The sequence below is a fragment of the Miniopterus schreibersii genome (assembly GCF_964146895.1).
Source record: "Miniopterus schreibersii genome assembly, chromosome: 9".
In the NCBI taxonomy this organism is placed as follows: domain Eukaryota; kingdom Metazoa; phylum Chordata; class Mammalia; order Chiroptera; family Miniopteridae; genus Miniopterus; species Miniopterus schreibersii.
In genome coordinates this window covers 57,082,617-57,331,782 of record NC_138118.1, presented here as the reverse complement: position 1 = coordinate 57,331,782, position 249,166 = coordinate 57,082,617, and the positions used below count along the sequence as shown (strand labels likewise).

The window sequence follows — 249,166 nt, the reverse complement described above, 5'->3', positions numbered from 1 at the left end:
GGTCGAAGCTCAACCGCTGAGCCACGCCCGGCCGGGCTGGGTTATAAAGCTTAAAAAAAAAAAGTTCAAAGGAAAAAAAACCCTAAAGGTGGTTTTGAGTTGAGTGCCCACGTAAACATTTCCCACTAAATGTGATGTGTCTGTAAGGTTTGTTGGCAAAAATCCTTAAATACTTTTTCCCTCTCAAAGTATTTCGCAAGGCATGAAGTGGAAAAGAGCTCAAGCTCAATAATTTATTTTGAAAATGTTCAAAAGGACAGAGACTGTGAACAGTCATATACTTACCTTCCATATTCAACAATTACCAACTTGCTGTTTAGCTTATTTCCACTTGTACGTGTAATCACTTGAAAGTAGCAGGCATCATGACACTTCAGCATCCTTTAAATTTTTAAAAATATATATTTAACTGCTAGGTTTATATAGGGCTCTGCTACATATTTGTTGGGTGGCCTTAGGCAACTTCTCTCTGAGGTTATCTGTAAAGTGAGGATAAGATTACCTACATCATAGGGTTGTCTTGAAAATTAATAGATTTAACATAGGCAAAGTGCCGAGCACGCAACTACCTATTAGAGATCTGAACTAACCTTACTCTCCTGCACAATTTCAGTTCTCCTTTCCCTTTATTTTATGGTTTCTCCTAACTGTGAAGTCCTGTATTAGTGAGTAGAATATAAAGGATTCGGAAGTCTTAGGTAGGACTGATGTGATTTTTAAAAAATAAAGGATGCTTAAGTGTCATAATACATACTACTTTCAAATGATCTCTCATACACACAAATGGAGATAAAGTAAATGTGGCAAATGTTGGTAAGTGTTGAATCTAAAAAGAGTAAGTATATGAGTGTGCATTGTACTATTCTAATTCTCTGTAACTTTGAAATCTTTAAAATAAAAAGTTTGAGAAAAAGCATCATAGCTTTAAACAGAAGTAAAAGATGGCATCTATCTCTATCCCACTCTTCCCCTGTATGATCTTGGGAAAGTTAAGTAAACTATTTGTGCCTCAGGATCTCATTTGAAATAGTAATATATCTATATAAAAAAATAATGGTGAAGCCCTGGCTGGTATGGCTCACTTGGTTGAGTGCCATCCCATGCACCAAAAGGTTGCCGGTTTAATTCCTGGTCAGGGCACATTCCCTGGGTTTCGAGTTCAGTCCTAGGTAGCGGGCATGCAGGAGGCAGCTGATTGTTTTGCTCTCATATGGATGTTTCCCTCTCTCCCTTTCTCTCCCCCCATCCCTTTCCCTTCCCTCACCCTCCAAAAATAATACAAAATCTTAAGAAACAAACAAAAAAACCCAACCAAACTGTTAGGCAATCTTGCATTTTCAACAACGTGGATGGCCCTTGAGGGCATTATGCTAAGTGCAGTTAGTGAAAGACAAATACTGGATGATCTCACTTGTGTATGTAATCTGAAATACAAACAAAAAACCCCCACAAGCTCATAGGTACAGAGAACAGATTAGTGGTTGCCAAAAATGGGGGGGGGGGGTGTAAGTGAAGGGGTTAAAGGGTACAAATTTCTAGTTATAAATCCTGGGGATGTAATGGACAGCGCGGTGACTGTATTGCATATTTGAAAGCTGCTAAGAGAGATCTAAAACTTCTCATCACAAGGAAAAAAATTTATTTGAAACTATGTATGGTGACAGATGTTAACCAGACTTACTGTGATTTCACAATGTATACAATAGTGAATCATTATGATGTGCATCTGAAACTAATGACGTTAAATGCAATTATACCTTAATTAAGAAAACTGTTAGGAATTTGTGGTTTAGTATAAAATGGGTAGAATGACAGCATGCCTCAGGTCTTCTTTAATAAAGTTACTAGTGAAGAGGGGAGAGAAGGCAATTGTACAAGTTACCTTAAGTAGGATAATTAAAGGCTTTTGCCTATAATTGCATTCAGGTGTTTTAAATTGTCTTTTTTTTTCCCTTTTAAGTAGGTGAGAAGTCTTATTTTTATTCCCTGTGCTGCGCTTTACATCCCTGTGACTATTCTGCAACTACCAAGCTGCACTTCTCAATCCCTTCACCTTTTTCACCCACTCCCCCAAGCCCCCCCCCCCCCCCCCCGGCAACCATCAGTCTGTTCTCTGTGTCTATGAGTCTGTTTCAATTTTTTGTTTATACTGTTTTTTACATTCCACATATAAATGAAATCATATGGTATGTGTCTTTCTCAGACTTACTCACTGAGCATAATAGCCTTTAGGTCCAACCATGCTGTCAAAAGTAGTTACCCCCTCCTCCCACCACTGCTATTTTTAACCCAGTTTTTAAAGAGAAATCTGTATATTAAACTTTTGATGGATGTGTCACAAATTTGACATTAATGATTCTTTAAAGCAAGTGTCTTTTTTTGGTTTGTATTTTTTAGGAAAGGCCACGTGTGCTCATTGTACTATTCTTACAAGTTCTCTTGACCCTGAAGTAGTGCCAGATCATGGAAAGGCTTTTGAAACTGAGGGTCAAATATTATAGAGTATTTTTATTTTCTTCCCATTAGGATTTGGTTGACCTAATTTACTCTTATTTAATCATGTTTCAAATCCATCCAAAGCCAAAAGTTTTTACTCAATGTCTGCTCTTGATTTAAAATATTTTCAGTCTGCCTCAATTTGTAGCAAACCACAAACAAACAAAACTGAAGGTATATTTTAGCTTTATCTTTATAATCATGTTCTTTTTCTTAACGTAAGGAAATTATACCATGGCCTTCTTAAAGCCTTTTATATAGAAATAATACCAATAAAAATGCTTGGTAGCAAATAAAACTACCTTGCCATATATTGCTCCAAAATAAGTTAGACTATAAACTGCATATCCGGTTCTTCAAATTCCAAATATTTCAAAGGGCATGACTCAGATAATAGCAATGCTTCACATAACTTGGTACCTGGGCATCCCAAAGGACTTAATTTCTATTATGAACACATTAATAATATATACAAAGGTGATTACTTCCTCTGAAGTCTTTCAAGTACCAACAACTATTAAGCGACTGTCATATAATGAGAAACAGAAAAAAATTAAGACTAGAGCTGCCTATAATTAAAGGTTGGTTATGATCAGAAATGGTAGTTGAAATTGTCCTTGGCTCTTTCATCCTACGATGGCCAACTGAGGCAATAATCTCACCTGTTACTTCTGAACTATTCACAGGGTAATACTAAAACTTTCCAACATACATGCTTTTCTTTCTTTTTTCTCTTTTCTCATTTCTTTGCCTATTTGATTTTGCTTTTCCTTCAGCTGGCTTGTAACACCCACTCAAAGTTAAAGAGATTCCTCTGATACTTTTCCTCTACTCACCAGGCTCCAATCACAAAATAGAAAACAAAATGCTTCTATGAAATACCTCTTTAAGGAAGAAAAAAAGATGTTTATTTTTCCTTATTGTTTACCTTTGCAGTAAAAATTATAGCATGTTGTCTGTCAATATTTGTCAACTCTGGGTATCTAAATGGCTTAATTCTCAAGGTATAAACTTTTGTAAGGCAAATACTTTTTTAAAAAATTATAAAGTATTTTTTAAAAAACCCAACACTCATATACCCACCACCCAATTTCAAATAAACAAGTGAGCAGGAGGCAACACAGTGTAGTATTTAAAAGAGATAATGTACGAGAAACCTTCAGCACAGTGCCCAGCAGGGAAATATGACTATGTTAGATACTATGAGTACCAGCACAAACCATGTGCTCAAACTATTTTGTTTGGATCTGTTTCACCTGTCTATTCCACAAGAGACAGATTTAAACCAAATTAGAGATACTTTTAAGGATTTTAAAATATCCACAATATTCAATACACAGTTTGGTCTTCAAACAAAATGTTGCCATATTTTTTTAAATATATATCTTTATTGATTTCAGAGAGAGGAAGGGAGAGGGAGAGAGAGAGATAGAAACATCAATGATGAGAGAGTCATTGATTGGCTGCCTCCTGCACGCCCCCGACTGGGAATCGAGCCCACAACCTGGGCATGTGCCCTGACCGGGAATTGAACCTCGATCTCCTGGATCCTAGGTCGATGCTCAACCGCTGAGCCATGCCCTGCCGGGCCTGAAACATTATTTTTAATGTACCTTAATAATATTAAATTCCTAGATAGAACTTACCTGTTTAAAGTGAGTTTTTTTTACCTGAACTTTGAAACCAAGCAGTTTTCGCCTGTGAAACTACTTGGAAAATACTCCATGTGTTTATGTTCATTTTTGGCAAGAAAGAAATCTAAAGCTTTCATTAACTTTCTGACAAAGCAAATAAGAATTCCTCTTAATCCTCAGTACACAACTACTATCCTTTACACAGCAGAGAATAAGATTATGGTGTCAGAACTTCAGGCAACTGTCCTCACATTGCTACTTGTTTGTAACTAGGAAATAACGGAGTTTAAAAAAGAAAAAAAAAATGACCCTGAAGTTGTAAGTGTAAAACATACCCAATATGAAACATAGTCACTATGCTCAGTACAGATGTTCAAATTCCAAATGCTTTTCTCATTCTTATTCCTTTGTTACAAAGTAGAACTAAGCTGTTCTAATCCCCTGCAGTTTCTGCTATAGCATGTGAGATCCATGAAGGCAGCAGGTTCTACCTGTTCTCTTCAACACTACGTGTACCGCCCTGCACAGTGTCTGGTACACGGGAGACACTCAATAATACTTGTGCAGTGAAGAAAAAAGAAATACAAGAAAAGCTAGTGATCTGGGGACTGGGATGAGGGGTGGGAGTGGGATACAGAAAACAGAAGAAATAAAAGTGAAATAATGTTTGTAAAAAGTCACACTGTCATATCAGAAGAAATTTAAGTAGATCAATATTTACATCATTTTTATTTAATACTTATAGCCATATATAATGGCTTCACTAAGCCTTAAATTCCAAAATAATTCCTAATAATTTAAAAACAGCATTGAAGAGTAACTATTAAAAGCTCATTACCTTGCTACTATGTTGTAAAAAAAATATACTTGGAAAAGGTTTATATAATAAACTTATTTGGGTAAAAAGATATATAAATAAAAAATTCTGCAAGAACACAGGAAACTATTAACAGTGGTTTTGTCTGGGAAGGTCTGGAGTACGGAATGCAGAAAGATGGGAACTTTTTTTTTACATGCTTTTGCACTTTAAATTTTGTATTTTACAATGAACATGTATATCTTATAATAAAATTCATTAAAAAAATGTCCAATTTGTAAATATTTTTGAAACGCATGTAGATATTATAATCTGAAGAATATATTGACGATTGATAATATTGTTTAAAGTTTGCACTTCCTATTTTCTCTTAACTAAAATATGAAAGTAGACATTCAAACAGTCTAGGACATAAGAAAATGAGTCATACACCATTTTGCTCTAAAGCAAGAAAAAATACTCTTATATTTAAAAAAGAAAATTTTCTAAAAGCTGAAATCACAAATATGTATTTGCTGGCTTCTATTAAATATGATTCAGTAATCTTTGTTATCACTGAACATATGTTCAAGTTTAGGGTTTTTAGATTTTCTAAAAATGAGAACTATTATATATAATAGTTGAACCATATACATGACAGGTCCAAAAACAAACAAACAAAACCTAGTTTGCTCATTCTCATAATATTCTAGAAATCCCTTTATAAAAAAATAAAGTGACCTCACTAGAGACACCATAAGAACAGAAATATCAGAGGATTTTATTATAGGTGGATTGGCCATAAAATTATAAACTGTCATGTTTAGCTCTCAGTTACTTTTTACTGTTGATATACTTAACTGTAAACAATTAAAAAGATATGGTTCTCAAATGATGCCATATATATCAGAAGGTTAGTAATAACTAACATTCTAAAATATACATCTGTGGAAAAACTTTCAAGTGAACACAATTTCATGTTCATTTTTAATCAATTTAAATTTTTTCCATTCTGGAACCAGTAACAGCATTCTTTGACAGTGGCTCACTATAAGATATTGTATTGGAAACCTGTAAATCAAGCAACTGTTTCTTATGATATGCATCATTTTCCTGGTCGGCATGTTCATCCAGGGATTTCCTTATACAGTTCTTTAACTCATCAATTCCTTCTCCAGTAATCGCAGAGATGGGAATGATATGTTCAAACTCCATTGTCCTCTCTGGAACCATGTTTTTCCCAAATACATGCAGAAAATCTGAAATAAAAAACATAAAACTATGTTCTTTTTTATTGTCTTTCAAAGTAAGTCAAAACTATGTTAAAAAGGTTTGACTTGTGAACCAAAGAACCAAAAACTTAGCTTTTCTTTTTTAAGATATGTTTTTATTGATTTTAGAGATAGAGGAAGGAAGAGGCAGAGAGAGGTAGAAACATCCATGAGAGAGAAACCTCGGCTGGCTGCCTGCTGCACGCCCCTACTGGGAATCGAGCCCAAAACCAGGGCATATGCCCTGAACGGGAATCGAACTGGTGACCTCTTGGTGCATGGGATGATGCTCAGCACTTGAGCCACACCAGCTGGGCAAACTCAGCATTTTAAATTCCGCTTTTTCCTTCTCTCTAATAAGCTCATAGAACCTTTGGTTTTTACTAGTGACAATGGTAAGGCTCTTGGTACATGACAGATGCTTAGTAAATATTTGTTGGATAAAGATATTTTAAACCAAATTAAGTAAAAGAATCACAGAAAAGTATTTACTTACAGAAGCAAGTTGCTTTGGGGAGGGGTCGATAAGTGAGGCAATGTAGATTCTCTGCAAGAAGCTTTCTATAAAAATAACATCATTTGCAGTTTGGGATACTCTAGCTTGCCTCAGTACACAGGTGGCCTTTAAGTGCCTTAAAGTAAGTACAGGCACTGGTACAAAGAGCCATACTAAAACTGAGAAAGGTGAGGGGGTAGTTCAAGGGGAGATCACTTCAGATGAGTCTGCTCTATCACTCCACTGGGGCTGAGAGCTGTTATATTACTTTTTCCTCTCCCCTGTCGCCAAGGCAGTGGGAGGAGGGGTGGCACACAATGGGATGGGTTAATACTGACGTGACCTGCAAAGGCCAGACTGAAAGAAAATGGACAAGCGAACATGAAGCTTGGTTTATGACACCAATTTGCCCTCTGAAATCCAGACAGGTGAATTCAGGATTTATCATTGAGGGCACTGTATTTTGTTTTATCACGGTCCAAAACAGCAACAAACTCTTGAGTTACCCTTCCTTCTAGTACCTCCTCTGAAAATGTCCTTTTCTGCAAGACCAATTAGCAAACAGATCTAATGATCTCATAAAGCAAATGACATCAAGGAATAAAGACTATTTACTAATTCCAGGGAATACTTATATTCGACAAGTAATGTACTAACTCAAGGACAACTCCAATATATAAATTACACCAGGGAAATACTTTTGAGCGGAGAAAGAATCTTCTGGTGCTATGTGCTAGTCCTAATAATTTACTTTCCCCAATTTTTACCCCAAGGATAAAAACAGGGAAATTAGTACTATTTAAAAACATGTTAACCACTTCCCATCCACCCTACTTTTCCTCATTTGTGAAGAGGTCCTCTCCTAGACTCAGAAAAATGAAACCATAATCACTGTAGGATAGAGAGTTCTGCAAAGTTCAATATTCAAGATAGTGAAGAGTCCCTTTAAGTTCCTTTACACAAAGTGGTCCATTTAGAAACAAATTTCAAACAAATAAATCCTTTTGAAGTAGCAGCATCTATTTTTCTGTGTTACACATATATAGAGATGTACTCACGCTCTTTTTAGAAGATTAGTACTCTTCAAAGACTCACACAGTTGACACTACTAAGACACATACCTCTTTAGAACTATGAGCTGCTTTTAAAATTATGGTGTATTAGGGGAATGAAGTTCCAGAGCCTGTGAAATATGTTAAAGTGAAAGACTATAGGTAGATGCTAACTGTTTCCTCTTCATAAAGCCTGGCCTTTTCAGCTCAAATTATCTTTTTCTTTGTCTCCTCTTACTACCTGTATCACACATTCGGAAACTTGGTAAATATTACATTACAATGTTATTTAAATGTTTCATATGGTATGGGTTCTTTCATCAAACAGAATTTAACAGTAGCAACTGTTAGTTTTATTTTCCACTGATTATATCACTTTGCACACTCTCCACATATTAGATATTCATTAAATTGACATTAAATGAATGAATCAGTTTTACCTTTAGGATTCTGGAGTTGGTTCATAAGTACATGAAATTTATTTTGGGCATCTGGCAAGTCCATTTTATTTACTGCCAGAAGTGCAGGTTTTGTCTGAAGTTCCTCATTGTACAACTCCAACTCCTTTAAATCAAAAAAGACCAAACAACTTTATTAAAATATCTATATAGATTACCTAAGGTTTGGTAGTATCTTTCTTTACCTTGTAGGCCTAGGTAATCTAGAGCCCAGTCACATCTATGAAATGCAGTAAATCCCAACAACCATAAAATTAATTAACAAAGGAAACTCAGAAAATGTTTAATAGTTAGGTCATGTGATAATATAATTTAGCTCACATGACATCCTAGAGATAGCTCTGATTTGTGCCTCAAGCCAAATACAAATATCTGGACTTCTATTAGGCACACTGATAAAATTCAGAAGTGAATAGAAGTAAATCTTCATGACCATGGATTAGGCAATGGTATTTTAGCTATGACACCAAGAAACATAAGCAAAAGATAAAATAGACAAGTGGTACTTAATTAAAATTTAAAATTCTGTGTTTCAAAACATATGACAAAAAGGGAAAGGCGACTGGCAGAATAGAAGAAAATATTTGCAAATCATGTATCTGATAAGGGACTTGTATCGAAAATATAAGGAACTCTTACAACTCAACAGTAAAAAGACAAATAACCCAATTAAAAAATGCACAAAGATGCCCAGCCGGGAGTGGCTCAGCGGTTGAGCATCGACCTAGGATCCCGGAGATCAGGGTTTGATTCCCGGTCAGGGGACATGCCAGGGTTGCGGGCTGCTGCCGATCAATGACTCTCTCATCATTGATGTTTCTCTCTCTCTCTCTCCCTTCCTCTCTCTGAAATCAATAAAGATGTATTTAAAAAGAAAAAAAATGCACAAAGAATCTGAATAGGCATTTCTCCAAAGACAACAAATGGCTAATAAGCCCATGAAAAGATGATCAACAACATCAATCACTAGAGAAATGAAAATCAAAACCATAATGTGGTGAAGGCCTGGGGTGGGGGGTGGGTATAAGGTAGAAGGGGTCAATGGGGAAAAAAAGGGAACATCTGTAATTCTTTCAACAATAAAAATAAATAAAACTGAAATAAACATTGGAAAACAAAACCCATAATGAAATATCACTTTATTCCTACGAGGGTGGCTAAAATAAAAAGATAGATAATAACAAGTGCAGACATTAATGTGGAAAAAGTGGAAACCTCATACATTGCAGGTAGAATTGTAAAAGAGTGCAACAGTGTAGCTACTTTGGAAAACAGTTTGGCAGTCACTCAAAATGTTAAAAAAAACAGTTACCATATTATCTAGCAATTCCACTCCTAGGTATATACTCAAGAGAAATAAAAACATGTCTATATAAAAATCTGTACACAAATGTGTACAGCAGTGTTATTAATAATAGGCAAAAAGTGGTAAAGAAAATAGGATATACAAAGTCCTGGAGATAAGAAACATCACGTAGTGTTAGGCAGAAATCACAGAGCTGGATATACAATGTAAGGAGGGATGTGAAGAAAAAGAGATGCACTGTTAGGTAGGAGCCCAACCTTGCCAGACCTCATAAACCATGTTCCGGTTAGATTTTAACCTAACAGCAATGGGGCACCATCGAAGTGTTTTAAGCAGGGAACAAGTATCAGCTTGGTTCTTTTACAAAGCTCACTCTAGCTGCCACATAAAAAATGGACTGCAGGGAAATGAGACTGGAAGCAAGGAGACCAGATAGGAGGGACTTAAAACATTCTAATGAGAAGGGTTGATGATTAAAAGTGTGGATGGAGACAAGGAGATGAATTTCAGTGAGATTTAGGATGCAAAACTGACAGGGTTTGATACAGGTGATGAAAAAGAGACTTAAGACAACCACTCAGGTTTCTCACTTACATACTCAGTAAAGTTTTAGAGGAGGCTGGAGAGTTAAAAAAAAAAAAAAAAAAAAGGTCAGTTTTATACATATTAGGTTTGAGAAATTAATGGGATATCCAATCAAAGATGTCCAACAGGCAGCTGGTCTAATGCTTAACTAAAAGATCTGGGTATCAGATACAGATCTGGGAGTCATCAGTATATTTACTTAACTGAATGCTAATTAAAGAATAAACAGGAAAGAGTATAAAAAGTAGACTGAGAGGCAGTCTAAGAAGTAAGAATAAAAGTTCAAGCAAGATAAAGTTTGAGAAGTATGCAATAAGGAGAGTTTCATTGGTTGCAATAGTTTTAGGAGCAGGTTAATACTGAAGAACTGGAAACAGCAAGTTTAGATAATTCTTTAACATCAAAGCTTCAAAAAGTAGAGGTGGAATATGTATTTATTATAATTATTATTTGTTATTTCATATAGTCTTATGTACCTATATATTAGACCAGATGCAGAACACAGTAAAATAGAAACAGAAAACCTACTTTTGTAAGCAGTATTATGGTTTCAAAGGCAGTTCGGTATTGAGTTTGAGAAGAAAGCTGAAATCCAGAAACATCAACCTAAAAACAAAGAGGGAAAGAAACACCCTTTAACATAAGATTAGCTATACACTGCTGTTTTGGAATGTTTTATTCTCTCAAGCTAAAAATAATTTCTCAATCTATACTCTATTGGTAATTTAGTAATTCAAAATAAGTAAGAGAAAATGTAGTGTCAAGATAACTGCAATTATTCTGATAAAATCACAACCATTAATAAAATGAAAAACTAGTATAGACAATTTGTACTATTATGGACAATCTCATGAACAACTGACCCTTGAACACCTTGGGGGTTAGAGGCACGAACACCTACCCCACCCTACACAGCTGAAAATCAGTATATAACTTTTGCCTCCCCCAAAACTTTACTACAGCCCCTTGGTATTCACAAGGGATTAGTTCCAGGACCCCTGTGAGGATACCAAATTATGTGGCTGCTCAAGGTCCATATATAAAATGACATAGATCAACACATACAGTCAGCCCTCCATATCAGCAGACTTTCAACACTATGGATTGAAAACAGTGCAGGTATTTATTGAAAAAAATCTGTGTGTAAGTGAACCTGCACAGTTCAAACCCATGTTGTTCAAGGATCAGCTGTATAACTCTAGCACCTCCAATAAAGTAGAAAAAAGACACTATATAATACAGTGCTATGTTGAAAATCTTAAGAAATTAAACCTTGACAAGTATGACCAAACTTACATCTGATACAGTAAATAATGCCATTTCCATCCCCAATTATAAACAAAGACTATTTATAGTATTTGACCCCATTTAAACAGACTTAGTGGAGTCACATATGCTACCATTTTATCTTTAAACTTATAAAAAACATCTAGGGAAACTAAATTCACTGATTTTCACATTCAGTTGATATACGTACATATGACTTACAACAAAAAGTAGTTGTTTAGTTCTTTCTATATGCTTGAGGAATTTGTGGCCCATTCCTTTGTTCACATGTGCTCCTTCTATTAAACCAGGAAGATCAGCTACTGATATCTAATACAAAATTAAATGGTTTGATAAAAAAGAAAAATACATGAAAATCATAAGTACAATTACATCCAAAATTTTCATGGTATTTCGAGTACAGACAGTCCCTAATTAGTGATTACCACTGCATCTTTATAAAGCCAAGATGCCTTTACAACAAAATAAATGTATTAAGAATCAAAATCATTTGTTATCAGAACTTAGAGGTCAATTTTTATTTTTATTTATTATTTTTTAAAAATGTTTTTATTGATTTCAGAGAAGAAGAAAGAAACCTCAATGAGAGAATCATTGATCGGCTGCCTCCTGTATGCCCCCTACTGGGGATCAAGCCCAAAACCCAGGCACGTGCCCTGACCAGGAACTGAACCCTGACCTCTAGGTTCATGGGTAGACACTCAACCACTAGGCCACACTGGCCAGGCTAGAGTCCCATTTTTAATTATTAATCTAACAATCTAGAACTTTAGGGGTTAGTTTAACAGTAATTAATCACAAAATTCTAGTAAGAATTCCAAAAATTATATTGTTTAATATGAACTTCCCACAGAATTTCAACTTCTTGAATTCTTAAAAGTGTTCAAGAATATTAATTCAGCTAAACTTACTTAGAACTGCTCTGTAGTTTTAAGTTATATATGTAGTTAATGTTCCTTTTCTGTTCATATTCTACCAGGAGGACTATTGACCATTCTTAAAAAGTAAAGGATATAGAGTTCCTATATTCATTTGGAGATAAGCATTATTAATCATTATTCTACAATTGTGGTTTTCAAATCTCACTGTGAATCACTGTCAGTTTTATAAACAGATGCCCAGGCTCTATGCCTAAGAGATCTGGTTTCAAATCTCTGGGGCACAGGCTTCATTTATCATTGTTATTCTTAAGCCACTCAAATAATTCTGATGAGCAATAAGAGATGGGAAGCACTGCTCTACACACACTGCTCTTGTGAATAAAGATTTCAGAGTTTTAGCCCAGCCGGGCAAGGCTCAGCAGTTGTGCATCGACCTAGGATCCAGGAGATCGTGGTTCGATTCCCGGTCAGGGCACATGTCTCGGTTGCAGGCTCGTTCCCTAGTTAGGGGCGTGCAGGAGGCAGCTGATCAATGACTCTCTCATCATTGATGTGTATCTCTCTCTCTCTCTCTCTCTCTCTCTCCTTTCCTCTCTCTGAAATCAATAAAGATATATTTAAAAAAAAAAGATTTCAGAGTTTTAAAAGTGTCGCTATGTGACAAAGCAGCGTACACTACAGAGGTCTCATGTCCTAAAAGTTTGTTTGAAGGTTCTCTACTAACTTCCCTTAAAAATTACAATGTTCTCTTTTCCTCTAAATATTGTTTGCTATATTCATATTATCTTGTATTTATAATTTTACTTATTTAATATTCTACATAATTGTTGAAGTTTTATTAATTTTTTACTGTTATACCACTGTTATAAATGAATATAAATCTTATTTCTTTTGAATTATGTCAATGGATTATGTGAAACTACACTGATACATCATCACCAAAAATCCATTAGGGTTTACTCTTGGTGTTGTACATTCTGTGAGTTTTGACAAATGCATGACACATATCCACCATTATAGTATTGTACTGAATTGTTTCGCTGCCCTAAACACCCACTGAGCTCCGCCTATTCATCCCTGGCAACCACTAATTTTTCTTTCTTTTTTTTTTTCTCCTATCTCCATAGTTTTCCCTTTTTCCAGAATCTCATATAGTTGGAGTCATACAGTATGCAACCTTTCATACTGGCTTCTTCTACTTAGTAATACGCATTTAAGATTCCTCTGTGTCTTTTCATAGCTTGCAGCACATTTCTGTTTAGTGCTGAATAATATTCCACTTTCTGGATGTACCACAGTTTACCCATTCACCTACTGAAGGACATCTTGGATGATTCCAAATTTTGGCAGTCACCAAGAAACCTGCTACAAACGTGTGTGCAGGTTTTTGTTTGGATGTAAGTTTTCAACTCATTTGGGTAAATACCAAGGAGCACGGTTGCTGATCATACATTACATATTTTTGTTTTAGTCTAATTACCAAAAAGATCTACAGTTCTTCCTTATTAAAGAAAAATAAATTTGAATAATTAGATAAGGCCAGAATCCCATTCAATTAAAATTTTTCTGATGAGAAAGTTGAAATAAAACCATTTCCATGAACTTTAGAAAATGTTTTCAGTTAACAAAAATAATCAAATATGAAAGTAAATACGGACTTGCAATGAGAACAAACAGACATTAAGAAAATAAAGAAGAGGCCTTGGCTGGTGTGGCTCAGTTGGTTGGAGTGTTGTCCAGTACTGTATACCGATCAGGGCACATACCCAGGATGTGGGTTCCATCCCGAGTTGGGGTGCGTACAGGAGGCAGCTGATTGGTTTCTCTGTCACATCCATGTTTCTCTTTCTCTCCCCCGCCCTCCCTTCCTCTCTCTCTAAAATAAATAAAAACATATCCCAGGGTGAGGATAAAAAAAAGAGAAAGAAAGAAAATAAAGAAAACAATGTTGTAATGACAAACTGGAGTTTAACTTTCAAACAAGAAGTTACATTCTCACATATGAGTGGAATCCCACATATGAGTGAAATCATATATGGGATATAAAACTGAAAGCAACAAATGAACAAACAAGAAAAATAAATAAAAACTCATAGACACAGACAACAGTATGGTAGTTACCAGAGGGAAGGGGGGTGGGAGCAAGAAAGGGTAAAGGGGGTCCTTTACACGGTGATGGAAGATGATCTGACTTCGGGTGGTGGGAACACAATGCAATAAACAGATCATGTATAATAGAAATGTATACTTTAAACCTATATCACCAATGTCACCCCAATACATTTTAAAAATACCAAAAAAAATCTATTTAATAAGTTACATTTCTTATACAATATTTTACTATGATAGTGTTCACTATTGATTTGATCAGTTTCACTTGCAACTGTCCCCCCCAACACCACAGAAACAGTCAAATATAAAGTCCAAGTACCAAAAGCAAATACTTTCACTTCTAACCAAGTATGTTACTTATTTATTTTTTAAGTGTCTTACTTTAAAAATACCCACCTGTTTGAAATCTTTATACATAATCTTTCCAAGTTCAGGCTTTAATGTTGTAACTAAAAGAAAAAGCAATAATAAATTAAAACTAGAATAAAAGCTAGTACTCTCAAAACTGTCTTAGCATTATGTATAAAATAAACAATATACCTTTTTCTGTGAACAATTTAATTCAAATTATTTTCTTATTTGTTGAAATAGAAGGTACAATTATCTTTGCCATTTACAATATACTTGAAAAAGGACAAATACAGATTTTTATAATATGCACAATCTATTAAATTAATGGGCCTCAAAGTTCCTCTACCACACTTGGAGAAGCACCGTGGCGGGGGCAGAATTCCGGTTTCTATCAGTAGGTCTGGTCCAGTTCTTTCTCCTTCAGCTATCCTTAAGACTCACCAATCCTGCACTAGCCTCCTTCCTATGACTTTTTGCTTTTCTTCTTCTTTCCTCCTCAAGACTACCCTGTATTATAACAATAAATACTGGTCATGTAATTTAAAGCAGTTAGTTCAAAATGAAGTCTACTTTATCAGAGTCTAATTTTAGAATGGCTTAATTTTATTTTCCAGGTTAATATCATTCTGTACCTTTATGTTTAATGATGGCAGAGATCCTATCACATTCATTCACTATTTAGTTTAAGCTTCCATTATATCTCACCTTGCAACTACAATACCCTACTAACTGTTCTACATATGTAAGATCCACATATGTCCCACACCAATCCATTACTGTATTATATGCAGAAATCTTTTTAAAGCAAATGTAATCATTTTATCCCTTGCTTAAAAGGCTATCTTAAGATATAAAGATCAAATATAGTCTACATGGTCAATATGATGCAGTCTCTACCTATATCTCCAGCCTCACACTGATTCCCTCTTTCCCTTACCACATGTTCTCTAGATACACGAATCTACTCCCTGCCACCAAAAAGCCTTCGTGTGCCATTTCCTCTGACTGAAAGACCCTTCCCCTCTACTATGTTGCTGATTAACTCATATTTACTCTTCGAACCTCAGCCCCAGCATGACATTTCCACAAAAAATTCTAAAGCAGTCACCTAAACTTTTTCAACTGTATTACATTCCCTTACATTCATTAGTGAGCTATATGCCTTCCCCCACTAGTTTGTAAGCTCAATAAAAGTTACAATAGTATCTGTTTCTGTTTACCAGTCTTTGTAACTCTAGAACCTACTGCAGTTCCCAGAAAACTATACTTGCCATGAGTGAAGCAGAGTGAAAGAATTCATCTCTGCCTTCCTAGTACTTATCACAGTGCTTGATAAAGGATAGGTGCTCATAAAATCATAACTAAACCAAATAAATAATTACGCAACAGAAAAGTAAATGCAACAAAGTAAGTAACAAGTACTAGAAATTTTGTTCAGGGCTACAGAGGTTTCAAAGATAAATGGGAAATGCATATATTCTGCCAATTTTCAAACTAAGGCTACACTTAGAGTTGTCATTTTATTCACACTAAAAGAAAGATTAGTCTTTAAAAATTCACCACCACATATTAAAATACAAATTATACTTACATGCATAATCTGCAATTGCAGGTTTTGCGTGAGAAATTTTACTTAGCAAAGAGGATTTTCCAGCATTTGGGAATCTAAAATGAGAAAATGAATTTATACATTGCAACAAATGTCAGTACTATTAATATTGTTTAATCTCTGAATCCTTAACATTTTAAGAAGCAAATTTCTTGAATATTTCTGGAATTAAAAGTAGAGTATAAATTTAAAGTAATCTTGAAAAACTTAAGGAACAAAATATACTTATGAAATAGGTAAAGATAAATTCATGCTGAACACAAAAAATGTTTCAGTATTGTGAATAAATAATTCAAATTATGTAAAAAAACAAACTTGCTGCCCAACCAGGCGTGGCACAGCAGTTGAGCATCGACCTAGGATCCAGGAGATCGGGGTTCGATTCACGGTCAGGGCACATGCCCAGGGTGTGGGCTGCAGCCGATCAATGACTCTCTCATCATTGATGTTTCTCTCTCTCCCTCCCTCCCTCTCCCTCTCTCTCTCTCTCCCTTTCCCTCTCCCTCCCTCTCCCCCTCTCTCTCTCCCTCTCCCTCTCTCTCTCTCTCCCCCTTACTCTCTCTGAAATCAATCAAGATATATTTTTAAAAAATAAAAAAACCCCACAAACTTGTAAAGCATAGGAAAACAAAAAGAAACTAATAAAAATACCCATAATTTACAATCTCTAACCAAACACTGATAAAATATTACTTTTATTGTTTTGTGGGTTTAAAAAAATTTTTTTTAATTGATTTTTTAGAGAGAGAGAGAGAAACATTGATGGGTTGCCTCCTGCACGAGCCCCAACTGGGAATCAAACCCACAACCTTTTTGGTGTACAGGATGACGCTCTACCCAACTGAGCCACGTGGCCAGGTCAGGATTAAAAAACAAAACCAAAACATTTTACATGGACATTTTCAAATATATACTAAAGTAGAGAGGAGTAATAAATCCCATTTAGCCATCACCTAGCTCAATACTAATATACTCTCAAGACAAAAAGTTGGTTTGGTTGAATAGACTCCAATAAGGTCTGCATTACAACTGGTTGATGTGTCTCTTAGATTTCTTTTGGTAATAGTTCCCCCTCCACCTTGTTTCTCCCTTGGCAATTTTGTTTTTTAAAATAAAACTGGGTCATCTGTCCTGTAGAGTCTTTCCCATAGTTTGGATTTTTCTGCTGACACCCCCATGATGTCATTTAACATGCTCATTTCCCCTGGATCTTCTATAAATAGGTAGTTATATATAAAGCTTTGATCAGATTTAGTTTTGATTTTTTTTTCTGAAAGACTATCCACCGTTGGTTGGCCTTCTTTTCCAACTGTTAAACACCTTTCAAGGGTACACTGTAAAACTTCCCTCAAGAAAGGCCCACAATGCATGAAAGAAAATACAGTACTAGGAATGAAGGTTGCTTAACAGAGGATTTTCTAAATTTCATTCAGGTATTTTCATTAAATTTATCCAACATATAGAAATGTAAATTAGTGCAGCCATTATGGAAAACAGTATGGAGTTTCCTCAAAAATTAAAAATAGAACTACCAGATGGTCCAGCAATTCCACTTCTGGGTAGTTATCCGAAGAAAACAAAAACACTAATGTGAGAAGACATATGCACCCCTATGTTCACTGCAGCATTATTTACAATAGCCAAGACATGGAAATAATCTAAGAGTCTATGTATGGATAAATGGATAAAGAAAATGTGGCATATATTATATATAGGATGAAATATTATTCAACCATAAAAAGGAAGAAATATAGCCACTTTCCAACATAGATGGACCTTGAGGGCACTGTGCTAAGTGAACTAAGTAAGACAATGAACAACAAATATTATATAATCTCAGTTATAGGCAGAATCTAAACAAACAAACAAACAAAAAATTGAACTCACAGGTAGAACATCTTAGTGTTGCCAAGGGAGGGGATGTAAAGGTAGGCAAAATTGGTGAAGGGGGTCAAAAGATACAAACTTTTATTATAGTTATAAATCAATCATGGGCGATATAATATATAGTACAGTGACTATAGTAAATAATACTATATAATAATACTGTATTATATATTTAGAAGTTGTTAAGAGTGAATGTTAAACTTTCTCATCACAAGAAAAAAAATTTATTGTGGTGATGTTATAATACATACAAATATTGCATCATTATGTTGTACACCTGAAACTGATGTAATATTGTATGTCAATTATATCTGAATAAAAAAATTTATCCAATTAGTATTTATTGAACATTGACTTATATCAGGCAATACCATAGGCGCCAAAAACATAGCAATCAATGAGACAAATGATATCCCTGCCTTCACAGAGCTGTCATTCAAATTTGAGAAAGCTCTTCTTTCAAATCTCTGCCTAAGTTTCATTTGGAATAATGGTATAATATTTTGCAAAGATTAGTTTAGAATACTATAAAAATTTTTAAGCTCTTAATGGAGCTCGTTTAAAATTTTCTGATTAAAATATTTCTATAATAAATTTATGGAGGCCGGTGGAAAAGGACAACATAGTAAGGTTGTCTACAGTACTGCGAATGGATAGAACCTAAACAGAGCCTAAAGAATAGGGAAACAGTCATAGCAAGATCCAACTTACCATTTTACCAAATTACCATTTTATGTTTACTTCCTATTCATGAACTAATGTATTGTGCACCTGAGATGTACACATCTCTCTGGAAATGGAAAAATAAAAATAAAGATTATGAATGATACTTACCCCACTAGGCCTATATCAGCTATAAGTTTTAGATCAAGGTGAATTACTCGTCTCTGGCCTTTCAAAGGTAAGAAATTTGTAAAGAATTTACCACCAAGACCTCCTTCAGCTACCAAAATTCTGTCTTGCTCTTTATTGAGTTCTCCTTAAAAAGAGAGATAAAGATACTTAGAGTAAGTAAGTAAAGCTAATCACTAATGACATTTTTCTTTCAGAAATAGATGCCGGAAGTTTCATTAAAAGCTTGACCCTGGAAAAACACTTTTGTAAGCAGTGGAAAGACACTAGTTTATATGTTTTAAAACCAAGTAAACACTCTCATATCTTTAAAATAATCTTAAATCTAGCAATTAACTTTGAACAACCTTTATATAACATTTTTAAAAGCTCTTTAATAAATTAGCAGCTGAACTAGTTAATGTTTAAAAAAATTCTGGAACTGAAGAGATGCTATCCCCACAGCTCCCAAACAATTTAGAAGAAGTGCATCTTTTTCACAACCTTAGAATCTACAGTACACTTACCTATAATTTTACCTTTTTCATCAGTTACTGAAATACCCACAGGTACAGGAATTTCACAGTCTTTTCCTTTGGAGCCTTTCAGTGCACTAACCCTACAAAAAAATAAATCTAAATTAAAATAAGAAAAACCCACAAAATTAAATGGCTTATGCTTCAAGCAAATATAATGGTGTATAAAGAAGGCTAGCAACCAGCTCTTCTATGTAGATGTTAAATGGCGAAATATTAGAGGAAAAATAAAATTATCCCTAATTATTTATTTGCACTTTAGACTACCATATCCCAATAAAAATAATATTAAAGTAATGATTTAAATTAACAAGCTAACCACCAAAAGTTCTTACAAATAATAATGAACTAATGTATTCTACACCTGACATGTACACAAATAAACTGGAAAAAAAAGAAAAATCAATTAAATAACAAAACTTTTTAAAAAGCTGACCTCAAATGAGAGTATTTTAATTATAGGGGGATCATCTGGCTTTCAAACTGCTCATCAGAGAATAAACTGGTACAAACTTCTAACTAGTAAATCTACTTCTGGGAATTTATCCTAAAAGAAAATAATTGTAATAACCATGTAAACTACTATATACACATGGATGTGTGTTGCATTATGAGTATAATAGTAAAAAATCAATAATTACCTAAACAGATGAATGACAAAATGTTATTGCCAATACTATAATACTATGCAGCCATTCTGAACAATCTTCTGGCTTAGAAAAAAGTTGTGAAAAGAGGAGGTTGCAAAATACTGTCCTCTCATTTTTATTTTTAAATATATCTTTACTGGTTTCAGAGAAAGGCAGGGAGAGAGAGAGAGAGATAGAAACATCAATGATGAGTCATCAATGATCTGCTGCCTCCTGCATGCCCCCGACTGGGGATTGAGCCCAGGCATGTGCCCTGACTGGGATCATAGATCGATGCTCAACTGCTGAGCTACACCAAGCCGGCCTGTCCTCTCATTTTTGTACCTCCAAACTATCTGTCTATCTAGCTATCTACCTTTTTGATTACATTTGTATAAACACACAGAAAAGTCTAAGAAAAGTCAAGAAAAGGTTAATACTGGTTATTTCTGGAATTACTGGTGGTTGACCTTTATAAAATCTTTTTATTCTGGATTTCCATGATTGGGTCAGAATTTCCAGACCCACAAACATGTGTAGGGTCTCATTCATATGACTTGTCACAGTTATAATTCTCCATTTTTCATGTGTTTAATTAATGTCTGCTCTCCTACTACACTACAGTAACTTCCAGAAGGGCAGTGCATATATTAATTTAGATCATCATTGTATCCTAGGCATCTAGTACAATGATTGATACATAGTGGATACTCAATTAACATTAGCTGAATGAACTGGATTGACAGAAATGGATGAATTAGAAATACAGTGGTATTTCAGTTTTCATATGTAACCCATTCCAGAAGACAGTTCAAGTTCTGAAATGCTGGAAAATCGAGGGATCAACAGCTGACAGCTAGGCCTCACGATCTTGCACTAAGCGGAAGCCATGTGGCATGTTTGATTTCTGAGGCATGTTCGAAAACCGAAGCATTTACTTCTGGGTTTATGGCGTTCGTAAACAGAAATGTTCGTCAACGGGGCCATTCTAAAACCGAGGTACCACCATATACTAGAAAAAGATTTAAATAGAACATTTCTCTTACTGAGATGTGTGTTGCAGTTTTTAGAATGTAGAGGCAAGATTTAATTTTCATTCTTATATGTTACCACTGGTGAACTTTCAATTAAAATATCATTTTATTAAAAACATTTACCCTTAAATTTCAAACAAACTTTGGATAGTTTTTTAAATAGTTGAAATAGTATTCAATAATTTCCATAGTTGAACAAGCATAAACCAATTTATTGGGAGATGATTTTATGATGAACAAGAGAGTCTGATTTTTGGTAGACATTATTAGATATATGAAATTAAAATCTTAGTTATCTATATTTTGGAAGTAGTCCTTGAACCAAGTCTTGAAAGGGGAATAGGACTTGCCAGACAAGGCAGGAAATGATGTGTTGGCAACCTGAATATGTTCACATATATTCACACATATATATAAATGTACACATATATGTATACATACACACACACACACACTCTGGATTAGGAGAGAACAAGCTGTTTGGAGAAATTAATAGTTATTTCTAGCATAATGCTGGTACAAGTGGGGTGGTATGTTGTAATATAAAGACACTGTAGTCCAGATCATGAAGAGTCTGATATGCTATGTCAGAGAGCTTGAAGATTATCTTAGAGTGACAGGGAACATTGAAGGATTTTAAATAGGCAAGTGACATTAGCAAATTGGTGTTTTAGAAAAGTCACTCTAAAAATAACTGGATAAAGAGTGGATTGAAGGTGATGACTGAGACAGGAGACCAAATTGGAGACTATTGCAATATTTCATAAATAATGATGGTCTGAATTAAAGTCTGGCCTGTACCAATCTTTCTAGTCTCCTCTTCTTCTACATTCTGTGTTTCCTGCATTCCAGCCACACTGGCCTTCTTTTAGTGTCTCATACTGGTACTTGTCTTCTATCATTGGGCCTGTGTTCATGTTACCTTTTCTGAAATGCTTTTTCCTCCCCTTCACCCAGCTGGCTCCTATTAATCCTTTAGATTTAAGCCTCTCTATTTGAAAAATTGCAACACACAATCCCAGTAAGAAATGTGTTCTATTTAAAACTTTCCTAAAATTTAAACATTGTATACCATCTTTAAGTATACCACTGATCTGAACACGGAATAAGGTTGGAATTATAGCAACCTTACTTTTCAAAAGAAATTATAAAACAACAAATTTTACTTTAGGATGTAAACTGCTGTTATTTCCCACCAGTAATATCAAAATAAAGTAACATTCTGTACTCAAAACTTGAATTACTGAATTCTAACAAATACAAGGCTCTCAAAATCTGTTCTATAAAATGGTTTTTAACCAGACTATTCATAAAACAAAAATGCTCAAAAGAAATTTAAGGGGTTTCCCCAAGGAATCATTTACAAGCAGGGAGTGCTGCTGCGTATGTTGGGTAGGATAATTTGTTGTTGTTGTTTTTAGTGTTGGGAGTATCTGTGTTATATAGAGTGTTTAGTATCCCAGTCTCTATCCTTTGCTTACATCCATCCCCCAAGTAAGTGCTACATTCCATCATCTGGTATCCTGACAAATATGGATCAAAACACTTCTGTGGGAAGAAAAAAGAAGAGAGGGACATAAAGTCTAGTGGTTACTCAATACCTCCTATGACATAACAGAATAAGAGAGGCCTGAGAAATCATAGCCTGCATTTTGATGGAAGCTTAAAGAATTTTTTTCTTCATTTTCTTTATAACGAACGAAAAAATTCTTCTCATATTTTGAGGACAACTTAGTATGTTCTACAGAAAATAACATTAATGAAAAATAAAGGAAAAGTTTTGTTGTCATAGAAAGAATGAAAGGGAAGCAAAAGGGAAAACATACAAGAGATACATCAGTGAAACAGGTTGTAAATTTTCAGCACTGCCTATGAGGTGCTGGGGGAACTATTGGTGGTGATGGGGTGGAGTAGCTCCGATGAGGTTTGACAAAGTTTTCCTAAAGATTGTCAAAAATAATTTAAGAAGAAAACAGTGGGAATTCAGGTCATTTTCTGTTTCTACAGAGGAAGCGCAAAAGAACATGAACAAACACTGAAGAAAGAAAAGGAGAGAAAGTTTGGAAGCTCCGAAACATGTCTTAGTGCCATGTTTTACCCTTACTAGCGTGGAAACAAATGTAGATTTTTGCTCTGTTACAAATACAAGATATACTTTACTTCAAATTACTAATTATATTTTTATCGTTTGACTTCTTTTTCTTCTGGGAGGGATTACTTTTATAAAATCAGAGTCATTCAGTAAATACTCACCGACTGTTTGCTCCTTCACCAGCTACAAACCGTTTCTGGGGGTATTTGTCTTTAAGCTGTTTTAAAGTCATTTTTTTGTGGGCTACAACCCAGACGTCACCACCTCTTCCACCTTCTCCACCTAAACGAGGGTAACCCATTCCACCACTTCCTCCTCTGGTGAAGAGTCTCAGGTTATCAATGAAGTTTCCATACTTAAAAAGAGAGGGAGAGAAAGAGAACATTTGTATACCAAATGTGCTTACCAATTCAGAGCTCCTGTCTAGTTCTCTGTTGCCACTAAAACGCCTCAAAAAGTCAGTAAGGGCCTCCTGCATGCCAAATTTATAGCCTTTCTCAGTTCATCTCCTGACCTCCTCTTCCCTTTTATCTCTTAACCCCCCCCCTTTTTTTCAATTACCAATTGTTGTCCCACCTTTGCTCAAGGTCTCTGACCCTGTTCCACTTTTCAATCTAGACTGTCTCCCCTGGGTGACCTCAGCCTGCAGTATTAACTCTTTCCTAGGTGGAGACATTCTCTAGGTCCAGTCTGTTGGACATCGCCAGGATGTAAGCTAAAGAGTCTAAAGCAACTGAGGACAATATCCGTATTTAACCTATATCTGAAACCCCTCAAACATGTCACTTGTTTGTAGGTACTGAAAGGATAATAGTCATCTCAAATATATGTTAATATAACAAAATCAAACTTTTCCTTAGGTAAAGTCTGTTCCTCCAATGTTCTTTCAAATAATGGAACCACAGTTTACTACTCATTGAGACTACATATGGGAACCTTTGACTGTATCTGCTTCTTTCCCCAAAGCCCTAGCTCTCTTTCCTTCCTGGCACAAGCTATTCTCCTATCTTAACCATTATGACATCAGCTCCTAACTGGTCTTTAAGGGTGTAGTCATTCCTTGCTCAAAGCATCCTTCATCTTGCTGCCTGAGCTATTTTTCCGAAAACGGATTTCTAATTGTTTTTCCCTTATTAAAAAAATCACTCATGGTTTTTTGTTTTGCCATTTATGAAATGAAGTATAAAGTTCTCAGTACTATATTCAAAGCTCTTAACCACCCTCAGTTTCAATTCTATTTGTTCAACCCCTTCCTCTGTACTCTTCCTCTTGTGCTCTGTACTACACGTTATACTTTCACATCTCCAAGCCGCTCTGCTCACGCTTTTCCTCTACTTAGGTCACTTGTTCTTTTCTATCATAAATCCACCTGAACGTCCTATTTGCCAGTGTCTTTCTTAATTCCTCTAATCAACACTTAACCATCCACTTCGCCAGGCTCTTAGCAATTCGTTTACACATCTATTAGTAAACTTACTGAAATCTTACACATTTAGTGTTTACTTCTGTTTCCCTCACTAAATCAAGACCTTCTTGCAGGTAAAGAGCCTATGCATTAACCTCGCAGACTATCAAGATTCCTTACAGAGTAATTTCTTAAATCAATAATCTTTACATCTTTAGTCATCTAGGATAGTTGTAAGTATCAAAAACATCTGGAAACTTTTTGCAAAATACATATACTCCACTGACCATTCTGATAGACTCTGAAGGAGGGTGTGAGGACATGTCAAAGCCAGAACATTTAGGAAAAGCTCCCTTGGTGATTCTGATGCAGTCCAGACATGAGACTGCAGTGGATGAGTCACAGCAAAGAATCAAAGTGCAGGGATTTATTTAAGTATGCAAACATATTCATAAAACAGAATGTTGTAAAAGAATAGGGTGGGAGGAATATATAAAAGATAAACTTGAGGGCCAACCAGAGTACTTTTCTCTGGGGTGAAGAACTTACGCTTTTGGTTCTGCAAGGCTAGATCAGAAATGCATCACATTAAGTGAAGAGAGAGATTCCACTTGCAAACAACATTGGTTGGAAGTGACTTTTCATGGCAGTAGCCTTTAGTAACTTACCCACCAAAAAAGGCAATAGTTTTATGCATTTTTACTGCTTTAGATTGATCAGATTTAGAACCCAAACTTAAAAGAAAATATCTCAATCTCATCGTTAGTAATAAGATAATGGCCAAACTATGATGCTGGCTCGTTTAAAAAAACATTACCAGTAAGGCTCTCAAAGAGGCTTTTAAATTTGAAGCAACTGTAAGTTTTTTACAGAAACGATTCTAAAACCGACACTACACAAAAACTGGCCTAAATTTCTGGCAAGAAGGCAAGCCTCTGATGACATGTTTTCATTTACTGATGAAAAGTCGTCTTTAGAAAGCTCTTAAAGACAATGCACTAAAGAGAAAACGTATATGTAAAAAGACTATGGATATTATTACTTAAAAGAAAAACACTATCTGAGCCAAAAGAAAAAGTCAAACCTACACTCCACGTATACCGTCGTGCATGTCTCAATGCAGGCAGGCGCCCCAGTTCTTCATTCCACGTGCACACAAGTCCCCAGAAGACTCACACCCCGTCCCCAAACAACCGTCCTAACTAGGCCGGGCAGACACACCCCCTCACAGGACGACCCGAGAGGAGACTATGTTAGAAAACAGGCAAGAAAGAGGCCCCCAAATAAAAAAGGTAGGTTGGAAGAGAAGAAGTTCCTGAGCCCCCAGGTGGCCCTCGGGCATCAGGCGGAGGGCACCGGTCACGGACCTTTCTGAACCGCACGCAGCTGCAGCGCACCATGACTGCGAACGGCCGGACTCACTCCCGCCGAAGGTGTACACACCGGAGTACCGCGCGCCCTTTTTACGTCATCACCAGACGCGGACTCCGTTTTCTCTCCGCGCCCTTCGGCGGAGAGAGCCGCATGCGCTGTACGGTGTACGCGCGCACAGGACGGGCGCATGCGCCGTGTGGCGCGCCCTATGGACAGGTGGAAGGTGCGCTACTCATTTTACTGGAAAGCAGCTTAAAACTGTAAGAAGTGTTGAGGGCGCCCTGGCAAGGGTCAGTCGGGTGTGGCGCGTGTGCCTCAGGCATGAACATTTTGAATGGGAACATTTTGAGTTGAGCTGCCTTGGAGGAATTTGTATGCTGAGGAAACCGTAAAGTACCTCAGTCTCTACCAAACCTGAAAGAAAAACAAAACAAACAAAAAGCCCTCCAACAATAAAACAAACGCGTCAAAGCTACGGAAACGCAGCTGGGAAAGAAGGGCCCGAGAAAGCTGTTAGTTCATTGAGGAGTCGAGTGATCTCTAGCAAAACTTCCCAGGAGGCGATTTGAAGCCTGTGACAGAAGTTTCAGGACCTGCGACCCGTAAGCGCTGCGCCGTATCCAGTGGTGAAGGAAACGGGTCGTTGTCCGTCGGACAGTAGCTCTCGGGGCCGGCGGGTCGGGGTCTACAGCCCGCGCGCCTTTGTGGGAGCCGGAGGTTACCTTTCCTGAACCTGGCGGGGCGCGGGCAGGCTGCCCCTGGCCTCTCCGCAGCCCCTCGTGCGGAGAGAAACGATCCCGGCCGAAGCGGGCGCCCGAGCCCCCCCCACCCCGCCAGTCTGCAAATCTCCCGTCACCGCCGAGCGTAACTCCCACAATGCTTTTCACCTTCCTGCCCCTTGCTCACGACCCTGACTCTTTGGAAACACGCGAAGTGAAAACTCTCCCGCTCCGCCTTGATGCCTTCGCTGCTCCTGAACCTCTCTTCCCCACCAGTCACTAAAGCCGTAATTGTCATTTAACCTGTAATGATAAATTAATCAGGACATTAGATTGTTGCTCTGTAGATGTTTAATTTATCTTGATAATATTTGCTGCCATTTGGATTATTATCTTTAACAGATCTTCTTATGTCAGAATTGTTTTAAGCCCACTCTATTTATTTTCTAAGGTTTTATGTCTTACTAGTGAACACAAGCCCACATTATTTTCTTCCCCATAACATATATATATTATGGGAACATAACAGCAAATAAAATATAAATGAGGAATTGATATTTTAAAAAATCTCAAAATACCGAAGGAATGTTATGGACTATAAACAAAGAAGAAAGCATCATATTTTTCTTGAAAAATGGATGGTCAGAGCCTGAAATATTTATTATAGCTCTGGTTACTGAATAGTAAAAGAGACGTGAATCTGGAAATTGTTTCTTTTAAAATGTGCGGCTAAAATGAACATGAAGTGAAATGACCCAGAGTATTATCCAGACCTGATACAAAGTCATTATTAGAAGAAAATTCTACTACTCCTGCCACTGAGAAGACAGAATGCCTTCCCCATAGTTACTCAGAAGATTTAAGTGTAGTCAAACTACTAAACTTAGTGGCTCTAAAGAATTTTGTATAATAGGCATGGTAGTCCCAAGTGAGCCACTGGCATAATTCACAATATGATTTTTAAAATGTTTAATATAAAATAGAGTTATTCCAATTAAAAACATTTTTAAATAAGCATTTTATTTTGGAATAAATTTAAATTTACAGAAAAGTTACAAAGATAGTCCAAAGAGTTCCCATATACTCAACTTGCACTAATGTTAATGTCTTATATAACCATTTGTCAAAACTAGAAAATAATGGTACAATACTATTAACCAAACTGCAGATTTTATTTGATCTCGCTAGTTTTTCAACTAACTATAACCATTCTCTGTTCCAGGATTCATTTCTACACACTACATTACATTTAATCTAATACATATTGTAGAATAATTATTTTAAGCATAAAATGAATAAACATAATTTAGAAACCTAATATTTTATGATGTTAAACTGTTTGTTTGTCAGTAGACTAAAATGAAAATTGTCTAACTTGATTGTCTCCTTTATAGATTATCTAAATTGATCTTGTGTCTTCTCACCTTGTCAATTAGATGCCCACTTTTTGTCTGTCATACTTTGATTCTGCTTGTCTAAGAGGAATCGATATAAGTAGGTTAGAGGGTCTGTATGTGAAACAGCAAAGGTAGAGTCTGTCATCAGTATCGCACCACTCTCTCTGGTGTTCAGTAATTTCCTAGAAGTGATAGGGTCTTCCCCTCCACACCAAAAACTCATTTCCCAGGGCCCTCAAGGGAACTCCTAATGTGGTCTTTCTTCCTCAGTAGGCATCTTTAGTTTCCTCTTTCTTTACTCTCATATCAAAACTTACCCAGCCCATATTTTATTTTGAGGACATTAGCAAGGACTGGCCAGCCAGTCTAATTAATTGTGTCAAGATGTTTCTAGGTGGAACCAGCATAAAGTTACTCATAGTAGAAATAATTGCCTACGAAACAGCTTCTGGTTACTTCATTTAGGAAATAAGCCTCTGTGAGTATTCAAGCTTCTTCTTATGAAGTAATAACTACTTAGATTCCCAGGAAGTTTCCTATACAACATATAAATGAAAGTACATCACTACATGTAGAACCATACACACAATTTTACTGTTTTATATTATTCATCCCACTTCTCTGTATTAATAGTTACTCAAGATGTAAATAGTTTACCTCAGCATAGGTAAGAATAACTTTCTGATACTCTTCAGCATCTGTAATTTTTTTAAATCCTCACCAAGGATATATTTGGTTTTTAGATTTTTAGAGAGGAAGGGAGAGAGACTGAAACAGAAACAGAGACAGAGAGAGAAAGAGATGGATATCAGTGTAAGAGAGAAACATCTGTTGCCTCCCTGGCAATCACACTCCTACCTGGGATTGGACCAGCAACCTAGGTATGTGCTCTGACCAGGAATCAAACCCGCAATCTTGGTGTACGGGACAATGCTCCAACCAACTGAACCGCCTGGCCAGGGCAGCATCTATAATTTTTGTTATGAAGATTATAGGTTAGCAAGCAGTAATCATTAAATTGGATTTACTAGTACTTATTAGCAAAATGCTTCCTCTTTGCATTTCCTCTTCCAAAACCATCTTAAAGAAAAAACATTGAAATAATAGGGGGTTTTTTTTAGTGTTCATAACCTCCCTTTTATGCATCCCCCCCCCCAACTCTCTTCCTTATAATTACTTCTTACTACAGGTACTAAGTGCCTTTCTGCCTTCCTTTCACAGTACCCATCAAAATTGGATCTCAGGCATGGACTTGATACCTGTGTTTTACAAGTGGACATGATTTTAAGTTAATATGTTAATTCTCTCAGAATATTTACTTTTTAGTTTTTATCTCTAATTGTAGAATGAATAAAAGGCCTTAGCTTCTACTAAAAGAATGTCAAGCTTCATTGTGGGAGATCCTTCAGTGCAGGGAATATGTAGAAACAGGAGGCTTCTCAGTATCCCTAATATAACAGAGCATCACAGCTTACATTGCTTCTGTAAGATTCATTTTAACCTTAATCATTTTACTGATTCTATACCTGTCATCAGGCTTCACAAGCTTTCATATACAAAGAAAATAATATAACCCAAAGCTCTTCTTCACATTAATCCTTTATCCATAATGACTTCCAGAGGTATTTTTCCCCCCTAAAACAACAGATTTGATCATATCACTATATTTAAGACCCCTTATGGTCTCAGAATTACTGCTGTAGTTCCAGCCATCATATCCATGTTCCAATTGAGAACATTTATGAAGTTGCTTCCTTGGAAGTTCTGTTCTTATATCTTCTTGCCACCTCAATCTTGAAATGTTTTTTTTTAAAGCTCAATACATTGCCATCTCCAACTATTTAGCTGTCTTCATCTTTTTAATATATCCTAACAGGGTCCATCTGGCTCAGGCCTTGGACTCCGTATATATTCTCTGAGTATTTGTTAATTTTTTTTTTTTTTTTTTAAGAAAGACAGTAGCTGGATTGCTAACGTCTTTGATGTATGAATCACCTGAAGTGGTACATAGAGTCATTCTCACTCATTAGCCTTGTAATCCCCAAAAGTAACATCAAATATTCTTTTAGCTTCATGCTATTCAAAATATTGTTACTCTGACAACAATTATAAATTGGGGTTCTCACACTTTACAGTTAAATCAAGTTCTAGATAAAGGTAAATGGATTGAACAAATGAGAGCTATATACCAGCTAAGCTCTTCATCTCTCTAAATTAAAATGCAACATTGTCAAAGTGAGGGCCTTAGGCCATGTAATTTTTGTCCCTAAGTAAAATCTATGTGAAGAGGAAAAAAAAGTGGTTTTATCTTATTGTCTTCCTAAGGGTTTATGGTTTGTTCATTCATCCGTTCATATAACAGTTACTGAATTCCTAACTTATCTCACAGCTATGTGCTAGAAAACTGCCATGATTTTTAGAATTACTAAACAAGAATAATTAAGCAGAGTAGCAGTGTTAATGAAAGAAGCAAATTTTAATATATTTGATACCAGAATTCACAGTGAGTCGAGAAAACTTATTCCTATAGAGCATGAATTTGCTTTGCTCTTAATGCATCCTGTTTTTAACTGGAAGGATATCATTTAAAGGTTACTTTCTTAGAAATATTTATAGAAATCCTAAGAATTAGTTGAATCATGTTTTTAAGACCCCCATTGTCAACCAACCTGTACTAGAGGAATAAAAGTATTTTAAGGGGTTATTAATATGAGTCATTGATTGCTCTCTCTTTTTATACTTTAAAAAATCATCTACAGGTATAAGAATGGCAGTGGAATCATCAGAAGGGCCTTTGATAATGATGCTTCCTGCTTGTCCAAAACAAGAGTGCTCGTACCGTAGGAAAGTCGGTAATGTATTTAGGATTCTCATTTACCTAACCCATTTTCTTTGTTGTTTGTTACCGATACTCCATCAAGCAATAACCACTTACAGTAAGATAGAATTCTTAGATAATTTCAATAATAATTCAAAATAAGGAAATTAATGTTTATATTAGCATATTTGTATATAGTGTCAGTCTTTATTACTACTGCATTATAAATTAACCAGCTAGGATATTCTTCTCTAGAAAGAGACGTTGGCGCACTACAGTCATTATGCCTCGCCGCTGCAGGCCTAGGACAGTACACTGTCTCAGCAGGATTCTTGGAGGTCCCTGAACATCCAAATGAGCATGAAGAAAGGGATCAGGCATCCCCTATGCCCTGCCCATTGGACCTGGGGGACCTCAGCAGTCCAATAATTTTTGTGATCATTTCCTTTAAAAATCTGAATTTGGATCTGGTGCCTTACTTTAGTATGAAGCATTTACTTCATCTTGATATGTTAACTATAACTTGTTACATTCAGTGTTCTGAAATATTCCTTTTTTGGGAAATATGAAATTTGGGACTGGAATTGAATTTGAGTAAAACATGAACACGTTATTTTCTGTTCTTTTTGGTTTCTCTGCATGATCCCAAACTCTTGTCCTTCCTCTTCTTAATTAATAATTTGGTTATGGGCAGCTGGAGAACGTATTAAAATAAAATTTTTCTCTTTTCTATTACAGTAACTGATATTTACTTGGGGGTGAATTTCCCACCTCTTTCATCCTCTTTTGAATCCCTTCTGAACTGTAAAGGAAGCAATATTTCTTCCAGGGAACCTCTATGGGCTGATCTTGGACTGTGAGCACTACCCTCTTGTATGCCATTAATTCCAAATTTGCACTTCTCTTTACCTACTGTGTAAATTGTCTCTCCAGTAGTTAGGAATGATTGCATCTCTTCATTAAAGAAAGCATTTTACATGAAACTTCATCTTAGAAAAAAATGTTAATATTGTAATCTTGTCATGTAAGACTTCTGACCGAAAATTCTCTCAGAGATGAAAGATTGTTTCTTTTTATCAAAGAAAATTGGTATCGTATTTGCTGATAAACACTCTTTGTTAAAAGAAGATGAGATTTGTGATGTGTAGAAATTACTTATAACTTACACAGGAGAAAAACCAGTAACTACATCCATTTTGTATTACTTCCTTCTACAATATTAAAATGTTGCAACAAGAAAGCAAAGATTTTTTTAATAAAACATTACTGTGAGGCTAGATAAGAAGACTGTAGCAGAATTAGACAGGACATAAAATTGAGTAATCTTGACCCATTTTATTTATATAGGCACATAGGAGTTACCACTGAGTCAAAGTTATGATCCATCCTGCCCCGCATTTTACTAATAACAGTAGCCCAAGTTTATTTTTTAAAACCTGCTATGTTAGTGCCAGTCATAATGTCTGAGAATCTTACGTGGAATTGTTGGATGGTTGGAACCAGAAAGTTGAGTTTATTGAGTTATTTTCTCCTATCACATTCTGTAGGTCTTAAATACATCCAACCTCACTTTATGTCTTTTTCAATAGGGCTATGAGTGGGGTCAAGGTGAATTACTGACAACTTTTTCATAGTATGTTTGGTGACGCAAGACTATGGTAATTTAGCACTGTGGTAATTCAGCTGGAACTATTCTCAGAATTTCCTTCCCTTTAGTAGTTACAATTTAAAGTTGCCCATTAGAGAAATTTTCATGAGATTTGGAAGGGAGGAGCAGCCACCATTATAGCAAAATATTGGTGCAGGGTCCAAGGTATTGCTCAGCACATGCTTGTGTATGTCACATGCATGAGTGCAAATGCGAATGTGTGTGTGAGTGTGTGTTTGTGTGTGTTTACTGACATTCTGGCTCACATTGCTCACCTTGTTCACATGGAGCAGCACCAGGCTCATAGCTTCTCTAGCTCCCATGAAATCTCCTTCAGCTTTCCAGTTCCTGGGCCAATTAGCATGTATAGCAAGATGGTCAAAAGCACAACTTTTTTCTGTAGGTGGCCTGCATCCTTGGGGTTTGACATGAGGAGTGACATGCATAGGTTCCATTTTGTCTTTGTGGAAGAAATATGTGCCCTTGCTTTACCCAGTGGTCCAGCTTTTCTTCCTGACTCTCTGACTTCTGACTTAAAATGACTTCAGGCCCCCACCACCATATGCAAAGGCAACAGCTTTCCACAGATTTCTTTGTGGTCCCTTATTATTGGCTTTACTCTAACCCTCTGTTCACATTCAGACCTTTATTTCCTCAGCTTCTCTCACAATTGTGTAAGTTCTGATACCTCTACTGAATTCTTTATTCCATATAATTCATAGTGTTCTGTTTTGCCAAGTGAACCCTATCTGATATAATAACTATTTATAGAAAGGATTGCAAGAGTTACCCTTAGTTATGCCTTAATGGGAGAGCTCAAAAACTCAAGGTAAAAGGTGTCCCTTTGACATGGAAAATAAGAAGACATGTGAGGCTGTAAAGAGTTCAGCATAGCCTACATCAAGGAATGTCTAAGAATGTTAAATATAACAAAGAAATTCAAAGGGAATCTGGAAGTCTGCCTTGGATATACTTATATTCTCAATGATGTAAAATTAAAGAGAGAGCTAACTCTCAAAATGTGTTCTTTTCTTTATACCAGAGTGGGCAAAAGTAGGTTTACAGTTGTTTTTATGGAAATGATACAAAATTAATAAATAATAATACAAGAATAAACTCTCTGTTTTGTGTACTCACAACTGTAAACCTACTTTTGCCCACCCCTGTATATACTTAAAATTCTTTATTAACAACTTAATCTGTACTCTTTTCTGTGCTTTCACATAATCATAATCACAAAAGGAAAAAGATAAGCCAGAAGGCAAGATGTTAGGAAGTGCTTACATATCTTAATGTGAATGAAATGTTTTGAGGATTTATTTTATTTTTAAATCACTCTTTTTCTTATTGCAAAATAATTCAGGCTCAAAATATTACAAACAAAAGAAAAATGACAACCTAAATTCTATCATCCAGAGAAGTAATTATTGTTTGTTTTTGGGTATATTATTTTACCTTTTGAAATAAACATTCATATGAGATCATCTGTTTGAATATGTGTGTGTATGCTAATTTCAAACACTTTTTAGATACTCCATACACATATCTTTTAGGGAACTATTTTCAGCACTTTGCTAGCAACATCCATAACAAGTAATGAAAAGTTATAATATTACATTTCTATTAAAATATTTTATAATATAGAATTTTGACTGGGTATCACTTCACTCAGTTCAAACTAGTGTTTATTAAAGTTAAGGAAATTGCCCAATAACCTCTATCCCACTACAAAAACTCAACTCTCATGTTGGCGAACCCCAATTTCAATAAATTTTTCATAAACAAGGAAACACCTTCTTGGGCCACAGATTTGTTAACTTTCAAACTGAGGACTATAAAGGAGTTCTGATTATGAGTTGCTCTGTCAGACTAATCCTCCTACATATAGCAAAGATAAAGATCCAATAGCTGAAGGCATTGGAAAATGACCAAAAGTAAGCAGATTCTGGTGGGCAGTTGATATTTGTTAGAAGGGAAGCATTCAGACTCCAATTTTCATAGTTTCTAGCCCAAGGGTAGACCTCAGTCTGCTCCCTACAGGTTGGCTAAAATTCTTATACAAAACACCAGGTTTTCTGGCTTGAAGAATGGGAGAACATTTTGGGACAAGTACAGTTGCTGGAAAATAAGGGGAAACTCCAAGGAAGGAGGGATCCAGAGAAGGGAATCCTCAAATTCTTTTTACAAACATCTTGCTCCTCTGAATGATGTCTGAACAGGGCAAACTTTAAGCCATCAAGCTCAGTCTAAAAGAACGGACCTAACATTTGAGCTGCTGTCCATAAAACATAGCCCAGTCAAGTCAATTGCATGCTAAACCAAAACAACCAAAGAAAAAACCTAACATTCTTTGAAAGAGTATTACAGGATCAAGGGTCTTTGCAGAATAACATTTACAATGTCAAGGATACAACCTAAAATTACGTAATAAACCAAGAAACATGAAAATGTGACTCCCTTTTGAGAGAAAAGACAATCAACAGAAATCACCCTGGAATGCCCCAGGTGTTGGAATTACCAAAGATTTAAAACAGTTGCTATACACATTCAGGGATATAAAAGAAAATATGTACATAATAAATGAAATCTGAAATCTAGCAGAAAAATAGAAACTATAAAAATGAAAAAACAAAACACAGTCAGCCCCCAGCCCCAGCAGAGGAATTCAAAACCTATGGAGTGCAGAAAGCTTCAAACAGGGTACTCAAGGCCAGTCACAAACAGCGTCTCACATTGGCCTGCACCAGAGACCATCCAAAAGACTGGGAGCCTGAGCAGATCTACCTGATACATAGAAGCAAATCCAAACAGGCAGCAAAATGGGGTATGATGAGGATTCTAGGATACATGGTGTTTATATACTTTCTATGTTTTAGCTAAACTCAAGATAGGTATAAACTAAACCTAAGGTAAACTTTTATTTCTTACTTTTCTTGAAAAATCACAACAGCCTGGCCGGGTGTGGCTCGAAAGCTGGCCTAGCATCCAGATCGAGGTTGGACTCCTGGTCATGGTACCCGCCCCGATTGGGGGCTCGATCCCCAGCTGGGCGTGTGGAGGAGGCAGCGGATCAATGACTCTCTCATCATTGATGTTTCTATCTATCTCTCTCCCTTCCTCTCTCTGAAATCAATAAAGATATATTAAAAAGAAAAAAATGACAGCAAAGCCCAGCCAGCATGGCTCAGCTGTTGAGCATTGACCTGGGATCCAGGAGACCGAGGTTCGATTCCCAGTCAGGGCACATGCCCAGGCTGAGAGCTCAATCCCCAGTTGGGGGGCTGCAGGAGGCAGCCAATCAATGACGATGCTCTCATCATTTATGTTTCTCTCTCTCTTCCTCTCCCTTCCTCTCTCTGAAATCAATAAAGACATAGTTTAAAAAAAAAAATGACAACAAAATATTTTACACTTAATGGGCCTGTTGGGCAGGAGTAAGAATCAATGATCTTTTTTCAGCTTCTCTCCTGAACTCTTTTCTTTTCCTATCTCAGAAACAGTATTTTGTTCATCATTGTCTCCTGTGTTCCTGTGGGGGGGGGGGGGGCGCAGGGGATGCCTTCTTTCTCTTCAATTAGTCAGCAACCAAGGAGTACTTATTTTCTCTGCAGGGTACTTATTTGTTTCATCCTCATTTCCTGCGCTTTTTCTCCCCAAGGTCATTGAATCACACTTTGATAAATATATTGTGTTTAAGGTTTACTAGAGGCAATTACAGTGGTAGATGTTTTAAATTAATGTCTTTCATTATAATGAGTCAGAAAGTCAATGAATTGAAATTTTTTTTCTTTTGAGGATATTCAGCATTAGTCAGTCAATCTGTGCCTGCTTTGTGTGGAGTGCTTTTCTGAATGCAGTGTTTCCTGGAGAAGCATGCTGTATAAAGGAGAAGTGGGCTAAACACAAATATATGACAGAACTGCAACTGAATGACTGGAGGCAGGAAGCATGGGAGACAAATGAACAGGCCACTGGCCTGACTAAACCAGGAAATCTTGTGCAAAGACTCGTGCAATTTGTGCAAAGATTTGTGTGTGTCTTGTGCAAAGCTGATAAAACTTCCTAAGTGGAGAGAATATCATGAATATGAATAGAAATCAGCTAAAAATATTTATTGAGTGCTCCTTGTATTATGTCAGTTATTGGAAAAACATGAAATAAAGAGTATTTTTATAAATTCATAGGGAAGATCTAATGTTCTTATGGAAAACAAGACAATATGTTGTAGATGGCAAATACAAATAGGTGCCCAGTAATGTAGTGAAAATGAACACCTAATTGCAGAAGTAAGGCTAAATTAAGTGGAAGGGTCTCTGAAATGGGGTCAGGGCCTAAAGTGACACAGAGAAAGGGAGAATGCTTTCTGATATAACTCAGAGGTGAAGTCTAGAGACAGTGGGATATACTGGGAACAGGATAATCATGAGAATAGTGATGAATACATTGCTTTTGTTGAAGACGATTTAAATAACATTCCACTGTGTGTGTTTATCAATCACATACTTCTTTTATTTTTATTTTTATTTATATATTTTTAAAAAAATATATCTTTATTGATTTCAGAGAGAGGAAAGGAGGGGGAGAGAGAGATAGAAACATCAATGATGAGAGAGTCATTGATCAGCTGCCTAGTCCGCAACCTGGGCATGTGCCCTGACTGGGAACCGAACGCTGATTGCCTGGATCCTAGGTCGATGCTTTACAGTTGAGCCACACCCGGCCGGGCACGTATTTCTTTTAAATTATATTTATTGGGGCAGCATTGATTAGTAACATTATATAAGTTTTAGGTACACAATAATATATCATCTGTATATTGCACTGTGTGGTCACCATTCGAAGTCTAGTCTCCTATCACCCCCCCTCTGATAACCAGTTAGTTAGTTTGTTGCTTTCTGTTTTATATCCCACATATGAGTGAAATCATATTGTTCTTATCATTTTTCATCTTATTTTACTTAACATGATGTTCTCAAGATCCATCCATGTTGTCGCAAATGGCACTATTTCATCATTCCTAAGACTGAGTCGATGCTATTGTGTGTATGTTCCATATCTTCTTTATCCAGTCCTCTGCTGCAGGACACATTGGTTTTCTCCGTGTCTCAGCTACTGTGAATAATGATGCAATGAACATAGAGGTACACATATCTTTACAAATAAGTGTTTTCAAAAATTTTTTGGCAGATGCCCAGAAGAGGGATTGCTGGGTCAGGTGGAAACTCTACGGTCAATTGTTTGAGGAACCTCCATACTGTTTTGCATAGTGGCTGCACCAATTTACATTCCCACCAGTGTACAAGGGTGCCCTTTACTGCACACCCTCTCCAACACTTATTTCTTGTCTTATTGATAATGGCCGTTCTAACAGGTGTGAGGCGTATCTTATTGTGGCAAAAAGAAGGTGCAGTGGTGAAACTCAAAAGCACACACTACATTTTAAAATAGCTATGATAAATTCATATAGAACTTTAGACCTAACAGTTGGTCAAGTTAACTAAGCCATCTAATTTATTATTACATCCAAAGCAAACCCCTTCTATCCTAAGCAAATACGTTTCCCAAATGTTTATTTTTCTTAAAATCATCTTAAAGAAAGCATCAACAAAACAAAAATGCAACATACCAAATGGGAGAAGATATTTATAAATGATACCTTCGATAAAGGGCTAATACCTCAAATAATAAAATACATAAAGAACTCGTACAACTCAACCACACGTTTTGAAAGTTTTTCTCTGGGTAGAACAGGGCGCGGAGGCCGGTGGGTGGAGGGAGGAGAGAGCTTGGGTCAGTACTCTGCCGCCTGGGCGGATCTTCTCAAGGAGGGAAGGGAGAATAAAGGGAGACGGGAGAGAGAGAGACGCAGACCCCGAGCCGCTGGAGTTTGAACACTCGCCGGCCCGCAAGAGAAGCGGGAAAGGCGGCGGGGGCAGGGGCGCGGCGTGCGTCTCGCGGGGTGGGTCCGGGGCTCGGAAGGTGGGCAAGGTGCGGGCGGAGCCTCGGGAGCGGGGCCACGCCCCTCTGCCCCCTCACTCGGTCCCTAGAAAAGGAGCCCGGCTCGGGCTGTGGGGCTGACTCCCGAGCCCCGGCCGCGGCAGCAGAGTCAGAGTCCACCGCGCAGCCTTTGGAGACGCCGAGCCTCCCCGCCCAGCGCGCGGAGCGGCGGACACAGTCGCTCTGGGTGAGCTCGGGGCGCCAGGTGCGCGCTCGCGGCGGGTCCCGGAGCCGCTCCCGCCTTTCGCTTGCCGGGGTGAGGCGGGCCGGGCCGGGCTGAGAGCCCGGAGGGCCGAGTTCGGTCCCGAGCCCGCGTGGAGACCGCTCGTTCCTCCCGGGCGGGAGCAGCCTGCAGCGCGCGCGGGACCCTGCGCCGGGACGCGCGCCCCGGCCGCGGAGGGGGACCCTGTTCCCGCGCGGGCTCCCTCCTCTGCGCCCAGGTGACCTCGCCGGCGAGGGGGGCACTGGTCCGGGAGAGTCACCTGAAAGCCACCGGGGGGGGGGGGGGTCCTCCCGTCCTACCCAGTCCCTCCCTTTTAGATCTTCATAAAGTGACCACTGTCAGTTTGGGTAACCTGCACAATTTTCAACGTTGTGAACTGCCCTTAATGACCTAAATTTAAATTCGTTTCGTTTGTCTCTTCATCCTAACTCTTCGTGGGGCGGTGGCCGCCGGCGGCACTCAGGGGGCTGGGGGGAGCCCGTCTCCTAGACCTGCCTCCGCCCCTCCGCTCCGCCCTGGCTGTCTCGTCGAGTCAGGGACGCGTCCGGCGCCAGCTGGAATCGCAGCTCTGCGGCGGTGCGCGGCCAGGTTTGGTCCTTGACGCCCACCTAGGTGCTTTTGGCCGACTGACTGAGTGATCATTGGCAGGGAAACTGTGCAGGGTCATTAGAAAATGCCCAGATTTTGTTGACTGTCGCTGGCCCCGCACCATGTCCTATTAGCTTCTATCTCCTTTATTGTCTCCGTGCTTCACGCATGTATGTTCTTCTTCTCCATCCAGCTCCTGACCCACCTGGGGGAAGCCAGGGACTCACCGGACGTCAATGCGTAACAAATATTTTTCAATGAATAAAAATGTGAAAATTTTTTTTTCAGTATCAGTAACTTTGAAACTTAAAACGCTGCCTGAGTATCCAACACCGTTTGAGCAAACTTTTTTCTGGTGGTTACACATAGAATAGGCTTCATTTTGATCCACTTAGTTGGAATGTGTTGTGGGGGACAGGAGACTTGAGAACTGACGGAGCCACATAACTGAGGATTTTTCTAATCTGTAAAGGGAGAAGGTTGGGGCACATGCTTTTAAAGGTCTCTTCCAGCCCTAAACGTGTGTGATGAAATTTATCTATAGCATCTTCATAAACTTGTGTTGGATTTCAATGGCTCCTGAAGACTGTTTATTAGAATGATGGTAGACAAGTTGTAACTGTAATATCCTTTCGAAGGTCAGTCTGAGAGTCAGCAACTTAGACGGAAACCAACAAATACATAGTAGGCAAATTTGGCGGGATCAAAAAGAAATATGTATTATTTATGATTTTTTAGGCTTAAAGAGATCATTAAATAATTTGAATAATTTTCTTAAGTTAAAAATATATCCCGTCTTTTTTTTTTCTTGTATAGAATATGGACTTGGCCACAAGAAGATGGTTCTACCTACCACTGGGGTGCCTGGTGCTGATCAATCTGATTAACGCAGATTTTGAATTTCAAAAGGGAGTGCTGGCCAGCGTCAGCCCAGGGATCATGGAAGACATTGATCTCCAGTGCTGGAACGCTTGCTCTTTGACGTTGATAGATCTCAAGGAACTCAAGATAGAGCACAGTGTGGATGCTTTCTGGAATTTCATGTTGTTCTTGCAAAAATCCCAGCGGCCTAGACATTATGATGTCTTCTTAAGCATAGCTCAGGATTTCTGGGACATGTATGTAGACTGCTTACTTTCAAGATCTCATGGAATGGGCAGAAGACAGGTGAGGCCTCCCAAGTATAATTTTCCACAGAAGATAACAGGAGGTCATTTAAATGTGTACTTAAGAGAATAACAGTTTAGTTTTCTTAAAAATTCAATATTTAATCATTTTGATTTTTCAAGCTTATCCAACACGCTAGCAAGCTTGCCATACTTTTTTCTAATATGATCAGCTTTGATTTCCATTTTTACTTATTTTATATTATGTAGAAACCGCAGGTACTCTTATGTACACTTGATTCTGTATGATCTTAGAATATAATACATTTTGATAGATCATTAAAATTATTATCTTATTTTTTCCCATGAGTAGTTCATAAGAAAGCCATTTAACACTTTAATTATTCATATTTCATTTGTTGAAGAAATCGTTAAACTTTGGACACATATTTAGCCTTTTGAAATTAATTTTTTCAATGGAGTTGTTTAAAAGGAGGGAATCTTAAGAGTCATAATAAAAGAAATGTTCACAATTTCTCCTCTGTAACTTCACAGGACTGTATTTTACAAAATTTGTATTTTACATATAAGAGAGAACACAGAAAATGTCTCAAGAAGGTGATGCCAACCTGAACGTTTCACCCTGTCAGTATTTGTGAGGTCAAGTATTTCCTGTAGTATTTATCAAAATTGTTATTTCTAATTCTTTAATATTGATGAAGGTTGCATTTTTGTTGACGTGTAATTGCTTTATGGCTATTGAATGATCATTTCCATCTTTTTAGGAAACTTAATAGTTTCTTACTTAGAAGGCATCTTTGTAAAGCATCTTTAAAGAAAACTCCACATAAAATGCAAATGCAACATATTTTTTAATGCAACAGTCAATGGAGTAAAACTGTAACCAATTTTATAAAGTATCTTATATGTAATATTGACTTTAAAATTGTGCCCAAACTAATGCCAGTATTGTCCTAAAAAGTAATATTTAACTTTGATGTAGAACACTGTGTGGCTTCTGATATGTGCATTTCATCACTGAGCCATCTTATATATTATTTTTCTATGCATCAAGGACTAAATTTTTTTCATTTTTGTTGTCTTCATTTTTAACAAGGAATAACAAACAGAAAAGCAGTAAGATGCATTATTTCAGTAAAGTGCAGTTTGATAGAATTTTTGTCTTTAGGTGTTAGCTCAGTTGTGTGTTTTTTTATTTCCTATTTATATCTCACATCTTATTCCAAAAATGATATGAAGCTTTAAAGAAATATACCAAACAATAGGGTAACATGAAGTAGATGAGGAAATTGGGATGATGGGAAATGAACACAGGAAAGTAATAATACGCAGTTTTAGTTTAGATCAATACTTTAAAATCCATGTCATAAAAACCCCACACCTTTGATAAAAGGTAGCTGTAAATTTGGTCTGAATTTTCTACTTCTCTAAGTGAAGAGGAGGGAATCCAGCAGTTTCAAGATTCACAATACTGATAAGAGAAACCAAACAATATGTTTGGGAGAAGCCCAGCTTTTTCTAGGACTCAGACCCAGTGGAAATCTGTCCCATGGGGTTTCAGAATGGCTACCCTGGTGCACAGCACTGTTTTCGAGTATCCTGACAAAGATTCCCTCGAATGCGGGTTGATGCCAGCACGCCCAAACACAAATAGAAGCAATATTAAAAGTAGCAAAAATAATACCGAGCAAGTATGCAGCTGATGGTTTGACTGGATCCAAGAATAAACTTTGAATTAAGTGAGGGAAAACTGACATTCTTTGAGTCCCGGACCACTTGGGAATTCTGATAAAGCTATGGACCCTTTACTAGGTGTTGTATATACACATGTTCATTATTTTGTGTATAATTTCGGTGTGTGTGTGTGTGTTTGTGTGCCCATGAAGCCCAGATTAAGAATCACTAATATTAAAGAATGAATGGACTGCATATCTTTTACAAATATTATTTCATACAACTGAGTTTTATATAACAACTGGTTGCACAGAATAGGAGGTTATAAGTCTAATACATTCCTGGATTAAAAGCCTTTTATCTTGCCAATGAAAGGTGGATCCCTAAGCTCAGAAAAATCAACTGGTTGGAGGGTAGGACTTATGTCCTTTTATAAAAATGACCAGACAGATATTCAAGAAGATGCCTAATTCATTTCCTGAAGGTAGAGGCACAGGATCATGATTTTTCTTAGAAAACAGTTCTCTTTTACAACCCGTGGGCAAACAATTGAAACCAGAAGTTCAATGCCATGAAGCAAGACGACATAATTTTAGCCTAAAAAATCGTCCAACCAGTTGTCATCAATCATCTCATAAACATTTTGTTGCATCAAAGATAAACTTTTTAGTGTTAACCAGTGTAATTATTATCCTTCCAAAATAGGTTCATTACAAATGGTTTCCTAGTTCTCCTAACTGATTTTACATGCTACACTGGATTATTAAAAATATTAAAAATAACGACATTTGCCAAAGAGGGCATTCTGGTTTTAGAGCAGTTCATCTTACGCCTTGTAGATATCACGTTCTATTAAAATTCCCCCCACTTTTTGCCCCAAATCATGACACTTGTCTATAGAAAAATTTACTTTTTCATCTTTTATTTATAATTCATTTGCCAAAAATTCATTGAGCTTGGAGGTACACTGCTGAACAATCCAGACACAATTCTTGACTCTCAGAGCTGTCATCAGAGCTGTCACTGCAATAGGACAGAGGTGCAGTAGGAAATATAACTAATTCAAAAGCAGTTGTATGACATCAAAATATAAGTTAAAAAAAGAGAAATGGTGGCCAAAATGGGGTTGAGTGGGGAAAAAGTACGTATTATTTTGCTCTATTCAAAATCATTTGATTAGATCCGTCAAGACATTATTCGCAATAAAACCAAACACACAAAAAAGAACACCGAATCAGGCGGTGATCTTACGGTGAATGCTCAGTTTCACAGCTTAGGGTTTTAACTGCGCTTATATTGTTTCACTTATAACCAGTTATTTTCCAGGGAGCGGAAGGCTGAGGAGGAAAATCAGGCAGCACAGCATCTAATACTGCTCCCCTAAATATTTCTTCACAAGTGATAAAATGGGCAATAATTTGAGTACTTATGCTTCAAGTTCCTCTGCTCTCCCTATAGCATTTGTCTGTTGTTTTTTTTTACTTTAAACTTATTTTAAAATAGTTTTAGGTTTTCAGAGAAGTTCCAAGGATAGCGCAGGGTTCTCGTATACTCCTCGCCCATTTTCCCTGTTATCATCTCACATTAGCACGGCACATGTGTCATAACTAATGTACCAATACTGGGGCATTATGAACTAAGCTTCAGGTTTTATTTGGATCCCACTAGTTCTCCCCTCATGTCTTTCTTCTGTTCTCAGATCCCACCCAGGACACCACCGTGACATTGAGTTGTCGTGTGTCCTTAGGCTCTAAGATGTTTTTGATAATCTTGACGATTTTGCTGAATGTCCCTCAATTTGGGTTTGCCTGATGTTTTTCTCATGATTAGACTAGAGAGAGTTATAGTATTTTTGGATGAAAATCAGAAAGGTAAAGAGCTGTTCTCGACATTTTATATCAAGGGTGCGTGCTATCAGCATGACTTATTACTGATGGCGTTAACCTTGGCTAAAGTAATGTTTGACAGGTTGCTTTGCCGTAAAGTTACTTTCCCTTCTCTTTCTCCATGTATTCTTTGGAAGCATTCACTAAGCATATCCCACACTCGGGGTGGCGAGTTGTGTTCTACCTCCTTTAGGAAATACTCTATACAAATAACCTGGAATTCTGTGTGGGAGACTTGACTCTCCTCTCTTCCGTTTCTTTCATCATTTATTTATATAAATATGGACTTATGGATATTTATTTACAGTTTGGGTTATAATCCAATGCTACATTGTTCATCTTGTTTAAATTATTCCAGCTTTAGCCATGGGAGCTCCATAGGATGCTCCAGATGCATCCTGTATATTTCTGCCCTATCTCTAGAACCAGTCATTTCTCCAGGGAATGCTGGTTTCTTTTATTGGGTAATATTATTAGAAATCAAGGTCTGAGCACTGGGTCTCTCTATAGAATTTTGACCTGATAGTACTAAGACAGTCTCTGGGTGTCAGGGGCTGCTTCTTTCTTTTTCAGGAAGCATCTCTGACATTTTCTTTGACTACAAACGAAATACAAGCAATCATTAAACACGAGTGCTAATGAAACTAATGTTAGCTTAGGCTGTGTGGGCAGGTGTGTAAAATGAGAGGGACCACTTTCACTATACTACCTTCCAGGGGCCTGGCTACCCCGGGAAATCTCGTTTGGCTCGGCTGCTCACAGTATAGACGAATAACAAATTGTAGCACTTCGGAAGGGGGCCGGCCAGATTCATTCACTCTGGAAGGATTAAGTAAGAATGATTAAAGAAACTGGATATTTTACCTTAAAGATGTAGGGTGAACACCTTAGTTTTGTCCTGTGACATGAAATGTACCTTGTGTTGCAGAAGGCAGGCTGGGAGCCACGTGAATGAAAGTCATTCACCTAATTACTCACTGGTTTTCCCCCACTATCGGCAACCACTGGCTAACAGGGTCTAACCATGGAATGAGCTCCCTCCCGTGTAAAAATCTCATTACTGACGGGCGTTGAAGCCACTTTCACCTGTGCTCACTAAACTGCATTTTTATTCTCTTGACTTTCTTTCCATTTAGTTTGTTAGCAAAAGTTTCAGTTTGAGAGCTTGAAATCTTGTCTCAGCTGACTCATGGAAGGAAACATACTGTCCGCCTTTCAGCCAGGCTGGCTGGGCAGTACATCCCCGCGGGCTCGGGGCGCGGGGGAGCACAGGAGGTGAGGAGACAGACTACAGAGTTAGTGACACTGTCAGATAGGCGTCCTGATTCACGCTCTCCCTGCGGGGTGGCTGGAGCTGTAATAGGCAAACTTGGGTACAGTCTCTCTACCAAGTGCAAGGGTCTGGATTAAGCAACATTACTACCCTCCACCCACCTACATTTACTCAGCTGTTAGATGGCTACTAGGTAAGCACCTGCCCTATTTCACCTTTCCTCTCCCCGATAGGTAAGATCTACAACGGCAGGGGAAAGGTTCACAGACATCACAGGTATTTTGACTGCAATCGGTCCAAATTAATCTGGAGCTATCCAGTTGCATTACAGACAAAAAGTGATATTCAACCAAGTGATTCTACTTCTACACATGCTTTATTAATGTAACAATATTCATGCCTCATCCTTTTAGAGGAAGTCTATCCCTGTTGTGAAGTAGATACATTTGAACTACTTTAACATGTCCGAGCTTAGCATTAGTGTATAGTATTTCCTTGGCTGCATCTTCCCTCTGAGCGCAGGACTTGGCTGCATTTGCAGAGCTCAAGGGAAAGGCTGCCAGGAGCTGAGGCCACCATCGATCGCACCTATTCAATAATTTACTGAGCTACTGGTTACAATAATGAATGAGATATGGCTTCTACTTGTCCTTAGGGAGCTGAGAGGCTGAGGAAGCAGCTTGTAGCCTACAAAGTGGGGCAGAGATTCAGAGTTCTTAGCCACGGACACTTCACCTTGACTCCGTATCTGAGATGCACCTGAGGTGTGTGGTGCTCTTTGCATGGGCATCTCACCCTTGCGTGCTTCCACCCACGGCCATGCTGTGTCCCAGTAACTCCCCTTCACATGGACTCTGTGCTTAGGGCTTCCTGTGAAGAGAACAAATTATTCCTTCTGATGTCTTGCGGGTGGTGGTAACAGAGAAGCGATTCAGAAGACAAAGCTCACTAATAAGCTGTTGCATCTAATCTACTCCTGTGGGCCACAAGAATGGGCAGCTGGGCCAGGGGGAAAGACTGCCGGCCAGAGGCGAACTGGCAACTTGTTTAATCAGAACACTAACAACAGCTACGATTCCTCCCCTCACTGCAGATGTTAGTATACTCACAGGCGAGGGTAATGAGAAATTCCTGAAGGAAACTGAGTTGGGGGAGGAAGAGGAGAGGAAGGAAGGAGGCAGTAGGAGATGGGCTGGTGGGGTGCTGAGCCCTCTCTTATCAGATAATGGGGTGGATTCTACGTGCGTCTTCCCAGCTCTGCATCCGGGAGCATCATGCTGGAGGCTTGGAATCAGTCCTAGTGGAGAGCAAACTGGCAAACACTACAAATGAGGGCTCCCCCCCGAAAAGCTGGCTGTACATTTACCAGTACACTGCTGAGTGTGCCATACGGGCCTAGACTCTAGGCAAATTCCAGTGTATCTTCCTATCTAAGAAAACAGGTTCTTTTCTCTCCCAGCCCTGGACATGAACTCAACTTCGTGGTTTCCTGGGTGGAGGAGGGGCTTCATGGGGATGGAGACAGGCTACGGAAACCTCATAATGGCACACAGGGACACAGACACTACCCTACATCCCCAGCAGTAACGCATCTACCTCCTATTCTTCGGCAAGATACCTCCACACCAAAGGAAGGAAAACACTTCCCCCACTCTCCCTTTCCCTTCCCCATTAAAGAAGAGAAGTAGCATAGAGTTTGCTTTGCATATTTATCTATTAAAAGACTACCTGTTTTTTTATTTTTATTGCTTACCTCATGACTAACATTTGCTTTTTATAACAGAGATAACTTATTTTACTTTGACCAATGTATTTGTTGCTAATGTTTTTGAGCCCGCTATTTATATATACTCATGATAACAATATCCTGAGTCCCTACTCCACTCCATCCATATTCTTCGGTGGGTGGGGTTGGCCTACGTCTGGCCCCGGGAGTAGGCAGTACTCAGATCTGGCCAAAGTCACGGCGAACGGCTCGGGATGGGCATGCAGCCAGTCGGGGCCCAGGGTGCAGGGCCAGCTGCAGAGCTTTGCGAGACAGGCCCGCACTCTCTCTCCTGCCAGGAGCCTGGGAACTTACCGAGGAGCTGCTAGGGAAGGACAAGATCCCGCCACAGAGTGTTAGTGCCTAGATCCAACAACGCCCAGAGTCTTAATTACTCCTAGGTTTGATAGCTACAGAACCTGTAAAAGTTTTTGTGTATTTTCTTTTTTTTGGCTTAAATCAGTTGGAATAGTTCATATGCAACCGGAAGAGTTTCCACTGATACAACATGTTTCACAATTTCAGCTGAAAGAATTAGTCATCTTATAAAGAAACTGATGACAACCTTTCTGATGCTATGTTGATATTTTCAATAAAAATCAATTACATGTGATTGCTTTTATTTTTTATAGTATTTTACCAAAACATTTATTCTAAAATATTTGCTTTACATTTGTATATATTTAACCAAAAAATTATAAGCAGGATTTATCTCAAAAAGTCTCTAGAGCATTTTATGTAGGAACACTCTCCTTTGGCTCATCCACAATTTTTACTGCTTTCACCCTTTGTAAGGCTCCTCCTCGAATAGGAAGCTTTTTCAGAGCAATATCTGTATCAGCCAGAGGTCCTCCCACCAATCGGGCAGGAGTGCTTTCCACTGCTACTACCCGACCAGAGGGCACCTAAGAAAGCAAAAGGTAAATATCTAAGAGTCCATTTACAAAATTTTTCAATAGGAGAAAAACTCATTCATCCTTCAGTTTACTTTGGAAAAGACACAAAACGTACATATAAGTAACTAGAGAGATCATGACATATTAGAGAGATGAGGGCTTTGGAGCCAGGCAAATGGGTTTAAATTCTACTTCTACTGCTTATCAGCTTTGCAAGCAGGGCCAAACTATGTTTAGACGATGACACCAGGAACGCCGAGATACGGCACGGATCTGTTTGTCAGGCAAAGGAGGCACTGAACATTTTCTGTCTAAGAAACAGAGAGATACAGTCTGACAGGTGTTTGCAGCCGTTTCTTGGGAATCCTGAGGGGCTGGGTCTAGTCTAAACCAGCACTGGGTGAGGGTGGAGGTACCCTGAAGACAAACATGCCTTAACTATATGAAATTTGAATAGCAAAAAGGAAAAATATAAGACAAACCCCATGGACATAACCCTCTGGGGACTAAATTCAATATCTACTAAGAAAAGTAATGGGGGGGGTAAAATCTTACCGTTGTGTTAAGGCCTTTAATATCTGTCTGGTGAAATATCGCATTTGGTGGTCGCTCACTGTATCTAGAGGATTCGATAGCTTTTTCCTGAAGTCTTTTTGCTTTCTAAAGATTTTTAAATTAGAAAGAAAATAATCTTGCTATTAAAGCATTAACTATGACACTTACAATGAAGTATACAAATTATATTTAATTGTGTCTGGCTTATCCTTTTTTGTTAGCACTGGAATCTGCTAATAATTTAGGCTAAGAAGATAGTTATTAGCAAGTTGTATCTTTTGTACATTGTAGAAGATACCTAAAAACATTACTGAGATTTCTAGAAGTCTTGGTCATATGCCAAGAAATAAAGCAGGTCCTACAGAAATCAGGTTCAATTTTTTTTGGGGGGGGGGTCAGGTTCACTATTTAGTGCACAATTAAATAAGTTACTGAATTTACATCAGGTGACCCATATTTTCAAAGTATTTTGCATAAATTAAATACTAATTTAGTACACTTAAATGTTTCAAGAATTTAGAATAATATAAATTATACAATTTGCCGTAGTTATATTCAAGTTCAAAATCTGAGGCACCAGAACAGGTGAAATTCGAGGTAACCAATGACCTGTTCAGAAGGGGCTGATTTTCATTAAATACTCCTTAAACGTACAGGTAGTTATGAGCATATTTTATAAGTAAAGTTGGGAAGAACTTTCAGCGAAAAGGGAAGACACGGTGCTTTGAATAAGTGTGCTCTTAGCTATGCTTTTCCTGTCTTACTGTGGTTATACTCTGTGGACTAACATAACATTTAACAACTGCATATCGAGAGCAAGAATTATAATGTTACGAAGCAATATTTTCAAAGTGTTGATGGAAAAGATGGATGACTGTAATGAGATTTTGGAAATTAATGGTGCTTCTCATATTTCAAGCAAACAATTCGCATTAAAAAAGTTTTCGTTTCTAGCTTATAGCTGAAGCTGCTTCCAAACGGGTGTTTATCCCAAATCCCCATTTAAACTTTAATATAACATTTCTTTTGGTGGTCACGGAGGGGAAATGTCCTTGGGGGAGAGGATAATATGGACAATTAGTTTTTCTGCCCTTCACTCTGCTTCTTACAGATCAGTGACTAACGCGGCTCAGCATGGAAAGTAGAAGCTCATTCCTGGCTGACCATCAACTCCTTTTTGCAAGCCAGAAACACACTCTTGCTTCCCACTGCTAAATCAAACAAAATTCAGAGTGGCATCTCTGTAACTGTGAAAATTCATAGTTTCAGTTATCATCCTACACTGCATATGCATTCTACAGGAAGATCAACAGAAAAAAGGTGAATGGATAATTATTCCTGAAAATATCTGTCAGAGTTAGCTATTCGTTGTGGGTATCATAATATTTCAAAAATCCTACCTTTAAAGTTTTAGCATTTGATGTTCTAGCCAAGAAGTTTTCCCATGACTTATTAGCCAGTTCTCTTTGCTTGTGTGTGGCTTGTATCTGAAATGAAGACGACAGTTAAGAGGTCCAGTTTCTGTGAAAGAGTACCAGAGGGTTTGAAAGCTCTGATTTTGAAGGAAGACCAAGTTTTTGCCAAGGTATATTTTAAGGCTGACTAGCAAAAGGACTAGAGTAATCATAAAGTTCAACAACTTAAAAAAACAAAAGTATTCAAATGGAGGGAAAAGTCCTTCCTTCATTGTGTCTAGGGTTTGAACTGCTTTCCATGAAATATAATACAAAACTGTTGTTATAAACACATAAAATATAAAAATGAAAACAATCATTCTCAGCAAGACTGATTGTTTTTCACAATTATCACTTGTGAAGATGGATAATAATACAGAACAAAATATATAAATGGCCCAACAACAAATTCACAGGAGAAAACAGATTCCTGCTGCCACTGATAACAGTTTAAGCAAGACTGTATTGGTAAAACCAGTTCTAATTCATGACTGCACAAGACAAGCAATTTTGTGAGGGTGCTGAGTTGGTTGTGGTGATGCAGGCTAGGGAGGTGACTACTCACAAACTGCAGCAGGCCACCCACTAAATATATAATCAGAGGACACATGCCCTTGGTTGGCGTAAAATATACTATTAAGTTTAAATCATGAACCTAAGAGTATTTAATTAAATAAGTGCTAAAAAAATAAGTAGGGTCAGAGCCATGACAGCAAATCAACAATAACTAGAATATCAAGAATAGCTAGTCTACAGACCAGACATTCTGTCACTCAACAGAACTACTGAAGCAGCAGGACTTCCAGTAGGGCTACCCCACCTAAGTGCAAATAAATGGGTTAAATGGCAGCATCCACACAATAAAAATTCTTAACAAACAAAACTTTCAAGCAAGGAGGTGTCTAACACAGAGCAGAATTCACAGGTGGACACAGAGCTCCACTAGGCTGAAGCTATAAACTTTTATAGTCTACGTGAAAGGAGCAGGCAATAGAAAACAGTTTGGAAATCACCTTAGGGTGTTTTAAATATTTAGTTGCAGCCATAAAGGATCACCGAGCATAAGTGGGGGCGCTACATCTTTCTTTCAGTTCGTGGACAAGTCAACTTAAACAGCCACTTAACCTATTTGCTCAAAAGCTTCTGATGTGTTCCCTTCCCACCTGCATAAAGCTTTAGGAAAATGGCTTATATTTTTCCAACAGGCTTTTCTGATTAGCTGAAGTCAGAGACCTGTTTATCTCTGGACTTACGGAATGCTCATAGTGTTAGGCACTGAAATGAGGCTATGCCTATGGCTGGCATACCAGTAAGGGCTTCTCACAGAGTGAGGGGTGAGGGCCAACTTTCTTGGTCAGGTTATACCTATAGTCACAGAGATACACCATTTGTCAGAATTTGCTAAATGTATACATTCAAATAGCTAATAATTTTTGGAATTCTGTTTGACATTTCAAAAAAGGGAAGTCTCAGATGTCTTTACCTATTGAAATGTAGGCCTGTAGAAATCAAATTATAATGCCATAAACCAGCACTGAATATAGTAATTGAATATCTTAAGCTCAACTCCATGGTGTCTTTAAAAACTATACAAAGACAGTGAAACTAACAGAAGAGAAAACTACAAAATAACTTTAAGTGCTAGAACATTCGTAAGTAAGGTAAATACATCCCATGCAGAACTTCAACTAGTTTAAACAATGACATTATTATCTTGTGCCTCAGTGGTATCTGTAGCTTACTTTTGTGTACATTTTTTGTTCATTTTGCACATCTTGGCGTGCCTGGATTTCAAGCATCTCACTTTGCAGGGAAGCGACCATCTTTCCAATATTTTCTGAAGCTGCTATAATAGCTTCCAAAATACTTTTATCTGTATTGACTGGGCTTAACTTTTCTGATTTTATTTCTTCACATATTTCATTCCATATTTCTCCAATCTGTTAAATAAAATTTAGGTTTAAAATAGTTAAATTAACTGAAAAAGAAAAGATACAATTCTAGGTAATACTTTATTTTGATTGTTCCAAAGTTAACACTTACTGCACCAGCTTCTCCTAACTTACTCCTTAGGAGTGAGTTAAGTGCGCTGGGAATGATTTGGAGCACCAGCTGCACTTGAGTATTCAGAAGTAATTCTCAAACATTTTTTAAGGATACAGTATTCATGGATGAGGCTCCACTAACCAGGTCTAGTTCATTGCCATCATCACTGTCATCTGGTTTAGTCACTCTTTTCACAGCTGCAGAAACTGCTGCTTTAGTCTCATCCCCCTAACTACTGATGTTTTCCTTCCTAAAGTTTTATAGAAGGATGAGTCAAGCTGAATTTATAGGAGAATGACCACGGGAATTCCTGGGACCCTAGAACCTAGCCACCCTGAGAAACAGAGCCCTGACCCTCACCTTCTTGCTAAAGCAGTAACTGAATCTCAAGCTCTTAACTCCATGGTTCTATCAAACTGAAAGCTCCATCGCATATTCTGGGTTGTCTGAAAATGAATGTGCTTGAGGATGTTAAAATTTAAAGGAAAATGTATATATCCAGGATAGAGATAAAATTCAGTCTTATTTTCATTTGAAAATAGAAGTTTATTCATTTACAACATTCAAATACACAGTATACTAATATTAGTAAAAGAAAATGTTTAGTTGAAAAGACTTCCCTGAAGCTTTGAAAGTACTTATTTACCAAAAATATAACCAGCAAGGTAAGCAACCTAATATCCTTTAATTGACATGTGATCATATAAAACAATGATAAAGTAATGCTTTAATAAGTATTAATAATTTATTTTAATAAGCAATAATTCATTTAATTCTAGCTCCTAATGATATGTAAAGAGAAGAAATTATATTTTACACATTCTGCTAGGCTTCTGAATAGCTCTATCTCAGCAACATTCAACTTCTTTTATAAACTAATAGTTGGATAAAATCTTATCCCATAGAAAATACACAATGAATTATTTTTTTGTATGTTTTTTGAATAGTATCAGATGCAAAATGGAAAAGAAAAATTGCACAGTTCAGGTGGCTGCTCACAGCTATGAACAGAACTTTTATTTCCCGATGGATTTTTTTTGCCATACTAGATTTTAATAACAAGGTTCAGAAGGTACTCACTTTAAAATCAAGATATCTGTGTATGATGCAAAGGGTGACAAAATCTTCAGTAGATAGGCCAGGTAAATTTTCAAAATCTAAACAAAGTTCATAAAGAGAGAATTACTTTAACAGAGCAAGTGATCCCAATATACATATATCATAAAAAATTCAAACAGTTACTTTTGAATTCATCTTGATTTATGAAAAAGTTACTTCTGTGAGCTTCTGACTTCCTGCTGCCAGGTCATCCTTACCTAGGCATTAAACAGGACTAGTTTCTGTGCTCTGGTCAGACCATGATACTGTACTTTCATAACCTGACGAGTGAGGACTCTTTCCTTAATCAGAAGGAAGGACTTAAAAAAAAAACCTCAGGTGATTCAGAATTTTAGTGTTTAAGCCTAGTCATCTAAACTAACTGCCTTTAATCCTGGCTGCACACGGGAATTGCCTGGGGAAATTTTAAAAAGACTGATGTTTGGGTCCCACACACCCTGACTTAATTGATCAGGGTGTAGCCTGGATGTTGGGTTAACAACGGAACATGCATTTACCTGTATAAAGGGAGTTTGCTCATCATGCTTGAAAAATGGGCTCCAAAGCAAAATGAACATACATACTTAGCAAAACAGAGAGGCAACTGGGTATCTGATGAGTAGCTTCTTACCTAGTTTGCCCAACACAGCATAAATTTTTGCTCTAATGTTCTCCGCAACATCCATAACTGCAATAGTCGGGCAGTTAGCAGGCAGTGGCATGATTTTTTGCTCTTCTTGAAAACTAGTAAATAGAGGTTTCTTTGTATCTAATCATTAGATGTCATGAAAACATAGAAGGAACAGATAAAAACTGTAGTAAATTAATACTTAATTTTGAGATTTTAGTCCAGACATCATAAAATATATAAAAACATTATAACACAGAAAAATAATGCCTTGTACATGGTTACTCTTTTGAATGCATAAGTAATCTGTGATTTCTTCCCCATTCTGTGGCAAAACTTATAGCTTTCATTTTTGTTGTTTATGTAAGATATGAAAATTTCACAAAATTAGTTTTAAAAAAGTGAAACTCTTGCCCTGCCTGGGTGGCTCAGTTGGTTGGAGCATTGTCCCATAAACCAAAAGGTTGCAGGTTCAATTCCTGGACAGGGCACGTACGTAGGATGTGTGTTCGATCCCCAGTAGGGGTGCATATGGGAGGCAGCCAATCAATGTTCCGCTCTCACATCCATGTTTCTCTCTCTTTCTTTCTCTCCCTAAAAGTCAACAAAAAGCCATATCCTCCGGAGAGGATTAAAAAAATATTTAAAAAAAAAGTGAAAGTCTTATGTAACTTTTCTAATTTTGAAATCCGGATTTTGAACAATGTCAATTTAACAATGATGCAATCTCCTTTGCTTTTGGTTTCTATATATTATGCTATATATAAAAAACTATTTTATAATGTTATAGATCAAAACTCAGAAATAATAAAATCATATTGAAGATAGAAATCATCAGAAGTTAAAGGAGAAGTATTTTCATTTAAAAATAACTAATACTAACAGTTTAGATGAAACCATAATAAGAATATTGAGAGGTCGGGAAAATACAATGTAGCACTGCATAATAGATTAATGAACTATAAATTCTGATACTGTAAACTTCATTAACTTAGAATCTAGTAATTAAAATTTATGAAACACTTGATTATTTAGAAAAGTTTCTTCATATAAAAAGTAAATTATATAAATATGAAGCAACAAAAATGTACAAAATATTATACAAATTGTTTTCAAGGACTCTATTTACATCCCAAATTTCACTGGCATATAAAATATTACTGAAATATCTATTTGTAAAAGCAGGTAACCCAAAGAAACTTTTTTACGAAGTACTGCTAATTTTTCCAAGTTAAAGTATATAATCAAATACCATTTCCTGAAAATTTCTATAGAAATATGAATCTGCTACTACTTAGTTTTCTTCCAGTTATTCAGAATTTATGATGGCAAGATGTGCAAACCCCTGTGAAGAGAACTTTAAAGAACAGGGTAAAAATTGTCATAATTTCCTAATATCTTACTTTTTATTTTTTAAAAATTAAATGTATTGGGGTAACATTATATGTTTATAACATTAAATAAGTTATTAATAACATTATATGTTACAAGTGTACAATTCTATGATACATCATGTGTATACTGCATTGTGTGCTCACCACCGAAGTCCAGTCTCCTTTTGTCATCCTATATTGGACCCCCTTTCCCTTCTTCCCCCTCCTCCCTCCCCTCTGGTAACCACCATACTGCTATGTGTCTATTACTTTCCTAATCTTTTAAAGATCTCTTTTAAACAAAATATGCATCTAATGGCTTGTACTAACAATAATAAGTACACTCACCAATAATCATCCCATGTTTATCACGTTTCACTCCTAGTTCCTTTTCTTCCTGTCTCCACAATTTAATTAAAAGACTAGCAGCCGTTTGGTCTTTCTTTCCTCGCCAAGCATTGACATGAGCCGCAGTTTTGGGGTTATCACAAAACTCAACCATTATTGCAAGTATTAGACTGCAGAATTTTTTTTGGTTCAGCTTTTGCAAGGAAACAGAAAAGAAAAAAGTTGCAATAAATATTAAGCACTATTACCTTAAAAAAGGAGAAACATTTGTATTAATAAGTTTCTTCTAAATCATTGCCTTATAAAATTGAAACTCTACTTAAGTGTGATTTGGGCTAATCTCCTGTTAAAACAGATGTCCATTATAATAAATAAATTTTCAAACATTAGGAATTAAAAAGAGTAAAAAGAAAAAGATTCAATATAATTCGGATGTAGTTACAAACATACATCATGACCTAAAGTGAAATAGATTTGGTTGACTAGGGAAAAGGGAGAGTGCAAAAATAAGTAAAGATGTTCATTTTAGGTGGAGCAAGGTCAACACTGCTGTATATAAATCACTGAAATAGGATCTTTCCAATTTACATGCTTTAAGGCGTGTAAAGACTCATAGTAGCTATAACCTCATTGTTACTAAGAGAAGAACTGATGGTAATTGCAAGTGGTAGTCACATATGAAAATAATTCAAAATGAGGTGTAATTTTGTATTTTGAAAGTCAGCATCCATAATAAAAGAGTACTTAAGAACTTAAGAAAAATTATCAAGTGTATTTCTTTTGTTTTGTTAGAACTAGTTTTCAGTAAACAATATTTAGGTAGAGAGAAGTGATCCACAGCAATGGCCTCTACACAGTGATGGTTTCTGTGTGAAATGTTTTTTATTTATAAACTCTTATAGTATACTGCTAGTAGAATAGCAAAGGAAGCATGTAACCGGTTGTTTAAATTATAAACATTATCAGTTTCCTCTTTTATTAAATGAAGGATAATAACATTTACTTGCTTTAGAGAGTTATTATGATAAGTCATAATACCTATGAGACTGCCTGTTACACAGTAAGCTCTCAATAATATTTAACCACTATTAGCAATTATTATTATTGCACACTGAATAAATATTTTAGCAGGTTATATTAAGCAGAATTCTCAATAAAATGAGTTTTTTACTTCTATACTTCACTTTTAGGAGACGGATTGAGGTTAATATAAAAATGTCATTAAAGAATGTAATTGTAATTTGTAATTTAACTTGACTGGTTCAAACTACATTAAATACAACCTAATAATTATATTCATAAAAATAGAAAACACTTGCATAGCAAAAATATGTGTCAGAAACTATTCTAACTAATGTTAGATAGAATAACATTGTGTAGCCCGGCCAGTGTAGCTCAGTAGTTGAGTGTCGACCTATGAACCAGGAGATCACCGTCTGATTCCCGGGCAGGGCACATGCCTGGGCTGTAGGCTCAATTACCAGTCGGGGGCGTGCAGGAGGCAGCCCATCAATGACTCTCTCATCACTGATGTTTCTCTCTCTCTCCCTCTCCCTTCCTCTCTCTGAAATCAATAAAAACATATTTTTTTATAAAATAACATTGTGTATATATATGAACAAAAGTGTACCCATGCATACACGTATCACTCATAATCCTCCCAACAGTGTGTGAGGTAGATACTGTTGTCATCCCTGTTTTGAAGAAGTTGATATCAGAGATGTTAAATAACTTGTCCAAGTTATACAGCTAACAAGTACGGGATGCCAGCCTATGGTCACAATGACTGTGCTACATGACTTGTCCTACCAGTCTCTGTACCTGTCCATCAAAGAAACTCTAACAGCAAAGCAGAGTGAACACAAGTGAGAAATGTCTTTGAAATCTTCTATATAATCTTAAATATTAATATAAAATTTAAGTATTTAATATATGGACACATGTTTAATATAATCCCTCACTTCCAAATCTTTAGGAAAAAACAAGATTCCAGGAAGATGAGCCAAATAAACTTTGTGACTTTGAGAATCCCGACACATCGCCACGCATCTCTGGGCTGCTTGTACTGTATGCAGAGAAACATGGGAGCCGAACATCACTTAGGACATTAGTGGAGCAACACATACAGTCTTCTGTATATATTCAATCTTCTGAACTTAACAAGGGTTTCTGATTATGACTCATTCCTGTTTATCAAGGTGGGTTATTTATTATAATTCTTATTAACTTATTTTTGTTTGTAATGTTTTATATCTAATGAGTTTGCTCTCTTATCTCTAGTATCAACTAATTTTCTCTTTTAAATGTAATTTATTTATTTATCTTTTTTCCTAGTTGAGTTTTTAAAAAATGTTTTTCAATTACAGTTTATATTCACCGCATTTTCTTTCAGAGAGATGAAAGGACACAAATAACTTTAGTACCTTTACTAAATCAAAGAAGGTTTGTTATTCTGTTAATAAAATCAAGAATGGTGGCAATCAACAGTGACATAGCTAGAACTCTGTAAGAACATCTCCCAAAGTTTTATCAAAACAAAATTATACTTTTCCCCCCGCATCATCTTGACTATGGACTCACTCATAACTGAGGCCAGTAGGGGTTTACTTTGAGGATAAATCAGGGTCCTTGCCATTTGTCACAGCTGCTAACTGGCAACCATCTTTCCTGGAAGGCTGAGTATCCTCACCCCTGCTTATTCTGTAAAATGGTCCTTGACCCACTAGCTTCTTCACATTACCTACAAATTATACGAAGTTCTCAAAATAAATAAATAAATAAATAAATAAATAAATAAATAAATGCTGATCTCTACTCCTTTCTCTAACATGGCCCTTAACTTTTTACACTAAGAGAAAAGGCTAGAAGTTATTAAACAATTACAGGTTTTGATATAGTTTAGCACTTCACAGTTTCTTTAAAGGTTGGTGAGAAAAAACCCCATGAAACAATTTCTCTGCTGTCACGTGTTTGGGAACACTGTCCTACATAAACTGACTTCTTCACTGAAGGAGTTTTCAGAGCCTTTAATATGCAAGTGCATATTACAAATCTCCCATAGGGGTTTTGATTAAAACAAACATTTGAATACTTCGGGGGCACATTTAGTTACAAAATAATGTTTTGTGGTATTCAGCTTGGAAAGGGTTAATAAAGACATTTATTTTTTGTTCTACAATTGTTATCATCATACTTACTGCCAATAAATCCAACAGGAGAAAAATGCCTTCCTTTTCAAGAAAGTAATCCTCTGAGGCATAACAAGCCAAAATGCAGCACCTTGACAAGAAAGATATTCACTTAACAAGGGTTTATTGTTAAACTCAATTTGTCAGTTTATTCCTATCAAAATTTTTTTCAAAGTATTTCTCTTCATTCCCCCAAAACAAGTAATTTTTTTACTTAAAAACTGAACTTTGACTAGGCTTTGCCAGAGTAGTTTAATTTCAGCTACTCTAAAACCAGAATCAACTAATTCTTTTTCATAATTGCCTATTTCTTTCCCATAGATGCAATATGCTCCCTCGATATTTCATATTAGTTATTCTTAAAGGTCTCATCTGGTTACTCTAGCAACTGTTTCTTCCAAATTTATTCATTTATTGTCTCTTTCATGGTGTTGGTTTGCCTCATTGGATGATTTTTAGTTTCATCTTATCTCTGCAGTTGAGATTATTTGTAAAGTGCCTCCTGCGGAGGCCTGTGCAGTTTGCAGGGAGTGAGGGATTGAAGTTGCTGTGGGGGCTGCTTTTAGGGTTTTCCTGGGGGAGAGGGGGTATAGGCTGAGCTGGTCGCAGAGGCTGCCTCCATCATTTCTCCCAGGCATCGTAAGCTTCCTGGAGCCCAATTTCTCTGTTCCCTTCCTATTTAACATGGCTATTACTTCATTATTTATGGCTCAGTATTAATTTGTAATTATTTAACATGGTTCCTTCTTAAAAAAAAAAGTTATTTTATGATTTCTGGTGCTGTTGCAAAGTTATTTTATGCTTTTTTGTGCTCTAGATTATTTTCTTAATTTCCTTTTCAGATAGCTCAGTACTGGTGTGTAGAAATGCAACTGATTTTTGTATGTTGATTTTGTATCCCACAACTTTACCTAATTTATTTATTACTTCTAACAGTTATTTTGTGTGTGTGTTTTTGTGTGTGTGTGTATTATTTAGGATTTTCTACATATAAAATCACTGGTAAGTGTCATTTCTGGACTATTAAAAAGAAAAAGGCATTGAGGGAGTTATCTTTCTGGTGTGATTTTGAGGGAAGAAAATAAGCATACATAGCTATAGAGGTACTTTTCTTGTATTGTGATTACAGTAATACTCACCAAATGCTGTCCAATGTACTAAAAAGAAGTACATTATAGCCTAATCCACTCTGAACCTTCTTGGGGTCTGTTTTCATTACACCAAGAATTATATCCACTCCTTCAGTTCCAAAAATTTCCTAAGAGATTTATTTAAAATTATTTCTTGAAATAAATAAATAAATAAATAAATAAATAAATAAATAAATAAATATTCCTTTCCTTTCCCATTTCATTCTGTACCCTAAAACTTCCTCTTTCAGATAAATACAACATTATTAGGAAAATAGTACTTTTAATTCAATTTTTTGTTTCTGAATTTGTACTCAGTTGTTCTCAAGAATTTAAAACAAACTATTGTAAAGCCCATTTTAAGAGAGGGCATCAATCAATAGCCCAGTTTAATGTTGCTTTTGTATGTTTTGTTTTTCCCCTTCCTTTCTCTTTTAGAAAAATAAACCCTAAGGCTTGTCCCATAATTTTCTTCCACAGTATAATGAATGTATTCAATCATCATGTCAGATGAATACTAGATAGCAGCAAATAATTTAAGAGGCTAAAGTTCCATCATGGAAAATTTTCTAAAGTTCCCAAAAGAGAAACAAAAATATAAATGGCAGTTAAAACTTTAATAATTTAGTCCTGGCCAGTTTGGCTCAGTAGTTAGAACATCGGCCTATGAAACGAAGGGTCTCGGATTCGATTCCTGGTCAAGGGTACCTTGGGTGCGGTTCAATCCTTGGCCCTGGTTGGGGAGCGTGCAGGAGGCAACCAATCGATGTGTTTCTTACCTCGATGTTTCTCTCTTTCTTCCCCCTTCTCCCTCCCTTCCACACACTCTCTCTAAAAAAAAAAAAAAAAAAAAAAAAAATCAATGGAAAAAATATATCCTCTGGTACAAAAATTAAAAAAAAAAACTTTAGCCCAGCCGGGCGTGGCTCAGCGGTTGAGCGTTGACCTAGGCTCCAGGCGATCGGGGTTCAATTCCCGGTCAGGGCACATGCCCAGGTTGTGGGCTGCAGCCGATAAATGACTCTCTCATCATTGATGTTTCTATCTCTCTCTCCCTCTCCTTTCCTCTCTCTGAAATCAATAAAGATATATTTTAAAAAAACAAAAAACTTTAATAATTGATATGAAGTTATTACCAGTTCATACTGGCCCCTTACCAATTACCTTTCTCATTGCTTTGTGGTTCAGTTCTAGTTCCCAACAACCAAGACTGAGAATTTTTCCAGAAGAGCACAGGCACAGAGTGGTAGGATATGAAAAGTCACATCAAAGCTTGGAGTTAAGGATCCTTTGCTGTTCCTGTTGTCTCTCTCTAAAATCCCTCTATTGAAACCTTCATAACTTTTTATTATCTTTCCAATTCTGTCTCTTGGTATTTAAGTTATCAATTTCTGAGACTCAGAGTTGCTATGGAGTTAAAAAAGATCAAAGGGAATTAGCTCCTTTTCCCCCTTTTGGGTTTTAGGTATGAACTTGATTCAAACCCACGCCAGCATTTATAACGGGACAACTCCCTTAGGAAAACTGTTTACCAGTTTCTTAAAAACAAACACTTACTTTATGATCCATCAATTGCACTACTATGTATTTACCCAAGAGACATGAGAGCATTCTGTCCACAAAAAGACTAGCACAACAACGCTCATCGATGCTTTACATATAATAGTTCCCAATGGAAACAGCCTAAGTATTTATTAGTAGGGGAATGGAGAAACAAATGTTTGCTGTGTTCATACAGTGAAATACTATTCAGCAATACAATTAGCAATACTGATCCATGCAACATGGATATATTTCAGAAATATGACGGCTGGATGACAGGAACCAGATATAGAAGAGTAACTGATCCCATTAATACAAAGTTAAAGAATAGGTAAAACTAATTTAGGGGGAGAGAAATCAGAATAGTGGTTTCTTGGAGGCAAGTGGGAGGATGGTTGCTAAGGGACATGAGTAAATTTTATAGGTAGATAACAATATTCTATATTTTAATGAGGATATTGGTTAAACGAGTGTATACATTTCTCAAAGCCTACTGACTATACTTAAGATCTATACACTTTACTGTATATAATTCTATTCTAATTATAAAAAATATTAAATTTCTACGAGATTAAAGAACACCAACATTTATGAACACTTACTAAGAAAAAGTTCATAGCATTAGGTGATTGGGAGATCTAAATAAAACTTTGATTCAAAGGCATACATACCTTCCTGGGAATGTTATTTTCACAAAGACCAGATAAGATAAGTAATATGTCCGACTGAATTTCCAAAATAATGGCCTCTTCTTTGTCATTAAACTTGTTTATTGTATTTTTAAATATTTCTGATATGAAAAAATTTAAAGAATGCAAAGTCATTGGACAGTATATTTTTATTTTGATCAGTCACTGCTTTGAAATCCTTTCTTATAAAATTTCAGCTAGAGAAATAATTTTAAAAAGGGCTGTTTTCATTGCATAGTTGCCTAGAAGATGTAGGCAGATGATAAATGGATTCTTCGAACTCTCAATAAATCAGTAGCCCCATCTATACAGAATTTCTAGTACAGAATTAATGGAATGTCATTAAGATGCCCTAACAACCTGATACTTTGCTCAGTAAACAAAACCACTTAAAAATATGCAGTTTCATGAGACGGAAATGAGTGCCGTTGCAAATACATGACCAAAATGACTGACCTTAGCTGCTGTTGCTTCTGCGTCATCTCTTCTTGTGATTAATAAATAGGATCAATTTTAAGCAAAGGTAGAAGACCTCCATAAGTATTTCTTTACTTTTTTAAAATTTATCTTCATTGTTGAAAGTATCACGGCTATCCCCCTGCCCCCCCATTGATCCCTCCCCCCCGATTCCGCCCTCCCCCAGGCCTTCTCCACACTGCTGTCTGCCTATGGGTTATGCATATGTGCACATAAGTTCTTTGGCTAATCTCTCCCACCCACTCCCCCACCCCCTCCTTTCCTCTAAAATCCCTCAGTCTGTTCCATGCTTCTATATGTCTCTGGATCTATTTTGTTCCTCAGTCTGTTTTGTTTATTAGATTCCACCATAAGCATTTCTATTCTTGTTCTGTCTTTCTGCAGCCTCTCCTTATGTCTATGTGAAGGAGTCTTCAACAACTTTAGGTAGTAGGATTCCCATGTCTTTTAAAATCTCTCCCTTGCTTCTAATCAAAATTTAAAAAGCCTTGAAAACAGTTACTTACACTGATGCAACAACATGCACAATAAAATTTTGCCTCAAAAAAGAAATGCTCCTTAAAGCTCTAAATGAGGAACAAAAGCCATTTTTCCTCTGTTAAAGGGGTCACTAGCATTAGCAGATGGTGTGCAGCTATGTTCCAAAGTAGAAGGACCATGGAAATCACAGCCCATCTCCAAAGCTGGCCCTGAAGGGATGATTCTTGGTCCTGTGAGGATGAATTATTGGTGGGGGATCGGCCCCTAGCGAGGCTAGCTGAGCATGCTGGAGGCCCAGTGCAGGGGCAGGCCATGGACAGAGGGGCCTCTGTGCCTCTTATAGGAGCATCTTCTAGAAGCCCGAGCTGGCTACCCATAGGTCTGCTCCTTTCTAGGTCATCTCATTCTCCTTCCCACCTGGGTGTAGGCATGTCACTTTCCCTGTTGTCTGCACCACATGTTATTAATACTGAATTATTTTCCTCTTATTTCAGTATCCTTTAATTCTCTGCCTTTACCCTCTGATTGTTCCATTCTAAATCATCCGATATATTTCTTCCAGATTCCTCTTCCTAAAACAGCATTATACATATAGCTTCCCTGATCAAAACCACTAGTGGCTCCCCATGCCTAAAGATGATAGAGTTCAAACTCTATTTTCTGCCATTCAAAACTCTTTCTATCTTGGCCCCTGGCTAGACAGACAGTTAAACTTATCTTCATAAAACTTTGACTCCATCATGTCTCTGCTCATGCTGTCCCTTTGCTTGAAGGGGACTCTCTCTCTTTCTTTCTCTCTCTCTTTTAATTTCTTGAAACTAGCCTGGTATACCTCAATTCAATAAAGCTTCCTGTTAAGATTGCGCTGCCCTTGAAAGAGGCAAAGGGAGTAAGATGTACAAATTATTAGTTACAAAATAGGCATGGGGATGTAAAGTACAGCACAGGGAATACAGTCAATAATATTGTAATAACTATGTATGGGACCAGGTGGGTACTGGAAATACCATAGAAACACTTTGTAAAGTATATGACTGTCAAACTACTATGCTGTACACCTGAAACCAATACAAAATAATATTGAAATAAACTGTAATTTTAAAAAAAGATGAGTACAGAAATTAAGATTAAGTAGTAAGAAACTTTTATAGCAAGTTGACAGAAAAAAATTAAAAATTTCTGTGTATCAAAGGACACAATCAACAGACTGAAAAGGCAACTAATGGACTGGGAGAAAATATTTGCAAATCATATATCTGATACAGGATTCATACTCAGAATATATAAAGAACTCCTAAAATTCAACAATGAAAAAACAAGCAATAGATTTAAAAATTGGCAAAGAACTTAACTAGACATTTCTCCAAAGAAGATACACAAATGGCAACAATATCATGAAAAGATGCTCAACATCACTAATCGTTAGGGAATACAAATCAAAACCACAAGGAGATACCAACTCACACCCATTAGGATGGCTACTGTAAAACAAAACAAAGCAAAAGTATCGGAAAAGATGGGGGAAAGTTGGAAAACTTGTGCACTGTTGGTGGGAATGTATAATGGTGCAGCCACTATAGAAAACAGTATGACAATTCTTTAAAAAAATTAAAAACAGAATATCCAAATGATCTTGTAATTCTATGTCTGGGTAAAATCCAAATAATTAAAATCAGGGTTTCAAAAAAGTATTTGTACACCCATGTTCACAGCAGAATTATTCACAGTAGCCCAAAGTTGGAAGTAGCCCATCTTTATTGATGAATGAATGAATGAAATGTAGTCTATACATATAATGAAGTATTATCCCTCCTTTAAGAGGGAGTATTTTCTGAGTGATGGGAGCTGAGGAAGACTCAACTGGCCTTGCTGGCATTGAAGATGATGGAATCAGGCAGCCTCTAAATGCTGGAAAAGGCAAGGAAACAGATTCTCGCCTAGTGCCTCCAGAAAGAAACCAGTCCTGCCACCATCTCGAGATTAGCCTGGTGAGATGTAAGTTAGACTTCTGGATTACAGAACTTTAAGATAATAAATGTGTGTTGTTATAAAACAATTTGTTTTAACTGAAAAATAAAAGGGAGGAAATTCTGACACATTCTACAACACGGATGAACTTTGAGGTCATCATGCTAAGTAAAACATGCTAGTCAGAAAAAGACAAGTAAAATACAATATATCCCACTAATATAGGATCCTACAGTAGTCAAATTCATAGACACAGAAAGTAGAATGGTCTATGTCAGCGGCTGGGGGGAAGGCGGGAAAAGCAAATTATTACTTAATAGTTATAGAGTTTCAGTTTTACAAGATCAAGAGGGTTCTGGAGATTGGTTGCAAAACAGTATGAATGTACTTAATACTAGTGAACTGTACACTTAAAAATGACTGAAATGGGCTCTGGCCAGTGTGCCTCAGTTCGTTGGGCATTGTCCCATGCACCGAGGGGTTGCTGGTTCAATTCCGGGTCAGGGCACATCCCTGGTAGGGGGCATGCAGGAGACAGCTGATCAATGTTGCTCTGCTCTGACATTAATTTTTTTTCTCTCTCCCTTCCTCTCTCTCTAAAAATCAATAAAAAGAATCTTTAAAAAATGAGTAAGATGGTACATTTAACATTATATTTTACAGTTTAAAATTTTAAAATATTTAAATTAAAAATAAGAATAGTAAAGATAAAAAATGAGAAATAATTCTTTGTAAAACTTGTTTTTATAATTAGTCCCTATGAAGGAAATCAAATTCCCATGCAAAGAAATAAATCATAAGCAAAATTTAGTTTGTATTGCCGTGTGTATCAGGACTGACAGCTTTCATCAGGTGATCAGAAACCAAAAGAGGATTAACAGTAATTGTCATAAAGAGTGGAGAGGAGTATAGTAGATAGGGAGCATGTTAAGAGGTCAGGCTCCGCCCCCCCCTCCCCCTTGCCACTTACTATCAGGATTTAGGGAGGAAAAAAAATGTCTGCTTTGTTAGTACAAATGTAGCTAATAATTTTTATCAAATAGGGGAGTTGTAAGATTAGGTATATGCCTGGCATACAGTAGACACTCAGTAAACGCACCCTTTTTGCACTCTAATTATACCCTTGGCATTATATTCAAAACCATTCACAATCTGGGCCTGACTCAAGTTTGCAAGTTTCATCTACCCATTAAATAACAACTCCCTAATCCCTCCCGCCCCCAGTCCCTGAAGCATAGCTTCTGGAAAGTTCCATAACTTTCTTATCTATAAAATAGGTACCTGTACCAAGAATTATCATTAGGATTAAATCAGGTTGTATATTTAAAGTACTTGGAACAGTGTCCTGTGTATAATAAGCACTCAATAAATGTTAACTAGACCAAAAAAAAAAAAAAAGACTGCCCAGCTTTGAAAACTACCCAAGCACTTTAGTTTCTATCATATTTAGTCTAATACTCATTAGTCTTATTGATAGTACATGGTAACATGTGATATCTTTCTATGACATGCATCTTTTCTTTTGTTTTAAGGGCAAGGTCCCCAGTGTCCTGCTCGTACATATTTGTAACCCCAGTGCGTATACAAAAGGTGTACAAGCATAAACATCTACATTGACAATGCAGTTACTGTTTGTGGAGCATATTACTACTGCAGAGCCCTCTGTTAGAGTCAGTAAGAGAAGGTCCCGCCTTTAACAACTCTCACATGATAAAGATCAGGCTTCTTTCACATTAAAGGAAAAGGGTCCTAAGAAAGGAACACTTGCTGTTAGTTTTCCCATTTCCCTACCCCTTTCCACCCAGAGAAGATTAAGACTTCTTCCTGGACAGATGGAAATTGTATTTCCTGAATTCCATCCAGTTAGGCTGGGGTCTTAAGACTGACTTCTGGCCCAGCCAGAGTGGGTGAGTGGCTGATGTCGACCTATGAACCAGGAGGTCATGGTTTAATTCCCAGTCAGGGCACATGCCGGGTTTGGGGCTCCATCCCCAGCAGGGGGCGTGCAGGAGGCAGCCGATCAATGATTCTCTTTCACCATTGATGTTTCCCTCTCCCTCTCCCTCTCCCTTCCTCTCTCTAAAATCAATAAAACATAAAAATAAAAAAAAGTGCATGGAAGTGAAACCATCTGCTTTCAGGTTTGGTCATCCTAAGCAAATTCCCCATAGAGTGACCGTATCTGTCTAACATCCTTTCATAGTCTTGTTTGCTTGTTAGTATTATTAGAGAGCACACTCCACTCCACTAGTGATGGAAGAGCAGGCACTCTAGCTTAACAGGCAGGAGAGTTCTGAGTGGGCGTTTGAAATTCATTGACACCCAGCAAATTATATCACTTACTCATGAGGCAATCACTGAATATAAACATGGCTAAAATAGCTCTTACTTTTCAAAGTCAGGAAAGGTTAGGGCTGGCAGACTGTATTTTATTTAACAAAAAGTGAAAAGCTTTTTTTAGGGGTTCTGAATTTTACACTGAGCTCACATGTATGTATATTGAGGATAAGGCAACTTAGCATAGCCAATTCTAAGTTGAAAATCCAGGCGATCCTGATACTTCATATCAGGGTCAGGACGTCCTGCGTACACTCCTGCGTACACTCCTGCGTACACCAGTGCACCCGTGTTTTGCTACGTCAGAAGCCCTGGAAAATGTAACATCCTCTCTTAAAATGACTCTAAAAGGCCTGACCAGAAAGTGATAATCTTATTACTAGAAGAATGAACTATAACAATAGCCCATTAAAAAAACAGAAAAGAGGAAGATAATCCTAAATGAAATGGTATATGATTTGAGAAAACAAATGTTTAAAGGATGCATGATCATGAATGTTTAGGTAAAGAAACTGATTTATAGCAACAATAGGAAACAAAAATCAAGAAAATATTCAGGAGTTTCTCAGCTATAAGAACAAAATAAATTTGTAGAAAAACATTTTAAACAAAACCTCTAATTTGTAACTATTCTACTTGCATCAGTACCAGGCATGTTCTGTTTTACCTATGAGTTGCTGAATTGTTCCCTTTTCACAAAGATCCTGGTTTACAGCGTCATCCTGAAGGTAGACCATGGCTCTCAGGAGTCTTAGAGTGTAGCGCATGTGGGCAAACTTGTTGCCACGGCCGCCGGTACCATGAAAACTGTTACCATGACTGAAGAAGAAATCTGTGGAGGAATAGTAATAATTTACTTTATATCAAGAAATTTAAAACATAAAACATTTCAAATAAACTAATTAATATATCAGACATATACCTATCTGTAAGTTGAAACAGATGTTAAAATTTTGTTATACTTGCTTTAGTTTTTTTAGAGAAATAAATATTATGCCTTCCCCCTCCTCCTCCTCTTCCCAGAATAAAAATATTTTAAAATTTTCTTCAAATGGTCCTGGCCCATGTGGCTTAATGGTTAGAGCACCAGCCCATGCACTGAAAGGGTGCAACCAATGGATGTGTCTCTCTCACATCGATGTTTCTCTCTCTCTCTCTCTCTTCCTTCCTTCCTTCAACTCTCTAAAAATCAATGGAAAAAACATCCTTGGTGAGGATTAACAAAAAATAAATGATTTTTCTTCAAATGTATCATATTGTATGTATCTTCTGTAACTTGCTTTTGTTACTCAACATTATGCTTTAAAAATTATTCAAATTGTCAAAAGTAGATCTAGATCATTTTCATTGCTTTCAGCATTCATTTTATAAATAAATCATTCACTAGTGCAAACTGCTATGATGAGCATTCTGGTTCATGTCCTCTTATTCCCACTGAGAAGGGTTTTGTCATGTGACACCAGAATCATACAGGGGATGCCTACATTGAATTTTACTAAAGTTGCCAAATTGTTTCCCAAAGTGGTTATATGGATATAACGTATGACTAATAGAGTCTTCCCAACCCGTTAAATGTGAAATGGTAGCTCACTGTTATATTCATTTGCATTTTCTCTGATTACCAACAGGGTTAAGTGTTTTTTGGAAATCTGAGATTTTCTCTGTCACCTGGAAGTCCCTGTTCTTTATTTCTCTACTGAGTTATTTTCTTTTAGATACCTAGGAGTTCTTTATGCAGTTGGATTCTAATCCTTTATCAGTCACAGGGGTGATAAATGTCTTCTCTCAATTTATAGATTGTTATTCTGATTTTGTCAGAAAGACATTTCGAAGTTTTACGGTAATTAACTGCATCAATCTTCTCCTGTACAGTTTAAGCTCTTCTGGTTTTTCAGTCTTTTCCTACCTTATTATAATAAAGTTATTTTCCCATGTTTTCTTGTAAGATTTTTATAGTTTAACTTCTCATATTTAAGGCTTTAATTCATTTTGTAATTAATTTTTTTTAATAAGGTGAAAGGATCTAATTTTTATTTTTTTGCACGGAGTGCTAACTGCCCCAACGCCATCCTTCTCTTATGGCAATATTGTCTCTGAGAAAGCCAACCACCTGTATATTCCATTCCATCAATCTATTCCTGGCCTAGTGCCACACAATTTTAATTACTACGGTTTCATAGTAGGTCTTGATAAATAGCAAGGCAAGCTGCCCTGTCTTTACAATACACACTCTTCAAAAGGTTCTTTTAGAAGTCGCTTTATGTTTAAAGCTATAAAAAAAGTTCAAAATACTCTTCTGAGTATTGTGTATTGGTTAAAAGTGTGGGTTCTGGAGCTAGACTGCCTACTTGGCTCTGCCACTTACCGTATGGCTGGGAACAAATTATTTAACTTCTCTTACTCATTTCTACCCATTTGATAAACAGGAATAATAACAGTACCTACAAGTCCTAGATTTGTTGTGACTAAATGAATTAACACTTGTAAGGTTGCTGCAGGCCTACCACACAGTAGATACTCAGTAATTGTTAGCTATCAGTCTTCCTCTAATTAGTTAGGCACCATTTCCTCTTTTGATTTACATTTTTTTGTAAACATAAATAATGTTATAATGATATATTCTTCTGTAACCTTAAAGGATAGACAGAAGAATTGAATTGTTTTATTTATTTTTATTATTATTTGAATTGTTTTATTTAACAAGACTAAATTCAGTAACTCAGCATATTAGAAACTAGGGAATAAAAATATAAGCTATAATTTTTTCCCCCCCTCTTGGATAAATGAATGATATAACTGATCTGATGAAAATGTCCCATATAAAATTATTTCTAGAGCAAAATTACTACCAGAAAAGAATGTAGTATCTTCTTTATAAATTGTTTTTAAAAAGAAAGTATATCTTATTTCCTTTCTAAGAATTATGAAAACTGAAATATCCAACAAATTAGCGCTCTTCTAATTTTGAAGACCACATGTAGATTTATTACTTCTAACTAGAGATCTAGACTTTAAGCTCCATGAAGGTAGAGATTTTATTTATTTTGAACATAAATATATCTTCAGCAGCTAAAACAGTACCTGGTACCTAGTAGGCATTCAATAAATACTTGTTGAATTAATGATTAAAATATTGCAGCACTTAGTAGAATTGTTGGATAGGCTTAATAATACAAATCTTTAAATCAGATTACAATTTCTTTTACTGAGAGGTGTGCATCATCTATAGTTGTGACATTTACTAATATCAGATTTTAAATGAAATCTCAGATTGCTTTTTTCTTAAAACATGTAAATAAATCAAAATCATAGGAAGCGATTTAAATTTTTATTTCTCTTTGCTTTAATTTTATAACTTTCTCTATGCATATATTGAGAGTTCAGTTGCAACATGTAGATGAAAATTTTGATAGGAATCTTTAAGGGCCACTCACCTTCACTCTCACACCATTCTAGAAATGCCAGAATTCGAGCATTTCCCTGGCACAACATATACTCTTCTATTAATAAAGGAGCCACTGATGACAAAGTGGCAATTGCATGTAGTTGTAATTCTTCATACTGTGCTGCAGACCATTCAATTATTTTGTGCTTCTCAGGCTTTTTAACATAGGTAAACAAAGCCAAAACAACTTTGCCATCAATTAATAGCTATGAGAAAGGGCAAAAAGTACTTTGTTAGAAACATAATTAAAACAAATTTAATCTAAGAAAATAAAATATTTCCTCTTTTATGTTTTATTGATAATCATTTCAAAATATTTCCTTCCTAAAGATCTCAACCTATAATAAGTATCCCCCCTCCCCTCAAAAAGAAAGAAAAACCCCAAACCAAACTCAATAATAACAATAGTTGGCTATGATGCCCTCTTCTGGGATATGTACTCTCTAGGTAAAAATAATAATACACAATAATATACAGTATCAAGTTTTTGGATCTATGCTGCTTATATACAGTATATAGTTTAGTTCCTTCTTATGATAAAACCACATGAGTAGAAATTTGGGGCAAATAAACTGCTGGCATTTCTCTCTTCCTCCCCCCTTTTTATAAAGGAAACATTTCACAGATTCAGTAGTATATTATACAAACCAATTTTGTCTGAAGTAATGACTACGGCTAATTTTTAAGCACACACATCAGAGCTTATACAAATATTCTGTCCAATGAATGCCAGTCAGATCATAAACCATAGTTAAATACATGCCTAGAATTTTAAAGTTCTATTGAATCCACGACTTCAAAAAAAGACAAAAATGCATAGCTATTTATGACAATGAAGTTAATTTTTCCCCCCACTGATCACAGTTCATTATAATCTGTCAGTAGCACAGATGGATATTAATTACCAGAACTGTGTCTTCATAGAAATGGGCACTATGTAGCCATTCTATGGGGAACTGCGTGCACTTAATCTTCAACGTTATCTTTTCATTTCTTGATGGTCTGCTTGTGCTGCTCCATTTCCCTCTGCAGACGCTCAATCTCCTTCCTATGATGAGCGATCTCGCCTTCACCGGGCTTCTTCAGGGCCGCCGGCTGCTCACTCCGCTCTGGGAAGCATGGCCCCCCTTCAGGCTCTCTTTCCCCGCAGGCCCACGGCCGCCCTGATCGCGCCCGAGCCAGTCGGAGCTGGAATGACCTGGCCAGTGGGAGCTGAGCCTCCGGCCTGCGTGGCCCTCGCGCCGCACCGGCGCCGCCACGGCCACGGCCACGGCTGTCAGAGCCGACCAGCTCCCGATGAAGTTAATAGTGTAGCTGATTCTGATTGATGCGTATTTGTGGTTCACAGGGTAGTAACACACCATGTGCTATATTCTATTCAACTTTCTTTTCATTTGGCATTATTAAAGGCTTTTACACAATAACATCTATGAATTTTCCTAATTTTTCTACTAGTCCACATGGAAAGAACACAAGATTTAGGCCTGAGAAAACAGGAATAAAAATGACTAGTAGTTCTAGAAACATTGTATGTATTAAGTGGATAATGTTTTTGAAATATTCTGTGAACTGCAAATATTAGTACACATAGTCATTTTTTTATGTCATAGTCACCAGTATATGACATAAAATGAACCACATTTTATTGAATATTTTCTATCTGGCATTTCAGAAAATACATTTAGGATGTATAGAGTATATGTATTTGATGTAACTAATAAAGTTATAACTGTAAAGACATTTTTTCCTTTTCTGAGCATTTTTTAGTATATAGGGTATCCCCAAAAATGTACACATACATTTTGAATAATTATCAAGGCAGTGTTTATTAAAATGCATTTCATTTTCAAAGTTGAGCTATCGGCTGGTAAAGTGTATACACGTTTTTTGGGGGGAACCCTGTATATTCCTCAATGTGGCATTACCAAGAAAATTCTGAGCTCTTTTAATCCTCATAATAATTCCATGAGGTAGGTGTCATACTCATTTCGATGTAGAGATATGTGGGATTTAGAGAAACTAAACAATCTATTCAAGATCACATAGCTAGAAAGTGACAGCACTGGATTCCATCTGGCTGAAGCCTTAACCATCAGGCAAACCACCTGTATATTATCATTAATGATACTGACAGAATGTATTCCCAGTTTTTTTTCATGATAACTCTCTGGAGCTTGAAAGAGTTTTAGGACTAAAATGAAATTTCACTTAACACAGGAAATAACTAATGAAATTGTTAGTTGCACATTTTTTCCTGTCACTTTACAGTTTATGAAGCCTTTATCTTAATCTCATGAATCAATCTCACAACAGCCTTGTGAGCAGGGCAGAAGTTTTATAACCTTCCTTTTACAGAAGGCAGAACTGAGCCTCAGAAAGTTTAGGTGATATTCCCAAGGCCACATAGCTAGTAGGTGATAAAACAGAGGTGAAATTCAGTTCCCGTGTTCTTCAAATTACATCATGCTGTTATATAGGATATAAAGTATTAAGATAAATTCACGGATAATAAAAAAACGTAAAGATGCTAGGTTGGTGTCGAGAAAAGGCAGTTTAGAAGGGTTTGATACTGGCAGCAGAAGTTAGCATTCCTCCAGCAGAATCAACCCTGTTGCTATGGTCAGAGACAGACTATTAGGCTAGATGGGCCTATATGGATCTTCTTTCATTTTATGTTCTCTAACCGAGGAGATCTAAATATATAAATAAATCTCTAAGGTTCTCCTGCTTTTCTTTGGTTTACATGGCTTAAATTTAGGTAAGTTCACTGTTTATTTACAGATAAGCAAAGGAAATGTTGAAAAGGTGAAATTCCAGCTAATAAGAGTTTGTTACTTTCTAAGGTAAACATATGGGTTGGTGAAAGGTTTGCAGCCATGATTTTTAAAAAGTTATACTACAAAGCGAGTCAATTTCAATTTTTTGTTTTGATTACTCACCTGCACAGTAGGTAAATCTTTACACAAGATCACAATTATGTTGAACAGCAATTTCTTCAACTCAAAATCTTCATAGGAATTAGAAAGCTTAAGCCCTTTTACCAAGGGATTTTGACTTTTAACTGTGAGGGGGAAAAAAAGAAAGTAAAATAAAAGCCAAAATGATATATAAGACTCATCAAGATAATTACAGGTTGAAAGTAAAGTTTTATGGCTTTTACCTTCATTGAAGGTTGCAAAGAGTATCAAATCCCTGGTAAAGCCACATTCCTAATATAAATACACAAAACAAAGAGAGGAATGAATGAATTAGTGGAAAGTAAGTTACAGATGCCCATATTTACCTAAGTATCTTTATCAGATTCCCCTTGTCATTCATTTGAAGTCATAAAGCACTAATAATATCAAAGAATGAAAGCAAGAAAATAAAAGTATATAGCCAGATAAACTTGTAATTTATTTAATATTAGACTTACTTCTATAGGTTCTAAGAGATATTTTACTTAGAAATATATCATTCAAGACTATTTTATAAGCTGCTGTTTAAAATTTGGTTAAGAACCCAATATGAATTAAGAGGACAAGTTAATTATGTAATTAATTATTTATACCTTCAAGTGACAAAATAAGGGAAGAGAGTAGTAATTTTCAACTGCTTTTCTTCTTAAACAACCCTGCTCCCTACCCCTACCCCAACCACTCTCATGTCAAAGGTTTAGTAAAGAGATAACAAAACAGCCCTAGCTGGTTTGGCTCAGTGGTTAGAGTGTTGGCCTGTGGACTGAAGGGTCCTTGGTTCAGTTCTGGCCAAGGGCACGTACCCCTGTTGCAGGTTTGATTCCTGCCCCCCCCCATTGGGGCTTGTGCAGGAGGTAACCAATCAATGTGTCTCTTTCACATGGATGTCCCTCCCTCCCTCCCTCCCTCCCTCCCTCCCTCCCTCCCTCCCTCCCTCCCTCCCTCCCTCCCTCCCTCCCTCCCTCCCTCCCTCCGAAAAAGCTATGGAAAAAATATCCTCAGGTGAGGATTAAAAGAGATAACAAAACAGTTCCTACTTAAGATGAAAAGCCCTGAAGAATGACCAGAATTGGAAGCATTTCACAGGGAGGGAACTCATTCCTGACAGAAATGTATTAATTGGACTTTGTATATTAGGTTGAGCTTATAAGGGCAAACCCTGGACTTCTGAGCTTACAGCTTTACATATTTACTACTTAGAATCAAGATGATTTCTTTACAATGTGAAGATGTTATTCCTTTGACTCACATTCAGAAAATTCACCTGAATGTTTGCAAGGATGCTAATGAGAACTTACTGACTGAGCAGGGCTTCCAGAAAAACATACACATCTACATGCATACTGCAGCCTTGGCTAGGAAGCTGTGTGGGAGTGCTTCCCTATTTGCGCAGTATGAATCCTGTGACTGTTCTCTTATGCTGGGATCACCTGATACCCATAACGTGGGGTTATGTCCTTCACTGCCAAATTTCCTTTAAGCACAACTTAGAAGGTATGTGGCTGATATGTGAATATTGTTGACGAAGATCTCTACTCTAGGATGTCAATCATCCAATGATTTTTACATGATGAAATGTGGGGAAGCTAAGCTTCTGAGATAGCTGAGTAGCTCCTATAAGAAACCCTCTTGCAGGTAACAATTATAAATTCTGAACAAAATATAAAAACAACTATCTGTGACCAAAACCAAGCTGATATTGGAGGGGAGTCAAGACTTTGAGGAAACCAAGGTGGTACTGCATGAGTTTTCCCCCTATTTTTGTTTTTTAAATGGCTTTGAGAATGAGCCCAGGCTCTAGTCTGCACTTTGTGGAAATGCTAAAACTCAGGGTAAACTTGTAACCTAGTAACTTGAAGAACCAGAGGACAGAAGCAATCATAGGGCAACCACTGCTTCTGAAAAGTGAAGGGATAAATCCCATAAAGGAGACAGCCAGAGGAAGGAACCCCAAATTCTATGTATAAATTTCCTGAATATCAGGCTGACGGGTGAACCATGCAAAGGCAGGGCATACTCAAGTATCCCACTTGAGATTAAAAGAAATGAACTGAGGTTTGAGCTGTCATCTACCACTGGGATGAGTTAATAGCCAAACAAAATGCCTATTAACACACAAAAAAACCACTTTTCAGAGGAATACACCAGATGTTCGTAACAAATGGAAAGACAGCAACTCTCAGTAGAGAAATAGAAACAACAAAAAGGAACCAAAAGGAAATTCTAAAACTGAAAAATATAACATCTGAAATAAAAATATATTGGATGGGATTAATAGTAGAATGGAGATGACAGAAAAAGAAGTCAGTGAATTTAAATATATATAGACCAATACAAAATATCCAGTCTGAAGAACAGAGAGAAAAATGATTAGAAAAAATGAACAGCTTCATAAACCTGTGGGACAATATCAAAAAGTAGACCACACATGTAATCAGAGTTCCAAAAGAGGAGAGAATGGGGTTGAAAACACTTGAAGAATAATGGCGTAAAATTCTTCAAATTTAGTGAAAGACCTAAATTTACATATTTAGAAAGTTCTATGAGCCTCAAGCAGGAAAAATACAAAGAAAATCACATCTTGGCTTATGATAGTAAAACTGCTGAAAACCAAAGACAGAGTGAAAATCTTGAAAGTTTCCAAAAGCAATGGGAGGAAGCACTGGCAGAGTGTGACTATACTGGCAGCCATCCTGACATTACTACATAACTTAGCATTACAACAAAGTACATAAATATTACTACAGAGTCTAGTGCTCCCTCCCAATCCCTCCACTTCCACAATTTAAATTAACACAATTTACTCATACTTACAATCATTGGTGCTTCAGGATTTTGAGCTATAATTGTAGTGATCACTAATATATCATTTCTAAGTTGACGATCGTAATGACTAAAACCTCTCATAAACAGATGTTTAAATACTTCCTTTAAAGTCCTGGAAAGTAAAATCATACTTTTAGAACCATATTCTTATGGAAATACTACTTATGTGTTTATCAACAAAATCTCCTTTTTATATTATACTATTTATTTCAAAGTTTCTAATCTTTTCTATATTTCCAAATCTGCCTCTAATTCACTGTAGTAAGAATCCATCAGTCCAATCTATGCATGGCGATCAAAGTGACTGCTCTAAAATATTCAATCACCTCATTTCCTTTTTAAAACTACTTAAAGGCTTTTCTTTGTTCTTAGGATAAAGTCCTACCTTCTTACCAAGGCTTCTCAGGCCTTTCACATTATGGTCCCTGCTAACATTGTTAGCTTCATCTCTCACTATTCTACCCTTTACTTTCTGCTCTCACCATATTGAATTTCTTTCAGTTTTTCGATTTTGCTAACTTCTATTTCACTTCTGTTTCCTCGTCTAGGATGCTCTCTGCATGCAAAAACGCTTCTGTGTTGCCAATTCATATTTATCATTCAAACACCAGATTGGGGTTCATTAGGAAGCATTTATTAACTCTCCAAGTCTGAGTCGTGTTCCCTGTAAAATGGGCATTTGTTGCTTTGCTTCTGAGGACCTGCTTGCCTTTCTTGTGATAAAAGTGCCCTTATTTTTATGTAGGCTTCACTCTTTCCTCACTTTTGGTCTTGTGAACTGCCTTCAGCTTCCTTTTAGCCAAAGAGCATTCCTTCTCTTTGTCACTTAGTAATTCACTCTGGAATGGGCTTATGGCCAACACAATGCTCAGGGCCAACAGGGACTCAATTCGAAGGATTTTCTTGTGCTTTCAGAAGAGCAAGCTTTCTCTTCTGCTTGATTTGGGGTTATGATGTTGTGAACCTAGACTTCTCAGGTCTCCCCAAGTGGAGCTTGTGGATAAAGCAAACGCAGTGGAGACAGGGCAGAGAGATGAAGAGAGCCCAAGCCCTGGTGTTTGCTGAGCCGTGAATACAGTTGCACATGAAACCAGTTTTATCCTTGACTTTGTAGTTACATTAGCCCATACATTTCCTTAATTGCTTAAGTCAGCTAGATTGGGTGTTCAGTCACTTGCAAACAAAAATGCGCTGATTCACCCTCTTCTGGAAAACATGTAGCATCTTATGATAATGTCTTTCACAACATTTAGTGTGCTCTGGAAAACATGTAGCATCTTATGATAATGTCTTTCACAACATTTAGTGTGCTTGCAGTTAGTTGCCTATTTAATTGTCTGTCTCTCCTAACATAACACAAACTCCATGAAAGCAGAGACCATATCTGTATTGTTTTAATTGTCTTTCTATGGCCTAGAACTGAGCTTGGCACAGAGAAAACAATAATTACTTAAGGAATAAATGAATAACTAACTTAAAGGCTTACTCTTATTTTTGCTAATGCTTACTGCAGTAACTAGGAGACAGTAAGTATTCAAAAATACATTTATTGAATGAACAAATAAAACAGTTGTTTTAAATGTCTAATTTTACTTTATACATATTCAAAGACATAATTAAGTTTTGTTAACAAGCTACTTTAAATGCCTTCCACATAGAAAAAAAATGGCTTGTTATTGTGCAGGCGCATTTATACAACGGCACAAAAAATATGTCCTGAAACACAGCCATTACGTGAGTCAAGCCTAATGGAACACAAATTCAAACAAAAATGTTAGTTATGTCAAGGTTAAAAAACATTCCTAGTTAACTACATATACTTACAGCAAACACTCCAAGTTACTAAGCTGTTGTACGATTTCTTCTTTTGATGATTTTTCCAGTAAGTTCCAAAGTATTTCTGATGAACGAAATAGAAGCTGTCCAGAGGGATCTGGGTCATTGAGGTGAGCACAGATGCCACTGGCTGCTTTTGCTTTCATCATTAAAGTACAATTAACTTCTGAAAATAAATTTAAAAATTATTTATGTTGCAGTCTTGACATTATTAGAAACAAACTTAGCTGAGAATAAAGCATTAAAATGTAATAATTTACAAACCAGAAGTTGAGAGATGTTGCAGAGCTTTAAGTACCCAAAGTTTCTCAACAAGTTGATTTTCAAGCAAGGCCAGTGACTGAACCATTGTTTTTGCCAATCCTCCATCTTCAGCCATTTGAATCTTATATGTTGAGCTAGCTTGTTGGTAACCTAACAACAGTTAGTTAATAAATACAGTTATTTCACATAGTCATCATCTACATTAAGACAAAGGAATGAGTAATTTATCATTAAACAACAGCAACAACAAACCTCTGAAAAAGTGTATGGCATTTTAAAATGGTTTAGCATGGGGGCAGGCAAACATTTTCTATAAAGGTCTAGGTAGTAAGTATTTTAGGCCTTGTGGGTCATAAGGTTTCTGTTGCAAATAGTACTCAACTTACTATAGCACGAAAGCAGGCATAAACACTATAAAAATAAATGGGGCCCTGGCTGGTGTGGTTAAGTGGTTAGAGCACCTGAGGGTTGCAGGTTCGATTCCCAGTTGAGGGCATGTACTTGGGTTGTGGGTTCGCTCGCTCTCCCCATTTGGAGTGTGTGAGGGAAGCAGCCAACTGATGTGTCTCTCTCATATCGATGTCTCTCTCCTCCCCCCCCTTCGTCTCTCCCTTCAACTCTCTCTGAAAAGCAATGGAAAAAATATCCTCAGATGAGGATTATAAAAACAATAAATAAAAATAAAAATAAGATAAATGGGCATAGCTGTGTTCCAAGTTTTATTTACAGTGTGCCAATTTTGGCCTGTGGTCCATAATTTGCTGACCCCTGGTATAACATTTAAAATAGTACCACAAAATTCAAGGTATATCTTAAATTCTAAATAAGAACAATATTCCTTTTTCATCAGTAGATATGCCTTTCCATAAAGAAAAATGTCATGATTATAAACAATGAATGTTTCACTATTCAGGCAGGTCAACCATTATTTCAGTGCTTTCAAAGGACAGCAATTATATGATGTTGGCAATGAAATAAGAGATAAAAATGTAATGCTGTTCTGATAAATGCTAGTGAATATAATGGTATCTTAGGGAAGTCTGATTCTTGGTGACACGTCCCGTAAGAATTTCCTTCTCCCTTAGCTTTATGAGAAGTACTATCTCTCCTTTTGACATAGTTGCACAGGTGCCTGCCCAACTACATGCAAGGAGATTAAATGAACATCCAAGGATATTTGCTCACCTGAAATGCAGCTACTTTCTCTCTCAGTGATATCACTCATCTACCTCCCTGACTTCTTGGCTTTCGAGACCAACTGATTCCTTGTCATAGGTCTGAGATGTCTATCAGTTTGTCTTATCTTTCTGGATTTGAGGTCTGACCCTGGACAAGGCCCCGTCCCTTCCTGTGATGGGTTCGCCATTTAAAAATGGGTTAGGCATTTAAGAAGTACGAAGAGGAAAACAAAAATTGCCTGTAATTTCACCACCCAGAGAAAACAATATTAACATTTTGGTATATTTCCTTCTGATTTTTAATGTATGCATATTATTTTAATAATATACCAAATATATTCAGAATTTTATATTCCACTGTGCCCACTAAACATTTTATAGTAAACTTTTCCCTACTCTGCAACAGATTGTCACAAATCATGATTTTTATTTGCATAATAGTCTATGACATGTATGGACCAAAATGCATACTTTATATTTACTGTATTTTTTTCTATTGAGTTTACATTTCTATAAAAAGACATAGTCATATTAAGGACTTGATTCCTATCTCCAGGGCTATGTCTCTTACAGTTGCTCTACTGAGGGCTTTTGAGCTGCGGTCCCAGATGTCTGGCCATGCCCATCACTTAAAATCAACTGTGTGACAGTTAGTGAGAGCATGGCCCAAGGCTCCTAATTTTCAGAGCCTGATCAAATTAAGGTCGAGCTCACTTCTTGGCACCTTTAACTCCTCTACTACATCTCATACATCATTGTCTCCCTTTCTATCTTAAAGAAGGGTGCCTTCATCGTATCAAGCTTCACCCTAAACTTTTGCTCTTATTTCCATCTTCTTAAGCTTTCTTTGGGAATTTCACCCTACCATCTCCCACTTACTAGTTTCTTTGTCAATCCGCAGCAGAGGATATTTTTTCCATTGATATTTAGGGAGAGCGGGAGAGAGGGAGAGAGAAACATCAATGTGAAAGAGACACACCGATTGGTCACCTTCCAAATGCCTCTGACCAGGGCAGGGGATGAAGCTGCAACCCAGGTAGAGGCCCTTGAAGCAAACCCGGGACCCTTCAGGAGGTGTGCAGATGCTCTAACCACGGAACCACAGCAGCCAGGGCCCACTTACTAGCGTCTTATTCCTCTGCCTATAAATTTCATTTTTAGTCAAGTTAAAAACAAAACCTAAGTTCTCTTTGATCGTGCTACCAGTTAAGCTGTTCTCAATCTTCCTTCTTTTCCTTGCCCATCCTATCTTAAAGATGTCTGCATTCGCCCCACCCCCTCACTCCCACTGCCCTCGCTCTCAGTGCCCTTGGTCCCTAATATTGCATGTGCCCTGACCACTTTATGGTAATAACCTGGCAGAGATGACTCACAGCTTTCCAGAGGCCACCTCAGCTTGGCCTTCTCACTCCTCAGTTATGGAAGCCTCTGCAGGACTGGCCCCTGAGGCCACTTTTCCTCCGTCGAACATGTCATTCAGTAGCACCCCGGACACGGCAGCCTTTAGCTTTTCTCCCTCCTCTGTAAACCTCCCTTCACTGTCAACCTCTGAGTCATCCTCTCCCACATGTTGGTTTGGGGCCCTCCATCACGTTATTCCTGCTCCCTGGCCCTTCCCCGCAAGCTCCGCCATTCCCATGGCTGCAGTTACCATCTCTATTTACAAGCCTGTATTGCTGGTCTTGCTTTTAGCAGCTAATGTCTACCATCTACCAAGCGCTTCCACTCGTCTCTCTCACCAATAGTTCAAGTCTGGCATTTAATTATCTCCTTAATCATTTCTTTACTTCAGGTGTCTGCATTTTTCCTTAGTCACATAAGTAATCTTTCTTTTCTACCACGAAGTCTTATTTCCACCTATCTTAAGAAACATGTAACTATAATTTGTATCTTCTCTCCCTTCCTAGGTTGATTATAAATTACAGAAACTGTGAAGGTAGGAAGTATGTTCTAAGTGACATTATATCCCCCACAGTGCGAGGGCCTTTTGCTTGCTGTCACCCACTTCAGTAAAGTGATTCACTTTATCATCACATGTTAAGATCCCTTAGCTGTAATGTGCAGAACTGTTTTCCCAAACATGATGGAGAATGTTATTATTAAGAACTTAACATCTAATTGGTGGGACAGATACTATAAATAGTTATGTTAGAAGATAATAATACTACCAACACTATTAATTAACATTAATAGTAATAACTATATTTAAACTAATTTGAGTAAGACTTTAAAAATTGTATCATAAATATTTAGCATCAGAATAAAAATATGCAAATCTAAAATTTAAAAAATATATACAATTTTTTATTTAAAATAATCAAAGAGCTTGAGACTACAAAAAAATAAATCTTGGTTTTGCTATGTTGCATTTATGATCCCACTCTCTTTCCAAGTTCAAAGAGAAATGGGACAGAATATTCTGTTTTATAAAGACATAAGTTATTACTGAAAAACCAGTGAAAACTTCACCTGCAATATGCTTCTTTGGTGGTTCTGCATGATAAAAGTCAACAATACACTTACAAATTTGTACCCTCAATTCAGAACTTGGTACTTTCATTAATTCACCTGCCAGAAAGATAAATGAATATTATTTAATAGCACTGTCATAAGTTTATATGCAAATTTAAGCATAAAGTGTTAGTAATAGGATTACTAAAAATATCCTCTTTAGAAAATCAATACAGCATTATTTACAGTAGGCGAGATTTGGAAGCAGCCCAAGTGCTCCTCAGTAGATGAGTGGATAAAAAAGCTGTGGTGCATTAACACAATGGAATACTATTTGACCAGAAAAAAGAAGGAAATCTTACCTTTTGGGGCAGCCTGGATGGACCTGGAGAGTATTATACTAAGTGAAATAAGCCAGGCAGAGAAAGACAAGCACCATATGATTTCACTCCTATGTGGAGTCTAATGAACAATATAAGGGAGCTCATTTTAAACTGAGTTCATACTGCCCTCAAGCGAGACAGTACTGTGTTCTGCAGGTGGGCAGTCATTCAGCAAGAAGCAGATTGACACAGTAAGAAATGGGCCATGTATTTATCGTAGGAATGTCTGCAAACACTCTTGGAGGCAACATTTTAAAATAATAAGGCAACAGAGGCATTTTTTAAAATGTTATCAACCAAACCTATACTTTTTATCAGTTATACCATGTCTTCTTTGGGGCTGGCTTCCCATTGTAAATTTCCACTGATGACAGAGATTCACACAATTCAAGTTTCCCATTAGTTTTCAGCCTACCTGCTCAATAAGGTTATCTTATCTACCTCCTGAAATTTACTCTAATTTCCTTGATACCTTCACCTACTCTAGGCCATAATCATTTTCCCCAAGGTATCTACAGTTAAGGACAATGAAACATATTTAGATATAAAAGGGTTAGAGTTAAAAATTAAAAATGCTTTTTACTTATTCCAGTGGAGTCTCTAACATCTTTCAGTATGAAATGTAATATTAGGAACATAACAATTCAGTAAATATTTATTTTTTATTTGTTGGACCAATTCCGTATCTTTTGGTTCTCTTATACAAACAAAGACCTAAATTAATAAGCATAAATTTAATGTAGGATTTGTTTTGGGAACATGCTGTCATGTACTCAAGGGATGATTCAAGGAGCTAGTGTTTGACTGATTTCATTTCCTGGGAAATTATTTTCTTTCTCTAGAAAATCAAGCAATAACCAAAATGCAAAAATCTGATGTTTTATGCTATTTTTTTCATATTCTGAATACAAAACACAGGAACCCTCATCTTTATGTATACTATGTTCAAGTTTTTAATGTTCCACCATTTTATGATTAGGTAATTTATTGAACAATCTTGATGATTCTAGCAATTATTAGAGTTCAAGGTTGAAAACATTTTGTGATTACTGAGAGGGACACATACTTCTAATTTACAAAAAAACAGTTAAATATTTTATGCAACTAAGCAACCTCAAGACAAATAAGTACACAGAAGTATCTGCCAGTCCTTGTATTTAAGGAACACAAAGTCTTGTTGGTATCATAAAATACCCGAGGGAAAAACAATACAAAAATTATCACCAAGCACACTATGATTAATCCCCAACAAGAAAACAAGAAAAGAGCCTAGATCTGGAGACGCACTCTTAGTCAAACTTCGTGAAAGACACCTTTCTTGTCATTCAGGCCTGTTCTATATTACAATTCTCTATCTTAAAAAAACCTTAACTTACCCAGAAGTGCGATTGACTTCGCAGTATCTTCAGCATATGTTATTTCATCCGATACTTTCTTTTTCAAAAATGGCAAGCTTCAATAAGAATAAAGAATGTACGAGTTATGTTTCATAAAGTCCTTAATTGAGGCATCATTTGTAAAGTAGGAAAAATTTCTTTTCTAAAGAATAAAATGAGAATAATATTCTATTCTTTAGCCCTGGGGAACTGACGACTATCAAAAACATTTTTATGTTTCTAGCTAACTGACCAAAAATAAATAAAATAAAATAAAAAAGGCTTATAAAAATGAAAAGAGATGGACATAAGGCAAGGGTTAAGAAAGCCATCTTGCAATACTGCATAAATAAAAAACTTAAAAACTCTCTCTCTCCAAGGGAAAAATAAAAAGAGATTATAGGTGTACTTCCATCAAAATTAGGAAGACATTGGATAATCTAATATGAGTCACAGGTCTAGGCTTACCTATAACTTAAAAACTGTTCAAGGATTTTTTCTGAAGTTTTAAAAACTCTAGTTAGTAGATCAATGGGCTATTTGTTCTTAAAGGGCAGTGACCTTTTCCTTATTAACTGGATTAGTTACTGTACACAAAATAACAGATACACTTTTTGAAACACTAAGAAATTAAAGTTAACAAATATTAATTATATTAGAATCACATTTCACAGTTACTATAACCAAAGTTATTCGAAAATAATTTATAAATCATGAAAGATAAGGCACTTGAACCTAGGTCATTAGTCTAAGCGTCAAAGTTCTTAAATACAAAATAAAAACTATTTTGGCATTTTGAAGCTCCTATACTATTCATTTAAAATATAATATATCCTATACATAGGACTTTTAATTAATGTTTTTCAAAAAAATTAACTAAATGGTTGAAAAACAGTATTTAGAAATATCACATGTGGAGATTTATATATATATATATATACCATTGAAAGATATTCCAAGGAAAACTATGAAAAAGGCAATTTTATAAATGCCACAGAGGTTTGTTTCAAGTGTTTGTTAAAATTTTTCATTTGAAGCAAATAACTTAAATTCTAAAAACTAGTTCTACTTGTCCTCAAACTTTTTCCCGTGCTTCCAAAGGGAACAACCTAAAGGATAAAGCATCAGAAGAGTTTTTCACCAAAAAGATTATGAAAAAAGATAAGCATTATAGTTCTGATGCCATGAGAAAAGCATACTACTTATAAGCCAAAACAGAAATGCTTTATTTTGTTTTCAATGTTTTTATCTCTCAAAAATGTCTTGAAAAGGGAATCAAGTGAGGGTAAGATGTGGAGAAATGCAAGACAAAAGCAGAAATTAGGAAAATAGAAAAAATGAAATAATATGGATAATTATGAAATGTGAGGGAAAGTAAAGAGTGTAATTCAAAGGATCTGTCATATTACTCAGTGAAACATTTAGTCACAGCTCTCCTAGAGAACCAGTTTTTGACGGAGCTCTGTAGGGGTACTGATGTTGAAAGTCATGCTTATGAACCTGGTGTTCTACGACTTGCACAGCCTCATTGTTTGAAAATGTTTTATATATACAATCTCACATCAATATAATAATTTCCTATTTGTATATTAAAGTTCATGAAAGCACCAGAGTGATAATTTAGGTCTTTATTTTCCACGGTCTCTATGAAAAAGTAAGGCATTCAATAAACTATTTTTGACTATTTTCTTCCAATGGCCAAAAAATTAAATGTAATTACAAAATTTTAAATGTCATTTCTCCTAAATCTAAAAATGCGAGTTAAAACCTACTTCATATACAGTCTTACTAATATCATTATTTGCATATTAAAAGAAACAGTACTGTATTTGAAAAACTAAATTGGTAGAAAGGTTTCAAAGGTTAAATTGTCAAGAAGGTTGATTTCTACTTTAAGAAATTTCCTCACCCTGCCAGGCGTGGCTCAGTGGTTGAGCATCGACCTAGGATCCAGGAGATCGCGGTTCGATTCCTGGTCAGGGCACATGCCCGGGTTGTGGGCTCGATCCCCAGTCGGGGGCGTGCAGGAGGCAGCCGGTCAATGACTCTCATCATTGATGTTTCTATCTCTCTCTCTCCCTTTCCCTTCCTCTCTCTGAAATCAATAAAGATATATTTAAAAAAAAAAAAAAAAGAAATTTCCTCTACTATATTATATTGCAAACCAAAATCACATATTTTAATATGTATCCTGGTTAGCCACTATGTGGCAGCAAGGAAGCAGAAGATATTCCTAGTTCTCCCAAATGACTGGAGAAACAGTACAGAGGGTAGGGCAGACTAATTTTATAATTCTGACCTCTATTAAATATTAAAAAACATATACCAAAAATAACTGTTGACATTTTATTCTTCATTCAAATTTGGAAAATCAAAAAACATGAATCAGAACCTAATACATCTTTGAGAATCAAATTTTCTAAAGAGAGAAAGAAACTACACTGAAAATATCAAGCATTGTCCATAAATTGTCTCAAGGATTCTCTAAAGATATTACAACTTCTTGGTTTCAACTTATATTTATCATTACTGTGAGAGCAAGTTATTATAAAAAAAAACATTTTAATATACTTACAGTTTAACCTCCTGTGGCTAGCAATCTCAGACAACAATAAAATTGACTACCTTTGAAATACTAACTGCTGGAATTAGTGATCAAGTGAAGTTTTCTGAGTTCTGCCTCACTTTGCTACATCATAATGCATAATATCTTTGTAATACAAAATAAAACAATAAAATACTGCATGTGACTATAAAATAAACTTAAAGAAAAACAACTTACCCACATAATTTTATGATATTATATGCAGGTTCTATAAAACGAGGCTGGTTTTCAATTTTTCCTGCACACAGATTCAGAATTTTAAATATCTGTACTAAATCCCTTAGGGGCTTTAATATTTTTTAGTTAAGAAATAAAATTAAGATTAATTTTTTTATTAACATTATTTTTTGTTGTTGTTCAAAATATTACAGATGTCCCTTTTTCTCCCCATTGACCCCTTCCACCTAGCCCCACCCTACTCCCCAGTCCCTCACCACACCATTGTCTGTGTCCTTGGGTTGTGCAATATGCATATACATTTCTTGGTTAATCTCTCTCCCTCTCCACCCCCCTCCTTCTCTCTGAGATTCCTCAGTCTGATCCATGTTTCTATGTCACTGAATCTATTCTGTTATTCTTCATAGCACTTGTGGCCAAGAAAATCTATAGAATTCCCATTTTGTTAAATGTGGTTGACACTATTTTAATTATACTAATTTGGAAGACTAAAGAGGAAAAGTTAGAAATATATATGTATATATATATTTAATATTTCTTTTTAAATGTTTTTATTGATTTTAGAGAGAAAGGGAGAGTGAGGGAGAGAGAGAAACATCAATCGGCTGCCCCCTCCCCCACGCCACCTTCAGGGGATGGAGCCCAAAACCCGGACAGGTGCCCTGACAGGGAATCGAACCAGTGACCTCTTGGTGCACTGGATGACACACAACCAACTGAGCCACACTGGCCAGGGAAGAACCATATTTTTTAAGGAATATTACTTAATTTTTGTCTCAGTAACCTATTACTCTAAATATTTTTTTCTCCTCTCATCATGATACCTTTAGAATTTGATTACCAACAACTACACTAGGGATTCAGTTGAAAATATTAACTTAATGGCTCAATCATATCCTTCATTTCCACCTACTCACATGAAACATTAACTGCTCCAGAATAAGAAACCCAAAGCTACCTTACTTTTCTGCATTACTTTATTAATATTATTCAGAGGCATTTTCTTGTATTTAAGGTTTAAAATGGTTGAGATTTTAATTTAAAACTAGTATAAAAGCAAAATGCACCATCTGTAGATCGTCAGGTAAAAGCACCTTTTATTTCATCTATTTAAAAAACCCAACTGGAAAAAATAAAAAATAAAAACAAAACAAAACAAAAAACCCCAACTGGTACATAAACAAATTTCACAGATTTTGTTTTGCAGCTAAGGGAACATGGAAGCCGTGGCTTCAACTTCTTGGTTGATCCTTTAGCTTCTAGTCTCTTTCCAAGAGCATCTTAGGAAAAGATGGGAGAGCTGGCTATATTAGAAAGATAAACCTCTGTTAAATTCTTAGAGAAGTGACCAAGATACTTCTCTAACATACCTCTGCTTTAAGTTTTATGACCTCTAAAGCCAGCTCACTAAAGACTTTCAGAAATAGAGTCATTTGACACCAACTCTCTAACCTGAAGAGAAAAAATAATGATTAATACAGGAAAAGAAATCACTGGCCCCAGACTTTCTTGGCTACCAGTAATAGTGCTTCAGATCCACAAGCCCCCAGGGTAACTAATTTGACTCAACAAATCCATATAAAACAAGGCTAAAATAAGGTAAGGTAAGAAAAGAGTGATATAAAATTATAAGGCACAATTCCCTGTCTATGGAATTCTGAGTTCTGCAAATGTATGTTATCAGTCTATGGCAAGATGACCACAGAAAGTGAGTTTCCTGTGGCAATTTTATCGCATTTTATAATAGCATACACATGCAAAGATTAAAACAACAGCAGCCACCCAAAAACAAACTGGTTCTTAAGCATGATAGTTTTAAGACACACACATTTCCACATATTCTGATCGAGGTGGTATATTTAGTGGGGATAACACATTAATGTTTTGCAGATTATCAAGCACCTGCATGTATATTATCTCATCTAGTTTTCCTAACAACCTCATGAGGTGCTGTTATGCCTATTTTATAAGGGTGGAGAAGTTGAGAAGTTTATTAACAGTACAAATACTCAAGTAAATTGGCAGAAACAAGACTGACTTGGCCCTACTAACCATATCCACCGTCTCTTTGAGTCTATAGAACTGACATTATCTGTGAAGAGTTAACTGCATTGTCCTGTTTTCTTCAATTTTATATTTTCTTATAAACAAAAAATACTACTTTGTAAAACACACAAAATATTAGGTATTTTCTGTGGTAGATAGAATAATGGCCTGCTCAAAGATGTCAACATCCTAATCTGCAGAATTTATGATGTTACCTTATGTGGCAAAGGGACTTTTCAGTGATTAAGTTAAAAATCTTGAGATGGTAAAGTTATCCTAGATTATCCTGGTAGGTCCTCATAAGGGAAAGAGAGAGAGAGAGGCAGGAGAGTATCAGAGAAGGAAATGTGAGGACAGAAGCAGAGGTGAGAGTGATGATATTTTGAGGAAGGGGCTAGGAGCTGAGGAATGCAGGCCACTTCTAGAAGCTGGGAGAGGCAAGGAAACGGACTGTCCTCCAGAGCCTTCAACAGGAACTAGCCTTGCTATTACCTTTTGCTGGGTAAGGCAGATTTTGGACTTCTGACCTCCAGATGTATAAGATAAAGTATGTGTATTGTTTTAAGTCACTCTGTGGTAACTTGTTACAGCAGCAATAGGAAATCGATTCATTTTCTAATAAAAATTCTCCCATTTCAGGATAAATGAAACAAATATACATCTATATATAAAGGATACAAATCCATTCTGATAATATTGTATCACTTTCTTCACAGATTTAAGTTGTATTTCTTCTAAGTCATCCTAAAACAAATGATCTGTTTTAGTTCTTTTGTGCTGTTAAAACTATTGAGATTTAAACATTTTTCATTACTATAAAAAGAAAGTAGACATTAAAATTATCAAGAAATTCTTAACTTACTGTATTATAATGTAAGGATTATAAAATGTTTCCTGAAACAGTGAAGGTAAAAATAAACTGCCATTTAAATTTGATTAGGAAATCTAAAATTAAAACTAAATTAATATACTAGCAGTAATTGTATTCAGACATAATATTAACTATCTGAAGCATGTTGAGCATTTTCCTATGCCATGCACCATTTAGGCACCATATATTCATATCAATCTTCAAAACAACCCTATTAGGAAGATACTATTATTATTCCTCTTTCCCAGAAATAAGAACCTCAGGCTGAAACACTAAGTAATTTGTCCAAAATCAAGCAGATAATAAGTGGTGGTGGTGTTAGGAGTCATATTTGGCAACCTGACTCCAGAAATTGTAATCTTAATCTCTAAAATATGCCCAGTGTACTGGTGCAAACCAAACAGCTTCAGCCTATTAAAACCAAACCAAACCAAACCAAACCCTATACAGTGATGTCTTTTCATGACTGCATCACTTTTTGTCCTTTTAATCTTTAAATTGTTTGTAAGAGGCTGTGGCATTTTCTATACTTTTTTTTTTTACTCTATCCTTACTGACAACTAGTAGGAGCTATATGTAGTTTTCTTTTTAGAAAAATGTACATATATTCACAATTAAAAATAACTTTCACAACAAACATAGCCAGCAAAAGATAAATTCTTATGAGTCATTATTTTTGTGTTTTTGTCTTCTATGTAAAAATGCAGAAGCTAAAAAATGTTAAAACAATGACTAAATTTTTGTGCCTGCTAATCACAGGACATTGTTTTGTTTTGATAGGCTCTACTACATTCAACGCATTTTCTGCTTACTAAAAGCATGCACTCTTAAAAATAAATAAATAAATGAAATAAAATAAAATAAAAGCATGCACTCTTCATCTTGTAGTCATTTCAGAGTGTGTGTTGACTTTTAGGCATTCAATCAATTCTTGGGTAACGTTAGGAGAGTGTGGTGTGTGAGCATACACGCATATGCATTTATCACCCTTTTCCCCAATGCTTGAACTCTCAATTTTGTGTATCTAAAATAATTTTATTTTCATTATATTTTATGTAAGATTTCTCTCAAAATAAATTACCTATGAGTATTATGACTATATCTATATCCTGATTTCATATCAGAAAAACTTAAGTAGTACATCATGATATCCTTTTTCTGCCCTTGCTCCCATTGTACATGGTAACAAGCAAATACAGAAGCTAGTTGAGTCTTCCTCTACTCTTGTGAATCCTTCTGTTTAAATCCACCATGGATTGGTTCATCCCATGAAACCAAATCTAGTATCCTCCTCCATCCTGCCTACCAAAATACATTCACACTAAATTTAAACAGTCCTTGAATATTTGAAGAGTTTTCAGGAGGAGAGAAATGAGACTTATGTTGGGGGAATACATGTTACCTTTCAGGGGAATCACAGTTTATAAGTGATCTAGCAGAGAAATTTTCCCTTAAAGCTTACTTTCTCAGTCTCTTCAAGGAGTTTGATGACACGATTTAGGTCCATAGGCTTTAAAGCACCCTAAAAAAAACACACAACCCTTAGTATTCTATATCATGAGAATCAAGAAATTACATCAAACACACTACTTTCATAGGATATTATTTATCCCTTGGCAACTTAAAAATATCTCATGACAAAGAGATAGTGAGGGGAGAGTGAAAAGCAGATGAGATCTTTTAGGGGTAAAAAGATTTTAGAATTAAAAAAAACAAACCTCTTGAATTCTAGCATTATCTTATAATCCTAATGTCTTTAAATTTGGCTAGTCCCAAAAGGCACAAGACAGCACCTGGAATAACAGCACTTCCGTGCTTTGGAAAATACAAGTACCTTCTTCATGCCTACTAGAGTCCTCATGCGTACACATTACCCTGAGCTTACCTATGCAGACAGCACCAGACGAGCCTCTAACCGACAGGCAGGACATCGCCTTTCTGACCGCTCTCAGTTGGTGCCAGTGTTCTACTGTCACCCACATTGGAAAACAGGGACCTCCAAGTTCTACAGATTTTTCATCTTAAGTATTTCTGGAGCCCATTGCACCTTATTGATTTACTCAGTTCTCACCTCTCGCTCAACTGCTTTCCTGCTGCTCCCCCCGCCTCCAACCACTCTTGTACTTTTCAGCATCACCCTCTACCCCACGGTAAGAATAATAAATCTCAAATCTGAATATAACCACCTAAATCACTCAGGGACTCCATTAATGCCCCTCACCCCCTCCTCTATTTTCATTTATGTTGCTACAATCCTGTTCCTCTCTGTGGTTAACCCCCACAAGTAAGTCCTTCGAGACACAGCTCAGGCGTCACCTCCCCAAGGGATGAAAACGGATGGAACAAATGTACCTCCTCCGTGCTCCCAGAGCACCCTAAGCACATATCCATTACAACCCCCATCAGTGTTGCTCTGAAATGGTTTACATGTTTATCCCCCACCAAGCCCTGTGTCAAAATTCACTCGAGAGCAAAGGCTTGCTTTCTGGCATCCCCAGCACCAAACACTGGGCCAACCGTATGAAGTTAATTGTGGGTAAGTGAGGAAGGAAACAAGAGATGCTATGCCCCAAAGTTTAAGTATTTATGATAATACACAAGTCCCCAAATTCTAAACACAGGTTTGGCTATATTTAACTCTGGGATCAATGTTTTGTTGCATGATATTTTCATTTTAATTCAAATGTTATATCAAAATTGCTTACTCCTCTTATATGAGTTAAGCTATCCCAGTCTTCTTTGTTTTCTTCCTCTTGTCAGCCCTTCTTTCACACTTACTTTTACTTTAAAATAACCCTTTGAAAAGATGATGTAATCATGACATAAAAAATATTCAAAAGGGAAAATACCCTACTTATTCCTACCATCTAAATACACCAATTTTTATTTTTATATATTATTTTCTGGTTTTACATATTATTTTCTGCTTTTATTTACATGTATAAATGCTTTAAATAATCTCACTTAGTGTTAACACCACTGTATTTTCTGACTTTTAAATCTATAATGTACACATCTCCATATTTTTACATGTTCATTATTCCTTTGCCTCTTAAGTCTAGAATTTCCTTTCCTTCACAGTTACAAACTTGTATATTCTGACCTTAAAAAATGTCTTTCAGGAACAATTTTTAGTTAAGCACTCTAACTTTAAGTCTGCAGAATGAGTATTGGAATGAATTTATTTATTCAAAATGATTTTTACTTTAAAAATTAACAATAAAAAAATTTACTAAATACTTGTCTATATCTGATATTATGGTTACCATAAAAATTGTTACATTTTACTGTTCAATTGCTTGAAATATTAAATTTACTGTTACCAACAAATCTGTAAATAGAATTTTGCCTTTTATGAGTTGGGTGTTTAACAGTGCCATCTGCCACTACCTCAGTTGTCTTTTCTCTTTTCCTCCTGTGTTCTTAGAGAAACATATATAGTGAGTTTTTATTTTCTGATTTTCTGCAACATTGGTTTTGAGGATTTGTAAAGGATTTTAAAATACCTGCTTGTATTATCAGATCCCCAGCCCCCCACCCAATGAGCAGGTATAACCCTTACAAGAAACAGAGTAGTAAAGATTAAAGCATAGATTCCACTTGGACTTATCTTGTATTATTATACTTTATGTTACTCTGTTTTACTTGTTTTTAAGATTTCTTCTTCTCTCCTTCCCTTCCTCCCTATCCTTTGCCTCCTTCCACAAATATTTATAAGCAGCTTCTGTGTTTTAGAACCTGTGCCAGGTGTGGGAACACATTGCCCTGACCTCAAGTAGCTATCAGTCTGGCATGAAATGCAGGTAATATAGATAACATGCTATAAAACGCTTCACAAATGCTGAGAGGTATGCTCTGGAAGCACGCAGAAGAGATATAGAATGGCATGGGGTGGATCAGAGGCAATCTGGGACAACTTCTGGAGGCAGAGGTGAGAGTAAGTAGGATTTGTGAGACGGACCGAAGGTTTGAGAGATGGAGGCAGAGGGAGTAATGCGTGTGAAGGCCTGGAGGCAAGAGAAAAGATGGCATTTGAGTCATACAGTGTGTTGGAGAGGAGAATGCAGGGGATAGTGCTACAGATGCTGCTGCTGAGGTAAGTACAGGTCAAATCACAAATAATGACAATGACAATAACAATGAGAGTTACAGCTAAAACTTATTAGATGTCTCTTTCCAGGTACAGTTATAACCACTTTATATGTATTTACTAATTAAATTCTATGAGGTAGGTACTATTATTAAGTCCATTTTACAAAAGGCATTCTATGCTATGAGAAGGATCTTCAAAAATAATCGAAAGGTTTGAGGGACTGGGTATATAAACAGAGAATGGCCAGACTATACATGACAATAGAACTATGGCCTAAACCTCTGCAGCAACCAACCTGGAGAGCCAAACCACAATTTCTGCAGCAGTTGGCTCAGAAAAGTCAGGATTTGGTCAATGATTCCCCCTTTTTTTGCCCCCTCATTTGCCAGTCAGGACCCAGAAAAAGCCAAATATGCTTCCCAATTCAATCATACAGGATGCCCTGCTTCTAGCTAGCTCACCTTGTTTCCCCATGGCAACCACCTCCAACCAGAGCACACCAGAAGCCTTCCCTTTTTTCACTATAAACCTTCCCTGCCTGCCTTGCAGTCTCTGCCAAATGCAAGTAACGCTGGCTGAAAATTCTCTCTAAGCACAAGCTCTGAATAAATAGCCTCTGTTTGTCCTCACGAGTGTGGTCTTTGTTCATTTCCACAGGTTTCAAACAGATAAATGGAACAATAAAAAGAGAATGTTATCTTGAGTGGACACTGAACTGGAAAGGTCTAGACTGGAGATAGGAAATCAGTCTGTAACTTCAGGTCTTGACTAAGGCAGGGGCAACTGGGACAGACAGACAACAGTGAGCAGAATGAAAAACATTAAGGAGGTACGATCAGCAGGAACTAATGAGTGATTTGACTTGGTGGGAACGAAAAGAAAAAGGTGAGAAAGCCTCCTGGGCTTCGGGAATTATATAAGAGGTGGCATCATTTGCTGACACAGGGAATGCTGGTCGAAGAGGCTGTGCTGAAGCTGGAGATGAGTTCAATTTGGGGCAGAGATTTCTAAACCACAGGGTAAAGTAATAATTGGAAGAGTTTGGGTAAATGAGATCACAGAAGCATACTGTAGAAGCAAAAGAGAACACACGTGTGTAAATATCAAAATAACTGCTATTATAACATGCTTATGGAGAAATTGGTAAAAACATTTAACAAAACCTTTTAAGATCAAACAGTTAATAAACTGCTTGGAAGCAAATTAGACCTCCCCCTCAGATTATAGGATGAACTTATTTTTCCACTTTCCCATGGGACATTTCAAAGGGGAGAAATCTAATTCATTTGATACTTAGCTACAGAGAAAGGAACTAACATTTACTTATGGTCCTTTCACGTGCCTGGTCCTTTTATATCTTTAGTCCTCAAATCTACAACATTATGTCTGTTGATGAAACTGGGGCCCTGAGACCTAACTTGAGGTCACATAGCTAGTAAGTGGGATTGCACGTCTGTCTGGTGCAAGAATGCTGTTTCTTTGCGTCGTAGTTTTCTGCCTGACTCCTCAACTGACCACAGAGGTTATTTCTACTAATTACTACAAAACAGCGGTAGGCAATTTTAAAGACACAGTCCATGGAAACATTATAGTCAGTGGCGATATATGACATCAACCAGCAGATGTGGAGGTTCTTAGAGGTCTCTGAGGGAGAGCAAATTTGGGCAAGGAAGCTCAGCCGTGATACCTATGTAACTGAACTAATCACAATTAAATATTTTTTTCTACAAATGTTTATTGATGGCTTACACTGTGTCAGGCATTGTTCTGGGTGCTAAAGATACGGTATCAAATAAAACGCACAAAATCTGCTTTCATAAAAAGTTGATACGCAGCGAGGGCAGCAAAATCAGTGTTACATAGTGTACTACAAAGGATGACACGGGGCAAAGGGAGAAATGCTAGGATGCTTGGCAGGCACTTCAGCAAAGTCTTGACGGAGGTAAAGGAACAAGCCATGAATATCAAGGCCAAAACCTGCAGGCAAAGGCCCTTAGGCAGACATACACCTGGCAGGCTGAGGAGAAGCCAGGTTAGTGTGGCTGGAACACAGAGGCTTTGTAAGCTACTCATGAGGACTTCAGTTTTTTACTCTGAGCTTAGAGTTCAGGGATGAAGGACCCATAAATATTAAGATGTATTTCCTACACTTAAAGAACCCAAGATTCTAGTGGGAGAGAAATAACTTGGAAAATTAAACAGTAACCAACATAAAACAAGTGATAATTAGGTGAGAAATTGTGTGACTCAGACCTACGAATATATGCATTTGCGAGAAGCTCTTCAAGGCTGAAAATAAATGGGAAATGCTTCCGGTTGGGGGAGTACTTTATGTTGCAGAGGTAGGATCTGAAGGTAGGATTCTGGTAGGCAGATAGACATGAGCAGAGCAAGGATGATGGGCCAGGTACAGAAGGCCACCAGGGAGGAAAGCCTTGGGTGCCTACCAAAGGACAATTGTAGGATCGGACCTTGCTCCCAGGGTGACCTTTCCTCCCCTAGCATATCTCTTGCGGTTTGGACCCCCTGACCTTTTTCTCCCTAGAGATAACATCTAGGCCTCAGTTGTATTTCAGCTCCAGGTCCAGAAAAGCAGCAAAACCAAACAAGCAAGCCACAGCCAAGGCTGACCTCAGGACCAGCTGCATTGAATAATGACCCCTTGGCCTGGCGCAGACCAATCAATCAGGGGAGACCACAACCCTGAAAGGACACACCTGGAAAGCTGCTGAATATTCTATTGAGATCTCCTCATGGGACCGCCCTAAAATCTCCACCCTTAAAACCCTTAGGACAGAGGACTCAGCAGTCTCTCTCCCAGGAGCACGCCTGTACCTTTCACTCCTCCTCCTCCCAGGCTAGTCACCTTTACCTTCCTCACTTCTAAGCTCCAATGACCCTTCCTTTGCCTCTATAACAACTTGTTTCCTAAGCCCATTTCTTCTGTGAATTTCTTCTTCTACCTCTGTAATTTTCCAAACAAACGTTCTTATAGTTTGAGTCTTGGCTCTGAATTCCTTCTTAGCCAGAACTCAAGTACTGAGGTTGCTGAACCCCAGTCTTGTCTGACCTCACCGGTGTAACACCTGGTGTGGGTCTCACTGCTGCCAACAGGGTAAGGTTTAAATTCAGAAAAAAGAGAGGGAACTCATTCAATAAATATTAAATATCACTTCCTGTGTACCAGGTATTGTGCTGGGTGTTGCTGGTGAATATTGGAGGAAATGGGGGAAATTACAAGAAAAAACAACAGACAACATTTTTGTCATCATGAAGGTGGCACTAAGCAGAACATATGTTACAGATAAATCACAGATTATGCATTGGAAACCCTTAAAAACAGGACGGAGAAGTGGAGCTGAGGCACTTGATTCCTAACATGGCAAAGGCCTTTAATATCATTTAGTTCAGTGGTTCTGAAGCTAAACATCACCTGAGGGAGCTTTTTAAGAGTCCCAGGCTGCCCACTGGGGGTTATATTGAGTAGATCTGGGGTAGGGCACATTTATGTACAGTACAATGTTTTTTAAAAGCTCCTTAGATGACTGTGATGGTCACTTGGGTTTGGGGAACATTTATCTAGTACAGGCTTATCTTATGGTAACAAGAAGAAAATTCTGTTGTCCTAAATTAACTATAGCAGGCAGAAGGGTAGGACAAAGAGACAGAGAGGTAAATCAGTTAACAACTGCAGGGCAGAACCAACAAAAAACCGCTTACATTCCTAAGCGTATGTTGAAACCTTGAATTAACTTCCAGGTGGCTATTTCCATGATTATCTAACGAGAACAGCCAGGCGCCACTGATCACCAGGAGCCTGGAAGCAGAAGCCTCTGCTTCTTGTTACGTAGGAACTTTCCGGACTGCTGCCTCCAGCCAATCCAAAGGAACAAACACCTCTCCCTTACGACTATGCACCTATCCCAGAACTAGCCCCACTTCACCCTCTCCCACTCCCTTTATCTACAGCCCATGTAGTTTCGAAACAACTCACATCTTTCTTCCTCCTTCTTGTGTAAAAAAGCCCGTTAACACTAGGATGGCAGACAACTCGTCTTCTCCATCTAGCCCTGCTGCTGCTGGTTCAGACTTCATGCCCCATGACCTGATGCTTTTCTGGCCAGCATATGGCTCAATAAACCCTTTCTTTTGGAAAGGCTTTCAGCCATGAAAGTTTTAATAGAAAAGGGAACAGGCCTAAAGAGGTTAAGTGATTTGGTCAATGTAGTTATATTAGATGAGGTAAGCAATAAGGAGATACTGTTGAATCTTGAAAGAAGGGGAGGGGGGGTGGGAGTGGACCTTGGCCAGTGTGGCTTGGTGGGTTGAGGTTTGTCCCGTGCACCTAAGGGTTGCCGGTTTGATTCCTGGTCAGGGCGCATGCCCAGGTTGCAGGTAAGGTTAATGTTTCTCCCTCTCCATTCCTCTCTCTCAAATCAATAAAAACATTTTAAAGAAGAAAGAGGGGTGGGACTCAGAGAAAGGAGGATGATACAGTGATAAAGTGGTGTTTATGGAAAATAGACTGGGACCAGGAAAAGGAGCTAACCAAAGGGCTGCCTAGAAGGATGACACATCAATGTAGGACTGACTGAGGCACTGTGCTGACAAGGAAGGAGAGCAAGTAGTTCTTTTAAAGCCCCATTTGGTGCCCCTTGTTTTTTACCATATCATGTGACCTGCTGGTGGAGGGCTAGAATTTTATTTTATTGTTATTGTTTATTTTGTTTTATAATCTGAATACAGATGAAACCTATCTCCTACAGCTTTCCAGGAGTTAGTTGTTGTGAACTCTGCAGCACTGTTCATATCATACTGCATTTATAATACACTAAGCACTGCTATTCAAAGTGGGAACTGGGGTCCTCTAATGGGTCACAATTGCATTGTTACCAGAAAGGAGACCTGGCTCGGAGTAGGTCTGCCTAGGGAGGGCCAGCCAGTGGTGTGTGGGTTCTTGACTTCCTGCAGGAAAGATTTCACAGTACAAGACCAGCTGATTGAGAGTATGTTTATTAAAGCTGGGGACAGTGAAACAAAGAAGGGCCTAGGATAGAAGCAGCAGCAGGAGAGTGGGGGTGGGTGGGTGGGGGCACTGCTTTGGCTCTCTAAAAATGTTATAGGAAAGAAATGAGCCAGGACAGGACTGCTTTGGCTAACTGAGAAGTCAGAGAAAAGGGGGCCTTGGAGACAGGTTCGGCGGTTAGCCCAGATGAGCTGCTGCTGCCCATTGCTCCTCTGGTTGCAAGTCTCTTCGGATCCCTTAGAGTTTAGGAGATGTATGCCTGTGAGGGAAGGAAAAGGAGCAGGCCTGGGAGGGAGAGTGATTGTTAGGTCCTTTGTTTTGGGGATTTTTAAAGGCTGGGAGTTTAGGGGAGGTCTCAATAGAATTTCATCAGCTTTCCCAGGTGTGCCCTTTCAGGGTCGTGGTCTCCACTGACTGGTCAGCACCAGGGCAGGGCGTCTTTAGTTATCTCCTGGTTTTGCTGCTTTTCTGGGCCTGGAGCTGAAATACAACTGAGGCCTATATGTTATCTCTAGGGAGGAAAGGTCAGGGAGTCTAAATGGCAGGATCAGCAATATGGCAGGGGAGGAAAGGCCAGTATTGCCCATGCTAGGCACGTGGGGCTTTCCACCCTGATGACCTTCTATTTCTGGCTGTAAATTGCTCAGCCAGTTTGTTCAGCTATCTTAGTTTCTGAATTCCACTTGCCAAGGAATTTTCCTAGCTTCTTACTATCCTGCCTCAGCATTACCCGGAATCCTGTTAGAAAAGCAGAATCCAGAGCTCTACTCCAGATCTACAGAATCAGAATCTGCATTTTAATAAGATCCCCAGATGCTCCAAACGTACATTAAAATCTGAGAAGCACTGCTCTAAAGGGTTAGAGGAACAGCATTAAAATAAAAAAATAGATAAAGGTTAAACAACTGTGATTTTAAGCCCATGATGGAGCTGCCTTACTGAACTAAGGGAGAATCCACAGTCTCACTTTGAGCTACTAGGACACACTGTCTCTCAAGCATAGGCAGAGGAGGCGGCTGCAAGTGTGGAATGATCTGAAAGGACTGAGAACATTTAGAGTTCAAGAGTCTTCACTGGCTTGAGGCAGAGGTCTAAAAAGATCATTTTAATGATGGTAAAGAGCACTAGACCCCACTCTGAGTAACTCTCACTTAACTCATGACCTTACGGTCCTCATTTGTAAAAGCAACCACAAACAACACCCAAGAGGGCTGAGTCATCTTTTCTCCCAGCTCTAAGAAGTTTTTATTCTATTTCATTTCTTTCGGTAGATATTTTTTCTTTAGTACTTTATAAAATGTTAATACTCCTGAAGTAGTTATTGTTAAACAAGCAGACAGACAAACAAAAGAACCCTTTGAGGCTGAAAGCTTTTCTAAAAAAGATTTATTGAGCCATATACTAGACAAAAAAAGGACCAGGTCCTGGGGAATGAAGTCTAAACTACCAGCAGCAGCTCTAGGTAGAAAAGACAAACATGTCCATCATCCTGGAATTGATGGGCGCTTTTAAACATTATGTTTTAGGGAAGAAAGGTATAAGTTGTTACGAAAGAATTTACATTGGCTGCAGATGGGGGGCGGGAAAGGTGAAGCAGGGGTGAGGGGGCAGTTCCACGACAGGTGCAGTCTGTAAGAAGGAAATTCGCACTACATTTGACAACAGTAACTGCAGTCTTTATTTATTTCAGAGAGAGGAAGAGAGAGAGAGAAACATCAATGAGAGAGTCGTCATCGATTGGCTGCCTCATGCATGCCCCCAACCAGGGATTGAGCCCGCAACCCAGCAGGCACATGCCCCGACTGGAATCGAACCTCGATCCCCCCAGATTCTAGGCCAATGCTCAACCGCTGAGCCACGCCTGGCCAGGCACCACAGTCTTGGAAGCTCATGCATATTCGGGATATGTTGAGTCTAGTAGTCAGCTAATACATGCCTGGAGGTCGATTCACAGCTCCAACATACATTCAGGAATGTGAGCAGTCTTTTGTTAGCTGGCCCACCATTGCTAACTGGTTAACTACTCCTGTCTTTCCCTCTCACTCTGCCAGCCTGATGTAATTTAATGTGGGGCATCTCAGAAATTTTCTCTTGTCATTTCTAACAAGGTAGGAACTTTAATTAATATGCATTGATTTCTTTTTGGAAGAGAATACTAGGCCCTGTAAGGAGAGGTAGTGATGAAAGAAATGGAAAAAGAAAAAAGGGAAGGAAGAAAGTACATACACTTACACCGGTGCACTTGTTTTGCTTTACTTGGTATGTTGTGGACTATTTTGGCAATGGCCTATTAAAAGTATTTCTTCTTTTTCCCCCCTTTCTTTTTAGCCCATGCTTGTCTGCCTCATATACCCTTGCCTACTGTCCCCTTTTACACCAAGTAAAGAAAGAATGAATGAGAACTGTAAGATATAAAGTTCACCTGCTTCCCAGTTTTGCCCAGGGCTTGAGAGAACAGCAGTAGTGTTGAGCTCCCTTGAAGCCTTGGGAGTGGAAGGCTGCTGCTCCTCTGCAGTTCTTCTTCCCCCAGCCCAGGCTGGAACACTTCCACAAAACTGATTAGGTAAATTCCCCCTCTTCCTCCTCATGCAAAAATGCTGTCGCTCTGCATGTTACTGTGTGTCTGACCATCCTCAGAGAGTTCAACCCTGTTCCCACAGTAGAAGAGGTCCCCAGTCAACTGGCCACTCCCAAGGAATTCTCCAAGGCTCCAGGATATGGACGCAGGAGACAGGGTTCCTTACGCAGCCTGAGACTTGTAAGGTCTCAACAGTAATTCCCACAGTGGCCCCACGCCATTAGTGGGACGAGGCAGGGCAGGATTCCTCCATAGAATTCATGTTTTAGGGCTTGATCATGGGTCTCTGGGGAGGTCCAATGGAACAAACAACTTGAACTTTCTAAATACCCCCACTTACAACGGGGATCCAAGCCACCATTCGGAAGTGAAATTTCTCAACAGACCAGCTTGAGAGAATTAATTTTGCGTAACAAAAGTAAATTCAAAACCAAATACAAGCACAATGAAATAAATCAATTTTAAGATAAACTAACAAAATAGAAACAGACTCAGATACAGAGAACAGACTGACAGCGGTCAGAAGGGGGTGGGGTTGAGGGATGGGTGAAAAAGGTGAAGGGATTAAGCAAAAACAAACAAACAACAGTACTGCGATTACCAGAGAGGAAGGGGAGGGTGTTGAATAGGGTAAAGTGGGGATAGATGGTGATGGAAGGAGACTTGACCAGGGGTGGTGAACACACAGTACAACACACCGATGATGTGTTATAGAATTGTACACCTGAAACCTACATAATTTTACTAACCAGTGTCACCCCAATATATTCAGTAAAAATCAATGACATAAAAAGAGAAAAACAAACGAAAAGAAAATCAATTCTATTCTCTGCCAACCCTCCCTGACCCACTTCATTATCAGCTTCAAATTTCATATAAAAACGATGCTTCATTTCTAATTTGAACAGCAGTTTCCTCCCCTCCACGTGCAGGTTTCAGTAGCAGCAAATTTAAACACGGGAGAATTTATACGCCTCTGCCAAGAGCTTCACTAGATAAAAGGGATCCGCATACAAAAGCACAGTGCAAACAAAGTGGTCAAGGTCGCGTTTCTCCAAGAATGTTTCCTTCCCCTAGGCCCCTCGGGGTCACACTTTTGTCGGCGGGGAGGCGGCCAAGCCTCGCCCGCTCGGTTGGGCGGGACGCTCGGGAGGACCACGTGGCCCAAGGCCCGGGGCGGGCTGGTGGACGACGGCGAACCCGCTCGCAGCCGCGCCGTTCTCGGGGGGATCAGCTAACAGGTGCCTGGAGGTCGACGGGAACCTCAGATCCGCCGGCTCCCCTCGTTTCCACTTGGTCCCCCCATTTCCGCCCTCGCCGCCCTCCCCCGCCTCCTCCTCTCAGCCCACGCCCTCCACACCCCCCAAAGCACGGACACTGGCCGGTACCTGAGCGTGCTCGTCCTCCGTGACCACCCCGACCACTGGGATCTGTCGAGGGCTGCTGGACTTGCTCCGGCCGCTCGGCCCCTGGGCCTCCGCAGCGGCCGGAGCCTCCGCGGTCGCCATGGCTGCGGCGGCGGAGTGAGTGAGGGGTGGGGGTTCTCCGGTCCTACACTGTGCCCGCAGCTGCGGGACCCAGAGAAGACCAGCCGCCGAGAAGGGAAGGCCACCTGAGAGCCGCTAGAGTCGAGAAAGGCGGCCCCACGGGTCCGGCCGTGGCCTCGGCCCCCGCGACACCACCCTCACGCCGCCGCCACAGCCCACCCGCGGACCTCGGCTCGCGCCAGCCGGCTGGTTGTTAACACGCTAGCGCGTTGCTAAGGGCGGGGCCAGAGGCAGCGGAAGCCCCGCCCCCTACGGAAGCCCGGGGAATCCAAACTTTCCCGAAGCCTAACCTGCGGCAGCTCCGCGCGGGGACCCGCTGGGTTTGCGCTCTGGACCTCGGCTCGGGGCTGTGCGGTGTCACCTGCGCGGAGTCTCCGTTGTGGTGGTTTGCGCTGGGCCTTCTTAAAACGGGCGGGAGTGGGCGGAGGGACGGAGGGCGGACGGATAGTGTTGGAAGTGGAGTTTATCTCGCCCCCGAGAAGCGGCCAGTGGCATCTGCGTGCCCCAGCCTCTTACCACTTCTGTACGCGAGCGGCCCTACGAGGCGTCTGACACCAGGCTGGGAGACTTTTGAGTCAAATCACTGAATCTAGAACAAGTTCACCCCCGGAAGCCTCACTTTTCTTATCTGTGACAGAGGATGGCTGTGAGGAGATAGAATGAGAGGGTATTTTTGTAAAGCGGTGTTTGGCACATAATAAGCGCCAGTAAATGGTCACTATTATCATTATCTTTACTAGTCACTGTACCCTGAGTAATAGTCCGAGAAGGGTGAAGACTTTGAATGGAAAGCTTCCCATGCTAATGATCAGTATAAATCACTCCAAACGCCTTGGCTGTGAACATTTAAGAATCCTTTAAGCCTTTTAATCTTTTTTTTTTTTTTTTTAAGCTACAGAATTTCTTCAAGGTTTAAATGTGCGTTTTTATATCTTCTATGAAATTTATGGACTAAAAAATTACACAGAAACTCCATAAATGTAAATTTCATCTCACTTCTCAGGGGTTCTCTCCTCATTTGTAGAATAAGCAAGTTGATCAGTGGTTTCTTAGGTCCCTTAACCAGTTCAAACATTGAATGACATTTTTGGCCTCATAAATAAAAAGAAATGGAAAAACTAGGTTGAGCCTGGCAGTACTTAGGGCAAATCACAGCCCACTTCCCACGCCCCCCCCCCCCCCAAGCTTCTTTGAAAGAGAACTGAGCATGTCCAGTCCCTATTTCCTCATTTCAGTGCATTCTTCTGCTTTCCCCATCCCAGTTCTCTGAAACTGCTCTGAGGTCAAAGTCTGTAGACACGCTCCTGTCCTCATCTTGCTGTACTTCTCTGTAGTATTTTACACTGTTGAGCACTCTCCCCTGCTTGGAACTCCATTGCCTGGGCTTCAGAATCCTTTTTTTTTTTCCTTCTTTTATCTTTGCAGTTACCTATTGGTACTTTTAGAGCACCTCTCAGGTCTTATACCTAGAATTGGGTTCAGTAGGTCTAAGTCTGCTATCACCCCAGGAGAGTGCAACGGGTTTGTCAAGTGTATTATTAACATGACCTTCATTGAGTTGCACATTCCGAGCACACCACACCAAAAGCAGACTGAAGCCATGGGGTCCTGTGAGAATGGCAGCTGCAACCAAGACGGTGGTGAACTAGTTTGGATGCTGCTTATCCTGTGTGTGCTCATCCTGGCATCTCAGGATGGGGAAAAATGAGTAGGAGGGATTGCAAGGGAAAATTCCACACTTAAAGCAGAGCTTGCCTGGGAGATAGCAACTACTATTGTGTTTGGGCACAGTCGGCTGAAGAGGATACGGTTTCATAGGCCAACGTGACCCTGGAAAGTCAGACTCTCCTTATTGGACTGAACTGAAGACACTTTCCTGACAAATGAACAACAGGATTTTTACTTTTTTAACTAATTGTGTAAAGACCTATATATTCATTTTGTCCTATATCCAGAGTATCAGCTTCCAGTGCTTAATTAGGATAACTCCCATGAACTCCCCCTTTCTAGCCCTTAAAAACCCTTGACTTTTTCCTGTTTAAATTAGGTAGTGGATTAAGTTTAATCATTATTCACTGATCCCTCTTAATAAAGATTTTTGAAGGCTGTAAGTTAAGAGTACAGGACACATTTTTTATAACATTAAAACACAAAGATATAAACAAACTGACTTTTGAAATGGTAAACTATTTCAGCAAAATGTTAAAAGTAGAGAAATGACTTATACATAGAGAATAAAAATGTGTTAGTCTGATAATTCTGCAGATTTAACATCTTTGTTAAATTACAAATTGCATTTTCTTTTAAAAAGCAGCTGTAGATTTAAAGATTAAGTAGAAATGTTAATATGTTGACCTATACATAATTTTTAATTTTTAAAGTAACAAAGTTAAATGTTTTTAACATAAATAATGTAATATTAAGAAATATTATTCTGATTTTTTTCCTGATGCTTCTTTGCACATTACCTAGTTAGCAATGTTTAGTAAAATTATAATTATTCATTAGCATAAATCAGGGACATTTCTAATAAGTATTTTAGATTACATATGAATTTGGTTGTCTCTACACTAAAGCAAAATATTCTATATGTTCAATCACATATTCATTTCTGAGTCAGAATAATTTATTTTAGAATTTTTATAGCATATATGAAATGTAATTAGTGTATAGTGTTAGTAGGTTAGCTTTGGGGACTTATGTAACAGAAGAAATACATATAAAGCTGGAATTTAACCTACTTTTGTGTTTTAAAAATTTGATCAGGTTGTGACAAACACAGCCTAAAAAAGAAACAAAACTAATTACCTCTTTCCAATCAAATCATTAATGCAAATTTTGGGAGTATTAAGTACATGGAACAGAAAACAAAAGTAAAAGAACAGCCATCCCTGAAGTTAACCATTCTAATAAAAAGTGTACTGATAATCCAAATTGCGAGTGATTTTTTAAATATTCAGTGGAGAAACTAAATAAATGGTAAAAAATGAAATGGGAATTTAATAAACAAAATAAACTGACAAATTAGGGCCAGAGACATGTCTGCATAGAACAGAATAACAGAGCTCAGTGGAGGGAAGTGGGGACAGGGATAGATTAATCAAAGAACATGTATGCATATATGCATAACCCATGGACACAGACAATAGTGTGGGGAAGGCCTGGGGTGGGGCGAGGGTTGGGTGGAGGGCAGGAAAAAGGGAGAAAATGGGAGACATCTGTAATACTGTCAACAATAAAAAATAAATAAAATAAAAATAATACATTTTTTCTAAAAAAAAATTTAATTGCTCATTTTTAAATTAAAAAAAAAAAAGCGGGAAAATGATAGTGACTTTCACCTGATCAAAGCTTTGGTTTCATGATAGAGAAATATTTCTTCGAAATGAAAATGTTCTCAAGCTTTCAGAACTAAAAACTATTCACTGTGTTTATAACGTGGGAGGTTATAGTAAAGTACCCCCAGGATATAACTGTCTTTATCGTGGAGCAGGATCAATCAGACAAGTTTTATTCCAATGAATTAATTATTCAAGTTCTATGACTTCACTTGCTCTGATTCCATGGGCTCTGTATTAGTTTGCTAGGGCTGCCAGAACAAACACCACAAACTGGGTGGTTTATGCAACAGATATTTTATTCCCTCACAGCCTGGAGGCTAGAAGTCCAAGATCAAGGTGTCCAAGGTTGGTTTCCTTCTGAAGCCTCTCCCCTTGGCTTGTAGATGGTCCCATTTTGCCTTTGTCATCACATGGTCTTCCCTGTCTTAAACTCTTCTTATAAGGATGCCAGTTATATTGGATTAGGGCCCACTCATATGGCCTCATTTTACCTTAATTACCTCTTGAAAGGCCCTATCTCCAAGTATAGTCATTCTAAGGTACTGGGGGTTAGGACTTCAACATATGAATTTTAGGGGGATACACAATTCAGCCCATAACTGATTCCAACATCCTTTGAGTTATAAATTGAATTCTTAGAAAGAACAGATTCAAGCCCGGCTGGGCGTGGCTCAGCGGTTGAGCATCGACCTAGGATCCAGGCAATTGGGGTTCGATTCCCGGTCAGGGGACCTGCCCGGGTTGCAGGCTCGATCCCCAGTCGTGGGCATGCAGGAGGCAGCCAATCAATGACTCTCTCATCATTGTTTCTATCTCTCCATCTTCTCTAAAATCAATAAAGATTTTTTTTTGAAGAAGATTCAAGAATAGAATATGCTTAGTCAAGGCAATACTGGTATTTTTGTCTACAGGACATTGATATTTCTCACAGTCATGATAAATTACTATTCTGAGTTAACAATTTATCGCTGTACATTTGATCAATGTAAATCTGTCCCTGGGAGATGTATTTCCTTCCAGGACGTCCAACCAATCTGAATTTTGAACCTGCTTTGTCAGAATCATTTATTTGGTGTTTCATTTTCCATTTGAAGAATCCACTACCAAAACTACTGTGCTAGCTTAGGTTCCCTAGAGCCTGCCATAAACAAACAACAATAAACATTGAACTGCTACCACTTTATTGGGGGCCACAATTTCTGGGAAGCAGAAGTTATGAACAGATGCAAGTGAGGCAGGCAGTGGAGAAGGGAACACAAATATAGGTGTTATTGAGCTGGCCATAGCTTTGGAGTAAGTGCAGTTAATCCCTCAGTCTTTTAGGATATTTTCAAGGAGGCCTATGGATTATTGCACTTCAGAACAGCCCATCTGGGGGAAAGGGAGAATTTATCCACTAGCTCCTTTTTTTTTCTTTTTTTTAAATATATCTTTATTGACTTCAGAGAGAGGGAGAGAGAGAGAGAGAGATAGAAACATCAATGATGAGAGTCATTGATCAGCTGCCTCCTGCATGCTCCCAACTGGGGATCGAGCCTGCAACCTGGGCATGTGCCCTGACCAGGAATCGAACCACGATCTCCTGGATCATAGGTCGATGCTCAATCGCTGAGCCATGCCCGGCAGGGTCCAGCTCCTTGTGATGCATCTCTTTGGTCAAAGTTCACCCCTCAAGTAGGTTGCCAGATTTAGCAAATAAATGATAAATAATAAATATTCCCATGCAATTAGTAACAGAATCACACTAGAACTATTAGAGTTATTCATTGATTTTCCGCAATTCAGATTTAACTATGTGTCCTGTATTTTACTGGCAGTTGTACTCTCAGGACATTAACACCCATGCATTGCTAGGCAGCTTCAGGGAAGCCTGAGCCTCCACAGACACTGTCCACAGGCTCCAATGTTGGTTTCTCCTCCTCAGTACAGCAGTGTGGCAGTGGCAGTGGTGGTGATGGTGATGGAGCAGCAGCAGCAGTGACTCCACTTTGGTGTCACAGAGCAGCTCCAAGTCACTGGCCAAGAGGCAAGGCGAGAGATGGAGGTAGTGACGGGGAGGGGTGTGGGCAGGAGAAGTGCAGGCATGGCCGCATGGATGTGGGATGATAAATAATATAATTTTCTGTAAAGATGAATCAATATTCATTATAATATCTTGTTAGTATCTGTAGGACCATACTGCACTAGTCACTAGAAATATAGTAATGAATGAGACAAGAGTTCCTTCTATCTGGGGGCTTACAGAATATAGTTCGACTATTGTGTTGAGTCCTGGTTTAAAAAACTTAATGAATGCAAGTGAAAAGAAATGATTTTAGGAATACCAATTTATTAGATGGATGTTTTCTAAATGACTACTTTGGCAAAAACAAACAAAACTCCCAAGACTCCAAAACTATCATACATAGTGCTTTTTATTTAGATGTTTATAAGGCAGATCTATGAGAATGATATAAAAACATGGCATGTAACTTGATAGCAATCATTTGGTGATTACAGAGTTTTAGCAAATATCTATTACACAGTTATAAAGAAGACTTTTATTAGCAGATACAAAATATCTAATCAAAGATCAAGGCAAGAAGATGAGTCTAATTAATTAACAATGAAAAACCAATTCTAATGTGAATTGCAGATTATCCTTTAAAAACTTTTAAAGGTAAGAATTATTGCATTCTAGTTTATTCAAACAGTGTTAAACGGTATCATGACGAAAAACTGAAGGCCAGAATGGATTGATTCTGACTTCATGTAAAGAAACCCAAATTTACAATGGCTTAAATACAGGAAAAGGCAGTCCAAGTAGTGAAACAGTCAAGATCTCTTTAGTCACTAACATGCCTTCCTTAGGGTGTGGCCTTGGTCCTCTTGGATAGGTCAAGGCTCCTGTTATTTCCATAGTTCCAGCAGCAAGGTGGAGCAATAAAGGTAAAAAACTCGTGCTGCTTTCCTTTGAAGAGACTTCCATTCCTGCAAGTCACTCATACATTCCCCCTGCATGTCACTGGACAACACTCAGTCACATGGGGCCACCTGACTGCAAGGGCAGCTGAGGAATTTGATGGTCAGCAGATTGTAAAGAAGTAGAGTAACTAGACATTGAGAGACAACTTTCAGTCCCTATTCAGGATGGGGATCTGAAAAACTATGTAAAACCTTTAAAGAAAATCTTAGAATATTTCCTAGAAGCTGGCATCTTGGAAATCATACAAAAGCCCCTGCTTTGGTGATTTAACTTAGCCGGTCTAGTCACCGGGAGTATCCATACAGTTGGCCCTAATTTTGAATGGCTGCATGAATGAAAATCCAATGATTTGGAAAGTGAAAGATCTCAGTATGCACATGTGTTAGGCTGAATTAAACGTTGTTTTGGTATCATATGGGCAGAATCTCTGAATATTCGCACTTCATAATTTTTCATATTAAAAAAACTGAAGAACCATTTCATTCCTGTAAAATTCACTACAGAATGTGTTTTCACTAAAATTATTACATTTCCATTTAGAGCAATTACATATAGTGAATATATACCAGAATTTGTTTCACTGACTTATGAAGAATTGAAGGTGGAACATCTCCTTTTCATGATGACACATCACAAATAATAATCTTAACACTGGACCAAGGTGTGTTACACTATGAGTAGCACTGCTTCAAGTCATGAATTTACAAAATAATTTGAACATGACATTTTCAACTGTTTAAACACTTATTTCAAAACAGATTTTATAGACTGATACAGGTTCAGTGTTTACAGTATTCCTAAAGAAATACCTATGAATTACATTTATGGTACTTTATTTAAAATAGCACATAAAAAACCTTAAATTTCACAAATAAACCTCTTTTGGGGGGGGGGTCCTCTCTGTACAGAATTTATTATGAAATAGTTTAATGGCAAAAGGCAATTTAAAAGAATTAAAGTTTTATCATATTTCATAGGAGATAAACAATACAAACAATGGATGTGATCTATTCTTGAAGCCCTTTTATTCAAATAATTTTCATAATCTGACTGTATGAATATACCTTATATTACTATTATCAAATTAACTTTGAAAGAAATTCCTTAATCAAGTCAAGAAATTCCTTAATCAAATTCCTTAATCAATAATGCCAATTTATTAGAAAATAATCTGGTAGTTTTAACACTAGAGCTCGTTAGCCAATCCCATACATTGCACAAAATAATCATCTCTGATAAATAGCTATAAATATAATTTATTCATACTTTAAAATATTTTAAAATTTAAATAAAAATCTCTACATGTAGGCAATCTCAGCTAAATTTCCATAAATGCTATGAAAAATATATGTTAGCATGAATATATTCATATTTAAACATAATTTTAAAAATTATTAATAGAGGAGACATATGACATCTGCACAAAAAAGCTAAGTAGCATCATCAGTCCAGGATTATTTTATTCTTAGGAAAAAAATTACTTGATTTTTTTTGCATAGGTTTAAGACTGGATATATTTTCTACATTCTTACAATTTTCTCAGGGGCACTTCTCAAAGTATAGATTAGAAAACAAATTTCCATTACTTTAAAGTACCCACCACTTTTTCACATCTAGTAAGAACAGAATTCAGTCCTACTTCTGAGGCCAGACTAATGATTTTTTATGAAAATGATTATGAAAAGTAGTGATGAAGAAAAATAATCAGGTAGGAAATAGTAAAGCAATTAAAAGTCAAATAAAGCAATTACGTCAATATTTTTGCACTTTTGAAAGGCTTTTAAATATTTAGAATTATGAATTTATTACATTTATTCTAACACTTCAAAATTAATTTCATCTTTGTAAAGGAGAAAAGGAGATACCATTTGAAACAAGTTACATCTTACATATATTCTCATAAATTTCATTTTTTCATATTTTCAAAGTCCCCATTTATCTCCCAAAGTGATTTTATTTCTATTATTGGCTACTTAATATACATATGCAACAATATGCTTCAATAGTAATCTAATTTTAAAAATATTTCATTGTATTTTCACATTAAATGGTGAACATAAGATCTTCAGGCAGTGAAATTTAAGGAACAAGAAAATATTGAAAATATGCTGTTGATTTCACTAGTCCACTAAACAGTTTATAGGTATTTACCTTTAAAAGTTATCACCCAGTCAAATAAATCGCTACTAGGAACTAACAAGTAAGTGATTATCAAGAGGGGAAGATTATAATTAAAATAAAGAAAATAGAGAGCTCAATTAAAAAGTAAAAGATATTAAAATTCACCAAGGAGAGAACATTAGAGAATCATGAGTGATTTACCAAACTGACACAATGCATAGTAGGGAAAGAGCCATTGGTGGAAAAGGTAGCCTCCACTAAGTAAACATCCTTTTATTTCTGGCAGCTGGATTCAGTAGTCCCTCAGACTCAGAGAGTGAGTTTACAAATGTTATAATTTCAGAGGAATGTATTTCATCTGCAATTTTTTATTTTAATAGGAAAGAACATACGGGTGAAAATGTAGGGTGTTTTAACCCAAGTGTGAATAAAATGCAATTTTAATGTGGCATGTCAGCACTGAAAAATTTTATGAATAATTTGTATGATTATATGTCTCTAGAGCAGATTTTTAATTAACCACTTACCCTAATCTCCTTCATGCTTGCAAACTGCTCCCTAATGAATGGCTGAGCAGGCAGTAGGACTTCCCAAGAAGAGAAAAGGAGATGACCAACCTACAGGGACTTTTTAAGATTCTGTAGGACGTCAGACATTTATTAAAACTGCCATTGTCCTATCTCTGCTGGAGTCCCACACGCTTATTGGGAGGCATAAGGACTGCCATGGGTCTCCAGGGTCATGGCTCAGGCAAGATCTTCCCCCAAGGCAAGTAACTGTGCATTGTCCCACAATTTGATAACCACAACTCCCTCTCAAGAATATCAATGCCTTGGCAACATAATGTAATGCATGGAGATGGAGTAGGGGCCACACAGCCTGGAGGTTAGAATCAGCCTCTGGAATAGACTGCGGGGGCTTGAATGCTGGCTCTGCATGACCTTGGGCAAGTGACTTAACTTTTCTATCCTTCAGTTTTCTCATATGCAAAATGAAGATGATAACTACCTCTGTCATGGGATTGTTTTAAGCATAAAATGGGATAATACAAGTGCTTAGAACAACAGGTGGCACTTTATAATCCCTCAATGAACTGTAAAATCCTATACCATAGAGAGTGGTGACTGGCTAAGGTGCAACAACAGAGATCAGTTGACAAACAACTACCTGTGTGTAAACCTACTACTTTCCCTCTAACTAGAAACAATTATACAATTTCCAGGATTGGTACTATATTAGCAAAATCAGTTATGGAGGCCAAGTATGGCTGTTTTCTCCCGGACAACCTATTAATATTCAAAGGGAACTGCTTTGTAACAAGATAAAGAAAATCTTTCATGAGGTACGCATTATCAGTATATCTTTCATGTCTCCAATGCATTTTAAATATCACTTCAGGTTCAATTTGTCTTTTCAGTTTGTGTTTGTTCACATAATCACACTGATTCACAAAATTAATGATATTCTTCAAATCCTGTCTTATGAGAGAAATATAGGAATATAGCCATGCACCCTTTCCTAGATGCTAACATAATGCATCCTTTCTTAAAAAAATATATATGATTATGCATTTCTACTTCTTACACTGGATAATGATTAAAACCTTACTTGAGCTTCAGAAAAAAACTTATCTATTGAATTATATTAAAACCTAAAATTCTGCTGGTTTGCAAAGTGTTTTTAACATTATATTGTATCTATATTATTAACTATAAACATTTTTGCCTGATTAAGAATATAGTTTGTTAAAATAACAGTATGTCACAGTTGTGCAAAACAAAAAAAACCGTATCTAAATTTCAACAATAAGTTAACTACAAATATCCACATTGGCAAAAAATGACATTTGTGAAAATGAATTTGAAGAATATTCTACCACTATTCGGCTGAGACCACACTGAACAAGTTTCAGCACACAGAAATGGACAGCGCACTGGGAACTGAACACACGGGAAGTCATAAAAAGGATGGCATGGGCAGGGCCTCCTTATGGCATCAGCGAGCACCATTTATCATTACATCACTGTGACCCTCTCTGGTGAGAAATGAGGCACTGCGCCTCCAAGACCTTCTTCTAGAAATTGGCTCTTTTCCCAGCCTTTTTTAATTCTCTTTAGCTTTTGGCTTATACATGGAAGAAGTAAAATGCTCTTACCCAGAATTACAATTGAGGGCAAAACAAGAGCAAGAACGAAGTTTGGTGGTGTATAAAACCTGTAGTACTCTTCTTCGAAAGCTCGTTTCCATCCATAAATTAAAACATGGAAAGTGCTTATGAGCAGAGCCACGTAGCCGAGTGTAGACTTTGGAGGGAGGAGTAAAAAAGAAACAAAGAAATAAGAGACAAATTATTCAAACTCATCAATAAACCTACCCAGGTATACCATCTTCATATTTTGACAAAAACTATTTTATCTTAAATTATTGAGCTACTTTTTGTTCTCTACTAAATTAAAAATTTAAACATTTTCATATATATTTATATGCATGCTTTATTTTACACAAATAAGACCATACTGCATATAGTTTAATATTCTATTTCCTCATGTCATTAAGTATAAAGACATAGCTTGAATGCTGTATGATATTCCATTGAATGAATGTGCTATAGTTTATTTTACCATTCCTTTTGTTGATCATTTACTGTTTCCAGCTTTCCTCAACTCTAAATAATGTCACTTGAAGCCCTTTTCTATATTCTGATTTATTTCCTTAGAACTGATTTCTTATAGTGGTATTGCTAGTCAAATCATCTGACTTTACCTTAAGGGTGTTGATAAAAACTGCTAAACTTCTTCATAAAGGTTATTCACATTTCTGCTAGTTGTGTGTATTAGAAAAAATGAGTGTGTTTATATATGTATGCATACATATATATACATACATACATATATAATAAAACTAAATGCTCAAGAGCATTCTCACAGGGGTATACACACATTCATATGCACATACTAACTGAAGGTAAATATGAAAAATAGTATACGCTAGTAAGTAATATAAATAGCATTTCAAAAATGTGGCTTCATTGGCCTTATTAAATAAGATTATTAAAAGCAGTTAAGCAGTTTATAAGTTAAAATCTAAAAATTCAGCATTCCTAGTTCCCTAAATTATCATGTTCGATTGTATTATTACCTTCATAGAACGATGTAACATCTAATTTCACTGGGAAAGGATCAAAATTCTAGCAGAAAACTGTTCTGTTTGCAATTACTCATCTAAATTTATAATGATAATTTGCACCCATATAGCACATTTTATCTGAGGGCCTTGTATTTCTTTCCAAGTGTGATTAAACTAGCACTTGGAAAAGTATTCACATTTTCTTTCCTTCAAAAGAAGAAAAATGAATTTACACAAGGGAAATGTCCTTAATTTGAATGAGGTTTTTAGATAACTTAAAAACATAAAAGCTCAAGCAAATAGGCCCCCCCCCCCCAATTTAGTGTATCACCAAATGATACTTGTTGGCATTATAGTGCTATAAACCTCTTGTATCCAACCAATACTGATTTTGTGATAATATAGGTAGGGTCTATGTTTGAGTTACATATTTTTAAATATGTCAATTTAGCTTCAGCTGGTGTGACTCAGTTGGTTGGAGCATCCTCCGTACACCAAAAGGTCTTGGGTTCGACTCGGGGTGTGTGCAGGAGGCAACCAAAAGATGTTTTTCTCTCTCCATCTCTCCCTTCCTCTCCCTCTAAAATCAATAAAAGCATGTTCTCAGGTGACGATTTTAAAAAAATGTGAATTTATTAAATAAGAATAAATGGAGGTAAATATTCAATTTATTAAAGAATGGTGTTTTGAAATCTTTTTGTACACACTCATATACATACATATATAGCTTATATACTAAATATACTAACAAGTTCATAAGGCTCGTAGCTTGTCATAATCCATTAACCTAGTTATCTGATTTGCCACTGTTTGTGTTTGTGTATGTGTACACACACATTTCTCATAAAATATTCGACTGACATTCTCCTCACTTGAATTCAAATCAATGAAATTTTTCTAGGCATAGCAAGAACTCAAAATATAAAATAAAATAAAAAATAAAATAAAATAAAATAATTCTTCATTCATTTGGCTAACAATACACTGACCATTGACTTTTGGCATTAAACTTGTTCTAAGCTCACACATCCCCACCTTCTTTTTTTTCTTATTAAAATAACCTTTATCCATAGCATAGCAGGCAACACTATCAAAGCCTTCCAATAAAAACCTGTTCTGGTCTTTCACTTACTAAACTAGCATGATCCTAGGCTAGCCTCCAAGAATATGAGTTCGCCAAGCTTACTTGCAAAAATGCAGCCCCCAAAGGCAATCTTTTCATGAGAAGCATATTTAAATTCAACTGTACTTAACACTTAAATTCTATGCAGCCCATTCCCTCACCAAACAGAACCCCACATACCTGAATAAAACTGAATTCCCTCCAGTTTAAAGCATTGCTCACTGAAGGGATGGAGGTGACTGCCAGGAGGGACAGTAAGCCCAGGCTCATTATGCCAAAGGAGATATACATTTCAATTCTCCAAACTTCTTCCTCATTCCAAGAGTTTTCAATGTTTGCATGAACCTAACAAGAGAACAAACGTGAATTTCCCTTATTTGGCAGAACATTAACTGATTCAGCACAGAGTTCACTCTTGGCATAAGAATACATCACATATGGACATACTTAAGTTGTATTAATTCAATTTAACAAACTGTTATGAGGAATCTATTACATTGTTCTAGGCGTGGGAGAAAGAGAATGGAGAGTTAAACAAAAAGAGGGACTAGGATTCTCTCCTTCCTTGCACACACGTGAGAAGAGTCGGTAAACCTGTAATGCATCACGGTTACAGGGACTCTGGCATCGAGACCATGAAATGCCGAGGGGTTGGTTCCGGGTGACACAAAAGAAGTAGTGGCAGTTAGACTTAGTTTTGAGGTACTTTCACAAGTTGGTTTAGCTTGATTGAATATTTTGGGTACATGCTCGACTTAGTTCAACTTAGAATTTTTAAACTACTGCTGTATGTTCCTTTCTCACATCAAGAATATATGTTCATTTATCTCTTTCTTCTTACCCTTTTTTCCACAGGAAGCTGAGATTTCCCTGAGGATAAAGCCCTACCGAATGCAAATATTTATCCACTTGAATTGCCTCATTATTTAAAATACATTTCCAACTGTCCAACTGCCTCGTTCCTATACAGTGCTTTTCCAAATGTCTTTCCCTTACCTCGAGAATGCGTATGTAACCAAGCCAGACTTGATTAACTCTGAAGGTGCGGTATTCTGCATAGGGACCACTTTTAGAATAGTCTAGTTACAAGCAAACAGCATGAAGGTATAAATCAAGGGTTGGACTCCTTTGGCCAAAGCTCTGATTTACATAAGTATCTATTCATGGAAAACAGATTCTAATGTAACACCAGCTTAACGTTATCTAGTTGCAGTTAACCAAACATACTTGAAATTAAAGCAAAGCAAAGCTAGATCTTAGCCATTAGGTCCAGAGAGTTCCTCTGTCGAAAAAGGCTCTTCCTATCTCATCTGATGTCTGCACAACAATACAGAACAACAGCACACCTCGGTATACCCAGAGGTTACAACCTGCATCTTCCTGCCCTCCCAGTTCATTCCTTCACTCCGTAAATATGCTTTCAGAGTGTCGACTATGTACCAGGCACAGTTCTAGACATTAGGCATATATCAGTGAACAAAATGCATAAAAATCCCTCCTCTCATGAACTTAAAAGAGTAAAGAGAGAAAATATATAAAATGGAGTCATTTTAACCAAGCTGCTACAATTATTAATGTTATGAAGGTTGAGGCATGAGGACAGACTCCATTCTTGTTACAACTAGCCTGGGAACTTAAACTTTCTAGTGCTGCATTAATGCCTGGATATACAGCTGACCACCAGGGAACTCTCTGATTATCCCCTGAAGGACTCATGTGCGTATCCACCTGGCACCCATCATCCTGACTGCCTGGCATCTGGCTGGTAACTGTCCTGGACCAACCCTAGGGCTATGAATGCAGGACTGACAATTCTCAAGAATACACTTTTTACAATAAGAACTTTTAACTTCTTTTTCTTTGGGTTTTTGCCTAGCTGCATTCACAGTTTGCAGATTCTAAGACCCCTGAATAAATCCCTATCATTTATTTCTAGCAGAACCTCCAGACTGAGTTTATTCAGCATTACGTTCTGATGAGAGAGGGCAGATAACAATAACAGGCAAGGAAAACATCAAGGGTGTTAAAAGGTGGTGAATTGCTATTGACAAAAAAGAAAGTAGAGCAGAGTAAGAGTGCCTAGGAGCCCGGGGTTGGGCCAGAAGCAGGTAGCAGAATTTAAAATGGTGTTCAACGTAGGCCTCATTGAGGGGTGAGATCTGAGCAAACGGCTTGAAGGAGGGCGGATGCTGGAAGAGCAGATCGAAACCTCAGTATTCAGGTAACAGAATTAATATTTTTAGGAAAAGAATGGCTTAAAAGCATTGATGTACTAATTTCTTTTCAAATGATTTTAGGTTGAAATTGTTGAAACACATGTAAGTACCAGACGCTACATACTTGGCCGACAATGCCTTGGTTCCTTATAAAAAGAAAAAGCTGTTACACACTTTTTTTTGGTGCAGTGTCCTCGGCTTTCACTGAGAAATGCTACATCAAAGAGCTGCAATGATACCCTTTATTTTACATTCGCTGAATGGGAATTATTGAGGAAATCAGTCTACTCCAGCATTAATCTCCCTCCATGAAGCTCTCCTTGAGATTTCCTTGAGCTAAGTGCTAGAAAAGCTTCCCCTGAGGAACTAGTATCTTTCTTGCTTTTTGAGAACAAAAACCTGGTAAGTGCATGTCTCCTGATCTTGACTCCCTATTGTTTTATGTTTGCACTGGTTCTAATTTTACTGTATACATTTACTAAGAATTGCCTTAATGTTTCGTGGAACATTGCCAAAGACAAAACATAAAAATAATGAGCTGTTCAGTACTAAAAGCAATCATTGCAATAATAACATTAAAAAAAAAAGGAAAAAACCCCCAATCCTTTATTTCTCTGCTTTTACTCTGCAAAGAAAGGGATGGTTGCAGATTTTACCCTAAATGATTTTGCAGAAACATTGTTTAAAGAACAAAACTTCCCCCGCCCTAAATAAACCAAGCTATGCAAAGTTGTACCCTATTTTTAATCTTACGTTTTACAAATTATATTAAGCATCAGATAAGTAACAAGCACGGCCCATACCTGCTGATAAGCCATGTTGAGAAACAAGTATCTCTCTGACCTTCTCATCGGTAAACAGAGGCTGTAGGCAACATGGACCGAAGTGAAGAAAAAACTTAGTAATCCAAGCTGTTTTCTACACTGCAACCAGGTCTCCAGCCAAGGTGGAAATCTCCTGTACTTGGTGCCGTAATAAAGTTGATAGGCAGCTGCCAGGAGCCCTGCTAGGTATACCAGGGACAGCAAAGTAATGGCAACTATGGGCAAGGTTTTATTCACAATCTCAATAGGAATCTTGTAAAAGTCACTCTGCTGGTTTTTAGCATATGGATGTATCACATCTCTGACAAAGGAATAAAGAAAGAAAAACGTGGCCAGGCTTATGGCGACCACCACTGGCCCTCTCCAGAGGGTAAACAGTCGCAGGGGTAAATTCTCAATCTCTCTGGCGGATGACAACGATCCCAAGTCAACGGGAATAAAATTCAACTGCCGGGCAAGTTCGACAACCTGCTGTCGAGCTTGAATGTTGTTGCTGCAAATATAAACCTGCAGCAAAAACAAAAGACACATCATTATTATTGTTGCTTACAAAAATGGTAATGATCCCACACTCCACTTAATCTATGGAGCATCACTTGTGATGACCCTGAGTGATGCAAAAAGTTAGGAGATAATGCATTTATTAATTTATTATTAATAGAATAAAATAGTGTCATTAAAAAAAACAAAGTCCCTGCTACCTGATTCTGCCTAGTAGAGTGCTCACAAGCACTGCCCTTTACAGATATTCAGCAAGAGAGAAGATGGGCATGGACTCAGGACTGAATTTGCAATTAAAACCTCTAAATTATATAATGATGCTGTATTATTTATAAAATTTATCTTTTGGCTTAGAAACCAGTTCGCCAGGTATCACTGAAAAACCGTGGATTATCTCAAATATATTACTTCAAAATATGAGATTCTTTCATCTTTAAATGAATGACAGTATTCCTAGAGAGGGGAAAAATGGTATTATAAGGCTTAGTAATTTAGAAAATAAATCAACTGCCATTTTCTAACACTAGCTGTATGAGAACACTAATGATGTGACGGGTGGAGGTGAGGGTGGGCTTTCAAACTACCAGAACCTCTTAGAGATACTACTGCAGATGAAGATTCAACAAATATTTGTTGAGCACCAAATTCATTGCTGGAGTGAGCCAATATTATTTATGGGTAGCTCTCACTTAGAGCTAGAAAAATACTGCTATGAAGTAATGCTTGGGGAAAACAGATTCCTAAATATATCATGCCTGAAGACGTTTATATAAGGGTTCTGGAGCAGACCATACTGAAACACTGGCATGCGAAGCCTATTTACATTATGTTGACAATGTAAAACTCTTTGGATTATTAATTTTACCTAATATTAGGCAGATGAGTGACAAAGTTTATACTATTATACAAATGTTCATGAACTTCTAAAATGGAGTGGGGAACACTACCTATATAACAAAGAAATAAGGAAAAGCATTGTAAATTAATTTATTACAGTGTGACAGTGGTGAAGTGAACTTTTTTATTTGTTGGAAAAAACGCTACAAATTATGAAATTTAATAATGAGCCTAAAAGTAGAAATCAAACAAGTAGAAATCAAACATTCATAATAAGGAAATGAGCACTATGAAATACAAATGAAATGATTTCTGTAGCCCACTTTGAATTAAATCATAGTTCCACAATTTTGTTGTTGTTGTTAAAGAGTTAAAATTATCACGAATATGGCAAAGGATTAAAGTCAGGCTTATCCCTAATTTAGTCTGTATCCATTGCTAAACTTTAGTGGATACGCAAAAGGAAAAAAGGATCCTAGAAATAGCCTCTAGGAAAATTGGAAAAAATATATATTCTTTTACTAGGCTTCCAAATGAAAGACCTGAAAGTGAATGGTTATCATGACTGATATGCAACATGCAGTGACAAGATGCTTGAATTTATTTTCTAAGACCCCGAATCAATTGTCTTTATGGACAAAAATAATAAAAGTATTTTATCATCATGCTTAATTATAATGCATAACCACATCTTTAAAAGGTTTTTAAGGCGCACTATTTATATGTTTACTCATAAAAGCTCTCATTCCACAAAGGCATTGATGGGGTTCCCCATTTACTTCTATTTTCAAATTGAACTAGGCAGAACCCCTAGACTAAAAGAGAACCTAAGAAGTCCAATCTGCCTCTATTTTCCTCACACGAACTAAAATCTACATTTAAAATAAAACAAACTGTACTACTGTGTTTTAATAAATTCTATGAATAATCTACGTGAAATAAAATGGACTTCCAAAGCATTCTTCCTGAGGATCACATTAAATAGCATTTCATACAGAATGAAACACTGCTACCAAATGGCTGCAGGGAAGGAAGGGGGAGAAAGAGAGAGGCCTTTTTGGCTGTTGTGTCTATTTCTGGGGAAGCAAGGACAGACTCAATGCAATGTGTCCCATTATTCATCAGCCAGCCTTGCCTTTCCTTGAACTAGCCTGTTACCACGGAAAAGTCCAAAGTTATTTTCTCAGCTTTCCGCATGATTCTGAGAACAGAAATGTGCCCCTACAAGGTCAGGATGTGAACTTTCAGGTGCTCATTCATAGTTTTCAAAATGATAATCATTGGAGGGTATCAGAATTTGGTTTTTAAATGGATGCTATTTGTTTAACTACATAACTAAAAATACCAGATAAACAAGAATAAAATTTAAAAACACATACCTGCCGGCTGGCATCCTTAGGTCCTAACTGAAGTGCCCAAGCTGAGATAACATTGAATCCTTTGACAACCAGTGAATCCGGGAACAAGGAAGCCAGATATTCAGCATTGGATTCTGGATATTGGTTTACTTTCATGTTATTGCTCACATCAATCAGGATTTTACCCACGAGCAGATGTCTCAGGTCCCACAGGGAGGTGTAATGTTCTCTATGTAGAGCAACAAATATTATATTTGTTTTCGTTAGCGCATCTTCATGATGAGTGACATCTACCACATGAGGAAAAAATTCAGAAGCAACTTTGGGATTTCTACTTCCTATGACCACATGATAGCCACATCTAATAAGTCGAATGGTCAGGGATTTTGCAAAATCCCCACTTCCAATTACACCTACAGTGACCTTCCTTGCATCTTTGATACCATTTATGCCATTAGGCAAAAACGTTTCACTAAGGCTCTTAGGGCTTCCCATCACAGAGATCGATTCCATGACACAGACTCTTCCAAGATCGCTGGATATCCTAGGGGAGAGAAAATAAAATCTTCATGAATTACCTCTTATCAAACATTAATATGCTTCTCGACATTATAATATGCCCCTTGTGTCTAGACGTAAAATATTTCAGAGCAAGCTATAGAACCTAGAACACAGTAAGACACAATTTGTAAGCTAGAAAAGGATCTCGAAGTAGAAAAATGAACTGTCACAAAGTTGATATGCTAAAGTGGGGCTTCTCAAATTTTAATGTGCACATGAGTCACCTGAGAATCTTGTTAAAACGCTGATTCTGATACAGCAGTTTTGGAGTGAGGCCCAAGATTCTGCATTTCTAACAAGGTGAGCTGATCCTGCTGGTCTTCAGACCCCTCTTTGAGCAGCAAGGCACTAGAGAAAAGAAAGAGATTGATGTCCTCACCTAGAACGTTTTCAAAAACACAGTTCTAACAAACCTGACTACCCAGTTTCTCCGCAGATCAGAGGCAGCAAATCACAAAAGCTGCCAGAAGTAGAAAGGACTGTGATAGGACATGATAGCACACAGGATAACAGAAGACAGAAAAACTATAAAAAGCAAAGAGCCCTGGCTGGGTAGCTCAGCTGATTAGAGTGTCCTCCTGATACACCAAGGTTGTGGGGTTTGATCTCCAGTAAGGGCACACACAAGAATCAACCAATGAATGCATACATAAGTGAGACAATAAATCGATATTTCTCTCTCTTTTTCTCTCCCTTCCTCTCTCTCTAAAATCAATCAATAAATTTTTAAAAAATATTTTATTGATTTCAGAGAGAGGAAGGGGGAGAGAGAGACAGACAGAGAGAGACAGAGAGAGAGAGAGAGAAACATCAATAATGAGAGAGTCACTGATCGGCTGCCTCCTGCACGCCTCCTACTGGGATTGGAGCCTACAACCTGGGCATATGCCCTGACTGGGAATTGAACTGAGATCTCCTGGATCCTAGGTCGACGCTCAACCACTGAGCCATGCCAGCTGGGCAATCAATAACTTTTTTTAAAAAAAATCCTTAAATCCAAACTGTCTAGAGTCATTTGGGGTAGAGTCCATAAACTATCCTATACCCCTCAGTAAATAGTGAATGACTACTAAATGAGAGTAAGATAAATCAGCTACTAAAAAATGAACCTTGGCACTTAAATAATACCATAATAGGCATCAAAATATAACAAAGAATTAATGAAATATCATTGGCTTCTATCATTCACCCTACTCCTCTAACTTACCGAGAAAGAAAGCTTCTCTATGAAAAAGATGTTAGTAATGTTTTTATGTTCTTAAATTCCACAATACTTACGACATCTTTTTCTTCTTTTATTTGTTGGTGGAATAGAATATGATGATTAGTCTTTCTGGGGAAAGTGGTCAAATTCTAATTCTTTTTTAACTGACTAACACCTGAAATGTTCCCAACAACTTTCTCCAGAATACCAATCAGACTGCCATAAATCACTAAAGGGACTGAACGCAAAATACTCTTCCTTTCTCTCCCCATTGCACTACTTCTTTTATGCTAAAAACAGATGTGGATCACTTCAGAGATTTAATGGCTTTTACAGAAAGAGGTGGACTGTTTCAAAAACATGGTGTTGGGGGTTTTACTAAATAAAATTTGAAATTACTGGAGCCAAGAATATTCAACTTTTTACTCTAGAAATGGATCACATTCAAAGACTCCCCAAAAAACCCCAGTAAATTAATCTTTAGAAAGACAATTTACCACCTAATACTCGTTATAGCACATTCTTTGCCAGCTTTGTTTGTGCTTTATATATTAATTGATTGAATCCCCACAACCACCCTAGGAGATGGGTGCTAATATTGTCATGCCCATTTTGGGAATGAAGAAACTGAGACACGAAAAAGATAAATTATTTGTCCAAGGTTCTAAGAGAGAATGTGAGGGGGCCAGGATTAGAATCCAGGCAGTTCAGCTAAGGCATGAAATTTGGATGCAATGTAAGAAATTTAAGAAAGGGCTTTTTCTTTGGGCATGGGGGTAAGGGGGAAGAGTTGTGCACATATTAGTATATTCTTCTTCTTTGGCCATATCATTACTCCTCAGCATTACCTAGTGATCTTAATGTCTAACTCAGATCCTGGGAAAGGAGAAAACTCACTATTTTTAATCTATTACACATGCTTCACTTCACACTTTTCAAGAGAGAAGGAACAGTAATTATCTACTTCCCCTTGGAGTGATTCCAGGCACTAGAAGGCCAGGAGGGGGTGACCAGGGTAGTAAAAAACATCAACATCCTCTTGGAGAAATCATGGGCTACCTTGGTTATTCAGGAGCAGTTAAAATAAAGTTATTGTGAACATTTCAGATGTTAGTCACTTAAATGGAAGTGACTGAAGAAACTGAGACACGAAAAAGATAAATTATATGTCCCAGGTTCTAAGAGAGAATGTGAGGGGGCCAGGATTAGAATCCAGGCAGTTCAGCTAAGGCATGAAATTTGGAAGCATTTAATAAATGATCATTTCATTCGATAATTCAAGGTGAACTGACCAACTTACTTAACCTCTAATCATATGTTATCTAAGAGTAAAAGTGTTACCAGACTCACACACAGGAACCCAAGTGTCCTATACCCCAGTTCTGACTTCTTCTGAGTAGAGATTGCAGCACCTCCCAAAATACAATAATTGCAAAATCTTTAAATCTAAGAAATCATGATGGTCAAGCAAAACAGTTTCAGTTATCCACTAATTTTACAAGGCAAATTCAAACCCCTTCAGTAAATCAGAATGTAAACAGGTAAAAATACATTAGGACCTAACAATGTCAGCTATAGGCCTCATTAAACCATACAATCTTATACGGATTTACAGGTAACTGTTCTAACACGTTTGGGCCTTACACACATTATATTTCTAACGGCAAGTTCTAACTGAACCCTTTAATGAACAGTGTGACTGTGACTACAAATAAAAGTTGGCCTAATAAATGAGAAAGAGAACCCCCCCCCCCAAATCTGTAAAGAATCTGAGAAATGGATTATTTGTGTATTGTGGAAAGCATATAGTGTGCTATTTAATAGTTCACAAAGTTTTCATATATAATGTTATCTTGTTGAATTCTCAAATGGCTGTGGAGTACATATTATGCCCATCTTAAAGATGAGGAAACAGGCTCAGAGAATTTTAGTGATTTGCTTAAGATGATACAGTTTGTAGTGACCCAACCAGGACTGAAATATGAGTCTTCCCACCTCTGCTCATTCTAAAACTGCAGTGCATACACTTTATGGGGAATCTTAAAATTGTTTAGATCTCCAAATGTCATCTGTAACTATATTCTCTAAAATCAGCACTAACTTTAAATAGCTACAATATGAATCTCAGCTTAGGACAGTTTTAGGTAAATCCAGAACTATACGCTTAAAAATTCTAGCTACAAAACAGATAAAATGCTTAAATTATTCCTATTTTTGGATCAAAACCAACCAAAGAATTAAATTTATTAATACCACAAAACAAAACATGAATGGTTGCTGGGTAACTTTTGAAGATCCCTGGCCAGCAACCCAATTGTCTCCTGGGGACTCTGTAGACTGCCTGCTTTTAGAAGGAGGAAACAGGGCCAAGAAGAGTATCGGTATCCCATGGAACTCACCCATACATAGACCTAAGAGCAACTCATCTCCAGAAGCTATGGTGATGATCTAGTGCTGAGACTGGAGCAAAATCTCATCAATTAACTTCTAATTTGCTAAGCTACCATTTGGATCACTTGGTTAATTGCTGAGCTGAAGTTAGTTAACACTTGTGATGTCTATCCATAAAAATGGGGTTATAAAAAATGAATAATGTCAATATCTGAAGGAGGTTTACCTAGTATTTACAAAGAAGAATACTAAAAACCTTACACTGTCCATTTCCATTGACAAGAAATGATGCGGCTGTAATCTAAAGACAGATCTACCCTGCTGTGACCCAGCACGACTTTATGGAGGCTGCTATGTGCTTTGCACAGAAGAGATAAAGGACAAAAGAAGGATGGTGCTTACACTCAAGGAATTTACATTCTAGTTAGACAGAGACAAGCTGTATTTGGACTAAAAAGCAGGAAAAAACCTCACATCATCATATAATCGAGAACTAGATTGTACGATCAGAGAGAGCATAGTTACCCTAGAAAAACAGGGAACGGAAATACCACACAGTATTCCCTTACCTCAAGTCATTCATATATGTAAAATTGCACTTATAAAATAATCTCTAAATTACACAGGACTGGCCCAGCCAGGTAGCTTAGTTGGCTAGAGCCTCGCCAAGGTTGCGGGTTCAATCCCCGGTCAGGGCACATACAAGAAGCAGCCAATGAGTGCATCAATAAGTGGAACAACAAATTGATGTCTCTCTCTCTCAAATCAATCAATAAAATGTTTTAAAAAAAATAAATTACACAAGCTTCAAGCCATGATGATGACAGTATACTATAGGTTCACTTAAGCTTATAACTATAAGGACCCAAAGTTAAATTTGGCTTTCTGTGACTTTACCTTAAAAGTGTTAGGGCACTGGTTTCCAAATATAAAGTTATCACTGGTCTACAGTGATTAAAAAGTATATGGAACAACTAAATATAAAAAACCCCCAACAATCTAACTTAAAAATGGGCAGATCTAATAGACATTTTTTTCATTGCTTATGAAAATACACAGATGGCCAACAGGCACATGAAAAGTTGTTCAACATCACAATGAGATATCACTTCATACCCATCAGAATGACTATTAGCAAAAAGACGAAAAACAACAAGTGTTGTCGAGGATGTGGAGAAAAAGGAACCCTTGTGCACTGTTAGTGGGAATGTTAACTGGTGCAGCCACTATGGAAAAAAGTATAGAGGTTCTTCAAAAAATTAAAAGCAGAACTACCACAGGGTCCAGCAATTCTACTTCTGGGTATTTACGTGAAGAAAAGAAAAACACTACATCAAAAAGAAATGTGTACCCCTATGTTCACCACAGCATTATTCGCAACAGCCAAGATATGGAAACAATCAAAGTGTCTGCTGATAGATGAATGGATTAAAATAATGTGGGAGACTATATATGATGGAATATTACTCAGCCATAAAAAAGAAATGAAATCTTGCCATCTTGTCATTTGCAACAACACAGATGGACCTGGAAGGTATTGCACTAAGTGAAATATGGCATGATTTTACTTATATGTGGAATCTAAAAAAATAAACTAATAAAACAGAAACAGACTCATACATACAGAGAACAAACTGGCTGTTGCCAGAGGGATGAGGGGTAGGAGGATGGGTGAAACAGTTGAAGGAGATTAAGGGCTACAAACTACCAGTTATAAAATAAAGAAGCCACAGGGATGTAACAAGCAGCATAGAGAATACAGTCAATACCACTGTAATTAATAACTCTGTATAGTGACAGAAAGTAACTAGACTTATTATGGTGGTCAACTTGTAATTTATATAAATATTGAATCATGAAGTTGGATACATGAAACTAAGATAATATTGTAAGTCAATTATACTTCAATAAATTTTTAAGTATAGAGACACAGTAGGGAGTTTTTCATAAAATTATTCAACTTAAAGAATTGTCCTTTACTCTGAGAGTATGTCTTCCCTACTTTTTGTGGTCAAAATGTCTTTTTTTCATGAAAGGATAGTGATAATAACAGTTGCTTGAGTTGGCAGTCTTATAAAGACCCCCCCCCTTTTTGTTGTACTGGTCTATAAAATCTGCAAGTCTGAGGGCCACTGACTTAGCAGACATCAGAAAGCTCTCTATATGAAAGTTCCTTACACCTGTTGGAGAGAAAACCATTCTGGACAGGGGAGAAAAGCTCCCTACAGCTGGAGAGGTCTGCTTAATGCTCAGATGAATAGCTTCTGGAGATGAAATATCAAATATCCTAATCTAATTTTCTATAAGTAAGTGGTGATTTTTACCATCATAACCTCTAGGTTGCACAAAGATAACCTAAATTATCTTAGTATTTAAATAAATAAATACAATTCAACTGTTTATTTATAGCTATGAAAATACAGAACTTCTTTGAGGGAAGAGGTGGATTTTTTTTTTTTAGGCTTTTATTTTTTGGAAGAAATTCTTAGTCCTTTTAGAAAACTCCAGAAGCAAAGCTGCAATTCCACTTGACAAATTAGAGTGTGATTTCCTAAGCAGCCATGGTCCACGTGTGGTTTCTACATCAGCAGCATCAGCATCAGCATCCCCTGGGAACTTGTTAAATGTAAATTCTCAGGCCCTCCCCCGACCTCCTAAATTAGAAATCCTGGGGGTGGAGCCCAGCAATCTGTGTTTTAAGAAACACTTGGGTGATTGATGCTTGTTAAAGTCTGAGAATAACTGCCCTACTATAATGCAGTCCAACTACTATTTGTTGTTTGTTTGAATATTAAAATCCACTTGTTAGATTATTAAATTCCTTCCCTCAGCTGAAACGCTCAGGTAATTGGTATACATCCTTATTTGAAAATCATTTTCCAAATATTATGAAACAGTAATTTTATTAAAATGATGTCGATTTATTCTTTTTTGTTGTTGTTGTTATTCCTCACCTAAGGGTAATTTTTTCCACTGCTTTTCAGAGAGAGTGGAAGGAAGGGAGGGAGTGAGAGAGGGGGAGAGAGAGAGAAACATCAATGTGAGAGAGACACATCGACTGTTTGCCTCCTGCCCCTGCCCCAACCTGGGGTGGGGAGTGAACCGGCAACCCAGGTACATGCCCTTGACCGGGAATCAAAACCAAGACCCTTCAGTGAGCAGGCTGATGCTCTAACCACTGAGTACTCCAGACAGGGCTAGATTTATTCTCTGAAATGTTCATCAACTATGGCAACTGTAAATTATTTATTAATATTTCATACTTGAATCTGAGTGTCTTTTGGTGTTCAGATTTTACAGAGCCAAAGAACTTTCAGAAAAGAAATATAACAGCATTCTAGCTAAAGCGTGACTAACTCCAAGCCTTCCACACTCATCAAATTACCAGAATTTTAATGAGACAAATTCAAAATAACCAGTAATTTCCAAAATACCTCCTAGGCTCAGTATGTATTCCCTATATACCTTTACATGGGTACGATTTTATGACATTTCTAGGTCCCAAATCACCAAAACAAAATTTCATATGGTTATTACATTGCAATTACTAGGGCAGGAAAGCAATCTAATTCATATTAGGAAGATTTTCAACAAAAAGCTTTCTGGCTAAATTTAGGTTGATTTAGAAATTCAATTTAAAAAACGTGTTCCAAGGGCTTCAGTTAATAAAATTTTAGGATCCTCTTCAATAAATTAAAGCAACACTTCCCCCTCCCCCGTACTTCCCCAATCATTTTTTGTCTATGTGTTGCACAGAGGAGAAGCTATACACATGTGCCCTGTGCATACCCAGGCTTCATAACACTGCAAGTTAACATGACTAAGGGGCATGTCTAAAAGAAAGCTGGCAGTAGTGGATCATAGCATGGCTCAAATAATTTCCCCATCTGATAACCTTGTTGCAGATGGTGCTTTGAGGTAAGGATGCCTATCGGCTAGCAAATACAACTTTTTCTATGTTACATGTAAATAAAAAAATCTTCTATGAAAGGCCTGATATTCTAGCCTCTACCCAAACTAATTTCCCTAATTTCAATTTCATACCACAAAAAGGTTACAAATGGAACCAATGCCCACTGAGTGCTATAAAGTGCTCTCTGGTGATTGATCTCAATTTAGAAATCAGGCCACAACTGAAGATAACAATGATACTCACCCACCCATCCACCCATCCCCAGCCATTCACCCACCCAGTATCATACTCAGTCCTATCCACTAAGCACTGGGCTAGGCACTGGCTTCCTAGCTGGCTAATGAATGTGATGAAGTCATGAATGTTGAAGCACACAGCGTAGCCAAAAAAAAAGCTTTATTGAGGTGTAATTTATACATCATAAAATTTACCCACTTTAAGTGTATAAATTAATAATTTTCAGTAAATTTACAGTTATGCCACCGTCACCACAATCTAATTTTAAAACATTTCATCAGCAGTAACTGTTTTTACTCAAATTTTAACAAACTTGGCCATGAGTAAGTGCCTCTTTTAAAAAATCCTGCCTCCCTCACTGTTCTGAAAGCCCCACTGGCTTTCACGCACACAGTAGAGTGTGATCTAAGTTTTGCTGACTCTGCTTGGTGCTATGGGAGGAACAGAGGGTAAGTAGACAGGCAGAATTGCAATCTCAGAGCTGCCTCTTCCATCAGGGAGGAATGACCTACTAAAGCAGGGGTTCTCAGCTTTAGCTGCACAATGGATTGACCTGAGGAGCTTTATAGCATAGTGATAACTAGTCACCACCACCTCTCTGCCCATATTTTTATTTAATAGGTCTGGGATTCAGCCTGGGTATCAAGATTTTTTTTTTAATTATCTTTTTATTACTATTTATTTTTAAAATATATCTTTATTGATTTCAGAGAGAGGAAAGGAGAGGGAGAAAGAGAGATAGAAACATCAATGATGAGAGAGTCATTGATGGAGCCCACAACCTGGGCATGTGCCCAGACCAGGAATCGAACCCCGATCGCCTGGATCCTAGGTTGACGCTCAACTGCTGAGCCACGCCCGGCCGGGAGACAAAAAATTATCTTTATTGTTGAAAGTATTACAGATGTCCCCCTTTTTCCCCCCCTTGCCCCCCTCCACCCTGTTCCAGGCCCCCTCCCCGGGCCTTTGCTGCACTATTGTCTGTCAATGGGTTGTGTGTGTGTGTGTGTGTGTGTGTGTGTGTGTGTGTGTGTGTGTGTGAAGTTGTTTGGTTAATCGCCCCTCGACACTTTTAAAGATCATCGGGTGTTGTAATAATGAAAAATAACACTAGTGGGAGATTAACAGTTGCCCTTGATGGGGGAAGCTGAAGAGTTTGCATGCAGTTCTTTCCTCTTTTCCACTCAGACAGTAATGGTGTCAATAGATCCACTCACTGTTTTGTAATTTCCTCTCTTCACTTTCTGGGAAGGGCACAGACACTCCTTAAAATGTGTCACCCCACCGCACAGCATACTTTGTTCCTGTTGTTGCATAACATTAAAAATTCAGAATGTTCTAGTGAGTTATCTCTTCCTTCTGTCTGACAAGGGGATCCTCTCCTCAGTTCTCCAGACATCAAAGGCTCTGCTGACCGGAGCAGACGAGAGTTTCCAAGTGGACTGACTCGCTCTAGAATAGCACCTACCAAATTTTAACGCGAATGTGATTGCCTGGGAATCTTGTTAAAATGCATATTCTGATTCTCTAGTTCTGGATGAGGTTTGAGGTTCTGCATTTCTCCAAGCTCCCAGGTGATGCCTGGTCCATGGGCCACCCTTTGACTAGTCCTGCTACCTTTTCACTTGATGTTATTCACAGGTAACATAGACTAAATAGTTGAGAAGACCACTATGGCAATCATGGAAGTTTTGTTTATGTGGTGTCGAGAACAAAGAACAGCCTAGACTTCTGAATCAACTTGTTTTCTGAGTCTGTTTCCTTTGTAAAATGGAAAACAAAAGGATTGTACTTGACTCCTGTGGTTCTTTCCAACACTAAAATTCCTTTTGTCTCCAAGTCTTAGTTATATAATAACGGTAATATCACTGTCTTATATTTAACACTATGACACTTCAACTTCATGAGCTCAATCTAAGTGTGAGTTAAGAAGCACATGGGCTCCTTGAAATATCAAGGTCACAGTCTTCTTGAGTTGACATTTGACTTGCTGAATGCAACTAATACTTGAAGAATATTACCAAGGTAAGAGAATTTGATTACACTCAGCTACATGGCCTCCAAAGATTTTCAGTTTAGAAAGGGTTCTTGACATTCCTCTGGCCAAATGACAGCAGTGGTGCCATTTTAATTTGGAAAAACTTAACCTAATTTGTTTCACATATAAACATCTAGGGCATTAATTATTGGATGACAGTAACTCTGAAAGAGATGTCCTCAGAGATCCTTTTAAAAATTTTCCAATTAGAGTTTACAGTCAATATTATTTTGTATTAGTTTTGGGTGTACAGCATAATGATTAGATAATCATACATTTTACAAAGTGGCCTCCTCTGATTTTTTATGTACCCACCTGGCACCATACATAGTTATTACAATATTATTAACTATATTGCCTATGCTGTACTTTACATCCTGGTGACTATTGTGTCCTCAGAGATCTTGATGACATTCACAGCTTGCTGACTTGCATATGCTATCAAGAAAATGTAATCCTCCAGGGCCATGAGATGGGGTAGGTGAATTTTTACCTTTGCAAAGCCACATCTGAACCTTTCTTCTTTTTCTCTCCTGTAAACACCCAGCTCCTTTGAGGCTCATGGCATTTCATAATACCCTCTCCCCATACTCACTGATGTCATCTCTAGCTTATCCTTTATCACTGGTGGCTTAGGCCCCCAATACACACAAAGTCTTCCTCTATGCCAACAGTTGTCACCCTTCTCCAGTACTTCATCATTCAAGTGGATTTAACATTCAACTTCATGGCCTCTTTACTTATGCATCAAAAGCAATGAATCTTTGCCTTCACCCCATCTCAAGTAACTTACTTTCTTATATCTCCAAACACAATCTTCTAGCCTACCAAAGGTCTTAGTCAAATATTCACACTGATAAGTCTAGACAGCATAAGAAATCTGATCCACTGGGCTAATATTTTCTCAGTCTCTGCTGACGTCCTCCTGGCTTCTTTTGACCCATTCGAGATTCTATAGTACATAATTATCTTCACTTGCTTAAAAAGGGTCCACTCTTATTAGAAACTAAATGTACAAACCACCACCAATTCATATGTTGAAATCCTAATTCCCAATGTGAAGGTATTAGGAGGTGTGGCCTTTGGGAGGTTATTAGATCTTGAGGCTGGAACCCTGATGAACAGGATCAGTGCCTTTATAAAACAGACCTTAGAGCCCGGCTGGCATGGCTCAGCGGTTGAGCATCGACCTAGGATCCAAGAGATCAAGGTTCGATTCCCAGTCAGGGAACATGCCCAGGTTGCGGCTCGATCCCCAGCAGGGGGTGTGCAGAGGGCAGCCGATCAATGACTCTCTCTCATCATTGATGTTTCTCTCTCTTTCCCCCTCTCCCATCCTCTCTCTGAAATCGATAAAGACATATTAAAAAAAAAAAAAAGACCTTAGAGAGCTTTCTCTTCCCTTCTGCCATGTGAGGACACAGCAAGAAGATGGCACTATGACCCAGGAGTGGGCCCCCAGTAGACAAAGAATTTGCCAGTGCCCTGATCTGGGACTTCGCAGCCTCCAGAACTGTGAGAAATAAATGTCTGTTGTTTTAGCCACTCAGTCTGTGGTGTTCTGTTATAGCTGTCTGTATAGACTAGGAAAACTCTCTTGCTCTCCATCACATCTACTTGGCAATAACCTAGGCCTGGAAGAACCCAGCCATCCATTTTCTGTATCCAAGTTGGGGAAGGTTGCTGAAGAAAAATCAGACAATGGAGCTCATTAGTTTCACCTTAAATTCATGATCACCAACTTCACCTACCAAAGAACATCCTGTCCACTCCTGGAGACCATCCCTTTCTCCTTCCAAGGGCCTGTGGTTATGATCTCCTTAAAGACAGCTCACATTCAACAGGTTCAAAATGGAACTTGTTTTCATCCAGACCTGTTCCCATTCATCCAAATTTTCTCATTTCAATAAATGGCACCATTATCCACAAGTTGCTCAAGTCAAAAATCTGAGAGTCATTCTTGAGTCCTTACTTTCCCTCACCCTTGACATAAAATCCACACCAACTCCTCTTCTCCAAAATATTTCTTAAATCCCTCTCCACTGACACCCATTTAATCCAAGTCTCTGTCATTTCTCATCTAAACTCTGGAAACACTTCTAATGGGTCTCTATTTTCTCCTTTGCCTCCTTCCAAATCATTCTCCACATAGCAGCTAAGATTATCTTAAAATGTAAACAAGATGATGTCTCTCCTCTCCTTAAAATTCAGTGGTTTTCTATGGCACTTGCAACTACAGCCACCTTCCTGACCATGACCTAAAAGGCCCTGAATGAGCTTGATAGTCCCTGCACACCCCTCAATCCCATCCTGTATGACTGTTATTCCCTATGGTCCGACATGGCATCCTTTTCTGGAAGTAGAAAAGAACAATCCCGTTCCCCATGCTGGGAAACTCTGCACATGCTGTTATGTCTCTTGAACAGAATGAATCACTACAGTTTTGTTTTGTTTCCTTTCAGCTCTTGTTAAATTTCCTTTGTCATTATCTTATGGAATTGTTTCTTTACTCACTGTTATTTCCCCCACCAGACAAAAAGCTCCCTGAGGGCAGAACCAGGTTTATCTTGTCCATCACCGCCTCCACAATGCCTGGCACACAGTAAATAAGAATCCAATAAATATTCTTTGCTGTTGAACTCATCAAAATGTCAGGACCAAAGGAGATGTAATAGGTATCTAGGTAAGATCCCTCTTTTCACTGATCAAGACATGTAGGCCCAAAGGGAGTGAGATAGATGTCAATGTCATGGTTACTGGCTGAGCACAGAATAAATGCACCTCCTGATGGCCTGATTGTGTCCTGAAGTCCTAGTCTTTCAAACTTTTAGTATGCCTACTATCTCACTTTTCTAACTCAGTTATGATCCTTTCTTTAAACACTTGCTTGCCTTCATCTGTGCTACTTTTTCAGTATTAAAATATAATTATGCTCACTCACTACAAGTATATTTTCCATGTCATCAGTGCCATAAAAAGTGACTTGGGTACAGCTTTTCATTTCCTTTTTGCACAATTAGCTCAATTTATCATTATTGACGTTGCCTTTTCCCTCACCCCACAAAAGACTGATTAGCTAAGAGAAAGAAACTTCAAACTTTCTCAGTACTCTGAAAAATATTTAGGATGGGTATTTTTCTTCTGTAAATAGCTTTTAATTTTTAAGACAAAAGAAGTAGAGATGCAGAGTGAAAAATATATATACCTAAGGAAAGAAAAAATAAATGGAGATGAACACAACAAAAAATAATAAAGATGGAAAAAGTGAAGGGGCGAGGGGGTGGGATAGTAAAGTGGTTTGGAAAGAACTAAAAAGGTTCCCAGTCGTGGGGCTGCTAGCAGGACTATAATCAAAGTCTTGAGGGTAGGAGTAGGGGCAGAAGTCTGAATTCCATTTCTCCCAACTTCACCTATAATGATGAGTGTTAATTTAACCATGGCCTGTAATAAGTTTTTCCAGCTATAAAACGAACTGCCTGAGGAGTAAGAAACTGACACCAATTCTTCTCCAAAGGGTGGGAAAGATAATGTAAATCTCTTGATAAAAAAAAAAAAAAAAATCTCTTTATCTCTCTGCCCTACTTTAAGAGCAAGATTTTTAGGGCATATTTTTCAACAAGTTTTGTCTCAGGCTGAACACAGCGCTCAACCATAATTTAGGACACTTAAAGAAGAAGTCCATTACTTTCTAACATATAATGGCCTAAACACACCTCGGTCACATAACTGGGTAATAACATGAATACGAGAAATACCTCCTTGTTGGCAAAGCAGTGGTGCTTGATCTTCAATGAGATGCACTGAAGGCATCAACCCCGAAAGTGGGAGGCGGGCAGGCCGGCGGGCAGGCTAGGGCAACCCGCCAGCCCTTTCGCCCGGGGCGCATCCTACCTGGGACGGCGTCGCTCCCGGCCTCCTTTCTCCTAGGCCTGCCCCCGACTACCTGGGGCTAGGGGAAGCCCAAGGAGAGTAGCGGGTGGCATCGGCGGAACAGACACCCTTCCGCGCCCTTCCCACTCCCCACCTAAAGGTGCCAGGGCACCGGGAACACCGCGAGCTCAGGACCGACGCCCGCAGAGGGCGCAGAACCCAAGGGTGAACGCAGCGCGTGGCGCGCCCCGCATCGTGACCCTCAACTCCGCGGCCGCCACCTCGCCTCCCGCCCTGCCCCGACCCGCTCACCTCCGCGCCCGCCAGCGGCCAGCCTGCGGGTCTCCCGCCGCCGCGCCGACTCCCCGCGGCCGGCCCGCGCTCCGGGGCCTAGGGACTGCGCCTCCGAGCGGCGGCTGCGGGGTCGCGGCGCGCGGCCGTGCTCCGCCGCTTCCCCGCCTCTCCAGCCCGATCGCCCGCGGCCCAGGAGGCGGGGGGAGGGCGGCGGCGGAGGCGGCCCCGCGCTGACGCACCGCTAGGGGCTGCGCTCAGGGTGCCGAGCGCGCCGCGGCCCCGGGAGCGCGGACGGGAGGGTCGGGCGGGCGAGGCGGGGAGCGGGGAGCGCGGGGCGGAGTCGCGGGGGTCGGGGGGTCAGGGGAGGGCCTCGGGGAGACTCCGGGAGGATGCAGAGCGCGGCGCGGGGCGGGCAGTGCGCCGAGCCCCGGCCGCGCGGCTCCGGTTTTGAGCCCCTCCCCGCTCCCCGCCCTGCACCCCGGAGCCGCCGAGCGTGTGTCCCAGGTCTGCGCCCCCCTGCAGGGCTTCCCCAGGATTTCTTTAGAAACAGCTCTAGAAAAATCGAGCCCCCTTCCCTGCTCCACGGCTTCTCTGGTTTGTGGGCGCCTCTCCACTCTAGACTTTGCTTTCCATTACGCCCCGGCTCCCCGATTCCCTCTTGCTAGTCTCAGTTCCCGTCCGGTCTGCGAGACGCTGCGCTTTCTCCCCTGCACGCGTCCTTCTCTCTCCTCTGATCGTCTCCCGGCTGCACAGCGTTTGGGGAGTAAAATGCTCAGAAGTGCGCTTTCGTGAAACACATTTTTAAAAACTCCCTCGCGGCCAGCGGACTGGAGATCAGTCTGTTGACTTTGACCCTCACTCGAGCTGGTGCCCCTGGAACTTTGGTGTCGGGGGAAAGAGTGCCTAAGCCGCGACTTAGGGGACCCGCTTTCCTGGTAAAGCCTTTTAGGCTCCCGGGGACACTGTGGCCTTGAGTGTTCAGGGGGGTCTCTGAGCTGTAAGGGCACCTTTGGTTCTGGGATTCTGGAAATTTCTCCCTACAGATTACCAAGCAGTCAGGTAGCCTTTATGTTTCGTGTACGAGGTGTCAGTGAAAGAAACAAGAGATCTTTATTCTCAGATATAAGATCAATTTGCCGAAAACTCTCAGATTTGGGGATTTGTTTCCATATGTTACTAAGTTTCCATTTCAGCAAATTAAGTTTAAAAATTATCTCTCCCTGTGGTTTATTAACCAGGGTAAAAGCCGAGAAGGGGGTCTTGGATCGATCATTGGACACTGCACTTTCCCCTCTGAGGGCCATAAGCGGATTAACCTTTGCAAAGGCTGCTTTGGAAATACATCCTTTGTTTGACTTAACATGAGTCCCCTCCCCCACTGCCAAATATTATTGAGGTTTAAAGTTTAGGCATAAGCTAAGCTTTCAGTGATGTGTCAGGGTGTGGGGTATTGACAACTGGTAAGATTCTTTTCATTTTGGTAACTGGAAAAAATTAATTAAATTTTATATCGATTTTTATTATCTCACTTCAACACTACTCTCAAGTAATGAAATTAGCATTTTTTTCGAGCACTTCTGGAGCACAATTGGAGGACTTTCATGAATCTTAGCAGTTAATGGAAGTGCATAGGTTTAAAAAAACTTCATTATATAACTTTCATAAAGGGTTATTTCAAAATATACAATTTTTAACTCTCCTAGAACCATAAATTATTGCATAAAACATGTAGGTAAACCACATATTTTAAATATTTTTAAAAGCTGTCTTAACACGAATCCTGACTATCCAAAAATAAAAATAAAAATCAAGTAATAAGTGAAATCGCTTATCCTAAAAGAGAATCAGTGAGTCAATAATTTGCAATTTCCAGAAGGAATATCTGCTTCTCATACTGAAATTATTTAGGAAAATATCTGCCTGGCCGGGCGTGGCTCAGCGGTTGAACATTGATCTGGGATCCAGGAGATCCGGGTTCCATTCTAGGTCAGGGCACATGCGGGTGTTGCTGGCTTGAGCCCCAGTCTGGGGAGTGCTGGAGGCCCCTGATGATGACTCTCCCATCATTGATTGTATCTCTCTCCCTCTCCCTTCCTCTCTCTGACATAAATAAAGATATATTAAATAAATTAAAAAAAAAAAAGACATTCCCTCTCAAAAAAAGAAAAGAAAAGAAAATATCCTGGTGGAAAAATCTCATGTAATGAAATGTATTCCAAAAAATTGTCAGTATTGGTGCAAAGCATGATGCCTTTCGTCCCATCCCATGGCAACTATGATTTTTACTACTGCTTTTCAGTTGGAATTTCAGGGTATAAAAATGATTTCACAAGATTTTTCCAGGTCATGACTTGCTCTCTGAGAAATCTCTTCAGTTCCCTGAAGTAGTAATTGATTCCACTGAAGTGCAGCAATAATTTATTAAATGGACCTCTAGTGGCTTAGAGGTGTTAACACAATTTCTTCTTTAAAAGTAGTCTACAACTGAGTAACTTGAGAGTGATAGTTCCCAAATTGTGTAACTTTGAGCACTAGTCCCTCCAGATGCTAGTCCAGTAATTCATTCACTAGAAAATATTGACTGAGCTCCTGCTGTATGCCCTGGCTGGGGCACTAGGAACAATGGTGAAGAACCCAGGTATACTAACCTGTCCTGATAGTATTTATAGTTTGATTGGGAAGATAAATTAGTAAATACAAATAAGATGTACACAAATTTGAGTACACAAGTAAAATAAATGTAAGTCATGGTGAAAATAGGCTTTGAGATAAATATAATAGAGATTATTTAGAGATTTTTAAAAGAGATCCACAAGGCATATTAATAGATTAAAGACTCTGAGAATATTTACAGTAAAGACATTTACTTCACCTATTCCCAATAAATCCCCAAATTTATTTTGGGCACTGAAGCTTTGTGAGCAATGCTTATTAATAAAATAGAACCGTTTTTGTAAAACACTGTTTCTTTGAAACCAAAGAATCAAATAAACATAAAATTCTGTTAACATTACCTTACATTTATTTGTCAATCTACATTCATATTTTTAATAGATTTATAAATATACATATAATCTCTTTCAAATAGATTTTGTTTGAAGACAAGCATGATGTAGAAACATTTATAAATACATTCACATATTTTAATATATTTATAAGAATAAATATATTTGTATAGATTTTGTCTAGACAAAATGTCAACAATATTTATTAGCCTATTAAAGTATATCAATGTCCATCTGTGCAAAACAAATGTTTTGTAGTTAACATTGTTTCATGAACATATTTCCACATATCACCATGGATCACATTTGTATAATTTTTAAACACTATAGATATCATCCTTAATATTGGTGTAGAATAGTTTTCTTAACCCTAAACTTTAGGAAAATACATTTTCTGATTCTTTTACTATTATAATTAACACTGCTTTAGCTGCTTTGAACAAATTATTCTTTGAGGTAATAAGTGGAGGGAATATTTCTGATATCAGTTCTCTATCAAACATTTAAAATGTGTATATATATTTTTTAATTATAATCTTGTCTGGGTGGTGTGGCTCGGTGGTTGAGCTTAGACCTATGAACCAGGAGGGTCACGGTTCAATTCCTGGTCAGGGCACATGCCTGGTCCCCAGTAGGGGGCGTGTGGGAGGCAGCCAATCAATGACTCATCATTAATGTTTCTGTCTCTCTCTCTCTCTCCCTTCCTCTCTCTGAAATCAATTAAAAAAAAAAATCTTACAGCTTTCAGTTTAAGTAGTTTTGGTTACGGATCTCATGAATCACCATCTTATAACTCAGACAGTGGTGCAATTTCGGGCCTATGTTTTTTGCATTAATCATCACAGTGGTGCCTAGCAGTATCACCCTGTCAAACCTTAATGAGAGAAGTCTTACAGCTGAACAATAAAAGACAACTCAATTATAAAATAGTCAAAGGATATGAACACACATTTCTCCAAAGAAGGTAAGCAAATGACTGACCAATCATTATTTCATGGTTCGGTTTCATATTATTTTATTATTTTTTTGATGTCTGGTTTAAGATGTAAGTTCTGGGAATAATTAAGTCATCTTCAACATTACAAATCCTGTTGTTAATAGTGAAACCAGCTTTAAGAAACAAAACCCATATGCTATTTCTATAAACATAAATGTTTGACCTTCAAAGGGATCAGAGAGGATTAGAAATGGAAGAGATATTAAATAGGGGTCTATTTTAATCTCTATATCACTATTTAAATTTTATATTTAATTTATTTATTTTAAAACACATTTAAGGAAAATTGAAATGTTCTTTAAAATGTTATAATTTTATGTCTCTAAATCAAACTACAGGCTTTCTATAATCTCTAGTCTTTTCCTGTTTATTAATTTTTAGCAATCAAGTATTTCCCTCTTTAAGCAAATCACCAAAAGTTTTGCCTCTTTAAAATTTGCAGTGCATCTTTGTCAAGGCAAAAAGTAAAATGTAGGCCATTGGTTTACAAATGCCAAGGACAAGATTTCTCCCATTCTGATTTTTATTATGCAATTACATAATAAAGTAATTCCCAGACTTTCCAATATTCAATGTATATACTTGGCCTTATTTTAGTTTCTAGATTATTTTACAGCAGTAAATTTACCCATTTTATGAGAATCATTAATGTTTTGAGGCCATATATTCCAGGATTATGTCATTTAGTTAAGAGGGTGCATATTCTATTTTAAAACCATACCTAATGACTTTCACTTTTTGTGTTTTTTCAAACTATTAATTTATTCTACAAATATTTATTGAGTGTTATTTGTGCACTACTCTCTGAGGGGCTGGGGAAACAAAGAGCAAAACAGATCCCTGCCTCCATGAAGTATTTTACTTGGGTCTATCAATCTATGTGTGATAATGTACTGTTCAAAGACACCTGGCTGAGGAATTAATTGGGGCAGGGGCTGGGGAGTGAGTACAATTCATCCTACACTCTGCTTCCACTTATGCCTTTTGCAAAAGGTGGCTGCTAACCAAACCCTGTGCCTGGACAGGATGTGTGTGTGTGTGTGTGTGTGTGTGTGTGTGTGTGTGTGTGTGTGTGTGTGTGTGTAGGCATGCCTGCATCTTTTTCTAATTTGCACCAAAGTGCCAAAGCTGAGAAACTAATTCTACTGGGAGAAGACAGACAATAAATAAACTACATAAATAAAGATATGGAGTATGTCTGATGACAATAGGTGCTATAGGGAAAATGAAGTGAGAAAGAGAAATCAGGAGTGTGGTCAGTAAAGACCTCCAAGGTGACATGTTAAAAGTCAAAGAGATGAGTAAGAGAACCATGCAGACAACCAAGGAAAAGTGTCCCAATAGGGGGTAATCAAGTGGAAAGACCCCAAGGCCTGGCGGGAGCCATGCCCAGAGAGCAGGCCAGCTTGGCTGGAACAGATTGAGTGAGACCAGCAGTGGAGGTAAGGTCAGAGATCTCGAATAGAGGGTGGAATGTGGGGTTGTGGGTGGGCCTAGTTGTTTAGGTGTTAATAAGCTAAAGTAAGGAATTTAGATTTTTTTTTTTTTTAATCCTCATGGGAGGACATGCTTAGAGAGAGGAAGGGAAGAGGGAGAGAGAGAGAGAGAGAGACAGACAGACAGACAATGTGAAAGAGAAACATCAATTGGTTGCCTCCCATACATGCCCTGACTGGGGATCAAACCCAAAACCCAGGTGTGTGCCCTGACCAGGAATTGAACTGGCACCAACTGAGCCACTCTGGCTGGGCAGAATTCAGTTTTTATGAAAAGTGATATGAGAAACCTTGGAAGAATTTAAATAGGCATGATAGGATCAGATTTACATTTTAACAGACTAACTGTGGCTACACTATTGAAAACAGATTGAAGGGAGACAAGGGTGGAAGCTGGGAAACCAGTTAGGGGGCTATTGAAATTATCCTGGAAAGAGATGATGGTGGTATTGACAAGGACGGTGGGATAGAGTTGGGGGAAATGTAGGATTTTTGGTACATTCTAAAGGTAGAGCCAACAGAACTTGACTGGATGTGTGTCTGAAGAAAGAAAAAGGTCAAGGATAACACCAAGGTTTTAGGCCTGACCAACGGGAGCAGTGGCAGGGCCATTCAGTGAGAAGGGGGAGATTTTGTTTCGATCAGATTGGCAATGTTACATTAGAGATGACAAGGGGAGAGTTGAGGTCCATATGTGAGTCCAGGGGAGTTCAGGCAGGAGGCCTGGCCTAGGGAGATTAGTTATTGGCATGCAAAATATTTAAATCATGAAATTACCAATGGAGTAAGAGCAGTTATTAAATAATTCCAAGGATTCAGCTTTGGAACATTCCAGTGTTTGGTGATTAGAGAGAGAAGTAAAAAACAAAGGAGAATAAAATGCCACTAATGAGGTAGGAGAAAGAGTGAGACAGTTGAGTGTATCGAGAGCCAAGCGAAAAGACTATTTCGGGGAAAGGGGGATGACCAGTTGTGTCAAACGCTTTTGTGCGATTACAGAGGATGAATGAGAGCAGGGTTTAAAAGGTGGAGGTCACTGCTATCTTAGCTCATGGCAGCTGGTTCAGAGAAGGGGAGAACAGAAGCTGGAGGCTACAAGGACAGACAACCCTTCTTCATAGTTTTGCTGTAAAATGAAGAAGAGAAATGGTAGCTGGAGGAGGAAGTGGGGTCCTGAAAAAAGATGGGGGGGAGAAAAGAGGTGTATCTATGCTTATGGGAAAGAACCCACAAAGAACAAAAGCTTGATGATGCAGAACAGAGAGAGGAGAATTGCCAGAACAAGATCACTGAGAAGGCAAGAAAGGATGGGATTTAGTGCATAAACCATGGTGTTGGGCTTAGCTAGGAGAATGAACAGTTTGTCCCTGATGGAAGGAAAGGCACCATAGATGGCTCCAGATGCAGCCAAGTGTTCCGATGTCATGGGTGAGCTTCTGGAAGGTCTCCTCTGACTGCTGCTTTTTTCTCTCAGTGAAATAGAAAGCAAGATTGCCTGCTGAGACTAAGACTGAGGAAGAAGGGAAATTTGGGAAAAGAAGAAAAGGCATGAAAAATGGGACAAACAGAAAGCACATAATAAGAAGGTGGAAATACATCTAAATGTATTTCCAGTAATTGCCACAACTACATATGGAACAAACTTTCCAGTCGGAAAGGCAAAAATTTCAGACTGGATTGAAACATTTATACTATTTAAGAGTCAGATGTAAAATGCAAGGACACAGAAAAACTAAAAATCAAGGATTCAAAAGCGTACCAGGCAAATATCAAGTAAAAGAAACATGATCTAAATATACTACTACCAGAAAAATGACTTTAAAGAGGTTCATTATGTAATGATATTCAGTTCACCAAGTAGATAAAAGAATTCTAAATCTGTATGCTTCTAATAACATAGTCTCGAAACATAATATGACAGTGTTGGAGAACCACACCAGGTGTTAGACCCATGAAGTCAGGCTAGACCTGGGTTCAGTAACCTCAGTACTTAAGTTCTCGCTAGGAAAGAATTCAGAGCCAAGACCCGAACTATAAGAGAACATTTATTTGGTAAATAAAAGGGGTAGAAAAAGTAATTCCTAGTAGAAATGGGCTTAGGAAACAAGTTATAGAGGTAAAGGAATGGCCCTAGGAGCTTGGGAGTGTGGGTGGGGGAGGGAAGGGAAAGGGAGAGAGAAAGGCAGAAAGACTCTGAGGTGCTCCCAGGAGGGAGAGCTCTGGGTCCTCCATCCTAATGGCGGAGATTTTAGGGCACGTCCCAGGGGAAGATCTTAATAGAATATTCAGCAGTTTTCCAGATGTGTCCTTTCAGGGTTGTGATCTCCACTGATTGATAGGTTGGCGCCAGGGCAAGGATCATTTTCAATGGGGCTGGTCCTGAGGTCAGCTGTGGCTGGTTTTGTTGCTTATCTGGGCCTGGAGTTGAAATACAACTGAGGCCTAGATTTTTATCTTTAGGGAAGAAAGGTCAGGGGGCCCAAACCTCATGACCAGTGACTTATTAAGGGAGGAAAGGCCACCCTGGGAGTGAGGTCCTACCCTACAATTGTCTATTGCTAGGCACCTGGGGCCTTGCACCTGGGGCTTTCCATCCTGGTGACCTTCGGTACCTGACCCATCATCCTTGCTCTGCTCATGTCCGTCTAACTGCCTATCACAACAGGACGAGTAGATTTTCAAAAATCTACCACCACAGTAAGAGATTTTAACACATTTTTGGAGAACTTGAATCTTTAATTAAAACCTTTCCATAAAGTAAAAACATAAACAGCAAACATAGAAACAAAATCAGGCCCAGGAGGCTTTACTGGTCAGTAGTCCAAACAAAGAATAGACCAGTCGATACAACACAAACTATTCCAGAAAACAGAATGAGAAAGAGTGATTCCCAATTCTTTTGCTGGGGTTAATAGTCTTGAAACCAAAATTAGTTAAAAATAGTAAAATTTTATTTTTTAATATCAATGCAAAAATTAAAAGTGAAAAACTGTATAAAGCCAGTTTTTTAAAAGATAACACATTATGGCTAATTTATTACACAAATGTTAGATGATTAACATTAGAAATTATATTAACTATATTAATATATTTTAATCATTTAACATAGAAATATATTATATATTTAATATAGAAATATATTAACTATATTAATATAAAGTTAATGTAATTAATATATTTTCTAATAACAGTTCAAAGGAGAAAATTGTGTGACCATCTCAACAGATGCAGAAAGTGCATTTGATATAGCTCTATTCATGAAAAAACACAAAATACTTCTCAGTAAACATAATAAAAGAGAATTTCTTAACTTGCTATCAGGCCTGCCCCCAAACCCTCCAGCACTTCCCAATGTCATGTTGAAAGCATGTCCTCAAATGAGAAACAGGACAAAGATTCCGCCATCGCCATCACTGTTCCATATTGTACCTACAGCCCGGCTGGGTGTGGCTCAGTGGTTGAGCATCACCTAGGATCCAGGAGATCTCGGTCAGGGCACATGCCCAGTTCGGGGCGTGTAGGAGGCAGCCGATCAATGATGACTCTCTCATCATTGATGTTTCTATCTCTCTCTCCCTCTCCCTCTCCCTTCCTCTCTCTGACATCAATAAAGATATATTTAAAAATATATATATTGTACCTACGGTCCTAGCTTGTGTAGTAAGGAAAGAAGAAATAAAATGAGAAATGATTAAAAAGGAGGAAACAAAATTGTTATTATTCATAGATGAAATGACTTTATGTAGAAAACCCAAGTACACACATAAAGTATGGGCTTTAATAAGAGAGTTTAGCAAGATTGCTAGATAAAAACATGAACATATAAAAGTCAATTGTATATCTATACAGCAGCAATAAGCAGTTAAATAATGCAATTAGGAAAGATACCATAGCAACCCAGAGCACCAAGTAAGTACTTAATAGATCTAACAGAAGATACATAAGCTGTTTAGGGAGAAAAGTAAAAACCATGTGGAAAAAGCGTGAAAGAGTATCCAAATGAACATAAAGATCTTCCATATTCTTGGCTAGAAGGACTCAGTATTGTGAGAATGCAATTCTCTTCAAATATGTGTCTAAGTTCAGTGTGATTCCAAAGGGTGTCCCACCAGGATTTTTCATGCAACTAGACGCATTAGTAATTCTAAAATTGACATGGAAGATCCAGAGGTCAAGAATAGTCCTGAATTTCCAGAGAAGAACAATATAAAATTTGCCCTTCCAGGTATAAGGCTGTGAAAATGGTAAAACTCAGGGTTAGACAAACAGACCAAGGGAAAAGAATAGAAATCCTCAAAATTGACTCAAGCATAGAGGAAAAACTTGATTTATGACAGCAGGTTTTTATGTCAGTGGGAAGGAAGAGCTACTGCTTATGTTAATTTATGCAAAATAACTTTTATGAAAAAAATTGTACTTCACAAAAATCAGTTCTGGGCAAATGAAATACTATGAAAGGAAAGTCTGAAAACCTAAAAAGATATCTTTAAAAAGAAAACATAGAAAAAAGTTTGAAAACTTTTAGATCTGTTAAATAAGACACACACACATGCACACACAGGCAAGGATGTGAACCAAAAGAGGAAAAGATTTATCCATTTGACACTAAAATTAAAACTCCTCATAATTAAAAGAAACCATAGAGGGACTGAAAAATACTAGTCACCTTGTAAAAAGATATTTGCTTTATGTGTAAGCAAATGATTAGTATCCAAAAATAAAAGCTATACAAATTAAAAAGGGTGGGAAGCCAGCTATAACCAGTTAAGGGCACTTAGGAGCCTCTGACACTAATAATTTATTTCTTAAGCTGGATGTCTGTTAGATAGTGTTCATTTCACTATTAGTGTATTGATTATAATACATATACTGCACATATTTCATACACATTATATATAAATATTACATAATGAAACATTTTATACTATAAAAAATCAATTTAAAATGGCTTAGACAATGAAAGAAATATATTGGCTTTCATAACTGAAAGATCCAGTAGTAAAGAGAAGCTCAGATATGGTTTGAACCAGAGTCCACCCCTATGTCTGGGGAAGAGGTCATCTTAAGAGCATACAGACTACATTGGGAAAGGCTGATTACCAGAATGAAGAATCACTGAAAGAGGAACAGTCTAGGCAGGAAAAGTTAGTAAATGTCCAGAGCCACAATACATAAAACAAGTGCCATAAATAATTCAGTTAGCATTTCTCATCTTGTGACCAACTTTTTAAATCCTTGTTTTTCCTGTTTGACTTTTGCTACCCTGGGTTTCTAGCTGTAATGAAATGTAAGAGGCATAATGCTTCTATAATATCCCTCAATTATTTTGTACCCATAGCATACCAACTTATGCTCTAACGTTTACTAGAAAGATACCTTGATTCAGTAATAAGCACTCCTTATAAGTGTGGTGGCATTCTGACTGAGAATAGTGTTAAAATAGTGGCTTATGTGCTGAGTCCCTGTATTCCAGATGTTTTTACAGGTTATGATTAGGATCATTTTGACTTTTAATATAACTGCAACTTTTGTTTATCTTATTATTTACATTAACTTTTCATATTTTTCCAATTTTTAAAATTTTATTATAATAGACAACTTTCTCAAGCTAATTATTATCAGTTTATCATTTTGTTCACATAATTAATAGAATTATTTAAATTGAAAATTTCCCTTTTAAAATCCAAAAGTCATTTAAAAATTATTCTTGATAGTAATCTCACAAGGCCTTAAACAGATTTTAAATGCTATGTAATTTTAGGTTTTCTTCATGACTCAGGGTCATTAGCAATGTAAATTACTTCATTATAATTACAATAATTTTAGATGCAAGTAGCTATTAGCTATTTGCTACTATACGTAAGGGGACCATTCTAACTGGTAAGTGTAATTTTTTTCATGTTTTTTTTTTTTAAATCTCTACTCAACATGAGCTTTAACCTTCTGATGCCAGCACCAAGCAGTGAAACTCTTCTAAGTTTTGCATCTAACATGCTATAAACTGATAAACTAGTTAAAAGTTTGACTATAACCATGTCAAAAGTATCAGTAAGTAGGTTTTGAATAAAGTTCTCACTAAACATAGTATCTGAATTTTAGAGCAAAGATTTTTTATATTCCTTTTATATCACAACAGCATTTAAATTTTTGCTTATAACTTTCTTTCTTCCTAAGTTTCCGGTCATATTTTACATAGTTAAAATTTCTAAGAAATTTTGCTAAACAATGAATATGGATTGTTTAATAATCAGGAAAAAGCACTAAATGTGAATCAAAGTGCTGAGTTATCTCAGTTATGTAATATTATTACTTTTTATGGTCCAAGCACTATAATGTCTGAATTCTGTGCTTCCTCCTCATAATGCTGACATTGAACTTTAGTTCCTTTCTAAGCTATCTGTGGTTTTTATTAAAAATGATGGTTTTTCATTGTTTATCTCTTTTTTTTCAAAAATTATTTTAGTATTTCTCATTTTGATATTAAACCACTATTTTGCAGGTGCTCTACAACTTTCAAAAATTTTCATTGTCTATAGGATAAAACATAGCCTATTAAAACTGTTCTCTAGTGTGCAGTATTTCCAAGTTACCTAGCTTTTTTTACTTACCATGGCCCCATGTAAGCTCTCTTTTTCCATTCTATTGGCCTTGAATATGTCATCTGAAGTCCTCTCTCCCCGTGGGACTGTACTCAATGACTCACCTCTACTAAGTGATCCACCGGTTAGATCCCTCTGCTTTATGAAACCTTTCTTGAGTTCTCTCAGCCCACACAAAACTCTCTCTTCTCTAATTATGTATGGCACCTATTATCCTTATAATTGACGTAGAGCATGCATACTATTTTGTAATGCTAATCTTTCTAAGTATCGTTTGGATGATTTTGTGTATCCACAACACCTACCACAGTGTTTATCCAGACAGTGTCTTTATCTAGAACAGTGTCTTAGTAGATACTTGGTGAAGTTGTACTGATGGGTAGGGTCATTTCATTTAGAGTACACGCCAAGTCTACCTGAGAGAGCCCTTGTCCTTTCATGATGAAGTTGTGTGGGTTTCCTTTTGGCGAGACACCTTTGCAGGCAGGATACTATGGGCACACATTTCTACGAGGAAACCAAAATAGAGACTGCAAGCCAAGATTCAAGTAATTCTGGCCAAAGACATAAACAGCCAAATTCTTTCAGAAATGGATTCTTAGAAGCATTTTGCGTTGACTGTACTTTAGTCCAAAAAGGCTCTTTAAAAGTGATAAAGCAGTATGTGGTAAATCCAATCATTGTAGATAGCGTTTTAGACCTGGAGTACCTTTCTAGTTACTGAACAGCCCTTCCTCTGGTGTGGACTTTGGTTGAAGCTAGTGTGTTGAAATAAAAAAAAAAAAAATACATATGAATGTCATTGTATAGCGGCTAAAGTGTCAGTGGAAACTTGGCAATTTCCCTCAATGTGTACATTGGTCAGAAAGAAGAATTTCTAAACTGAATTAAAGACACATATCTATAAATTACCCAGAGATGTACAATCAAAATCAAATGAACAAATGTTTATTAATTGCAAGTTAAGCCTTACTTGGGATGAAAAGAAATACAAGCCATATTCTTTGCCTTTAAGAAGTTTGCAATGTGCCGCTTTGGGTGGCTCAGTTGTTTGGAGCGTGGTCCTGTACACAGGCTCCATTCCCAGTCAGGGCACATACCTAGGCTGCAGGCTCAATCCCTGGTTAGGGTGCGAATAGGAGGCAACCAATCGATGTTTCTCTCTCTTCTCCTTCCTCTCTCTCTAAAATATCAATAAACACATCCTCGGGGGAGGATGAAAAAAAAAAGAGATTTGCAGTCTGGATAAGCAGATACAAGTAGGGAATTGTGTAATTTATTGAAATATGAATTCTTCATAGAATAAAGCAGTACATCATATTTGTCAAAGGATGATACAACACAAACATTATCATGAGAGAGGAAAGAGGAGTTCCCTGGGCTGGGATGACTATGGAAAGCTGTATGAAAGTAAGTTGTACCCGAATAATGGATGGACTTTGAATAATGGAAGAAGAGAGAAAAACACATTCTTGGAGAGTAAAGAATGTAAACAGTGTGAATGAACCAGGCCATGGAGTCAATGCCATTTTGGGGGTAGAGTGAAGCAAATTGGTTTTTCAGGGAACTGAAAAATTGTAAATTAGAGTAGGAAAGGAGTTGAGGATCAGATTGTGGGAAAGTGTGAAGGCCAGATTAAGGACTAAGGAGTTATTTTGTAAGCAGTGAGAAGTTATTTGGGCAAGATTTTGATAAAAGTCTTGCTCCAAGTTGAATTTTAGGAAGGTTAATTTGTTAGCCATATGCCATTTGAGAAGGAAAAGCAAAGAGAGGAGATAATATAAGGATATTTAGAAGACTAATAAAGCAGCTGAAGTGTGAGATAGAACAGAGGACGTTCATAATTTATCTGCCCAGCATTCTCTCCTTTCTGATTTAGTAGTTCAGGTGGACATGACATGGTTGCACCTCAAGAGCCACAGCTAGGCACATGATCTGCTCAACTAAAGGAGTCCATTCCTCTGGTCATAATTATTGGTTCACAGATGGGCAGATGGTCTAAACTGAACCAATTAGATCATATCTTTCTTATTAGACATATTAGGAAAGAAAACCTCTTCTTCAGGGATCCTAACATTGTCAGTGGTCCTCTTTCTGATCACGTTGTATCACAGCCAGCGTCCAAGGCGGTCTTCAATGTCCCCTTCTGATATTTATGCCCTGGTAAAATTTCCTTCTGTATTGTATTAGGGTTGGCCTATATGGTGGGTAAGTGGGATACAGCAGAAATGATGGTATTTTACAAGCAATGATATGAAACTGGGTAGGGATAGAAGTTACAGATTCTAAAGTGCAACCAATATAGCTTGGTAATTGATTGGGTTTTTAGATGTAAGGGAAGACAATTTTTGGGTCTCACAAATTGGTTACATCATTAACAGGTGTAAGACAGTTGGGAAAGAGGATTTGCTGTTTTGTTATGGGAGATGGACAGGAAAAGATAAGGAAGTTATTTTGAAGTTGAGACTCTGGGTAGCAGTATCAGGAATAACGGCTGTTGTTGACAGAAAGGATATAGGCTGTCTCACAAAAAAGTGAGTTCTCTGTTCCTGTGTCATTTCTTATTGAGGATGTTGGGAACTGAATTTATGATAAGATAGCATTTAAAATCTCTTCCAAGTAAGTGATTTGATTTCTACTAGTTGCCCCCCCCACACACACACACTCAAATGAAGGAATACAAAAAATAGCTATAATCCCTCCTACTGTAGAGCTCTTGCCAGTTTTCTCTTTGTTTTTCACTTGTTACCTTAGGTGAGTTACAGTCGCCATTGGAGCATACCCAGCTATTAAACAGGCTGGAACCAGGATCAGGGGATTTGTGGTGACACCTGTCTCTCAATTTTGCAAATTACGTCAGCTCTACTTTTACTTGAGTCTATGCTGTATAAAACCGGCCATCTCACAAAATACTCAGGAAATCAGAGGAAACCAAAAGGTACGTTTTCAAACCCATATGTCTTCTTTCCATTAGAAATTGTTTTATGCCCTGCAATGTCTTTTCTATATTGTGTCACACCCTTAAATTCCTTTTTTATTAATTTTCTTTTTTTAAGTTATCATCTATTTATTGTTTCTGAAAAAATTTATCTTTTTCTTTAACATAATCCTGAAGCAAATAAAAAAAAATACTGGTTTTCTTTAGAGAAAATTAAACAGAAATATAGAATAAGAAAGTTAGACTAGACAATTGCTAAGATCCTTTTCAGCTCATAAATTTGGTAAATTTAACTCAAAAAATAGTAAATCCTAAGTATTTTGTATTCAGTATTACCAAATTCTTTTATTAATAGTTAAAAATATTTTTAATAATACAATTATACAAGTTACATTTTTTTTAATGCTTTTTAATTAAATTGTAAAATTCTGTGAACATTTAAAAGGCATTTATGGACTTGAAAAAGTTAACATGCTTCTCTATTATGTATCATTCATAAGAAGCCAAATCTTGATATTTAATAGGGCTTGTGCAATACAGCAAACGAGGAAGTGGGAAAACGCAAAGAAAGCAGATCCACCAGATTCTTGCCTCTGTCTTCTGCCTCCCTTCACCCTACATCCTAAATTTGTTGAGTAGTTTTTTCTTTCAAGTCTGAAAAAAATCTCATCTGCTTGCATAACTTGGTAGATGACTACCCTAGAGATTCACTATTTTCCTTCCCTATGTCAAGCTAACATTTTTAATGATAAAATAGAGTCTGTGACAATATTTGTTTTGGCAAGTGTGAAAGGATTAGCAAAAGCATAATAATTTTAGTGATTTTCTAAAACCACACAAGAGAGATTTTCATCATAGGAAACTCATTTAAAATATTAAGATTTTCCTGAAGTCTGAGAACATTAAAAAGACCAAACTGATGCAATATGCATTCACTCATCAATTGTTTGATGAAAGTAGGGGAATTCCCAGTCAGCCAATTCTAATGACACTGCATCTGGCTAAAGGGGCTATTTGACTTTTTAATTCTTTTTGCACAAATACGTGCAAACCAAGAGAGTATCATGGGCCAGTTGGCTTCATAATTTTCCTTTCATTATGCTGTGTTTTTCTCTGTCCCTTACTTCAGCCTCCCTTCTTTTGTTGACAGTTCATCTTACGATAAGCTATTATAATACAGAAGATATTATCTTTCAGGATAAAGGCAGAATGCCAAAAAGGGAGGCAGAATTTGGCAGTGTTCTGGATTTTCTTAAAGACAATATTCATTCTTCTTCCTTTATCCCCTTAGAAGTGAGAAATAACTCTCACCAGCTTTTATGAAACAAATTTAGCTCAGCCCTCAGTGGACAAAGTGTTCTTTTTCCTATAGTCACTTCAGGGAGAAAACTCTTGAGCATTCATTGTACAAGATTGTTTTAAAAATCTTCAGCTTTTTCTTTTAATATGACTTGTGCTGTCTACTAGTGTAATTTAATAATACAATTCCAGCTTTCATGTTGCAAATCTGGTTGCCCTAGTTTAAAATTATATGTTGGTTGCCAAGGAGAAAAGAAAATTCTATATTGGAATTGTTTAATTACACAGGCTTGGTGTATTTCCCACTCATTAATTTTTTTTCCAGAAAGTTGTCTGGAAAGTGACTCCTCCTTTACCGGCGATGTTGCACAAATGTAATGAAAACCTAAAGTAATTTTGGATTTCACTGACCTTTGATGAATTAGTCACAGTTTCTGTTTTATTCTCTGAAAAGAACAGAAAGATTTTTCAAAAAGCAAGTATGAAGAATGAAATGTGTTTTGGGATTGACTAATAGAGATAAATAAGAAAAGGGTAAAAAAAAACCTGGTTTATTTTTCTTTTTTATTTACTTACTTATTTTTTATTTTTATTTATTTATTTTTTTAAATATATCTTTATTGATTTCAGAGAGAGGAAGGGAGAGGGAGAGAGAGAGATAGAAACATCAATGATGAGAAAGTCATTGATCGGCTGCAGCCCGCAACCCGGGCATGTGCCCTGACCGGGAATCGAACCCCTATCGCCTGGATCCTAGGTCGACGCTCAACCACTGAGCCACGCCCGGCTGGGCTTACTTATTTTTTAAAACATATCTTTACTGGTTTCAGAGAGGAAGGAAGAGAGAAAGACAGAAACATCACTGATGAGAGAGAGTCATTGACCGGTTGCCTCCTGCACGCCCCCGACTGGGGACCAGGCGCGCAACCCAGGCATGTGCCCCGACCGAATTCGAACCCTGATCTCCTGGACTTTAGGCGGACACTCAGCCGCTGAGCCACCGCTGGACGGGCTGACTTACCTTTCAAAGGACTGTTTTGAAGAAGGCAGTGTGATCTGGGGTTGACTGGAGCGATGCAGCAGGATAAAAGCTGGCCCATATTGAAACAGCTGGCTGTAAAGAAAATGCAGAGGCTAGATCTGCCTCGAGCAGAACAAAGACCATTCTACAGCCCAGAGCCCCAGGTTTAGGCAGCTCCAGCAGGTATTCAAAACTCAGGCATTAATAGGCTATTTCGTATTTGAATTTCAAATTTTTAAACTAACACGTAATACATTTCACATTCGTTTTTCTTTTGGTTGGTAGATTAAAAAATAATGCTTGAAAAGGAAGAAGCGGCCCTCTCCACGCGCAAGCGTGTGTCAGTCCCCGTGCTGACGGCTCTGCGGCTGCGTGTCCGAGGCGCCCTCGCCGGGGCCGCGGCTGAGATTTTATTCACGCGGCGGGGGGCTGAGCGGGAACGTGAGGAAGTCGCCACGGTGACTCGCGGGGTGGCGGACGCCTTGTCTTCTGCCTCGACAGGCGGGAGGGTTTTGCCACAAAGTAGCCGCGGGCGGGGAGCAGCTGGGAACGGACGGCCCGGCCGCAGGGAACAGCTGCGGGAACGGACGGCCCGGCCGCAGGGAACAGCTGCGGGAACGGACGGCCCGGCCGCAGGGAACAGCTGCGGGAACGGACGGCCCGGCCGCAGGGAACAGCTGCGGGAACGGACGGCCCGGCCGCAGGGAACAGCTGCGGGAACGGACGGCCCGGCCGCAGGGAACAGCTGCGGGAACGGACGGCCCGGCCGCAGGGAACAGCTGCGGGAACGGACGGCCCGGCCGCAAGGAACAAGCTGAGGGAACGGACGGCCCGGCCGCAGAGAACAAGCTGCGGGAACGGACGGCCCGGCCGCAGGGAACAGCTGCGGGAACGGACGGCCCGGCCGCAGGGAACAGCTGCGGGAACGGACGGCCCGGCCTCAGGGAACAGCTGCGGGAACGGACGGCCCGGCCGCAGGGAACAGCTGCGGGAACGGACGGCCGGGCCGCAGGGAACAGCTGCGGGAACGGACGGCCCGGCCGCAGGGAACAGCTGCGGGAACGGACGGCCCGGCCGCGAGCGCGGGCGGCGGGCCCAGGGTCCTGCCGAGGCCCGGGAGGCGCGCTGCTCCGAGCCTCCGGGCGCTGCCCAGCCGTCTCCGGGTTACCGATGCCCGCCACCCCCCTCATCACAGGGGAGGCCAAGCACGAGGCCGGCCCGGTGCCAGCCCTGAGCTCGAGGTGCCAGGTCTTGTTCTGCCACCTAGGACTCTGGACCGGTCTCCTCCCTTGGGCCTCCGTGTCGTCTGTAAAATGCGACTTTGTGGGGGATTTATGATAAGAACTTATGCCCATAATTAGAATTTACCTAAATTGTTTTGGATTATGTATTGGTAGGCATTAGAATGTGACCTTATCAACTCTGCCTCCTGGGAGAGACAAGTGTCAGAACAGTTAGGTGTGAAAAGTTGGGCGAAGGCGCAGGAGCATGTTGGCACTATAGGGGGACCAGAGCTGTAACTGCCTCGTTCCTGCCCCAACATGAGGCTTTATGAGGAAGTGATAATCTTAGCGTCCTTAGCTCCTTATGGATGACATCCCTTCTAGCAATACCATCAACTGCCCAGCTTTTTTTCTAGAGGTAAATTTTAGGAATGTGCATAACCACTCACTCTCTCCACAATTATTTGCCATCTAGATACTTTTTTCCTAAAATAAATAGTCTTTTATTTCTCTACGGAAGTTTTTAGGATTTTTCTCCATATCTCTGGTGGCCTGAAATTTCACCAGGATCGTATAGGTGTGGATTCCTGCCCTCCCCCACCCCCTAATTCGTCCTAGGGAGCCCTTTGATCTGAAGTCATGTCTTTCCCTAGCTCCAGAAATTTTCTTTTGTTATTTATTTTCTCATTTTATTGCTTCCATTCCATCTTTCCGAAACTTACATGAGAGGTATTCGAAAGCATCTAGATCTCTTTTCCATGTCCTTTAACTTTTCTTTAACTTTTCCATTTTATGAAATTTTTCTTTTGGGCTGCATCCTGGGAGAATTCCTCACTTCAGTCTTTTGGTTCTGTAAGTTAATCTTCAGCTCTATCTATTCTGGAACTCAGTTCCTTCATTAATACTTTTTTCCCCCCTTCTTTTTGAATCCTTCATGTAAAGAGTTGATAATTGTAACACCTTAGTTCATAGCACAATGCTATCATTTGTCCATGTAAAAGTCTTATTTCATTCATTTATTTTTAAAAACTTCATCCTTGATTTGCATTTTTATTCTCCCCATCATTGTTTTTATTTAAGATGTTTGATATACATTCTTAAATCTGCATTTATTCTTGCATGCTTATAGGTATTTTATTTTCTGTGCATGCTTTTTCCCTAGCCTAATAAATATATAATATTGTGCTATGCAGCATATTTAAAAAAAATTTGACAATAATTTTTTTTTCATGGTTTTTATTCATTTCTGAAGAAAATGAATATACAATACTGAACTCTGTTCATTTGGGTACATAAATATTGAGGAGACTGGGTGGGCACATAGATATTGAAGAAACTGGCATTAAATTCCTAGTTGTTCCTTGGCAAAACTGCTACAAAAATAAATAAAATCATTATTTTATGCAACATTGTTTGGCACTCTTAGAGTACATTTTTAGTCTGACATTGGAGTTGGGCTTTGTTCTCAGGCTGGAAATGAGTAGAGCTAAATGAGATGAAAAGTTAGTGTTTGCTCTGCCTAGGCAAATAATAAGAATATGGGTCTAAGAGAAATTAAATTAAAATTTGAATTTTATAGAAATGCTCCAGGTAAATCTGGCTATAATCCAAGAATTTTGTTTGCTTATTGTGGTTTTGCTATTGGTGGGGTACTCCCGGTGTGTTGCTCCCCCTCCCCACCCCCATTGCTGGTGGAAGTGGGCTGCTTGGGGTGCCAGGGGAACAAGAATGCCCTGAGGCTCCCATGGGAGAATGAAGTAATGTGGAAAGCTTTACTGATGATGAAACATTAAGGGGGGTTCCCTTCCAAGGTCCCATCTGCCTCTGTCCCACCATGGAAAAAGTCCCATTTTGTCTTCAGCAGAGCTAGGATTAAAGCCAGTGCCCAGAGTTTCCATTCCATGTTGAAGCACAGTCCAGTCCAGCATGTGGCTAGCTTAGCTTGTGTGTAGGGTTCGCAGGGCCGTGGGCCATGTGGCCTTTAAAGTCACACGGCAGGCTAGTGTGGATCACAGAGCAAGTGAGTGCAAGGAAGAAGGAGCGAAGCAAGATAAAAAAGAGAGAGCAGATGCTTTGTTTTGGGCATTTTAACTAGGAGTTTATCCAATGAATCCTTTAGGATTTCGTGGGCTTGCAGTGGCTCCATCTCTCTAGCCAATGATCTTTGTTCCCAGGTGAGACTGACAGGCAGGCACCTTCCCTAGGCACCTCTGACTTTGCTGTGCATGTGCCCACCTTCCCTTTGTTGGGCCCCTTTCCCCAGTGATTTTCAGGGAATAGACCTGTGGTTCCCTGAGGAGTGTAAAGTTGCAGCTTCCTGGTGAAGGTGCCCAGATGACCATGTTTATAATGTCTAGCCTTCCTTTTGCTCCTTTCCTACTATTAATATTAACAACTAGTTAGTTATGATGGTAACAGTTTCATTAAAAAACAACAACAAACACACCAATTTATAATGTTTATCTTGTGTGTGTGTGTGTGTGTATTTTTTCTTACCCTCCTTACAAAACACATCTCTAATATCTGGGTCATAAATCAGAGTTCCCATGCCCCTCTCTTTGGATTTGATAATTTGCTAGAAGAGCTCATAGAAAAGAAAACCCTTTGTTATGTTTACTGGTTCATTATAAAAAACATGTTAAAAGATGTGAATGAACAGCTGGATACAGAGATACAGAGGCAAGGTCCAGAAGTGTCCCAAGTACAGGAGCTTCTGTCTCTAGAGAACTGGATGTGCTATCTTCCCAGCATGTGGATGTGTTTACCAACCCATAAGCTCTCTGAACCCCATATTATTGGGATTTTATGAAAGCTTCATCACATAGGCATGATCAATCATTAATTTCATTTCTAGCCCCCCCCTCCCTTCTCTGGGGAATTGAAGGGGAAGGCTGAAACTTCCAAGCTTCTAATCATGCCTTTGTCTTTCTGGTGACCAGCCTTCATCCAGGAATCCACCAAGAGTCATCTCATTAGAACAAAAGACATTCCTATTACCCAGGAAATTCCAAGGAATTTAGGAAATCAGTGTCAGACTTTCTTCTCGGGAAATTACAAGGATCTTAGGAGCTCTGTGTCAGGAAGCAGGGTCAAAGACTACATGTTAGAACAAAAGATTCTTTTAGTACCACTATTTACGAGGGTTTTAGGAACTTTTCCAGGAACTGGGGGTAGAATCCAATGTATGTCTTATTATTTCTATAAGATGGTATCACACTTTTAAAAATTTAATTTATTTTAACCAAAAAACAAAACAAAACAAAAAGTTTACTCATTTCTACCATCCCCCACCTCCACCTCTTGAACCGACTAATCTAGTCTGAATCTGTGAGCCTGTTTTTTGTTGTTGTTGTTTTTGTTTTGCTTTAGATTTCATGTTTAAGAAAGATCACAAGGTATTTGTCTTTCTCTGTCTGACTTATTTCACTTAGCATAGTGCCCTCATGGTCCATGCATCCATGTTCTTGCAAATGGCAAGATTTCATTATTTTAATGGCTGAATAATATTCAATTATATCTATATCTATCTATATATTTATATCTATATCATCTATATCTTTCTATCTACCTAATTTCTTTATCCATTCACCCATCTATGGACACTTAGCTTGTTTCCATATCTTGGCTATTATAATTAATACTGCAATAAACATAGGGTACATATATATATTTTCAAATCATTGTTCATGTTTTCTTTAGAAATAGAATTGCTGGATCATATGGTAATTCTATTTTTAATATTTTGAGCAAACATCCATATCTTTTTCCTAGCGTTTGCACCAATTTATATTCCTACCAGGAGTGCACAAGGGATTTCTTTTCTTCACAATCTCATCTACACCTGTTATTTCTTGTCTGTTCAACAATAGCCACTCTAACAGGTGCAAGGTGATATCTCATTGTGGTTTTGATTTGCATTTCCCTGATAATTAATGATGTTGAGCATATTTTTATCTATCTGTTCAGCATCTGTATGTCTTTTTTGGAAAAAGTGTCAATTCAGATCCTCTATCTATTTTTAAATCAGATTGTTTGGTGGGTTTTTAAATAATTTGATTTTTAAATCAAATTATTGAGTTGTATGGGTTTTTTGTACATTTTGGATATTATTCCATTGTCAGATATGATTTGCAAATATTTTCTCCCATTCAGTAAGTTACATTTTCTTTTTTCTTTTTTTTTATAATTTCCTTTGCTATGCAGAAGCTCTTTGTTTGATGTAGTCTCACGTATTTATTTTTGCTTCTGCTTTTTGGGTCAGATTCAAGAGTAAGAATAAAAATAATTTAATTTGGTTGTACAAGGTTCCAGAGAAGAAAGGTTTAAAAGATAAACACTACCAAAACAGCCATTTAAAAAGACCTATGTCAAGGAGCTTACTGTCTATGTTTTCTTCTAGGATTTTCAGGTATCTTACTTTTAATTTCATGATACAGCTTCCAAGCTTTTAATTAAAAATAACAGCATCAGTGATAATAATAGTTAACATTTCTGGAACGCCAGGCACTGTGTTAAAAGCTTTCAATGCATTATCTCATTCAATAATAGTTTTAAGCCCCAAGAACTTCAATTGCTTCTCTTTTATATAAGTCATATTTTTGCTATGGATGTAATAATCTCACGCCTCTCCAAATATGTTATACTCACTTTAAGATCTTATTATGTTGCCTCCATTAATTTTCTGTAGGTTTTAATTTTTCTGTTATTTGAGTCAGATGATCCTTTCTAATAGTGTAAATTTTCCTCAACTATTTGATAATGATTGTCTGTTTTTTAAAAAAATATTTTTATTGATTTCAAAGAGAGGCAGGGAGAGGGAGAGAGAGATAGAAACATCAACGATAAGAGATAGAAACATCAATGATGATGTTTACTTGTCTGTTCATGTGTATTCTCCCTCTGGTGATAAAGGAGGGGCACAATGGAATATGTGGTCCAGAGGGCTGGTGTTTTAGTTTCCTAGGGCTGCCCTAACAAAATACCCCAAACTGAGTGGCTTTATACAATAGAAATTTATTCTCTCACAGTTGTGGAGGCTAAAGTTTCAAAATCCAGGTGTTGGCAAGGCCACACAATCTAGGAAACCCCTAGGGAAGGATCTGTCTTTGTTTCCTTCAGTTTCTGGCAGCCCCAGGCATTGTTTGGCTTCCGGCAGCGTAACTCCAACCTCTGCCTCTGGTTTCCCATAGTCATCTTGCCTCTGTGTCCGTGTGTCTCTGTGCCCTCACGTGGTGTTTTTCTCTCTATGTCTCTTTCTTCTTATAAGGACACCAGTCATATTGGATTAAAGGCCTACTATACTCCATCTTAACTAATTATATCACCAATGACCTATTTTCCTTTTCTTTTTAAAAAATTTTTCTTTATTGTTGTAAGTATTACAAATGTCCCCATTTTTCCCCCCATTGGCCCCTTCTACCCCACACCTGCTCCCCCTCTCAAGGCCTTCACCTCACTATTGTCTGTGTCCATGGGTTATGCACATAAGCATATAAATTCTTTGGTTAATCTCTTTCCACCCACCCACCCCACCTTCCCTCTGAGACTCTTCAATCTGTTCCATGCTTCTATTGTCTTTAGATCTATTTTGTTTATCAGTTTATTCTGTTCTTTAGATCCCATTTATGAGTGAGATCATGTGATACTTGTCTTTCTCTGCCTGGCTTATTTCACTTAGCATAATATTCTCCAGATCCCTCCATGCTGTCTCAAAGTGTAAGAGATCCTTATTTTTTACAGCTGCATGGTACTCCATGGTGTGAATATCCCACTGTTTTTTTATCCACCCATCTACTGATGGGCACTTGGGCTGTTTCCAGATCTTAGCTATTGTAAATTGTGCTGCTATGAACCTAGGGGTGCATATATTCTTTCTGATTGGTGTTTTGGGTTTCTTAGGATATATTCCTAGAAGTGGGATCACGGGGTCAAATGGCAGTTCCATAATTAATTTTTTGAGGAACCTCCATACTATTTTCCATAGTGGCTGCAGCAGTCTGCATTCCCACCAGCAGTGTACTAGGGTTCCCCTTTCTCCACACCCTCGCCAGCACTTGAGCAATGACCTATTTTCAAATAAGGTCACATGCTGTTGTTCTAGGTGTTAGGACTTCAATGTATCTTTTTTGGGGATATAATTTAACCTATTACGGTAAGTAGCTTGCCTATTGAATAAAAGTGGGCTTCCCATCCTTATCTTGTATATTGTCCTGCTTCTCCAGTTCCAGAAACTACTCTAGGAGTCTTCAATTTCAGAACTCCCACTTTAGAGGCCTGTACATGGCAGCTTATCCTGGGGGCAAGTGCTCAAGTCAAGATGCCCTTTTCTTTCTGTTCTCATCTGTCACTATGGAATTCTTGCTGGACTCTGCTTCTTAGGCCCAAACACCGAAGCCAGGAAACTTTCCCCAAACCTTTTAGCTTTGTTTATAAATGAAGCCTGCAGACAGCTGTTCAGATCTTTGGGTGAAAGAGTCACTGGCCAAAGAGTAATCCTTTAATTACTCATCTCATGGTTTCTCCAGGACTGATTTGGTTTGGTTAATTTGGAGCATAAAAGTTATCCAGATTTTTTTAGGAACCTTTGCAATAGCTTTTATTTGGATCTTGTGTTGTAGTTTCTCTGTTGATCTGATCTCATCTGCTTCTCCCAGACCCCCAAAGTAGTTTTCATGTACTGAAATTTCCTCAAGTTTTCTGATCCACTGATGCCATTTTTCCTGTTTTTTCAGCCTGTTATGGATCCTTCTTTAGTCATAGCTTTTCTTAAATTTCAGTGACATTTGGGTGGGCATGAGATAGATTTATGTGTTGCTTCGTTATAATTATACTATAAAGTGTTGATCTAACCTAGGGGTCATCAAGAGTTTTCTGCAAAGGGCCAGATAGTAAATATTATAGGTTTTGTGGGCTATAAGGTCTCTGTTGCAGCTATTCAATACTGCTGGTTTAGTGCAAAAGCAGCCATAGGCAATATGTAAATGGATGGAAGTGGCTATGTTTCAATAAAACTTTACTTACAAAAGTAGGCAGTGGGCCAGGTTTTGTGTATCCCTAACACCAGTGGTTCTCAAACACACCACGCATGAGAATCTTGGAAAAAGCTTGGTAAAACACATTGCTCTCCTCGTCTTCAGTTTCTTACTCAATATATTTGGGGTGGGAGCTTCCAGAATTTTGATTTTTAATAAAATCCCAGGTGATGCTGATACTGATGTTGTTGCAATAACCTGGTTATTATTTAACAGGAAAGGAGGGAAGGGAAGACCAGATAATATAGGCATGCCATTTATACAGTTTTGCCAAACAGCTGCATTTAACACTGTCCAAGTCTGTTTCCTGCTCACCGATGGGGGAAGGGACTAGACAAAGGCAGTTCAGAAACATGCCCAGTAAGGTCTGAGTCACATGGGAAGGTGCCTACCTGTCTGCCAGCCATATCTGGGAACAAATTAGTGGCCGGGAATGGGGTGGCCACTGCAAGCACGCAAAATCTAAATATGTAAACTTCTAGACAAAGAAGTCACTCCTTCTTGGCTCCAGGACACCTAGCTCCTATGATTCCTTTTGCAGGGAACATGCTCCCCTGAGCCTACATGGCACACTGCCATATGGGGCTTCACACATGGACTAATAAACTTAATTAGCTTGAATGTTGAACCACACTTGACTGCAACATGGAACAGAAACTCTGGACACTGGCCTTCCTTCTGACTCTTCTGGAACTCCAGCTGTGGCTTTTCCAAGACTGGCTTAAGGGGCAGGGGACTTTGCAACCCGAGAAATGTAACGACACACAAATAAAGCCTTCTTCCACATCCCATCCTCCCATGGGGGCTTCTGAAAATTCTTATTTCAATGGCGCCCCAAGAACCTCCACCTCTCTCCCATGAGTGACAGGGGAGTTTGATTCTCTGGTAATAATACTACAGGTCTGTGGACCACACCTTGGGAGCCAATTATCTAAATAATTTTGTTTCCTAAACACTACTGTCTCAAATATTTATTGATGATACAACCATACTCCTTATTCTTTTATTTGTTCATTCATTCATTCAACAAGTATATATTGAATTTGTACTGTGTCAGGCTCTGTTTTTGGTCATGAGAATATTGTCATGAATAAGACAAAGTCTCAGTTCTCATGAATGGGGGAACCAGAGAACCAGAAAAACACAAGTATATCTGTAAAAGATCTAATATTGGGTGAAAAAAGAACTACATAAATAAAGCCAAGGAAAAGACAAGAGTGGGCAGGAAGAGAACTATTTTAGGTTAGACAGTCAAGGAAGGTCACTTTGAAAAGATGACATCTCAACATAGATGTAATGTTGTAAAAGGGCTAATTAGGGAAAAGGAAGAACATTCCAGGCAGAGGAAAAAGCAAGTATGGAGGTCCTAAGGTGAGAATGATTTGTGTTTGAGGAAAAGCAAGGAGAGACCATTGTGATGGGAATGGTTTGAGTGAGGTAAAGACTAGCAGGATTTCAGTTTGGAGAAGTGGGCAGGGTGTAGATGTTTTAGAGATTTGTAGCCCATGATAAAGGATTTGCATTTCACTTTAAGTTTTATGGGAAAACATTGGAGGTTTTTGTCCAGAGGAGTTACATGACAGCATTTACATTTTTAAAGCATCACATTGGTTTCTGGGTAGAAAATACTCTGTTTGAGCGGAGGCAGCAGGAGTTTAGGATGAGAGCAGGAGAAGAAAGACTAGTTGGAGGATTTCAAAAATTCTAGAAGGACTATAGTGTTTTGGACCAAGATGATTTTAGTAATGACAGTTAGATGCAGAATATATTCTGTAGAATTTGTTGATAAATTGGATGTGGTCATGAGGTAAACAGCAGTATAAAAGATAACTCTTGAGTGCCTGTCTTGAGCTGGGTGGGAATGGGAAGAAAATAAATATTTTACCTTTAGAATTTTATGTTTGAGATGTTTTTTAGACATTCCAATGAAGTTGTCAAGAAGGCCCATTTAGATGTAATAAGCTGGTGATCAGGTGAAAGGTCAAGGCTAGAGATAAAAGATAAATTTGGAACTCATCAACATAGTTTTGATGCTTTGTATTTAAGGCCATATGTCTCTAGGAGATCACCTGCATTGTGGGTGTGGATAGAGAAAAGAATGAGGCCAAGGAGTTAACCATACTAATTTTGGGGTTATGGGAACAGAAAGAGGAGCCAGCAAAAGAAACAGAGAAAGCATGAAGGCGAGTATAGTTTCTGAGAAGCCAAGTAAAGAAAATGTTTCAAGAAAGAGAGAGTCATCAAAATTGTTAAATGTTACTGGGTGAGCAAGTAAGATGAAAACCGAAACTTGATCACTTGGTGATCTTGATAAGAGAGGATTCAGTGGAACAGTGAGGGATAAAGCTGTTCAGGATAGAAAAGAAAAATGAAAGAAGAAGGCATAGAGATGTGAACATAGTTAACTCTCTAGGGATTTTTGCTTGTGGTAATGCTTACCTAAATTATATGTACCTATCTTAACAACCAGAACGATAAGAGTGATTATAAAAACTCTGACTGAAGATATTGAATAGCTAACAAAATGGTGAAGAATAGTAAGTTTTGGAAGAAGAAAGAAACCCAGACAGGTAAATCCAGCACCAAGGTTGACTTTTCCATTAGGACAAAAGGTAGCTAAGAGGTTGGGAATCTGAACAGCACTTTTAATAACTTCAAGAGACTAATAGGACAAAATTTGTAATCCAGAGTATGCGCATGGGGACCCTCCACCAGATTTAGAGTTGCAAGCCCCCAAAACTAACTCTTAGAAATAAGTGTGATCCAGAAGTAGTTCAAATCTGGCAGAAACGGAAGCCCAGCTTCAAATAAACTGAATCCTTAATATTAAATTAAGAAAAGCTCACATTGCTAGTGCCCCTTACTACCTTCCAGAAGGAAACACAAATTCTCTTTGGAATAAGACAACATCGTTCTAGGCCTCAAATTATTCCTACAGTGTCTTAATATACAGTGTTGAGCACTCAATAAAATAACCAGTCATATTGGAAAACAAAATGATAATGAGTGAAAACCAAGGCGGAAAAACCGCCTAATAATGGAAACAGGCTGATAGGAGCATCAGGTAACAGACTTATCTTTAACATTCTTACTCTGCTCAAGGACATTAAGGACAGATTAGGCAACTGGCAGAAAATTAGAAGCTTTGAAAACAAACAAATTGAAATTCTAAAACTGAATTTACCTGATAACTGAAATTCAAAACTCAATAAATGGATTTCATAACTGATTAGACACTGTTGAAGAGAGAATTAGTGACCTAGGGGGTAGGTAAGTCGATTACCAGAATGAAGTATAAAGAAAATAAGGAATGAAAAATGCAAAGAGAAGCTATAAAATAGGAGATATATAGTGAAAACATCTGGCATGAGTAATTAGAACCGTGGAAGAAGTAGAGGAAAGAAAATGTGACATAAGCAATATTTGAAAAGATAATGGCAGAATCTTCCAGATCTGTGATAAATAACGGATCAAAGATTCAAGAAACTACAAACTCCAACTAAAATAACTAAAAGGAAGGCCACAGTTTGTCTAATCACAGCAAAAGTACTGAAAATTAAGACAAAAAGGAAAAGATTGTAAGTAGCCATTGGAATCTTAAGAAACAACAGTTAGCATGAGATTTCTTTCATCAGAAACAATGAAACTTTTTACATCATTCTGAAAGAAAATAACTGTCAACCTAGATTTCAAAATATATAAAAATGTGCCCTTCCATAATGCAGATGAAATAAAAACACTTTTAGACCAAAAGCTTTTGAAAAAAATTTTTTTTCCAGCAGGCATGCTCTGTGCACTGAAAGAAACACTAAAGATTTTTTTTTTTTTTTTTTTTTCAGGTAATGGAAAAATGAAGCCAGATGGAAGTTAAGAGAGTCAGGAAAAAATAAAGAGCAACCAAAAGGATAAATGTATATAAACCTAAAAGATTGTACAAAACAGTACTTAAAATTCCTGTTGGGTCCAAATATATATAGACTTAAAATACAGAACAATAATATCAAGATAAATGAAGTTAAAATGGTCTGTTTCTTACATTGCAGAACAGGTAAAGGTGCTACTTAAAATTAGTCTTGGCTAAGTCAATAATGATATAATCTCTGGAGTAACTTCTAAAAGTAATAAAAGTGTGTAACTGTTTTGAGATGAAAACTGGAGTAATAAATAATCTCAAAAAATTGGAAGAGGCAATAAAATAAGGAATAAGGAAATTATGAACATAGAATTGGTGAGAAAATAGGAAGTACACAATAAAATGGTAGAATGAAGATCAGATATGTCAATAATTACATGACTATATAGGGCCTAAATGCTGACACTGAAAGCAAAGATTACCAAACTTAATTAAAAACAACAACTTGACTATGTGTTGCTCTCAAAAGACACACCTAAAATACAGGAAAACAGAAAGGCTGGAAGTAATAGGGTGGGAAAATATATGCCAGGCAAATACTAACCAAAAGAAAGCTGAATAGATAAATTAATATCAAAGTAGGCAAATACTTTGAAGAACTTTGTTTTAAAAGTTTGCTGAGAAATGGGTCAAGAACTGGAAGGAGACATTAGTTCAAGCTATTTTAATTTTTTAAATTCTGTGTACTAATGGGAATAATACAGGAAAGACATAAAATTTAACTTTTTTTTTTTTTTTTTAAAGATATAAAATTTAAGAGCAAAGCTCTTAGAATAGGAAGGGATGAGATTCAGTGCTGAAACAGAAGAGTTGGTCTTACAGATGAGGACAATACATTTTTTTGTTATAATAAGCAGAGAATAAGGATACCAGCTTCATGTACCTTTCTAGATAGATTTGTTGGTGAGAAGATGAGACAGTTCTCTTCTGATTACATCTGTTCCCTAGGGAAAATTTACCAGTTAAGTATAGGAGAGGTTCTTACTGATTTGAACAGAGGGAAGGAGTAGTAGAGCAGTTTTAGTAAGTGGAACAACACATTTACTATGGAAATATACAAAGAACAGGCAGTGTCTAGAGTCCCCTTAGCCTTTGCGATCATTCATTCGAGGTGAGGCTAGTCGGTGTGGCAGTCATATGTTTTTTCCCCCCAAGTTCATCTTCTTCAGTGAAGATGTAGAGTAGGTGGATGGTGGAGTTGAATCAGCGCTCAGGTGAAGCGAAGTAAGTATAGTTTCTCTTTATAAATGCTACACTTCTCAGACCAAAGGGGAGCTGCACCCCTCCCTTCGACCTCTTGTAGTGAGTGGAAGGCACCTCCCAGCAAACCCCGTCTGACCCCACAGCTGGATGTACTCTGAAATTAGAATGGAGACTATTTAGCACTTTCGGTTCTCAGCTGTTGGCCTAGTTGCCAAATTTGAGAAAATAGGAAAGAACCCACTTTGAACTTCGCAGCATCGATACATCTGTCTGCAGCGATAGAACATGCAGATGCACTTAGCTTCTGTTCTGTCTTGTGGGATTCCAGCTGCAGGCTTGGGAGGAGAAGTCATTCACCTTATCCATGGGTTATATCGGTATCCCCCTTTATGTTCTTAACGACTCCCGTCAGCAACTTTGAGTAGGTTTCTGCGCCTTGCACATAAGCAATCCCTGACCAAAAGATCACTTTCCTCATCTGTGTAAATGAGGAGGGGTTTTCAAATTGTGCACCTTGAAGCCCAAGTTGTCATAGGTGCTCGTGAGCAGGATGGAAGAAGTAACGAAAAGGCACAGCTCCTGGTCCCACTAGCTCACTTCACCTCTGACCCCTGTTACGTGTGGGGGTTTTGTTAAGGATTTCGCTCAAAAAGTTTCCATTAAAAAAATGAATGTAAAACCTACTCTTCCAGCTCTTATACTGTATCATTCCACTGTGTAGATTCATTTATATTTATTTTTAGTGATAGTACAACTTCAAGTTAGAAGATGAGGGTAGGTCTGAAATCATTTCCCAGCTTAAATGTCGAGGCACATGTCAATCACGGTGGCATGATCGTCATAACCCCCCAGCCTGTCTTCCTGGCTCTGACTCTCAGAAGATCTTGTCGAGTCAGACACTCCCTGGTCCAGTTGAGGTGCCGAAGTGGGTATTGGTTCTAGGATCAACAGCTTCCCCTCTGTTACAATTTTGGCACCTATGTTTCCTTCCCTTCTCTCTTTTCAGTGTTGTTTAGAAACAGAGCCATTTTGCTGAGGGAACCTCATTTCAGTGGGGTCATGCCTCTGGGCAAAGGATTAACAAGCTCATGTGATCTCATCAGTTCAACAAGTTTATAGCTGCGTGAACTGGCAACTTGCTCTTGGCACAGTTCCAATGGGCATCCATTAATAATTCTGGGAATGTCACATACACACTAGCAATAACTGTGAGGCCTGACCAGGTGTAAAGTTAGAATTAGCTGAGAAGAAGGTACTGAACTTTAGCCTCAGGTTGTGTGTAATGGTCACAAGTCAGTGATTTATTAGTTTATTCAATTATAGGATTATTTCCAATAAATAGGAGATCAAATAATTTATTACTTCTTCAAAGGGCCTCTTGATAACATCTGGAAAGTTAGCCTGAAGAAAGAGGACTTCCAATTAAAACTGAAATTCTAACACCTTCACTTTGAAGACTGGTTTTGGAAAAAGGAACTACTACATCTTTTTTTTTTTTTTTTTAAATATATCTTTATTGATTTCAAAGAGAGGAAGGGAGAGGGAGAGAGAGAGACAGAAACATCAATGATGAGAGAGTCACTGATCGGCTGCCTCCTGCACGCCCCTGACTGGGGATCGAGCCCGCAACCCAGGCATGTGCCCTGACCAGGAATCGAACCTCCATCTCCTGGATCCTAGTCCGAAGCTCAACCGAGCCACACCCATCTGGGCGGAACTACTACATCTTGTTCATTTTCTTGGAAGAAAATTCCAGACTTAATGCTATCAAAGGAAAACAACATATTTTTGTTACTGTGTGATTGATTTTCTAGATCCCATGCTTAATAGGCCACAGTTTTTTACAGGCTTCCTCAGACATGTGCTCTATGGTCTGAAAATCAGGAAAACCATAAATTTTTTTCATTGTCAAACAACATTAAATGTGACTCACTATTAAAAAAGTAAAAGGACATCATTTTAACAGGTTTTTTTAAAAGCCGAAGATAAGATCCCTATTGAGGAAATGCTTAAGGAAAATAAACCCCAGGCAGACTTCCTTTTGAACAGAAAAGGAAGCCCTGTTTGGGAAGGGAAGGCATCGGATTCCTGGCCAGCAGCTACTCTCAGTGCTGTTCTTTTTGCTCCCAGGAGACCTTGTGTGACTGTCCTGCACAACTGTTAACTGTATCAGAAGTTTTGTTAAAAAAATCATCTTACCTAAGGGGTAAAGAAGTACCTTCCTTTTTCTTCCCACTGCCCTAAACCTTATGTCCTTCACAGTTCCATTTGTGTATGCTGAACCAAAAAAACCACACTGCATCCCTCAGCAACTGAGATGACTGTAAACAGCACACAATCTACAGAACACATGCTCTGTTTTTGCTAAAAAATTTTGTTTTGGTTAAAAAAAATCTGCTTCTCCTGTAGGAATCCCTATCTTGTTTAATGCCATTTCTTTAAGTCATTCAAGCTAACAGACATCCTACAAGTTCCATTCTATTTTTTTCTTTTAAATCCTCACCCGAGGATATTTTTTCCATTGCTTTTCAGAGAGTGGGAGAGAGAGAGAAACATCAATGTGAGAGAGACACATCGATTGGTTGCCTACCACACCCATTCTAAATGCCTTTTCCTCCTTCACTCCTCATATTCTATTGGTCATGAATTCATGGAAATTCTGTCTTCTACCATATTTCATTAGCTCTACTCTTTTATCCGTCCCCTCTGTCATGACCTCCATTTAAGAACTTATGTCTCTGCCCTGGGATATTGCATTGTCTTAGATATTCTTTCAACCTTCCAACTTGCTTTCACCTTGAGCCTCCACCATCAAACCCATCTTTTGGATAGTTTACAGAGATATCTTTCTAAAATGCAAATCTGATCATGTTAAGCTCCTGTTTAAAGTTTTGTCAGTGGCTTCCCCACTCCCTGAAGAACAAAGTTCAAACTTAGTTTCATGTTATACAATGATTTTGATTTATCTGGCCTGTGTCCTCACCCAATCTGGTATTTCTTTCACATTCTATATTCTAAGACTTTAGTCCTTCCAACACATTTCATCCAACCATTTTAAACCTCCATGTTACTCACTATGTTACCTATATTTCTATTCTATTTGAAGGACTCCTGCTTATACTTTAATATCCAGCTCCAATAGTTCCTCTTTATTTTGGATCAACCTCACACCTTCCTGACTTTGCCCTTTGAAAAAGAATTGGTCATCCACCCCCCCACCCCCCTTTAGTGATATCAGTAAGCCTAGAACCCATTGCTGTACTAAAATTGTCTTCCTTTGAGACTGTGAGTAGGGATAGGTCATTTTTATCTTGACACATCCTCTGCCTAGCACTGGACCTGGTAGATGGGAGGTGCTCTATGAATGTTTGTTGAGTGAGGAAAAGGAAATCCAAGTTTACACCAAAATATATTTGTCCTTTTTAAGACTTTTATTTTCTCCTGTTTATAAAAATATTATACAACCATTGTAAAAAAATTCAGAAAAGATACAAAGAGTGGATGGTCTAGTTTTCAACAGCCCATGAGTACAAATTCAATCTCGATGTTTTGTGCTTTACTTCCAAGGACTTTCTATTTTCTTTTATTACTGGGAATTTTCAAAAGGGTTTATTCTGCATTTCAGAATAGGCCTGTAGTTGTTTATTACAATGGCTAACAGAAACAGGACTCCAACAACCAAGCCAGAATTCAGCTGTTGTCCTTGACAGCTTCACTGAAGTGCCACTTTAGGTTGGAATCCTGTTCCCAAGCTTCAGCCTCGATGTCTTGGTACCAGGAAGGCTGAAACTTGATGTCTTCCTCTCACTGCTGGAGATACCGACACTTTGCCACCTTGCAATGCAGTTGAGAGTGCAGGTACTCAACTACTATATTTCAGAGCTGCTTTATTATGGTATATGTGTCACAGCTAAGTGGTCCCATAGTTATGTCCCTTTGCTGAATCTGGTTTGTACTTCTAGAGCCCTAGATTCCTTTCTCTTGTGATTTCTCAAGGTCACTGTTGTCTGCTCTGTTTCTAATTGTGCTACTCTCAATAGTGCATAGAATTCAAGTTTATATTCCAAAAGGCTTCTTAGTCCCCATGTAATAATGAATTATCCTTTGTAATGGAATAAAAAAAATAACAAATAACTGGACTCAATGAATATACTAAATGTTTTTCCTAATTTGCACCATTAGCTCTGTTGTCTTTAGTCATAATGATTTATCCATATAAAAGGTTTGTGGTTAGTTTTGCTAATTATGAAAAAATCTCTCAAGTATGTTGGGTTAGAGAGTCCTGATAGATGTATAGTTTGCTCTTTGAGGAACTGGTTCATGGCCTGCTTTTGCCAGTGTATTAAGATAAGTTCAACTGAGTTGTACATAACTCGGATGGAGAAAATGGAATTGACTTTTTCTCTTGGGTAGCCCGGGTTTTATTTTGCCTGGCTGTGTATCTGATATTACTCTGTTGCTTTACTTGTGTAGACATAATCTGTTTTTCAGTTAGGTGTTCCATGAATCACACCCAGTTACAGGAAAATAAAAGTTCTTTAACAACAATCATAAACACTGGATATACCTGTGTGGTAGTTTCAGCTAACATATTTTTTTATGGCTCATGATCTTTTTTTTTTTTTAAAGAGAGGAGCATTTTTTTTTTAAAAAAAGTCTTTATTGATTTGAGAGGAAGGTAGAGGGAGAGAGAGAGAAACATCAATGATGAGTCATTGATCCGCTGTCTCCTGCACTCCTCCTACTGGGGATCGAGCCTGCAACTCCGGCACGTGCCCTAACCAGGAATCGAACCTCCATCTCCTGGATCCTAGGTCAATGCTCAACCGCTGAGCCCATGCCAGCTGGGCTCATGATACCTTTTAATGAGTAGCAAGTACAGGTATTTCAAGGCCTTTTATTATTTATAATGCTATACAGTCTGACAAATCAGATAAGATTATTCAGCTTTACTGAACATAGAGAATGTGCTGAAGATTATTTTATTTCTTGCTCTGAATCAACTCTGACAGGAAATACACATATTTCAAACTCATCACTCAGAAACAAAGACATACATTAAGACCCTCAGTGGTCATTTTATTAAACAAATACAAATTTGAAATGTTTTGATAAAATATATCAAATTTGAACAAAAACGTTGTAAACAGTAATTCTACAACTGGGAAGACATCTCAACTTTATTAAGTTTGGTGACATCTTCCCAACCATGTCTAATCTTCAGTATCTTCTTTCTCAAGCATGGCAGGAATAGTATAGCTTTACATACCAGGACAAGAATCGGAAGGAAAACAGCTATCATAAAACTTGGAGGTGTATACCAAACAAATTGTTTTATATCTACCCATTTATTCCAGGCAAAAATCAATGCATGTATTGTGCCCAGTAGAAGGGAAACAATTCCTAGCTTGCTCTGCAAGAGAAAAAAAAGTTATCTCAGTAAAGACTGATTCAAGAAGAGTTTATTCAATCCTACTTCATCTGGATCTGTTCTGTTGCTTGGAAATTCTTTCATTCATCTGTAATTGCTTTCCTATTACATTTCTCAACAAAGTCCGCTCACACCTTTCCATTCTTTTTTACATGTCCCCACCTTACCCCTAACTTTTGGGTATTGCCTTTGTCTCCAGGCTATTTAAATTAAGAAAATTCACAACTGTCCTTTCAGTCTCAGCTAATCAATAACACTATCTTACCTTTCTCCACACTTTGTTATCTCTCTTACGACATTTATTTTGTGGTTTGTTTCTTGTGCATTTGCCTTAATTCTGCCTATCAAGAGACATGTAAAATCAAGGGCTCTGTCTTACTCATTACAGGACCCCTACAGAATCAACACAATGATTTGTGCATGTTAGTGCTCAGTAAATAGTGGTGGGTTGACTGGAGGTTAATGTAAAAATCAACAGGACTTCAGCGATCTTTATTAATTGCAAAGGCAACTAAAGTGATCAACAGATTTTGGTATGTGAACACTAAAGTGAATGAGCATGGCCCATGTTAAAAAAAAATCAAACATTCTGATAAAGTGCGAAAATACCAACAATTATTTCAATGTTTAAGCAAAACACAGACACATGAAGATGTGAAGAAAAATTTCAGCTTGCATTGGGATACTTGGTACCATCCAGAGAGAGTTGCTTAAAAATAGCTGTTTACCTAAATAATTTTATGGCGTCCTGACAACAACCCTACTAGATAACTTTTGACTTCTACTCACTTACTGGAAATGGTCATTAGCCTGCCAGAACAAGTCCAACCCACAATTATTTAGCAGTAAGTACACTTAAGTCCCAATGAATACAATCAAACAGTTAAGTTTCTATTTTCTGATATAAATCTCCAACATAAATCGGAACGCAATCAGTTCTTGGATTGTAAATGAAAAGTTTCTAGGTTATTAACTGAAAATACATGTGACTGGATGAAGATTAATTTTACCAAACGTGTATTATATTCTTATAATGAGCTGGGCATTGCGCACATAGTGAAATGGGCTCAGGAGTCAAGATGCAGTGCTTGAATTCCTGATTAAATCTGAAAAGTGGTGTTCAGCATATGTGTGACAGGCAGAGCAATGTAAGAAGAAAGTTATTTAATGAGGAACAGAAAACTCCAATGGTTATCAGGCTGAACCTACAAAATCAGCAAATACCACACTTGGAAAGTATGGCACCATCTCTAAGCCACAGTGGAATAATTCAGTTGGAGACATACTTTTCAGCCTAATCAGATGTCCTGATAAAGTGTTTGTAGGAGTATATGTATGAACATGTAGAAAGGATAGTGGGGAATGTCTGATTTTGTAGGAATTTCCAAAGATGTCTACCCATACAAGCTAAAGCTATGTAATTTAAAAAATCTTGGCAGTGCTTATGGCTTAATTAAAGTTAGTCCTTTGAATCTTGTCTGACATAAATCCTCTTGTGAATTCTGGCACATAGCTCTTTTTATGGTGTAATCTACTACTAGGAGATTAACCTCAGTAAATCTGAGATAGTTTGAATTCCAAGAATATTAAGAAACTTCAAGTGAATAAGCTATATAACATGCAACTTGGAAAAAGCAGCATTAAAATTAGATATTGGAATACCTTTGGTACATATAACTCCGTATTTCAAGGAGATATGCTTTTCTATGGATAATACAAAGCTGTGTAACTTAAAAGGCATGAATAAAATTAGGTGATAGGCAAAGAATATTTTTATTTTGGGGGAACTAAAAAACCATAAATATTAAAATTCTAAAATATCACATTTATTAGATGGACAGCAAATTGTCTAACAAGTTTCAAATGTCAGACATATTTTCCTTTAAGAAATACCTTTTAATTATGTCTAGAAAACACTTATATTTAGTAGCAGCAGGGAAAAATGATAGAGCACATTATTAATTGGAACAAATATTGGGTCCTTGCTACTAGAAAGCCATTTTTTATTTTTCATGGGGTAAAGTTAATATACTTGATGATACTATAAGCACACAAAAAAAGATTTACCTCACTGAGGAAACAGAATCATTTTATATATCATTTACCTGAATATAGTGGAATTCTCTCCATGTCAAAGAGTCACTCACAGATGGAATAGATGTCACAGCCAACAGAGCCAGTATTGCAAGTGCCACGATTCCCAGAGACACATAAATTTCCATTCTCCAAACATCATGCTCAACCCAGGCATCTTCTTTATTTTGTTGGACCTACCAGAGGGTGAAAAGAGGAAAGAAGGTAAAGAATACTTAGTTCCCGCACATGAACCCCCTTCTACACTCCCTCTGGCTGCTGTGGAGGCCTGATAACTGGGGGCCTCTAAAGAATTAGGAGTTGTTTTTGCATTCCTCTGAAAGAAATAACATAGGAGCTATTCATCATTCCCTTGAACGCAACACTGATATAATCTATTTTACTTAATTATTATTTAATGGTTAGAACTATAATATTAATGCACATGTGGTAAATAAGCAGAAAATAAGAAAAATTAGCATTTTCTATCATGTGAGGGTGGTAGAAAATTGAAATGTGGGCCTGTCCATGAACAAAAGACCTGTTTATATTGTTAAAGTTGTAGTTTACTATTTTAGCTTAAAATAAATTCGATGTAAAACTAGACAACCAAGCCCCAGTGAAGAATAATAATAAAACATTTAAAAGTGCAGATTACTTTCTTTACACAGGGTTTCAACAGGGGTTTGAGGTACTGATATTAACGTGACAAAGAGTTAATGTGTTAGGTGACTTTTTGGTTTGCGATATTGCCAATCTTGTCATCCTACCTGTTGATATGCCCAGTTCAGCAACTTGTATCTGTAGGATCGTCTCATTGGATAGGATAAACTATAAATTGCATGCAGCATAGCAAAAAAGAAACTGAGAAGCCCAAATTGCTTTCTTGTTAACATCCACCTATCCAACCAATGTGGAAATTTCTTATACTTGGTTCCGTTACGAAGCTGTACAACTGCTGCTATCACACCTGGCAAATACACCAGTGCCAAGAGGGTGATGGAAACCATTGGCAAGACTTTGTTGATGACCAGGATTGGAATTTTATAAAAATACTGTTGACGGGAAGTTACAAAAGGGTGAATGACTTCCCTCAGAAGAGTGTAGAGAAAAGTCAGAGATGATACGATAGCAGCAATTTTAATTGGCAAGCGCCACTCTGAGAAGAGTTTCTGTTTGTGCTGGAGCTTTTGGGGACAATCAAATTCATCAAAATTGGTTGCTTGGTCCAAGCGCAAAAGCACAGGTCTTTTCAGCATGCCGGACTCTCCTGAGTTCTTATTCTACAAAGAAAAGAAAAGAAAAGAAACATCTTAAAACAATGGGATTTCCTTATTAAACTAATTACTTATTGTTCATTGTACTTATCAGTTAAAAAGGACATTCAGAACCTTGCTTTTGGATACTGGTTTTAGCTGAAAAGATGACATAGTCTATGTAGCACTGATCAAAGGTGCACTTAGCTACACTGGGGTTCTCCATTAATTTTTGTTATTCATTTTTCAAAATAAATGCATGCTTCAGATATCTCCACTATGTGTTTCTATCTTGAAGGCATAAAAGTATGCAGTAATACAACTAGGAAACTAAAATTGGAAAAAAATCTAGTAGTCTTTAGTAAAAATAAAGCTTGTAAATTTTAACAGTTGTGTTTGTTTTTTAATATTTTTATTGGTTACTGGCTAACTCTTGGCAAAGAACTGAATAGTGAATTCTTCATTAATTCAAGTACAGGAATTCAGGACTAATATAGTCATTACTATTAGAAACAAATTTATAATTTCCGTCATGTAGTCTTGTACTTGGGTTTTATATTTCTAAACTATCTCATTGGTGTAAGTAGTAACAGACAAATGGTCTATTAGAAGTACAAAGGCTATACAAGTAGTTAAATCCAACAGGGATGATCTATTTCCTGAGAAAGTTATGTTTCTTTACCCAGTTGTATTTCTAGTTAGTCAACAATTCCAAAGAAGGTTACATTGAATATTCTGTTATTTCCCCAATTGACTGATACATCAGCAAATTAAAAAAGACACCAAACCCTCAAAATGAGAAATTATATCAGAGTGTTTCATATTGTGTTATTTTATGAATAAATTTACTTTCTCACCCAATGTTATTCCTCATTTCTTATAGTTCTGTAGAACCATACATCTTTAAAAATATGTTTTTGTTGATTTCAGAGAGAAGAAGGGAGAGGGAGGGAGAGACAGAAACATCGCTGAGAGAGAAACATCGAGTGGCTGCCCCCGGCACTCCCCCCGCTGGGGATCGAGCCCACAACCCAAGCATGTGCCTTGGCCGGGAATGAAACTGTGACCTTCTGGTTCATAGGTCGACGCTCAACCACTGAGCCACACCGTTGGGGGGAACCATAACATTTTAATGCTCAAAATGTTAGTGATTATCTTGCTCTTTTCCTCATTTTATGCATGGAAACTTTACTTCACATAGTTCTCTATAATTTTTGGTGTTTAAAAATGACCTCTCACCATTTGACTTTTACTTTCAGTAATAAATCACTGTTATGTCCAATGTCTTTCCAACTACTCCATTTAGAAGGGAGTGGAGCATGATATAGCATCTGTCATCTCTTCACATTAAAACAGTCTAAGTACAATCAACTGAGATAAATTTTCTGGTTAAGAGTGAAGAGTTATGGAACAGCAAGTAGGATAGTTAACTTGAAAAATAAAAATTTTACTTTATGCACACGTATTTTATCGAATATGTGCTTATAATATCTTAATTATTTTGCTTATTAGGATAATTAAGGTAAAAAATAATTTCTGTTAAAACTGCAGTTGAGATCATTTAGAAAGGTAAAAAGAGTTTAAAACAAAAAGTTTCTACCAGTTTTTCAGTTAATAATGTAGTCAGAAACATTTACTCTTGAGGTGGGGCCCAAGTGGGACCTGTGGTTCTTATTCTAAAATTGAATTTATTTGGTTAAACAGTGAATCATTAATTAACTTGACGATCTCTTGGTAAGCTGCCATGTGCCCATTAAAAAAATGCATGCTTGCAAAACCACCGTTACATGGGCACCAGTGATTCTTTTGAAACACTTAGACTCATAGATTGTTAGAAAAAACTGGAAGGGCTTTGGAGATAATATCCAGCTCTTTCACTTTACCAACAGACCAAGACCTAGGATTTTCAGTGACTCACTCAAGGTTATTCAGCTAAGTCCACGGCAGTCAGTCAGCATATAATTTCTCTGTTGTACTACACTGTCCTTCACCCAACACAGTATCAGTGACATAAATCAAAATCAAGATATCAACAGACTAGGGTGAAAAATCACTTTTATAGCACTGTGAGATACAGAACAGCATTTGAGTTATGTTTATAGATTTTAATCAATTATTCTTATTTTTACCATATAATCATCTTCTTCTAGACTTCTCCTAGGCTTCATTTTCCAAAGTTCTTGGTTTGTGATGTTCTGTCCAATTTCCATTAATTCTATAAAATATTGCTTCAGCCACCTATGAAAATAAAAATAATTATCTTCTTCAAGTCAATCCTCTTTATTACATTGTTTGATAGGGCAAGATGAACAGTTTACTCATATAAGGAATACAGGGGCAGGTAAAGTACAATTAAAATACAGTTGGCGACTGATTTATATATTTAACTTCACATTATAATCTGAAGAATATCAAACAGGGCTCTTGTGTCAATAGCAACTGATTTACTTTGTCCAACTAGGGTACAATGCATGACCTAGATGTCCGTATGGAATTCAGAGGGTAGGATGTTGCCTTTTATTTTAGGGGAGTTTAACTCCAGGTGCTCATTTAGAGGAAAGCCAACTCCCCTTAAAGGCAAACAGAATTAGGAATGCATTTTTTATGAGAATAATGTTATCAATGAAGGCTGGAGTTTGCTGATATAAGATTATAGCTCAGGAAGTTGTATTTAATAGGATTTTGGGGTTGACACTAGAATCTGAAATAATAAGTGATTTTACGGGCAAATGTTTCAATGAACAAAATGGGCACTCTTGGTAAGGTGATCCCTGATAGTGGTATAAAGGACCGAAAGGTGGTATTTTCAGAGTAACAGGCTGATTTTTGTTGGTAAAACAAAAACTGCTGGTATTTCCACTAGGGTTGTTGAATTGTGTTCAATCACTGACATGCCCCCTATCCTGGTCAACCCTGTGGAAATTAATTTTGTCAAACTTCCTGCCTTATAAAGGAATGTTTTCCTTAATACCTGTCTCAGATCCTCATTCAGGCTTGGAGTAACATTTTTTAGGAAAGAGAAACACATAACATCACAATATTATTCATTGTTTTTATTTGTTCTAAATTTACTCCTGGAATAATATAGCACCAACTTATACTTTATGAAATTCAATGAGAAAAACAGATTAGATAACCAACAATTTGAGAAAAAAACCATTCCAAATGTTTCTGAATTTTAGAGCACCTTGTGATACTTCATTAAGTGGAAAGTTGTTTCCAGGAATAGTTGAAAATACTTAAAACATTCTCCAACTCTTAAAGGTTTGATCTTCACGAAGAATGAAGACGAACCATCTTTACATAATGACACCATCTGCCTTTGTTGAAGTGCTCTGAGAACATTTTCCATATATTATTTATTTTGAAAATTCACAATATTCATGCTGAGGATATTTGTTTTGGTCTGCCCACCTTTTTTTTTTTTTTTTTTTTAAATTATATAAAACATTTCCTCCATTTGGAGAAATGCTCTTCCTTTGGCCATACAAGTAGGTGTATGACCAGTCTGGGCTAGTCACAGTTCTCTATTCCTTTTACCATATTGATTGGTTTAGGGATGGCACAGAACCCTTGTTGAACCAGTTAGAATCCTCCTTTGAGATTTACACATGGAAGTGGAAGACAAAGAGGACATGTCTAACATTTTAAGTTGGGATGACAGAAACCTATCACGCTTCTGTCTACATGCTGTAGAGAGGAAGGTGTCTTCTACAGCACAGAAGAAGGCCCAGACACAGAAGCACAGGCAAGAAATAGGGTCCTGGTGGCATATTTTAAGTATTTAGAGTCCCTGAGACCAGATCTTGATTTTCTCAGTTACACAAGCCAATACATTCCTTTTTTTTACTTAAGTTAGTCTAAGTTGGGTTTATAATGTTGGCATTTGAAAGAGTTCTGAGTAAAGCATACGCCAATCATCAAGTATTTATGAACTCAATTTTGCGATAGACACTAAGGAGGGAAAGAGAAAATGAAACTTCATGCCTACTCTGGAGGAGCTTACTGTATTTTCCCTTAGGAAGTATTATTCCACATCACTTGGTGATGTAGCCAACATTATAAATAGAATAATCTGGGGTGTGTATATGTGTCCAGGAATAGAAGTTTTTTCTACTGTAATCAAACAAATAATTCACACTATTTAGATGTTTTAACTCTGTAAGTGACAGGATGGCAAAGATGTTGACATACAAATAAATCTACATGTGGTCAATATTAACTCATTAACTATATTGTGAGCAACAATGTCAGGAATACAAAGTGGGAACACAAAGTTAAATGAGATGAAGCCTCCGCTCTCAAAAACCTCAAAATCTAGGAGAGAAGGCAGACACTTCAACAACAAAAGGAAGACGAAGTTTTTGGACTGGTGGTGGCATGGGAAGGGTGAGGGCTCTCTTCTAGACCTGGCCCTGGGGCATCTAGCAAGTTGGCAGTTTTTGCTGATTGAGGGCCACTTTATCCAGAATCTGGGTGAAAAGCCAGCGTGGCCCTGGAGAAGTATCCAGCCATTCATCTGCATGGTAGGGACACCATGCTGGAGAGCAAAGCCAAGGAAAAGACCAGGACAGTGAAGCAGCTTGTTGACTGTGTGGCCCACAGTCAACTTTGTGCCCAGAAGCCAGGAAAATAAAATGTCAGTTAAATAAACTATGTTGGTTTCCAACAGACATGAACCAAATATATAATTTAAATTCCACAGTAAAATCTTCTCAGGAAAAAACAAAAAAACACAGGACACAGCAGTGTTCAGATATTAGGAACTACACTACACAATTTGGCCCAAAGTTCTCTGACTTTCATCTCATTAAAAAGCAAAGCATATTTCTTGATGTGACTGCTCCATTTTACTCTAACAGGACTGCTGACCTCATGTTCCTGCTAAATATTGACACAGTCCAAGTGACTCATGTTTATGTTAAAGAGTTTAGAATATGAAGAAACCCAATGACTGGAATACATTGTGGGCTGCTTTGCATTTCCAAACTTACAGTTTCAAGCGCACACTTTCTTTACCACATTTAACTGCGTGAAGGGGAGATGTTTTTCTTCTCTGGGCTGGTGTGTGTGTGTGTGTGTGTGTGTTTTAAAGCACTGCATCTTCCCTGCGCTCAACATTCCGTGCTCAATGAATAACTTCTAATTAAATGTCAGGATGTTGAGAGAAATATATATATCATTTTTTAACAAAAAGGACAGAGTAAGAAATGTGAAAGCAAAGCGTTCGTAAATTTTGCCTCTACAAACCCCTTTCCAGTGGATCTGACCCACGGCATAAATAAATAAAGCCTTGACTATTCGGAGGGAACTTGAACCGCAATCCAGATCCTGACAGGGGACTAATGTTCCAAGGACTTCAAATGAAAACTTCCCGTTACCAGGAAACCCGAAGACAAGCTGCCCGATTATAAGCGCCGCGCACCAACCACCATCCATCAGTGCGCGGCAAACCCGGGGCGACTTCGCCAAGTTGGCGAACTTGCCACGAGAACCCCACCTAAGGACACTCTTAGTAACCCGCCGTATTCCCCGATCGCCAGCGGACCGGCGCCCCGGGAGCGCCCGGCTCCCCGCCGCTGGCCCCGACCCGGCGCAGCGCTGCGCCCGCGGGAGCCGGCCGGCGGGCAGCGCGCCCGAGAGGCGCACGGGGTGGGGAGCCGCGCCGCCGCCCGCCCGCGCCGCCCGCCCGCGCCCCCGCCCCCGCCCCCGCAGCCCTCCCGCGGCCGGCAGCCGGCGGCCGGCAGGGACCCCCGAGGGCCGGGAGCCGGGGCGGGCCGGAGCGACTCCAGGGACTCACCCGCTTCTCGGCGAGACCCGACGGTTGAGTGGCGGCGGCAGCGGCGGTGGCCAGAGACCGGCCCCACGCGGCGCGGGAGCCTGAGAGCGCGCGGCCGGCCCCCGCGCCGCAGACCCCGCCCCCCGCAACTGCCGGCCCAGCGCCACCTGCCGGTGCCTCGCGTCCCCGCGCCTCCCGCCCGCGACGCGCCGGCCTCGCAGGTCCCGGCGGCGCAACCGAGGATTTCCCCTGGGTTGCAACCGCGCGCTCCCGTTTGTTTGTTTGTTTGTTTGTTTGCGCCTCTCAGACTGCTCTGCCCTCTGCCTGAGGTCGGCGACACGCCCTCCTCCTGATGGCCTTTCTTCAGTCTCCCAAATAACGAACGTCGGCGCGGCGGTTCTCAGCCGTTAACGTGCGCCAACTGTAGGGCTTGGAGGACCGGTTCCCCCGCCGCGCGCGTCCCGCTCGGCGGACCCGGGACGGGGCCTGAGCCTCTGCGTTTCTAACAAGTTCCCCGGTGATGCCGAAGCACGGTCAGTTCACACTTTGAGATGGATTATTTTAAGTTTAGCTAGCTCATTTTATTTTATTAATTGATTTATTGATTGAATTTATTGGGGTACAGGCTTATAGTGTCCAACTCAATAAAACATCTGCGCACTGCATCGCGCACCCATAGCCCCAAAGGCTGTCTCCATCCCCATTCCTTCCCCCAACCCTTGCCCAACTTCACCTCCCCCCCTTCCCCTCTGGCTATCACCTCACTGGTGTCTGTGTCTATGTGCACATATATATGAGCTTAATTCCTTCACCTTCTTTCACTCAGTCCCCCAACTCCCCTCCCCTCTGACAGCTGTCAGTGGGGTGCATGTATCCACTCCTCCCTTTCTATTTTGTTCATCAGTTTATTTTATTCGTCAGTTTATTTTATTCATCAGTTTATTTTGTTCATTATATCCACATATAAGTGAGATCACATGGTATTTGTCTTTCTCCGACTGGCTTATTTCACTTGGCATAATATTCTCCAGGTCCATCCATGCTGTCACAAAAGGTAAGTTTTCCTTTTTTATGGCCTAGTAGTATTCCATGTGTAAATACCACAGCTTTTTTATCCACTCATCTACTGATGGGGACTCGGGCTGCTTCCAAATCTTGGCTATTGTAAATACCTCTGCAGTGAATGTAGGCGCGCATGTATTCTTTTGAATTCGTATTTTGGGTTTTTTTGTTTGTTTTTTTAATATGTCTTTATTGATTTCAGAGAGAGGAAGGCAGAGGGGGCGAGAAACATCAATGATGAGAGAGTCACTGATCGGCTGCCTCCTGCACGCCCGCCCCTGGGGACTGAGCCTGCAACCCGGGCCTGTGCCCCGACCAGGACTCAAACTGCGATCTCCTCCATCAGAGGTTGATGCTCGACCGCTGAGCCACGCCAGCCGGGCTATAACCATTGTTTTAAACTCTGTGTCTGGTATTTTGGTTTTGTCCATTTCATGTAATTCTTTTGCCAGGGATTTCTCCTGTTCTTTAATTTGGGGCATATGTCTTTGTCTCTGTGTATTAGGCAGACCGCTCTGACTCCCAAGCTTGTTCTGAGGGCTTTCTGATACAGGGGCCTTGTGGGTCTCAGCAGTGCAGTCTTCTAGATCGCCCGAACCCGGTGCTCCAGAAATGTTTGCTGTATGGGTTGGGCCGTGTGGGCGGTGCTCCGCTTTGGCTCTCTAGAACCATTGTAGGAAAGAAGTGAGCCAAGGCGAGGCAGCTGTCAGCTCACTGGGAAGTCAGAGGAAAAGGGGGCCTGGGGGCAGGGGCAGGGAGCGAGCTGGGCTCAAGCTGCCGCTGCCCATTGCTCTCCTGGCTGCAAGTCTCACGGGGAACTTCAGAGTTTAGGAGGGAGTAAAACGCTCACACCTGAGAAGGGGTGTGGGCCTGCTCTAGAGCGAGCCTGCACCGGGTCTTAGTCTCGAGGGCTTTTTATTCCTTTTTGTCCCCCCTTCCCAGGTGAGAATCTTAGGGGAGGGCTTTAGCAAAATGTTCATCTGCTTTCCAGGTGCATTTTTAATATGCTGATGCCTCAAAATAAGCATATAGGGGAGTTTTGGATTATTCTTTGGTCTGTTTTACTTTCATCTTTGGTCTGTCTGCCTTTAATGGGGTTTTTGTTAGTTGTTCCCCGACTTCAGCTGTCCTTGGGTTTAGCTGGCAAAAACGGCATTAATTGGGTCTTTGTTCTCTACTTCCCAGACCTTGGTGATTTAAGCTATCTATTCCCTGGTTAGGGCGGGGAGGGTATAAACCATTTGCTTTCAAGTGTCCTTGGTTGGGGAATTTAAGGTCTTGCGATTCACAAGCTGGCTGTTAAGTTGTCCAAGTTGCTTGGCCTTGTTTAATTTTCTTGTCTCAGTATCCTTATTTCACTTCCCCAAGAATTTTTCTGGCTTCTTTCTGTCAGTAAATGCTTTAGATAGTTTTTAACATATGAGGGGTATGGAGAAGGAAAGAATGTGATCCAGGGATTTACTCCTCTGGGTGGGCACCAGCCTCAGGGTAGCACGTCTGAGATCTGAATTGCAGCCTCTGGGGATTTGGTGTAGACATTCCCAGATCTAGTCTGATTAGGAAAAGCAAAGGAAAACAAATGCTCACAGCATTTCCCGTGACTGTCCTTTACTCATAGAGGGACTGTTCTTGCTTTAATGTGTGTGTTTTTTTTGTAGTCATTGACTTTCCATAGGGTAATGTTAAAGCCCTTTGAAGATTAAATTACCATGGAGTGACGCCTTGTGGTAGGAATAAAATCTTACACTTTTCATTTCTAATGAAACTAGAAAATAACCATTTATAAAGCTGTAGGAAAAAAAAATCCGTGTGTGTGTGTGTGTGTGTATGTGTGTGTTTATAACACAGAATACAAAGAATTAAGACAAATTGCTAAATGTGTCTAAGCATTGTTGAATTTAAACAATTATTATGGGTCTTAAAGGGTCCAACAAAGCAGTGTGCTTTCATGCTTTATGACTTGGTAGCACAAAGGTCATTCGTTTTCCAAAAGTTACTTTGCATATGAAGGGGCCAAGGAAGTATTATTATATTAATATAAAATGGCTAATTAAGGCAAAGTCCACTTAAAACTGATTTTCTTCTTCTAATTAAAACATTTAAAATCAAGCCCAAAAATATTTTGGTTTTGTAAATAGACCAACAATTTTATTTCTATACTTCTGAAAGTTTTTTTCTTCACTATTTTCTGGTGGTGAATAAATATAGTGTGTTTCAAAGTGCAATGACTGAAGATGTGAGGTGACTTACTAATTAGTTGTAGATATGATAAAGGCAACACAATAGTGAATTAAAAAAGACGGTAAGGGGGGACAGGGGTGGGTGGAGGTGAGCAAAGGGGGAAATTGTTGAACGTCTATAATAGTGTCAACAATTTAAAAAAAGATAGTATTAAAGAACTTCCATTGAGTTTGTCACAAGTTAATAATCCAGAGGAAATTTCTGCAATTTTTGCATGTAAATGACCCATGATTTGGGTGTGAAGTAAAGAAAAAAATTTTTTTTTGAGATATACAAAGCCAAAGCATCTGAAAATGTTGAGTCAGCCTCATAGCACATGTTTTTCAAAACCTGTGTGGCTTGTGGAGAACCGTGTTATGCTATTATAAATGTTGAAAAGCAGATTGTTAGTCTGGGTATAACTCATACAAACTAGAGGGTTTTAAAATAGAAATTTAACTGTGAGTTACAGACAAATTTGGATCACTCAGAGTATTTTGTAATAAGCAAACCACGGCAAGAGAGTATATTAACAATATAGTTCTTCGATGTTATTTGGGGTCAAATACTAAACTGGTGATTTTATGCTAACATATCATGGGAAAATGTAATAATTTAGAATCCATGAGTGCTTTTACCTGACCAATAAACAGCTTAATCTTAGCATATGATGGAAGTACCACTTACGAAGTAAATGGAGTACAACGGCGTGAGAGAAAGAACTGTTACCAGTCCAATGTCCATGTGCTCGATGCTTCCGAAGGCCAGAACTCAAAATGTCAGAGTTTGGAGTAAGGAAAGGGTTACTGATCGAGAAGGTGGCAACCAAGAAGAGAAGAGCCCTAGTAGTTCCTCAAATCCATCTTAATAAGGTATAGAGTTTAGGCTTCTTTTATGTCAAAGAAGGGAAAATGGGAATGACTTTATTGTAAAAACTCAAGCCCCAAGGAGAATTCCTCTAACGATTAGCATGTCTAAAATGAGCTATTAGCCTGAGGACCATGGGAGCAACGCAGACTTGAATGAGACGGAGTCAGAGAGACAGCGCATTTCACACTGTTACAAAATATAAATGATCATATTATTAAAGATAATCACCATGAAAAATAGGCAGTAAATTGATCTACTGTTGGAGTGATGCTCGAGGTATGTGGTCAGTTCATCCCCAGTATCTGTGTGTGAAGCTGGTTGGCGTAGAGAGGTCTACCTTTGGGATTGGAGCTTTTAAAAATTCTTCATATAGGTCACCAACATGGTTAACAGTTAGCATCTGATCTAGGCGGTTTGTATTGATTTCAGAGAGAAGAAGGCAGAGGGAGAGAGAGACAGGAACATCAATGATGACAGAGAGTCATTGATTGGTTGCCTCCTGCTCGCCCCCACCAGGGTTCAAGCCCACCACCCAGGCATGTATCTTGACCAGATTTCAAAGTTCGAACTCCTGGATCACAGGTCGATGCTCAACCCCTGAGCCACGTCGGCCGGGCTAGGTGGTTTATTTCGAGGCTCATAGATTCATCTCTTCCCAAATACTGCTTAATGAGGCTCAAAATTCCACAACAAAATATATTCTATTGTCTTTAAATCTGTTGTGATCTATCAAAGGGCTGAAGGCCTTGGAAATGGTACCACATTTAGCCTTTTATTTGCATCCCACTGTGAATGAATATTTCAGTACTTTTATGAAATTATGTCTGGCATTGGGAGTGAAATATCAGGATATTGAAGATGTATACTGGGTGGTTTTGAAGGGATTATATGTTAGAGAAAAAATAAAAGAAATATTGGGGCCAAGAGGACAGATTTTACCATCTTCATAATATTACTTAAACTAGGCAATTTCTCCCTTTCCCCCACGTCTCCATGTCAAACAATACATGATAATGAAATTAACTCTCTTCTTGGTGGTCTTTGTTATAGTAGTTTGGCCCATACCCTATCTTGTTTGATGTTATATTATAGCACTTTGCAGAGTCTGCCTGTATTGGAAATTTTTGTATGTGCTTGTTTCCCTTGTTAAATGGTGAGCTTTAAGAGAGTGAAGACCTTACTATTTTTATCTTTGTGTCTCTTGTAACTTAGTGACTGATGGAACAGACTCATGGTAAATGTTTGTGGAATGTAATTGTAGCCCTGAGTCTCAGTAAAGTTGTATAGGGCACATAAATATGGAGCCCCTGAATGTCTACACATCATGTACCCAGACTGTGGGCACACATCCTCTTGTTATTTATTTTACAAGGAACATTCTTTTACCTTCCTTTGTTTGTATGCACACAGCCAGGGGAAGGTCTTGAGAGTTTAGTTATTTTAGATTCCATATACAACTGAGATCGTATAATGTTTTTGTTTGTCTGTCTGAATTATTTCACTTAGCATAATGCCCTCAAGGCTCATCCATGTTGTCACAAATGACAGAATTTCCTCCTCTTTTATGGCTGAATAATATTCCATTATATGTATATACCCATTTTCTTTATCTATTAATCCTTCACTGGACACTTGGGTTGTTTCTGTGTCTCGGCTGTTGTAACTAATGATGTAATGGGCATGGAGGTGCAGGTGTCTCTTGGAGGTAGAGATTTCATTTCCTTCAGATGTGTGCGCAGAAGTAGGACTGCTGGATGACATGGTAGTTCTATTTTAAACTTTTTTAGACATCTCTGTAGTATATTCCATAATGGCTGTACCAATTTACATTTCCACCAACAGTATATAAGGGTTCCCTTTTCCCCACATCCTTTAGATGGCATTTTTTTCTTACTCCAAGTTTAATTTCTGTATCAGTTTTATTACAAGGTAATTTTTTGGAAGCCATCCAAGAAGATTCTTTGAAATGTGGATTTATATCCAGTGTAGATAATGACAAATCTCACCTTATTATACTGAGATATTAGCCAATAATAGTAAATATATGCACATATTTATAAGTATATTGGGGATGTATACGTGGACGGGTGTGTGATCTAAAATTGGAGAGACCTTTGTTATAGGGAGAGGGGAACATGGAAAGGTTCACTGTAGGAACCAGGAAACTCAGGCACTTCTGCACTCTCCTTACCTTATTCTCAGCCTTCTCTGCTGGATTGTAAACTGTTGGGGGGGCAGGGATCATTTCTTTCCATTTGACTCCTCAGGCTTATGAAGGAGCATAGTATACAGGGAGGTGCTGATGAATACTTACCAATGAAGAGGACCTTGGGGAGAATTTAAGGGGAAGCAAGTGGTTGATAGAGAGAATCAAGGGCTACAAAAAGCCAAGTAAGATAGGAAATAAAAAGAGTCCGATGGGTTCAGCATGTGAGAGGACTTTGCTGACTGCGTGAGAACAATTATTGAGGGTGGAAGCCAGACAGAGTGCATCCAGGAAAAATTGGGGGAGGAGAGAGGAAGAGCTGTGACCACAGGCTTTTAACAAGGTTGGATAAGAAACGAAGGAGAGAGTTGGGGCAGCAGCCGGAGAACAGCCTTTTAAGGGTGGGAGATTAGGTTCTTCTTTCAGGCTGTAAATATGAGAACTGCGGAAAGAGAGACTGCAGATATAGGAAAAAGATTAATTGACGGAGTTAGGTGCTTGAGAGAAGTGAACAGAGATGAAAATCAGAACATGATGCAAAGTTTTCTTGAAGCAGAATGAGGGACACCTCTTTCTCAGGGTTTAGGAAGAAGAAGAGAAATGTGGGTTTAGGCATAGGGAGGGTTAAAGGGCGGTGAGTGAGCTTATGCTGATGGGAGTTGGGACCAGCTAAAGAGGGGTTGGAATTTTGAAACTGAAGAAATTGAGGACTTGTCTCCTGCCTTCAAAGTGTATATCATTTATTTGGGGGAAATGGGGAGAAGAGGTATATGAATAGTTGAGTTCACTGGGAAAAAATGCAAAGTACCAAATAATAAAATAAGGGGGTTGGGGTGCCTAAAATTCACAGCAGTGATGGAGGGATGACTTGAGATTTGGTTGGTTGGGGAAGATATCACGGAGGAGTGGATGTTTTAAACTTGGCCTCCAGAAAGGCGAAAGGTTTTTCACTGGGGAAAAGATAGGGAAAGGTTTGTTTTCCTGTCCAAAGCAGAAGTGGCTTATGTGGATTAAATTTTCCTTTGGTCTAGCAACATTTTTATGCCCAAGAATTAGCTTTATAAACTTGGTGTGGGGTTCCTTCCCTAGACCACTGCTGGTTTGGGCTAACCAGAGACTTTCTAACACAGTGTATTGGTGGTGATTACTGAGTACTTCCGAAAGATTTCTCCTCATGAGCTTCTTAGGAAGTTAGCCTTGCTTGTATCTCTAGCCCCTTAGCAGGAGCATGACTCACAGTAGCTAGACCTCAAAAAATGTGATGGGATCGAATTCTTCCACTCAGCCCTGGCCTCTCTGTCCTGTCCTTAGTTCCAGTTTTGTATTCTGGGTAGCTTCTCCCACAGCCCTTATTCCTGTCGACACACCTCTGTTACAGCTCTTTTCCAATCATGTCTAGTCAGCCCTGCGACATGCCTGTCTCTCCTATTGCCTGTCAGCTGCAGAATCCTTAGGGACCCACCCTGAGCTTCACCAAGATCGGCATTGGTGCTAACATATACCTTGGAGGAAGAAGAGTTGAATGGGAGACTAGATTAGAGTAGATTGTTTTAAAGGTTATTTAGGAAACAGGGGAGGTGACAACAGCAAGATGGTAATACAGGTTGTTCCCAACTGCCGTTTGCTGGTGGTCCCCTCCTCACTCTGGTTCTCCTTTCATGGTCGTATAATAGGAACCCAGGATTTTTGTTGTTTATTGGTTTTATTTTGTGGCTCTGCCATTCTTGGGGGCCTCAGACCCCTCCTCTGGATCTCTGAACCTGGCTATCAAATAGGAAAAGGGAGGGAGAATTACCTTGGGAGGTTGTTATGGGCCAGGCCTGCCATTGGCATACATCATTACATTCATATTCCCCTGGCCACGCTCAGTTATACACGGCCAAACCTAAATGTAAGGGGGACGCTGCACTATGTGGCCACCAGGGAGCGCCAGAGACCGTATTGTAGATTCCACATAGCCCTGCAACAGCTTGGTGTGTCTGTCTTTCTCTGCCTAACTTATTTCACTTAGCATAATACCCTTTAGATCCATTAATGTTTTGAAAAAAGCAAGATTTCATTCTTCTTTGTCACTTAAGCAATGTCTGAAATGTAAGTGGGGCTGTTAAAACTGCTTGGGGGAAGCAGCCTTCCGATAGTGAACTGTGTAGATCACAGTTGTGCTTCAGCAGTAGTGGGGATTTGGGTGTGATGTGTCTACCGTGATCAAGGGCAAGATTCCACACACTCAAAAAAACTAATAATCAACAGGGCAGGAACCAGACACAAACATCTTCGTCACAGGGACTTCCTTTCCTTGTCTTACTTTAATAATGGCCCCCAAGCTCAAGAGTGGTGATGCCTGCAATTGGGACATGCGAAGTAGAAACTGTGAAGTGCTTCCTTTAAGTGAAAAGGTGAGTTCAGTACAATAAGATATTTTGAAAGAGAGAGAGAACATTCATATAACTTTTATTACAGTATATTGCAGTATATTGTTATAGTTCTATTTTATTGATTCCATTTATTTAAAACTATATATCTATATCTATATCATCTGTACCTATATCTATCTAAAACATGCCTCAGAGGATGCTTCAAATACATTAATTGTGGTATGGCAGATAAAAGATGGCCAAGAATTTCTTGATACCCCTCCTATTAAGAGGTGGATATCTGTGAGCCCTCCCCTTGGGTCCGGACATGCTCTGTGACTGCTTTGACCAACAGAATATAGCAGAAGTGAAGCTCCCTCAGTTTTTGCGATTAGGCTTAAAGGGAGTGGCAGCTTCCACTCCTTTTGGAACACTTCCTCTTGGAGCCCTGAAACACCAGGTAAGAAGCCTGACAGCCTTGAGGCCCCGGAAGGTTGAGGTGCCAGACTTGTGAGTGAGGAAGCCGTGTTGGAAGTGAGGATATTTTTAAAGACACTCTTGAAAGGATACTTAACAAAATATCAATTGTATCATCTCTCAGTGCTGGCATTTCAGATGATTTATTTTCTTGCTCATGCCTTCAAGAGAGGTAGTGTAGTATAATAATTGAAAACATGGATTCTGGAGCCAGACTACTTGGGTTCAAATACCATGTCTGTTACTCACTAACCATTTAATCTGGGACAGGTTCACTAACATTATGTGCCTCAGTTTCCTCCACCATAGAATGGGGTTATTAATAGTACCTGCCTGATGGGATCGTTGTGAGGATTAAATGAACTAATTCAGATCAAGAACTTAGAACAGTGTCTCATAAATGTTAACTACCATCACTGATATATGTGTTGTTCAAATTATTTTCCCTGTGCCTGTGGGAAAAGGGTATCAAGAAAGTATGGATATATACGTCCCTTCATTCTTTAATAAATTTATTTGTTATTGAACCCAACATATAGGTTTAATAGAGTAGGGATAAAAATCTCACACACAAGGAATTTTGAGGTTTAAGTTATTCCTTAAGTATAAAACACAAAATGGGCATGTAAAAGAGAGTAAAATATAGCTTAATTCTAGTATATCTGATAAATACTTAGACAAAAGCAAGAAGGAGTCTGAATTTAGGAGCTGCAGAGGGAAATTAAGGAATCCTCATGGGTTGGAGAGCTTGTTGAGGACTAGGAGTGTGGCCAGCAATGGAAGGGAGTTAAAGCTGAAATTCTTCAAGAATGTGGGAGACCTTTCCAGTTCCTGGAATTTATGTGTCTGATGGAAGGCTACAGAGTTGAAGCAGCTCTTTTGTTAGATCCCATCTCACCGAGGTTTAACTCCAGTTTATTGGGAAATATTTTTCTTACGAAATGCAACTTAGGACAATGAAGGAAATAAATGAGAAATATAGGATTCTCTCCATGGCTCGATTTAAAGTAAAGCATTATCTGTACATTCATTTCCCTACAGCTGTGCCAATGCAGGCAAACTAAGTGGAGGGGAAATTCTCCTGCTGATTCAGGCTATAAAACCTGCTCTTACTATATTTTGGATTTCAATTATGCATGTGTTATCTTCAGTACAATCTTCACTCTGGTTGTATTGAAATGCCCAAATTATGTGGTGATAAGATGCGTATGACCTAGTTTTCAGAAACCATTAATCTACACATGAGTCTTTCCCCAGGACATTTTAATGTCAGAAGGTAAAATATGTTGTTTATCTTCTTGTCTTAAGAAGTTTAGTAAATGTGGATCTAGATGGGAGATGAAGGGAATGTTGGAACAAACTCAATTTCCTCTTTTCTGCATTAGTTTCAAATAATGTGTTGCAATTCTGGGTTATCACTTAATTCAAATGGGGAATATATTTGAATGTCTATGTAAAGCATTCTATAGAATTTAATGGAAGATTTAAAAATTAAAAAAGAGACTTTAAGCTAGTTTTGGAGGCAAATTATATGTGATTATATGCAAGGCAGTATGAAATGAGGGATGTTATTGTATTTAATACATATACTTATTGACCTAATTCTGAAAAGAGAGTTTAGGAGTCAAATAAAGTCTGTAATAGAGTTAAAACTCCACAGTATTGTGGGATCCTAGAAAATAAAATTAATTTTACCCAGAGGGCTTAGGTAAGGTATTTTGGATGACTATGAGTTTGATTAATACTATGTAAACAAAAGCAGGCAAATAGCTAACATAACCAGTTAATGGCATAGAGTCTGCTTGGGCCGCGACATGTGAAGATGGATAATGAAGCCCAAATGCGATAGCTCTCTGGGAACTGAGACATTTAAAGACTTGGCCTTAGGTTTTTAAGTACACCCAACGATTAGCTTAGATCAGCAGTTTCCAAATTATCTCATTTAGAAAGCAAGTTCGGCAAAGTGTTTAGAGGTATGAAAAGGAAAAAAGTTTCCACGATTAAAGAAGTTTTGGAAATCCTAAGCTAAAACAATCTAGACAGTTTTCTTCATTGCAGAACTTCTTGCAGTCTTTACTATGTTAGTATACAGAGTTAATCTTTTACTTTATTTTTTAAAAAATATATTTTTATTGATTTCAGAGAGAGGAAGGGAGAGGGAGAGGGAGAGAGAGATAGAAACATCAATGACGAGAATCATTGATTGGCTGGGGATCGAGCCTGCAAGCAAGGCACATGCCCTTGGCCAGAATTGAACCCTGGACCCTTCAGTCTGTGGGCCGACGCTCTAACCACTTGAGAGCAAAAAGGGTAGGTGATTAGTATTATTATTCTTTTTTGTAAATAAAAATTATACCTATTATTTTTGTCAGATTACAAAAAATATGTTTTTTGGTGGGCAGCAGAATTTTAGTGATTAGTTTATGTGCCATGATGAAAAGGGTTGAAAATCGCTGCTTTAAATCAATGACATTGATTTTTCCTCACTTCTTTATTCTCCTTCTCTCTGTTCCACACTCCCTTCTTTTTTCCTTAATTTGTCTTTCCACTTTATTTTGTGTTGGTTTCAAGTGTACAGCATAGTGGTTAGACAGTCGTATACTTTACACAATGTTCTCTTTCCTTAATTTTTCATTTTAATATTTTTCTCTTTCAAGAAATTTGTAGTTAATTATAATTTTTTAAAAGTATCCGTGACCACAGCTTTGTGTTAATTTTAAAACAAAGTCCTTTGTGCACTTCTTTAAGAAACTGATTCTAAAAATACTGATGAAAATAAGTATTTCCCACTGTTGAAACTATGTTATCTCAGCTCTTATACCACCATCCTTCTGACAATGAAATGTGGCTGCTCCTAGAGTGTAGATTTAAAGATAGTTCTTTTTAATGGGGGAAGGATACATTTATATTTTTTCTGTTTAGTTTTAACTCAGCATGCAGTTTCTGAGTGGTGAGGGAAAAAATGCGACAGTTGTCTGCAGGTCGACGGGTGATATCTTTCAGCCAAACACCCTGAAACTATTTTGTGGTTGCTTGCAGGCTTGCCATATGCCATGCACTGGAAATTAAACATTTTTCTCATTGTCATTTAACTTGTGTAGGAGGACCCAGGAATCTCTAATGCAAAACGACTCCATTTTATTGCCTGTTGCTATGAAAATTAGAACTTCTCAGTAAAATCACAAAGGAAGGCTACCGTTCTTTATGTTTATTCTGAGAAACGACAAAATTCTGTATACTTGTATGTAGGCACCTATTAGCATTTTAAAGTCATTTGTTTGGTAGAGGTGGCAATTAACATATACACAACAAACAAGCAAACTGAAAATAAAGAAGCAAAAAAAAAAAAAAAAGTAAAGGAAGAAATGTAACTTTAAATTATGGTAAATACATAAATTATATCTCTTCAGATCCAATAATAATGACACCATTTTGCATATGAATGACAGAGATATAAACACCACACAATTTTAGTTTCACATTTGGATTAAATAAAGCCCTTTTCAGATGAACACACCCTACAAAAAAAATTTTGGAGAGTAAATTACTTATTGATTGTGGCTAACTTAAAGAGTATTGGTAGAGCACATTATGATTTAGGAGACATGTTTCAGAAATAAATATTGTAGAAATCTAATTAAGTATAAAATAGCAAAATTGAAAATAGAAATGAATAACATTCATTTTGTGAGAGGAAAATAACTCATGAGCTATAAGGTAGTGTAAGAGCGGAGAGAAATCTTTAACCTGAGTGCTGAGAGACATTGGATGCTCTCTGATGAAAGTTAAATGGAGACCTCTGACAGCTAAGTGCACACTCCTCAGGCTGTTCCAGGACTGGAGCTGTCGATAAGGAAGCAGCTGACGTGTGGAATTGGTTCTTTAAAAATGTGAAAATGCTCGAGGTTGACATTTGTGAAAAACCTATTTCACTAAAACGGTATAATTTTTAATAAATACACAAGAAACCAAAATGTCAAAAGATGAATCAATCTTCTCTTTTAAGATCTTTTGGACCGGTGCTATTCTCACCCCTACTGTGGCTCCTTCACTTGGAAATTATTCACAACAAAAGGACATGTCTCTCATTTTTGTGACCATAAGGGGATAAGTGAGATGCTATTTGAATTATAAAAACCCTTTTAAAAAATGCTTCCTTTGTAATAAAGATGGCACTCTAATCTGGAGAAAATTCTTTTTCACATTTGCTCCCTAATACACTGCACAGTTTCAATTGATCACCTTGATCATCTTGACGACTTTAATTATTTAATATGAAATAAATTCCCCTCTTCTCCATTAGGCTATTTAACTTTAATCTTCATAATGAAATGGAGTGGGAAAGGTCAACTGCCCACCTCCTAAAAACCAAGTCAAAAATTTCATTCATCATCTGGGCAAGAGTGTCTTTAACAAAAGATCAAATTACATAAAGTGCTCAAGGAAATAGGTTCTAGGGGACAGCAAAGGACCTAAAGCTGCCCTTTGAAAAGGTTTTCCAAGAATTAAATATTTTCTACTCTCTTTTATTTCTCTTATCTTTCTCCCTGGCAAATACTAGCCCTTCAGCCAACGAGAGAACACTTTGCTGGGCTGTAGGGTGACAGTGACAGAACTCCACCATTGGGTCTTGAATATCATGTATATGTAGGGAGAGGTTGTAAGGGAGGAAAAATAATTTTCCCTCTGCCCTTCTAGGTTCTTGCCTGAGATTCACCCTGTAATAAAATACAGATTGACAGGAGAAAAGCAAAACAGAAGTTTAATAGCATGTGTACCCTCTGCATGCATGGGGAAGACCCAGGAAAACTGAGTAACTCCCTAAAATGGCCCAACCATCGCCTTCAATACGTATCGTCTCCAGCGGAAAACAAAAGATGTTTGGTGGGAGAGAGCCAGTTTTTTAGGAAAAGCCAGTAGTCAAGAGTAAGGTTGTCATGCAGTTTTAAGTCCCTGCCTTCTCCAGCGATGGAAGTTTCTGTGGATTTAGTCAAACTCTTTCCAGTACAGAGATGTAGACAAGTGGAGGTTTCCCTGAAAAATGTAAATTTGTCTCACAGAAGAGTAACTTGTACTTGGTTTTTAGAGCTTGCATCTTGTCTGCTGGGTTTTGTTTTGTTTTTGTTTGTTTTTTAAATTATCAGCCTAAAATAATCCTTATGCCAAAGAAGCATATTTTAGGGAGACAAATTCTGTTCCTCTTCAAGGTCACCCGAGAATGGGTCCTACTTCATGGTCATGTGTGTCACTAAGATGGAAACATTAAAAAAATTAGTACTGTTATTGAGCCCCAATATGTGAGGGCTTAAGACAGAAGAGGCGAGATTACAGCAGCAGTAGTGAGCCTAGGCAGGGTTGCCTTGGCTCTTTGGAAAGAAAGTGACAGAGGCAGAAGTGAGCCAGCTGGGCTGTGTGGACTCAGAAACAAGTTTCAGAGTCAAAAGGAGGGTACTTGGAGACAGGTTCATGGGGCTAGCCCGGGATGAGCTGGGGCTGCCTACTGCTCCCCTGGTTGCAACTCTTGTGGGAACCCTTAGAGCTTAGGAGAAAGAAAGCAAAGACACAGGCCTGAGGAAAGAGGGGGGAAGATGTGCACATGCTCCGGGGAGAGCACTCACTGGGTTCTTTGTCCTAAGGGTTCTTGTTTGTTTTCTAAATGTGGTATTTTAGGGCAGGTCTCAGGGGAGGATCTCAATGGAATATTCATCAGCTTTCCAGGTGTGTCCTTTAATATGCTGATGCATCAAAATGAGGGTATAGAGGGGTCAGAGTCATTCTCTGGTTAGTTTCACCTTCAAAGATGTCACCGAAGAGGGGCTGGGACCAGGTCGAGGCAAGTCTGCCCCTGTATGGTTTGGAATGTGTAAACTATTTGCTCCTAACTGTCCTTGATTAGGGAAGATAAGGCCTTGTGATTTATTATGACTGTAAATGACTCAGCTTTGTTTGGCTATTTGTCTCAGTTTCCCCCATTCCACTTGCCAAGGAATTTTCCTAGCTTCTTAGTATCCTGCCTCATAAAGACCCTTGCGCAGAAGCCATCTCTCATTGCCACTGCAGCCAGCTCTCTCTGGCTTCAGGTTCCCCCACCTTTTCATTCTTGCCTACTTTGTTTATGTACCACCTTAATTTCTAACTCATTACACACTTTACATTTAACTTGCATTTCTACTTTACTTGAGCTTCAACTTACCACTTATAATGTTAAAAAGGCTCATTAATTTCTTTTATTGTTAATCTCTTCTATATTTTCTATTTGAAATGTGCCCAATTCACAATGGGGAACCTAATTAGGTGTTTTAACTGGATACTTTATTCTTCTTTGTTTTAAAAAATATATCCTTATTGATTTCAGAGAGAGTAAGGGAGAGGGAGAGAGAGTTGAAACATCAATGATGAGAGAGTCGTCATTGATTAGCTGCCTCCTGCACGCCCCCAAGTGGGGATCGAGCCCGCAACCCGGGCATGTGCTCTGACGGGGAATCGAACCGCGATCTCCTGGATCCTAGGTGGATGCTCAGCTGCTGAGCTACGCCCGGCTGGGCTAAAACTTTTTAATTACTTTAGCTGATTTTCTTCAGTTACTTTAATTAGTGCTGTGTTGTACTATTTTTATCTCTTGACTCCTCAAATTAAAAGTTTACCTTTTGATATATTGAATCCATATACAGAAAAAGAAATCACTTGAGTGAATTGAGGCTTGTATCTGGGAAATGTACTGCAGTTAAAAACATGCGGGACCTTAAAAGGCTGGCCTTCAATGGTAGGCGAAAGGCCAACAGCCAGAGAGATTAAGAGATGGGCTTTTAGCACTGCTAGCGCACAGATTTGAAATCAACCAGACCTGGGTTTGAATCCTGATTTTAAACACTCGTTCTGTGATCTCAGGCAACTCAATGAATAGTTTTGAACATGTTTCCTCATTGAAAAAGTAAGGATGGTAATGCTGGGCCACTGGAAAGATAACTGAAGTATTGGCATTAGTATAGTATTTGGTACACGTCAGACTTTTAATAGATAGTGGATATTATTATAATTGCTAGCATATGATCCAACTCAATTAAACTACATTTCTCACGTGTTGTCCTTTGTTTAGATAAATTCTAAGTTCATGGTGAAAAAGTATAATTTTCAAAAAGGTAAAATCATATCTTTCATATAAGTATAAAATCAACACCTGCTAAAGATTTACATGACTTCTTTAGTTAATGAGGGAACCAGTAAGGTGTTAAAACTGGTTCAAAAGAGGGTTTGAGTTATAGAGATTTATGTTCTCTATCAGACAAAATTTATTTGCATCTCTACAAAAGGAATAATTTGAGTTGCTATAGGCTGGCAGCATTTGTATTACTGTTCAGTTTTCAACAAATTAATTTCTCTCTCTAAAGAGTTTGTTAAATAATCTAGCTAATCACAGAATCAAAGATTCATGTCCCCGAGGAATCAGATGTTCCTGGATAATTTACCAAATGACCAACATTCCACTAGAAAGGCACCCAGTAATCTCTTTTGCTATTTTTCCAATTATTTTGCAGTTTTGCTGACAGTGTAATCCCCCTCTATTTGGGATGATAAAATAATCTCCAAATAGTATTTTGATCACAAAAAGACTAGTCTTATTAGGTCTTGCCTGATTATTAACACAGGGTGCTGGAAAGCTGTTACCGACCCATATCGGCCTCCTTGAGTTGACTTTGCAAAGCTAGAGCCAGTAAAACAATATGAAACTGCAAAGGCCAGAGATCTGGTTAACTTTGATTTTGAAGTTTTTATAAAGAATCTTGGATAGAACCTTTAAAAGGCTTTGTTGTTTGTTATTCTCTCCCAAGTTTAGAAACCAAGTCCAAGAAACTCTTTTCATCAGACTTCACCTGCAATACCTATAAATTCAAGTGAACTTCCTCTAGATATCTTCAAAATTTTTTAAGGCTCTCGGCCTGCCAGCCACTGACCTTCCTCTTCCCCTGTGAGGCCAGTTTTCCTGGAAGGACTTTGTAGGCATCTAATCCATGTATAAAGTCAAACTTGCCCTTTAATAGTTGCTTATTGTGCCTGATTAAATGAGACTCATCCTCAGATATGATTCCAGACACAACATTGATATATCCAGTTATGTTGTGGTAAAAGGAGAATAGGTTTTTTTAATGAATCTATGTAAATGACCTTATTACCTTAATAACTAAGAAGGCTCAGTTAAAGTAATTGTGAATTTAAGGGAGGGGAGTCCAGTAAGAATTCAATTCCATTTAAAAGTATTTCATATCAGTTTTCAAAAGCAGAGTTTACTAAATTAAGGGTTAGAAATAGCTTAAGAAAAAGGACCACCTCATACATACATACAAAATTAAAATAATACTAATAATATTCCAAGTAAGTAGCATACTTATCAGTGCATTATTCTGTCCTCTGTAATGAATTCTTGTCTTTTGGAACTTGAGTCAGCAGATGTTTTCATGAAACCAAATGCTTCCGGACCAAGAGTCCTGAAAGTCCTGACAGTCCACAGGCACTTTCTGAGAGTGTCTCAGTGATGTCATTGTGGAGCTCTGGGCCCAAGAACCTATTTTCTGAAGTATCAATAGTTTAAAGAACCTTGCACTGTTTAGTGCTTTTCATGAGGCTATTTCCATATGAGACTGTCCTTTGTTGAAGATACAAACTCTGACCAGGAACTTAGAGCAGAGCTTTCAGGCAAGCACCAAAGTAAAACAAACTATCTGTAGATGCTAAAAGTTGAATAGCTGTTATCAATTTATTCCAGTATAACCGATCATATCTGGATGGGAGACAGTACAATTTTTTATTAGAGTATAGTACATATTATTTCATAAAAGTTTGATCAATGCTTCCTCTGAGGCTAAAACCAAGTCATGGACAGTGGAGGTGTTAACAAATCTATAAGGCCTTTCTGTAAAACATAAACTTTCTGAAATATATCGGTAACATTTTTATCTTAATGTAAGGAAAGTTGAGTGTCTCTTTGACTTGACAGTGCTTCCTATGCCTCTTTTCCTCTGTTGGATTTAATTAAGATCCATATGGAACACAGCAAACAAATCTAATTACTTATAGTGTCAAAGCAAAAATTGTATCTGACAAAGTTAAACAGGCAAGAAACAATTTATTCAAGGCTATTGTTATAGGGGAGAGAGGCCAGAACTAAAGTCTTAAGTTAGTTTAATTTTGTTAAAACAGCGATTTTCAATAGGTGTGCCACAAGAATTTTTAAAACATGCAATATCTGACTATTTAGTCAAGGGCACTGACCTCTTTTCCCTTAGATTGTCAAAAAAAAAACAACAAAAAAAAACAGCCAACACAACAATAGCTGTTTGGTGTGAATGAATCAATATGATACCTATTTTTTTGTCAGATGGGCAAAATATATTTTTTTGTTGTGTCACAGACTTTTAGTAATTAGTTTATGTGTGTCGTGAGAGGAAAAAGATTGAAAATCACTGTGTTAAAATAAAGGTTGGGAGAGTTTTTAAGAGCTGAGGTGGAGATGTCGGAGGCCACCTGTGTTTACTAAATAGTCTTACCAGTAGGAAAAGTAAACTTTTTTGTTTACTACCTTCATGATAGGAGGTAGTTTTACAACTTGGAGCAAGGCACCTGCCAAAGATAGGCTCCTATCCTTCCACAGAGAATGAGAGATAAGGGTGCTATCGTCCTAGATGGTTTCACACTTCAAAGGGATGGCTCCGGGGTCATTGCAAAAGACAGTCCTGTAAAACTGGCAAGAGGCTAAAAAAGGACTTTCATCTTGAAGAGGCAGAGGAAGAATTTACAAGTTTTCTAAAGTAAATGCTCTAAGAAAAGGAGGTTAGAGGCCTGAAGTCAGGATGAAGCCCTTGCAAAGTTTAGTCAAGCTGAGGGGAGCTTCAAGGCCATCTTGGTCAATAGCCTCCCTCTTTTTATTAGATGAAAGAACAAATCTTTTTGATTTTTCCAGGGGCCCTCTGGGAAATGTCAAAGATAGTTTTAGTTATAAAAGATGTCCTGCAAGTTTTTATTTTTCCTAAATATGAGATATGATATTAGGAAAGCAAATTTAAGAGTTGTCAGAGGAGATTTTTGTTAATTTTGAAAGGTAGGATTGTGGGTTCCTGAGAAACAACACTTGGTTTTCTGTTTAATCAAAGTTAAAATAAAATAAATAAACATAAAGGAAAGTACCTTGAGTGTAAGAAAACGTAACTCTTTGACAGGTGAGAAAACTTTTGTCTTTAGTGGTTTAAAATTTTTAAAAGATATTATTAATCAAGCATATGTGTCAACATAAAGAAAGAAAATTATTCTGGTAAGCAACAGAATTTCTGCTGTCTAGACAGATTTATAAAAAGTAAAGACCCATCTTTCAAATTATAGATGAAGGTGCTAGGAAATAGGCCCATCAAAACTCAGGAAAATGTGCTAACAATTTAATATGTTCTATAGACTTTTTCCCTCCAACCTCAGGTGTCATAAACCAAGTAAATAAAATTCACTTGCTTCAATTTTTGTTCTTTACTATGTCATTTCATATTCTTGGGCAAACTGACATTTTATATTAGGACAAAATTACTCCTTTTTTTTTCTCTTGAAAAGTAGAAACACATACTCAGGTGTAGTTTTCTATCACTATTGCCTAGTATAGTCTCAACCACCTATAATATTTTAACTTTTAATCAAAGAATTTAACTCCTATTGCACACAAAAAGAGCTGATAGATAAGTGAAGACCACCATACAGAAGCATTTTAGCAAACTATGACTAGGAATGCATATAACATGACTTTCTTTAGCCACACACAATACTTTACATGTTAAAGTACCACAAATGAATATGTTTATGACAATGGGTCAGCCACTCCACAGCATGTAAAAACAAAAATTAATAGCATGTAAACTTAAAATTATGGTTAGTATGAAACTAGTTTGCTATTTTTTTCTTTAGAAATCATGTAGGTATCCAAAATTATCTGTTAATTAACTCATTTTAATATTGACTCAAGATTTTACATTACCTAAAGATGTTAGAAATTATGTTTATGTCCTTTTAAATCATAATTACTGTTGATACAAAAAGTTTGTCACAATGTTTCCAATTAGTTTACCGCAATATATTTTTATCATCTGAAATGTAATATAGAAATAATGTGAGGAATTTCCTTTTAACTATTTTGTTCATGAGGGAACAACCTAAGTCTAATGATGAGAGGCTGGCAGAGTTTTGAAGTGTGTTCTGGAGAAAGCCGACATTCCTGCGAATGGACTATGAAGGGCAATTCTGGTGAGAGCTCAGAAAGAAAAGGGGAGAGCTGGAACGAAAGCATAAGTCTTCTTAGAGAATCCCTAAGTCACCCTGAATGTTGTCAGAAATATGGATGGTAAAGCCATTCCGATGTGGTCTCAGGTAGAAATGAGGAATGTGTTATTGGAGGAGAGAGGCCATCCTTGTTATAAAGTGACAAAGAACTTGTTTGAATTGTGCTTTTGTTCTAGTGTTTGGTGGAAGGTAGAACTTGGGAGTGATGAAATTGGGTATTTATGATAGATTTGAAGGAGTGGCCTGGCTCCTCTTAACTGCTTAGAGTAAAATGTGAGAAGAGAGAAATAATTTAAAGGAAAACAGAACTTGAAGATTTGGAAAATTCTCAGCCTATTCATATTTCAAAAAATGAAAAAGGGTGGTTGGAAGATAACACTAAGAGTGGTCAAATGACCATGGATAAGATTAGGGTGGATCAGCCATTATAACAGAAGCTAGGAGTTGTTGTCCAAGACAATGGAAGAATGGTCCTGGAGGCAATCCAGGGTCCTCAGAGCTGCAACTCCCATCACAGTCCAGGGTGGGGCGAGGGTGGTGGTTTCTGTGGGGCAGGGCCTGCCAGGGCCTGGGAGGCACAGTATTTTCAAAGGAGGGGCTCCTGGCACCTTTGGGACTTTTAGCAGACAGAGCAGAGCCCATCATCTCGCCCAGATTCACACAGACAGGTCTCATTTGAGAACGATAAACTAAATACCTGGAACTTAGAGACAAAAGTACTCCTAACCTGAGTTTCCTAACCACCGATACAGACCTCTTTGTCTGTGAGCCTGTCTTCTCAGCCACCTTGTATAGTGCCAATGAAGACATGCCAGCAAAGACCCCATGTGTAACTCGGCATTAGAGCACCAGGCTTGTCTGGGGTGTAATTTCTGCACAGGTCTCTGTTTAGTGAATACATCACTGTATACTGGTCAGGAATCTTGCTCCAATAAAGGAACATAAAGATTAAAAAAATATATATATATCTTCAACTGTGTAAGTATATCAAAACATAAAAGTAAAAATTATTTGTACATCTCATGCATCTGTTAAATATTTGCCTTATAAAGATTGTTATTTTTAGCTTGAAGCCCTTTTAAAAGGAATAGTTGCCCTGGCCTGGTGGCTTAGTTGGTTGGAGCATCGTCTTGTACACCAAAAAGGTTGCGGGTTTGATCTCCAGCTGGGGCGGGTACGGGAGGCAATCGATCAATGTTTCTCTTTCACATTGATGTCTCTCTCTCTTTCTGTTTCTCTAAAAAAAAAAAAATTAAAAAAAAAGTATCCTCTGGTGAGGATTTAAAAAAATGAAAAGTCAGGAGGGATGGATTTTAAGAATGTGTCCCTGGTAATGTTGCCGGGCATAACAGAGAGAGAGTGGGACTGTTAGAAGCAAAGTGGATTTCTGCAAAGTGCTTCTGAGAGGCAGCTCTGACTACAAAGGGCAGGCAGTTCTCTGAAGCCTGGGTGCAGGCGCTTTGATCCTGCGGAACTGTAATAAACAACTCAGAGTAAATGAATCAGCACCAGGGTGCCTGGAGGAGTCCACAGCCTCTCTCGGATGGTGTTTTTGTTTGTACAGGGCTAACCTCATAAATGTTGCACTAGGCTCAGTGCTGTGCATTTTTTCTAGGCACAGTTACATTTTTTCCATGTGTTTACTTCATAACAGCAACCACTGTTACGTTCCCTGTAAAACGGGGATCTCCCCTCCGAGCTGCCTAGTGAAGGCAGTCAAAGCCCTGCTGCTTCAGGAACGCACTCAGCATTCATACTATGCGTGTGTGTGATCTGTCTCCACCATCAGCTATCTATGTATTTATCATCTTTCTGTCTGCCTGTCTACCTACCTACCTACCCATCTATTACCTGTCTGTGTGTCCATCTATCCATATATATAGAACAATAGCAAAATGGCTTAGAAGTCACTTCTGTACATTATTTTATTTTATTCTTCCAAAAACTCTTGCAAGGTAAACAGGCCGCAAGAAAAGCACCGAGCTCACTGAGATACTTGGAGGCTGAGTCATCTGCGATTAAGCAGCCAGCAAATGGTGGTGCAGGGAATTGAACCCACATCTCCTCTGACCTCTCCTCCCTCCCCCTGGGCTCTATTCCAGCTACATTTGTTCACTAACTGCTCCCTGAAGACAGGAGGCATTCTTCCTCTGGGCCTTTGTGGTGATTATTTCCATGAACTGGAATGCTTCTCCCTCAGATGTCTGATTCAACCACCTCCTTCTAGACTGTTCAAATCCCGCCTGCCCAGTGAGGTTTACCCTCCCCTCTGTTTAAAATGAAAACCGCACACATGAAAAACATTTAAACATTTGTAAAAACTAAAACCATAAAGTGTGTTTTTCTATAACCCATCAGAAAGCCTCTAACCTCTACTGAGGTCAGAGTGGTGGGAGAGCAGAGAGGAAGCATGGAGAAAAGAGGCAAGAGTGAGTCCCCCACCTCCCCCTCTTCTGGGCCCGCTTCCTCCTGGATTGTCATTCCTTACACTCAGAACAAGATCCCGGGTCAGCGCATGCAGTCATAAATCGTTGCTACTTTGGCACCCCAGTCACTGGGACACAGAAAATTTTGCATAGTTAAGTTTGGCTCAACACATCACCATTCATACGTCAGTTCTTTCTCTAAAGCTGAGTTAAGAGTAAAGACACAGGAGCAGAGGCAGATGAACAGAAATAAGATTTTATTCAATACGTAGTTGGGCAAAGATAAGGGCCCATTGAGGCCAATGAGTAGGGAAAGGAAGCACCTATAAACACTAGTGGTCGGGAGGGAGGCATGGTGTCCAGAGCCTCAGTGTCATTCTCCCTGGACGGGGGCAGACTGGGGAAGGACGCCCTGGGAAGGAGGCTGTGTCAAGGGCAGGATTGAAATTTGCAGAGATTCTGAGAGCACAGGACAGAGAAGTAGTGTCCATTTCAATTTCGTCAGCATCTAAAGTAGGCCGAGAGGTCAAATCTGCCAGTGCCCTGGCTGTGATGGTAGCAGAGACCTGCACAGTTTGAGCAGCCAGGGGCAGGGTGTCTGTAATCTCTGTGCCAGGTGGAGAGAAACAAGGGGCAGACTGAGTGGCCCTGCGGTCAGCCTTGATCTCTGTGTGGTCCTTTCACCCTGACGCTCAGTGTTCTCCAAGGTGCCCAGGTTTTTGTCAACAGCAAGGCAAGGCAGCTTAGGAGGTGGGGGCAGCTCACCTTGATTCCACAGCAGTGTGACAAAAGTGATGTGGACATTTTGTGTTTGCAGGGCTTCCTGGTGCTAGAGGATTGCTCCTTGGTGGCGTTTCCATGCATCTCTGTACCCAAAGTTAGTGAACCTGGAACGCTGGGCATGGTCTTCACACAGCACTTCCTCTGAGGATCTCTCCGGCAGCTGGGGCAGCGTGGACTTGGGTCAGCGAGCTCTGCTGCTTCAGAATCAGGCTTCAGAGGAGGCAGGACGTGTCCCACAGGGCTGCACCGGCTGGTGACCGCCTGGCCTTCGGAGGAGGAGCACGTGGGGGACATCTGGGCGTTCCCACTCAGACTGTCTGTGGGTGCTTGGGACTGTGGTCTAGGGGCCCAGGACTGCACTTGCGGGCAGTGAGGACTCCCTTGGTCTTTGGGGCCTAGATGTCAGTGTTAGGTCCCCGCTGCTATGCAGGCTGTTCTGATTGGCCTCTCTGTTGTTTTCATTCTTTGCCATCACTTTTGGGGGCTCTTATTGGACCTTCATCTCCATCTTCTTTGGGCAAGGAAGTGGGATGGTACTGGATGGGACCGACTTCCCAGCATTGACTACCTGTTCAGGTGGCGAACTGTGGGAGAGAAAATCTGAGCCCTGGAGGAGGGATATTGATGGTTTTCGACTGTGCACACATTATGGGCTTCTTTGGAGGTTCCTTCCAGTTCTCCAAGGGAGGGTCCCCAGAGGCGAGCACGTAGTCTGTGGGAGAAGATAAGGCTTCCTTGACTCGATGTCAAAGTCAGATGGTAAAGACAGGATCCCGGTGGAACAGTTTGTGATCAGGGCCCAGGGTGGCTGCTGGAGCAGCGGGGGGTGGGGGGATCCTGGCCAGGTGGGGCATCGTCACAGTAGTAGACAGGGAGAAGCACTGGGCGACGGCCACTGGGTAAGGGACGGGGTTGGCAGGAATACAGAAGATACTTGGAAACCAAATTGCCCACCTAGAGCTGGTTGTGCACCAAATGAACTGAGAATACAGTAGAAACTAGGGAAGCTTCTCCTTAGCTTCCCACGCCTCCCAAGGTGTAGCCCACACTGAACTAACTTCAGCCAGGAGCTTGTGCAGAGAAAGGTGGGGGTGGGGGAATGGGGAGTATGGGGGAACACAAGTCCAATATTTGTGAAGAGAGCATAGCGAAGGGTGCAGTGGGCAAAGGGTGAGGCCTCAACGGCTGGCTAACCCCTGCAGAGCTTCCTAGCACCTATGACTTCCCACAGTGAGTTGCAGGCATTTGGCACCAGATGGGCCACCATATGGGGGCTGTTCAGGACTCCAGAGGCCCAACCACTAGAGCTCAAACTGCCTGGGTACCAGCTCTGCAGGCCCATTGGCACCTTCCCAGGGTCCCAGAGGCCAGAGCCTGCCCAAAGCCGAGTGCTGGAGCCACATAGATCCTGCCTGGATGTGGCCCATGTCCTCTTGAGACCCCTCCAGCTTCTCTGTGAGGCCTGGAGCCAGGTGCATTTTCTCCGTGGCCTCCTTGGCTATGCGTGTCACCAGCCAGGTGTGAAAGCTTCTGAGGCATAGACACGGAGCCCGGACCTGACCGGGTGCTGCCCCCTGTTTCATCCCTTCCTGGCAGGCAAGCTCTTTCTTCACTTTTTTAAAAATTTTTTTAAAAACTTTTTTTAAATTCTCATCTGGGGACATGCTCAGAGACAGGAAGGGGAAGACACACACACACACACACACACACACACACAGAGAGAGAGAGAAACATTGATGTGAGAGAAACATCCATTGGTTGCCCTCTGTACATGGCCTGACTGGGAATCGAACCGGCAACCCTTCCGTGCACGACGCCCAACCCACTGAGCCACTCTGCTGGGCTAAAATAAATTTATCTTATTAAAATTTATTTTTCAGTTACAGTTTGCATTCAATATTATTTTGAATTAGACTCAGGTGTACAGCATAGTTTTTAGACAATCATACACTTTATAGAGTGTTCCTGACGTTTCCAGTACCCAAATGACGCCATGCATAGCTATTACAAATTACTGACGTATTCCTATGCTGTGTTTTACATCCCCACGCCTATTCTGCAACTACCAATCTGTACTTCTCAATTGCTTCGCCTTTTTCACTCGGCCTCCCCTGCCCCACAACCATCAGTACGCTCTCTGTGCCTATGAGTCTGTTTCTGTTTTGTTGGTTTCTTTCTTCACTTGCTTTTAGAAGTTTGGTAAAACAACATTTAACACTTTAGGTCTTCTCTCAGCTCATACAGTTGGTGGCATCTTGGCCAGGATTTGAACCCAGCGCCGTGCCATACCTATGATAAGCACATGCACTGCCTGATAAGAGGTCTTCAGCTCAACTCATCAGTTGATCATAGACCATACTTGGTTCTAGTGCCAGAAGACGCAGGTTAAGGACTACCATTGTCAGCACAGCACAATCCATGTTTCTAATTGAGCCTTGCAGTCCAGATTTTCTTTTTTGGTCCAGTTGGAAGCATCCAAATATGATTATATTCTACATAAATTGTGTTCTATCCTGAGAGAAATTCACCAGTGAGTTATTCTATTCCACATGGATTAGAAGCCACTTTCTCTGGCCTTCCTGAAATATGCCTATGAAGGCATCTCATGTTTAGAAAGCAAATGCATCATTTATTGCAAGTTAATTGGGGAGCAATGTATTGGATTAAAGCAAGGCCAACGTGATGTGATCATTGTAAGTGTAACGGCTGGACCCACTGCTCACTTCACATTGTTGACACTTAAATGTAACTCTAGATATTATTATGCCCCAAGAGGGTGTCTAGGACAAGGGAAATGTGTGTTATTGTCCAGGAGCTGGAAGCTTCAGCATGACAAGAAAGATTTGAAAAATCCTGGCCTGCACGTGGTTTTATCTAGTTTGAGCCTCGTTTCTTTGGCTTCCTTCACTGGAGTGTTTTCTCTCTTGTGGCTCTCATGCCATGTATCACTCATATGACATGCAGGAGTTTCAGAACCCCAAATCATATAGATTCAGTAAAAATATTTGAGAATGTAGTTTTGGTTAAAAATCTATTTAAAATAGGATTGGACGTAATTCATATACTACAACATTAGATTTAGCGCTCAGCTCATGAGGTTCCTTTTATAGTGGGTCAGAGCAAATGTGGATTTTCATCCCCAGCAGACTTTGAGGCTGGTGGGTCACAAAAGGTTTTGCTCATATCCAAATTCTGTTTGAAAAAAGAAGAAACATTATAAGCCCTTCCTAACCTCTCCAGAATGGAAATGATTTACAGTTATGACATTTAGCCACAATTCACTGATATCATTTGAGGAGAGTTCAGTAAGAAACAATCTCTTGATTTTCTTTGAACAAAAATAACAAGCTGGTACAAATTGGGACAAAGATTTCTTACGGGTGTCTGAAAAAAAGTCACAGGTCAGACTTATTTAAAAATGAGTTGCAGTCTTGTCATTTCCCTCCTTTCTTCCCCAAAGACAAACATTTCATTAAACGTATGATTCCTCTTAGAGTTTCAGGATGGTAAAAGGGAATTTGGACCAGCAGAGTCCAGGAAAACCCACCCCTTGATGTTTCTTGTCCAAGGGGACTAGACGAACAGGATGCATTTTTGAGACGTAGAATATCATCTTAATAACATTAGATGGCAAGTGGCTATTCAAAATTATTCAGCTTGGCAGAAGCAAGCAAGTTGAGACAGAATTTGTCAAGGCAAACTAATTTTTAAATAATTTAATAGTTAAAGATATTTTAATAACAGCAATTTATAGTTGCCAGGTGAGATTACTTCTAATTTCACCACTATTAAAACACCAATGTTCAGTAATATCAAATGAGCCTAGGGATGGGCAGCATTGGTGGTAGTGACAATAAAGCACAGCTGACAACCTGTGCGTGAACACTCTCACTGCCTGCTTTCCTGACTGGCTCACCAACAGTCCATTGTGACCCATGCAGAGTTAATGTGGGGGTATACTCAGTGATCCCTGGGGCTCATTAGGTGAATATTTCCCCCACAAATAACTTTTGCCTCCTTGTTTTAAGCCCATTCCCTCCCTCCCTCCCTCCCTCCCTCCCTCCCTCCCTCCCTCCCTCCCTCCCTCCCTCCCTCCCTCCCTCCCTCCCTCCCCCTCCCTCCCTCTGCTTTCCAGAAACGTAGCAAAACCTTTCTGAGGCTGATGACTTCCACAATTTCTTGGCTTTTATTGGTTTATTAATTTTTGTATTTTTGTACTTGTATTTAAATATGGTTTCTAGAAAAACAAAGTAAATGTTTCCCTCATCTGTTTTCTTGAACTGAAAGTACCTGTTGATTTTAGCATTCAACATTGTCATAGAAAAAAACCCCTACCTTGGCATTAACAGGTGTAACACTCAAGATTTCAACTTTTCTTGAACTATAACTAACTAAGGATTTAAGATGTGGTAATTTCTAGTGGGAAAATAATAATGGGGATCAACAAAAGAAATACCACCTAGAAAGAACATTTGTACACATGAATACACTTACATACACATCAACATGAAGACTATCTGTGCATACACACTTGCATTCACACACTCACCAGAGGCCTTCTATATTCTGTGAGATTAAAAACAGAGCAGCTGAACACCACTACATGTTACATTTTCAAAACTCTTAGTGAATGAAGTCCTTAGTCACTAAAACCAGGCTGTCATTGATGAGAGTCACTTTTTTTTCAGTGTCATTTGACGATGTGATTGATTAAGGGATGTCTAAAACTGTTATTAAACTCAAACTGTGCAGGTAAAAATCCAGATAGAATCTTCAGGATAGTAGCCTATCAAGTCATACCTGAAAACAGAAAAAAATAAAAAAATCCTGTGCTCCACCCACTTATGCAATACGATGCAAACCATATTTCTTGCTAATAAAGAGCTTCTGCTGAAACATATCCCTGTCCTTAAAACTATTACGTTTCTAAAATGAATCCTCTGTTAAGCAAGAAGTGAACTAAATATCTCTGTATTTCTATTTCCTATGAGACAACTGGTTTTGTTTGGGGTCTTCCTCAGACAACCTATAAGATAATAAAGTTATGTTCTCTATAAAATGTAAAATTAGAATTATTATTTACATTTATATTGAAAAAATTCTGATTTGGAAAAACAAAGAAAAGCTCTCCTATAAGTGGAAAGCTCAGCCCCCAATGCCTGTGCCCATTCAGATCACCCACACGGATGTCAGCAGTCTGCGCTGTTGATGGCATCTCCCCATAATGACCCACGGTGCACTTACACACAGAGAATGCATTGTTCTCGGTAATACTGTAAAAGGTAAAGACTTCTCATACTCTATTCTAGGTGTATTTGTGATTAGTGAGTAAACTATTGTAAATAAAATTATTTTTTGTATTAACATAGTCAGCAGACACTTTATATCTTACTAAATTTCTATACTAATTTCTTATTTTCTTCAGTCTACAAACACTCTATCAAAAAGTTAATTATGTGTTTTCAACACTCCCTTAAGCTCATTAGGATGACTTACATTAAGAAACTCCATAGTGAATACTTTTAGAGAAATTTCCCATGCTCATATTCTATTAAATTTTATTCTTTTGTAAAAGGTTTTTTACAGAAGCCTACTATTCTTTTTAAAATTAAGACTTTACTTTTTTTTACAACAGTTTAATTTCACAGCAAGAATGAGAAAAAGGTACAGGGATTTCCCCTATATTCCCGACCTCACACATGCATAGCCTCTCTCATTATCACCCCCTCCCCAGTGGTACGTTTGTTATAATTGATGAACTTTCATTGGCACATTATAATCACCCCAAGTCCATATTTTACTTTAGGATTCACTCTTGAAATTGTACATTCTGCAGGTTTGAACAAATGTATCCATCATTATAGTATCATACAGAGTATTTTCACTGCTGTAAAGACCCACTGTGCTCCACATGTTCCCCCAACTTCTGGAAACCATTGATCTCTTTACTGTCTTTATAGTCTTGCCTTTTCTAGACCACCAGATACTTGGAATCATATAATATGTAGCCTTTCAGATTGGCTGCTTTCCCTCAGTAATATGTATTTATAGTTTCTCCATGACTTTTCATGCCTTGATAGCTCATTTCTTTTCAGCACTGAATAATAGTCCATTGTCTAGAAGTACAACGATGTATTTATCCAATCCCCCACTGAAGTTCATCTTGGTTGCTGCCACACTTTGGTAATTATGAAGAAAGCTGCTAAATATCTTTGTGCAGGTTTTCATATGGACATAAGTTTTTGGCTCCCTTATGTCAATACCAAGGAGTACAGGGGCTGAATTGTAAGAATATCATGCTAAAGCAAAATAAGCCAGGCAGAGAAAGACAAACATCACATATCTCACTTAGGTGTGGAATCTAAAGAACATAATAAACTGATGAACAAAATAGGTTCAGTGACATGGAAGCATGGATGAGACTGAAGAATCTCAGAGGGAAGGTTTGGGGTGGGTGGGTGGAGATTAACCAAAGAGTTTACATGCATATATGCCTAACCCAAGGACACAGAGAGTAGTGTGGAGAGGGACTGGGGAGGGGTGGGAGGGGTTGGAAAGGGTCAGTGGGGAGAAAAGGAGATAACTGTAATATTTTGAATAATAAAGAAAATGAAAAAAAATTATGTTTAGTTTTATATGAAAGTGCCAAATTGTCCTCCAAGGTGGCTGTACCATTTTGCATATCCACCAGCAATGAATGAGAGTTGCTCCAGCATTTGGTGTTACTGTGGCTCTTTAAATGAAAATAAATGCGTTCTTACAAGATAAGACAGTCTTGAAACTTCTGGTATATTTCCAGCATTAAGATCATGCTTTTAGAGGAAATGACCTAAGTAAATTTTGAAAAACAACAGCAAGTATCTTCTTGAGTTGTAACTGGAAATTATAATTATTTATTCTTTCTACAAGTACTTATTGAGTGTCTTCTCTCTAGCTGATGCTGTGGGTTTAGTGCTATGGAAACAAACAAAACTAAATAATGACTTTGTTCTCAGGAGGCTTATATTGTCATGGATGAAGGTAAACAAAATCAAGTAAATGAATTAGTAAAATTATGTTATTATGCCAGAGTACAAAATTAAACTCATTCTAGAGAACAATTTGCCAGTAGTTAGATAAACAAAATGCATGAGCGAACTGTTATCTGGAAGTGAGTTAACTTAGGTGTCTATTACTAGCATATTCTATCAGTGAAATATGGTGAGACTTACCGTGGAATATACTGCAGTGATCAGGCACAACCAACACAGAGGCACCTACAGCATCCTTGGTCTATTTTAAAAGTATGTTGACTCAAAACATTAGAAAATCAATGGGAGCTATAACATAATATTTATTACATAAATTTAAATATATATTATCCCAAACCTGCAATACATATATATATCTCCCCACTTAACTTCATTCACCAAACATTGAAACATTGGCGTGGGATCCTTGAAAACTCAAACAGGGAGTTGGCAACAGAAATCCAGGGAGAAAAAGAAAGAGTGAAATAGAAATAATAAAAAATAAAACAAGAAGGGACTTGCTCACAATATTGATTATATTTTCCCACGGATTGAGAAATATTTCCAAATAAACTATGTCAGAGGTTTACAAAAAATACAAAGAGCAGACTATCATGATCAGACAACTTGATAAAAAAATAATGCAAACAGCTGATCAACAACATCACTTATAATCAGGAAACAGAATGTAAAGCGATGATAGGTTGCTGGTTTCCTTCTCTTAAACTGACAACAATGATGAGCTTTGCTAATTAGTGCAGCATTGATGAAAATGTAGGAAAACAGAAATCTTACCAAGTGTTGAGGGGACTATAAAGTGAAGCCATATTCTTTCAGGACAAGAATTTTAGATACATGCTCAGTGACCTACCTAGTTAACTTCTAAAGATCTATCATGAAACTAAATGTACCGATACGATTTTAAAGAGGAATTCTGCATTTCTGCATTCCTCTTTAAAGGAGGTATGGTAGTGTTGCTCCCTTATAATAGACTCTCCTGATTATAATAGCTAGAAATTTATGAATAAAATTAGAAATTTCATTTTTTATAAAATGTCACTTCTTGAGAACTCTGTAGTGTAAACATAAAGAGGCAGATTATGGAAGAAAGTCAAAACTGGATCAGTAATCACCACAGTGTGTTTCCTGTATCTTTTTTTAGTGGATTTTCACAGAGGGTGAGCAAAGCCATGAAGCAATGTGGGAAATTAAAACCGTGAAACCTGGAGGTTTCCTTTTTGGCTGGAGGATCCAGGGAAACAAGCCTGGTCAACCTTGGTGCTGTAGATACCCAGAGAAGAGGGTCCCCTGAGTCTATGTATGAAAGAGCACCACATGCAGACATGTGGCTGATTCAAAGCAGCAGTGCAAAGGCTTAAGGTACTGAACTGAAGTTGTAAAATGGCCCCCACAGAGTAGGTAAGCTAGGGCTTAAAGGCTAAATAAAATACTCAGGATGCGTATGTACTAATAATATATGTATATATATATATAGGGTGTCCCCAAAATGTACACCCACTTTAACAGCAGATAACTCACTTACTTTTGAAAATGAACTGTGTGTTAATAAACACTGACTTTATAATCACTCAAAGTAGTGTACACATTTTTTGGGACACCCTGTATATATGTATATATAATAAATACTTTATATAATATGTATTTCATTCATAATTATAATTATATAGAAATAGGTATATATTCACATATATAGTAGAAGTATAGTAAAATATATTGAATACTAAGTATGTCATATCATTTCATGAAAAATATCTGCAAATGTCTCTTCTTAAAAACTTACATGAGTTTCTTCAGCCTAAGGCTTTCCAGGAAATAAATAGATAAGATGCTATCCCTATGAAAAAATTAATGAATTTATGCAATAAAATGTTTAAATCACCATTAATGGCATATAACTCTATAGCAGGTTCTATGAGGGATACAAGATATATAAATAATTGAATAGCTATTTTTTTCCATACCTCTTTCAGGCCACAGCTACTCTCCAAATATTTTCAATCGCTGATTTTCTTTGAAGAATTATGTTTCTCTCATCACTGTGCACATGGTCAAATATGACTACTCCAGCCCTGACATTCTGTTTCTAGATCCATTTACGGGTTCCCAACTGGAGTGTGAGAATCTTAACAATTTTCTGAGATGGAATCTGATTGCTCCTGTTTATCTGTATAAAATTGAACTGCCCTGGATTCAGGTGTCCACCTTGATCCAAGCACATGTGGCCAAAGGAAAGGCCATGTGGTATAAAGCTAAACTGGCCCGTCAGCAATCATTGACTTTTTCCCACAGTGATGGGGCTTTTTTTTCCAAATAAAATGGTCTGGACTAGCCAGGAAGCCCAGGAATGCCAGACTATTGCTCCTTCATTTTTTACCTAAGAAGCTATTCAGCAGAACATTTTACCTTCCAAAGGTAGTATGGGGGAGACTACCACTTATGACTTCATCTCTAGCTGTCTTTACATATAATTGCATTTCAGCCATGACCGATAGAGACTCAAATAGGTTTTCACTGACTTCTCTTCAAATTTTCCAGTTACTTTTAGGCATTGCTGTAAAATATTGATTAATGCTTTATTTCTGATCTTATCCCAGGTACCTTGCCACCTATCATTAGCAGTCTTATTTTCCAAATAAACAATATATATTTATTCCAACTGCTAACACATAGTTTATAAGTATTAAAAGCAGAAGAATTCCATACTAGCAAAACTCTAGTAAATTATAATCAATCAAGAGTTCCAGGAGCCATCAGATCTGAGAGAGGTTACCTTGTACTTTTACTTTATCTAATTCAGTGCAGTGTATCATGCTATCTAAATGATGCCAAACAACATGCAAGCTCTACCCACTACAGAACACTAGTGTGATGCACAGATGTGTCCTAATTATAAACTAAATAAACACCAGGTTTTGCCATGATAATCTTTTCCAGTTCAGTTAGCTACAAATAATAAATTAGCCTACAAGTCCTCCAAATATGTTCATGTGTATGTGATCAAATTGTGTGTGTGTGTTTATTTTGACCAAATATCATGTGTCATAATATATATATTTTTAAATATGTCTTTATTGATTTCAGACAGAGGGAGAAAGAGGGAGAGAGAGAGATAGAAACATCAATTATGAGAGAGTCATTGATCAGCTGCCTCCTGCATGCCCTCTACTGGGGATTGAGCCCGAGACCCGGGCATGTGCCCTGACGGGGAATCGAACCTCGATTCCCTGGATCCTAGGTCGATGCTCAACAGCTGAGCCATGCCTGGCCGGGCAGCAATAATTACCTTTAAAATTAATAATGTTAAGTTAATTATGCATTACAGAATAAAGAACAGACTGAGGCCACAGTAACTGACAGACTGTGCTGCCAGCCTTCTGTTTGTTAGTATGCAAATCGTGTACTTCATCTAAAAACACATAGTATAGTAATTGTAGAGATTAAAATTTAACGCACAAAATTATCTTGACCATTTTAAATTTAGCTGTCTTCAATTTTCTGCAAAGATACCAGCAATCCTGCAACTCGTTTAAAGCATCTAATTGTAGGATTAGGAGAGACCTAGAGATACCACTAATAAATACCCCTCCCCTACAAGAGAACCACGTGGTAATAATTTCAGGATGTAAAACATACTTTGCTTTTAAAACTTACAAAGGAGCTTCCATACACTCTAAAATCTCTGACTTTCAGAGACTCAGTCCTTTGTCTTATCGCTCATGTTTCATATCATTACTGAAGTGTATCTTTTTTTTGTTCCCTTTCAAAACATAGAGGAGTACTTTCATTTTAAGAATTATATTTTAATTTTTCCCGGTCAAACGATTCTAGTTCATCTGTCATTTTACATGAACAGGCTAATTCCTAAACTAATTTGAGTTTGTTTTTGATAATTTAATTTTGTCAATTGCTAAAAACTATAGCAGACACAAATATTGCCTATGACATAATACCTGACTTCTAGAAATTAAAAATCTTGTTGAGGGCAACATGTATACATCAGAAGTAATATAGAATTTTTAAATGTTTTTTTTTTTAAAAATATGTTTTTATTAATTTCAGAGAGAGGAAGGGAGAGGCAGAGAGACAGAGAAACACCAATGATGAGAGAGTCATTGATGGGCTGCCTCCTGCACGCCCCCAACCGGGGATCTAGGCCGAAACCCAGGCAGGCGCCCTGACCGGGAATCTCCTGGTTCATAGGTAGATGCTCAATCACTGAGTCACGCTGGCTGTGCAATATAGAATTTTTAAAAGCAAATAAAAGACTTACAAAGTTCAATATGACCAAATTCCAAATATATTTTAAAGAAAATGATCTCTGTGAAGAGTTAGAAAGATGAGAGGAAAAATGTTGGGAATTATCAAGGCATACTTCTTGGAGCATTTACTGAAAATAATCCTTCCAGATTATTTCTAAGTGAAGAGGGGGGAAAGGAGAACATTTGATATGTGAGAGGAAAGTGGAGATACATTTAAAGTCCCACAGAGATAAGGGGTGCTTTATCTGGATTCATAAATCATCGTGTCGAGAATGTTACTGAGGAGCAGAAAGTGCAGTAGGACAGAGTCAAGAGGGGGATTTATTGCTGTGACTGAAATGAAGAGTTTGATCTCATAGGAAATGAGAGATAATAGCAGGCCCTTAAATGAGAAAGTCACTCTTTTATAGCAACGCTTTTGACATCACTTTATAGCTTTCATTCCAAATAATCTCCATGTAATTAAAATTGAGCCCTAGCTTTTATTAATTTCTGGTTGTGAAAAATACTCCCAAAGGAAACTTAATCTCTTATTCAATGATCTATTTAGAGATATCCACTTCAGGTGCACTAGAATGAAAACAAAAGACATCGGGTTCTGTGACAGTTCATCCAGTACATAATCTATAGAAAGTTCAAAGTTCAACAATCTTACAATGAAATACAAGATAGTATTTTTTTTTTGGTAAAATTGACAGAAAACATTTAAAATGCATAAATATGGATGTTAAGAAACAGGAGGAGCAGAAGCAAAGTAATCAAAATATATCCTCTGGGGCTCCTTAAAGAACTGTTTCCTTCAAAAGCGTCATATAGACAGTGGAATAGACATATAGTATTCTGAATTGCCTTTGGATGTTACTGCTTGCATTTCTGAAACTAAAGCATTTTTATTAAGAAATTATTCAAATGGGAAAATTATCCTGTTAACTGTATACTATTCTGGAGCTTTGTAGTTTTTTTCTTTTACAGAATTCACCTATTTTCTGTCATTATTTTAATCAAGTAATTTGTTATTCATTCCAGTCTTTTATTTAATTTTTTATGAAAGTATAGTTGGCATGCAATATTATATTAGTTTCAGGTGTTCAACATAGTGATTCTACAATGATAGACCTTACAATATAGTTAGCACCATATGTCTAGTAACCATTTGTCACTGTGCAAAGTTATTGCAACATTATTGGTTATATTCCCTGGGCTGCACACTATATCCTCGTGGCTTATTCATTTTATAACTGGAAGTTTGTATCTCTTATTTCCCTTCACCTTTTCCAACTGCCTCCCTCCCTCCCTCCTGGGACCATCAGTTTTACTTTCTCTATGTAGGAGTCTGTTTCTGTTTTGCTTGGCTTGTTTCTTTGTTTTGTTTTATTAGAGCCTGCATATAGGTAAAAACATACAGTATTTGTCTTTGTTTGACTTATTTCACTTAGCATGATACCCTCTAGATCCATCCATGTTGTTGCAGTTGCAAGATTTTGCTATTTTTTATGGATGAGTAATGATCCATTATGTATCTGTGTGTGTGTGTGTGTGTATATATATATAGCACTTCTGTATCCATTCATCTACCAATAGACACGTAGATTGTTTACATAGCTTGACTATTGTAAGTAATCAAACAGTCCGCAAATAAGAAGTGTTGGTGAGGATGTGGAGGAAAGAGAACCCTCATGCGTTGCTGGTGGGATTAAAAATTGGTTCAGTCACTATGGAAAACAGCATGGAAATGAAAAAACTAATTCCGAAAGATATATACATCCCTATGTGCATTGCAAGACTGGTGTCTCTTTCAAAAGTGAATTCTGGCAGCAGACTGCCTTCAGACTTGTGCTGCAACATTAAATCTTCTCTGGGTCTCCAGATTGCCAGCCAACACTGCAGATCTGGGATTTGCAAGCCTCTACAGTCGTGCGAACTAGTTCCTTAAAATAAATTCAAATTTCGATCTCTCTTTTTCTCTGTCTTGGTCTCTGTCTCTCTCTTTATATATATAGGGGTATGTGTGTGTGTATAAAGAGAAAGAAAGAAATTACACACACACACACACACACACACACACACACACACACCCTATTGATTTTGTTTCTTCGGAGAACCATGACTAATACAAATATGCAACACAAAACCGGGATGGCTAAAGCATGTTACTGAAAGCTCTCTGAGGAAATAAGCGTGATGCCCTCATATCCTTATGGCTTAGGATAATTTACCTGTGAAATTAGACAAGTTGAAAAAAGAGAAAATTCTCAAGCATAAACAAAATCCATAATATGTGGCTATTTTGATGACCGCATGTAGAAGATTTACCTATTGAAGTGTGAGCTTTAAGTGAAAGTTTGTCTAATTTTATCCATTTAACCAATATTTTTATGGGTCTAAATACCTCTTTTTCACCCTTAAGTACTAGAGAAATAGCAATTTACATTTGAAATTCTTGTTATGGATTTTCTGTATCTGTGTATTAAAGTAAGTCTCCAAAGGTCATTTCCCATTGACATTAACGTTCTTTCTTATTTTCATGTACAGTTGGACATAATAAAAGTAAGTCTCTCTAAACATACAGATATGATAACCCTCAAATTCAGAAGTATCTTCTTCAAAATAGAACCAGAGGCATGGACACCTGGAACAGACTGAGCTGTCAGAGGGGAGGGGAGAGGGACTGGATGAAAGAAGGCGAAGGGATTAGACAAAGAACATGTATGCATGACACACAGACACAGACAGCAGTGTGGTGATGGCCAGAGGGGGGGGATTGGGGGTTGGCTGCAGGAGGGCAAAGGGGGGGCAGAAATGAGGACATCTGTAATAGTGCCAACAATAAAAATTAAAAAAAATCACAGATCGGAAAGTAATAGATTGGAAATCATATTTAAATATACTATAGAATTTAGATGATAAAGTTAAAAATATAATATCTGGAAGAAACTTATCTATATTAGGAGAAATAAAAAGAGAGGAACAGAGGAACTAGAAGAAAAGGTATATATTTCTCAAGAATAAAACCAAAATTTAAAAAATCCTGCAGCAAAGGTGGACCAAGAAGAACAAGAGCAAAAATCTTGGTCTTTTGCAGAGCTGAAAGTTCTCTCAAATATACAATGTAATATTATCAAGCATATACATACATGTATCTACTAAAAGATTGAAATATGATACTAAAATTATTTTCAAATGGGATTTCTTTCAATTATATAAGAGTTTTCTGTCCAAGTTGAAAATTAGTGAAGTAAAAGAAGAGTTACTAGTCAAGGGTAATTTTCAGAACATCTGCAATTATGCATCTTAATGTTCAGGAAAGGCTTTTGAAGTAAAATGTTACTTTGAACCAAACTGTGGCCTGTTTAGAAACTTATAACTCAAAATTAATATAATATAATTAATATAATATAAATTAATATAAGTTATATAGTACAAGGTAATCTAAGTACAAATATTAGAGACTGGATTTCCAAGGCAATATGACACTTCATTTTACAGAAGTGTCACATGTGGAGGATGATTAATTGCTTACTAATAATTATGGTTATTAGATAGCAATATTAGACTAGAAAATTTAAGTGTATTTAGAAACCAAGAGTTTGCCAATCAACCCATTTATTGTCAGTTAATTGACAAAACTTATTCAGAATCTACAAAGTTCAGGTAATATGATCTTCAACTTACTGCATAATACCAGTCAAAAAAAATATACATAATTAACTGCGTTTCTGAGGTTCTGTTGCTCAGAGCAAAGTGACTCAAAATGCAATGTGTTTATACTATTCACAAGTTAAAAAAGGCGTCCCCCCCAAGAATATTTATAAATATGTTCTTTAAGCCAGAGTAGTAGTAACTGCAAATCTTACTCTGAAAACAAATATAAAAACCCAAGAGAAGTCTTGAAACTATTTGATGAAGAACTTTGCAATAAGACTGAATTTTACCAACAACCAAGTAGGTATAATTCAATCGAACAAATGTAAATCAAGACTCTATTGTGTGCAAATCCCCATGGTACACCAGGAGGAGGGAACAGGGCCAGCCTCTAAAAAGTTGATTATATATCTATAGGTTAACTCAGACCACTTATAGGAGATGGAACATGGTAAATATCTTATGAGAAGAACAAATACAGTAATGGTGTTTCCCAGAAACCCTTTTTGAGGATAAGGTTAGCTTATATGAAAAAACTTGGAATTTGAAATTCTTTACAGAGTTTGAATTAGAGATAAAAAGATAAGGCAGAGAATAGAATTAAAATCAGCAAAGACATGATAGTGGGAGCTAATGGACAAGGTGAGGGAAAATGCATATAGATTCTCCAGCTTGGTAATATAATACCAATACAATAAAATCTATAAAATACAATACAATAAAATCTATAATACCAATACAATAAAATCTATATTACATAAACTTGGAAAAAATGAGGCTGGATCTACTTTGTAGAAGGCTTTTAACCCCAGGTTAGGGTCCTACAATAATATGACACCAGCTTCTAAAAAAATTTGACTTTGGCTATAGCCCAATAGCTCAGTTGTTAGATTGTTGTCCCCATAAGCCAAGGTTGTGGGTTTGAGCCCCAGTCAGGGCACATAGAAGAATCAACCAATGAATAAATGAGTGGAACAACATATTCATGTCTCCCTCCCTCTCTCTCTCTCTCTCTCTCTCTCTTTCTCTCTCTCTCTCTCTCCCCCCCTCCCTTCCTCTCTTAAATCAATAAATAAATGAAAAAAAATTTTGACTGTTAGCAAATTACATAATTCCTAATGGTGAGCATACAATGATGAATTGGAGAATTGGAGTAGTCAAAGAATCTATAAGAAACATCAGGAAATAGAAACGTTTAGGGCCAAGCAGAGATGTTTTACAGAACATTTTATATAACATGATACTTTATTTTATATATCTTTATTGATTTCAGAAAGAGGAAAAGAGAGAGAGATAGAAACATGAATGATAGGAGAGTCCTGCATGCCCCCTGCTGGGGATCGAGCCACAGGGCAGGGTTGGGCCACTGGGAGTCTGGAGAGGGGCTGGTGCCGGTCAGGCTTGGAGGGAGTGACCCTCACCTTGGAACCACACAACTCAGTCTGTCCCAGATTCTGTCCAGACCTCGGTAGGGCAGGGCCACCAAGAATCAAGGGGGGAGGGGGGCGGCGGGGGGAGGGAGCGGCAGTGGGAGGGTGGGACCACTGGGAGCCCGGAGGGTAGGGCTAGTGGATCTCTTGTGAGAGGGAGGCACCAGTCGGGGTCATGGGAAAATGGGGGGAATGGTTCCCTGCTCCAAAGCCACAGAGCTCAGTCACCGATACCCCATGCATCTGTTCAGACCCCTACACCCCAGCCCAGGCAGCTGACTCCTCAGCAGGACACAAACTCTGCAGGGTGGGGAATCAGGGAGTTGCAATTCCCCAGGCTGATGTCATATGGAGGAGCATGGTCCACCAAGAAAGATGGCATCTATGCTGTGGAAGAGTGACTCAGTATAGGGGTCTCAGCAGCTGTCCCATCACCTCTTTCTCCAGAGCCACAAACCCTAGTCTCTCCTCATGTAACTCTAACCTGCTCCACCCTCCCTGTGCAGGAGCCCAGGGTGAGTGGCTGCAGATGAGATTTTGCACATTGGCCCTTTAAGAGAGTGCCTGTGTCTCTCGCAGACCCTCATCTCTCCCTGGCAGACAGAGTCCCGGCGATTTCACAGCCAGATGGTATGTGGCCACCTCTTCCCGGCTCTGGCGTGGGGCTGAAACCCCACACTCCTCAGGGGGAACTTTTGCAGCTGAGATGGCTCTCTGAACTCAGAGTTGGTGGGAGCGAAGCTAACCCTTTTCACTTGCCCGTCTTTATTTTTAACTTCAGTTTGTTGCCCCGCTCATTTCCTGTTTCATTTTCATAGAGATTGTGACTTAAAGTTTTTTGAGAAAGTGGAGTTGTATTTAAACATTTTCCTCCAATTCTGTAGTTAATCATTTTTAGAGGCATGCTTTCCCTTTTAATATATTTTACTCTTTTACTTCATCCTCAGTATTTTTGCTTAAGTTCATTCTAATTTTCCTCCCTTTATTATTATTTTTTTTTCTATAATAATGGCTGTCATTTCTTGAGTGCCAATTCAACTTAGACACTATGTTGGATATTTACATACATTAATGATTATTTTTTCCATTTAATAGATGAAGAAGTTGAGGCTTAGCATGGAGAAGCTAGAATTAAAACTCATGTCCATGTGGATTGAAAGATGATTCTTTCTCCATGATCTCTGGAATGAAGAGAGCTCTTTTTATGTAGGATGTTTATAAATAGAGTTTTTGGATTACAATAAGCCAACTTGGTGCTTGTTGAATTTCACATAAATTCCCCACAGAAACAAGGTGGCTGTGTAGTTATGAGTCTAATTCCTGGTCTGTCTTTACTGGACTGAATGAAGTGTGGGTCATTCTCTTATCACTCCTGCTTTAAAAAATTTAGCACTGGGAAGCAATGCGGGACCTGGACAGCCAACTGGGCTCTTTCTTTATTTGTAGCTACTTGAAGTACTTTACTAGTGGAGGTTACGCTATCCTCGAGGCATTTGACATCATAGGCCTCCCTTCTCTGTTTTTGAGCTTTTGTTTATTGCACAGGAATTGAGATCTGGTCTCTGTCTACAGAAAGATAAACTGAAGGGAGTGTTAATGTTCATAAATTTGGCTGCTTCAAAATACAATGTCCACTCAGTGTCAGGTGGCTGCTCAATTTACTTAATTTGTACAGCTACTGTAATTTTTATTGAGTGACTGATACTTTATCTTCCCTATATCTTTTTTTTTTTTTTTTTTGGATGGGCAGTTTGTTGTCTCCAGTTGGCAAACTTGTTTCTCAATAAGTTTGATCAGTGATATTGGTAAGGTATAGCTATGGAAAAGCTCTCCTAGTTTCTGGCAATAGGTTAACTATCAGTGTTAATTTTTATTGGCTTCCATATTTTTCTTTGTTTGTTTGTTTTGTGTTTATAATAGTCAGATTACATTATGGAATGAAATCAAGGTGCTATTTTTAATTAGAATCACCAGTAGTTATTTTTGCAAATAATGTCTGATTTTCCAAATGTTATATTTTGGGTAATATATAATCTCCCTGGAATATTATGCTTAGGTCATTTTTTACATGAGGGCAAAGGGGTCTTTGAGACTCTGAAAGTTTCTGAATTATTCTTTTCTCTTTTGTTAGGCTTTTAAATTAGACTTGAAAAAAATGATAATCACCTATGTTTTTCTCTTATCACTGGCAAATGCATAGTCCACTGAAACACTCTGCCTTTTTTTTTCCCTCCCTCATCCAAAACTTCACCTTCTGAGATTCGCTCATATTTTTGGGATTAAGTGATTCAAGAAAACCCTTAAGAATAGCTGTGATTTTACTTGTTTTCTTATACAAGTTTGCACACATTCAACCTATTTCAAACTGTACATTTCTCAAAAGCCTTATCTCCACAAATTGCTTTGAAAGGAATTGGGAAAATACATATAGGATTTAGGAGACAGATATTTCCTGATTGGTACAAATGGGACATTCCTGTAATAGATTTCAAAAGAATATATATTTTTTCAAAATAAGTGGCCAATGATGATTGGCAGGGAAATATTTATAATTCTTACTTTATATTCAAAGTGAAAAGAACTCATTCTCAGAGAAAACAGTAAAGTCTTTTACTTTACTGAAACAATTCTGTGAGTTACTCAGCTAAATTATGTAATATTCAGATTCTTGTAGCCTTTGAAGTGCTAGTAGAACTGTTTTTCAAAGTGTGGCTTGGGATCCCTGGGTTCTTGAGACCCTTTGAGACAGTTAAAGAGATCAAAATTATTTTTATTATTGTCCTGAGACGTTTACCTTTTCTACTTCCATTCTCTTACAAGTTTCCAGTAGGGTTTTTCAGAGCTGCTTGATGTATTATATTATGGCAGAATACATGCAGAAAGAGATATGAGAATCCAGCTGCCTTTGGTTAAGCCAGATATTAAAAGAAATGAAAAATGTAATGCAATGCCTCTTGTGATAGGCAAGAAAATAAAATAAAAAGTGGTCCCTCAAAATGTTCACACCCTCATTCTTGGAATCTATGAATATTTTACCTTATGAGGCAAAAGAGACTTTGCAGATGTGATTAAGTTAAGGATTTTGAGATGGGAAAATGATTTTGGATTATCTGGGGCAGGCCCAGTGTAATCATAAGGGTCCTTAAATGTGGAAGAGGAAGGTAAAAGTGTAAGCATCACAGTGATGAGATGTGAGAAAGAGTCAACAGGACATTGATGGCTTTGAAGATAAGAAGGGACCACAAGCCAAAGAGTGGGGAGACCCCTGGGAATGAGAAAAGACAAGAAAAATAGATGTTTCCCTTAGACCTCCAGAGAGGAACCCAGGCTGCTATCACCTTAGATTTTCGACTGCCAGAACTATAAGATAAGAGATGTATGTTATTTTAGCCACTCAGTCTGATGTAATTTGTTATAACATCAATAGGAAAGGAATGCAGTGTTCATTGGAAGCCTCTTTAAAAACCCATATCATTTCTCTGTTCTATATCCATCAAAGAGTCCCCATTGCTTTCAGAACAAAATCAAGTTCTATAGTTCGATTACAGGGTTTTTTATCATTTGAGTTTAATTGTTAATTCAGGGTCTCAACTTTTTTGACTCCCTGGTTTCTATCCCATGTGCCATATATACAAAACTATTGTTCTTTTTAAAAAATTGCCAGCTTTCCCATTACCTTGTCCTTTTGCACACACTGTATCCCCTGCCTACCTAGCCCCCTTCATTTGTCCACCCAACTCCTACTTATCCTTATGAACTCACTTTTAACGTCATCTGCTAGGCAAACCCTTGCCTTGACCCTCCAGTCTAAGATGCCTCTTTCACGGATAGCACTTGCCACGTTATTTCTAATTTATATATGTTGCCTATCTTCCCATCTGGGTGTGAGCTATCTGGGGAGGTAATATTGTCATATTTGTGTACCTGCAACACCTAGTACATTGCTTGATTTACAGTGTTCCTCAATAATTTCCCCCGATTGCTCAATTGGTTGATGAGGGCTCAATCCTCATGATAGTTTATTTCCAGGAATCAGCCCTCAACCATGATTTTTGTCATGTACTCAACCAGACTTTGCCTTATCCTGCTACTTCTCCTAGATACTATCCTAGTTCTGTCTCTCTTTTTCTGCCAATAACCTGGAGAATGAGTGATCTAGATATGTGGGTTTAAATTTCCCCCCATGACCTCTTAACTCCTTGACATATTACTTCTATTGTATAGTATTGGCTTTTCTTTTTCAAAGGTCCCTATTGATCTCTTTCTCTCTCTCTTTTTTGACCTCTCTGATAACTTTGACCACTACTGCTTCAGTCTTTCCCTCCTTTAGTTTCCATGCATATTATTGCTCTTTCCCTGCTTCTATGCTTTATTGCTAGTTCTTCATTTTTCACCCCTTAACTCTGGGTATTACCCCAATATTAAATGCTTAAGCCCTCATTCTTTTTTCTGTGCAGTCAACACCTTAAAGACCTCATCCACTTTCTTGGTTTTATCACCATTTACAAAGATGGCTATATCTGTAGCCAAGGTCATTCCATACCATAACTAGAGCTGAAGCTTCTGCCATTATCTTACAAAAAGACAGAAACTGGTCAACTGATGCTTCATTAACTCTCCCTTCTTACTTGTCCTCTGTCAGTGACCTCCCCATTATGCTCATGTCTTGGGTTAGACATTTTGGAATCCTTTTCATATTTTCTGTTTTTATTTTGCAATTTTATCTGTTATCCAGTTATTTTTTTCTTTAATCTATTTCTTACATTTTCCCTTTCTGTTATGCTTTTTCCTCACGATTGACACCCTAATCTAGGCCTTCATCATCTTAAGAGCCACCTACCTTTATTCCATGCCACCCGTATTTCTTCTCTTTAATCAACCATGCATCTGAACACTCTTCTCTCTAATCTACCACAAATCCTACCACCATTTTTGGCTCCAACACCCAACTCATACTGAAGTGCTTTCATGTCATCCTCCCATGCAAGAAACTATGGTTGATCTGCACTGGCTATTGCACCAGGCCCTACGTGGCCTTCTTAGGCTCAAGTAAACATTCAGACTCACTTTGACTGTCAAAAGGCTGCATTAACACCAGCCTACTCAAAAGGAGCAAGACATACAGATGGCCACAGGGAAGCATCAGGTCTTTTTTTTTACATATATTTTTTATTGTTGACGGGCAGTTGTAGCAGTCCAAAAGTTCAGGGACATGGAAACTGTCTGGTTTAGAAGTCTTATGCCCTACAGGTGAAAATTGCTCTTATAACCACCCCACAGGCATAGCTTCAGGGCCCTTGCCAGGACATACCAGTTACAAGAGTCACCACATATAATAAAGTCCAAAATACGGCATCCACATGGTGATTTTTCCCATTATTTACCTGAAGTAATGTGGTTAGCTTTAATGAGGTGATGCTGAGAAAGCCAGAGACTAGAAATTCATCAGAATGATATTTTTATTTTTCCCATTGGAGATCAAAGAGTAGAGTAAGGAGAAAGAGATTTATAATAAAACTATGTTAAGTTGTCTCAACAAGGGCAGTTAGAACAGAAATCAATATTTTTTTCTGTGAATTTGAACAATATAAACCAGAAATTAAATTAACTCAGGATGACTTGTATTATTTCATTCTTTAGTAGAAGGATTTTGGATCTAAATTATACTTATAATTGCTTCCACCCTCCCCAGTTTTACTTTTATTGATAGAAAAATCAAGAGTAAATTCTTGATTCCCTTTTTGGTATAAGACTGGATTTTAAAAAATTATATTTTAAACAAACAATATGAGGAAAAAGCATTTTATAATGAATAAAGTAGAAAATTTTGTGAGTTGCACATATGATGCTTATGTGCCAAGGCAAAAACTAAAGCAGGTGGATATGTTGAAAGATATGTGGATCCTAAAGCAATGCCCAACCTCAATTATATTCTAAGTTAAAAATGCTGACTAAAAGTGCACTTGATATTTTGTACTATGAGTTTTTTGTTTTTTTAAAACATCTTTATTGATTTCAGAGAGAGGAAGGGAGAGGGGAGAGAGAGAGAGAAACATCAATGATGAGAGAGTCTTTGATTGGATGCCTCCTGCATGCCCCCTGCTGGGGATCGAGCCCACCACCCAGGCATGTGCCCTGACCGGGAATTGAACTGCAATCTCCTGGATCCTAGGTCGATGCTCAACCACGGAGCCACACCCAGCTGGGCTCTAGTATGTATTTTTGAAAGGAAGTAATTAACATAGAATATGAACTGATAGCTTTCCTTATTTAAATAATACATTTTCTCAATTAATAAAAACACAGCGAAGAACACTTCATATGGTAGTCTACAGTTATCAGTTATAGGCACTGGGAAGTAATTATTCCAATTTCCTGTTCTAGAAAACTTGAGCCCCTGTTATTGTCTCCCCTGCTCACATCAGCCTTGGTTATTCGAAGTAACAGAGTAGGCAGAAGTACTTCCCAGGTTGCATTTGTTCAGTTTGCAGAATCTATTACCATATGAGGTCATCAAGTCAGTTATAACAGCTGGATTCAAAATAGCATTTATATAGTAAAGCAAGTTACTTAAGAATTTCATGCTCTAGGTCATAAGATCAGACTTCAGTTCATAAAATATTAAACCATAAATCGAAAAGGAAAATTTTCTTCTAAAATATAATTGAAGATCTATGGTAGAGACCAATTCTGGTGCCATAGGATAGACAAAAGTGACCTAACAGGAATGTCATTTGATAGCAAGTTCAACATTTATATAACATCGTAAACAAATACAACAATCAGAACATCAAGCAAACATTAAAGTTCTGTCTGACTGTTTCTACACAGTGACAACATGACTAGTTAAATAGGGTGGAAATTCAGTCGAACAAATTATTGATATTATGGAGACATGAACTTTTTGTTTTGTTTTCTGAACCCAGCTTAAAAAATATGAATTCAAGGAAACTTGCTTGTATTTTTAATATAGCCTAAATGCATCTAAATAGTAACAAACTGATTCCATTTTCAATATAAATATTTCTCATTTTTATTGATGGAGTTGAGGTATTCAGATACAACTCTCTAGGTAGAATTGTTTCATAGTCCTTTGGCTAGTTAGACCTATAATGCAATTCTTCCTCAGAGTAAGCAGAGTGACCAGGAATTCAGTAATTTTAAATACAATACAATGCCATTTAGTTCTCAGAATTCGTGGCTTTTAGAGAGGGATAACGGAATGTCTGGGTTCAAAGACTCTTGAAACCGAAAATCTTTTATATTGATATTGACATTCAAGTCTTGTTCTTTAGCTGCACTTTGGATATAGAGAACTATTGTGGATCAAAATTTATAATGTGTGATACTGTATAATGCATGCCCGTAGTCTTTGATTTACATTTATGAAGTGCCAGTGGACTTAGAACTCTTTGGTTTCTTACATGTTGAGTTCCTACTCTCCATTTAAAGTGTGGAGTGCTAAGCAGAGGTCTGTTTTGGTGGCTGATTCTTCATAATAGTTCCATTCTCTACACTTGCTTTTTATGTTGCTTATAATGCTTATTTTCTGAGCTTGATTCTCAAGTATAAAGATATACTCTGTTGACTTAATTGAATTAATGTTGGGCAGGAACAGAACTAATGTCCTAGAAACACAGATCTTTTAGAATTATTTTTTATGCCTATCAAATACCATTTATCTCTCCCTCCTAATTTTACAAAGGTTAGTAGTCCCAGAGAGATGTAGAGTGACTTGCTCAGAAAAAGGTAGTGTGATTGTTGATTTTATGTGTCAACTTAACTGCATTATGGGATACACAGATATTTCTCTAAACATTATTTCTGGGTGTGTCTGTGAGGGTATTTCTAGATGCATTTGAATCAGGAGACTGAGTAGAAAAGATTGCCCTCCCCAGTGGGGGGGCACATCATCCAATCCATTGAGGGCCTGAAAAGAACAAAAAGGCAGAGGAAGGGAGAGTTTTCTTCCCATCTGACTGTTAAGTTGGGACATTGGTGCCATTGGACTGAGACTTATATCATTAACACTCCTGGTTCCAGGTTTGGACTAGAGGGACACCCTCTACTTTCCTGGGTCCAAATGACAGATCATGGGATTTCTCAGCCTCTATAATAGTGTCAGCTGATTCCTTATAATAAATATTTTTATATATATTTATGTATATCCTACTGGCTCTGTTTCTCTGGATAACATTGACTAATAAAGTCCTAGTCAGGTCAGAGATAGGACTGGAACACAGTTGTGAGTCTATTGCCATTTATCATGCTATGCCTTTGAAAATGCCTGGCATGGTGCCTAATATGAAAGAAGGGACAATAAATGTTTTTGAAATGATAAATGAATACCTGAATGTTTAAGAAAACATACTGACTTTATTTAGCAATAAGTAGACAAAACTTGATAGTAGTTGCAAATTTTTATATTTCCATTGCTCTTTGTAAATTAAAAATCTCTCTTCTCTCCTAAAGAAAAAAGAAAGAAATGAAAGAAAATTGAAAGCCAGCATATGCCTTTTTCTTGCCTTAGGTGTTAATTTACTTATCATAACAAAGATTGTAGTTTCTAATGAGTGTTTTATAGGATTTCTTTGCACTTAGGCTCCTATGTGGCCAGTTCTTTGCAAAAATGGATAGAAAATTTGAAAAACTTAGTTATAATGACCACACCCTAAAGCAGCCTTTAGGCCACACACAGTTTATTGACCACATCTGCTAGATCTTTAGAAGTAATAGTTTCAGTCAATCTAAGCAACATCTTGTAATGAGCACAAGGGATAGAGCAATGCTTCTCAACTATGCTGTGCATAAGAATCACCTGGGAGTCTTGTAGAAATGCAGATATTATGAGTCAGATGTCAGGAGTGGGTTCTGAGACTCTAAACTTCTAACAAGCTCTCAGACGCTGCTGAAATGTCTGGATTGGGGTGCACATGAAGTAGGAAGAAGCTGGCTACTAGAGAATTTGACTATCTGCCTCTTGTGTCGGATTCTCTACTTCTGCCTCTGGCCTTTGTTGAGGATCTTACTAATACTGGGAATCCACACCCTGCAGCATTTAAATACGGTAAAGACTTTTAAAGTTGTCCCTTTCTCCTCTAAGCTTTGTGAATAATGGCCTCAGTCTCTTTTTTGTCTTTGCATATGTATAATTCAGAGTTACGTTCTATCTCATTTCATGATTATTTTATGGAGTACTATCAGAATTTAGAGGAAATCTTTTAAAAACATAGGTAAGCAAGTCTGTGTTTGGAAACATGGTTCACTTAAGACTCATAATTTAACTTAGGAATAAAAAGGGGCCATTTGATTAAAAATGGTTATTATGGGGAATGTGGGTGCTATCACTGAAAGCTACTCTGGAGCAGAAGGTTACATTTTCTTGAAATGACGGCCACAGACGTACAGACATTTGTAAAAGAGAGAGAAAAAAAAAATAAAAAGAAAGAAAACATTTTAACCACAAGGTGGCAGTGAAGTATATGAGATTTCAAATAAATAATGATTTCGGGTCTCTGAGGAAACGCTTGTCAAAATATACAGCATTTTCTAATGCAGTGGTGTGCAGAAAGCCTCAGCAATGCTACTTATTTGTAGCATTCTTGGATAACCACACTCTAAATCGAAAGGTGTGTTAGCTGGGCATCGTCCCGGGTCCTCAGTATATTTGCAGAGAACAATTTTCAATTAAAAAAACACCACTAATTGCAGCCCTGGCCGGGTGGCTCGCTTGGTTGGAGCATTGCGCTGTACACCATAAAGGTTGCTGGTCCTATTGCCAATCGGGGCACATACCTAGGCTGCGGGTTCCATTTAACCAACAGGATCATAAGTTACATGCAATATTCTCAGGATGTGAACTCTAAGAGTTTTGACAAATCATCAATTTCATGTGACATCCTTAATTTAAACCGCCTTTTTATAAAAAAGTTTTGAAAACGTTTTACGGCTCCACTGTTCGTAACACTACATTACTTTTATTTCATCTTGAAAATATGCCTCATTCTCTTTAGCCTTTTAATCTTAGTTATGAAGACACCTGTATTGTCCTACTAAAAATTAGATTGATTGTGTTGTGAACCCTGTCAACAGTTCACTGGAAAGCCAATGAAGATTGAGTTTACCTAAGCGGCGTCTGATAGAAAGGTGGGATAAATATTGCAAAAGCCACAGGGTCTGCTGGTGCATGGGACCCTCCTTTCCCTCTGGAAAAGGCTTGGAAGGGTCCTGGTAGAGGGTGTTAGGAAGGGTTTTGCAAAGGACAAAGACAGATCAAATTGTTCAATGCCTGTTCAGTTCTTTAAATAACTTTTCATGAGGTGAAGCTCTGTTCTCTATGTATTTAGAGCTTGAAAATACCCTCAAATGCCAGCTATAAGCCAACATTTTTGGCAGCCAACTGGGGATGGGAAAAAGAAAAATGTTCTGGCTTGAATAATGGGTGGGAGTTTTTCCTAGTTTCTGCCTTTGGCAGGAGGCCTCCATGTCCATTGTTCTGAGTCTGGGTATCAGCCAGAGCGAACCTGAGCCAACCAGCCAAGGAGTGACACCTGTGCAGGTGTGCCTCTGGCTCCTGCTCAGATATGCCCTGTGCAAGGCAATAGGGACTGTACTTTTGTTTGTTTTAGACTCTGCTGAACAGTTGGGCAGCATTCCATAAATTATTTGTCTAAATATGAGTGAGATTTCCTTAAAATCAGTGTTCAGAAGTGAGACTACTAGTAGTCTTTCTGGAATTTATGAATACTGAGGACTTCAGGTTATGAAGTCTGCCATACTAGAGTGCTCTTTCAATTTCTCTGTTTTGAATAAGAAAATCCCCAGTATTGTTTGAAATAACAATGTCAATCAATGCTAGCTACATTAGGATGCTTATAGTGGTTACTTGACACGATTAAAAAATGAGAAGAGAAAAAAATCTAACATAGACTTAGCAAACATTCCAGGAGCTGTAATGTCCCAATTAGAAGCGATGCTGGAAGTTTATGTTGATGTGAGCTTGAAACCACTGACAAGGAGGGAGAAGTACTAAAATCATAGTGTGTTATTTTGCAGTGATGCTGTGATTAATGAAGCAATGAAGCCATCAAAGCCTAAGCTGCATTTACATACAAAACATAAAGATGTAAGTACAAAACAACATTTAATATATGAGGGATCATACTTCTGAGTAAAACTATGTAGCTTACTATTACTGACACATTCAGAAAAGGCGAATCTTTTCTGGACCAAAAAGAGAAAACCAATTCCAGTGACAGAGTTTCTTTTGCCATTCTTAAATTAGGTTGTAAAATAAATAATACTAATTTTACACTTTTCCTTTTATCATTTAGCTGATAAAGTTAAACTATTAATTAAAAAATAGATTTGATTAAAAATTAAAATCTTAGTGGCAACAGCCCTATATGCATACATGGCCACCATCTTTTACGACACCAACATGGGGAACATGAGCAGCACACAATTGTCAAGTGAACTGTATTGGATCCGTATCTCTCAGCCTTAGTAAATATTATATCTTGATTGCAATGGATGCCACCTCACTACTGCATAATTAGGAGCTGTACAGCTTTATGTTGGAAGCATCAGCCAGCCAACACTATTTCTCAGCCTGTGTTTCTCAGCCTGTGTTTACGATTTAGATACCACTATAAAGTCTCTAACCAATCACAAACGTTTACTCCAGCATTATGACCAGTGACTAAGGGGACTCATGTCATGACCAAAAACATCCAGATATTTTGGCAAAAAAAACACACAATATCTCCTTGGTTTCCCCATCCACTTTATTATATTCAGAAAACAGGTGCCATCTAAATGGTAAATGGGATGTTAAAAGTTCGACTAAAAAGTCACATGGCATTGTTACAAAAGCAGGACTATATTCCTGACTGAAGCAATCATGGAAGTCAAAGAGACTCAGAGATTGCCTTTAGGAAGAGGGGATAGACGGGTGAGTACAGTGGACATAGCAACACTGAACACCAAGAAATTGTTTTCCTATCAGTGACTGACATAGTGGGCACATCAGGGTTAGACGTAGTTGCCCTAGATGTGGGCCCAATTCATTCCAATGCAATACAGATACAATTTAGTTATCTCCAAAGTTTAAAATTTCTTTCCCCCCAAATTTGCTAAGATAGTTTGAGATAAGATTTGCTAGCTTTGGATTGGCTAAACAGAATTTGATGTTGGTGGCAGTTGTTATTAACATTGGTTACAGTGAGAAAGCCACCTCACTACTGCATAATTAGGAGTTGTACAGCTTTATGTTGGAAGCATCAGCCAGCCAACACTATTTCTCAGCCTGTGTTTTAGGCAAGGGGATGGGAAATCTTATGCTGTGAGTTAGAGGTAAGTGAATCCCAGGTCATACTAGTGTCTATTGTCTCCCTGATGGGGGCCTCAGAAAGAGAAGATATAACTGTAGGTCCTGGAAACCCAGAATGGATGGAAAAATGGGAGGGAGGTGCTTAGTGACCATCTGAGGTCAAGAATAAGCTTGTTTCCTAGGTCAGATGGAAAGGAAGAACCTGCCAGGATTGTCATATTTTCCTTCTTGTAGGAATCATGTTTCTCTTCCTCTGTTGGGGCATCAAATGCTTGCTTTGTTCCTCAACCTGAGAATACTTCCAATTTGGCTCAGAGTCCACAGACACTCCTATAGTCTAACACTAATTATGGAAACTACCACCATAATGTTTTTAGTCAGGTAAGCTGCCAATCACATCAACTCTTTGAGTTTACACTACATTACCCAATCTTACTATGTGAATTTTCCCACATGCTCATATAGCTTACAATTAAGCACCACAAAGGGAACTTTTTCTCAGCATACAAGGTGCCCATATATCCAAAGAGATTTGGCTCTGCTAGATTGGTACTCTGTCTTGGGGTGCCATATATGATCTTCTGTCAGGGTTCTCTTTGGGGCTAGACTGTTGTAGAAAATGTACATAGAAGCCCTGCTGGATGCTCTGTTGGGTGGTTCCCTGTGACTTCACCTCTGACTCTTGTCTGTACTTGTTTAGGAAAGGAAGTTGCCTTAATTCTGGTTATTATTTGGTTGAAGAGGCACATTTTGAGCAATTCTATTATAAGAAGTCCTCCTCTGGTCAACAGAGACACTGAGTACTTCACCATGGTTCCTTTGTCTTCAAGATCACAGGCTGCTTCCTATGACATGCTTGATACAATATTGAGTGGAAAGTGAGTGTATTGTCTTAGAGAACATTTACCTCTAATTTGGGAAGAACAGCATTAACAGGGATCACCCTCTGTGATAGCCGCCCAGTTGACTCTTCAGATAAATTATTCCAGAATGAGAATCCTACAGCTGTATCTGCCATGAATTGTGTCCTCATGATCTTTGAACTCACACAAGCTGCTGCTAAATGAGGAGGTAAAATTTTTATCAGTTTGTCTCAAATGGTCATTTGTGTGAGGCATATCTCATGTTGAATCTTTACCCAGGGACTCCTTAGGGTGAACTTCCTCAACTCCTCTCTTTCTTTCTCACCTCATCTCCAAGCCATCAATGCATTTGGTTGGCTCAATCTTCCAAAATATATTCAGATTCTGACTACTTCTTACCAGTTCTACAGACACCATTCTTTTCTTAGCCACAGTCATCTCTCTGACTTATTGCCAAAATCTATACATAAGTTTCCCAGCCTCCTTTGCAGTCTATTTTTTAAACACTGGCAATAGCTAGATCATGTCATTTCTCTGCTTTAAACCCACCAGTGGCTTTTCATCTCACAGTGAAAACAAATGTTTCAAGGCCATAGTAAAATATCTTACATAGCAGGTCCTCTTTCCTCTCCCTACCCCATATCCTATCACAGTTCCCTTCATCACTCCTATCAGCTCCTCCAAATAGCCTAGCAGTTTCTTTAATGTGCTAATTATGCTTCTGCTCTGAGGTCTCTTGTTTCCTCTCTTGGAATGTTCTCCCTCACCCTCATGCCCACATGGCTTGCTTTTTCTTCAGATCTCTGTTCAAATGTCACTTTATCAAAGATAACTTCCCTAATGATCCTATTGAAAGTAGAAAACTTCTGCTTCTTTCATTCCCTATCCCCTTTGCTATAGCATTGACATATTAGATGTTTTTGTGTAGTTGTTTGCGTATTTATTGTTAGTTTTATTTCCACTAGAATGTAAACTGCTTTTTAAATAGGGACTTCTCTGTTCTGTTCATGTTTATATTTCAGTGCCTAGAGTACTGCCTGGCAAATAGTAGGTCTTCATTAAATATTTGTTGAACGAATGAGTGAATGAATGAATAAAATGTGGCACGTGCTGTCCAGTTCATTACTGTCTTCATCATTCCAACCATCTTATTTCACAATTTACATGAGCTGCCTAGTCACTGAATTTATGATTCTTGGCCTATAGCACAGAAACAAATGCCAATTTAGAAACAAGTGGACAAATATACAGATAATATCTTTTTGAAAAACATAAAAATCTCTGTTAACACCATCTCCCTGCACCTTTCAATACCCACCTAGGATAGGAAGTCCAAGTCTCAAGAGCAGAGCCTTTACTTTCTTGAGAAAGGAAAAATATCTAATTTCTTCCCAACGAGTCTACAGTAGTGAGATAAGGCTTAAACTAATTCCTCTGAGGTGGAAATGTGATAAATAATAAATATATATGTATAATGGTTAACAAATGATTTTTTAGTTAAATGAAATTGTACATAATTAAGAAGTTATCTTCATTTCAGATAAGAATTATTTTTACTTGACGGTGGCTGTTAATACCTTGTTTCTTTGCCTCATTCCTCACTGAGTAGTTAAAAATATATGAGGACCAGCAGAAAGGAAATTACTATTTAAATGAACTCTTATGGCAATTTTTTATATTTAATCAATTTATTGAGGTTTACCTTAATACAATGAAAGGCATCCATTTTAATTGTCCAGTATAAGTTTTAACAATTATATACACGTGGAATCAATTGTATCCCAATCAAGATATAGAATATTTCCAGAACTCCAGAAAGTTTCCTTGTAATCATTCCCCCTTACTTCCTGTCTCAGGCAATCACTGATCTGCTATCTTTCATGATAAATTACTTTTACCTACCATAGAATTTCATGTAAAATGAGCCATACAATATGTATCACTTTATATCTTATTTCTTTTGCTCAGCATGATGTTTTTGAGATTCATCTATGCACCTAACCGGGGACTGATTTAGATATGGACATACAATATAGCCTTGACTAAAAAATATAAATAGGAGAATTTCTTTTGGCATAATTTCTGCTATGATTTTCCTTATTCATAAAGGAGATAGCAAACAAGTACTTTGCCAGGGAAACTATTCTCCTCTTATCTAGATAAGATTGATTACTTTCCCTTTGTGTCCTATCTTTATGGTCTACTAGAGCTCATTTAGCACTTAACCTATTTACATATTTGGCTCTTTCTATTAAACTTTAAACCCTTTCAATGCGTAGCTAATACAGTGTTCGAATATACCAGTTTGCCTATTCATTCACCTGTTGATGTTTCTGGGAATCATCCATGCACCTAATCAGGGACTGATTTAGATACATACATACAATATAATACAGTTAGAAATAATTGGGGTATTTCCAGTTTTTGGCTGTTATAAATAAGGCTGTCATGAACATTTGTGTACAGGTGCTTGTGTGAGTATGTTTTAATTTTTTAGGATAAATATTTAAGAGTAGAATTCCTGGGTCAAGCAGTGAACAGATGTTTAATTTTATTAAAAATTTCTGATAATCTTTTTTCCTTTTTTTTTTTTGTAAAGGGAAAACTTCCTTTGTAATATTTTTGCTTTTCATTGTGTTTGTATTTTCATAATGAAGTCACTTGTTTGTGGGGGGTGTTAAGACTCAAATGTGGTTACAGCATTTATTGTCAACATGCTGGTATAGAAATTCAGAAATGGCATTGAAATAGGGGGAAAGTTCCCTTTCCTAACACTGTGTGGCTAGATGCTGTGCCCCTTGTGGGACTGCTGAGAGAACTAAATGAACTGAGACATCAAAAGATGCTTAACATAGTACCTGTTATGATGTTCAATGATGTCAGTTGTAGTTATTATCTAAGTTATTAATAAATTAGGATAGGAGAGAAGCTGTGACCCAAGTCTGTAGAAGTTAAACCATGACTTTGTACTTTACTGGGATCATGTTTCCTGAAAAGTTGAGCTTACAATACCTGTAAAAGTTTATTCACCTGCATTATTAGCTAATAATGTATGTTTATCTACACTAAATACATGAAAGCAAGTTCGGAGAATCAAAACATAGAGAGACAGAATCCAAAAATGCTGCCAACTGCAAAATGAGAAAATAAAATGAGAGCACAGTTATTATAATAATTTAAAGCTGAAGACTTTCCAGTTTTCTAAAATAAGATCATTTCATTAAAACCTATGACGACTTTTAACTTTCGCCAGGTCAACTTTGGTGCCTAATCATTTTCTCTGATGAAAGAACCATGCTGACAGCTTGAAGCGAGCTTCCCTTTTCTACCTTTATTTTTTTTAAATGCACTAATCTTTAAGACTCCTGAATCTGTGGGTGGCATTATTAACCTCAGAGGTGGAGAGAAGAAAAAATGTCAAGTGTATAAAGAAGCTGTATTTTTAAAACAAAGGGAAACCCTTCCTGAAGTGTGTATTTTAATCAGAAGTCGAACCGCTTAGTTTCATTCATCTGCAAATGGTCTCTTGCTGATCTCCAAACTCAAGATATCTAAAGTGCTTGGGCAAGCTCTGCTCCCAGTCACAAAGAGCTACTACTGGATACCTCCAATTTTCAGCACAGCAGGAGATTCATGTGATTAGTTTTCATTTCTGGTGAGAAATCGAGTTGGAATTAAACTGACTTGGTTGAGATCAGTGTAGTGATTCTTGCTAAAATGAAATTGAAGATCAAAAGGACTGGAGTGGTAAACAGGCTCGTTAACCAAGTGCCGTTGAAAAGGCTTTATTTCTACGGTGAACTCTGTCCATTGGTAATATGTGCACATTGTCTGTTAGTGTTCTTTAGCCACATAATCAGGCTGTTGGTGAGGGAGGGATTCCCGCCCTAGGTTTAGAGAGATGACCAAACACACAACACTGGACAGATGATATTGTCAGCTCTTAGAATTAGTGCTGTGTCCTGAGGAAGCCTGGACTAGTCTCCTAGAAGATGAAAGAGCAGAGAGAGTGAGGCCCAGATGAAAGCCAGCGGTGACTGCCAGACAGGTGGATATACATTTACTCATGGCCTGGTGGAAAGTGCATCACATGCCACACAGGGCCTGCCACACAAGGCCTCAAGGGGACTGCACTCAGGAACACAGTGAACAACTAGGGGCTAAGGGAGGCAGGCTTTGTAGTATCAAGAGGTTGGGGTGCCCCCTGGTTGCAGCCGGAGGATGTTATTGGCTTGTCTGAATTATTCCACAGACTGGCAGAGAATTGAAATCTGCTCTCAGGGATAAGCAGGAACTGTATCTGGTCCATTTGATAAGGACAGTTGCTTAGCCAGGGAACCTTATGCACAGGAGCAGAGTGGGAAGGGGAACTTGTGGTTAGTCTTTTGAGTCCCTCCTGTTTTCACTATAAGGCAAAGTATAATACTGGATCTTAATTTTAAGCCACATTGTCCAACAAATATTTAATACTATTTAATAATATTTAATAAGAGTTACTAGAAGCCAGGCACTGTGCTGGAATCTGAGGGTAATTAAGACAAATAATATATTAGCTATGCATTGGAGGAGTTTAAAGTTTAATAGAAAGAGCCACATATATAAATAGATTAAGTGCTAAATGAGCTGTAGTGGACATATAAAGACAGGACCTGAGGACACAAAGGGAAAGTAATCAATCTTTTCTAGATAAGATGAGAATAGTTACCCTGGCAAAGTACTTGTTTACTATCTCCTTTATGAATAAGGAAAATCATAGCAGAAGCTACCCCAAAAGATATTCTTTAATATACAGGGTTTCCTCAAAAATGTATACACACTTTAATAGCCGATAGCTCAATTTTGAAAATGAAATGCATTTTAATAAACACTGCCTTTATAATTATTTAAAGTGTGTGTATCCATTTTTTTGGGACACGCTGTATTTTGTGGCCCAGGCTGTATTGTATGCCCATATCTACCTCTCTCCCTGGTTAGGTGCGTTTGATAACTGATTGATTTAGTTTGATAATCAGTGTGATAACTGATTGATTTAGACAAGTCATCATTCAGCCACTGGGCTTGGGGAAAGGGCCATGAAGCAAGTGGCCGCTCAGAAAGTCAACAAAATAATTTCAATTCTAATTTAGTTCCTCTCATTCTACATCTCTTTTCCTCCCCTTTCCTTCCCCTCCTTCTTCCTCTCCTCTCCCTATGATGTGGGGAGCTTCGTGGTTTGGTAGACATTTATAGCTTTTGCCTCACCTGTCCACATGTGACCAATCATTGAGTGCTGTCCCATCAGCTCTAAAGCGTGTCCAGAGTCTTTCCAGTTCTCTTCATCTCCACTGTCACCGTGGTTTAGGCAAGTGGGGCTCTGCACCTGGGCCCTGCACTGGGGAGGCCTCTGTGTATCCCCATCAATTCATTAAAGTGCACGGGGCACCTTTGTTAATTGGCTCTGGTGCTCAACACAGGCACAGCATGATCCTTAATCCTAACCACCCACTGACACGATTAACATTGGTTCCTTCCCAGGGAAATTCTCCACAGCTCTTACCCTATATTCCTTAAGCCAACAATGCCACATAAACACAGCTCTGAGGGCCTGGGGGTGAGCTCTCACCAATGTCACAGGCTTGGTATGTTCGAAGCCTTGAGCAACCATCACCTCACTGAAGTTTGGGACGTTTTCATCACCACAAAGAGAATTTGCGTTCCCATGAGCAGTCATTCCCTACTTTCCCCCTTCCCCACCATCTTCTAGTGCACTAGGCAACCACTAAAGCACTTTATTTCTTTATAGGGTCACCTATTATGAACATTTCATATAAATGGGATTACACGGTAGGTGGGCTTTTGTGACTGGCTTCTGCTTCACTGCAATGTGCTATGTTGTTCTTTAGTGTAACTGAGTGTTCATTTCTTTACCAATAAAATAAAAAATGCCCCAAACACAAGAAGTATTCAAAAGGTGCTGAGAAGCCCTAAATATGACACATATCCATTACATGTGGCTAGCACTTCTTATTTTTTATATCTCAGCTAAAATGTCACCTCTGAGACACCTTCTTGCACATCCTAGTTAAAGATACACCATCCATACTATTCTATCTCCCAGGCAGACCCTATTTTATTTTATTTTATTTTATTTTATTTTATTTTATTTTATTTTATTTTATTTTATTTTATTTTATTTTATTTTATTTTATTTTATTATTTTATATTTTATTTTATATTTTATTTTTTAAATTTTATTTTATTTTATTATTTTATTTTATAATTTATTTTATTTTATTTTATTTTATATTTTATTTTTAAGCATTTGTGGTAGCTTAAAATAATTTTAATTGTCAATCAGTCATTGTGTGTGTGTGTGTGTGTGTGTGTGATCTGTCTCCCTTGCTAGAGTACAGACTCGATGAGCAAATGAGCCATTTCTATCTTGCCACCAATGTACTTCCAGCATTTAGCACAATGATTCAAAGTAGGCATTCAAGTTTTGAATGAATAAATAAATGAGAGATTGAATGATAAAAAGAACGCGGCAGGAGTCAAATGCTTGATGGGGAATGTTGATGAGGAATTCAACATGGAGATTTTAAGTGTGATGAAGCAATAGTTTATACACACAATTTTAAAGCTAAATAGCACAGAGAGCCTATTGGAGAAGGTGATATTTTCTTGATCTACTTCGCCCTCAGTACATCTCTTTAGAGATAAACATTCTAAATTGTGTTTGGCTCCTTTAGTGGTTTCTGCCATTGTATCTTCAAATATGATGCTTTATTGCTCTCTCTTATTTTATTAATTTCTGAATTATCTATTGCTGTGCTACATAAGGCTTTAGGCCATTTACCAAAAATCTCCATCTTTCTTCCCACCTCCTCTCAATAGTTATATCTGAAAAAGATTTCTGAGTACACTTATAAATTTAAATAAGTTGCTTAAATCTGCTTTCATCCTCTATAAACAGTTCCTCTTGCCTCCCAAGTTGTAAGATAAGGAAGTTTGTGTGTAGCCTTCCTTCCATCACCATTTCCTAGTTTCTGGAAGCTGCACTTTTAGTTTTGTATAGTTAAGATCTATAACATTTACATTCTCCTGTCATACATTCTACTTGTTGCTCAAAATCATGTCACATTTCAATAGGTTTCATATTCAAATTATGTTGCTTGTATCATTTTTATTATTCCTGAAGAAACTCATTTTTTTCCCCCCTGATGTATAAAACAGCATGTATCTTCTTACCTTATGGCAAATGTCCTCTAGCTTCTTAATTGATCCCTATACTTTTTATTTTATTTTTAATTTTTAAATATGTCTTTGTTGATTCCAGAGAGAGGAAGGGAGAGGGAGAGAGAGAGAGAAACATCAATGATGAAAGTCATTGATCAGCTGCCTCCTGCACGCCCCGGACTGGGGCTCGAGCTTGCAACCCAGACATGTGTCCTGACCGGGAATCAAACCCTAATCTCTTGGATCCTAGGTCTATGCTCAACCACTGAGCCACTCCATCTGGGATTCCCTATACTTTTTACAATCAATTGTTTTCTTTTCCTTGAAGCCACTGATTTCCTGTTTTAAATTGGAGTGAACTGTGCCTTTATTGTAAAGTGTTATGCTTTTCTGGAGGTTTACATTTCCTCCCTTTTTTCCTTTCATTTTTTCAAATGATATGTCAATACAAAAATTCCCTCAAGTAAATAAAATTTCAGTTAAAAATGGAATAAATTTTATAGATATGTAAATTACTTTATGTTTTAGAGGTAAAATATTAAACCTCAAAATTTGACTATGGCTTGCTTATAACATTTTTTAAAAAAAATTATCTTTATGTTGAACGTATTATAGATGTCCCTGTTTTTCCCCCATTGCCCTCCTCCACCCAACTATCTCCCCACCCCCCAGGTCTTCACCTCACTATTGTCTGTGTCCAAGGGTTATGCATATATGCGTGTAAATTCTTTGGTTAGTCTCTTCCCTCCCCTCCCTCCCTCCTTCCCTCTGAGATCCCTCAGTCTGTTCATTGCTTCTATGTCTCTGGATCTATTTTGTTCGTCAGTTTATTTTGCTTATTGTATTTCATATATAAGTGAAATCATGTGATACTTGTCTTTCTCTGACTGGCTTATTTCCCTTAGCATAACACTTATATTTAACATTTAATTATATAATATAATTTAATTGATAATGTTATCAGTGAAAGTGAGGTATCCCTTTCCCCACTGAGTGCTTGGAGTGGGGTACTTATGAAATCTCAAGAAAAATAATTTTCTGAGACTCAAACAGAAGGATGAGTGATTTTTATTTGCTTGGAATTATATCCCTGGGTTTCCAAAGTCCTATTTTTCCTTAATCCAGTCCTGGGAGAAGTACAGCTGGGAATTCAGTAGAGCTAAAATCAAAGCCAGTGTCCAGAGCTTCCATTCCATGTTGGAACTGGGTCTGGCTTAGAATCAGGCTAGTTACAGTCCATTGGTCCATTGTGTAGGGTCCCCATGACTGTGGGCCATGTGGATAAATACAGGGAAGCTGAGAGAGTGTGCCCCCTGCAGCAGGAGAACCCAGAGTGAAAAGGGCAAGAGTCCAAGAGGGCAAGAGAGCTAGTTTCTTTGTTTAGGGGATCAAATATTTCAAATCTTCCTGGACTTGCAGTGGCCATGCCTTTTCTGGCCAATGACCTGTTCCCAGGAGTGACTGACAAGCAAGCACCTTCCCCATGTCACCCAGACTTTACTGGGCATGAGTCTATTCTCCCCCTGTCCAGTCCCTTCCCCCAACAATCCGTGGGAATAGGCCAGTGGCTTCCTGGGAAGTGATACACTGCAGCTTTGGGGCAAAGCTGCACAAATAGCATGCCCATAATATTTGGCCTTTCCTTTGCTCCTTCCCTGTTATTTATAACTGGGCTAATTACAACGGTATCAATAACTCTTTACAATTTACATGGTGCCAGACCAATTAAGCGTTGTGTTTATTACTAGTGATTATTATATTATAATCAAAAGAAAAAGATGAACAGAGAATCTTCCAGACACAATTCCTGCTAGAGTCAAAGCCATAGCTGAGAAGGGAAACTCAGATTAATTCAAATACTGTTTTCTGTTGAGATGTGAGTAGATAGTATAGGTGAAGACCTAATCTTTGTCATTTATTAAATATATGAAAATATTTCAAGACTGAAAAACAGTCACATCCTCTTAGAGGCCAAGTATGACTAATTAGATATCCTAGGAATAAACAAATTTCTCAGTCTGTTTCATTTAGTGAATAGTATTTAATGGTATAAAACAGAAATTTATAAAACACACACATATAGACACACATGCAGGAGGGTATATCAAAGGCCTGATTGGCACTGGGACCAAACTGACATAAGGCACAGCAATTGTGCAAGTGTAACCACCCTTATCACATTAATGCACCCCATTATGTGATAATTAAACTTTCCCATTTATCAAGCTTGCTATAATGTTTGCATTCCAAGCAGAGAAGAAGGGTACAAATTATGCTTAGGCAAGGGGAAAAGCTGACATTGAAATAATTATGACAACTTACAGTACACAGTGTACAGAAAGTTTGCAAAGGCTTTTTGCATAGATTTGCTTATTTGCTTCTCATAACATCCCTGAGAAGTGCATGTGGCTATATTAACTCCACTTTACTGCTGACAAAACCAAGGATTAAAAAAAGTTGTTATGTTCTTCAAGGGAACTGCCGATAAGGAGCAGAACGGGAGGATTGAAACGCAGGAAATAGGGCTCTGAGCCTCTTTGCTACACCGCAAAATTTCCTGTTCATCACCTGTTAATGTTTATTATGCAGACTATATCTGCATAATTAAGGAAAGAGGCTGGATACTTGCAGACATCCAAATTACTCAAACAAGGTGCTATTTAAACTGCACTGCCCCTTCTAAAGGTCAAAGCGTAGTTAGGACAGAAGACCTGACCTTTAATTCTGGCTATCCTAGGATCAATTAAGGATATTCCTGGGATTGATTAAGGGTTGATAAGTGATTAAGGAAAACAATATTGTGTATGTCTAGTACTCTCCCCCCCCCCCCAGGTAAATTCTGGTAAAAATTAATATCCAGAAAAACTTTGAGATGGGAAAGTCATAAAATTATTAAAGCATATTCCCACTGCCTTGTCTCAGTGGTGTTTCTGGGTTGAATGAATGTATTCTTTTATTCACTATATAGTTTTTGAACAATTACTATAGTTCAGCACAATTCAGAATATAAACAAAAACATCACAACAAAATGATTACAGATTGTGGTCACTAATATGAAGGAAATAAGCAGAGAAATGCAAAGTTCTTTAGAATCAAGGGCTCAGGAAAGCCTCTCTGGGAAAGTGATGCTTAAACTGAGACCTGGAAGATGGGCTGGAGCCAGCCACATGGGAGCCCAGGGAAGAACATTCTGCAGAAGACACAGAAAGAGCAAAGGTCCTGAGATGGGCAAAGGGCGCAGTGGCCTGGGAACTGACCAAAGAGCCATGACTAGATTCTATGGGCAAAGAGAGAGTGAGCAGGACTCGAAAGTGGAGAGGTTGGTAGGGTGTTGTAGGTGATGCAAAGAGTGAATTTTACTCTGAATGCAATAGAAAGCCATTGATGTGGTGTAAGCAGAGGTGACATGATCTAATTTACATAGAAAAAAGATCACTATAGAGGATCTGCCAAGGATGAGTGGAGGGGTCTAGAGCTGAAGCAGGAAGACAGCCAGGATATTCCGGGTACGAGGATACAGTGGTGTGGGCTATGGTGGTAGCAGTGGAGTTGGGGAGAAATGGATATTAGTAGAATAAATGAATGCATATAGTGCATATAATGGTCCTAAGTTCTATTCGAGAGAGCAACCCTGCAGTCACTGTCAGTAACAGAAGCTTCTAGTTCCTAAAATCACAGAGCCTTAGCCAATTACCTGGTTTCTTTATTCTAAGGGACAGCTTCTTTATCAAATTATAAAGAAGTGGTTTCTCCTTTGGAAATAAACACACAAAAAGAATATATCTTTATTGATGAACAGCATACCTATAGTTCCATGTACAAATCTTGTGTACATATTGATTAATTTTCTCAAAGTGAAGACACCTGTGTGAAAAACTTTCAGATTAAGAGACATACAGACATTCCCAGCATCTCAGAAGCCCCTCTGCTGTTCCCTCCCAGTCAATTCTCTCCTGACCTCCCCAACTTACCACTATCCTGACTTCTTTTGCCATAGGTTAGCAGTAGCTGTTTTTACACTTTATATGAATAAACTTGTATAGCATGTATTCTGTTGTGTCTGTCTCCTTTTACTCAGTACGTGCGATTCATCCATATTGTTGTTGGCAGTAGAATGTTTATTCTCAGTGCTGTATAGCATTCCACTTTTCAGCTATACCAACGGAATAGTCCTGTAATTTTCCCATTCTACTTGGATGAACATTTGTTCTTGTTTTCTTGAGAATAGAATTAAATCATGCTCTATTGCATGGCTAAGTCTTTGTGATAAATGTCTTTGTTAATATTTAAGAAAGTTTCTTTAGCTTAAATGAAAAGGAGATTAAAGCTTATTTGATATAACCCTATTAAAAATATTTTACAAATAATAGTAAAATTACATATATTAATACAAATTTGCAAATATTACACATTTGACAGCAACATGGATGAAAATTTAATTTATCAGACTTCTGTTTAAACATAATATCTCATTCAATCCTTACAGCTACTCTATGAGCTATGTACTAATTCTATCACCATTCTCCATAAGAAGAAATTGAGACTCAGAAAGATAATTTGTCTCAGATCAGAGTTTCACCAAAAAAACAGATCTTATAGGATTTATGTGTATACATATACATACACATATGTATATTAATATATAGATATCAATAGGTAGAGAGATAAATTTACTGCAAGGAATTGGTTTACATGATTGTGGTGTTGGCAAGGCAAGTCCGATGTCTCTGTAGGGCAGGCCATCAGGAAGGGCAGGCTGGAATTTTCGGGCATTGGCTGAAGCTGCAGTCCATAGGCTGAACTCCTTCTTCCTTGAGGAAACCTCAGTTCTGCTCCTAAGGCCCCTCAACTGATTAAATCTGGCTCACCCAGAATATCTAGGATAACCTCCTTTATTAGAGTCAGTTGATTATAGAATTTAACCACATCTGCAATATACCCTCACAACAACCCCTAAGTTAGTGTTGGAGTCAATAATTTGGCTCACTTGGCACATAAAACCAACTATCACAGTCATATAACTAGTAGATAACAGGGCTGAGATATAAATCCAAGTTTGTGTGGTATTAAAGCCCAGTATCTTAATTTCTGTGATTTGTTAAAAAATTGGTCTAGGCTTAGGGTAGAGCAAGTTCTAAGATTTTGGGTGGTGATGTACTGGGGATAATCCAGGAATGAGAAGAAGGCCAATGTGCCTGAAGCAGACAGGTCTGGAGAGGCAAGAGATAAAATGAGACCCCCAGAGTTTGGTAGGCTTCTGTCAGGGTCTCTACCAAATATTAGCTGTGTGATCTTGGGAAAGTTACATAAACTCTCTGTTACTCTATTTGTAAAATGGATAATAGAACCTATTTCCTAAGGTTGATTAAATAAATTAATACATGTAAAGTGCTTAGAATAGTGCTTGGCACATGTAAGTATGGCACAAAGGTCAGCCATTAATATTAATGGATTCTGGGAGGGGTAGGGTGGGGCATTGTAAACTTGCTCTTAAGCAGCCACATATCTGCCTGAGTCCTTTATAGAACTTAATATTTAAGAAAGGAAGAATCACGGTTAATAAATCACAGTGCATAACTCAGTAAATAATGTTGGGAACACTAGCCAGCTCTTTGAAAAAATTAGAGAGACTCACCTTAAATAGTGTATAAAAATAAAACCCGAGAGAGTTAAAAGTAAAGATAACACCATAAAAAGAAGAAAACAGGCAAATATTAGGCAAAGTATGAAATTATGGAAGAAATGAGAATACATATTGATTATATAAAAGTTCTGTAGCATTCAACCATCATAATCAAAATTCAAGAGCAAATGTCAATCCTGTTTGCTATAAAGATAACAAGGTGTGATAGCCTAAAATACATGAAATAAATCAACACCCCAATATAGGTGATTTATATGAACAAACATTCAAAAAAGTGAAAAAACAACAAAAACAACTGTTGATAAATGTATGAAAAGATTTCATCATAGCACTAATGGAAAATAATTTGAGTGCATTTCTTGTAGCTAATAAAAAAAGCATTATGCAGATAGGCACATATGTGTATTGGATTTGTTTGCAATGTAAACTGGTACAACTCTTCTGGTAAGTACTGTGTCAATAATATACATTAAAATTTAAAAATATTCCTTGCCTAATAATTTCATTTAGTCTCTAAGGAGGAAATTAGCTTTTTTAAAAATATATATATTCTTATTGATTTTAGAGAGAGGGGAAGGAGGAAGGAGAGAAGGAGAGAAACATTGATGGGCTGCTTCCTTCATGTCCCCTGTTGGGGAATGAGCCTGCACCTGGGGCATGTGCACTGACTGGGAATCAAACCAGTGACTTTTTGGTCCACAGGGCAACGCTCACCCAACTGAGCCACACAGGCCAGGGTGGAAATAATCTTTAATTCTGACAAAGTGTGATATATAAAAGTATTTGTCACAGCATTATTTATAGTAAAGAAGCATTGCAAAGTGTCTAGATGAATAGCAATAGTGAAATGTTTATATTCATCTGATTACTATACAGTCATTTAAAATTACGTTTATGAAGGTGGTGGAAGAAAGGAGGTGTCAAAGGGCACAGTCTGTTACACAGGATGAGCAAGTTCAAGTTCTGGGGATCTAATGGACAGCAAGGAAACTATAGTTAATAGTACTCCATTGTATACTTGATTTCAAGTAGATTTTGAGTGTTCTCACCTCATACACAAAAAAATAGTAACTATGTGAGGTGATGGATATGTTAATTAGCTTTATTGTGGCAATCGTTACATAATGTATGCATCTATCAAAGCATTGCCTTGTATACCTTAAATATGTATGATTTTTATCTGTCAATTATATATATCAATAAAGCTACAAAAATAAAACTATGTATATGAATAATTTTGAACACAAAAGAAGATCTCTTACATGACATATGAAAAGTTGATTGTCATATATATATATTTCCATCCATAAAGGTATTTGTATTCATAAAAAAGTAACCAAAAGTGTTTATTTCTGGGTGGTAGAACTATGGGTATTTAATATGTTTTTCTTTACTTAATTATTTTTTCAAATTTCTACACCTTTAAGTTTAATTGGAACAAAATTATGCAGAAAAAGAATAGGCTATTTAACTAAAGACAGCTGGCAGGACATTTCAGTGTTCTCATTCTGTGCTTGGGCCATACAGAATAACTTCTAGCCACTTCCCAGGTGCTTAGTGCATTCTTTTATCTCTGTTTTACTATCATTCTTTCAACCAAAAAAACGTTCCCTTCATTGTCTGTTTCCAAAATTCTTCTCATTCTTCCAAGTTCAAGCATGATTTCCTTTGTAAAATACTCCAAATAGTTTTGAGGAATATTTAAAGTAAGATCTTTTTAAAAAGCGAGATCTTTTCAAGATTTTTGTATTTT

The 249,166-nt window shown here is 38.1% G+C and overlaps 5 protein-coding genes across 11 annotated transcripts; 1 reads left to right on the top strand and 4 right to left on the bottom strand.

The window, feature by feature from the left end:
• Positions 1–5,687: 5,687 nt before the first annotated feature.
• Positions 5,688–26,210, bottom strand: GTPBP10 (GTP binding protein 10). 2 transcript variants are annotated; one of them, XM_081146796.1, is made up of 10 exons: positions 26,116–26,210; positions 23,505–23,698; positions 19,580–19,671; positions 19,056–19,200; positions 16,317–16,390; positions 14,771–14,823; positions 11,583–11,690; positions 10,623–10,700; positions 8,186–8,309; positions 5,688–6,185 (listed from the first exon to the last, which is right to left on the bottom strand). In XM_081146796.1, the coding sequence occupies exons 1-10, from the start codon at positions 26,146–26,148 to the stop codon at positions 5,923–5,925; spliced, it is 1,164 nt and encodes a 387-aa protein (XP_081002922.1). In that variant the 5' UTR covers positions 26,149–26,210; the 3' UTR covers positions 5,688–5,922. The 2 variants fall into 2 exon arrangements, with proteins under 2 accessions (XP_081002922.1, XP_081002923.1); XM_081146797.1 differs by having other exon boundaries at positions 25,837–26,202.
• An 82-nt stretch (positions 26,211–26,292) lies between these two features.
• FAM237B (family with sequence similarity 237 member B) lies at positions 26,293–41,609 on the top strand. 4 transcript variants are annotated; one of them, XM_081146799.1, is made up of 4 exons: positions 26,940–27,128; positions 29,460–29,526; positions 30,998–31,090; positions 31,795–32,223. In XM_081146799.1, the coding sequence occupies exons 1-4, from the start codon at positions 27,081–27,083 to the stop codon at positions 31,914–31,916; spliced, it is 330 nt and encodes a 109-aa protein (XP_081002925.1). In that variant the 5' UTR covers positions 26,940–27,080; the 3' UTR covers positions 31,917–32,223. The 4 variants fall into 4 exon arrangements, 2 of the variants coding, with proteins under 2 accessions (XP_081002925.1, XP_081002924.1); XR_013999516.1 differs by lacking the exon at positions 29,460–29,526 and having other exon boundaries at positions 26,293–27,128; positions 31,795–32,287; XR_013999517.1 differs by lacking the exons at positions 26,940–27,128; positions 29,460–29,526 and adding an exon at positions 26,295–26,724 and having other exon boundaries at positions 31,795–32,287.
• Positions 41,610–47,688: 6,079 nt separating this feature from the next.
• On the bottom strand, positions 47,689–103,321 carry CFAP69 (cilia and flagella associated protein 69). 3 transcript variants are annotated; one of them, XM_081147923.1, is made up of 23 exons: positions 102,947–103,321; positions 91,324–91,383; positions 89,669–89,734; positions 86,945–87,054; positions 84,163–84,239; positions 82,422–82,520; positions 78,775–78,924; positions 78,499–78,676; positions 76,663–76,786; positions 74,052–74,100; positions 73,831–73,952; positions 70,881–71,097; positions 68,114–68,278; positions 62,167–62,285; positions 59,963–60,081; positions 58,833–58,914; positions 55,636–55,828; positions 53,918–54,055; positions 53,269–53,345; positions 51,885–52,082; positions 50,089–50,175; positions 48,689–48,793; positions 47,689–48,142 (listed from the first exon to the last, which is right to left on the bottom strand). In XM_081147923.1, the coding sequence occupies exons 1-23, from the start codon at positions 103,064–103,066 to the stop codon at positions 47,972–47,974; spliced, it is 2,826 nt and encodes a 941-aa protein (XP_081004049.1). In that variant the 5' UTR covers positions 103,067–103,321; the 3' UTR covers positions 47,689–47,971. The 3 variants fall into 3 exon arrangements, with proteins under 3 accessions (XP_081004049.1, XP_081004051.1, XP_081004050.1); XM_081147925.1 differs by lacking the exon at positions 102,947–103,321 and adding an exon at positions 101,403–101,484; XM_081147924.1 differs by lacking the exon at positions 48,689–48,793 and having other exon boundaries at positions 47,809–48,142.
• Positions 103,322–110,299: 6,978 nt separating this feature from the next.
• STEAP2 (STEAP2 metalloreductase) lies at positions 110,300–136,183 on the bottom strand. Its single transcript, XM_081147459.1, has 6 exons — positions 136,044–136,183; positions 122,303–122,426; positions 121,539–122,061; positions 118,801–119,328; positions 115,962–116,126; positions 110,300–113,835 (listed from the first exon to the last, which is right to left on the bottom strand). The coding sequence occupies exons 3-6, from the start codon at positions 122,028–122,030 to the stop codon at positions 113,548–113,550; spliced, it is 1,473 nt and encodes a 490-aa protein (XP_081003585.1). The 5' UTR covers positions 122,031–122,061; positions 122,303–122,426; positions 136,044–136,183; the 3' UTR covers positions 110,300–113,547.
• Positions 136,184–170,174: 33,991 nt separating this feature from the next.
• Positions 170,175–181,427, bottom strand: STEAP1 (STEAP family member 1). The gene is made up of 5 exons (XM_081146286.1): positions 181,311–181,427; positions 177,640–177,748; positions 175,025–175,537; positions 174,287–174,451; positions 170,175–172,163 (listed from the first exon to the last, which is right to left on the bottom strand). Exons 2-5 carry the CDS (start codon positions 177,718–177,720, stop codon positions 171,906–171,908), a joined length of 1,017 nt encoding a protein of 338 aa, XP_081002412.1. The 5' UTR covers positions 177,721–177,748; positions 181,311–181,427; the 3' UTR covers positions 170,175–171,905.
• Between the last annotated feature and the right edge of the window lie 67,739 nt (positions 181,428–249,166).

Excerpts from the sequence above, each read along its gene's own strand:
- GTPBP10 (XM_081146796.1), bottom strand. The coding sequence starts at position 26,148 with ATGGTGCGCTGCAGCTGCGTGCGGTTCAGAAAG. Across the intron at positions 19,672-23,504 it reads GGTGAAGGAGCAAACAGTCG|GGTTAGTGCACTGAAAGGCT; the intron begins GTGAGTATTTAC and ends ATTTTTTTGTAG. Across the intron at positions 6,186-8,185 it reads CCAACTCCAGAATCCTAAAG|ATTTTCTGCATGTATTTGGG; the intron begins GTAAAACTGATT and ends TTTTTATTTCAG.
- FAM237B (XM_081146798.1), top strand. The coding sequence starts at position 40,332 with ATGGACTTGGCCACAAGAAGATGGTTCTACCTACCACTGGGGTGCCTG.
- CFAP69 (XM_081147923.1), bottom strand. The coding sequence starts at position 103,066 with ATGGCGACCGCGGAGGCTCCGGCCGCTGCGGAGGCCCAGGGGCCGAGC. Across the intron at positions 87,055-89,668 it reads AATATTATCAGAATGGATTT|CCCCTAAGGGATTTAGTACA; the intron begins GTATCCTTTATA and ends AAAATATTAAAG. Across the intron at positions 55,829-58,832 it reads TCCTGTTGGATTTATTGGCA|CTGAACCAAAAAAAATTCTG; the intron begins GTAAGTATGATG and ends TCCTTGCAAAAG.
- STEAP2 (XM_081147459.1), bottom strand. The coding sequence starts at position 122,030 with ATGGAATCGATCTCTGTGATGGGAAGCCCTAAGAGCCTTAGTGAAACG. Across the intron at positions 119,329-121,538 it reads CTAAGGATGCCAGCCGGCAG|GTTTATATTTGCAGCAACAA; the intron begins GTATGTGTTTTT and ends TTTTTGCTGCAG. Across the intron at positions 113,836-115,961 it reads GGGAATTCAGTTTTATTCAG|TCTACACTCGGCTACGTGGC; the intron begins GTATGTGGGGTT and ends CTCCCTCCAAAG.
- STEAP1 (XM_081146286.1), bottom strand. The coding sequence starts at position 177,720 with ATGGAAATTGGACAGAACATCACAAACCAAGAACTTTGGAAAATGAAG. Across the intron at positions 175,538-177,639 it reads TAGAAGAAGATGATTATATG|AATAAGAACTCAGGAGAGTC; the intron begins GTAAAAATAAGA and ends TTTTCTTTGTAG. Across the intron at positions 172,164-174,286 it reads GAGAATTCCACTATATTCAG|AGCAAGCTAGGAATTGTTTC; the intron begins GTAAATGATATA and ends TTTCTCTTGCAG.